This window comes from Spermophilus citellus (assembly GCF_964194105.1).
Source record: "Spermophilus citellus genome assembly, chromosome: 7".
NCBI classification, from domain to species: Eukaryota; Metazoa; Chordata; class Mammalia; order Rodentia; family Sciuridae; genus Spermophilus; species Spermophilus citellus.
Window position 1 is genome coordinate 79317349 of NC_138188.1, and position 288358 is coordinate 79605706.

At 34.7% G+C, this 288358-nt stretch overlaps 4 protein-coding genes and 1 pseudogene across 10 annotated transcripts; 2 read left to right on the forward strand and 3 right to left on the reverse strand.

Annotated features, from left to right (window-relative positions):
* Positions 1-17842: 17842 nt before the first annotated feature.
* On the reverse strand, positions 17843-114703 carry PROS1 (protein S). Of its 2 annotated transcripts, none has more exons than XM_081302246.1 (15): positions 114500-114590; positions 86139-86296; positions 83444-83468; positions 64597-64683; positions 61410-61532; positions 61181-61312; positions 58055-58180; positions 55327-55448; positions 53511-53626; positions 48741-48930; positions 30113-30280; positions 29406-29574; positions 25287-25435; positions 22699-22924; positions 17843-19078 (listed from the first exon to the last, which is right to left on the reverse strand). In XM_081302246.1, exons 1-15 carry the CDS (start codon positions 114573-114575, stop codon positions 18930-18932), a joined length of 2016 nt encoding a protein of 671 aa, XP_081158372.1. In that variant the 5' UTR covers positions 114576-114590; the 3' UTR covers positions 17843-18929. The 2 variants fall into 2 exon arrangements, with proteins under 2 accessions (XP_081158372.1, XP_081158373.1); XM_081302247.1 differs by having other exon boundaries at positions 17844-19078; positions 25287-25438; positions 114500-114703.
* Positions 75268-76883, reverse strand: LOC308653623 (heterogeneous nuclear ribonucleoprotein K-like; annotated as a pseudogene). The gene is made up of 3 exons: positions 76005-76883; positions 75557-75961; positions 75268-75365 (listed from the first exon to the last, which is right to left on the reverse strand). The product of its transcript is annotated as a heterogeneous nuclear ribonucleoprotein K-like (transcript).
* Positions 114704-120568: 5865 nt separating the features above from the next.
* On the forward strand, positions 120569-183711 carry ARL13B (ARF like GTPase 13B). Of its 3 annotated transcripts, XM_081302123.1 has the most exons (11): positions 120569-120946; positions 130115-130161; positions 132953-133023; positions 135694-135943; positions 163379-163484; positions 164304-164506; positions 167396-167504; positions 172038-172263; positions 176264-176380; positions 177304-177372; positions 181609-183711. In XM_081302123.1, exons 3-11 carry the CDS (start codon positions 132969-132971, stop codon positions 181683-181685), a joined length of 1212 nt encoding a protein of 403 aa, XP_081158249.1. In that variant the 5' UTR covers positions 120569-120946; positions 130115-130161; positions 132953-132968; the 3' UTR covers positions 181686-183711. The 3 variants fall into 3 exon arrangements, with proteins under 3 accessions (XP_081158249.1, XP_081158247.1, XP_081158248.1); XM_081302121.1 differs by lacking the exon at positions 130115-130161; XM_081302122.1 differs by lacking the exons at positions 130115-130161; positions 177304-177372.
* On the reverse strand, positions 150569-158472 carry STX19 (syntaxin 19; the record flags this gene model as incomplete). Of its 2 annotated transcripts, none has more annotated exons than XM_081300728.1 (2): positions 158421-158472; positions 150569-151466 (listed from the first exon to the last, which is right to left on the reverse strand). In XM_081300728.1, exon 2 carries the CDS (start codon positions 151451-151453, stop codon positions 150569-150571), a length of 885 nt encoding a protein of 294 aa, XP_081156854.1. In that variant the 5' UTR covers positions 151454-151466; positions 158421-158472. The 2 variants fall into 2 exon arrangements, with proteins under 2 accessions (XP_081156854.1, XP_081156855.1); XM_081300729.1 differs by having other exon boundaries at positions 150569-151463; positions 158421-158470.
* A 4231-nt stretch (positions 183712-187942) lies between the features above and the next one.
* NSUN3 (NOP2/Sun RNA methyltransferase 3) lies at positions 187943-240524 on the forward strand. 2 transcript variants are annotated; one of them, XM_081302607.1, is made up of 6 exons: positions 187943-188074; positions 188907-189016; positions 198744-199087; positions 209546-209700; positions 210426-210547; positions 239650-240524. In XM_081302607.1, the coding sequence occupies exons 1-6, from the start codon at positions 188063-188065 to the stop codon at positions 239927-239929; spliced, it is 1023 nt and encodes a 340-aa protein (XP_081158733.1). In that variant the 5' UTR covers positions 187943-188062; the 3' UTR covers positions 239930-240524. The 2 variants fall into 2 exon arrangements, with proteins under 2 accessions (XP_081158733.1, XP_081158734.1); XM_081302608.1 differs by lacking the exon at positions 239650-240524 and adding an exon at positions 213783-215098.
* Positions 240525-288358: the final 47834 nt, after the last annotated feature.

Genomic DNA, 288358 nt, shown 5'->3' on the forward strand with positions numbered 1-288358 from the left:
AAGTTGAGTGAGGGAGATAATCCAAAAGCATTGTGGGAATGGTTGGAAAGAGAAGGCTTGAATATTGAAAAACTACTAGCTTGAAAACTAATAGAAATTAACTTTGTCTTTTTGGACCTAATTTAAACAACACCTTGTCAAGCTTCTTTTTAGAATTCATTTTATCCTCCCCAGAATTTCCTGTAAATGTTTATTTCTCTCTCACAGCTCTTACCAAACTCAGGCTCATATTTGGATTACATATCTGTGTTGCCTACTGTTCCCTAGACTTTGATATAGTAACAGTTGGACTGGAACATTTTCTCCATTGTTTTCTAAGGTTAGTATCTAGCTCAGAGATCTAATTACATAAGTGAGAATCAGTGTCAGCATCTGCACAATTTAATTAAACAATATCACATTTCTATATCATTAAATGATAATATTATCAATGGATTTAATAACACAGTTATATGAAGTTGGATATAGAATTAGTCCCATCCAAAAATTGTTGGATTTGTTGGAATTGTTCACTTCAATAATACCATTTACTAAGTGCTGGGAAAACTTGTAAAAAATATAGAAACAGTGTAAAGTTTCAAATTTGGGGTCTGTTTAAGCCAGACATCCTGGCTTTGAATCTCAGTTATACAACTTGATAGTACACATACGAGGCAAGCTAAGACCATGGTTGTTCATCCACTGTGCCACTCTGTACATGCTGAGTTGGCTCAAGAAGGCACACATTGCTGAGGGCCATTGCCAAGTAGGAATGACGCATCAAAATTTCCTTGCCAGCGTACCCCATGTTAAATGGACTTCCCTTGGAATTTCGCTGTTGACATTGCATGTAAGGTGACCCTGCTCAAGGACCAGGGTAGATCCAGGATTAGGGTGTATCCTGCAGGTTTGAGTAAGTATCCCACTCCTTGGGTTTAGGGCGTTCCCGGTTTAAGACAAGTTTAAGGCGTTCCCAGTTTAAGACAATATGGGTTTCAGGGAAGTTTGATGTTGAAGATTATTGCTGCTGGGAATAGGGCATTCCTGCTGCTTGAATTCCTATTGAGTTCTGGTGAGATTCAAAAAGTATTAGGAAAAAAGCCACGTGGAGTAGGTGAATTGGGTGGCAGCAGAACTGGGATTTCCCCAGAACGTGTGTAGAGGCCGGTGTGAGTTCGGGAATAAAGAATTGCTGTTTGAATCTACAAGTTGTGTGGTGGCTCATGATTCTGTGCCCAGCCAAGACATTGGCATTTGGTGGTCCGTACGCGGATCGTCTAAAGCTTAGAGGTAAGTGAAATTGCTCGCCCCTGAGGGAAGGCGAGAGAATGGGTGACCATTTCAAAAAACAATGTGTTCTTGTTTTGATTTATTTCGTTTTTGTTTCAAGCTGCCTATCCCTAGAAATTTCTCAGGCAAACTGGGAAAAATGGTTGGCTCAAGGTTTGAAGTTTGTCAGCCCCAAGGAAGAGAAAATTGATACAGCGAATTTTTATTCCGTTTTTGTTTCATTCAGTTGCGGTTTTGTTTTGTGTTATCTTATTGGGTTGTGTTATCTTTATAGAAGATTAGAAATTAGTAAAAAAGAAACCAAAAAGGTGTTAAGTAAATTGTTAGAGATTCAGACCATGGAGAAAGACATTTTAGATCAAGCAAAAGAGAAGGTCTCTCGAGCTAGACAGAGAGAGGAAGAAAATTTAAAGGAAAAGGGGTTATTAGGAAAAAGGCCACAACAAGAGGCTGTTACTAACTCCGTTTTATTGCCAGAGGGCATAATTCAACCAACAGCCCCACCGATGGAAACAGCTGAGTGGTCCTCAAACCCCGTAGTTGATAAGTGGGATCCTGAGACAGGACCTCAAAGATTAGCATGCCCTGTACTTGAACAGGTAGGAGGGCAGCGAATTCACTGTGCTTTAGATTTTAAAACAGTGAAGCAGTTAAAGGAGTCTGTAACAACCTATGGTCCTCAAGCTCCCTTCACTGTAAGCATGGTCGAGTCCGTTACTAACTTGGACATGATGCCAGCAGATTGGGCTAGCATGTGTAAATCTGTGCTAAATGGAGGACAATATTTGTTATGGAAAGTTGCCAATGAGGAATTTTGCACGGAGACAGCTAGGCGAAATGCAGCAGCCGGTTACCCTCAAAGAAATCTAGATATGCTTTTAGGAAAAGGACCTTATGAGGGTCAACGGCAACAAAGTGAATATGATCCTGCTATATATGCACAAATTGCTGCAGATGCAGTTAGGGCATGGAAGACTTTACAAGGACATGGAGATTTACAAGGTCAGCTATCTAAGGTAATACAGAGAACTAATGAACCTTACACTGACTTTGTAGATAGGCTTATTCAAACAGCCGCCAAAATTTTTGGGGATACAGAACAAGCAATGCCATTAATAAAACAACTGGCTTATGACCAAGCAAATTGTTGCTGCAGAGAGGTTATTAGACCATGGAGACATGAAGATTTAAACACATATATTAAATTATGTAGAGATATTAATGAACAAGGGCAAGTATTGGCAGCTACAGTACAACAGGCTTTAGATGCCAGGCCAGAAACATGCTATAATTGTGAACAAACAGGACATTTTAAAAGGAGTTGCCCCATAAGAGGAGGGTTTAACAAAACTAGAAATCAAAGGAATAGAATACCGGGTATTTGCCCACGATGCCGTAGAGGGAGACATTGGGCTAATGAATGCCGTTCTCAAACCACCATAGAAGGTACTCCCTTATCAAAAAACGGACAAGGATCAGGTATTTACCCACAATATCATGGAGAAAGGCATCAGGCTTCATTGCCAAAAAACGGACTGGGGGGCCCAATGCTCCGGGGCCCACAAATATACGGGGCAGTGGAGGAACCCAGCAACACCATCAGGGTGGTTCCCAGGACACATTGTCCATTAAATCCCTCATCAGACAAACCCGAGGGAGCGCAGGGTTGGACATCTGCGCCTCTGCCAGAGCAGTACTAATTCCAGAGATGGGAGTTTAAATCATTCCTACAGGAGTAAAAGGACCTCTTCCCCAGGGAACAGTAGGCTTATTATTGGGACACAGTTCTTCTACACTAAAAGGACTTATGATAAGTCCTGGGGTAATTGATCCCGATTATGTAGGTGAAATAAAAATTATAGCTAGTTCTCCAGGAGGTATATCAGTCATTTCACCTGGAGATAGAAAAGCACAGTTGTTAATAATACCCAGCCTACATAATAAGTTCTCTAGTCATAATGTAGAAAGAGGTTCTAGGGGATTAGGCTCCACAGGTGTAGATTGGGCTATGTTGCCTTTAAATTTAGATTCTCGCCCAATGCTAAAACTAAATATTCAGGGTCATGAGTTTATTTATTTATTCATTTATTTATTTTTGTCAGTGGACCTTTATTTTATTTATTTAAATACAGTGCTGAGAATTGAACCCAGTATCTCATACGTGCTAGGCAAGCGCTCTACCACGAGCCACAGCCCAGCCCCTCGCTGTGGTTTTGATTTTCGTTTCTGTAACTAATGGCCGTTTGCACATCTTCTTTGGAGAAGTGTCTATTCAAATGCTTTACCTGTTTTTAAGTTGAGTTGTTTGTCTTTTTATTTTTTTTTATTGGTTGTTCACAACGTTACAAAGCTCTTGACATATCATGCTTCATACATTAGACTGAAGTGGGTTATGAACTCCCAATTTTACCCCAAATGCAGATTGCAGAGTCACATCGTTTACACATCCACAATTTTACATAATGCCCTATTGGTAATTGTTGTACTCTGCTCCTTTTCCTATCCCCCACTATCCCCCTCCCCTCCCCTCCCTTTTACTCTCTCTACCCCATCTACTGTAATCCATCTCCCTCCTTATTTATTTTCCCATTCCCCACCCAGCCTCTTATATGTAATTTTGTATAGCAATGAGGGTCTCCCTTCATTTCCATGCAATTTTCCTCATCTCTCCCTTTCCCTCCCATCTCATGTCACTGATTAATGTTACTCTTTTTTCCTACTCTTCCTCCCTGCTCTGTTAGGGTCATGAGTTTAATGGACTACTGGACACAGGTGCTGACCTTAGCATCATATCTCTTCAAGAATGGCCAAAACATTGGCCATTACAACAAGCCACTCAAACGCTTCGAGGCCTAGGAGTGGCAACAAATCCCCATAGAAGTTCTATGGTATTAGATTGGAAGGATCCTGAAGGATATGAAGGAAGTATACAGCCATATGTATTAGATCATCTTCCCATAAATTTATGGGGACAAGATGTCCTAGATCAACTAGGTTTGATGTTAACAAATAACATCAATTCTAATGCGCCCACTACTAGGGCTAGACAAGGTGTTAGGAAAGAAAAAAGATTAGGAAAACAAGAACAAGCTATAGCAGCACCAATTCAAATAGATCAAGGAACAGGCAGACATGGGTCGGATTTTCAGAAAGGGCCACTGAGACAATCAAAATTACTTGGAAATCAGAAAGACCAGTGTGGGTTCCTCAGTGGCCCCTGACTAAAGAAAAGATACAAGTAGCCCATGATCTGGTCAAACAACAATTAGCGGAAGGACATTTACATCCTTCCGTATCTCCCCACAATACTCCCATTTTTGTCATCAAAAAGAAATCGGGTAAATGGATATTATTACAAGATTTAAGAGCCATTAATAATGAGATGGTTATTATGGGACCTGCTCAATCAGGGAATCCTCAATTGTCTGCTTTACCAAAAACGTGGCATGTTTTAGCTATAGATATTAAAGATTGTTTTTTTTCGATCCCAATTCATCCCGAGGATAGTCCACGTTTTGCATTTATTATCCCTGCATTAAAACATGAAGGTCCTGATGAGAGATATGAATGGAAAGTACTCCCTCAAGGGATGGCTAACAGTCCAATTATGTGTCAAATCTATGTTAATAAAGCAATCCAGCCACTTAGAAATCAAAATCCTGAACTAAAAATATTTCACTATATGGATGATGTAGTATTAGCACATAAAGATAAAAACACATTGCTGGAATGTTATGCCACACTTAAGAACTTATTAAAAAATTATAATCTAGAGATAGGAATAGATAAAGTACAATTAAATATTCCAATTAATTATTTAGGAGTTCTATTATCCTCAACCATGGTCCGTCCACCAAAAATTCAAATACGAGTAGATCAACTCAAATCACTTAACGACTCTCAAAAGTTATTGGGAGACATAAATTGGATAAGACCTTATCTAGGCATACCAACAGGAGAGTTGGGACCGTTATTTGATATTCTAAAAGGTCCATCAGATCCAAATTCACCCCGAATGTTAACTCCTAAAGCTAGAAAGGCATTAAAAATTATTGAAACATATATGGAAAATATGCATCTAGATAGAATTGATATAAGTGTGCCTTTATTATTTATTGTACTAAAGGTCCATTTTTGTGGATACATTTATCTTATTCTCCTAACACTATTCTTACTAGGTATCCTGAGGCTGTAGGACAATTAATACTCAAAGGAATAAGAGCAGCAAAGGGAGTGTTTGGAATTTCTCCCAATAAAATTATTACTCCATATACTATGGATCAAATTGATGAGTTAGCTAATGAGATAAATACTTGGGCAATAATCATGTGTAAATCTAATGTTTCATTTGATAATCATTTGCCATCGAATTCTTTGTTGTCTTTTTGGTCTAAGCATCCTGTAGTTTTTCCTAAAATGACAAGGAAAACACCTATCATGAATGCTCCAAATATATTCACTGATGGGTCTAATAATGGTACAGCAGCTGTAGTTACCCCTGGTCAAACTTTTACATTTTTAGTACCCAAACAATCAGCTCAAAAGGTAGAGCTTAATGCAGTTTTACAAGCTTTTGTGATGTTCAAAGATTCTGTATTTAATTTATTTTCTGATAGTCAATATATAGTTAATGCTATTATGTCCCTTGAAGATGCTGGTAGGATTTCCCCTTCCTCTACTGTTTTTTCTTTGTTTTCCACTATACAAAGTCTAATATGGGACAGAAAATATCCATTCTTTATAGGACATATTAGGGCACATACAGGATTGCATGGAGCCCTTAGTTTGGGCAATGATTTAGCAGATAAAACTACACATGACGTACATATTTTCTCTACATTAGAAGAAGCTACAAATTTTCATAAAAGGTTTCATGTTAATGCTAATACTTTACAAAAGCGTTTTAAAATAACTAAGGAACAAGCAAGGCATATAATAAAACAATGCCAAAATTGTGTGACCTTTTTACCACAAGTTAATCTTGGAGTCAATCCTAGAGGACTGATACCTAACCATATTTGGCAGATGGACGTCACACACTTGCCAGAATTTGGAAAATTAAAATATTTACATGTTACAGTTGATACTTCTTCTGGATTTTTGATGGGCTCCCTTCATGCTGGAGAAAAAACTAAAGATGTTATAGCTCATTGCTTACAAAATTTTGCCACTTTGGTTTTCCTAAACAGTTAAAAACTGATAACGGTGCTCATCATTTGGTATTACTCATATAACAGGAATCCCATACAATCCACAGGGACAAGGCATAGTTGAAAGAGCTCATCAAACTATTAAAATGTACTTATTAAAGCAAAAAGAGGGAATTGGAAAGGGGTATATATCCCCCAAAGATAAACTTAAAATAACCCTTTTTACTCTAAAGTTTCTTAATTTGGATTCATCAGGACTTAGTGCTTCGGAAAGACATATGTATCTGAAAAATGTACATAAGCCTAAGGTACTTTGGAAAGATATTCTAACAGGACAATGGAAAGGTCCTGATCCAGTTATTGTCTGGAGTTGGGGTTCCGTTTGTGTTTTTCCACAGGGAGAACAGCAGCCGATTTGGATTCCAGAGAGATTAACTAAAGCAATTTCTACAAAAAAAGAAGATGATTTGACTCAAATCCATAACAGCTGATATCCAGAGCTCCAGCTTGGCTATTCTTACATCTGCGACAGTGATTAACTACGGTGCTTTTTTCAATATCTATTTTATTATTGCATTTTTCCCACATCATAAAGTTTTATTTTATTTTTTGAGCTCATACAAACCTAGGTTAATGTTTTTCTGATCAGTTTTATTTTTTGACTGTGTTTTATTTTTTGACTGTGGAGTTTTTAAACATTGCAATGGAGATTTCACCTAGGTAAAGCTACAAGGCCTTTATTGTCTTGTGTGTTGTATGTTATGTGTGCACTGTTTTGTGTTGTATGTCTGCATGTGTGTATGTCCATATTTCTTATATGAGGAGAGCTCATGAAAAAATGGATCTGATTTTTTTTTATTCATGTGATTTAAATGGTTTAATTTAATTTAGGTAAACAGGTGTTAAGGATTGTTTTTAAAGGAGGTTAACAGATCTGTTTGTTTAGTTTCACATTTCCTTTTTATTATTTTTAATAATTCTGTTCAGGATAATGTCTGTTTAGCATCATTGCCAGAATTCCCATGTCCATCCCAGTGCTGGTGAAGACTAAGATAAAACCAAACTACAGCTTCTATGATAGCTATCACAGTAAACTGTATAAACTGATGCACCAATGAATATAACTCAACAAGTAATGCTCAATCAAGGGCTTGATTTACTTTGGGAGGAAATGGACATATTGATAGACTCCTCCGATTTGAACTGCCTGCAGAACTTGCCTGGACTATATATCAGTTGTATGCATTGTGAACTATCGTCTGGTGCAGCGAATTGTGGTACTGCTGGCATATCTTTGCTGATGGTGTCACCAGTGATGCAATTTCCTTGCCAGCGCACCCCATGTTAATTGTGGTAATGCTGGCATATCTTTGCTGATGGTGTCACCAGTGACGCAATTTTTCCAAAGGAGCCATCAATTGGCTTGGTGTCGTGGCATTTCTGTATCTTCCTCCCTTCTACTAGTGATGGTCTAAAATTTGGGGGCCAACAGAGGTGAGGCAAAGAACCTCACCCCCCCACTGGCACCAAGGCTAAATTTGGGGGCCAACAGAGGTGAGACAAGAACCTCACCCCCCCAATGGTGCATAGGCCTATCCACAAGCATGGCTGAATGCTGGACCCGTAGTCAGTGACGGGTTGATCTGATTGCAGTTGTATCAACCTAAGACAGGAGGCTGACGCCTAAAGGTCAGTTTTCCAATGACGGGTAAGAACCACATGTTGAATTGGACAAACTACCAGGCACGGTCCTTAAGCCACATTGCTGTTGTTTAATTAATCAGAAGGGGGGAGATGCTGAGGGCCATTGCCAAGTAGGAATGACACATCGAAATTTCCTTGCCAGCGTACCCCATGTTAAATGGACTTCCCTTGGAATTTCGCTGTTGACATTGCTTGTAAGGTGACCTTGCTCAAGGACCAGGGTAGATCCAGGATTAGGGTGTATCCTGCAGGTTTGAGGAAGTATCCCGCTCCTTGGGTTTAGGGCGTTCCCAGTTTAAGACAAGTTTAAGGCGTTCCCAGTTTAAGACAATATGGGTTTTAGGGAAGTTCGATGTTGAGGATTATTGCAGCTGGGAATAGGGCGTTCCTGCTGCTTGAGTTCCTGTTGAGTTCTCGTGAGATTCAAAAAGTATTTGGAAAAAAGCCACGTGGAGTAGGTGAATTGGGTGGCAGCAGAACTGGGATTTCCCCAGAACGTGTGTAGAGGCCGGTGTGAGTTCGGGAATAAAGAATTGCTGTTTGAATCTACAAGGTGTGTGGTGGCTCATGATTCTGTGCCCAGCCAAGACTGCGGCAACACATAATTGGATGCTTTATCATCAGTTCCAGTCTTCAATATGACTTTTTTTTTATTGATTATTTAAAGCATTACATAGTTCATGATATATCATCTTTCATACATTTGACTCAATTTGTGTTTTGAACTCCCATTTTCACCCCAAATACAGATTGCAGAATCACATCTGTTACATATTCACATTTTTACATAATGCCATATTAGTGACTGTTGTATTCTGCTACCTTTCCTATCCCCTACTATCCCCCCTCCCCACCCCTCCCCTCCCATCTTCCCTCTCTACCTCCCCTGCTGTTGTTCAATTCTCTCCCTCTTTTTCCTTCCCCCTTGCCCCTCATAACCTCTTATAATTTTATGTATCATTGAAGGTCTCCTACCCTTTCCATGTGCTTTCCCTTCTCTCCCCATTTCTCTCCCCCCATTCGTCTTTGTTTACTGTAGTCTTTTCCTCATGCTCTTCCTTCCTGTTCTGTTCTTAGTTGTTCTCATTATATCAAAGCAGACATTTGGCATTTGTTTTTTAGGGCTTGGCTAGCTTCACTTAGCATAATCTGTTCTAATGCCATCCATTTCCCTGCAAATTCTATGATTTTGTCATTTCTTAGTGCTGCATAATACTCCATTGTGTATATATGCCACATTTTTTTATCCATTCATCTATTGAGGGGCATCTAGGTTGGTTCCACAGTCTAGCTATTGTGAATTGTGCCGCTATAATCATTGATGCAGCCGTATCCCTATAGTGCGCTCTTTTAAGGTCCTCAGGGAATAGTCCGAGAAGGGCGATAGCTGGGTCAAATGGTGGATCCATTCCCAGCTTTCCCAGGAATCTCCATACTGCCTTCCAAATTGGCCTCACCATTTTGCAGCCCCACCAGCAGTGTACAAGTGTGCCCTTTTCCCCACATCCCCGCCAACACTTATTGTTGTTTGACTTCATAATGGCTGCCAATCTTACTGGAGTGAGATGGTATCTTAGGGTGGTTTTGATTTGCATTTCTCTGATTGCTAGAGATGGTGAGCATTTTTTCATGTACTTGTTGATTGATTGTATGTCCTCCTCTGAGAAGTGTCTGTTCAGGTCCTTGGCCCATTTGTTCATTGGGTTATTTGTTATCTTATTGTTTAATTTTTGGAGTTCTTTGTACATTCTGGATATTAGGGCTCTATCGGAGGTGTGGGGGTAAAAATTTGTTCCCAGGATGTAGGCTCTCTATTTACCTCTTTTATTGTTTCTCTTGCTGAGAAAAAACTTTTTAGTTTAAGTAAGTCCCATTTGTTTATTCTTGTTGTTAACTCTTGGGCTATGGGTGTCCTATTAAGGAATTTGGAGCCCGACCCCACAATATGTAAATCGTATCCAACTTTTTCTTCTATCAGACGCAGTGTCTCTGATTTGATATCTAGCTCCCTGATCCATTTTGAGTTAATTTTTGTGGATAGCGAGAGAAAGGGATTCAATTTCATTTTGTTGCATATGGATTTCCAATTTTCCCAGCACCATTTGTTGAAGATGCTATCCTTCCTCCATTGCATGCTTTTAGCCCCTTTATCAAATATAAGATAGTTGTAACTTTGTGGATTAGTCTCTGTATCTTCTATTCTGTACCATTGGTCCACCTGCCTGTTTTGGTACCAGTACCATGCTGTTTTTGTTACTATTGCTTTGTAGTACAGTTTGACCTCCAGTATCGCTATACCTCCAGATTCACACTTCCTGCTTAGAATTGCTTTTGCTATTCTGGGTCTTTTGTTTTTCCATATGAATTTCATGATTGCTTTGTCTATTTCTTCAAGATATGCCATTGGAATTTTGATTGGCATCGCATTAAACCTGTAGAGAACTTTGGGTAATATCGCCATTTTGATGATGTTAGTTCTGCCTATCCATGAACAGGGTACATTTTTCCATCTTCTGAGATCTTCTTCTATGTCTCTCTTTAGGGTTCTGTAGTTTTCATTGTATAAATCTTTCACCTCTTTTGTTAGGTTGATTCCCAAGTATCTTATTTTCTTTGAGGATATTGTGAATGGAGTGGTTTTCCTTATTTCCATTTCAGAGGTTTTGTTGCTGATATACAGGAATGCCTTTGATTTATGCGTGTTGATTTTATAACCTGCCACTTTGCTGAATTCATTTATTAACTCTAGCAGCTTCTTTGTAGACTCTTTTGGGTCTGTTAAGTATATTATCATGTCATCCGCAAATAGTGATAGTTTAATTTCTTCTTTTCCTATTTTTATGCCTTTAATTTCTTTCGTCTGTCTAATTGCTCTGGCTAGTACTTCGACAACTAAATTGAATAGAAGTGGTGATAGAGGGCATCCCTGTCTTGTTCCAGATTTCAGAGGAAATGCCTTCAGTTTTTCTCCGTTCAGGATGATGCTAGCCTGAGATTTAGCATAAATAGCTTTTACAAAGTTGAGGTAAGTTCCTGTTATCCCTAGTTTTTCTAATGTTTTGAACATAAAGGGATGCTGTACTTTGTCAAATGCTTTTTCTGCATCCATCGAGATGATCATGTGGTTCTTGTCTTTAAGTCTATTGATGTGGTGAATAGCATTTATTGATTTCCGTATATTGAACCATCCTTGCATTTCAGGAATGAATCCTACTTGATCATGGTGCACAAGTTTTCTAATATGTTTTTGTATTCGATTTGCCAGAATTTTATTGAGAATTTTTGCATCCAAGTTCATTAGAGATATTGGTCTGTAGTTTTCTTTCTTTGAAGTGTCTTTGTCTGGTTTTGGGATCAAAGTGATGTTGGCCTCATAGAATGAATTTGGAAGAGCTCCTTCTTTTTCTATTTCTTGAAATAGCTTGAAAAGTATTGGTATTAATTCTTCTTTGAAGGTTTTGTAGAACTCCGCTGTATACCCATCCGGTCCAGGGCTTTTCTTGGTTGGTAGTCTTTTGATGGCTTCTTCTATTTCTTCTTTTGTTATTGGTCTGTTTAAATTGTGTGTGTCTTCCTGTCTCAATCTGGGCAAATCATATGCCTTAAGAAATTTATCGATATCTTCATTGTCTTCTATTTTATTGGAATATAGGGTTTCAAAATACTTTCTAATTATCTTCTGTATTTCTGTAGTGTCTGTTGTGATATTGCCTTTTTCATCCCGTATGTTAGTAATTTGAGTTCTCTCTCTTCTTCTTTTTGTTAGCATGGCTAAAGGCTTGTCTATCTTATTTATTTTTTCAAAGAACCAACTTTTAGTTTTATCAATTTTTTCAATGGTTTCTTTTGTTTCAATTTCGTTGATTTCTGCTCTAATATTAATTATTTCTTGTCTTCTACTACATTTGCTGTTGTTTTGCTCTTCCTTTTCTAGGTTTTTGAGGTGTTGCGTGAGTTCATTTATTTGTTGGTTTTTTCTTTTTTTGAGGTAACAACTCCAAGAAATGAATTTCCCTCTTAAAACTGCTTTCACTGTGTCCCATAGATTCCGGTATGTTGTGTCTATGTTATCATTTGATTCTAAGAATTTTTTCATCTCCTCCTTTATGTCTTCTATAACCCATTGATCATTCAGTAACTTATTGTTCATTTTCCATGTTATGTAGGATTTTTCCTTCCTTCTTTTATCATTGATTTCCAATTTCATTCCATTATGATCAGATATGGTGCATGGTATTATCTCCACACCTTTATATTTACTAAGAGTTGCCTTGTGGCATAATACATGGTCTATCTTTGAGTAGGATCCATGTGCTGCTGAGAAGAACGTATACCCACTTGATGATGGTTGATATATTCTATATATGTCGGTTAAGTCTAGGTTATTGATTGTGCTGTTGAGTTCTATAGTTTCTTTATTCAGCTTTTGTCTAGAGGATCTGTCTAATGGCGAGAGCGGTGTGTTGAAGTCACCCATAATTATTGTGTTGTGGTCTATTTGACTCTTGAACTTGAGGAGAGTTTGTTTTATGAACGTTGCAGCTCCATTGTTTGGTGCATACAAATTGATGATTGTTATGTCTTGTTGGTGGATGGTTCCTTTTAACAGTATATAGTGACCTTCTTTATCCTTCTTGATTAACTTAGGTTTGAAGTTGATTTTATTCGATATGAGTATGGCCACTCCTGCTTGCTTCCGAGGGCCATGTGAGTGGTATGATTTTTCCCAACCTTTTACTTTCAGCCTGTGTATGTCTTTTCCTATCATATGAGTCTCCTGAAGGCAGCATATTGTTGGATTTGTTTTCTTGATCCAGGTTACTAGCCTATGTCTCTTAATTGGTGAGTTTAGGCCATTAACATTTAAGGTTACAATTGAGATATGATTTGTACTTCCAGTCATGCTTCTTTATTTATTTATTTTAGTTTGGCTAGTTTTGCTTTTTGGTTATTCTTCTCTCCCTTTACTGAGATACCTCCTGCTGTTAGTTTTGGGCACTATTTTTCCATTCCTCTTCTTGTAGTGTTTTGTTCAAAATGCTTTGCAGAGCTGGTTTTCTTGCTGCAAATTCTTTTAGCTTTTGTTTATCGTGAAAGATTTTAATTTCATTGTCAAATTTGAAGCTCAATTTTGCTGGATATAGTATTCTTGGTTGGAATCCATTATTTTTCAGCGTTTGAAATACATTATTCCAGGATCTTCTCGCTTTCAAAGTTTGTTATGAGAAATCGGTCGTTAACCTAATTGGTTTACCCCTGAATGTAATCTGCCTCTTTTCTCTCGTGGCTTTTAATATTCTCTCCTTGTTCTGTACGTTGGCTATCTTCATAATTATATGTCTTGGAGTTGGTCTATTATGGTTTTGAATGTTTGGGGTCCTGTAGGCTTCCAGGATTTGGCAATCCATTCCATCTTTCATCTCTGGGAAGTTTTCTAGAATTATTTCATTTAATATGCTGTCCATTCCTTTGGTTTGAAACTCTGTACCTTCTTCTATCCCTATGACTCTCAGATTTGGTTTTTTTATGACATCCCATATCTCTTGAATAGATTGCTCATGGGATTTAAGCATCTTTTCTGTGTTGACTATATTCTTTTCAAGTTGATAAACCTTGTCTTCATTATCTGATGTTCTGACTTCTAGTTGATCAAGTCTATTTGTAATATTCTCGTTTGAGTTTTTAATTTGGTTTATAGTTTCCTGTAATTCTAGGATTATTGTTTGATTTTTTTTTAAGATCTCTATCTCCTGGTAGAGCTCATTCTTTGCCATTTGAATTTGTTTGTTTAATTCATTTTCAAAATATACTTTTATTTCTTGGACTTGCTGTCTCATGTCTTCTCTAATATTCCTTTCCATTCAAGTTAGGTATGCCTTGAGTTCTTTCGCTATCCCTGTTTCTGATGTTTCTATGTCCTCCTGTAGAATTGGGTTGTCTTGCATTGTTTGTAATCCTTTTTTCCCTTGTTTTCTCATGTTGTCCACGTTACTTTCCAGCTCTTTTTGATTGTCGTGTTTCTGCTCTCTTCTATAGATTTGTTTTGTTTCTGTATTACTCTGATGTCTCTCCTTTGTGTTGTTAAACTATGTCTGCTAACTTGGATTCCGCTGGGAAGGAATTCCGACGTCCGAGCTCCAGTGACGACACTACTCTGCTATGACGGGCCCCAGTCTCCTTGCCGGGGTGCCCTAATGGGGGGGTGTGACTGGACTGTCTCTGTTTGGTTTCAGCTCCCTGTTGCGGCAGGCGGGCAGTCTCCAGCCGCCCAGTATCACAGGCCGCGAGCAGGTGATCAGTTGCCAGCGGGTGGGCGTTCTCCTACTGCCCAGTTACGCGGGCAGTGGGTGAGCTGTCGCCGGCGGGCCTGCAGTTTACAGCTGCTCAGTCGCGAGGGCCTTGTCTCTAGTCTCCTGGTTTCTCCTGCTAGTCTTGGTTTCTCCTGCAAGACCAGATTTCCCCTGAGTGATGGTTCTTGGCAGTTCAAACTGTACTCTGGGCCTGCCGTTTGTTGGGTGTGGAGGGTGGCTATTGGGAACCCCAGCACTCTATTGTTTTGTTTCCCTTGTGGTGAATAGAACTGTACCGCTTCCTTCCCCGTCTGAAATCCCGTACTCAGCCCGGGGGTCAGTGCGGGCTAGGCTGGCGGGATTCCACTTCGTGGCAACCACTTATCTCCCTGCTTGCTAGTTAATCCCTTGTCTGCAGCGCCACGCCTCTGTAACCGCGGGGCAGGCCGCGCGAATCACACAGCCTGGATCTCCGGGGTCACACCGTTGTCTTTTGGGATCCCCGGCTCTCTATGGTTTTGATTTTTTCTGTTTGTTTACCCCTCCCCCGGCGCTGGCTAGACAGGTTTTGTTTTGGCTGCTGATGGGAGGGGGGGTTGAAGGTCAGGTGCCTCTAATTCTCCCTTAGTCTTTATTCAGGCTCACTGTGATACTCCCTTCCCCTGAAAGTCTAGGAGAGAATTTATGCGAAATCCCCCTATGTATGGGGGCTGAACTGAGTGACACACACCTGTCTTGTTGTTGCAATCTGTCGGAGAGTGGCAGTGGATACTTCAGCTCTCCAAGATGGTGGCCGCTGGTTGCCTTAGTGGAGTGTCCCTTGTGGGGGAAGGGACTGTACCGCTTCCTTCCCCGTCTGCAATCCCGAACTCAGCCCGGGGGTCAGTGCCTGCTTGGCAGTTGGGATACCACCATGTCCCCTCAATATGACTTTATTTAAATTAATTTTTTTTATATTTATTGTTTGGGAACTTCCAGATAATAATATAAGATTCTTCCTCTGATGGTTGGCCCACTCTTCCATATCTTCAAGTAAATGTGAGGAAGGATCTGATGTACCAAGTGGTTTTCCCAACTGAGGACAATGGAAACCTCAGCTATGGAATAACAGTTCAGATCCCATGGTTTGAAAATTTAGCAAATTTAAAATTTAGCAAATTTAAAATTTTATTATACTATTTGTTTTCCATGGAAGTAGGATTATCTTTGGAGAGGGCTTTTTGTGGCAAATAGGTTGGTAAGTTCACAGGATGCTATTGTTATCTACAAGATAAGCGAGATGCTACAGAATGGCAAGTCCAAAACAGTGAAGAAGAATTGAACTATGGCTCAGAAAATTCTGCTCAGCCTCATTCATCTGCTACTTGTTCCAAATCTCCCTATGTTCGGTTCCATTTATTTCTGAAAGTCTCAACTTCACATTTTGTTTCAAAATTACCCACTATGATTTGACTTAGTAATATCTAGTTCTGCATTGTTTATATTAATAGCATCAAAAAAACTTCATAGGATCCTGGCCCAGGTAACTGCCCTTTAGGTTTACATACTGAAAACATGAACACAAGACAGCCAGAGGCTAGCAGAACCTCCATTTATCACTGGATGATCCCTTAAGCACTGCCTCTTCTATAGGAGAAGATTCAATTTTCAAAAGTTTTCAGAAAGTTTGAAGCAGGTAACCTATGTTAAAGATCACCATCCTTGGGCTGGAGTTATGGTTCAGTGGTAGAATGCTTGCCTAGCATGTGTGAACAAAATAAAGATCCAAATAAAATAACACCAACTTTGTTAAAAAAAGAGATCATGGTCCTTTATTTCTTAATAAGGAACAACCTATTCTGATATAGGGGCAATGAACAAAAGTTTTATTGCTTCAATTTTGTAGGTCAAACTGACAAACGCTGCTTTGTAACTTCAAAGAACAAAAACTTATGAATTTCTGAGGGCTGACTTGGGTATTGTTATGTCCTATTCATTAGGGTTTAGCCCTTCAGAACTTCTACTATCTTTTCATAGAGTAGGTGCTTGCTAAATATTTGTTTCTGAGTGAATTAGCATCCCTAGAGAATAGATCTAGAAGATGGTCCTCTGTTCCAGTTTTATATTAACAGAATATGAGAAATCTAATACAAAATTATTTCAAACACTATAGTTTTCTTCTATATGAGTTCAGCTCCTAGTGACCACAGAGCAGGTCAAGAATTAAGGAAATTCTTTTTGTGGAAAAAAAGAAACAAAACAAAAACAAACTTTTTTACACACACAAAAAGTTCTCTCACTAGTAACACACGAGTTCCATAATCATAAAGGGAAAAGATGATTGGAAATACTTTGGAGAATTGAGCATGGAATTATAATTTCAGATGAGAACTGAAGTGAAAGACTATCTTCTCACCTGGTAACCATTGCTTTTACTGATCCACTATCCTGGCAAACAGTAAGTTCGAAGACTCTGTAATAGTATGTTTTCTGGGGTTGAGGTTGTAGCTCAGTGGTCAAATGCTTGCCTAGCATATGTGAGGCACTGGGTTCAATTCTCAGCACTGCTGCATGTAAATATATATATATATATATATATATATATATATATATATATATATATATTATACACACACACACACGTGGGTTTTCCACTACACAAAGCTGAAATTGCACCTTATATCCATCCCAGTTGACTGTCAAGAAATCACTTTTTTCTACCAAGTATTTAAAAGTGTAAATTTATATTTCTTGGCAATGATCATGATCAATGATCAAATAAGATTCTTAGTTGAAGTAGAGCCTCCCTATCTCTAGCCATATGTGAATGCATCTCAAAATAGATGAAATTTGTAAACATTTCTTTGGATCTCCTATGAACATCATGGTATGCAGGAAGTTTTCTGCTTCTGACGTGAAGCAGATATTGAAATTAATCCCTGTAGTTGTACTTGTATGAGCCTTATGAAATGAGAAGCAGAGAACTCTACCAGAGAGGAAATAGATTTTTTCCTTTCTTCTGCTCTTTTTTCTCTCTTTTTCCTCATATTTCCCTCAGTTTTTACCCTTCCTTGCTTTTTTATACTAACACAATTATCAATAGTCACTTGTCAATATATCCATCACACATAGTATACAGTGCTAATAGGGAGAAAAAATTCTCCCAGTAAGATGATCTTGTATAATTTCTGTGATATCAGACACCCATTGTTACTTTTGCTTTTCTTTCCTTTCTGAGCTCCACAACTAATCATCACTATTCATCAAATATTTGAACTTTACCTGTCATTCAACTAAAGATCTACTGTGCTTCATGAAAAGTTGGATGTATAATGTATAATTTTGTTTTGTTCAAAGAATTTTAGAATAAAGATATTCTTCATGCATATTTTTAAAAATGTACATCAATTTATTATTTTAGGTGATGTAAAATAGTGAAAAACAATTTATTTTCTAAAATGTCAATGAAACATCTGATATACATCCAACACGAATAATAGGTTCAGGAGTGAAAAAAAATTGTTTCTTGAAATGCATTCCCACCAAGTATGTGGCAATCTTACCTTTCCTTCTTTAATTACAAAGATACAATATTTACTATATTGCTCTGTGGTTATCCTTTTGTTAAAAATATGTCCTAGCTTTCATAGGTTTTTTTTTCCCTCAACAATCACACTTAAACACATTATTATGGTAATGAAGAGTTGACCTGAAGAGAAACTATAAATTTCTACATGTATTTATTCTCCTTTTCAAGAATAAATATTTCTGTCTTTTCTAATCTAGAGCTTGTATAACTTATTCAGCCAAATTTAAGGAATGTACCTACCCATCCCCGATTTGCACACCAATTCCAATGTAATCTAATGTGTCATCTTCAGAACCCAGTCCCCAAGAAGGAAGATTCATGTGCTGCTCTCATGAAAATTTGTCCCTCTTGATTTTCAAATCAGTAGATTCTGGTTCAAATGTGAATCCAGGTAAGAGAAAGATGAAGCCACAGCTTCCCCTGAGAAATTATTTTAGAATAAAGTTTGAAGACTTTCCATTTGATTCACACTCAATAGGCCACTATCCCTTCCCTCTTCTTCAAGAAAAAGAAACCACACCAAAAAAAAAAAAAATAGTAGCTGCCTATTGTGAGTGGTATTTAATCACATGTGTTTTGTTTGAGTTTACTGCTTTGCTTTCTGAGAAAAATGGATATTTAAACACTAGTTCAATGATGATAAAATTGACTTTTACTCTTACAAAACATGAAGCAATGTCACGTGTAGCAAAAAATTAAAATTTAAAATTTTTGTTTCATTATTTATTTTCTAGACAGCAACAGAAGAATTTTGTAATGTGATTTACATCATAACAGAATTATTCTTGAAAAAAGACCTTTTAAAAATTCCCAAAAGGTCAAAGTACCACAAAATAATCAAAAGACTGCACATCATAGATAAAACACGCCAGTTGTTATAGACTTAAGTATAATTATACTTGGAAAAGAGATACATTATCAACAAAGAAAAGATGCTTTAATAATTCTTCATGTTTTCCAAATTGATGGACATGAGTGAGCTCTAATATCATTATGTTTAGAAATGGCTTCATCCAGATCCAATTCTACACCATTGATTTTCACTTCCATGCAGCCATTATAAAAGGCATTCACTGGTGTGGCATTGAAAGGTACATCTGTAAAAACAGAATATTCAGCTATTAGTCCAAGACTTTCTATATCTTATTTGCTTACAGTTAGAATAACTATTCAGACTTTCCATTTTCAACTAAATTCTAATCCTAAAGGAGAAGTTAATAATTATTTTACATGATAATATATATTATTTCATATATATATATATATATATATATATATATATATATATATATTATTACATTTGACATGGAATTCAGCATATCATGAGTTCCTCCAATTTTATAAACACAATTAGTTCCATCCAAACATCCAATTTTTTTTACATACCATGATAATCCTTTTTTTAAATTATTGTGATAAAAATAGAATTCTAGCCAGGCACAGTGGTGCATGCTTTTAATCCCAATGTCTTAGGAGGTTGAGGCAGGAGGATCCTAAGTTCAAGGCCAGTCTCAGCAACTTAGTGAGACCCTGTCTCAAAATAAAATTTAAAAGAGAGCTGGGGATGTGGCTTAGTGGTTATGTATCCCTGGGTTCAATTGCAGGTAAAAAGTATGAAAAATAAAAAATAATGCAGATTTTTATATTTTCCAAAGAACTAGTTTCTTAAGCATACAAGAGCAGGTCATAATAGAAGATTCACTTTCATGTAATAATGATATTGTTTTAAGCAATTTTACTAATTTCTCAATGCATAGTTTAGGTTCAACTCAGGGTCTTTGTATACTTCACTATCTCCATCAAACTAAATACTTAATACTCAAGTAACACCCATGGATTCCCAAGAATTTTAAAAGCATTTCACTCTTTGTTTCCTCTTTTTTTGTCATGTCTTCTTCATGAATTTTAAATATCACTGTGGATATTCAGTATCTCTTATACTTCTTTCTCAATATCTTTCACCAAAAAATTCAAATTTTCTACCTATAATTTGCCATAGTGCATAAAATCCATGCTTTTCTATATATCCACAGGATATTTTAAGAATCCCTTTCAAATCTGGCTCAACATCATTGATTATTCTCTATTTAAAAAAAAACCAACTCTTACCCCTATAGTACATATAATTATTCTGTACCAATTACAAATAAAACATTATTTTAAAAAATCCTCAGAATTATCATTTTCCACTGAATTTAAATTAACATTCAATTTAATGTCTATTTTGCATATCAATAATTTAGCCATCTCATATTTTATACTCTTAATATCTTCATTTTCAGTTTTCCTCAATTTTTCTTCTTTCTTTCAATACTTAATCATTGAAGTTAGTCCTTAGTGTTATTGCAAAGACACTGAAATTGTAGTATTTTTACATCTTTTAAATTTCTTGTTTGTTCAATTTCTTAAAATTATATTCAGTTACTTTGTGAATAAGAATGCAGGTAGTTTTCTATATAGTATTCATTCATATTATCTGCAATTATGCTTCCTAACAATTAACCATGTTAATTAAACTACATCAAGCTAACTATGGTGGTTAATCTAGATTGTCAATCTGATTAGATTGAGAGATATGTAGAATCAAGAGATGTCTAGATGTGCTTCTGAGGATATTTCCAGTACGACTGGCATGTAGGACAGCAAACTGAAGTGGAGAACCCACTCTGAAATAGGCTGGGGACCAGGTGAAACAAAAGACAAAAGGAAGCCTCAGCAGATGCAAACTGGATTCTTTTTCAGTGGGTGCATCTGTTGCTGCTGTCATCACCCCAGGACATTGGACTACAGCTCCTTCACTCTTCCAACATGAACTCTCACCAGTGATTCTTCAGGGAGTCCCTAAATTGGGGCTACAATTTTGTCCTTACTGTTCTGAGAATTCAGCTCTTTGGAGTGTGCAGCTACTGGTTCCTCTGGTTCTTCAGAGTGCAGATGGCCATTGTGGGTCTATCCAACTTATGACTATGTAAGCCAATCTAATAAATCCCCTTTTATAATCACATATACACATATTCTTTTGGTTCTATTCTTCTAGAGAACCCTAATACAATCTTTCTTCCTTCCTGCCTTCCTTCCTTAGAAAACCCTAATACAATCTATCTTTCTTTCTTCCTCCCTCCCTCCCTTCCTTCCTTCCTTCACACCTACCTGTCTGCCTACCTACCTACCTATAAGTTTTGGAACTCATTTACTTCTGTTCCTTAAAACCTCAGATAAAATTTCATATATGCAAAATTAAGACCCTGAACATATAAAGCAGTACAAAGAAGGTTACTAGAAGTTTAGACATCAAACTCAGAATTTTCCCATGAGAATAATCTGCAAATAGTACTGAAAAATGCTTCTAAAGAAAGCACCTCTTTTTATCATTTAAAGTAAAACATTAGTGCTAATTTTGTTTTTTCTCATATTAAGTCAAAATAAACCCATTTTTCCGGTTTTGCTAAATGGAGTCACTACCATGCAACTGTTCATTTCAGAAACCTAAGTTATCCTTATACCTGTCTTTCAATCATTCAATCCAATTAATTTTATTTCTTGCTTAAATCTCTATTCACTGTATGCTATCCCCCACTGACATCACTGTAGCCCAGTAGCTTCCTCAGCTTCCCAATCTGTAAAATAGGGAAACTAGTTCCCACCTCATTGACTATTTTGAAAATTAAGTAACTCAATACATTTGAAGCTACTGAACAGTATTTAGAGTGTTTTTTTTTTTTTTTTTGCACCAGTAAATAGTAGTGTGGTTATTTCTGCAATAATTACTGCTTCTTCATCTGGACTACTCAATAGCCTCCAACTCATCTCAGTTGTAGCCACTTTTGCCTCCCATTTATTCATCTAAAGAGAAATTTTTGATATACCCCTTCCTTGTCTAAAACATTTTAATGATTCTAATGCATTATATATAAGACCCTGAATAAAGTATACACAAGCCTTCTACCTGTCTGCCCAGTTCATAGCCTCATCCTGCAATACCATCTCCCTTGCTCAATATGCAATACTTATACAGATCTGTGTATTTCTCAAGATATTAACACCTTCCCATTTTACCCACACATGGATCCTCATCCCTAACATCTGGATAAATTCATTTAATCCTTCAAATATTCCATTTACATTCAGTGAGTCTCTTATTCAGAGACATTGTTCCTTAATTTAATAACCAAATCAAGACCTCATTTTCAAACTCTAAAAGAATCCCAAAGTTTTTCTTCAGAGAAGGGATCACAATTTTAATTATATTGGTATGTTCTTAATCAGTTGTTTAATGTCTGTTTCTGCCACTAGATTGCAAAAGCCTTAATATATATTTGTTTTTACTTTATCCTCAGTACCTGGGATACATGTTCTTAATAAATAATGCATAAATGATGGACAAACTAAGTATGAGTGAATAAATGTTAGATAAATAATTAATAAATAGAAGAATAATTATTGAAATTACAACACTATTATGTGGATAAAATGAAATGATATATCCTTTCTAGCTATAATAGTCAAATGGAGTAAAAAATTTGTTGAAACTGAAACTGTTCACCATTAAAAAATAATCAAACAAAAATGTATCAATAAAACATTGGTACAAGCAGCCAGGAGAATATTAAATACTGGAATTTTGCTGTCCCTCCCAATACTTTTTTACTAAAATTAATGTAGCACCAGCTGAAATAAAAATAGAACTTTTAAAACTGACAAAAAAGTAATCAGATACCTGGAATACCACCCACGTAAGTAGCCACTGTTCCTTTCATTGCTTTGTCCAGGACGGCAAGTCGACTTTTAAAGTCTGGAGGGTAGATGATATATGTTTCAAGTGGAGTCCACACCTCCAAATTGTTTCTATTGACTTTGAAATCCAGGTGAGATTGTTGACTAGAACATAGATTTACAGCGTCTATTCGAGATACCACCACATTTTCAATAGATACTATAATATCCTGAAGAACAGAGAAGACACAATATAAGCAAGTACTAATAGTAATGCCACTTACGAGGCTTTTGAGTTTTGAAATTCAAAATCTGAATTTCAGTGGTTAAAAAATAATGTATTCTAAATTTAAGTGAAAAATTATTATTACAATAATCATGATTTACATATATATATATATATATATATATATATATATATATATATTAACTTTACAAAATTCAGGCTTAGCTAAGTTGTAAATATACACTAGCTTCTGAAAATTCCACAAACTAACAGAATTGTTTCCACCAATGAAAGGAATCTAAAGTAGTATTTTAAGCAATATCTTTGTTTGTGAGCCTTTCTAACTTAAAAACACACATATGAAAAAGAATGAGTTGAAGAGACTAGGAAAATTTTAAGTGCTTTTGTAAGTACATAACAGCAAAACAAAGGGTTGTTTGTGTCATACAAGAAATTATAGATCTGCATATAAAGTAAGTAAAAAGGCCCTAAGAAGTACATACCCACAGGTAACCTGCAGGAAGTTTCAGAGTACTGACTAGAAGATTCTCCAAACAAGAAATGTATGCATTTTGCTATAAACTTTTCTGTTGCTATAACCAAATCACTCAACTTGTCGAGAGTGATCTATGCAGGTAGCTTATAGTGGGACAAAAGAAATATAAAAAGTAGGAGAGAGAAAATAAAATTGAAGGAAGACAAATATTCTCAAGCTTTCCAAGTAGTAAAAGATAAGCCTGAAATGTTTCTTTAGGAAATAAAGATATCTATTTTAGGTAAAAAATTCTATACTTCACAAATACAGGTCCTTTGAAAAAAATCTGTAACAAAAGTCTGTGTTTCAAATGTTCATACCGTTAAATTCATTAAAAGAGACTCTCACTTGAGATAATGCTCCTTATGTGACAGGATAAAGAAAAAAAAGGGAATAAAGACAGGGATCATAGGTGAAAACTAATAGAGAGAAGAAAGGAATCCAGAGGGAAGGAAGAAGGGAGCATGGGGGAATGCTAGGGAACAAAAACTACCAAATTAGGCTATGTCCATTACTAATATATGACATAATTATATACATATGCATAATAATTATATGCATAATTATATATAATTATAGTGCACTCATTGAAATAATAATAATAATACTATAAGAGAGTTCATAGAATAGAAGAAGTGAGTCAAGGAGGCCAGGAAGAGGAGAGGAGAGGGAAAGGGAAGGTATTAGGAAATATGTTTGATCAAATTATGTTATGTAACTGTATGAATATGGTACAATGAATCCCACACATATGTATAATTATAATGCACCAATTAAAAATTTTTAAAAAGCAATAATGCTTCAAAATCATTAATGATATGTATAATACTCTTATGAAATATTGCAAATAAATCTTGAGAAGGAGGAACCATGGAGACCAATTCAGAAGAAAATAAATATAAAAGAAATGGCATGCATTAACATCCTCCATTGCATAAATGTAGTGCTGAAGAATTCTATTTTGTTTACAAAATACAAATAAAGAAGCAAATAAAAAACTAAAACCCTAATGTTCCTTGTAGGCTACACATTAAAAAAAAAATCCCAACAAGAACGCTTCAGTTTGCTTAATTTAACCACCAGAAATGCCCTCCAAATAATCTTTCCGGTTGCAACAGAACCACCTTTTTTTCCATTGCTGTAGCATTATTGAATTATGTGTCTTTTTCAAAAGCTACTAATAACATTAAAACCAATTTTATCATAAACGTAAGTTGCCTGCTGAAATTTGTTGGAATCAACAGTGTATGGCACACAGACAGAACTATTAGCCTCTAATAGAAGCTTGAATAGTATGGATCTTCTTATAACTTTCATGTTTCCTTGTATCCAAGACTTTCCTTTCCTTCTCCTGATTTCAGATAAGAATTGACAGCAAGTAGTCAAGTGATCCCATCTTAGTTTTCTCTCATCTTTCCTAATTTACTCACTCGAGAAAAGATTCAGAGTGCAAGAAAGCACAAATCATCATAATTATGCATTGAATATCTAAGAGTGGATTGTTATCAGACTCATTTCTATTTTATTAGTATAGGATAATTCCCATGTGCTTCAAGGATTCTGAATAAAGATGGATCTGTACATAGTCTGTGATGGCTCTAATCAGCCCATGAGTCTGCCTAATCTTAGCTATAGACATAACAGGTTTTTGAGTCTCCCCTTCTCTTACTTCTCATTTGAGATCTGAGAAATAAGCCAACAAAGAGTGATTGTACCAATCACTTTATATGTCATTTAATCTTCAAAATAGCCCTTCAACATAAATATCATTATATTCATTTAAAAACACACAGACAAAAACAAGGCTCATACTGGTTTAGAGTAAAGTTACCTGAGAATTTCCAGAGCTGGAGTCCACTAAGGACAAGGCAAAGGGCACTGTGTTACCAGAAACTAAGGCAAGCATTACACCAGTGCCTGTAGATGGTCGGATACTCAAGGTCACATTCACTTGCCAGTCTTCAGCATTGGTTATGTTATCTGCTTAAAACAATGAAACAGAAGCCAGATCAATGTACTTCTAAATGGCACTAGAGAAAATCTATTATAAAATTATTAATATTCAAGGATGGTTTGTGTAATACTACAGGTCTAATTTCCTTTCTCAATGAACTCTCTAAAATAGGTAAAATATTTTTTTTTTTAAACACAGATCAGAAACACACCAGTGGAGCCCCATTCTTCTATTTGTCCTAGAAGAAAATCCAGATTGTGGTGTTAAGATCTTTTATGAGTTTTCCCTATTGACTCCTTAACAGCTCTTCTTTCTCTCTTGCATATTCACCAATGTTCAAATTTCAGAGTGGCTATGTTTTAAAGTGCAGATTTAGAAGGATGTTCTGAAGATGCATTGGAATATTTCTGCCAGAAAACTTGGGTCTAGCTGCCGTAATCACCAATAGTCCTCCTTCTAGGACACTGGAAAGGACAAATATGACTCTACACACATGGGGGAGGTACATGGTTTGATAGAGAAATACTGTGAAATCAAAAGTTAATGAAATTAGAAGAGAAACTCTTGTTCTCTGATTCCTCTGTTATCATACTTCATCATTTTTTCTTAATTACCAGGTTAATTGTTCATCAGAGTGAAGGGCAAACTCCAGGAGGTACATGTCTCTATAATTACTTTGTTTTCCAGAGTAGAATATCAATAAATATTTGTTGAGTTAATATGTTTCCAAAGTACAGGAACAATTACATAAGGACAGTTCAGTCAACTACAGGCCACACATAGAATGATGGTCCCATAAAATTTTTTAAAAAAAAATTTTTTAGAGAATTTTAATATTTATTTATTTATTTTAGTTTTCGGCGGACACAACATCTTTGTATGTGGTGCTGAGGATCGAACCCGGGCCACATGCATGGCAGGTGAGCGCGCTACCGCTTGAGCCATATCCCCAGCCCGTTCCCATAAAATTATATCAGCTGGTGACATAGTAGCCAGTACAGTTCGTTTAAATACATTCTACAATGTTCACACGATGACAAAAGCACATAATAATGCACTTCACAGAAGATATCCCAGCCATTAAGCTCCAGAAATAGCAACCTTAACTAACATTGAGAACTGCAGTTGAATTGCTAAAAAAATTACTTAGTGCCCTTGAAAGGGGGTGAATATTAACAGAAAAATAATTTTCCTTTGTTAAGATGTTCTCCACATGCAATGCCATTGTATTTAATGAAATAATCTTATAATTATAATGTCACTGTATTTAATGAAATAATCTTATAATTTCCATCCAGAAGAGAATATATATATAATTATCATGAAATAAGTAAAATTCAGCAAGGGATAGTAACAAACTCAAAATAAAATTAAAATTGAAATACACAAAATTTATAATGTAAAATTAAATATTAATTATAAAGTAGGTACTTTCCAAGTTATCCATGAAATAACTAATTTTTTATAAAGGTAATTTTTTTCAGGTATGCCATAACTCTTATTTTCATTTGCTTATCAGGATCCCCCCATATTCATTCATCAACCCATTCAAAACATTTTTTGAAAATTTTGTACATGCAAAACAAAGCTAAAGTTAAAGTCATTGTATCAATTTACATTAGGAAAACAAATCATTGGTAAATATTTTTATGTTACAAATAAACACCCAGATTATATTTTTTAAACAGTGATATTAAGATAGATTTACCTAACTTAATTTATAGTGCAAAGGGATAGTAGCTATAATAATAAACTCTTAACAAAGAAAAAGACAATCAAAAAAATAAAATGTACAAATAGTAATAAACATGGAGAGATATTCATCATCGGTACAAATTAGAAAAACAATATTTAAAATAACAAAAAATAATCAGTTTTTGAACGGTTAGATTGGAAACAGATTCCAAGTAAAAACTTTCTCCTTATTTTGGTAAACATATTAATTAATATAAAGATTTTTGGAAGAGAATGTAATTAAACCTATGATAATTATATATTTGCATGACCTTTGATGATGATATCTAAGATGCTTTCCTACAGAATTAACCACATAAAGATTATAGGATGTATGCTCATGGATGTTCACAGAAGTTTTATTTGTAAAGGTAAATATGAGTCAGTCTGGGAAACCATCGTGCTCCATTTAGGCTATAGAAACTTGAAAGGGCACTATTCCCACTTCAATAATAACAAAAACCATATTATCTGTATGATCACAATTTTTCTTGAACTAACAAAAAGTTGAAGTTGCAGAGCAACCAACTAATCAAAATATAAAGAAAGATGCATCCAAGGAGAGATGAGAACAAATTCTTACCCAGAAAGACACTGGATACCACACAATTGGTAAGAATAATTTAAAAAGTTGCAAAATAATAAAAGTACATGCATGGAATGGTGTGAGAGAATGGAAGTCCTAAGAACTGCAGACAAAAGAAAAATTGATACCCCATCCTTAGACTCTTTTCCATGGACCTTACTGGATCCTCAAAAAAAAGGGGGGGCAGGGAAAGAAGCTAAAGAAAGCCTTCCCCTAGCACAACCTTGGGATCAATGTTAACTTCAGGAAAGGTACAAAATCACAATCTAGAGCTTTCTATGTTTCCTCTACACAGGAAGAGTTTTAAAGCACTGGGGAAAAGGAAAAAAAAATATTGTCATTAGAATACATATAAAGACCCATAGCACCTACAGATTAGGGAAAAACAAACCAAGGAAACCTACCATGGATATGGAACAGGGAAACATTTTAAGTACTAACTATTAGACACTTATCTTACTGGTAGGGGAAGCAATGAAAAGTACACACCACTGACACCCTAGGATATAAAGATAATTAAAACTGAATCTGTTTCAGAACAATAGACAATATTCCACTGACTTCCAAACCATTTCAACCATGTTAACAAATTTCAAGAAACAAGTACGAACATTCTGCTGGTGGTGAGCAAGACCATGAAGAGATATTTCTTGAAACATATAATAAAGCAAATATCTAAAATTGAGTCACTATTATGAAAAACTTAATAACTGGTCAGTCATGAAAATATTTTTAGCAACCTACCCCCTACCTTTTGCAGAAGCTCAATTGTATTAGCACATTTTCCGTTGCTATTAAAAAATACCTGAAGATAGTTTGTTGGGTACACAGTTTTAGAGGTTGAAAATCCAAATAGGATGACACCAGCTTTGGTGAGGGCTTCAATGCAAATGGCATCAAGGAAGCAGAGTGTGTAAGAAGGGGCAAGAGCTCATGAGAAGATATGAGCCCAGAGAAGTGGAGAGCCAGTTTTCCTCTTTTGTTAAAAAACCATTCCTTGAGAACTAACTCATTTGATTCTACTCATCACTAGATTCAATCTCTCCATAAAGGGCTTTCAAAAGAAGAGGTGTGCTCATTTCTAGATATATGTAGCATTTACCTCAGTCTCTACAGTGCTGTGTAAAATGCCCACCTTATCTATGCTAAAAAACTACATAATACACCAAGACGTGGGAAATGCAACAGTCAATCAACAGACACAATAGTAAACATGCCAGACTCATCTATGACATAGATGTTGGAACTATTAGGGAATTTTAAATAATTGTGGTGAATGTGTTGAAAGTGTGGGTGGACAAGCTAGACAATGTGTATGAACAGATTGACAATTTCAGTATTTTAAGGAATTATCAAATGGAAATGTTAGAAATGAAGATGAATCCCTTTGATTAACTAATTGAAGACTCAAAACAACAGAAAAATCTGAACTTTAAGATACATCTATCAAATCTACCCAAAATTAATCAGGCTATGTGCCAATAAACTGTAAATAATAACATAAGCATATTCAACTGCCTTTATATATATATTCCAGAAAATTAAGTATATAATAGTACAAATAAGTCTATGCCTGACACATAGTACTCAAGAAAGTTTACTGAATAAATTATGGCTGTCAATGAATAAATTTAGTTACCAATGAGAAAAGAGAAATAAAATGAAAAATCACTTACTATAGTCTATGTTAAATTGAGCAACTCCAGAACCAGGATAGTAGGAACCCTTCTCCACAGTGACAAAGCAATGTTTATTTTGTTTTTCTTGAATGATCTCCTTTACTCCTAAAGCTCCTTGATTCATCAAATTCCAGCCTCTTATACATCCATCTAGACGAGGGTTAATCTAACAAACCAAAATACAGGTCAGAAATACATTTAAAATTAAAGTCAGACATAAATATACTGACTCAAGGTATAGGTTTCGTTTAGATGAAAAACTTTTTCTTGATTTTTAAAGTATTTTAAATATTTTGAATTTAATCTCAATTTTTCTTTTTGAGACATTTTTCACATGAATAGTCTTTGGACCAAATATGTTTTTTTAAAAATTTTTTTAACAGCTGAGTATGGACTATTGTGATGTTAACAGAGAACTGACATTTGAGGATTTAAAAAAATCTACTTCTCCATGAGTAATTCTGGGGACTTAAAAGGGCAAAAACCCCCACAACAATCTAAAAACACACCAATCATTTTCTTATTTCCTTATTCCCTTAATTTCAAGAGTCACTAATATTATTTTTTTCATATTCAATTCAAGTTGACACACTTAGATTATTTAATAAAACAACTTCTGTTAACTTTTGGGGAAACAAATCTTCAAACCTATTATAGACAAAAGGAATTCATCCATGATAAATGACATAAGTTTGGATCATTACCGGTTTAATGAGTGCATTTTCTACTTTCCTAGGTAATCCTGCAAAGTATATTTTGGTTTCCCGAAATCCATTTGTAGGTTTAAAAAGGGACCCTGGCTTATTTATATTCATCACAGCTTCTTTAGCTATTTTAATACTGATGCTGTGTTCTAATTCTTCCACAGACACCTATAATTAAAAACAAAAAAATCATTAAACAAGCAAGCATTGCTACATGTCATTTGAAATAGTAGACTTAAAATCCTATTATTCCAATAAAAAATTTAAGTATTTATTTTAATGTAATTATTAATTTGTTTCAACCCATTTGGAAAGTCGAATCATGATTAATATGACAAAATGTGTTTTAAAGTGATAGTACTTGATTAAAAATTAAATGTATATCTTATTTTCAAGTTAAAAAAATCAATATTACTAAGTTTAAACATTCAGTTATAATATATATTGTTAAAACTAATATGTCATAAAATTAAATTTTTAAAATAAAAGCAAGCCACTGTATTTTAGGAAAATTTTGAATTTTCTCATTTTGCAATTTTAGGATAGTACATATTGAAACAATAATGCAAATAATTTCTTTTTTTCCACATCTTCATACATATATTTTGTTTAATGATAAGGGTCTCCTTCCACCATCCATGCTATAAACTAAGAGAATACACACACACACACACACACACACACACACACACACACACACACTAAGAGAATCATTTTTCCAGTAGTGTGTTCAAAACCCCCAACATACTTTTTCTCCAAAATTCAGAGGTGACTGAAGTTATAAGAAAGCATATACATAAAATTTAAATGAGATTTTATAATTTTGAAAGTACTTAGGTTTTAAGAAATGATTGGAAGTGACAGTAAACAATACAAAATTCTCTTAGGAAGATAATTTGAAGAAGCAATGATGCAATTGCCTCATGTAAAACTGTTTAACATTCAGGATGTAAACTGTTTACTTGCTAATCAATAACAGAAGGCAAGTAATAGACATATTAAACACCACTACAGGAAGAGAAATACTACCCTCAAAAGTAAAACTAATTTAGTAACATTACAGGGTTAAGTTCGTCAATATTCTGTCCTTAATATGTCCAAACAGCAGCATTTTCCTCTAATGACTATTCCCTTCTTCAAAGAAGTGCTTGACTCAGGTCCTCAGCCTTTAGGACCTGAGTTTCCTTTCCTTCTCCTACATTCTTGCAATTCCTTCTCAGTCCCCCTGGCTGGATCCCCTTCCTCTTAATTTCTAGTAAAAAGCCCTAGGCTTGAGTCCCTAGACCTTTCCCATATAATCATGCAAGTAATTTAAATAAGATTCTATGGGACCCAGTCTACAACATTTGGAAAATTTTGGGGATGGGGAGAACTTTTACTTGTCACAAAAAGTAGGAGACAAGCTGGCATTACAAGGTTCTATGCACTATGCAATATACAGAATAATTATGCAAACTAAGTAACAAAATACCCAGGATCTTGTAAATCTTCTGAACATCTCCATTAAATATTCATGTAGGGAATCCTAATGTTTATTATTATCTGAACTAAACACAACATATTTGTTGCAACATGTTAACATTCATTTTTTTAAAGAATGCAATAATCTTGTCAACCAACAATAGTGATGTTTGTTTTATTTATATCTTTATCAACTTTCTCACCATTTTAGAAAATTCATATTATTGATAACAAAACCATCTATGCACTTATGGTATTCAAGTTGGTAACATGATACCCCAGTATAAATCTTCATTTGTAGCTTTCACACTATTCTATGTATAGAAGCAAGCTTTGAAAACTATTAGCTGTATTTGAATAGTTACAAATTGATATACATATTATTTTATTATAAATTACCTTCCCTGAGACCAGACTGGAGGAGGAAGCCCAGCGCCAAGCCAGACCGGAGGAGGAAGCTCAGCCCTGCCCTTTGTGCTAGTCCAGAGGAAGCCCATCAACCCTTAAAACCTATCAAAGGGGGCGTGGCTACCAGTACGGTTCTGCGGCTGATCCAGGTGTCCGGTTTTCAACTCCCCCACCCTTAGCTGTGATAACTCAAAATATTTCCCACAAGCTTTTGGGGGGTGTAGCTATCAATGCAAAACAACAACTGTACAGACACCTGGTTTCCACCTCAGAGACTAGAGTAAGGAGGATACAGGTGGAAGCTGATATCCTTTCACACTGGCCACATCCACCACCCTGAACACAGAGGCTCAAGGTAGGAATAGACATCGCCACCTACTGGAAGAAAGGAAAACAGAGGTCTGAGAGACTTTTTTTTTTTCATTCTCTCTTTTCTTCTCTCTCACAACCTCAACATATGTGAAACCAAGAACTGCGCATGAACAACTGAATCACCAAAATAATATAATATAGAGGAATTGCATATGCCCCACCTTCCCATTTTCTCCTTATTTCTTTCTTACTGTCTTTTTCCTTCTCTCTTTTTTCTCTTTTCTTCTTTGTTATTTTTTTTTTATTTTCTTCATTCTTATTCCCTCTATCCCACTTTCAACCCCATAAATTTTACTAACTATACATAGGGTAACTATCTAAATACAGATAGGAGGTTGAGTCTATACATTCTTCCATAAATTACCAGTCTACTGGTTAGAGTTCTCCAAAGTTGCTAAGTTAGTGTAACCTCATACCCTCACTCCTTTCCCTCTAAGTATACCATCCTTCATCTGAAATTCAGTTTTCTATATGCCACCAGATATGGTATGCCTTTTATGAAACTAATGACTATATTTTTAAATAATAATTGAAACCAATATCTGTAGACTTAGATTCTAACTATAAATGTATTAATAATGAAAACTTGTGCTTAGATGATATACTGTTGATATTAGGAACTGTTAACATTGTCTTTCTCCGCAAAAGAGGGATTTTGGAGCTATACAAGAAAAATATAAATATATAAGGGGAAAACCATTAACACAACAGTTTCACAAAGCTAGAAAGAAACATGAGCAGTATGAAAAGACAAGGAAAGGATGGACCACAAACAATGCAGGTTAATTCAACATTAGAAGAGGTAATATCTGCAGCTGATGGAATGTCAGATAAAGATTTCAGGATATACATGCTTCAGATGATCTGGAGTCTCAAGGAAGACATTATATAGCAAATTCAGACAATGAAAGATCACTTCAACAATGAATTAAATAAACAAATCCAAGAAGCAAAAGATCAAATCTACAGGGAGATAGAGGATATAAAAAAAAAACAACCAGAAATCCTGGAAATGCAGGAAACAATAAACCAAATTTAAAACTCAAATGTGAGTATTACCAGTAGAGTAGAACACTTAGAAGATAGAACATCAGACAATGAAGACAAAGTTTTTCAACTTCAAAAGAACATAGACAGGTCAGCGAAAATGTTAAGAAATCATGAGCAGAACATCCAAGAATTATGGGATAACATAAAGAGACCAAACTTAAGAGTTATTGAGATACAAGAGGGTATAGAGGTCCAAACCAAAGGAATGAGTAATCTGTTCAATGAAATAATACTAGAAAACTTCCCAGACTTAAAGAATGAAAAAGAAATCCAAATACTAGAAGCCTACAGGACACCATATGTACAAAATCATAAGAGATCCACACCAAGACACATAATAATGAAGATGCCCAACATACAGAATAAGGAGAAAATCTTAAAAGCCACAAGAGAGAGGAAGCAGATTACATTTAGGGGTAAACCACTCAGGATAATGGCTGATCTTTCAACACAGACTCTGAAAACTAGAAGATCCTGGAACAACATATTTCAAATGCTGAAAGAAAAAGGGTTCCAACCAAGAATCATGTATCCAGAGAAATTAAGCTTCACGATTGAAGATGAAATAAAAATAATCCATGATAAACAAAAGTTAAAAGAATTTGCAGCTAGAAAACCAGCTCTTCAAAACATCCTTGGCAAAACATTACAGGAAGAGGAAATGAAAAATAACAATGAAAACCAACAGTGGGAGGTAGTACAGTAAAGTAAAAACTAATCAAAGAGGAAAAACAAGTCATGTTAAGTAACATAAATAACCAAATATAGCTGGAAGTACAAACCATATCTCAATAATAACCCTAAATGTTAATGGCTTAAATGCACCAATCAAAATACATAGGCTAGTAGACTGGATTAAAACAAAAAAATCCAACAATATGCTTCCTACAGGAGACTCATCTGATAGGAGAAGACATACACAGACTGAAGGTGAAAGGTTGGAAAAAATCATACCACTCATACAGACCTCGGAAGCAAGCAGGGGTGTCCATACTTGTATCAAATAAAAAAGACTTCAAGATAAAGTTAATAAAAAGGGATAAACAAGGACACTACATACTGCTCAAGGGAATCATACACCTACAAGACTTAACGATTATTAATATATATGCCCCAAACAATGGTGCAGCTACGTTCATCAAACAAACTCTTCTCAAGTTCAAGACTCACATAGACCAAAACACAATAATCATGGGAGATTTTAACACACCTCTCTCATCACTGGACAGATCTTCCAAACAAAAGTTGAATAAAGAAACCATACAGCTCAATAATACAATTAATAACTTAGAATTAATTGACATATACAGAATATACCACCCAACATCAAGTGGATACACTTTCTTCTCAGCAGCACATGGATCCTTCTCAAAAACAGACCATATATTATGTCACAGGGCAAATCTTAGTAATTACAAAGGAGTAGAGATACTACCATGCATTTTATTTGATCATAATGGAATGAAATTGGAAATCAATAATAAAATAAGAAAGAAAAAATCCTACATCACATGGAGAATAAACAGTATGCTACTGAATGAACAAAGGGTTACAGAAGACATCAAAGAGGAAATTTCATTTAATGAAAATGAAAACTCAGACACAACATATCAAAATCTCTGGGACACTATGAAAGCAGTACTAAGATGAAAATTCATTTCATGGAGTTCATTCCTTAAAAGAAGGAAAAGCCAACAAATAAATGACCTCACACTACACCTCGAAGCCTTAGAAAAAGAAGAATAAATCAACAGAAAATACAGTAGAAGGCAAGAAATAATTAAAATCAGAGCTGAAATCAATAAAATCAAAACAAAAGAAACAATTGAAAAAATTGACAAAACTAAAAGTTGGTTCTTTGAAAAAATAAATGATTGATAGACCACTAGCCAAGCTAACAAAGAGGAGAAAGAACCCAAATTACTAGCTTACGGGATGAAAAAGGCAACATCACAACTTCAGAAATACAGAAGATAATTAGAAAGTATTTTGAAACCCTATACTCTAATAAAATAGAGGCTAGTGAAGGCATTGATAAATTCCTTAAGGCATATGAGCTACCCAGATTGAGTCAGGATGATATAAACAACCTAAACAGACCAATATCAAGTGAGGAAATGGAAGAAGCCATCAAAAGACTACCAACCAAGAAAAGCCCAGGACCGGATGGATACACAGCAGAGTTTTATAAGAACTTTAAAGAAGAACTAACACCAATACTCTTCAATCTATTTCAGGAGATAGAAAAAGAGGGAGTACTTCCAAATTCATTCTATGAGGCCAACATCACCCTGATTCCAAAACCAGATAAAGACACTCAAAGAAAGAAAACTTCAGACCAATATCTAATGAATTTAGGTGCAAAAATCCTCAATAAAATTTTGGCAAATTGGATACAAAAATGTATCAAAAAGATCGTGCACCATGACCAAGTGGGATTCATCCCTGGGATGCAAGGCAGGTTCAATATACGGAAATCGATAAATGTAATTCACCACATCAATAGACTTAAAGATAAGAACCATATGATCATCTGGATAGATGCTGAAAAAGCATTTGACAAAATACAGCATCCCTTTATGTTCAAAACTCTAGAAAAATTAGGGATAACAGAAAATTACCTCAACATAGTAAACGCTATATACGCTAAGCCTCAGGCCAGCATCATTCTAAATGAAGAAAAATTGAAGGCATTCCCTTTAAAATCTGGAACAAGACAGGGATGCCCTCTCTCACCACTTCTATTCAACATAGTTCTTGAAATACTGGCCAGAAAAATTAGACGAAAGAAATTAAAGGCATAATTATAGGAAAAGAATAACTTAAATTAGCACTATTTGCTGATTACATGATCCTATACCTAGCAGACCCAAAAAGTTCAACCAAGAAACTTCTAGAACTAGTAAATGAATTCAGCAAAGTGGCAGGATATAAAATCAATACCAATAAATCAAAGGCATTCCTGTATATCAGTGACAAATTCTCTGAAATGAAAGACAACTATTCCATTCACAATATTCTCAAAAAAAAACCTGGGAATCAACAAAAGAGGTGAAAGAGCTATACAATGAAAACTACAGAACCCTGAAGAAAGAAATAGAAGAAGACCTTAGAAGATGGAAGGATTTACCTTGCTCATGGATTGGTAGAATTAATATTATTAAGATGGCCATATTACCAAAAGCACTTTACAGATTCAATGCAATTCCCATCAAAATCCCAATGCCATTCCTTGCAGAAAAAGAAAAAGCAATCATGAAATTCGTCTGGAAAAATAAGAGACCCAGAATAGCTAAAGTAATTCTAAGTAGGAAGAGTGAAATTGGTGGTATCGCAATTCCAGATTTTAAACTATACTATAGAGCAATAGTAACAAAAACAGCATGGTACTGGCACCAAAACAGGCTGGTAGACCAATGGTACAAAATAGAGGACACAGAGACAAATTCACAAAATTACAACTACCTTATATTAGACAAAGGTGCTAAAACCATGCAATGGAGAAAAGATAGCATCTTCAACAAATGGTATTGGGAGAACTGGAAATCCATATGCAGCAAAATGAAATTGAATCCCTTTCTCTCACCATGCACAAAAGTCAACTCAAAATGGATCAAGGAACTAGGAATCAGACCAGAGACTCTGCGTCTAATAGAAGATAAAGTTGGCCCTAATCTTCATCACGTGGGGGCAGGCCCCAAATTTCTTAATAAGACACCTATAGCACAAGAGTTAAAACCAAGAATCAACAAATGGGACGAATTCAAACTAAAAAGTTTTTTCTCAGCAAGAGAAATAATATGTGAGGTGAATAGGGATCCTACATCCTGGGAACAAATTTTTACCCCTCAAACATCAGATAGAGCTCTAATCTCTAGAGTATACAAAGAAATCAAAAAGTTAAACAACAAAAAAGCAAATAACCCAATCAACAAATGGGCCAAGGACTTGAAGAGAAACTTCTCAGAAGAGGATATACAATCAATCAACAAATATATGAAAAAATGCTCACCATCTCTAGCAATCAGAGAAATGCAAATTAAAACTACTCACTCCAATAAGAATGGCAGTCATTATGAAGTCAAACAACAGTAAGTGCTGGCGAGGATGTGGTGAAAAAGGTACACTCATACATTGCGGGTGGGACTGCAAATTGGTGCAGCCAATTTGGAAAGCAGTATGGAGATTCCTTGGAAAGCTGGGAATGGAACCACCATTTGACCCAGCTATTCCCCTTCTTGGACTATACCCAAAAGACCTAAAAAGAGTATACTACAGGGACACAGCCACATCAATGTTTATAGCAGCACAATTCACAATAGCTAGAATGTGGAACCAACCTAGATGCCCTTCAATAGATGAATGGATTACAAAATGTGGCATTTATACATAATGGAATATTACTCAGCACTAAAAAATAATACGATCATGGCATTTGCAGGCAAATGGATGGCATTAGAGCAGATTATGCTAAGTGAATTTAGCCAATCCCTAAAAAACAAATGCCGAATGTCTTCTCTGATATAAGGGGAGTGACTCAAAATGGGATAGGGAGGAAGAGCATGAGAAGAAGACTACCACTAAATAGGGAAGACAGGTGGGAGGGAAAAAGAGGGAGAAGGGGAGTTGCATGGAAGATGGAAGGAGAACCTCATTGTTATACAGAATACATATATGATGTTGTGATGAGAAAAAGAAAATAAAAAGTGTGTCACATTAGATTGGATAGAAAGAAAGGATGGGAGAGGAGGGGAGGAGTAGGGGGATAAGAAGGGCAGCAGAATAGAATAGACAATAGATTGATGTATGTACATTCCATGTATGTATTATATGTCAAAATACATTCTGCTGTCATGTATGACTAAAAAAAATAAAAATAAATCATATAGTTAAAATAAATAAATAAATTACTTCCCTTTATTTGCTTATATAATACAGTATTATGTTGGTTTCTATTAAGTATGTGTGAAGGTAGTTTATGTTATTGATGTGTTTATAGAACAATAAAGAAACATTACTCTATATATATTTTCAGATACTAAATGAGAGAAAGTTTAGAAGCACTGATCAACACAAAAAATTTCATGGCCTTAAAACCCCTGCTTTGGTTATATATTCAAAAATTTCCATTGAATGCTTACCCTTAAAAATATATCCTGAATCTGACCACTTCTCACCACCCCTACTGTCAGTACTCCAGTCAAAAGTGCAACCTCTCCCCTGGGTTATTTACGGTAATGGTCTCCTACCTTCATACCCTGTTTACTTTTATGTGCCACTGACTAGTTTCCACAGGGCCATCAGATTCTGATCAGAATTATGTTTTAAAGTGTAGATTTTATTATGTCACTGCTCAAAACTATTCAAAGCCTTTCCACTTAGGATAAACACCAAGTCTTCACCATGGGCACCAAAGTCCTAGGTAATTTTATTACAGAAGACATTTCTGACTTCATTTTCTAACTATTTCCCAGCCTCCCTAAACTACATGTGCACTAATCTTTGTGCTATTCCTCAAACACACCAAACACACTGACTCCCAGGAGACTCTGTACTTGCTGTTCACATGGCGCAGAATCATTTTATAATCCTCCACATATTTCTCATGACTTGTGTCCCCAAGACTCTACTCAGATCTAATCTCATCTGAGATGCTGCTCCTGATCCCATATGAATACGCACTGATTCCATATGCACACTTGATATCACTGTCTATTGCCTTGCTTTTCTTTTTTCTCATGGCATTAATAACTATCTGACATAATTATTTTTTTAATTGCACTTCACCACTAGAATGCAAGCTTTTTTTATGAGGGCAGGGTGGGTACTGGGGGTTTAAACCAGAGGTAATTAAGTACTGAGCCACATCCCCAGCCCTTTTGATTTATTATTTTGAGACAGGATCTCACTAAGTTGCTTAGAGCTTTGCTAAGTTGCTGAGACTGGCTTTGAACTAGTGATCCTCCTGTCTCAGCTTCCAAAATCACTGGGATTACAGATGTGCGCTATCACACGTATCAGAACGCAAGTTTTATGTGACCAGTAACTTCACTTTATTTGTCATAATATTCATATCCACCTAAAATAACTATCCCCAGATAAAATGCTCAACAAATATTTGGTTTGGTTATATATTCAAAAATTTTCATTGAATGCTTAGCCTTAAAAATATATCCTGAATCTGCCCACTTCGCACCACCCCTACTGTCAGTACTCCAGTCAAAAGTGCAACCTTGATACAATTATATATATTGCACTGATATTAAGATGATGCTAAAATATGAGAAATAATCATATATAGAACAGCAATATTCATTTCCCTGAGTTACAGCCATGCTAATTACTTCATAATCACACAGTCTATGCCACTTTTCTGAATTACAAAATAATTCTAGACTATACATTTTAATTTGAATTTCTTACTTTTAACTTTTTTAAATTTTGAAATAAGTTAAAATTATTGAAATAAGTGGAATAAACTAAATATTCCAGATTATAGATTAATATTTTTGTCCATAAAATTCTTAGCTTATTTATTTGAGATAATCCATGTGCTAAGTATTCTAAAAGAGCACAATTTATTAGTGAAAAATCAAAATTTTAAAACAGTAAAAATATAATGCAGTAATAACATTTTCACAATAAGTGATACAAAATGAGAAAAGCAGTCTTGCTTATATTATTGGCTGAAATTTCATAAATTCATTAATTAAGAATAGCCAGCACTGCATTTATTAGTGCCCTAAAAAAATTTTCTCTGACTACTTGGAAATTTATTTAAATTCTCATTAAAGCAGTTGATATTTTCAATTTATTCTCTGGATAAAAAGTTTATTTTTACCTTTTCTTGAGGTAAAAGTGATTTTATAATTAGTAATTTTGGGAAATTAGGTAGTAAAATGTGTTCTTTACCACATTCAGGGAATAACTGTATTCATCAAATATTGGAGGCGTAGATGTAGCAGGAAAGATATAGCAGCAAATTTATACTAACGAGAACATCAAGAAAAGCCAGAGAATTTTATGATTTCTCAGTTGCATCTGGTCCTGTGCAGTTAATGTTCTTTACAAGTTAGGAATCTCAAATCCACACTGCCCAAGGACAAATGGTTTCCAAAGGTGAGCCACGTCTGTGACCATCAAGATTTTGCTCCTAGCTCTACTGTAATACCTTGTTAGTTCATAAAATGACATCAGCTATTTCACTGTGAGATGTTGAGCTCAAGAGCAAGGATTAGCTCATGGTACAGTTTTGTAACGTTGAGCTCAGGAACTCAGCACTTTAAAAATGCTCAGTAGGAGAGCTCCGCTTGCTTCCTGTGTCTGCAGGAGGAGATGGAAACTGACTCTGAGGCTCTGGCTCCATAATTCCGACTTAGGCCTTCATTTAAAGCCAGATGCGGAAGGGAGTGCATCACCCCTGTGCGCTGCGTCACTGTGCGGGAGAAAGACAAGGTGAAACAGCTGAAGGCTGTCTTGTTGGGAAATTCCAGTGAAATTGAGGTGCTCCAGAATCTAGTAGAGGGATTTCCATCGCGCGAGGTTCGGCTGCGGGGGCTCAGACGCGGGCGATTTCTCCGCACGGAGGGTCGCATTGCCTGATCGGCGGATCGCCCCGCGGCTGGAGTCTGCGGCGCACGCTGGGAAGCGGCGAGGTGCCGGAGCGGGGGTGCAGCGATGCGGATTCTGGGGGCTCCTGCCAGCGGTGCAATGGCCGTGCTTAGTGCTGAGTTCTGGCTTTGAGACGGAGGAGAGAAGTGGTCCAGTTTGGTTCTCGACACCGGTCGGACCACGGAGGAGGACAGCGGCCGCCATCTTGGAGAGATGACGTAATCATCTCTGTTTTCTACTGATCTCAGCTCATTCAGCTACAGAACAGGTGATTTCAGGCTGGCATTTGCCTGCATCTCGCAGACAGATCGCTCAGGCTCAGGGCTAGAGAACCTGTGGAGAATACTCCTTGGGGCTCGCTCCTAGCAAAGTGTGCACCGAGCTCTGAGCGGCCGGGTTCTGGTTCCCGCAGCTGCTTTGGCCCAGGGCTGGGGAACCCGCGGAGACTGCATATTGAAGCCAGCTCCTAGTGGAGCGTGCATCGAGCTCGAAGCGGCTGGGTTCTGACGCCGGGAACAGTTTTGGCCCAGGGCTGGGGAACACTCGGGGACTGCATCTTTGAGCCTGCTCCCAGCAGAGCGTGCACCGAGCTCAGAGAGCTTGGAGCGGCCGGGCTCTGGCTACCGGAGCTGCTTTGGCCCGGGGCTGGGGAACCTGCGGAGATTGCTCCTTGGAGCCTGCTCCTTGAGGAGCGTGCATCGGGCTCAGAGAGGCCGGGTTCTGGCTCCCGGAGCGGCTTTGGCCCAGGGACGGGGACCCCACGGAAACTGCTTCTCGGTCCGGGTCCTGCTGGGTGCAGTGGGGGCCAGAGGGGCAGAGTGGAGCTGCTGCCTGCGCCCAGAACAGGCCAAGTAACCTGCCGGCGTGGTATCAGGACACCCCAACTGCAGCTGGGGCCGAAGAGAGTAGCCGCCTACGCCTGGAACAGGACCAGTGACCCGACGGCACGGTAGCCAAGTCACCCCATTTGGAGTAGGGGCTGTGTAGAACCGCCGTCTGAGCCTGCAAGGTAGGCAGACCTGCGACCCACTGGCAGGACAGGCCCGGTAGCCTGCCAGCATGGTGGACACGTAGCACCAAGGCAGTCACGTCACACTGGTTGGAGTGGGGGTGGAGCAGAGCCGCCGCCCGTGTCCGGAAAAGGCCCAGCGACCCGTTGGAGAGGCAGTCAGGTAGCCCCATTTGGAGTGGGGGCTGAGCAGAACTGCCACCCGAGCCCGCAAGGTAGGCAGACCTGCGACCGACCAGCAGAACAGGCCTAGAGGCCTGCCAGCGTGGTAGACACTTCACACCAATTGTAGTAGGGGCCTAGCAGAGCCGCCGCCCACATCCGGATCAGGACCAATGACCCGAGGGCGTGGTAGTTATGTCACCACAATTGGAGTGGGGGCAGAGTAGAGCCGCCACCCGCGCCCACAGGGTGGGCAGACCTGCGACCGACCAGCGTGGTAGACAGATCACCCTAATTAGAGGAGGAGCACAGCCACTACCCGCCCTGCAAGGGAGATTTTCCAACAATACAAGAGCAATATAAATAAATAGGGGGAAAATTTCAAAAACACAACAGTTTCACCAAGCAGAAAGAAAGTCGAGCAGTATGAAAAGACAAAGAAAGAAAGGACCACAAGCAATGCAGGTCAACTCAACTTTAGAAGAGGTAATAGCTGCAACAGATGGAATGTCAGATAAAGAGTTCAGGATATACATGCTTCAGATGATCTGGAATCTGAAGGAAGACATGAGACAGCAAAATCAGACAATGAAAGATCACTTTGACAAGGAACTACATAAACAAATCCAGGAAGCAAAAGATCAATTACACAGGGAGATAGAGGTAATAAAAAACAAACAAATAGAAATCCTAGAAATGCAGGAAGCAATAAAACAACTTAAAAACTCAATTGAGAATACTATCAGCAGAGTAGATCACTTAGAAGATAGAACATCAGACAATGAAGACAAAGTATTTCAACTTGAAAAGAACATAGACAGCTCAGCAAGACTGCTAAGAAACCATGAGCAGAACATCCAAGAAATATGGGATACCATTAAAAGACCAAACTTAAGAGTCATTGGGATACAGGAAGGCACAGAGCTCCAAACCAAAGGAATAAACAATCTATTCAATGAAATAGTAAGAGAAAACTTCCCAGACTTGAAGAATGAGACAGAATCCCAAATCCTAGAAGCCTACAGGACGCCGAATGTGCAAAATCATAAGAGATCCACACCTAGACACATTATAATGAAGATGCCCAACATACAGTATAAGGAGAGAATTTTAAAAGCTACAAGAGAAAGGAAGCAGATTACATTTAGGGGTAAACCAATCAGGATAACAGCTGATCTCTCAACACAGACTCTGAAAGCTAGAAGATCCTGGAATAACATATTTCAAACACTGAAAGAAAATGGGTTCCAACCAAGAATCGTGTATCCGGCGAAATTAAGCTTCAGGATGGAAGATGAAATTAAAACCTTCCATGATAAACAAAAGTTAAAAGAATTTGCAGCCAGAAAACCATCTCTTCAAAAAATCCTTGGCAAAATATTACAGGAAGAGGAAATGGAAAATAACAATGAAAACCAGCAGTGGGAGGTAGGACAGTAAAGGGGGGAAAGTAATCAAAGAGGAAAACAAATCAGGTTTAGTAACATTAATAAACAAATATAGCTGGAAGAACAAACCATATCTCAATAATAACCCTAAATGTTAATGGCTTAAACTCACCAATTAAGAGACACAGGCTAGTTGAATGGATCACAAAACAAGACCCAACAATATGCTGCCTACAGGAGACGCATTTGATAGGAAAAGATATACATAGACTGAAGGTGAAAGGTTGGGAAAAATCATATCACTCATATGGACTGCGGAAACAAGCAGGAGTGTCCATGCTCATATCTAATAAAATAGATTTCAAGCCAACGTTAATCAAAAGGGATAAAGAGGGACACTACATACAGCTCAAGGGAACCTACACCAACAAGACATAACAATCATAAATATATATGCCCCAAACAATGGTGCAGCTATGTTCATCAAGCAAACTCTTCTCAAGTTCAAGAGTCTAATAGACCACCATACAATAATCATGGGAGACTTCAACACACCTCTCTCACAACTGGACAGATCTTCCAAACAAAAGTTAAATAAGGAAACTATAGAACTCAATAACACAATTAACAACCTAGACTTAATTGACATATATAGAATATACCACCCAACATCAAGCAGTTACACTTTTTTCTCAGCAGCACATGGATCCTTCTCAAAAATAGATCATATATTATGTCACAGGGCAACTCTTAGACAATATAAAGGAATAGAGATAATACCATGCATCCTATCTGATCATAATGGAATGAAACTGAAAATCAACGATAACAGAAGGAAGGAAAAATCATGCATCACTTGGAGAATGAACAATAGGTTACTGAATGATCAATGGGTTTTAGAAGACATCAAGGAGGAAATTAAAAACTTCTTAGAGTTAAATGAAAACACAGACACAACATATCGGAATCTGTGGGACACATTGAAAGCAGTTCTAAGAGGAAAATTCATTGCTTGGAGTTCATTCCTTAAAAAAAGAAAAAACCAACAAATAAATGATCTCATACTTCATCTCAAAATCCTAGAAAAAGAAGAGCAAAACAACAGCAAAAGAAGTAGAAGGCAAGAAATAATTAAAATCAGAGCTGAAATTAATGAAATCGAAACAAAAGAAACAATTGAAAAAATTGACAAAACTAAAAGTTGGTTCTTTGAAAAAATAAATAAAATCGACAGACCCTTAGCCATGCTAACAAAGAGAAGAAGAGAGAGAACTCAAATTACTAGCATACGGGATGAAAAAGGCAATATCACAACAGACACTTCAGAAATACAGAAGATAATCAGAAATTATTTTGAATCCTTAAACTCCAATAAAATAGAAGATAGTGAAGGCATAGATAAACTTCTTAAGTCATATGATCTGCTCAGATTGAGTCAGGAGGATATAGACAACCTAAACAGACCAATAACAATAGAGGAAATAGAAGAAACCATCAAAAGACTACCAACTAAGAAAAGCCCAGGACCAGATGGGTATACAGCGGAGTTTTACAAAACCTTTAAAGAGGAACTAACACCAATACTTTTCAAGCTATTTCAGGAAATAGAAAAAGAGGGAGAACTTCCAAATACATTCTACGAGGCCAACATCACCCTGATGCCTAAACCAGACAAAGACACTTCAAAGAAAGAAAACTACAGACCAATATCTCTAATGAACCTAGATGCAAAAATCCTCAATAAAATTCTGGCAAATCGGATTCAAAAACATATCAAAAAAATTATACACCATGATCAAGTAGGATTCATCCCTGGGATGCAAGGCTGGTTCAATATACGGAAATCAATAAATGTTATTCACCACATCAATAGACTTAAAAATAAGAACCATATGATCATCTCGATAGATGCAGAAAAAGCATTCGACAAAGTACAGCATCCCTTTATGTTCAAAACTCTAGAAAAATTAGGGATAACAGGATCATACCTCAACATTGTAAAAGCAATCTACGATAAGCCACAGGCCAGCATCATTCTGAATGGCGAAAAATTGAAGGCATTCCCTCTAAAATCTGGAACAAGACAGGGATGCCCTGTCTCACCACTTCTGTTCAACATAGTCCTCGAAAAAACACTGGCCAGAGCAATTAGACAGACGAAAGAAATTAAAGGCATAAAAATAGGAAAAGAAGAACTTAAATTATCACTATTTTCAGATGACATGATTTTATACCTAGCAGACCCAAAAGGGTCTGCAAAGAAACCATTAGAGCTAATAAATGAATTCAGCAAAGTGGCAGGATATAAAATCAACACGCATAAATCAAATGCATTCCTGTATATCAGCGACAAATCCTCTGAAACGGAAATGAGAACAACTACTCCATTCACAATATCCCCCCCAAAAATAAAATACTTGGGAATCAACCTAACAAAAGAGGTGAAAGACTTATACAATGAAAACTACAGAACCCTAAAGAGAGATATAGAAGAAGACCTTAGAAGATGGAAAAATATACCCTGTTCATGGATAGGTAGAACTAACATCATCAAAATGGCGATATTACCAAAAGTTCTCTATAAGTTCAATGCAATGCCAATCAAAATCCCAACAGCATTTCTTGTAGAAAGAGATAAAGCAATCATGAAATTCATATGAAAAAATAAAAGACCCAGAATAGCAAAAACAATGCTAAGCAGGAAGTGTGAATCAGGTGGTATAGCGATACCAGACTTCAAACTATACTACAGAGCAATAGTAACAAAAACAGCATGGTACTGGTACCAAAACAGGCGGGTGGACCAATGGTACAGAATAGAGGACACAGTAACCAATCCACAAAACTACAACTATCTTATATTTGATAAAGGGGTTAAAAGCATGCAATGGAGGAAAGATAGCATCTTCAACAAATGGTGCTGGGAAAATTGGAAATCCATTTGCATCAAAATGAAACTGAATCCCTTTCTCTCGCCATGCACAAAAGTTAACTCAAAATGGATCAAGGAGCTTGATATCAAATCAGAGACACGGCATCTGATAGAAGAAAAAGTTGGCTATGATCTACATACTGTGGGGTCGGGCTCCAAATTCCTCAATAGGACACCCATACCGCAAGAGTTAACAACTAGAATCAATAATTGGGACTTACTCAAACTAAAAAGTTTTTTCTCATCAAAAGAAACAATAAGAGAGGTAAACAGGGAGCCTACATCCTGGGAACAAATCTTTACTCCACACACTTCAGATAGAGCCCTAATATCCAGAGTATACAAAGAACTCAAAAAATTAGACAATAAGAAAACAAATAACTCAATCAACAAATGGGCCAAGGACCTGAACAGACACTTCTAAGAGGAGGACATACAATCAATCAATAAGTACATGAAAAAATGCTCACCATCGCTAGCAGTCAGAGAAATGCAAATCAAAACCACCCTAAGATACCATCTCACTCCAGTAAGATTGGCAGCCATTATGAAGTCCAACGACAACAAGTGCTGGAGAGGATGCGGGGAAAAGGGTACACTTGTTCATTGTTGGTGGGACTGCAAATTGGTGCAGCCAATTTGGAAAGCAGTATGGAGATTTCTTGGAAAGCTGGGAATGGAACCACCATTTGACCCAGCTATTCCCCTTCTTGGTCTATTCCCTAAAGACCTAATAAGAGCATGCTACAGGGACACTGCTACATCGATGTTCATAGCAGCACAATTTATGATAGCAAGATTGTGGAACCAACCTAGATGCCCTTCAATAGATGAATGGATAAAAAAATGTGGCATTTATACACAATGGAGTATTACTCTGCATTAAAAAATGACAAAATCATAGAATTTGGAGGGAAATGGATGGCATTAGAGCAGATTATGCTAAGTGAAGCTAGCCAATCCTTAAAAAACAAATGCCAAATGACTTCTTTGATATAAGGGGAGTAACCAAGGACAGGGTAGGGAAGAAGAGCTTGAGAAGAAGATCAACATTAAACAGGGATGAGAAGTGGGAGGGAAAGGGAGAGAGAAGGGAAATTGCATGGAAATGGAAGGTGATCCTCAGGGTTATACAAAATTACATATAAGAGGAAATGAGGGGTAAGAGAAGAATAATACAAGTGGAAGAAATGATTTACAGTAGAGGGGGTAGAGAGAGAAGAGGGGAGGGGAGGGGGGGATAGTAGAGAATAGGATAGACAGCAGAATACATCAGACACTAGAATGGCAATATGTAAATCAATGGAGGTGTAACTGATGTGATACAGCAATCTGTATACGGGGAAAAAATGGGAGTTCATAACCCACTTGAATCAAAGTGTGAAATATGATATATTAAGAACTATGTAATGTTTTGAACGACCAACAATAAAAAAAATAAATAAAAATATAAAAATGCTCAGTAGAAGCGCTAGAGTGGGTAAATAAAGGCATAAAATAATGGAGCGGTGTGACCTCATCTAGCTTAACAGATCTCTCAGGAGCTCTCATAGGCACAGTCTCTTTTGGACACTGCACTCTAAGTGAAGTGGCTCGTCTCTCAACTGTACTCTCCTGAAAACAGTAATGGCATGCCACAGAAAAGTCTTCTCCCCACTATGAACAAACAGTAATATTTTCTCCTAGAAAATTCCCATTTAAATCCAGTTGATTAAAAAGATGATCTCAATTATTAAAATAAAGGCCATTCTGGATATTATATTAAAATGATATCTTTAGGTACTCTGCTTGTATCCACTATTGTATACTGTTTGAACAAATTGATTACATATCTATAAGTTTTTATTTAAGTTGAATTAATTTTTTGATTTTTATTACAGTGTTTTTCCTCTTATTTTAAAAATTATCTGTGGCAATTAAGGGTAGCTATTCTTGATTAGTAGTGTCTATGCATAAACTGTTATGCCTGTTAACATAACAGGAGAGACACCACTGTTCACCCAATGACAGCCACTAAAAAGACTAAAAATTAGGTAGTTCAAACAAGTAACTGAAACAATTTTAGTTAGAGGAAACCTTAAATATATTAAGTGAAAATATTATTTCTTAGGCTATTCCAAGGATGTATAGAGTGTAGAAAATAACTCATGTAACACATTTTTTTTTGCTATCACTATAAATACAAATTATGAGTTCATACAGACTGCATCAAAGTGGAAAGTCTGTAAAACCTACCATATTCCATATCCCATTATTAATAATATTGCCTCCAGTTGTGATTTTAGTTGTGTGCTCATTCTTAAATTGGATTTCAATCTTTCCATCACGAAGTGCAATCAGGAGCCAAGCTGAGTGATCGAGAGATTCTGCAAACAGTATCACACCTTCTGCATCATATGTCCGGAAATCAAATTCAGCTGAAAATCTAAACAATGGCCAAAGAGAGATTCTTAATGGTGAGAAATATGGAAGGTTCAAAGTATCATCATTTTTATTTTTCCTTGTGCTTGCAAATAGTAACATGCTGTAAGATTCAACTACTTATTTCATTCACTGGAATTAATTTTTTAATATTTATATTTTAGAAGTAGTTGGACACATTTATTTTGTTTATTTATTTTTATGTGGTGCTGAGGATCAAACCAAGGGCCTTGTACGTGCTAGATGAGCGCCCTACCGCTAAGCCACAATCCCAGCCCTGGAATTAATTTTTAAAGTCAGAATTAGACAGTTCATATGTTGTGCTTCATGTATATAAAACCTGGTTACTACATTTTCTTGCTTATTATTGGAGGTTTTGTCTCAGTGAACAGAAAGATGCTTTGGTAATTTTTTCTTTTTCTTTTTTGGTATATGTTTTGAAGGCCTCTTTCAAATGCTGGAATGAATATAAAAGTATAGAACTTAGGCATATTGAATTTATCCTGGAGCCTTTTATACACAATACATTCTGAGGTTAAAAGTTGTGTGTGTGTGTGTGTTTGTGTGTGTGTGTATGTATGTTTAAAAGTGCATGCGTGCCTGCTTACTATATCCCTAAGAGATTAGTGAAAGATGTTACAATTTGTGATTGGTGTAATATCAAAAGGCATGTTTTCCCTGTGATTTCATATATTTCAAGAAAGAATCACAGAGCTCTACAGGATAGCATCTGGATGACTGCAAATATAATTAAGGGTTCGTGTGTAATAAAGATGGAAAAAAACAAAAAACAAACAAACAAACAAAAACTTCAGACAGCAGCCATTGAAGAAAGGCAGTGGTGGTTCTTCCATACCCCATGGCCATAGGCCTCAATAAGGACAAGGTGACCAAGAATGTGAATAAGCTAATACATAGCCACGATCATGGATGCCTCACCAAACACAATAAGTGTGTGTGGGAAATGATCACAGAGGTGTGAGTTCATCAAGAAAAGGGTGGGGACTCACATTCTTGCCAAAAGGAAGCAAGAGGAGTTGAGCAATGCCCTGGCAGCAATGGGGAAAGCAGCTCCCAAGACAGTCTGGACCCTCCCCCACCCTGCCAGTAATTAATGAGACTTTTACAGAAAACAAAACAAAAACACTTTAAAATGTGTTAGCTTGATTTCAAAAGCTCTCAAAAAAGTAATGTATAAATCACTGCAGGAGCTGCAGTAGAACACATGGAAGGAAAGCTTAGCAAATAGTCTCACCATGTGATGAGGGTTCTGAGCTCTGGCAATGCCTATTGCTATTAAGACTTGGGATGTGGATATAGTACAGACATTAGAAGGAAAGAAAATCTTAAGAATGCTGGATTTAAAATAAAATGTGTTGATTCAGTGCCTTTGGAACACTTTAATGAGAATTAGCCTTAATAATTTCCAAGGAATCAGATAATCAAAATGATTTTAAAAAGACAAACATGGAGAAAGAAAAATAGCTGCATACCTATTAATTATCTAGGATAAAAGAAAAGTAATTTAAGTTAAAGAGTCCAGACTTTTGATAATTACTGGATGAACAAGGAATTCTACATCCTCATCCCAACATGTAATAGTAATGGTAATAGAGGTAGTATTTGTAATGGAGCACAGACCTTCCTCAAAGGTAACAATCAAACAGTGACAGAATAAACTTTTCCATCATTAGAATCCCAAGTAAATATTGTAAAGAGGTAAAATGTGGAGTAAAGTATGTTGGATGGATAACAATGAGTGGGAATTTACTGACATCAGTTCACATTTAAAAAGAACCATTTTACTTGAAACAAGGACTTCTATCCTTTTTCATAATGATCTGAGCATTTTACTGATGTGAAACATGGATTATCTTGTCAAAATCTAAATTTGTGTATGGTCAGGATCTTCCAGAAGTTGATCCTATTATGAAGATAATTTCCTTTTCTTTATAAAATTGTACTAGAATGGTATTTCAAAGAGTTGTGTTCAGAATATTTTGTTTCTGGAATACATCATCAGCATACTGATTCATTACATTGGGGAACAATTCATTCCGTTTCAAAAGTACTATTGAATGGAAAAAAAAGTAAATTTGTTAACATCGGGTAAGGCAAATATTTGTCTACATAAAAACAGATGTGAAAAAAAAAACAGATGTGAAGGAATTTGCTTTTAAAAAGCACTAGCAGTGGGGCTGAGGCTGTGGCTCAGAGATAGAGCACTTGCCTACCATGCATGAGGCACTGGGTTTGATCCTCAGCACCACATAAAAATAAAATAAAGATATTGCATCCACCTATAGCTAAAAAATAAATATTAAAAAAGCACTAGCAGTTCTTTGTGTTAGTTACACAGGTGGCACTTAATAAAAATTCATCAAGCTACACATTTAATATATTTGCACATTTCTAGATATATATTAGACATCAAAAAATATAAACTAAAAAATAATAAAGAAACAAATAGATACTGGAAAAATAATTAGTTGGCCAGTTCTGGTCCAATGTAAGGGATCATACAAAATTGTAAATTGCCAAAGAGAAATGAATATGTCCATAATTGTCTAAAGATATACTGTAATTAGGAATTTCTCTCTCATTCTCATTCTCATTCTCATAGCAAGGAAGGGTTGTATCTAATCCACCTTATTAAAAGACATTATTTTCATGTGGTAAGAATTTGCTCACATTCCGTAGGCTCTCTATTCACTTCACTGATTGTTACTTTTGTTGATAAGAAGCTTTTCAGTTTGAATCCATCCCATTTATTAATTCTTGGTTTTATTTCTTGTGCTTTAGGAGTCTTCTTAAGGAAGTAAGGGCCTTATCTGACATGATGAAGATTTGGGCCTACTTTTTCTTCTATTAGGCACAGATTCTCTGGTCTAATTCCTAGGTCTTTGATCCACTTGGCCTTGAGTTTTGTGTATGGTGAGAGATAGAGGCTAAATTTCATTTTGCTGCATATAGATTTCCAGTTTTCCTAGCACCATTTGTTGAAGAGGCTCTCTCTTCTCCAATGTATATTTTTGGTGCCTTGATAACCACACACACATCTGATAGAGCACTAATCTCCAGAATATACAAAGAACTCAAAAAACTTTATACCAAAAAAACCCACAAATATCCCAATGAAGAAATGGGCTAAGGAAATGAACAGACACTTCTCAGAAGAAAATATACAATCAATCAACAAATATATGAAAAAATGTTCAACATCTCTAGCAATTATAGAAATGCAAATCAAACTAAGATTTCATCTCACTCAGTCAGAATGGCAGTTATTAAGAATATAAGCAACAATAAGTGTTGGCAAGGATTTTGGAGAAAAGGCACACTGATATATTGCTGGTGGGACTGCAAATTGGTACAACTACTATGGAAAGCAGTATGGAGATTCTTTAGAAAACTTGGAATGGAACCACCCTTTGACTCCTCTATTCCTCGGTCTATACCCAAAGGACTTAAAAATGAGCATACTACAGTGACACAGCCACATCAATGTTTATAGCAGCTCAATTCACAATAGCTAAACTGTGGAACCAACCTAGATGACCTTGAATAGATGAATGATAAAGAAACTGTGGTATATGTACTCAATGAAATATTACTCAGCAATAAAAGAGAATAAAATCATGGCATTTGCAGGTAAATTAATGGAGTTGGAGAATATCATGCCAAATGAAGTAAGTCAATCCTCAAAAACCAAAGGCTGAATGTTTTCCCTGATAAGTGGATGCTGATCCACAATGGGGGTCGGGGGAAGCATGGGAAGAATGGAGGAACTTTGGACAGGGCAAAGGGGAGGGAGGGGATGGGAGAAGACAAGGGGTTAGGAAAGAGTGAAATGAGATGGATTTATGTACCCTAGGTACATGTATGATGACACAAATGGCGTGACTCTATTTTGTGTACAACCAGAGAAATGAAAAACTGCTCCATTTGTGTACTATGAATTGAAATCTATTCTGCTGTCATGTATAACAAATTAGAAAAAATAAATGTTTATTTAAAAAGAAGAATATACTACACCCCCCCCAAAAGAAAAGAAGATGTTATTTATTTTGAGACATACATGAAATGGAACATTAAAGGAACACAATTACATAAATGAATCAGAGAATAACTTTCAGTTTTCTTTAATAATAAGAATTCTGTGAAGTTGAATAATTAAAGGAAGAGATGAAAAAATTCATATAACTAATAAATTCTAAACATGCATTCAACAAAGTGCTGCATATATTGATGTTCTAAAAATACTTGAGTATGTTCCCTTTATCTAGTTTTCAGAACATGTACAGAGAAAAGTGAAAATTTCACAAGTACATTAAATAAATTCATTATAAAGTGAAGAATGATGGGATAAAGTAAAATAAGTACTGGAAAAGAGTTCAAAATAGTTTTAGTGTAAAAGTTATATGTATGAAGGAGCAAATTATTTTTAGGTTTCCCAAATCATCTGATTGATAATACACCTAATTTATCTCATTGACAATATAATTTTATACATTTCAGACCTTTCCATTCTTCTGTCCTTATCTGCTTAACTTCTAGAAATTATTGATGACATTGGTTCCTTACCTGGTGGTTTCTGGCAAGCGAAATTTTAAATATAAGACAACCCCTGCAAAATGCTCTGCCAAATAAAGCAATTCATAATTTTTGTCAAGGTTTAGGGGCAGGCAAACTGGAACTGCCTAGAAGAAAACAAACAAACAAACAAACAACAACAACAAAAATGCATAAATCTTCCTTGGAGTTTATGCAGGTTGTGTGTCTTTTCTCAGGTTCCTAATGTATCCTGTTATACACTTAAATTAAAAATACCTTTGGTAATAATAAAGCAGTATCTTTCACTTTCTTCAATATACCCTCCAAGAATCTATGTGATCTTGTTCAAATTTGAATTATTCAATGTTTGTAACTCTAACTTTCTCTCTTTGATATTTCCTTTGCAAATCTCAGGGTTAAACACAATCTTTTTCTTTAAGTACCAACATGTACCTCTTTAATTAACTGTTAGGTATGATGCCTTCATGAACTAAATCTGAAGATTATTTTTATTTAGAGTTGAACATAGGTGGAAAAATGAATGTACCAACAAACAGCATCTCATTCATTCACTCATCATTTTTTAAGCAAACGCATTCTGAGCAAGAACGTGCTATCTAGACAGTAAAGGGAAATATTGAAAAGCCTGCAAAGAATAAACATGAGGTATCATCTTAGTCCCCAAGGAAGTCACAAGAAAGTGATTTAGAGTTAAATGTCTTACCAAGTACTTGTTTTCAAAGAATGAAAACAAATGCTAAAATGGAAAATTTCTTAGGATAAGTTCTTGGACACATATAAGGATATTTTGAGGAAAACTGCAAACATAGCCCTCTGTTAAATACAGGCCAGAAATAACATTTCATTTCCTCTATTTCAAGACAGATGGTGATATGTAACTAAAGCAAATATTGAAATAATAAGCAACTAAGTTACAAAATAAAATATTCACACAGCATAACATTTTAATAAAGTAATACTGAAGTTACTACATTTGGCAACTAGCTTACCTTATTTTTCTTTACCAAGTAGGTAGCATGATATTGAATGTTATGCTTTTCTGGACATATAATCCTTGTCTTGGCAATATATAAAGAGGTATATGTATATACTCCTTATTTGGGAATTTAAAATAGTCTGCCATATATATGTATATATAAAACCTTTGCATGTTTAAAAAAATGGTGCTAAGATTGAAAGGATCACTAACATACAATCCTTACTTAGGAAAATAAAAAGAGTTTTGGATGTTGGCCTGTTTATTTCAATAAAGGAAAAACTAAAACCTACCTGAAAATTCAATTCCTGGGTCAATTATGCATTAAATCTGAATGACTAAAAGCAAGTTTGAGAGACACAGATTAACAAAATTAGGCTCTAAAATTTGACGTATGTAAATCCTACTAAATCCTATACTGACCTGAAAGTTTAAGAGCACTCTTACAAGTACTAAGACACCTTAAGCATGATCAAACTTGCCAGAGTAGAACTCAGAAAGGTAGACATTAGAAAATGTTTTCACTAAAATTTATGCAAGATATTTCTTCATATAAAAAGTACTAATCTTAGCTTTTCTTAGTTTTTTAAGTATGCATATAGTTTGAACTTTGTAAATGCACAGGCTACACTCTAAGTGCCCCTTTTTTAATGTAGCCACTAATTATTCCCAATTTTTATGACTTACATGATCACAATGAGCTAACAGATTGTGACTTACAGCCTGCTTAGATCTACAATTATTACTGAACATCTGTATTTTGCTGACTTACCTCAGTTATATGGAAATAAGTGCTTGGCTCTCTCATTTTAGTAAAGAGGTAAGAAGTTTAGCATTGTAAATGTTTACCTCACAACTCTTCTGATCCTGGGCAAGTTTGAATCCTTTCTTCCCATCACAATAGCAAGAGTAGCTGCCAGGGTAATTGACACAAAGTTGAGCACACATGTTCTCAGAGCATTCATCTATATCTAGGGTAAAAAAAGAACACAAACCTTACAATTTCCTAAATGACCAATCCAACAGGCAGATTTTAGTATGAGATAATCAATGACAACAGATCTTTAGAGAAAGAAATTCCTATGACATCAAGTCTTAAAACACTGGGTCTGGAAATTTAAATGAGTTATAAGTGTAAGGTTTACTTGTGCACTTGAAACAACAAATCTAGTAATTAGTAACTAATAATAGTGTAACAATTATACCAATTTCCTGATTTTGAATTTGAAGAAAAAAATTATTGAGGGTCTCAACTGTCTTATCTGATTATATGAATGATATTGAGATTAGCTCCCAATTCTTTGCTTTGAAGAAAAGAAAGGAGAAGAAAGGGAATGGAGGTGAAGATAGGGAAGCAAAGGAAAGACAGAAGAGGGAACAGTAAAAAAAGAAAAAATGCCTTTTAACTAACTGCACATTAAAGCAATGGGGATTAAATGACAGTATCAAGAACATTTGACTACTTATAATAATTAATGGGAGTAATACATTTAAGCACATACCTTTATTTCTTCTTATCTTTTTTTTTTAAATTAACATTGCTATGATATTATCTCACATATTGTGTGGTTTTTGGTCTGGTCCCTAACCTCAGTGACATTTTGGAAAAAATCATTGTTGAAATTTGTAATATTGTGCTTAAACTAAAGTTCACTTCAAGGCTGGCTACATAAAAATCCTTAATATTTTCATTGGGTACAAAATTCTCAAATTCAGTGTATCATTTAAGGTCTCAAAAAAGGCTTCACAGTGGATCCACAAAATTAGTGCTCCCTCTAATTGTGTATTATATGATTAACTTTACATATATGAATAGTTATTTACAAATCATTCCTTTTAAGAAAGTATCTCTCATTCATTGACTAATGCAATTATGTAGGTGTTGAAGTAGGCTAAAAATAAACCTTGAAATTCCTAGGGTGTACCACAGTAATTATCATCTGAAGTGAAGCATAATAATGGTGTATGTAAGGATGGGGGTGTTTTGGTGAGTGAGTACATGAGGAGGTAGGACACTGAAATTTTAAGAGAAGCATATTTGTTGAAAAAAGTCTATTCTAAAATTATTATTTATTTAGGTAACTAATAAGAGGGATATTTTTGTTCAATATTACAAAATTTATGTTTGGAGTGATAAAAACATTTTGGAAACAGTGGTGACGAGTGCACAACAGTGTGAATGTAACTAATGTCACTGAAATAAAAACTTAAAAAAGTGGTTACAAGGAGCTGGGTACCGTGGTGCATGCCTGTAAATCCCAGCAATTTAAGATACTGAGGCAGAAAGATAACAAGTTTGAGGCCAGCTTTAGCAATTTTAAGCAGGGCCTAAGCAATTTAGCCACACTCTATCTCAAAAAAATGTGTGTGGGGGGTGGAGGGATGGGGATGTAGCTCTGTGGTAAAGCACCCCTGGGTTCAATTCCAATCCCCCCATAAAAGTGGTTAAAAAGAAATATTATATATAATACTATATAAACATTATATATAATATTATATATAATATTTCTTTATATATATAATATTTATAAATATAATATTATATACACTATTTCTTTTTAACCACACACACACATATATATATATATATATATATATATATATATATAGAGAGAGAGAGAGAGAGAGAGAGAGAGAGAAAGAGAAAGAGAGAACTTGCTCCCTCCCCCCAATATATATATGTACATTGCACAATTGAAAAATTATTTTTTATTTGATCGGTTTTATCCATGATATTAAATTCATCTTAAAATTTTAAAAATTTTGAAGGAAGGTGTGAAATTATTTGTTTATCATGATAAAATTTAAAAAACCCTCTAATATATATATATTTATTTATTTTTTATTAGTTGTTCAAAACATTACAAAGTTCTTGACATATCATATTTAATACATTTGATTCAAGCAGGTTATGAACTCCCATTTTTACCCTATATACATAATGCAGAAGCTACCTAAGGCACACATGGCAAGACCTGTACAGACAAAGGAAGGAGAAGCAACTCGCAGGGGCTAGCTCAAATCCATGGACAATGACATTACTGATCAATATTTCTCAAGTTTCTAGAGCTAGGGTCTCATTTATTTATGATAATAGTTTCACTTAGAATTAATGATTTATATATGCCTGAAAGCTTGGAATAAAACCTAAGGTTTTTAACCAGTGTCACTGTTTCAGTCTCATGGAAAAAATCATCCAACTGTTTAAAGGCAGTTTAAACTTCTGTCTCTCTTTTGTATACATGCGTTTTTGCTTTCAGGCTGAAATTTTCTTTATCTTCAAATATTATTTAAGTGATGTTAAAATATGTTTATCTTGCTTTTATTGTACATGGAGGTCTCCAACTCATATGTAGTTTTAAGAGCCAAATAGAGTGCATCATATTAAAACTAAAGACCATGCATCTTAGATAATTTTATTCTGGGAAGAAAGCCAATGATCACCAAATTGACCAAGCTAAATTAAAAAGTAAATAATAGGAGTGCTACTGTCAAATAAAACCAGTGTTATTGAATATCAGCTCAAGATTCAAGCCCACCCTCTCCACCAGCAGCCTTGATACCACCACCATTCTACCTTCACAAGAAGCTGATTTAGGACTGTATCTGTAACCTTCAGGGCATTCACATTCAAAGTCTCCTGGGAGGTTCTTGCACACAGCTGTGCCACAAACATTTGGCTTCAAGGAACATTCATCCACATCTATAAATTAAAACAATAAATTAAAAATAAAAAACATTTTTCCAATAGCAGAATATGCCGAAAAACAACCCTCAATTTGTGTTTCCTGAATCTAATTTATACAATGAGATCACAGACTAACTTTGGAACAACAAAATATTAAATCAATCATCACATTTTAACTCACTAAATATGATTTGTTTATATAAATTCATAAGAAATTTGATTGATATTTGACATGTTTATTTATCATTACATAAAAATAAAGAGGGATTTAGTTGGACTGGGGATATGGCTCAAGCGGTAAAGTGCTCACCTGGCATGTGCCAGGCACTGGGTTTGATCCTCAGCACCACATAAAAATAAAATAATGATGTTGTGTCTACTGAAAACTGAAAAATAAATATTAAAAAAAACACACACTCTTTCTCTCTCTCTCTCTCTCTTAAAAAAAAGAGGGATTTAGTCATTTTCTTACCTTCCAGGTTAAGGTATAAAAATAAATAAATAAATAAGAGACTCAACTATTTCTTAATAGTTTTCACGGATACAACTAAATACAAGTTTCTGAGACATGGTCTTGAAAGTATCTTCATTTCTTAGTATCACAAATATAAAATATGAGACTGCTTATCTGTTTTAGCTTCTTGGGAAATAGACATCTAATCTGTTCACTATAATTGTTGCCTGAAGTATTCAACAATGAATCACATTTAAAATGGGATTGAGGGAGGTCTCAAAGTATTCATAAAGCTGCTGTTAATCTAATACAAATTTTAGTGTCAAATTAATATTCCAAAAATTTCAGATGCATTTATTATATTACATGGTAAAGTAGGAGATAAAATATGGACTGTAACTAATTACTAGATAAGTTTTTACTTAGGAGGAAAATGAAACAAGTGACAGAAAAAGTCTGATGGAGATGTAAGTATTAGTGAAATTTTCTCACCTGTACTTATTGGAGAAAGACAAATTCAAAATTGAAAATGTATTTTATATTCTAAAAATTGTCAGGATTTTTTTTCCAAAGAAGAATAATTAAAACTTCAGACTTTATTTAAAATAATTGCACAAAAATAATGGAATCAATACCTTGTGGTAAGGGAATTTTTCTATATTTGACTATATCAATGTCAATATTCTGAGTGTGACATTGTACTATAATATTAAAGATGTTACCAATGATAGAAATTGGCTAAAAGATACTTGTGATCTCTATTATTTCTTACAACTTAATGTGAAACTTTAACTACTTTTAAATAAAATTCTAAAGAAGAATTAAAGTTCATATCTTTAAAAAAAAAGCAAAAACATACAAGTAAAATTATTTTGTTTGAGTATTACTGAAAGGAAACACACAGATCAATTGAATTTAGGTTATAATGCTCAGCTTTTATGATTTTACACTGAGTTTTATTTTTTCACACTTAGGCAATTACTGGCAACTTGATCCCAAGCATTTCCACATCTTGGCAAATGTTCCACTGAAATAGTTTTATACATATTTTTCTAAAAGCTCAGTACTTTATTATGAATGTATCATGGGATAAGGACTATGTAAGTGAAAAATATAAAAACATATGTTCTGGTCAACAGGGACATTCTTATTTTTTAAAGGAGTTTTTATAAGTATGTGTGTGTTTGTGTGTGTGTGTGTGTGTGTGTGTTAATTCAGTGGATACAAATTAAATACATTTTAATTTTAAAAAGTCACGTTATTTAAAAGAACAGTCTAGTATTTATAGGTAAAAATAGGAGTGGGTCCTATTTATACAATGAGCATGGTTTCTAGAAATTATGATGGTTTTCTAATGAGACTATTATTCTAATTACCTGAATTTTTTCATCTAGGCAGATAAGATATATCTTCACAAATTGGATAATGGTCTAGAAGAAACTGTTAGTAAACACAGTTTACTTCAGAGTAATATAACTAGACTTTAAATAATATAGCAAACTGGATAATCTAAATACTATGATGTAGTGATGGACAAATCATTTCTTGAACATGAATCCCATGTAGGAATTTACCAAAATCGATATGAATAGGGGGTTGATCAAGAAAACTTCACATTTTAGTTTACTGAAATTCTTTATTCTAAGAAGGAAGAGTAGGAGGAAGAGGAGAAAAAGAAGAAGAAAGAGAAAGCATAATAAGAAGAGGGGAAAAATTGTATTAAATGTTTCTAGTTTCTACAGATAAAATCTGGTTCCAGGCTGGGAAATTTTGGTTTTACTTAATCACATACCTAGCACAAATTAGAGCAGTTTAATGGAAGTTACAGTATACAAGAGAAAAAAGTCAAAATTTGGGGAACAGGGAAACGTGAAGAAAAACAAAACAAATATAGTAGTGAAATGTCTTGTTATAAAGCTACACTGAGAGTGATCATGTAAGTCTGAAGGAAAAAAAAAAAACTTAGGAACAATAATGTCCTCTTAAGTAGGAAAAGAGAAAGAAAACCAGATCTTCATCATTTCCAAAACCACAAATGAGGTGCAAAATAAAGGGTTTATTCTGGAAATCTTTAGAGTTACATTGGTTTATATCTCAGAAATTTGGAAAAGGAATAATAAAATTCAATGAAAGAGGTTATTAAGGATGGTTGTGGAAGTCTTTTTTATAGTTTTTATCTTTTTGAAATAAAGGGAGTAATATTAGGTAATATTTGAAAACAAAGGATACAAAATGCTTTTTACAAAGTCTGAAGCATGCAAAGATCTGCCCGGAAACCTCACTTTATAATAAATTTTTTCTATTTTGATTTATAATAAAATTATTGAAATATGCATGCATACATGAGCATCCACACAATGAGAAAATGAAAATATTCTTGTTATCAGTATTGTAAACTAAAAGGTAATCCAATAGTATCACCAGGCTTCATGGTGGATAAAATTGTACACATACTATAAACACAATGAGAGCATTTTCCAAGAATTTCCTGAGGAAATTCCTCTAGTTGAATGTTGTTCTTACACAGTAAATAAATTTTTATTCTATTTTCTTATTCTTACCTTTACAGTCTTTTTTATTTGAAAGCAATATAAAACCACTTCTACAGGAACAGTGGTAACTTCCAGGTGTATTATCACAAATCTGGCTGCAACCTCCATTTACATTTGAGGCATCTTTGCATTCATTTATATCTACAAAGGAAAAATAAATTATATTTCAAATAATATGACCTGTAGAGAACTTTTCATGTGTCCAAATCAGATGAGCTAGATTGGAAATTATACATACCAAAATCACACTTTTCTCCTTGCCAGCCTGATTTGCAAATGCAAGTGAATTCAGCTTGGCCATCTTTGCAGCTCTCATATCCTTCTTCATTACAAGGCAGAGGATTGCACTGGTCTGGAATAGCTGAAGGAAATAGACACCTATTTAATTTTTATTTCATGCCATAGTGAAATTAATTTGCCTTTCAATAGAATTTTTATATGAAGCTTATAACTAATGAAAAAATATGACTCCTTCCTTCAAATAATGCTTTTTCAAAAAAAGTGAGTCCATTATACAAACATTTATAAGTATTTTATGAAAGAACACTACTATCATATTGCAAGTATGTATAATATTTTATAACTATAATGTAGATTTTTTAAAAAACATATTGCCTTTTTTGATTCTAAAAACAATTCCATGAGTAAAGCAGACCAAAGAAACCTCTCTCAGTAGCAATGGGAAATAAGAACTTGGGACTTCCTATTTGGGCCACAATAGAATAAAAGGACTCAATTTATCTTCATGCCTTCAATAAGTAATCTCATCAAAATATATAAAATAATGGTTTCAAAGCATTGCAGAAAACTGATTCCTAAGGGAAAGTAAATTTAAAAAATAGAACTATATTCCTGTCTGGAGATGTCTGCATGCAACAGTGCAGGAGTCAATTAGAGCACTTGTCTCCCCAGGTGGAGAAGACAAATACTAAAGTTTGGGAAGGTCAAAGTAGAACTGAGAGTGGGGATACATGGAGAGAGAGGGGCAGAGACTGACTCCAGAGATCTAGGGTCCTCAGCTGAATAACGACTTGCACAGGACAATTTCCAGAGCTCACATAGGGTTAGATGTGGTTCATTTTAGACTACCCAGACATTAAAAATCTCAAGACATATATATAAGGAATCAGGTAGAAACCTCACAAGGTTGATAATCCTCTTATTAGGGTTAAATTAGTGTTATGTTTAAGGCTTCTTCCAGGATGCCTTAATCAATCTTAAAATCAAGCCACAAAAGATTTGTTTTTAACTTACTCTAAGTTACTTAGCTGAGTGTCAGACCCAAATCAAAGACTATTTGGAACAAGACAACAGAACCCAGAACTAAACAAATGAACTTATTTCTTCTTTCTTGGCAATTATGGTACCTTGCTCCTTGTTGTCCAAAGCCTAAAACCTGTTGTTCCACATATTTGACCAGTTCTATTAATTTATGGAAGAAGAGTAAATCTGATCCTATTATTCCATATTAACCCTAACTGGAAGTCCCAAATCCCTTTTCCTATTGCTACTGGGAATAGTATAGTTTGTTCTGTATAATATACAATCAAAAATTACTAGTCATTCAAAGAAACAAGAAAATATACCCTACAATCGAAAGAAAAATTCACTGATGAAAAATATCTAGGAATGAGAGACATTATAAAAAGCAGAAAATAAGTCAATATAACTATTATAAATGCATGCTATATGTTCTAGTAGTAAACATAAGCATGATAAAGCTATATAATAGAGTCATATAGGACTTAGAGACATGTAAAGTACAATATATGAAATGAGAAATAAATGAGATAGGTTAAAAGTAAATTATACTTAGCAGAAGAAAAAAAGGATAAATTTCAAGACACAGATATTATCCAAAATGAAAACAAATAAAAACAACAACAATAAAAACCAAAAACCCAGAGTAGCAGTAACTTGTCAACCAACATCAAGTGATCTAACATATGTGCTGTTAAAGTTCTACGACAAAAAGAGAGAGGTATGCAAAAGGGGAAAAAAAGAGTAAATATTGATAAATAACTTTGGTAAATTAATTTTCCAAATTTGATGAAAAACTATGAACCCAGAGATCAAAGAAGCTCAACAAAGCCCAAGTCAAATAAGCTTAAAAATACGATTTCAATTTAAATTAAAACCAGTGACAAAAAGAATTCTTAAAAAGGTCAGACTGTTATGTTAAGTATAAATGGTCTGTGGTCTAACACTTCCCTAAAAGACAGACTGTCAGATTAGATTAAATAGCAAGAGCCCAAAGACATTCACTTAAAATAGATTTTTACTTTTATCACAATAATAAGTTAAAAGTTACTGAATGGAAAAATAAACCATGAAAAGATTAATCAAAACATAACCCGAGTGACTATGTTAACATAAGATAATGTTGATTTTAGAATAAGAAATATTAGCAGCGAAAATACATGTTAAAAATTGTAAGACAAAAAATGTATTAAAAATTATTATAGTGCTGTTTTATATTTTCTTCATAAAATATCATAGCAAATTTTCACTATCTTAAATGATGTGCCCATTTCTTTCTTTACTTATTTGGGGTCTCTCTGCCATCATTAGACAGTGCAATGGTCCCTTGTTTCCTACACATCTTAACACCTGTGTCTCAATTCTTTGTAGTTATTTGTACAAGTTCTTCCCGTCTTTCCAATACATTCCCCTTAGCCAGAGTAAATGTCTGTTTATAAATCCATAATTAACCAATCTAACTAAAACCTAATTAATTCCAGAATTTTTAAAAATTCTCACAAAAACAAGGTATTTTGAAAAATAGTAGTAAATTAGATATTAATTTAATGATAATAGTTTGTTATCAAACCATTATTTTCCAAGCCTTTAGTAAATAGAAAAAAAAGATGAAGTATGAACTAAATACATGTGATCAGGCAAACTGTTCAACCTATGTAATGACAACCACTTTACACTAGAGAAAATGAAAATAAATATCTAGATTAATGCCAATGCTGCAAGTAAAATATCCACTGAAAAACTTCCCAATTTACATCTTGCATTTTTTCTCTTGGACTCTCAGTTGGAAAATTGGCAAATGAGAAAAATATTTTCAATTAAAATTATCACTAGGCTTTAAGCAAATTTCAGAGGCTAATTTCATCCACATAACATTTTTCACATTTATAATATTGATGCCCCAAAGTTCAAAGAGTAAATATGACTACTTTGATCTATCAATCAACTATGACATTTGGTCCATACTACATGATTGTGCAACAACAGCTAAACTAAAGCTGCTAAGAATAAAATTCCTAGTCAATGACCTAGCCCTTACTAAACAAGAACTTATTTGAGGGCTCATTTGTTGATTTTTGAACATCAGTTTATATTAACATGATAATTACTTGCAGGGTTTATATTTTGCTTTGTTTTGTTTTGGGAATCCATGGTAGAGTGCTTACCATTGATACAGCTCCTTAGGTCAGGGTAAGCATTAGATGATTGACGTGCAGCAGTGAGCAATCCAGCTCGGAAGGAGCCAAGACAAGCTGTAGAAAAAAACAAATATAATCTTAGAGCAGCCACACTTAGTTGATTTGCAATCATGGTAGAAATTATTCTAAGAGGTAAGATGTTTATGCTTTTATGGGTCACAAGATTTAGTATTCAAAATATCAACCTTAAATGTTTTCATCTATTTTTTTCTGTCAAAGTTGAGTAGAACATATTGATTAAACCAAAAGACTGTTTATAAGATTTAAGTAGTATATTAGCTTTAAGTTTCTACATTGTAAACAAGAGGAAAGGCACAGTACATTGTTATGCTGCATGATTCATGTATAAAATATTTCCACTTTCCCTGAGAAACAGATATCTAAAATATACTTTGATGAACACTGAATATTAAAACATTATAGGATACTATATAAGTGAGTTGAATAAAAACCAACACAAATGCATAACCTCTAAATTGTCAATGGTCTAAGAATATATAAGAACATGTATAATATGGGGAAAATATTTGGATGCATTTTTAAATTCAAAGTTCTTCTGGTTGTTCTTCATTGAGGAGTATTAGAGGTGAAAAGTAATCAAGTTGCCACAAAAGAAAATGGGTCTGGCATATTCTTGATGTCTCCTCTCCACTTGAGGGGATGAACTACTACTGTTTAAGCTGAATCAGGGAGGTAGAATTCTATAACAAGGTTTTTTTAAAAAAAATTTTTGTACTTGTAGATGGACAGAATGCCTTTATTTTATCTGTTAATTTTTATGTGGTGCTGAGGATCGAACCCAGTGCCTCACGCATGCTAGGTAAGCGCTCTACCATGAGCTACAGCCCCAACCCTATAGCAAGGCTTTTACTACCAAAGTTTACTGATTGAGAAATTTGTTTTTGCTTCTTGTGGGAGATTATTCTGTGCTGATGCATTTTTTTTCACAGCTATTCATCAAAACATTGTATGACATAATGGATGTAATTTAGTTCAATTCCTCCATAACATCTGAAATTTCTCTTTTGTTAGTATTAAATGAATATCATCAACTACCCTACCAACAAGAAGATGCAAACTCATTCTTTCACTTGATAAACAATCCATTTCAAAATTTATGTTATTAACATCATGATTTAATTCAGTTTAAAAGTTGAAATCCAGGACACTGAGCATTTCTTTTATGCTGTATCTGCTTTCAGGAATATTTGAAAACAAATCTTACTGACATGTTCCCTTTAGGTACTTTGAGGATCAGGATCCACTGACCATGAAGTTTTTCTTAAAAGGTTCCTGTCAGTCAAGTCCTAAGACAGCACTGCTGATAAATATAGGTTTTCTAAGTCTTTGAGAAAGATGTTCAGAAGAGATAGAAAATCTGCAGAATGATTTAAAAGGACTATCAGCTCTCACAAACTCAGCTTCTTTGTTATCAACTTCCTTCATTATTACCAAGACTGCTGCTTCTGTGTGTTCTTCCTATTCAGTTCTTGCTACATTCCTATGCCAGCTGGGTGATTTCTAACTGCATCTTTCCATCATTATCCTATGATATTTTATACCTGAGATAACATTTTTCCAAAAGACTTTTTTGCTTCTATTACAATTGTTTTTGCCGTGTAGATAAGTTGGGTTTTGCTCAGATTGTTGAATTTCTGGTTTATATCTTCTACCAAAAACTAACCATATCCCCATACCTGTATAGGTTCTCCTTTTGACCTCATTTATATTCATAATCACTTCACTAGTCCTTCAGACTGTTTGAATCCTTCCTTCAGAAGGAGTTTTATTGGACCAATTGCAAAGTGAATAAAATCTTGGGAAACATCTGGAATGTCCGATTCTAGCTTCCTGTCTTACACAAGGTAGTATGAAATTAATTTCCTAGTTTCTGACTGGAAGATATTTCTGACACTTGGAACATCATGCTGTGGTTGAGATATCCAGCCTTCACTATGTCAAGTGATAACACTCTTATTGGACAGCCATTTGAATTTTTAATTTCATTATGACTGAAGATATGTTCATTACAAACCATTAAGGGAATCCAAAAGACATGGTAGTTAATTTGTATCTTGCTGCACTGTCCTGCTAGAATAACTTACAAATATTTGTGCCAAAATTTCCATTGTTGTTTAACTTTTGTTTTCAAAGGGGTCCAGGTGTAACTCTGTCAATAAAGCATTACCATTTCTGGGAATCATGGGTGTTATGATTAAGTCAACAGGAATTAGTGTTTCTGGTTGCTGAAGGTAACTTCTAATGTTACATAGAGACTAAAACAATATTTGTATAATTGCTTAATATCACAAAGCAGGCACACTTCATTCCTTTTGTTCTGACTACCACTCTGTGAAGTTAATATAGCAACCTGACATTTATTGCTAGTAAACTATGAAAAAATAGCTGAGAAAACAAAAATAAAACACTTAGGGACTTTAACTAGGGGTTATTTAGTGCCAAAAATATACTTCCTAATAACCACTGAAGGCATTTTATACATCAATGCATTGTTCAGATAGTCAACAACTTACTATAAAAGATGGTGCTTTGGTTATCTTTTGTTGAACAACAAATCATCTCCCAAATGAGGAGCTTAAATAATCAGTATTTTGCTCATGATTTGTGAATCAACTATTTGAAAAGGGTTTTAGAGGCTGTTTTTGGAAGCTCTGCAGCACATGGAGGCAGTCAGGGCAGTTGGAACTGGGTGAAAAGCCTTTCCAAGATGGTTATTTACTCTTGTGTCAGACAACTTGTGCTCCTCAGCACTTTCTCTCCATCTGCTATATCATGTGTCAGGGCCTCTCCTCATTGTTGACTTTCTTTTAGCATGCTGGTCTCAAAGTCCCACTTCTTTCATGATGGCTAGCTTTCAAGAAGGAGAATGCAGAAACTGCTAGGTCATTGTACTCACTTTTACTAAGGGGCATTGTACTCACTTGTACTATATTCTATTGATCAAAGCCATCCTAGGGTCCACCCAAGGATTAAAGGGTGGGGAGATGAAATATACTTCTTGATAAGGAGGTGGCCAAAGACATTTCAGATGAATGTGTTAGAATGGGACAGATTTTTGCATCATGTTTGAAAAATTCAATTCATCACATATAGATTTAATGGCTTATTTGAAGTCAGTATGCATTTAAGTTTCCTATTGCTGTTATGAAAAATCATCACGAACTTAATAGCTTTAAGCAATACAAAATTATTTTATTTCAGTTATGTGTATCAGAAATCTAAAATAACCCTCTCCTCAGTCTATACCTAAAGGAATTAAAAACAGCATACTACAGGACACAGACACATCAATGTTTATAGCAGCACAATTCACAATAGCTAAACCGTGGAACCAACCTAGATGCCTTTCAACAGATGAATGGATAAAAAAAATATGGCATATATACACAATGGAATATTACTTAGCATTAAAAGAGAATAAAATCATGGCATTTGCAGGTAACTGTAGGTAACTCCATCTGGAGTTTGGAAGACGATGCTAAGTGAAGTTAGCCAATTCCAAAAAAACAAATGCTGAATGTTTTCTTTGATATAAGGAGGCTGATTCATAGTGGGATAGGGAGGGGGAGCATGGGAGGAATAGATGAACTCTAGATAGGGCAGAGGGGTTGGAGGGTAAGGGATAGAGCATGGGGTAATTAATGATGGTTGAATGTGATGATCATTACTATTCAAAGTACATGTATGAAGACACGAATTGGTGTGAATATACTATGTATACAACCAAAGATATGAAAAATCGGGCTCTATATATGTATATATCGTTGTCATATATAAATAAAAAATTTACATAAAAAAGTCTAAAAGGAAAGTGTCAGAAGAGGTTCGTTCCTTCTGGAGACTTCAAGGAAATGAATTCCTTGCCTTTTTCAGCTTCAAGAGGCCATCAGCATTCCTTCCTCATTGTCCCATCCTTGTATCACTCCCAATTCTAGCTCCATCATCTCATATTCTACTATTGACTCTGATCTCCTACACTTTTTTATAATGATTTGCTGCATTATGGGATCCCCTTCAATAAACCTGGATAAAATACTCAGTTCAAAATCCTTAGTCACATCTGTAAAGTTCCTTTTGCATATAAGGTACCATCATGTGTTCTGAGGATTAGGACATGGATACCTTTGGAGAGTCATTATTCTATCTACTATGGGGGGTTATAATATTTTCCATTGAAATAATATCTTCCATCAGGTGGTCTGTCTGAAGCCCTAAGAAATCTAAGCAGTTTTAGGTCTTGTAGGTGCTTCCCTTTGGGTCATACATTCCTTCTTATGAATCACCCACTCCCAATCACCAAAGGAAGAAAAAAATAGCTTATTCTAGTGTGGAGATTTTATTAGGATAACTGTGTTTGAGAAAACATAATTTTGAATCTCTGGACAAATCTGACAGTGAACAATAGCCAAAATTTGAAAGCCCTGGAGTAAGAAGTCCAGATGAAATGCTTCATGTGATGATTAGGACCCAAGACCAGACTACACGGTAGCTATGGCCCATAAGGTATCTCATATATAGGCCTATATTAATGTGTGTGATAATGTTTTTATGAAAAAGTACATGTAGAATTAGTGCGAAAGTCATCTGCATGGCTACTCCAAACCAGTGCAATACAGAACCCTCACCTCCCCATTTCTCTTTCTTACTGTACAACAGGAATGGGGGAAAGTAAGGAGACTAGGAATGTATGAGTTGGAGAAGGATGTTCCAGTTTTTGTATCCTGAGGAAACTTCCATAAGAAATGGAATTATAAATAGAAATTAAAGCCATCAGGGAGGAAAGGTTAAGAAATAGGTATAAAAGAAGATTCAGTAGTCAAGAAAGAACATCCCAGAGACAGATCTTGGTTCTAGATCATCAGGATTATTACATATATTTTTTCCAAATTAATTTTGTTAAGGACTTAACTATTTGGTTCCCTTTTGCCACCTTCTGTAGTGACTACTGTCCTAGTTAACTTAATTTGCAATTCTAAAAAAAATTGGTTAGTCACTGCAACCTAATATAAAGTTGGATTATAATGGAGTCAAAGTCAGATGAATTTTTCTTTTCTCCAAGAATTTACTTTATACCCTCCCCACCTCGCCACTGGGTTTTTTGGGTTTTGTTTTTTGGTACCTTGGGTTGAACTCAGGGGTACTCAACCACTGAGCCACATCCCCAGCCCTACTTTGTATTTTATTTAGAGGCAGGGTCTCACTGAGTTGCTTAGTGCCTTGCTGTTGCTGAGGCTGGCTTTGAACTTGTGATCATCCTGTCTCAGCCTCCCTACCAACTGGGATTACAGGCATGCACCACCATGCTGCTGGTTTATAAGTCACAGAAGAAGAAATCACATAGAAATCTGAATGTTTGCTTATTTTGATGTCAGTAAAGTTATTCATACTTCTTTGATGGTAGGCTATTATTATTATTATTGTTTATAAACCCCATCAGTTGCTTTTTTAAAAATACATACATTCTCCCATTCACTCTTGGGCAAAAATCCAAATGAGTTTATGTGTATTTTTAAAATTTGTATGTGTTCTTATAAAATACATATTTACAATTTTCAGTCTATAAAGTTTTTTGTTTCTGTAAGTGGTTTTGTATTGCATATCATTTTCTCTAACATTTTTATTCAGTGATGAATGTTTATGATCCATTTATACTATTACATATTTGTTGCTTTCAACTACTAAGCATTATTCCCATAGTCCACAGTTCCAGTTTTCTAATCCTATCATATCTACCCATGCTAGATACTCCAGATTGCCTCCAACTTCCCACCTCTGCAAGTAATGCCGCAGTGGCATCCTCAGGGATGTCTTCTTGGTAGCTACATAAGAATTTCATGGAAATAGACACACAGGGTAGAATTGTGGTATCACTATATAGACATGTAATAAATGATTCTTTAGTGTATACTCCCACGCAGAGCATGAAGACTTCTATTTGCTGTTTAATGTTTGCCAGACTAATAAGTAATACATAATATCACATTTTTCTGAATTCTAATGAGATGAGGCATATATTCACATTTTTTAAAAAAAATTAGAGTTAATTTAATTACCTCCTTTAAACAGTCTTCATATTTTATAACCATTTCTCTATTGGTACTTTTTTGTTGTTCTTCTGGAGTTGCAAAAGTTTAAACACTTGTAAAAATCACCTTTCTGTTACCTCACCCCCATCTCCATTTGTTTTTTTTTAGTTTTTACAATGCTAGAGATTGAACACAAAACTGAACTTGTGTATGCCAGGCAAATGTGTTACCATAGGGCTGCCAGACTTCCCATCTATCTTGTAACCTTACATTTCATGGCTTTCTTGTAAGGTTTCTTAATTTTTTTATAACCAAATTTATTAGTCATTTTGCCTTAAGATTTGCACATATAAAGTTTTTCTTCCATAATGTTAATCCCAAAGATATTCACCCACATATTTTCATAAATTAAACATTTTTGTCTATATTCTACCTACAATCCACATTTGTACTTGGTGGTAATTATTTTTCTACTAATAGTTGGTTACTTTTCTCAATTCCATCTTCTAAGCAATTCATAGTAATTTGCAGTGTCATTTTTAGCAATTATTAGGTTACTATGTATACATGCATCTTTCTATGAACTCTGTTCAGCTCCATTTAGGTCTGGTATTCTGACAATACCAAAGAGTTTTAATTCTACAGTTTTTTTTACTATTAATATTAGATCAGATGATTTTCCCTTTTAGCCTTTTGGCATGTGTGGATTTTTTTTCAAATCTTAAACTGAGTTTATTAAATTGCTTTTACAAAATTAAAACATCAGTGCTCTAAATCTGGGGAGAATGGATCTCTTTGTATAGCATCACCCAATTCAAGATCATGAAATGTCTTTCCATTATTTCAGTTCATCTTCAATGGCCTCAATTTGAGTTTTAAAATTTTCTCCATAGAGGTTTTATGTACACTTAAGATACTTCTAGATATTTTATGGAATTTGCTGCTTTTATGAATGGTATTGTCTTTTTAATTTTCTGCTGAACTATTGCTGTGCAAAAAAAGAGCTACTGGGAATTTTTATAGGGTACACTTAGAACTATCTAAATCTTTTTGTTCTAGTATTTTGCCTTTGAATTCTATTTCTTTTCTAGGCATATCATATCAATTATAAATAATGACAGTTTATATTTTGGTTTATGATCTACATATCCCTTATTTTTTTCACTCTCATTGCATTGGTTGTAACCTCCATTGTTTCTTAATCTCAACCATAAAGAGACTCTACCCAATGTTTATCAATTAGGTATAATGTTTATTGTATGTTTTTGTCCTCTTTCTTTTGTGTGTGTATCATAATGATCATATATGTCACTTTGCCCAAAACATTTATCTGGTGTTTGGAAGATAAATTATATAGTTATTCTATATTTGACCTTTATCAAGCTCAAAAACTTCTTATAGTTTGACAGTTTTTCTAATCATAACTAAAGTCGTAATTAACCTGCTTTTTCAATATGAGCTAACGTAACAGTATACTATTTTGTAAAGAATTACACTGCTAGATTTCCTATTGTTAAACTATAACTTTGAATTTCTGAAATACACCCTACCTTTTCTTGTTATATTATTTTTATGATACTTTTGATTAGATTGGATACCATTTTATTTAGGATTAATTCAGAAATGAAAGGAATTATTTTTTTCTTGTATTGTCCATGTCTGGCTATAGAGTCAAGAATATACCAGACTCCTGGGTTAGATCTTAGTACAGAATCTTTTTCTATTTTAGGACAATTTTATAAGAAATAAAACAATAATTTCTTTAAACTTGAATGAAATCATCTGTAACACAATCTGGGTCTGGATTTTGGAGCAGATAAGAGGACATCAAAGTTTTAACTTGTTAGTTCTGGTTTGCATAATCAAATTATTTTTCATTGCTTCTTGTGAAATTGAAAAAATTTTACATATTTTTCTGGGAACACAGCAAGTTTAAATTTCCAAATGAATTTTGGTCATAGATATCTGAAATATTTTGCGATTATCTTCTTAATCTATATGGGTTTAGAACATTTCCTGTTTCCATTCTCTACTTGTTGTATTAGCATATCCTCTTTCTCTTTTTGGTTCTTCCTTAATTATTCTTGCCAGAGGTCAGTCTACTTTATGAATCTTTTGCTTTTCATTTATTTTTATCCCTGTTTGTATTTTTTGTTACTAAGGGCTTGCTCTATTCTACTTTTTTTTTTCTTTTTAACTTAAAAGCTTAGGTTATGTTTAAAATCCTTAAATCCATCCTTTTACTGCTGTCTTAGGAGTCAGCACCCCACCCACCCACATTACAGGTCAAGCCAATCTTCAGTCTACCAAGAGGTTTCTTATACTTGTTGTTTTAAAAGTTTATTGTGTTATTTTTAATGCCTGGAATCCTATTGTTTTTCTTGAGTTGCGCTGAAAGGGGGGAGTCAGCAGCCTGGATTAATTACATATTTGGCAAAACTAGACACTAGAAATGATTTTCTGATGTTCACATTCTGCTCAGAGTTCAGTACTCTTCCTAGGAAGTTTCTCCCCCATTAACTGGATCACCCACTCTATCAGCTGATATTTTCAAAGATCTATAGAGATGGTGGAGTTATTTTTTTCCTAAGGAAGAAAACAACACTAAAAGCTTATGTTTGAGGAATTGTAGGTACAGCTTTGTGGTACAGCACTTGCCTAGCGTGCACTTCGTCCCTGGGTTCAATCCCCAGCATTACAAATGTGCTTGTAAGTTTGCATGATGAAATCCAGGTTATTTCAATTACAAATCATATATTTTCAAAGCAAAACATGGAGTATGAGAATCAAATAAAGTACTTCATATGCCCTTGAAACATTAAGTGTAAACACAGTTCAAAGAGTATAAGCTATAGTGATCTAATTTCTTGAGTTATGGTAATTAGTAAAATTACTGCTGGGCTTAGCAGAGACAAAATTATAGTATTTTTTTTGTAACTAGGACTGTTATCCCATATAATATGCAATCAAATAATAGAAAATTTAGCTTCAGTAGGGGATTTCATTTTTCTTTTTTCAACAGTAGAATTTACCATTTATATCTCAATAAATATATTTTGAAATATATATAAGAAACAAAATTTGAATCAAAAACAAATCATAATCAAAAGTATATTTTTATTTCATATGATGGGTTAATTAAATAAAAAGTTCACATTTGATGAATGATTGACACAGTAAAACAAATGTGTGTGTATATATTTATTTATTTACTTACTTATTTGATATTCCAAAACCCTAAAATCAGAAAAAAATAGTTATAACATACATTTTTAAAAATACAGAACCTGAAAAGTTAAATGAGTTGCCAAACCTGACACAGCTAGAAATTTTTAGGTTTGGTTGTCTTTTGGTCAGGGGCGGGGGAATGTCCTGAGTTTTTTTGGTACCAAGAATAGAACCCAGAGGCTCTTAACTACTGAGACACATCCTTAGCCCTTTTTTATTTTTTTATTTTGAGGTAGGGTCTCACTAAGTTGCTTAGGGCTTCAATAAGTCACTGAGGCTTGCTTTGAACTTGTGATCTTCCTACCACAACCTCCAGAGATGCTGAGATTACAGGTATGTGTCACAGCATCTTGCCTCCTTTGTGTGTGTGTGTGTGTGTGTGTGTGTTTTGTTTGTTGGGTTTTTGTTGTTGGTGGTGGTGGGAGTGGTTGTAATAGCAGTTGTGTATGTGTTTGTATGTGTGTGTGTGTGTGTGTGTGTGTGTGTGTGTGTGTGGTGAGGTTTGTTTTTATTTTTTATTTTTTTAACTTTTGTTTTTTATCATGCTACCAAATAAAAGGAAAAGAGAAGAGAAAGTTGGGTGGAGCTAGAAAAGAGGAAGTTGAGAGGGATACATGGGAAAAAGAAAAATATTTATCTAAGGAACTTCCCCAAAACACATTGATGCTGTATTAAAATGCAGTTTGTCTTTATTCAAGTATACTATGTGATCAGAAGAACGTATCTTCTAAAGTGTTGCTTCTGCAGAAAGTTTTATTATATAGCCCTAAGAAGCAACAATTAATACCATATTTTTAAATACAAGCTTGTAATTTTCTAAATGTGTACATCTTTATGGGGTGCATTATGGTAATTCAATGCCTGTATAAAATGTGGATTAATCAAATCCTGGCAATAAGCATTGTTTTAGGTTCACTAAATTTATTTTTAAAATCATAAAATGTTTCTTGCAAAAGACATTACATTCTTTCTGCACAATTCTCTGAACAGATGCCAGGGACATGTGGACTATTGTTATTTTCCTCCCTGTCCCAACTCCCAAAATATTTACAGTGACCACAAACAAAGTAAGGTACTCACAATAATTACATGGAAGGATTTTTTAAAACCATCAACAATGACAAAAAATAAAATCCATGCTATTTCAGAATTTCAATGTTAATTTTTGCATGCCTCCCCAACCTTACTTGTAATGAACTAAAACATTATATCTGGTGAACAGCAAAGATTTCTCTACACATCACATGCAGAACACCTGTGAAGCAGAAGACTGTTGGCTTTTTAAACAGCAGATTAAATAAATAAATAAATAAATAAATAAATAAATAAAAAGATGCAAGACTCCTTCAGTTCTTCTCTAGTCTTAGAAAATCTTTCCATAATACTGTTTCACACTTTCCTGCAGCAAATACTGTGCATTCTGTATTTGGTCCTGTGTTCCTGTGATGGTAATGATCAGATCTTTGTTTTTTTTTGTTTTTGTTTTTTGTTTTATTTTTTAAAGAGAGAGAGAGAGAGAGAGAGAGAGAGAGAGAGAGAGAGAGAGAGAATTTTATTTATTTTTTAGTTTTTTCGGTGGACACAACATCTTTGTTTGTATGTGGTGCTAAGGATCGAACCCGGGCCGCACGCATGCCAGGTGAGCACGCTACCGCTTGAGCCACATCTCCAGCCCATGATCAGATCTTTGGATCTTTCTAAAGGCTCATCAATTTTGACTCATGACAGATTTGCTTAATCTGCTGACCACATTTACCAATAATAGATCCAGCCAAATCTTTGGGAATAGTTACTAGTGTTGTAATAATAGGTCCACCAAGATTGCCATATAAGCCATATCTCCTGCATAGGAATAATCATATCCAGAGCCACCCTGTGGTTCATAAATCATTTGCCATTCTGATGGGCTCCCTGTATTTATCACAGAGTTCCATTGAAACCAACCATGCCATCATAGCCCTCTCCAGCTCTTCTGTCACAGGCCATTAAATCTCCTCCTCTAGTTGGTGGTGGTAGATGAAGAGGAAGATTCCGAGCTCTGCTACCACGCCAGCCACCTCAACCAGGTCATGTAAAAATAGTCATGTAACAATAGTCCACATGTCCCAGGAGGAGAGGGAGAAGGTCTTCAAGGAAGGCTCATATTATCATAATCTCTTCTAGAGGGAGGCATCGGACACCCACCCCTTCCAGGTGACATTCTGTTGAAACCACCTCTTACCTACATGGGAAATCCCACCTGATGTCCACAGTCATCAAACCTCACTGTAAAACCACCATAATCATATGATTCATCATAAAAATTGGGATCATAAGGCTGTGCACATCCTTTGATGGGAGAATCAGATATAAGATCAAGGATGATCTTTTGTGCTCTCTGCCACTCTATCAGGCTTTTCTCCAATAAGAACAACTCTATCAGTGGAATGAGGGCAGCATTCCTGGAAAAACTTGGTTGTTGTCTGTTTTCTTGAAGTTCTTTGATTTTAGCACATTTGACCCCAATAATTCTTCCTGCCAGACTCTGATGAATCAATAGTCTCAACTTTCAGTGAGAGTTGCTTCCTTTATAATGTTGGGAATTTAAGCATTCCACAGCATCAGACTTGAGCAGGAGCTGCCTGGTCACAGTGGGTGATGGTAACTGCAGGTTCTCTTCCAAGTAGAGATGATTTTCTTCAGAATTTTTCCCATAGTTTCAATATTAGCACTGATACTCAATATGCACTGGGGCCCAGCTGTCTCGGACTGAAATACTGGCATAGTAGTCCGACTGGAGAGCCTTAATATTTTTGCCTCCTTTCCCGATCACAGCCCCAGCATTCTTGCTCTGAAGCAGAATTGGTAATTCAACCATCTGATCAGTGTGTCTAGATCTTTTAAATGCTTGCTTCTCTTCTATATCTTCTGCAGGAGACTTACCAAATTCACCACTGGTTTTGGTGTTGGGGAAGGTTTCCTTGGCTGTTTAGTTTCCATATTCTTGTAATAAATGGCTGCAAACAAGTGAAATGCAGGCAAATCATTGAGTCAGTGCAACAGAGAAACAGAGGATAATGGGGACTGCAGTGCTGTCACCTGGAGCTCCCTCTTTTTTTCTCGTTCACGCAGTAACTGGCAATAAACATTTTTGTCTCTTCAGCCATTAATTATTTCTGTGTGTTGGAAACTTCATACTCTTTTGGTCATTTTGAAGTAAATCATAAGTTATTTCACCCAATAGTTAAACAATTGTGCTAAAGAAGAATAAGACTGATTCCTCCACTTGGTATATTTGGTGCCCTTTATGGAATTTCTTTAAGTCCCGCCTCATACCTACCCTTCTTCACCTCTAGTGACCACTACTCCATTCAGTTCATCTATAAGATGGAATTATTGGTTTCCACAATGTTTATCTTTCTGCATCTGGCTTGTTTCACTTAACATAATGATCTCTAGTTCCATCCGTGTTGATGCAAATAACATGATTCCATTCTTTTTATGGCTGAAAAGTATTCCAATGTGTAAATACACCAGTTTTCTTTATTTACTCATTCACTGAAAGACACCCTGGCTGATTCCATATTCGGACTAGCGTGATGGTGCTGAAATATACATGGGAGCGCCAGTTTCTTTTTGATATAAAGATTTCCTCTCCTTTAGGTAAATACCCAGTTGCAGAATTGCTGATCATGATAGTTCATGATAACTGATCAGGTTAGTTTTTGAGATATCTCCATATTTTTCCATATTATAGTTGTACTAATTTATATTCCCACCAACAGTGTATAACAGTTCCCTTTTCTCCACATCTTTGCCAGCAGTTGTTATTTCTTGTGTTTTTGATGATAGCCATTCTAACTGAAGTGAGATATCTGTGGTTTGATTTCCCTTTCTCTGATGATTAGTGAAATTAAGCATTTTTTATGTATTTGTTAGCCATATGATTTTTGATAAGTATTGTATCTGTTTAATTCTTTAGCCCATTTTTAAATTGGATTACTTGGATTTTGTTTGGTTTGGGCTTTTTTGTTTGGTTGGTTTTTCTTTTTCTTCATTTTTCTTTTGTGTGTGTGTGTGTGTGTGTGTGAGAGAGAGAGAGAGAGAGAGAGAGAGAGAGAGAGAGAGAGAGAGAGAGAAAGAGTCTGTGTTTAGCCTTTTGAGTTTCTTATGTATTTGAGATATAATCCTTTGTCAGATATAGAATTTGCAAATATTTTCTCTCATTTCATATATTATCTTAATCCTGTTTGTTTATTTTGCCATTCAGAGTTTCTTATTTTGATGTATTTCCACTTGTCTCTTTTTACTTTTTTTTTCTTTTTGCCTGTGCTATTAGATCCTATCTACAACAAAGTTTAGAAATGTTTCCCCTACATTTTTTTCTGGCAATGATGTCATAGATTCAGGTTTAAGATTTAGGGGTTTCACATATTTTGAGGGTTTTTTTTTTGTGTGTGTGTGTGTATGTGTGTGTGTGTGTGTGTCTGTTGTGTGTGTGTGTGTGTGTGTGTGTGTGTATGATGAGAGGAAGGGATCTAGTTTCATTTCTCTGCATACACATATCCAACTTTGCCAATGAAACTTTTTGAAGTGACTGTCTTTTCTACATTATATGTTCTTGGTATTTTTGTCAAAAATCAGTTTTCTGTATTAATATCTGGGTTTTCTGTTCTCTTCTATGCCACTACCATGCTGCTTTAGTACTTACAGCTTTGAGGTATGTTTTGAAGTCAGGTATTGTTATGCTTCCAGATTTTTTTTTTAATATTTATTTTTTAGTTCTCGGCGGACACAACATCTTTGTTGGTATGTGGTGCTGAGGATCGAACCCGGGCCGCACGCATGCAAGGCGAGCGCGCTACCGCTTGAGCCACATCCCCAGCCCCAGATTTTTTTTTTTTTAAGTCAGGATCTTTTTAGCTATTTTGGATCTTTTGTAGCCTCATATAAATTTTAGAATTTTTTTTTCCTATTTCTCTGAGGAAAGTTGTCATTTTTTTATGGAATTACATTGGTTCTATAGATCACTTTGGGTGGTATGATCATCTTAACAATGTTAATTCTTCTAATACAAGATCATGGATACATTCTCTTTTCATGTCTGTACTTCATAATTTCTTTCATCAGCGCTATAATTTTCATTGTAGAGATTTTCACTTCCTTGGTAAAATTTATTCCTAAATTCTTATAGCCATTATGATTTGGATTGTTTTCTTAATTTCTTTTTCAGAATGTTCATTATTTGAGTATAGAAATGCTACTGTTTTTTTGGATGTTGATTTTGTATACTGCTACTTTACTGAATTTGTTTATAAGTTCTATCAGTCTTTAGGGAGTATTTATATTTTTCTATGTCATATCCAAAAGTGGATAATTTCACTTCACTGTTTCAATCTGGATGGATTTTATTTCTTTTTCTCTGAAGAGACTTTTTTTTTGTTTGTTTCTTCAGCCATTAATCATTTCTAAGTATTGGAAACTTCATACTCTTCTAGTCATTTTGAAATAAATCATATGTTGTTTCACTCAATAGTTAAACAATTGTGCTAAAGAAGAATAAGACTAATTCCTCCACTTGGTGTTTTTGGTGCCCTTTATGGAATTTAAGTCTAATTGCCTAATTGCTCTTGCCAAGATTGCCAGTAGTGTACTAAATAAGAATATGAAAGTGTACATTCTTGACCTGTTTCTGATTTTAGAGGAAACACTTTGATTTTTTTCCCACTTAGTATGATATTGTCCTTTGTTATTTGGGGGTATGTTCCTTCTATAGCTAATATGTTGAACGTTTTTATTATATAGGTTGTTGGATCTCATTAAATGCCTTTTCTGGATTTATTGAAATGATCACGTTTTTTGTCCTTAATTCTGTTGATATGCTGTTTCACATAAATTGAGTCATGTATACTGAGCCACCTTCCATCCCTGGGATGAATCCCACTTGATCATGGTACATGGCCTTTTTGATATTCTTTTGAACTTGGTTTGCAATTTCAACATTTTATTGAGAATTTTTTCATCTTTTTTCATAAGAGCTATGGATCTGTAGTTATCTTTTCTTGTTGTATCCTTTTCTGGTTTTAGCATAAGGGTAATGCTGGCCTTACAAAATGAGTTTGGCAGAGTTCCTTCCATTTCAATATTTTTGGAATAGTTTAAGTAGAGTTTGGAGTAATTCTACCCTAAATGTTTTGTAGAATTCAGTTATAAAGCCATCAGTTTCTGGGCATTTATTTTTAATGAAAGATTTTTTAATTACTGCTTTAATTTCACTACACATTAGATTTTCCATTTCTTTTTAGATTTTTTATTTTTTATTCAATTTTAGTTAAGTTGTACATATTTATGAATTTATTTTTTTCTAGTTTTTTTTTTCAGCTTTGTTTTGTTTTTTGTTTGTTTTTTTTTTTTTTTTGGCACTCCTGGAGGTCTCTGCATATGCTAGGCAAGAGCTTTACCAATGAGTTACATCCTCAAACCTAGTTTTCCAGTATTTTGGCATATCATTGTTTGTAGTAGTTTTTAGGATCTTTTGTATTTCTGTGATATCAATAGTTTTTTTTCATCTCTGATTTTATTTATTTGGGTCCTCTCTTTTTATTTTGGGTAGTCTAGGTTTAGGTTTGTTGATTTTTTTTTTTATATTTTCAAAACAACTCTGTTTTGCTGATCATTTGTATTATTTTTTTAGTCTTGATTTTGTTTATTTCTGCTCTGATCTTTATTATTTCTTTCCTTCTAATAACTTTGGGTTTAAGTCTTTGTGGTGTATTGTTAGATTGTCTATTTGAGACCTTTCTAGCTTTTTGATGTATGTGCTTGAGATTTTTCCATTAATTTATTCCATTAACCATTGGTCATTAGGAATAAACTGTTCAATTTCCATGTATTCACATATTTTACATTATTTTTATTGTTGTTGATTTGTAGTTTTAATCTATTGTGGTTTGAGAAGATCCACGATATGATTTCTTTTTTTTAATTATTAAGACATAATTTGTGACCTAACAAGTTAGCTTTCCTAGAGAATATCCAATGTGCTGATGAGAAGAATGTGTATTCTGTTACTATTGGATTAAATGTTTTACAAACATCTATTAGGGGCATTTTCTCTATATTATGATCAATTCAGATGCTTCTTTGTTGAAGTCTGTAAATTTTTATAATCAAATATTGTCTCTTTTTATGATAAAATATTTAAATTCCTATCTAAAATTGAGAAGTTCAAACAGTCTTGATAGTCTTTCTTTTCAATAGCACATATCCTTGTTTTTTGTTTAGAAAGTGAGGAATTTAATATAATTTTCAAGGGAGGAGATCTTTTTCATGGATGTACACCTATATTCCATTACCCTTTTAAGATACAGTAGCAAGGGGCTGAGTTTGTGGCTCAGTGATAAAGCACTTGCCTAGCATGTATGAGGCATTGGGTTTGATTCTCAGCCCCACACATGAATAAATAAATAAATAAAGGTCCATCAACAACTAATAAAATATTTTTAAAAAAAGATACAGTAGCAAAAGGTTTTAGAAAATCTTGTATTTTCATATATATTGACACAAATAACATCACCTCAATTAATTTTTACCATGGCACTTTTCCAAATTTGATGGGAATTGTTGAAGTTTGATATTAGAGAAGGAAAGAGAAGGGAAAAGAAGCAAGTCAAAGAAAATTGGAATAGAAAAGTCAGGGGGAAAATGAAGAGTACTAGCATAACAAACATTCTACTAAGTGCTTTGAAAACATTCTCTTTTCATTTTCCTGAAAACCTAGTAAGTAAATTGTTTCTAGCCAGCTGACAAATGAGAAAAACTATATCTCATAGAAGCTAGTTTAAGATCTTTAAGTGTTCAAAGTAAAGATACCACTGCATTGATGTTTTAGTGTTGGTAACAGGGTGAACTAAGATATAGTATGTTATTGTTGAGTCTTTTTTTTTTTTTTTTAGAGGAGAGGGAGACAGAGAGAGAGAGAGAGAGAGAGAGAGAGAGAGAGAGAGAGAGAGAATTTATTTATTTATTTATTTTAGTTCTTGGAGGACACAACATCTTTGTTTGTATGTGGTGCTGAGGATCGAACCCGGGCCGCACGCATGCCAGGCGAGCGCGCTACCGCTTGAGCCACATCCCCAGCCCTATTGTTGAGTCTTTTGAGCTCAAAATATGCCACAAACATAAAGTGCACCAACTTGTGCACTTTAAAAAATGGAGGAGTAAATATTTCCAGAGCTATGGGAGAATTCCTGGCTCTACTAAAAGGACTTCTATCCAGGACTCTTAGATTGTTAATTGTCCTGAAGGACAAATGTAAGTTCTTAACATACTTTCAGCATCAGGCTCCCTAGGAAAAGAGGAAAGGTATAAATGTTCCTCTACCTTGGAATTTCTGCCTGGGTACTCAGAACAAGACAATACAAAACCAAATAAACATAAAGCCCCAAACAACAATTAAATTATTCAATTTCAAGAGAACTATGATTTTAATAGACATTATTATTTGAAACTTTATATTAAAAATTCTTAACTGGATAGTTATTAATGTGTATCAGAGCCCATTTATATTTTTTTCCAATAATTTACTTTTCATTTCCTATTGGCTGTGATGAGAATAGGGAAAGCACATACATGAAGAAGATTCTAAGCCTAAAGGGGGAAAGAAAGAATACCTCTGTTCTGGAACCATGAAATCAGCAAGAGATGCAAAAATTATATTCCATTATGATTGGAAATGCTGACAACTATCCAAGTACTATTTATGTAAAATACTTCTATATTTGCTTTAATAAAATTTGAATGTTGTTTTGGCATTTAGTTAAAATCATCTAATCTATATGAATATGGAAATATTATCTCATTCCTTGAGAGCCCAGAGTCATAGCCCAAAATAGAACCTAGAAAGGATACTGAAGGAAGGACTGAAATGGTGATACAAAGAGAGAAGATATTAATAATCTTTACAAATGTCTAAATGGTAATTATTTATTCCATAAAGTCAGAACAATTTAGAGATCTTTCCTTTCATTGAAAGATAACCCATGAAACTCACACCTATAGAGAATTTCTCGGCATCTATAGAGAATGTCTGGGGCCAGACATAGTGGGGCATGCCTGTAATCCTAGAGGTTCAGGAGGCTGGGGCAGGAGGATCACTGAGTTCAAAGCCAGGCTCTGCAATTTAGCTAGGTGCTAAGCAACTCAGTGAGACCAAATACAAGGGCTTGGGATGTGGCTCAGTATTTGAGTGTCCCTGATTCAATCTTCAGTACAAAAAAATAAAATAAAAGATAATGTCTGGGTACCTAAATACAAATCAGCCCAAAAACTCTTATGAGAAAGATACAAGGCTGAAAAAGATGAAGTCAGAATGCCCTATGGTAATTCAAGAATCATTCCAAATTTGTTTCCATGTCTTTAAATAAAAGGACAGCAAAGATTTTATTTTGAAAGACAATGAAATTATATACCGTGCTATATAGAGGTGGAGAATTAAACATGAATATATTTATGTTCCCTTCTATGCCTAAGATTATAAGAGCAAGATTCTTTGAACTTACCTAAGTACTTTGGATAGAAATAATCCTAGAATAAAAGAAAAAAATATGTATATTAGCAAGCATAAATTTCATTATAGAATTACAACTTAAATGTTATAATATTTTCATGTTAAAGATAGAAATAATTTAGATTTAATTTTCACATTATAAATTTATTTTTGCAATAAAATATACAAACAGTAGATAATTTAAGCCAACAATATGACTAAAAATAAAGGACCATTGATCAATTAAATCATGTTTCAAAAGTTTCCAGTCTAAAAGCAGGTTCTGTTTAAGATGACAAATATAATCACATATGTCCCCTTTTTGTAAATCTTTTAATTTTCCATAATGATTAAGTGCCTATTTGATACATTTTATATCATGATGATTACTCAAACCAGATTCAATGTTGAATATGAGTGAAATATTTGGAGTGAACTAAAGTAATTACCATATAGCATTTGTTGTGCATGTAATATCTTACATATAAATTGGCTACGTACCAAAACATAGTCTGTAAATCAGTAATTTGGACTAAGGAATGCACATTATAAAAGGGGGGAAAATGTTAAAAATTTCTGATGGTAAATTTCCCATGCTGGTTCAAAAAAGCATTTTCAGGTCATAATATATCAAACAGACAACATTAACAGCATAAAAATACTTATGCAAAACCAGAATTCCTGCACAAAGACATATTCAGTGTTCCAGGTTAATAAGTACTAAACATATCTTTATGCAGTATAAAGTTCTCACTGCTTCCTCCTCTCAAATATAAACCATATAACACATGTCTACTGGTTTATAAGGAAGGGATTTCATACTGAGTAATTCAAACAACAGTATTGTTTTCTCCAGAAAAGCTTGGAAGTAGCAAGAAATGGATTCAATGAGTGATGAAATGATGGTGAAAGGAATATGCTAGGGATGGTGAGGAGGCATCAGGGTAAATGTGAACTAAGAGCATTAAGGATGGCACAGGTCAGGAAATGATAAATAGTAACACATGCTTCCCCCCACCCTTTCATTTCTCCCATTTCTGCCTTACTCCTCTGCCATCACTTTCTCTTCTGTCAATGAAAACAGTTTTAGAATTAGTGAAGATGAAGAAGCACCTAAATGAGTGTTCCTTTTGCACCATCTTTCCTCTTCCCCCGTGATCTTCTACCTCACTTTTGCTACTTAGAGGCTAAACTCTAAGAACATGTCTACAATGTTATAAGTACAAAGTCAAGTATGTATTAATAATGTATTTTGGGCATGTTTTAAAGTATTCCAGAAAAACAAAATAAAAACTAGAGTAGGTGTGATAGAGAACAGGAAAATAAAAGTGCAGATTATGGATAGCTGTTGAAGGGGAGGTGAGTATAATAATGGAGTTCATTTTATTTTTCTTTCTACTTTGCTATATATTTAAAAATTTTAAAATAAAAAAGGATGTGTTTGTTTAAATATACTATATTATTTTATTACAAAAATTTATAATAATTTAGAGTGTGCACACTTTCCTTTTTTGTTATGGAAATATAAACTATGTAATGTAAATGTAAAATTCTACACAATAATGTATTCTTCTACATTGCGTGGGATAAAATATTTTTTTTCTTGTCAGTTCTTTACCCATAAAAGCAACACAACAGAGAGAGAAATATTTTTATTCAATCCCAAAGAGATTAAAAATTAATCTTTGGGAAGTATTCTCTGTGAACCTATTAGAATAGGTGAAGGCAAAAAAAGATTCAAGAGGAACCCAAGAGAACACAAGTTCCTACAGTCTTAGACAGATTCTCTAACTACAGACAAAATTCCTGCTCATTCTTACTCCTCTATTTTCAGGGCACTGAGAGCCACTGCAGAGGTTCCAGAGGTACTTTGCTCATGCTTTCTTTCTCTTTTGCTCTAGGCTGTATCCTTCGTCTCAGGAGAAACATCACATCGAGGTTGACCTGAAGGTTATCAGATTGGAACTCTCACTCTCACTCTGCTTCTTAAAAGCACTATTTACACATGGGTTACCCACAGGACATGCTAAAGAACTTCTTCTCCTAAAAGAATTAGGGACTAACAATAAGGCCTGGGGGTCCTATATGATATTTAAGGGTCTTTATGGTTTTATTTTTGTGGACTGACATGTAAGGTTTGATATGCTGAAGAATATAACTGATAAGGAGTGGGTTCAGGAAACTTCCCAAGGGCTTGTAGAATAAAGTAAAGTATACTCAGCATATAAAACACTGTGAAAATGCTCTGCATTAAATGGCCTTGTTTCTAGAGCCTGGTTAATATTAAATGGAGAGATTCAATGAAGTGGAGTAATAATAACATACGCACAATGTATATGTACTTGAGACATCCTCTCCTCTACCCTATATACTACCAAGTTCTGGTTAGGAGACAATATTTACAAACTAGGAGGTCAATACTATTTGCTGATAATGAGGTATAAGTGTATTAGTCAGAAGATATTGTTATGGCAGTAATGTCTTCCTAACAAGCCCACCTTCCTTTAAATGTACTTTCTCCTGAAATGGAAGTGGTTATGTGTGGGATCTCTTTTCTTTTTCTTTTTGGGACCGGGATTGAATTCAGGGGTACTGGACCACGGAGCCACATCCCCTGCCCTATTTTATATTTTATTTAGAGACAGGGTCTCCCTGAATTGCTTAGCACAACTCTGTGACAAAGTGTGATAGTGGCTATGAATTCTTACCGTTTCCGGATTGTTTTCAAAGACTTCCCTTGCTTCTTCTTTGTTGCATAGTTCTTCAATGCATTCTCTTTCAAGATTGCCCTTTTTGGTTTCTTCTAGTAAAGAGTTTGCGCGGCGTCTCCGAACCAGGACTTGTGAAGCATGCTCTTTTGACAAAACTGAAGAAAAAAACAAGTTTAGATGAATAAATTTTTCATCTCCCCTCTAAGATATATTATTTTATTAAGGAATTAGAGTTAACATAATTTTCTGCCCATGAATTGTATGATATTTAAATTGCTATAGTGAAGTTAAGAAAAGATGCAGATAAAAAACACTTTGGCTAATATCTCAGAAAGCAAGGTAGGTGTGAAGCTATAGCACTTTTACAATGATCTAAACAAATTATTCAATTCATGCATGAGGCTAAACACAACTGATAATATTCAATATTTACCTTATGATAGCTTCATTTGAAAAACATCACGCAAGAATGATTATGTCAAAAATTATAGCCATATTGTCTTTAAAGCACGAGAAATAAACTTTCTCAGTTTTAATAGAAAACTTCTGGGACCTCTTGGATATAGAGCAATGCAGGAGTATAGGCTAAGCAGCTATTTGAAAGGTACCTGATAGTCTTAAACATTTGATTATTTATACATACAGGGAAATAAAAAGTCCATGGCAAAGAAAGACCTTATGCAAAATTCAATAAATAGATGACAAAGAGAATTGATAACTTTGACTACATAAAAATGTTTAAATAGTTGAACAACAACCAATGTAATACAACAAAGCTCAATGCTAAGCAACAGATTAAAGAAAATTGTGTGTATTATGTGAAAAAGAAAATAACATTTAGAATTTATAAATAACTTTCACAAATTAAAACATTAGTTAACTCATACTGGAAAGTATTCAAGGTTATATACAAGGTTAAATACAAAATCACTCAAATAATGTAAATAAAATATAAAGAAAATAATATAAAGATTGTTGGCAAAATAAAAGTTTGAAACAACCTAAATGTCTGTCAAGAGGGGAATAGAAAATAAGCCAAAATATACCTGTACTATGGAATAATATGCAGCATAAAAGTAAGTACTCTTCTTCTAAAGATCTGAAAGATACATCTTAAAATACAAGTTGAAGGATACTATACCCAGAATATATGCCCATATACATCAGCCAAAGTTACACATTTATAAATAGTATACACAGAAGAGAGGTTGACACTCAAACTGGGTAATAGCAATTATATTTAAAGAAAATGGTAAAAAATGTAAAGTTTTCCCTATATTATATTAGTATGTTGACTAGGATGTTGTTTTTTAATGAAAAATTAAAAAGTACCAATCAAACTTACAAAAAAAAATTATCCAGATTTTAATTGTAAATGGACTTTTTACTAAGATAAAGAAGTGATATAGACAGAATTTATTCTCCTTGGTTTTATTGCCTGTTAATAAACAATAAATTCTCAAAAAGTGACAAAGAGAAAAAAAGTTCTAATCAATGATTATCATACTTACTAGCTCAATAACCTAAACTATTTCAAGAGGGAAGTAAGTAATATTACTCTATTTCTCTTACTTACCAAAATGGAAGTTTTAAATGTAATGGCCCTGTATAGTATTTATTTCTATCTCTCTTTATCACTACTTATTAAATAAAGATTAAATTGACTCCGGAGGCTGAGACAAGAGGACTGCAAGTTGGAAACCAATCTCAGCAACTTAGTGAGACCCTAAGTAACTTAGTAAGACCCTGTCTCAACACAAAAAATAAAAGGATTAGGAATGTGGTGCAGTGGTTCAGAACCCCTAGGTTTAATCTCTGCTACCGAAAAAAGAAAAAAAATTAAATCAAGGCTTCATATGTAATAAAGATAGATGGGAATATGCTGTCAAGTAAATTACTGACTGATAAATTTCAACCCTGTCAACAATAAAAGTGTCTTACATGTGCAATTTTCTCATTTATTTGGAAGAGGTGTAAGCATGTTACTTTGTAATAAATATGTCAAAAATGTGAAGCTACTGAACTTCAGAGCAAACATGATTCTTTCTGGGGAAAACAATAACATTTTCATTGAACAGTAACATTTTCACTGAAAAATGAAAACACTGATTCAATAACAAAGAAAAATCAAGGTCAAATACATTTAGGAGAAAAACCCTACAAACATTATTTAGCATTTCTTCCATTAAGAATTTTAAGTTTGGGGCCAGAGTTGTGGCTCTGTGGTAGAGCGCTTGCCTAGTATGCATGAGGCACTAGGTTCAATCTCTGGCAAAACATAAAAAAATAAAACAAATAAAATAAAGGTTAAAAAAAAGAAAAGAAAATTTAGAAAAAAAAGAATATTAAGTTTGGTAATTAAGAACTTGATATTAATATTTTAAAATCTCTTTTCCTATAGGGGTCCCCACTAAAGGACATAGACCAAGCATATTAACTCACTGTATACATATTTGTGAAAGAGACAGGCAATCACTCAGAACTATGGAGAAGGTTTAAAGGAATGCCCACCTAAGTGTCATAAAAAGGAGCGCAATAATCTCCACCATTTTAAATATGATAAAAGTCAGGTGTGTAAGTGCGTTTTTCAGTACTGTGATCAAACTATCTGAAAAGAACAACTTAGAATAGGAAAAATTTATTTTGGCTCACAGTTTCAAAAGATTTAGTTCAGGGTCAACTGTCTCCAAGGCAAAAACGTCATGGTGGAAGAAAGCTTCTCAGAACATGGGAGCCAGGAAACACAGATTGGGGAGTGCTGGGGAAGGGGCTGGGGAGAAAGCAAACCCTTCCAGAGCATGCCTCCAATGATTTGCTTCTTCCAAATAGGTACCTCCCTGTAGTCTATCCAGCTTGTCAATGGGTTTGATGGTTTAATACACTATGAGCTCAGAGCTCTCATGACCCAGTCATTGCCTAAAAGTCACACCTCTGAACTCTGCTGAATTGGAGACTATTCTTTCAACAAATGAGCTTTTGTGGGACATTTCAGAGGCAAACCATTAGCAAAGAATATACAACATATTTGTCCTAAATTATGAATTCAACAAGTGACAAAAGCAGAACTAGATCACAAGCATTCCAGTGCTCAGACCTAGAACCCATCCATTACAATTTCTGGTTCTCAGAAAACAGCAGAAAAAGTTTTATTGTCTCCCCTGATAAGTGCAATATCAAAAATGAAAATCATTACACCTCTGCTCATGTTTTATTTCATCTAGGTTAATCCCAGAAGTGTTTAAATTGGCATGATAGATAATAATTTTCAAATTACATATTATTTGATTTGATTTTCATATAAATAATGAATTGAATGCTGATCTATCATCCCAATTTTCCTATTGAAAAAGTTGAAGCTGAGAAAAGTTATATGACCCAAAGTTACAGAAATAACAAATCTTGCTGATGGAATTCACATAATGCTTCTCAACTAAAAATAGGGTTATGTGCTGATAAATCTATCATAAGTTAAAAATATGGTTAGGCTAAAAATGCATTTAATATACTTAATCTATCCAACATCACAGTGAGCAACATGGTACAATGTAGAGTATTCACTGTTTACCCTCATGATCATTTGGCTACTTGGAGATGTGGTTCACTGCCACTGCGCAGCTTCTGGAGCCTCAGACCCATACTGAATATCACTAACCCAGGAAGAGATCAAAATTCAAAGTATGGTTTCCACTGAAAGTTTATTATTTCCACATCATCACAAAGTCAAAAAATCATAAGTCAGAATCTGTCTATATACCTATCCTCTTACTTCAATGTTCTTCTTTTGTGCATGGTTGGCCCTAGGTATCCATGAGGTTCCACGTCTATGGTTTCCACATCTGTGTATTCAACCAGAAGCTCATTGAAAATATTTTTTTCGTAAAAAGTTGTTATTGATATGTTCTATGTATTTAGGCTTATGATGGTAACTTCTGTGCCGAACATATAAGACTTATATTCTTTCCCTAAACAATACAGCAAAAAATTATTTATATTGTATTACATTGTATTAGGTATTACAACTAATATAGAGATGATTTACAGTATAAAGGCTGAAGTGCAAAGGTTAAATGCAAATATTTTAGCATTTTATATCAGGGAATTGAACATCTATGAATTTTGGTATACCAAGGGTCCTGGAAACAATCCCTGTCTCCAGATACCAAGGAACAGCTATATTCAGACACTCACAAGATACTTCTTAAAAGAAATTATATGGTTGTGTAGTGAATCAGACATTTGTTCTTCTTTATAAAATAAATCCATAAACCCATCCATTTAACAGTGTGGTGTTTTTGTTTGTTTGTTTGTTTTTGGTTTTTGTTTGTATTTTTAGAGTAGAAGACAGAAACTTTATTACCAATTGGGGGTCCAGATCCACTAGCTGGTGGGCTGAGAGGCAGGCTGCAAGTCTACACCTTTTGATCCCCCTCCAGGAGTTTGATTACACCTTTTATAGTCCAAAACCATATTAATCATAAGTCACTGTTGCTTTGATTCAAAACCATAAACAAACATCATGAAATCTAAAATCATAAGTAGAAGAGGGAATGGGTCAAAACATCCCTAGTTGAGTAAAAGTTAAAGAATGGTTACTAACATCTAGGCAATAAATTTCTGACAGGGTACATTGTCCAAAGAAAAATGGGAACCAAATAGAGAACAATTTTACATTGTGTAAGAATTGCCATTTTATGTTGCCAAACATGCTATGCCAAGCAACTATTGATGGGTACAGAGGCAGGGCTTTCACATGGAAGAAGCAGGTTTTTTTTTTTAATCTAAACCTGATTTTATTTATTTATTTTGTGTTTATATTTAACAGCAGAATGCATTACAATTGTTATTACACATGTACAGCACAAATTTTCAAATCTCTGTTTACAAAGTATATTCACACCAATAAGTGTCTTCATACATGAACTTTGGATAATAATGTCCATCACATTCCACCATCATTTCTAACCCCATTTCTCCTCCCTTACCCTTCTACCTCTCTGTCTTATCTGAAGTCCATCTATTCTTCCCATACTCCCCCTCCCTACTCCACTATGAATCATCCTCCTTATATCAGAGAAAACATTTGACATTCATTTTGAGGGGGATGGCTAACTTCACTTAGCATTATCTTCTCTAACTCCATCCATTTACCTATAAATACCATGATTTTATTCTTTTTTATTGCTGAGTAATATTCCATTGTGTATATATGCCACATTTTTTTTTTTTTAGCCATTCATCTACTGAAGGGCATCTAAAATGGTTCCACAGTTTAGCTATTGTGAATTGTGGTGTTATAAACATTGATGTGGCTGTGTCCCTGTGGTATGCTGTTTTTAAGTCCTTTGAGTATAGACCAAGGAGAGGGATAGCTGGGCCAAGTGGTGGTTCCATTCCCAATTTCCCAAGAAATCTCCACACTGCTTTCCATATTGGCTACACCAATTTACAGTCCTATCAGCAGTTTATGAGTGTACCTTTTCCCCCACATCCTTGCCAACACTTATTGTTGTTTGTCTTCATAATAGCTGCCATTCTGACTACAGTGAGATAAAATCTTAGTTTTGATTTGCATTTCTCTAATTGCTAGAGATGATGAACATTTTTTCATATATTTGTTGATTGAGTGTATATCCTCTTCTGAGAAGTGTCTGTTCAGGTCCTTGGCCCATTTATTGATTGGGTTATTTGTTTTTTGGTGCTTAGCTTCTTGAGTTCTTTATATACCCTAGAGATTAGTGCTCTATCTGATGTGTGAGGGGTAAATAACAGTGTGCTTTCAAAGAAGTCTACTGCTCTTTGCCAGAAAAATTAAAACATGACATCATGATGACAAACTAAGAACTATAGGAATGTAGGATGAAATAAGTATATGGTTAGAAATGCTTTACCATCAGATTCAAAGTTCTGCCCCAAAATATCCACCATAGTGGCCTGTTTGCATGTCTAAAAAGTTTCATTCTTTATCATCATAATAATCATGACACATAACTATATGAAAGTTGTTTTTACATCATCTCCTTTTAATTCTAATCACAACTATTCTAAGTAGACTATAATTTTCTATTTTATATACAAATAGGCTAAAACTCAAGGTAGATGAGTTGATTTACCACACTCATGCAGCTGAGAACAGAAGCAAGCCAGCCTCCAAAACCTGTTTGTCCTCTTTTTGCATTACCACACTTGTTTTATTTTTTATTTGGAATAAGAACTATCTGAAGAAAGTCCTTGTTACAACTCAACTGTGTTACTTGCAAAGTGTTACATTCAGATTCAAAATGCTAGATGATAATGTTGTTAATAGTCTTGAGTTATGAGTCTTTCTAGAAAGGAAATATGAGTCAGTTGGATTGATTTTTTTTCTTTAAAATTTTTTTTAAAAAAACATCTGATTAGAACATGAAAGTTTTAATCAGATACTAATTAAAACATGTACCTTTGTCTCAAAAAGGAGGGCAAAAAACCTAATTACTTATAGTTTTTTTTTTTCATGCTACATTCAAAAATCATTCTGTAGTTATCTCTTGATGACAGCTAATTCATTTCTTCAAAATACTGATTACAGCAGATGGAATAAATATGTCAACAATATAACCATTGTTCAAACATTAACTAGAATCCTTTTTTGAAATTATTTTCACAGCCTTCAGTTCCCTTCACATGGGGGTTAATCTGTGTTTTCCAAGTATAAATTGGATTGTAGCGCCTCCAAAAAGTTGATTTATTGTTATTGTTTTCATTAGAGCTCAATAGTGTTTAGTGGGCTTACTACTGTCTCACTGGCAAATTACTCACTGGTCAATTTTAGTTCCATCTCAGTCAAGGGGAAGTCCTTTCCTCAGGTTACCCCCTTCCCCACTTAGTTGTCCAAACTTGCTACCTCTGTTCAGGGAGGGCAAGATCACAGATCTGTCCCAAATAAATCAGTCAGATAGGGATGATGTGGCAGATAGAGGAGGCTCCAAGCTTTAGGATAGCTAAATTCTTCCATTCTGCACCTCTGTCTGGCAAAGATGGTTCTCCAATTCCTCTCTCCAAAAGTCTATTGCTTTTTTTAGTTCTGTCTTCTCTGTCTCTCCTGAGGCCTTTGTTATTTGGCATCCCAAGAATGAAAAACTGCCCCTGAAAGAATGTGTCCAAGAAGAGAATTTCGACTAGTTTGGGTTGGCAGAGTGTTTTTTCTTTGATTATACTTCACTGTTGGATGAAAATAGCTTTCACTGTACAAACAGAACCACCACATAATACATTGAGAGGTAATTGTATCTCACATCTCAACTATTGAAATGGAATGTTTTCCCTAAACTTAAAAGTCTAAGAAAATTAAGATTACTTTAGTTTAGAAAAAATCTTTAGTTAATAATGACAGATGTTTTTGTCAGTTCTTCTGTGACTATGACCTTAATCCTGTCTGCCTAACACATTACTACCTCTTGCTCTCATAAATCTTTTGAAAGAACTGAGCATAAATGAGCTAGTGAGAAATACTTTAAAAGAGTCAAAGATCATAAGACATAGGTCTAGGTAAGATTTAAATGTAGGAGAAGAAAAGGAGGAAACAATTTGTGAATTATAAATTGCATATATAAAGGTGAGCTTTAAAATATTTGGATTAGTGGGAGGAAGGCCTGCATTTATTTACAAGTAGAAAAGCCATTGGCAGTCATTAAAAAATGTGACCACTGACCCCCAATTCTAGAACAGAAGTAAAATGAATATCTCCCTACAACAGAATTTAATTATACCTTTAATTTATAGTACTAATTCTTAAAAGACACACACACACACAGAGAGAGAGAGAGAGAGAGAGAGAGAGAGAGAGAGAATACATCTCTATGCCATTGTCTACACCAGAATAAAATGCAGTCCATAATAGTTATCGGATCCACCCCCCAAAAAAAGAGAGAAATGCTTCTACATGAAAGAGAATAGGCTGCTCATTATCCAGAAAAAAAATATATTGACCATTTCATTTGTTTGATTTGTTCATTCTCAGTGAATAATAAGTAAAGATGCTTCCTGTGAAGGGACTCAGTTCAGAATTTGGCAAAGTATGAGAAATAAATTTTCTATAATTCTCTCTATTCTCTTGACTACTAATATTTTGCAAACTGGTTATATTTTATGAGGCCACAACAAATTTCTTACATGACTGAACAAGATATTTATGTAGTTAGTGTTCCCCCCCCCTTTTTTTTTTTGTCTCCTAACCTACTGGGACACCAAAACACCATCTGATTTTGACGTAATGTACCAAAAGATTACTGCACAAGAACTATTTTGTTTTTGTTCTATTTGACCTATTTCAGGGGATGGCATCAATATTATGAGTTCACTGGCCTGTGTCTATATTTATATCTGGAAAAGCAACAGGCAAACTACCCCAGGACATTTTTAAAGGCCAATAATGAGTTGGCCTCATTCTGTAATATCCAACTTCATGCAATCTCCCCCAGATCTCTGAAATAATCAATTCTGAAGCATGCTTAGAGGCTTAAAAGGACTCTAGGTCCTGGGCTGAGGGCTTAGTTCAGTGGTAGAATGTGTGTTTAGCATATTCAAGATCCTGAGATCTCTTCCTGGAATTAAGGAGATATATTTTTTACTTTTTAAAAATGTTTGTGTAGAGGTGAGATTGTTTAGAATAGTGGATTATTGTTCAGTAGGTGTTCATAATTCAATACAGTTTTTATAAGTCTCTCAAAATTCCTTGTTTAATATCCAAAAAGTAATAAGACACAATCTAAGTAACAATGAAATAAATTTATAATTTATTAGCAAAAGGAGATAAAATGGGAATCAGAGAAAAGAAAGAATATAAAACTGGCAATAAGAAAAGAAGCATTTACTGGAAATTGAGATCCACCTTAAAAAGAAGCAGCCAAAAATGAAAAACATATCTTTTTCTCTTCACAGTAAACAAAATATTTTAATAGTCACTTGTGTTCTACTTGATAGGGCATTATAGATCAAATTTTTTGTGTCTCTCTCCCCCCTACAAATTCATGTGTTGTAACTCGACACCCAGTGTGGCTATAATTGGAAATAAGTATTTTAAAATAGTAATTAAGATTTAAAAGTGGGCTCAGAAAGAAAAGTAAGTTAGAGAGAAAGTGTTCATCTGCTCAGAGTTTACATAAATAATCATCAGCAGAATGTTGGTAGAAATATGGATTTTAAAGACCTATCTGGCAAGGTATCAGGCAGAAGTGAGAAACAATTATTAGAAATTGGAGTATTGTTGACAAGAACTTGGCTGAATTAAGTTCTAGTATTTTGTAGAAGGTAGAATTGTGAGTGATGAAATTAGATATTTAGTGGAGGAAATTTCTAAGCAAAGTATTGAAGGTGTGGATGGAGTCCTCACTGATTAGAGAAAAGTACAAGAGGAAAGAGATGAATTTAAGAAGGAATCCCTAAGCAAGAAGGAATTGGAACTTAAAGATTTATAAAATTATCTGCTGATCTATATTGTGAAAAATGAGAAAAACTGTTTTGAAGAGAAACTAAGAGTGTGGCTGAACAACAATTTGATAAGGAGATGAGTAATCAGCCATCTCAGCAGAAGTCAAGAATTACAGATGAGACTGTACTAGCAAAAAATGCTGCCAGCTGGGACTAAAGGAAATAGACAAAATGGAAGGGAATGAAGGATGGCCTTGAACATGCTTATTTTTCAATAAAAGGGTTGAATGTCCTTGAAGACCATTCAGAGATAGTCAGGGCTGTCACTCCCTCCACAGGCCCAAAACAAGTCTAGGTTCTCCTTGGTTTCAAAGGGTAAATTAAAGCCTGTCTGTGGTTTCAACACTCTCTTGCTGGCCCTGAGGATAGAGCTACCAGAAACCTTGAGGACACCGACCCAAATACTTGGGGGCAGTATCCCAATTCAGCAAGGCAGTCAGTCCAGATGGTAGGACCACCACCCTAATGGCTCCTGAAGGTAGGACCAATAGTCCAGCGGCCTGGAAGGAAGAGCACAGAATTAAGAGGACAATCCTCAAAACTCAAGATATAATGAAATTAATTTTGTTAAGATTTTGGACTTGCTTGGGACCTGGGACCACTTTTTTTTCCTTCAAATTTCTGCCTTTTAGAATTGGAGTTGTCCATTATATGCTTGTTCCATTTTTGCCATTTAGAAGCACATAATTCCCTAATATCACAGATTGACAACTGGAAAGGAAATATGCATCTGAATTAACTACGCCTTGAGTCAAACCATATTTAATTTAGATGATATTTAGATGACAAATTAGACTTTGGAAATCATGCTAGAATGAGTAAAATCATTTGAGCCTATTTAAGATGGAATGTTGTATTTTGCTTGCAAGAATGGATGAGTAGGGTGGGCCAGGAGCAGAATGTTACAGACTGAGTGTCTATGAGCTGAAAGTCATATAGTGAAGCCATGACCACCACTGGGGTTGTATTTGAAAATAAGACCTTTAAGGAAGTTGTTAAGGCTAAAGAGAGTCAGATAGGTGGGGTCTTGACCCCCTAGCTTTAGCTCTTAAAAGGGATAGCAGAGAGTTCTCCATGGCTCACTCACTCTCTGTTGAGTGCACACACTAAAGAAAGGCAAAAACTACACAACAAAAAGGCAACAATCTGGAAGACAGGAACAGAACCTACAGCAGAAACAAAACTGGCCAGAACTTTGATCTTGGATTTTCCAGTCCCCAAAACCATTAAGAAACAAATGTCTATGGTTTAAGACACAGAGTCTGCAGTATTTTATTTATTTTTTTAATAGCAATCTGAACAGACTATACACAAGACAAGGAAATTACTGACTATTTATAGCTGCTCTTTAAAAACATAGCAAGTGGTGTTTGTGGTTCATGATGGCACAGAATACTTATGTGTTCTTCCTCCAGGATCATACTAAAACTATAGTAAGAGAAAATTTTAAAAAAGGAATAATCTACCACAGTTGAGAACATAGGAAGGTCACTGTTCAATAAATAATTTCAGTAAATTCTCCAGAGTGAAAGCTAATAAAAACTGTTGTGGAATAAATAACGGAGAAGTAGACTTGAGCCAATATACACACTCAATATTACACTGATCTTGGAAAGCATCAGAAACTAAAACAACAATAGCAAGAGAATGAGAGAAAAGCAAGCAGAAGCATCTCATTTCAAATTCCATCAGTGACACAGACAGCACTGGTTTCCCAGTGTACATGAACAAGTACAGACAGAGTGGGTCAAATGTACATTAGTTATATAAGTAAACCAAGAAGTAAATATATATAAAGCTACCTGCTCTCTCATTTAGATGAAAGATTGGCAAGAAATAAGATCAAAATATACTATAGCAGAAGTCCATACCTCCCACCTAATAAATAACTAAATAAATAACCAAAATCACCAGATATATGAAAGAAAAAAATTAAAACCTTCCAACAGCATGAACTAGAAAGACCAGAACATTGACTTGAGAACATATATTTCAGAGAAGTGAACTTAAAAGAACTTTAAAATTAACCTAATGAATAGCCTCATAATTACTTAAGAAGATAGTGCATTTATGACAGAAGAGAAAACTTAGGCATATTACAATATAATTGTCAATATGGAAATGTTGAAAGAAAAACTGAAAAAATCTCCTGACACCTAGAGTAAAATTTCAAAGAGAAAACAAAGGCAAAGTCATACTGGATCAATCCTGAAGGAGTTCTAGAAAGTGAATATGGAGGAAGGAAATTATTAGAGCTCATGAGAAATATTATGCTTCAGATAAAGTGGGCCTACTAAGTGTCAAACCAAATGAGTACATAGAAAGCAAATCTATACATGAAATGATTTTAAAACATATTGTACCAGAAATGTCCTAGAATCAACTGATATTAAGAATAAGCATCAAAGTCAAATGTAGAGGCACACTTCTGTAATCTCAGCTACTTCAGAGGATAAGGCAGGAAAATTGAGATCTCAGACCAGTGTACTCAACATAGGGAGACACTTCCACTCAAAAAACAACAATAAATAAAACAAAACAACAAGCATCAGATCAATTTTATAACTCCATTCAGAGTAACAAAGTAGTTGGTATCTTACTCTTTTCTTCTATTTCCATATGAAGCAATGATTTTCATTTTCAAAATAATAATAGCCAAATGTAACTAGATATTTGCATAGTTAATAATAGATAAAAGACAAATAAGAATTGACCCTAAATGAAATAGAGATTATTGAAGATAACTTTTGAAATATGTAATATCCTACATAAATCTGAGAGAATCTGGCATCCATGAAACAAATTTAGACTGCACTGAAAATAGAAACACTGGAAAGCTAAAATATGATTCTAAACTAAAATGTTATTTTGAAACAAAGAAGGCAATAGATGGATTGAAACAGAAAGGACCATACTAAATATCAATTTAGTGACATGGAAGATAAGCCAACAAAATCTTCCATGTAGAAAATGATAAGTAAGAGGAATATTTAAAAGAAATGATGAGGCACAGTAAAAAGGACACAAAAACACTATAATAGAAATTCCAAATATAGAATAATAGAGGAAAAATAATTTTAAATAATGAATAGGGATGGGGATATAGCTCAGTGGTACAGCAGTTACCTTGCATACTTGAGTCCAAGGATTCAATTCCAAGCAACACAATAATAAATAAACAAACAAACATTCATAATAATTTAAAAATTCCTAATCAGTAGTAAGATATAAGGCTCGAAAACATAAGAAAAATGAGGCAGAAAAGAGCTATAGATAGACACTTCTTAATAACATTTTAAAACTCCAAAAAAACAGAAAAAATATTCTACACTCTTACAGAGGAGGAAACAATATTTTACATACTGTTAAATGAGATGAAGTTTAAGAAAAGAGGATGAGTAAAATTATTTACCTGTCATATTGGGAAGTCAACTGATGTCTAAAGTTACTAAATAAAAAGAAAAGAAAAAATTTGGAAAGAGGACCCCATTTGAAATCAATAATACTGTGATGCTGATTAAAGCCCAGCTTCAAATTTAACTTCAGTTATATTTAAATTTCTAAGAGTAAAATAATTATAGTAACAAAAACTTGATAAAGATAGTATAGAAAAGGAAATATAGAAGCTTATCTGGTATAGGAGTACAAAGAGAAAATCTTAAATGAAATGTATAATACTTTAATATGAAAATATTTCAAAAAATATAACATGACCAAGTACCTGTTATTTTAGAAATATAAAATAATGATTACACCATCAAGTTAGTTGTCTAAAGCTATTAGGAAAAACAAATTCTGATTTAAGAAAAATTAATTAAAAAATAAAGCATTAGGAATCAAGAAAGAGTAGGAAATATTCCTTAACTTGACAAAGAGCATACAGCAGATGCCAACAGTGAAAACAACATTAGCTAATAAAACACTAATAGACACATTAAACTCAGGATCAAGACAAAGAGGCATAAAGAAATCACTGCTCCTCACTAATCTAAATTCCCAGGTAATCAATAACTGAAGAAAAAATGCTGTAAAAATATTGTATAGGGATACACACTACAACACGGATGATACTTGAAAATTTTGGCAAAGTAAAAGAAGCCAGACACAATGACAATTATTATATGATTCCACTTATATGAGGTACCTAGAATAGTTAAAACCAGAGTACAACAGTGGTTTCCAACATTTGTGGAAGTGAACTTTTTGAGAGTTAAAGTGTAATGCAAAGTTACTATACAATGGGGTCAGTTTGGGAAGATGAAAATTTATTCAGATGGATGATGGTGAACAACAATGTGAATTACTTAATGGCACTGAACTTTACATTTAAAATAGTTAAAATAATAAATTCTGTTCTGTATATTTTAACACAAAATAATTATAGGCAAAGACAAAGTGCTTATGTGGAGATGAAAGTTAATTTACTAATAAAATATAAGAGAATCTTCTAGAAATTCATTAGTGCAAACAAGAAAGTATGGGAAAAGACATAAAAGAGAAATTTTTAAAAAACAGTTTTGCTATATACCAGAAAAAAGAAAAAACTTCTTAAAGTTGTGTTTTGTGACTTGAAACACCTCTGTTTCCTTTGGGGTCAATTGTTTTATATCATTCATGCAAATATCTGGTAATCTTTGTGACTCATAGCTTTCATATACCAGTCATAAAATATAAAGTGGGGGAGCATCACTGCAGAGATATTATCAAGAAATGCTTAGAAACCAGTAGTAACTCCATATCACTTATAATCACAAAAATGGGAAGTTATACTCCATGTATGTATGATATGTCAAAATATATTCTACTGTCATATATAACTAAAAAAACAAATAAAAAATTTAAACAAAAAGAAAAAAAACAGTAAGTCATACTCAAGATCAAATGGTAAAAAAAATTACTGAAAGACATAAAAAAAATTATAATATGTCTCACTCATATCATGATCCTGGACAGGAAAGCCCAATACTTTAAAAATGTAATTTCTCCCAAATTAGCTTATAATTTAAATTTTTTATTTTTTTAAAAAATAAATGACAGCAGAATGCATTACAATTCTTATTACACATACACAGCACAATTTTTCATATCTCTGGTTGTATATAAAGTATGTGCACAACAATTCATGTCCTCATACATGTACTTTGGATAATGATGTCCATCACATTCCACCATCCTTGCTAACCCCCTGCTCCCACTCTTCCCCTCCCACCCCTCTGCCCTGTCTAGAGTTCATCTATTCCTCTCATGCTTCCCTTCCCTAACCCACTATGAATCATCCTCCTTATATCAGAGAAAACATTTGGCATTTGTTTTTTTTTTTTGGAATTGGCTAACTTCACTTAGCATTATCTTCTCCAGCATCATCCATTTACCTGCAAATGCCATGATTTTATTCTTTTTTATTGCTGAGTAATATTCCATTGTGTATATATGCCACATTTTTTTTAGCCATTCGTCTACTGAAGGGCATCTAGGTTGGTTCCACAGTTTAGCTATTGTGAATTGTGCTGCTATAAACATTGATGTGGCTGTGTCCCTGTAATATGCTGTTTTTAAGTCCTTTGAGTATAGACCAAGGGGAGGGATAGCTGGGCCAAATGATGGTTTCATTTCCAGTTTTCCAAGAAATCTCCATACTGCTGTCCATATTGGCTGCACCAATTTGCAGTCCCACCAGCAATGTATGAGTGTACCTTTTCCCCCACATTCTCGCCAACACTTATTGTTGTTTGTATGCATAATAGCTGTCATTCTGACTGGAAAGAGATGAAATCTTAAGAGTAATTTTGATTTGCATTTCTCTAATTGCTAGAGATGATGGACATTTTTTCATATATTTGTTGATTGATTGTATACTCTCTTCTGAGAAGTGTCTGTTCAGGTCCTTGGCCCATTTATTGATTGGGTTATTTGTTTTTTTGCTGCTTAGCTTCTTGAGTTCTTTATATATCCTAGAGATTAGTGCTCTATCTGATGTGTGAGGGGTAAAAATTTGCTCCCAAGATGTAGGCTCTCTATTTACCTCACAGATTGTTTCTTTTGCTGAGAAGAATCTTTTAATTTTGAGTCCATTCCATTTATTGATTCCTGGTTTTAATTCTTACGCTATAGGAGTCTTATTAAGGAAGTTGGGGCCTTATCTCACATGATAAAGAGTAGGGCCTACTTTTTCTTCTATTAGACTCAGAGTCTCCAGTTTAATTCCTAGGTCTTTGATCCACTTTGAGTTTTGTGCATGGAGAGAGATAGGGGTTTAATTTCATTTTGTTGCATATGGTTTTCCAGTTTTCCCAGCACCATTTGTTAAAGAGGCTATCTTTTCTCCAATGCATGTTTTTGGCACCTTTGTCTAATATAAGATAATTGTAATTTTGTGGGTTAATATCTGTGTCCTCTATTCTGTACCATTGGTCTACCAGTCTGTTTTGGTGCCAATACCATGCTGTTTTTGTTACTATTGCTCTGTAGTATAGTTTAAGGTCTGGTATAGTGATGCTACCTAGTGATGCTTCACTCTTCCTGCTAAGAATTGTTTTAGCTATTCTGGGTCTCTTATTTTTCCAGATGAGTTTCATGATTGCTTTTCTATTTCTGTGAGGAATGTCATTGGGATTTTGATTGGAATTGCATTAAATCTGTATAGTGCTTTTGGTTGTATAGTCATTTTGATAATATTAATTCTGCCTATCCAAAAGCAAGGTAGATCTTTCCATCTTCTAAGGTCTTCTTCGATTTCTTTCTTTAGCGTTCTGTACTTTTCATTGTATAGATCTTTCACTTCTTTTGTTGATTCCCAAGTTTTTTTTTATTTTTATTTTTTGAGGCTATTATAAATGGGGTAGTTTTCCTCATTTCCCTCTCAGATGATTTGTCACGGATATACAGAAATGCCTTTGATTTATGGGTATTGGTTTTATATCCTGCTACTTTGCTGAATTCATTTACTAGTTGTAGAAGTTTTCTGGTGGAGCTTTTTGGGTCTTCTAGATATAGAATCATATTGTCAGCAAATAGTGCTAATAGCCTATAATTTTTATATAATTGCACTAAAACTCCTAATTACTATTGTGGAATTTTATAAATTATTTATAAAGTCCATTTGGAAGAATAAACAAAAATAATATACAGAAGAAAGAAAATAAGTAGAAATCATATTTAAACATAAAAACTGCATTTTAGTTCTCTAATTTTTCTCTTTATGACAGTGTATTTTTTATGGATACCAGATCTGCTCAGATTTATTTATGATATTCTTGTAAATTTCTTAAAGTTTTCTTTTGTGACTTCAAACACCTCTGCTTCCTTTGGGGTCAATTGTTTTTGTATCTTTCATGCAAATATCTGGTAATCTTTGGTTGTGACTCACAGCTTTCATATATTAAAAAGAATGCCAGAGACATGAAAACATTGCAAGTACAGCACAGTAACAGAATGATTTTCAAAAGGCTCCAGTATTCTCAGTGACCAGTGTCTCTAAATTGAACCCACTAAACTGACTGATGTCCTTAAATTCTAGTGAGTGCTAAGACCAAGAATTATGACAACCAATATTAAAGTTGAGCAGACAACTATACTATGCAGTACCATGCATACTGCAGCATGAACATATTTGGATCTTGCAGTCACACCTGAAACATGGCCAATTAGCTATACAGGTTCACTCCCTATTATTTTTTGTGAACTGGCAATCAGTGCAACCTATTTATATAAAATTGAATATTTTGTACTTCACTTACCACATTTGGCAAAGTTTTACTCTTATGTATTATGGAAATAGAAGAGCCAATGCTTTGCATCATACTAAAGTCCAAATTAGAAACAAAGAATAGGAAAGCAGTTTCGGCTCATAAATAGTAAAAATATTTGTTTGTCCATCCCAAAACACAATTTATACCTGTAAAAATCAAGAGGCAAGTAGAAAAAAAGATGCAAAATTTATAAAAAATGTTTAATATTTTAACACATAGATGACTTAAAAATCCACACACACACAAAGAAATCCCTACTAGAAAAACAGACCAAAATCATTTATAGACATTTCTTACAACAAAATGTAATACTAATAAGCACATGAAACATAATGAAATACAAACATTATTAGAATTCCTTCAAGCCTCCCCAGACAGTGGATAGACATAAAGTTACATTAACATCTGTAGCTGAATTTCAGTCTTCTGACTCTCCCTTACTTTGTGATTCAGAAACTCTAGTCTTGCCAAGGTTTTCTTAAGCATTTTTGAGAAGTCTCATGTCCAGCTAAGACATCTACTCATCCCAGTCCCCTAAAAGGTCATCCCTTCTTTTATTACTACTGCATTGATAAAAAAGGCTTTCTTTGAAGTTAATGTCCAATGTTGACAAGGATGACAGGAGCTAGGCCTCCTCAAAATCTACTCTTAAAAGCAGATTTCCAGAGGGATAATTCTAATATATACCTAAGACTTTCAAAAATAACACTATTTAGATATTCAGTTGACATTTCTGTTTCTAGGAAATTAATTAATGAAAATACATATATATAAAGGAATATATATGGATATGTTCATCACCATGATATAAGAAAAACACTGGAATTAATATATTTAACTAAGTATAATATATTTAACTAATATTTAATTAATATATTTAACTAATTAAATATATTATGATGAACACACATAATGGAAAATTATGAAAATTATTTAAATCCTGACAGCTTTTAGTCTATTGATACAATAATCATCATTATTGAAAATGTAATATATCAGGTTTACACAAATAATGTGTAAAGCAGAATTCCATTCCTGTACTAATATATTTTATTCTGTAATGTATATATGCAGACCAAGAAGCTTAGCAGAATATAAAGCAAAATTGTATATTGGTCTCTGATTATTGATAATACAAAATGATTTTTTAAATGCATAATTGTATTTTCAAATTAGATTGCATAATTTGAGGAAATTAGTAGGATAGAGCTAGTAGTTTAAACTGATGAAAGATGTTCAATGAGCCCAGAATAGCTAAATGAAATTCTGGGTTAATAATAATATTCTACATAAATATATATGTGTGTGTGTGTATGTGCATGTACGCGCGCGCGTGCGTGTGTGTGTGTGTGTGTGTGTGTGTGTGTGTATCCCTCCTCTGACCCCTATAGTACTAGAGATTGAACCTAAGAGTGTTCTACCACTTAGCTACATTCCCAGGCCATTTTAGTTTCAATTTTGAGATGGTTTTGCTAAGTTGCAGAGGCTCCTCTCATACTTGCAATTCTCCCTCCTCTGCTTCCCAAGTATCTGGAATTATAGGTGTGTGCCCTGGTGCCTGGCTATATGTATATTTCAAAACAGATATAAAGGTAATTTCATTTATTCTCACCGTAAAAAATGATAAGTATTTGAGGATATATTAATTACCCTGATTTGATCAATTCACTATATATGTATCAAAATACCATACTACTCTGTAAATATATATATATATATATATATATATATATATATATAACTATTTATAAATTAAAAATAAAATAAACTCCAGAAAACTCTAATATTTAAGGGAAAGTAAAGATCATTAAAACAAAAGCAGGTCAGGTATGTTGGCACACGGCTTGGGAGGCTGAGGGCAGGAGAATCTCCAGTTCAAAGCCAGTGTCAGCAACTTAACAAGGCCCTAAGCAACTTAGCAAGACCCTGTCTCAACTTAGCAAGATCCTGTCTCAAAATTATGTGTGTGTGTGGTGTATGTATGTGTGTATGTATATATATATATATATATATATATATATATATATATATATATGGATGTGGCTCAGGGTTAAGCACTCGTGGGTTTAATCCCTGGTGCAAAAATAAATAAATAAATAAATAAAAGAAAAAAGCAGAAAGAAAATGAAAATATTTGTAGATATAAAAGGAAGTGAATTTAAAAAAAAAATAGAACTTTAACATTCTCAATTATCAATCCAGTTGGAGAGTGAGAGGAGGGGTAATAGAGACCTCCAGAATAATTTATTTCTTCCTAAGTTCAAATGAGAATAAGCTGAGAAAGAATAATAACTTCAGAGAAAGGCAGGGTAAAGGAAACATTTTCCGATAGCTAGGGAGGTATATCCCAGAATATCTGTGAAGCTCATTGAGAAAATATCAAATGTGCCATTTTGAAAATAGAAAATATCACATAATGCAGAAAGTCACAATTCATTGTGTTCATGAAAATTTAAAGTCATTGTTCTTGAATGTATCTTTTTAAAGTCCATTTCAAAAAACATATAAGATGACTAAGAAGAAATACACTGATGAACTAGAACTAGTGATAGCTAGTTCCTATTGCTTTACTCATCTGTAGAAAGGCTTAGCATCTATTCTATAATTTTATTACATTACTTCCCTTTAAGCCTGGAGAATCCAATCTCTATATTTAGAACAGTGTAATAAACATACCAAGGCGGGGATATTCCTCCACAATAGAGTTAATATGCTTAACCTATTATATTTAGAAAAATCAAAAGTAAAGAAGGGATAATAGCCTCTAAACCCACCTTCAAAATAGACCCATTACTAACATGCTGTTTCTTTCTAATCTTTCTTCAGAATATTGGTGTTGTTTATTCTTGAATTATTCAAGGATTCTTGCTCAACCCCCCAAAATTATTATAATTTTTTCTCATATGTATTTCCCAGACTCATGTAGCATAAAACCTAATAAAACAAATATTTAGGTAAAAGGATATGCAGCATTGAATAGAACAAGTCAAGGTATATTAGGCTTTTTTCCCCCTCATCATCAAGATTTGTTTTTCTTTTAGCATTAACAAATTCTACCCAAGCAAATCTTACTAATGCAAAGATAATTTGAATTTTCCTAATGTCAAGACAAGTGTAATCCTGCCCTTTCTGATTCATTGAATGATGACAGGAAACCAAATCCCACACCTGATAAACATTTTAATGTCTCCCAATACCTCTGCATTCATTTCCAGCTCAGATTCTTCATGGTTGGTTTTGTGTGTTTGCTTTTGCTAAACTTTTCATCTCATTTGCATCTTTTGGAACTCTCCTCTTATAGATCTTAGTCAACTTAGTTGTGGAAATTGATCCCTTTTAAAGAACTGACTAGAGGCAGAGGGAGGGGAGGTGGTGAGAAGATCTGCAGTTATTTACATTCAAGCAAGGTTTTCAACTTAAAGTGGAACTTCAAAATGCCAGTTCCTAAAAGCCTTTCTCTGCTTCCCTTCTAGTCATAGGATGCCATGTTGCTCAGCTTCTTTTCTCCTTTCTCTAACATCACCCTTTCTCTCCCCTTGATTGCCCTCTACTATGGTTTAAATAGGGTAATTAATGTCCCCCAAAGGTCCATATGTTAAAGGCTTAGTCCCCCAGTAGTACTACTGAGAAATGTTATGGATATTTAGGAGATGGGGGTGTTATGAGATTTCCTCTGGGCACTGGGCACATACCTGCAATGAAACTGTGGGTCCGTGGTCCATTCATGTTCTTCTGCTTCCAGGATAATAAAGTAAGCAGTCTGCTATGTGCTGCTGCTACAATGTGCTAACCTTACTAGAGATTCAAAACAATAGGGTCACTTGAACTTGGACTGGAAGCTCCAAATCTATGAACCCCAATAAACCTTTTATCTATATAAATTAATTGCCACAGATATTTCATCATAGTAATGGAAAGTTAACCAACACCTTCTACTGCCAACCCTCTAACGTTCTGTTCATTTCTTAATACAGACCATTTCTCTATCTTCCCTGCTATCTCCTTATAAATTGGAATGTCTGCAAATTTAAATGTGCATAGAAATTATCTGACAATTTTATTAAATCCTGTATTCTGTGTCAGTACATCTGGGATAGGTCCAGAGATACTTCATTTCTAAGATGCTCTAAGGTAAAGCAGTCCATGAGCCACACTTTAACAACAGAGTTATGACCGTTTTTCAGGACTTCACTTTCCAAATCTAAAGGTGTTTTTCCATATATTTACTTATAAGTTAATAATTGTTGTTATCATAGAAATACTTTCAATATCAGCTATTACCATTTATTTTTCATTCTGCTATATTAAAGTCCAACTCAGTGTAATAAAATGGAGTCTGCAGCTGGTGTGTTGGTAAGCATAGTTAATTATGCTATCACAAATCTTATTCAGATCATTAAATATATCAACAAAAGTTAAATATGCAATGAATATTTATATTCCCTTAGAGAAAGAAACAATTTTAACTTTAGAGGAGACAGAGGCAAATGCTAACAAACCATTCCAAGTGTTTCCTTGGGGTAGAATGATTTGAGCAAAAAACACAAGTGAGTTTTGCTATTTCCAAACAAGGCAGTTAAGTACACCTCCTCCATTGTTCTCTTTATTGCAGGGGCACTGCATGCCATGTGCACCATATTGTATAACTAAGATGGAAAACATGTTGGACTTACACGATTAATAAATATATTCTAATTGTTATGGTTTAAATATAAGGTGTCCCCCAAAAGCTTATCTGTGAGACAATGCAAGAAAGTTTAGAGGTGAAATGATTAGGTTATAGGAGTCTAAACCTAATGAGTGCATTAATCCCCTGATAGAAATTAACTGGGTGACAACTGCAGGCAGGTAGGGTGTGGCTAAAGGAGGTGGCTAATTAGGGGTATATATTTTGTCCCTGGTGATCACAGCTCTCCCTCTCTTTTTTCTTGTTGCCTTCATGTGCCATTCCCTTTCCACCATGATGTTCTGCCTCACCTCTGGCCCAGAGCAATAAAGCTGGCCTTCTCTGGACTGAGACCTCTGAAAGCCCCCAGAAAGCTTTTATTCCTTTAAAATTGTTCCTGTCAGGTCTTTTGGTCACAGCAGCAAAAAAGCTGACTGAAACACTAATATTGCTAAATCACTGAGATATGAAAATTTGGAGATTAAGTTGGAGTTTGGGGAATTCAAATATTATTATTCCATAGTCTATTTTATCCTAACTAGTACAAGATTATGAAAAAATAAACTAATGCCTGTAACAGAGATTATTCAATAATGTATTAATCTGCTTTTTAGTTAATTCTAAAAATCAAAGGACTCCAATAAAAGCAATAAAAGAGTACTTCACATTTATCCTTTGTATAAAATTAAAGCAAAAGAGTATGAAAAATAAAACCATGCCAAATTATATTTTAAATACTAGAGAATAATAATTGAGAAAATGACAATTTTCTAAATCATTCTTTAATATAAATGGGGGAATGATTCTAGAAAGCTCCAATCATGATTTTTAAAATAATGAACAAAATCTTATGAAGTACTCTAAAGTTTGAGTGGACTTTGGACAGACCACCTGAGAAAGTTAGGATGTGATGAAAAAAAAAAAAAAAAAAAAAAGAAAAGTCATCTAAACAGAAGAACCAGAATGAAAAAAAAAATAGGAAGAATAACTCTTTTTGAGAAGAAGGGCAGATTATATAGAAAGAGGTAAGAATAGAAGCCTCTAGATCATGAGCCTTGTATACCAAGTTCAAATTTGAAAAATACAGGTAAGAGACAAGATGCAGCAGCAAACACTTTCCTGCTGAGCTTATCTAAGCAAATTGCCATGTTATAGAGAGGTTCACAAAATGGAAATGGTAGAAAAGTCAGAGAGCTAAGGACCTCAGTCCTGTAGCTGAAAGAAACTGAACTCTAGGTTGGAAGAGAACTCCAAGCTTCAGAAGAGATTTCGGCAAGGGATGACCCTTTGATTTTAGTCTTGTGACCCTAAGTAGTCTCTCTGAATTTGTGCCTGGACTTTCTGTCCTTCAAAACTATGAGATACACTCTGTTACTTTAAGTTGCAAAATTTGTGCTAATCTGTCACACAATAATAGAAAAACTTTTAAAAAGGCAAAACCATGATTTTGAATCAGGACTAATGTATTAATATCATTACTCTCATTCCATGTGCAAACTAAGGCTGCCAGCTTCAGTTCTAACAATTGGCTTGATTGGCTAATGCCATCCTAGACCAAACTTTGGCACACAATAAATAACACTGAAAAGCCAGAGATTCCTTTGTGTAATGGAACAGAAAGAATTCACAAAGATGAGGAGACAAAAATTCCGGCTTGAATCTTTCATGTGGTTTCTATCTATTCACTCTCCACCCGTCCATCTGATCTCTGAATATATAAGGAAAATAGTTTCATAATTATGATGAAAAATTGATTATCGGGGAATCAGTTATTGGGAGCTCAGTCATTGTCCTTTGGGACACAACATTATCTTCCAAAATGTGGTAAAAAAAAAAGCAGTATATTTTCTGTGCCAGCAATCAATAATACATAGTGTTTATTTGTGTGTGTGTGGGAGAAGGTTACTACTGTGGACCACCCAGGGGTGGTCTACCACTGAGCTACATCTAACCCTCTTTATTTTGAGACATGGTCTTGCTAAGTTGCCTAGGTTGGCCTAGAACTTACAAATCCCCTATCTCAGCTTTCTGATTAGCTGGGATTACAGTTGTGTTCAACTACGCCCAGCTTGTGTTGTTTTTTGAACCAAAATGCACAGGTCAGGAATGAACAAAAACAGGAATGAAGTGCTTATCATAATTTAACATTTAGTGATTATTATAGTTGAACTATATCCTCTAAAAAGACACAGAAGTCTTAATTCACTCAATACTAGCGAATTTGTGACCTTATTTGGAAATAGTGTCTTGGTAGGTAATAAATTCAACTTAAAATCATTAAAGTAGACCCTAATCTGATGTAAGCAGTGTCCTTACCAAACAAGGAAATTTGGACATAGAGAAAGATATGTACAGAGGAAAGACAATTTTAAAACACAGGGAGTATGCATCTAATGCAACCAGACACTGGGAGAAAGGCATGGAAAAAAATGCTCTCTCATACATTGCAGAAAGAATCAATACTGCTGATGCCTTGAACTCAGACTTCAAGTCTCCAGAATCATGAGAGCACAAATTTCTGTTATTTACGCCATCCAGTATGTGGTGCTTTGTTATGGCATGCTAGGAAAGTAATGCAGTCACCTCATCTCAGTTTTTTGCATTCTTTTCTCATCATCTGGGTTCTCCAGAACCAAGAAGGAATGCATTCTCTATGGGACTTAATATACTTCCACTGAGGTTAGAAGCTGAGACTGTTATATAGCCATTTGAAGTTCCTTACAACTCTTGGGGGGAAAAAAGTAAAGTATTATGCTGAAATGTCAATAATAATATGACAATAATCAATACAAAAGAGAATTATTGCCACATATAAACAAGGGTTAGGAAGAGTAGAACTCCTCCAGAATAACTCTTATTCACAATAGAAATGGTGAAAGAGGCAATGGGTATATCATCCCCAGGGAGGAACAACAAGGACTCAGGTTCTTCTTGAATAAGGGTGTGGTTAATCTCATTGACAAGAAACAAAAATGAGGAGTTTTCTGAGGACAAGAGAGATAGGAGGGTTAGGAATGTAGCTCAGTGGTAAAGTGTTCACTAGCATGCATAAGGCCCTGAGTTTAATCCTCCAGAACTGCTCAGGGAGGGGTGGGAGTTAGAAAATGAACAGTGATGGAATTACCACCAAGATCTAGCTTATAACCAAAAGAGAGACAATTAAGTACTAAAGCCACTACCTGTGTTCCCTTTCTTGTCTTTTATTTTGGAAGGAGCACATATAAGATGCACTGGTACACTAAAACATCATTTCATCCATGAAGTACAGAACAAAACCAGTGGAAATATGGCCATCACCTATTGATAATAAATTAGGAAATGGTACCCTCAGGTCCTCCTTGCTGAATGTGGCGATTAGAACCTATTGAAGAGGGGTTCTTTCTGATATATAATAGTTACTTGAATTATGTTAGAGAAATATTTTCAAATGGTATTTGTGTAAAGAAGTGTGTATATTATGAGTCAATAATTAGAATGTGTAGACTTTTCTTGTATCTGTTTTCTTCCAAGAATGCATTCCTTTGTAGCAATTGTCCTTCTGGTACTTCATGTAATTCTAGTAAGCTGTTAATCACAAGACTTCAGAGCCAAAAGCAAAGATAAGTCAAAATGATCAGGCTCCTAGGGGTCATGAACAGAGACACAGAGGACTAGAAGGCAGGTAGAATGGAGTCATATGATGGCAGTTCCTAAAGTACAATATGTGAGTTCATACTATATAGATCACCTAAATGCAAGTCTCTGGCTTTCCTAGGTCTGGTTGTCCATTATGCCACTCGATAGATTTTATTTTATTTATTTTTTGGTACCAGGGATTGAACTCTGGGGCACTTAACCATTGAGCCACATCCACAGCCCCTTTTAAAAATATTTTATTTAGAGACAAGATCTCCCTGTGTTGCTTTGGGCCTTGCTAAGTTGCTGAGGCTGGCTTTGAACAAATGACCCTCCTGCCTTAGCCTCCCAAGCCACTATGATTATAGGCATGTGCCACTGCACCTGGCATTCAACAGACTTCTAATAAATCCACTTAACTCTTTCTTTATTCCTTCCTTCTTTCCTTCTTTCTGATGGCAAGAATAGTGTTGTTGCTCATAGGTAATAAATGTTGATCTATGTATTATTAGTTTTCTTATAATATTTTGAAGATTTAAATCATTTAAATAGATCATTTAAGCTACAAAAAGAATATTAAAGTTGGCGGACAGTGTGTATTATAGAAAACATTACTAGGTTTCCTAGTATAGGATGGTAAGAGAATATGGCTTAGAGTTTATTGTTCTTATTGCTATATCAGAAGCTGTTCTCAAATTTTACTGCACAAACCCTAACTATAACATAACCTTGATAAAATCTCTCCAGCAGTGCAATGTTTTGGACTTCGAAATAAAGAGAATTTAAGAAAAGATAAGGAATAACTAAAGGGACAATTATAAAAGAAAAAGAGTACAAAAGGAGAAGGAAAATATGTCCAGTGTAGACTGCAACCACCCAAAAGTGGAAGTCTAGATAAGGCCAAATTAGCCTAGCCAAAATAGATATCCTCTTCCTCCTATTTCCCTGTATCACAAGTCCTTAGAGAGAAAAAAATAAAATATGTAGACAGTATGTATTTTAAATACATAGATTCTCCTCTCACATAAAAATGTCATCTAATTATATATATACATATATATACACACACATACTTATAATATCTGAAAAATCAATTAACATCTCTGAGTAATTTATTATTAAAATGAGCTTGAACTACGTGATTTATATCAATTCTCTCAAAAATATAACTGTAATTTGTTAACTTTTCCTTAAATAGCAACTACATTACTAAGGGTGATACTTGAATTATAAATAAAATATTTAGAGTTCAAATCATATCTCAAAATTTAAATCTTTGGGTGGTAAAGGACAGGGGACGCAGCCCAGTGATAGAGCACTTGCTTAGCATGGGTAAAGCCCAGAGTTAAATTCCCAGCACCACAAACAAACAAAAAAGAGAAACAAAAATCCCTGTATCTGTTTCCTTATCAGTAAACCAGACATGGTTTTAATTCAATTGAGCAACCACAATTTTAAATGACCATTATAGGGCCAATTATTCCTTATGTGATATACTTGTAGAATTAATTTACCTAGTTTTTCAGTGTCTATGTACAAGTGTTATTGTCCATACATGGATATGCAATATACACACATATATAATTTTTACCTCCGCCTAGATTCAGTCAAAATTTAACAATCTCTACAAAAATAAAGGACCTAGCAAATTCCTGTGATGATAAGCAGAAGTGTGGCAGGCCACTTTTGCCTTTCTCTTCTCTAAAACACTGGTCTTCAGCAAATATTTGGTTGTCCTAATGAACCATATAGATGAGGTTGTGCACACAGTCACATACAGCCATAACTAATTATAGGAGTTTGATTGTTGAAGTTTTGCAGTTGTAGCTCTTTAATATAATGTCAACAAGTAATGTTTTAGCCTTTAAATTAGAATTTTAAAAATACATCATTCATCCTTATGATTAATAAAAACAAGTGTAATTTTAGTAATATTCTAATAAATGGCCATCTTTGAAAAGTTTACTTTGGAGCTGTAGGTACCCTAAATGTTATTTTTAAGTCAGAGTTACTTCTCTTGTGCCAATTCCTGAGAATAAAACAGCACAAGAAAGCACTTTAAATCGTGAATGTACTTAAACTTTAGAAAATAAATTAGCTGAGAAATAAAATGTACCAAAAGCCTTGATACTCTTTATTCATTTTTCAGAGCATACTCAATACACTGCCTTCAACCTGGGTATGGGAACATAAGGAACTGTATATACAAAGATAAAGTGCAAAAATTCACGCCACCATCTCAGATCCGTGGCACACACTGTCAGAAATCCTGAGTACAAAATGATCTGAGAAATGTAATATTTAACAGTCTCTTTTATTTCAAGATTAGAAAAAGACATCTTCCTATTGCTATGCAAAACCTCCGTTATCCTGAAACAGTTCATTTGTCAATGCAGGACAAGCTCAAAGTCCAGAAGTTGCAAAAGGATAGTTTCACTAGGGGTGGGGAGTGCAGGGTGGGGACAGGCTTTAGTACAGGGGGAGGACAGTGCGTTGACTTTTCTTCCTACTCGTACTGCAATGTGCTCATCCTTGTCCTTTAGGATCCTAGGCTGTTGGGGCTGGAGGGAGGGGGTGAGTACTCGTTCTAAATCCTTCATTGATACTTAGCGTCACCCAGGTTCTTGCATCAGTCCTGTAAGCAACACATGATTCTCACGGCAGAGCAAATATTGATCCTCCCCACCATTACACAGTTTGCTAGTCCACAGCGGCTTCCATACAGTGGGTGGTTTTTCAGGACTTAAGGGAAACTTTCTAGGAGGCTGCAATCCCAGAGAAAAAAAAGTCCTACCAACCAGGGCACATAGTTCAATTGCCAATGCTGGGGAAGGCAGAAAACAAGACACTATTGATTTACTCACAGTTTGCCTCTGAGACTGGAAGCACTAGGGCGAGGCACGCCAGGAGCGCCCGGCAGCGCCCACCCAAGACCCTCATTTCGAAGCCGGCAGAGGCGCGGGAGAGTACAGTAGCGCGTTGCTGAGGTGCCTGAGCGCGGGGCGCTGGGCGGAGCTGCTAGCCCGGGCACTGCTCTTTGAGCACTGCAGCGCGGCGGCGCCTGAGAGCCTGCGAGAGCCGGCGGAACAGCGGGGGCGGGGGGGGGGGGAGGAGACCGCCCGCTCCCAGCCCCCAGCCCAAGAGGGGAGTGATAACAAGGACATTTCCAGGAAGTTTTTCGGAGCTGGGGGGGGAAGGGCTCCGGGAGAGTGTTGGAGGCCTAGCAAATACTGCCAGACGTCATGTCATTCCTCACCAGTTCCCAAGGTCCAGCTTTTCCATTTCTCCAGAATGCGAAGTTTACAAAGGGGAAGAGGTAGAAGAAGGGAACTCAATAAAAATCTTTAAGGGAGGCTGAGTGGCTAGGAGAACTTTGAGGACTTAGAAGAGAGGATCCCCAGGCTCAGGAAGAGAAATCGCAAGAGAATGGATTGCCCAGAGGATGTTATCCAAACCTAGATGTCAGGGAGAACATTAGGAAGACTGCAGAGAATAGAAATAATGGAAGAAATCTGATAGCTTTGATCATACACATTTTTGTTTGGGTCTTGTATTTGTGGTGTAAGAAAAAATATTTTCTTTTTCTTTTTCTTTTTTTTTTTTTTTGAAGAAAAAAAAACACAGTGTATCAAATTCCATCACCTTCCAACTGTTTGTTTTGTTCTTTGCATATTTACCTTTAGTTTTTTTCCTTAGACATCTGCATGTGAAACAGGTTTAGGGCTGCATCTGGAGCTAAACTTCCTGATCTCAAATCTCATATTCTACCACTTACTAATTGTAGCTTTCAGTAAATTGCTTCATCTTTTTAAGTTTCACTCAGTCTTATCATCTGTAAAATAGGGATACTTATAGATTTTCATACAGCTGATAATTTCAGTAGACAACATACAAAGTAATAAGTGTGTATCCAATAGTATTTAATGCATACTTATTATTCATTTTCTGCCCAAATGAAATATCACCTGTTTTCTTATGTGTATGAGTGAAATTTGATAGGGTTCCATATTTTAAAGGTATCTTCAAGCTCTAGCTTTTTACAGTTCTGTGATGCAGCTGGGTGGAATTTGATTAATACTAGAGTCATTTTTCTCATAAGAGCATGGGCTGAGGAATTTTCATTCACTCTGTAAGGGAGGAAAATTCTTCCTACTATATTCCTTGTATGTTCTGGGCCTTGTCTTAAAATTAAATTGACATAAGATAGACTAATAGGAGAAAACAATAAATAATTACATATGCATTCAGGGAGTTTCACTAAAATATGAGACCAAAGGCGGTGGCCGAATGATTGACACATATAACATCCTAAGCTATGGAATGGTATAGAAGTTGGAGGGACAAGAGGCAAATTAAAGGAAGATAGGCAGAGGAAATGTATTGTCAAGAAGGGTTGCTTTGTTGTGCAGGTAAGAGTTTTTCAGGCAATAAAAATTGTCTTCAGAAGTAGCTCTCTTCCTGGCACAAGTAAATACCTTTACTAATGGAAATTTAATTGACAAATGTAAGTTTGCTATAGTTTAGAACTACCATGGCCTCCAAAGACTTGATTATAAGCCTGTGGTGATGTAACCATTAAAAGGTAGGGCTTAGTGGAAGATCACTGGGGACACGCCCTTGAAGGGAATATTGGGAATCCCATATTCTCTGTCTCTATTTGCTTCCAGGTGCCATGAGGTAAGCAGCTTTCTTTTGCCAACTGCTCTTCTGCCAAAATGTATTGCAACCAGGCCAAGCAAACATGAATTGAAACCTCTAAAATCCAGAGGCAAAATAAACTTTTCCTCTCTTTAAGATTATTTTCTCTGGTATTTTGTAATAGCAATAAAAAGCTAACACAATTTCCTTTACTAATGAAGAAATTAATTATTTTTAGGCAGTTGAGGGGAAAGTAAAGAGGTTTCTTGACTTCTATTGGTTCTTGATTGCCTTTGACTCAAAATAATACATATGCCAAAATGGCATATTTTGGGATGGCATGTTATGAACCTCTTCAACTCATTGCAAAAAAGCATTATTGAAAGACAGGTATGGTAGTACATTGCTATAATTCCAGCTACTTGGGAGGCTGAGGCTGGTGGATTGTAAGTTTCAAGCCATCCTGAGCAACTTAGACCCAGGCTCAAAGAAAAAAATTAAAATGACTCAGGATATAGTTCAGTGGTAGGACACTTGACTAGCATGCATCAGGCCTTGGGTTAGATCCCTAGTACTACAGGAAAAGGAAAAAAAAAAAAAGGCAAATAGATAAAAAGAATTACTGAGTATATCTATGACTCTTTTAAATTGTCTTCTTTCTTGGTTCCTTTGACTTCACCCCGTCTATCAGTCTATTTGTTACTTTATTCTCAGTCCCAAATGATTTAAATATAAATACACTTCAAAACTCTGTAGAATTGTTTGGGTTATATTAAACAAAATAATTGATAAGTATTATATTTAATTAATAAATATTTAAATACCTGTAAGCTATGAGACGTCAAATAAAATCCCCATTTGGGAATCTCCTCACCTTGTGAGGACAATTTGAGAAGAGAATATAAACTATGAGATCTCAAATTTCTCAAGGAGGGAAAAATCTCCAAAGCTATGAATCAACAACATTCAAAACAATCGTCTCAAATACAAACATAAAAATATGAAAAGTGTGAAGAAGGGAATGTTAAAGAAACATAAGTTGACCAAAAGAAAAAAAAGGAAAAAAAATCTTCCTCTTTCAAAGATTATGATTGAATGTGATTATCTTTTTAGTCCTGCAAATGTCCAGCACAGTGCCAGCAATAGTTATCAGTGCTAACAGAAAAACAAAACAAAACTGTGTCCTACATTGTAGTATCAAAATTTTTTTTTTAAAGAGAGAGTGAGAGAGGAGAGAGAGAGAGAGAGAATTTTTAATATTTATTTTTTAGTTCTCGGCGGACACAACATCTTTGTCTGTATGTGGTGCTGAGGATCGAACCCGGGCCGCACGCATGACAGGCGAGCGCGCTACCGCTTGAGCCACATCTCCAGCCCTGTAGTATCAAAATTTGAAAAATAATCTGAAATTCTTAAAAATAAAATTTAATAATACATCTTTGGATAAAATATTCAGGATTTTAATTTACCTCAGAAGTTCACTCTGTGATGATGATATCTAACTTTAGCTAAATATTGATTAGCACATGATGAATCTTATTCAACTGAAATGTATTTTGAATATACTTCTAAATATACAACATACAAAGTGTTCAAAATTTAATTCTTAATCTAATACCATTCCTAACTCTAACCCCATCCCCTCATTTAATTTTATATTTTCCCAATTCCATTTTTCTGCTAATAATTTACCTAATATACTTAATTATGCTTGATATCTGCCTTATCATCCCTCCCATCAGTAGAATTCAAGATTGATGAGGTGAGAATTCTCTTATGTTTTGTTCACAACTATACTCTTAGTGCCTAAAACAGTGAGTGATTCATAAATATTTAACTCAATTTAATAGTTTGAGCCTGGGAACATTTATGGCAAAAAGAATGATAGTGGGTGGCAAGACTATTTTCATCATTCAGAATAAAATAGATAACATTGTGTAAAACAGTCATAAAATTACAGTGGTTAAGATAACAAGTGTTATTTCTTGGCCATGGGAAGTCTATTCTAGATCTACACAAATTTTAGGTAGTTGTCTTCCAGTGTTGGCTTAGCATTCCATGCTGCCTTGATTTTATGGTACCTCTAATCAACATACTCTCTCATGACTGCCATTGCAAAGGATGAGAGAACATGGAGAATTGCTCTTAAATGCTTTCACTAAAAAGTGATGTACCACTCAAACTTCATCGATCAAAACAAAATACATGGCATGCTGGATTCCATATGGGAATAACTATTTCATGCCTCTAAGTAAAAGATAACTAGAAATGATGAGCAGCTCTTGTGGCTGCAAAAACTTAAGTTAATATATTGAAAAACAAAGAGTTGGCTTTGTTAGCTTTGTGACTGACTGCATGTTAGTAAAAGAAATATATCACATAGGGCTGGGGATGTGGCTCAAGAGGTAGCACGCTCGCCTGGCATGCGTGCGGCCGGGTTCGATTCTCAGCACCACATACAAACAAAGATGTTGTGTCCGCTGATAACTAAAAAATAAATATAAAAAATTCTCTCTCTTAAAAAGAAAAGGAGAAATATATCACTACCAGATCTGGGAAAGTTATGAATTAGAGTTAGTGTGAGTACATGTTCTGGGAAAAAAGTTTTGAGCTTAGTTCCTGAAATGCTCAAGAAACAGTCACACAGTAACAGCCTATGGGCACAGAAGTAATAATCGAATTCTCCAAGACAACATGTTTTTTAGAGAATATATATAGGAAGCCAGAGGAAGAATGGCTAGGGAGATAAGAAGAGAACAAGAATAGTGTAAATTTGTGAAAGTTCAAGGAGAAAATTTTAGAAAAGTGTTAACTCCACTAAACATATTAAAAGATTCAAAAGAAAACTGATTTGATAATCAGGAAGACAAAAGTTATATCTAAAATGTATGTTTTGATGGGACTTAAGCCCAATCATAGTTAATGGATAAGAATTAACATCAACAATAGAGCTATTTGAAGTTTTGAACCACTAGTTTTAGGAAGTGTGTCAACAGAAACAGTACATATCTGGCTCATAGTAAGTGGCTAATTTTTGGCCTTATTTTGCCGTGTCCTCTCATCCCTGACCCTGGGGGATATGACATGCCATAAATGTTTATGAGACAGAAACACCAATTTCAAAATCTGCTATCAGAAATAGCACTTAATATATATATATATATATATATATATATATATATATATATATATTTCATTACATATCAGTAATACTGCAAGGTAGATATTTTCATTTCAATTTATAGATGGAGCACAGAAGTTCACAGTAAGCTCATGAGATGAGTTAGTAAAAATCAGAGAATAATTTAAAACGTAAATATTAGTTCCAAACTACTATTTTTCCTTGAATACATAGGGATTCCCAGGGCTTTCTTTTCTTTTATTAGAATTTGATGGTATATATTTGTGGAAACTGAATGAACAAACATGTCTCTACTTATCTAAAATGCATGCATTTTTCAAAATGTACTTATCATTTTCTCTCAAAGAATATAACAGAAATCCCTATATTGCATAACTATGAAAATGAAACATTACAAAATAGTCAGTAGATCACACTGCCAAAACTGCTGAAATTAAATAGCCAGCAATCATGTATCTGAAAATCCAGGAAAAAACATACATCAAAGTGCTGACACTGGTTATCTTTGGGTGGTGAATGATAAATATTATTTTCTTTCTTGTTCCTTTCAGTGTTTTTCACATATTAACTAATGAACATAAAATTCTTTTGTAATCATAACAGCAAATAAAAAATGATTACATTTCACATTTTAAATAACAAATACACATAAACATAGAGATTAAAACATCACAGCCATTTGAACTATTAAGACAATTTAATAAATGAGTTTCTGGCTTATCCTTAATTTATAATAATTGCCTCAGTGATTTGTTCCTGTAGTTATGCAGTCTGAGTTGACCAGGACCCTAGAGGATCCCCATGGCTACTGCACTAACAAAACAAATCCACGCACAAGACCCAAGATCTCTGGATCTCAGGGATTCTCGAGACAGAACAGAAGCAGCCACACTGGGCAAGTAATACATTTTGGATATAAGGATAGGCCTAGCCTGAATTCTATCCCCTCACTCGGTATATGTCCGGACGCTCCGGTTGCCTAGTTACGAGAGCCATCTTCCCCGAGCTCCACCTTCTCCTTCTAGACCACGCCCACCTCCCCTTCCCACCGCTCTGGGAAGGGCGGAGGGTCCGGCCCCTTCAGCCACTCAGAGTCCCCCATTGCAGATCCTTTATCGCTGATTGGAGAGACGAAATGTGGGCGGTGCTTGAGGAGGGTCTTCCGCGCCTGGGAGGAACGTCAGCACGTAGACGCGGGGTTTTCTCTGGTCAGGTCCAGCTAACCCGGCTCCGGTGTGCCTATGGTACCGTTGTTCCTTGGGGAGGAGGGTTGTCGTTACCCGCTCGCGGGCCGACGCAGTTAGCGGGACTTGGTGCTCTCACCGGTTGCCTCCCACCCAGCTTGTCCTCGGGGCCTATCCGTCTCCGGAGTCTCCCCGTAGAGGCGAGGGCCCCTGGGATCGGTCCGCGAAAGCTAGGGGCCCATCCTCGCTAGGAGTTCGGATGGGAGGTGGCTGGAGGAGCTACCTGGGATGTTCTGTCTGATGGCCAATTGCTGCAGTTGGTTCAAGCGGTGGCGGGAGCCTGTCAGGTAAACTGGAGTCAATTGTCCTGGCGCTGCCCTAGGGGATGGGAATAGCTGAGCCCCAAGGGCCCGGGTGGTCGCCGCCTCTTCTCTGAGCGCCAGGCCATGGGGTTTGCTTTATTTGTCCGTTTGACTTGTCCTAGGAGAACAGATTGAAGGATGTGGCCTTTTTTGCTTTCTGCCTTTAAGTTCTGGTCAATACTGTTAATGGACATTATATTTTAAATAGGCTTGAATTTCTTAAAAAGATGTTGGTGGGAGGAGAGCATGAGTGCGCAGGAGATATTGTAACAGACTATCCGTTGTGTGTTTTTCTTCAGAAATTTTTGTAATTTTTTTTAATTTAACAAAGATGAATGAAATATAATTTTAGTAATGTGCACACATCCCATTTAACATCTCTATCCTTCCTCAACTTTCATTTGTGCTCTACCCCCGCCCCCCACCCCCAGTTTTGTTTGAGGACTTGGCTTGAAATCTGGCTCTACTACTTAATAATTAGATGACTCAGCCACTTTTGACCCCACCTTCCTCATACATTAAATAAGGGTAATAATATCTGTGCCTCAAAAGTGTTCAATGGAAATAAGTGATGGATAGTATTTTATTTAATTTAGCCCCAGTTTTCATCTGGACTCCATTAAAACCTTTCAATTGAAAGTTACCACTAAACATTTCATTTTGTAATGCTAGCTGTGTTAGTATTCGATGCCTGTTATTTTGTTGTTCATTCAACAAATATTTATTAAGAAACAATATATGCCAGGCTCTGTGTTAGGAAGAAATCATTGAAAATGATCCTTTTAAAACTTGAGAGGCCCAGATTATAAAAAGATCTTCAGTTTCTTACTCTGTATAAATAATATTGACTTTCCATAGTTCTACTTTGGAATTAGGCCAAAGATAAAATATAGCAAAAAGATTTTTTAAATTAACATTTCAAATATCATATTTCCCACAAGGAAGAAATATTCTTTAAGGAATGAATTGGAGGGCTGGGGATATGGCTCAAGCAGTAATGCCCTTGCCTGGCATGCGCGGGGCGCTGGGTTAGATCCTCAGCACCACATAAAAATAAAATAAAGATGTGTGTCCACCTAAAAAACTGAAAAATAAATATTAAAAAATTCTCTCTCTTAAAAAAAAAAGAATGAATTGGAAAAGCTGTATTTACACATTATAAGGAAAATACGTATCTATGAAAAAGAAATTTGCTTTAAATGAAACTTTTGGAGAGCTTTTAACTGGATTTGAATGTTTTAAATGTAAATGATATGATTGATTCTTAAGACTTAAAGAAGTATCTTTGGATGTATAGCTTTCAATTTATTCATATTTTGGTCGGATTTCAGAGTATCAAGACTTGAAAATTATTTATAATAGATGCCCCTGTATGTTTTTGTCTTTTTAAAAATGTATTTGATTTTTATGAGAGCATTTAGTATATATCCTTTTTAATTAAAAACACTCAAACTTATAATTTGAAGAAGTCATTACTTCTTATAGCAGCTCTAGTGTATTCTTTAGAATTTGTTTAAAGAAAAGACAAGAGCTCAGAAAAAGAATTTATTGATTTACAAGTGTAAAGGTAATTGAATTTTATTAGTAAAATAGAATTAAAGCTCAACCCTACAACACAGAGGGTATTTTCTCTTTATTAAGCAGCAGGTTGATCTGTGCTATACAATAGGATAGCAACTAGCCATATATGACCATTGAGCATTTGAAATGTAGCTAGTCCTTATTGAAATGCTGTTAAGTGTAGATTACATAGTGAATTTTGAAGGTTTATTATGCAAAAATAATATAAATTTTTAAAAAGATGATTACATGTTGAAATTAATTTTACCTTTTTGTTTTTCTTTACTTTTATTTTTTTAAATGTGTTTTTTTTTTTTTGAAAATTTAAACTTATGTGTAGCATGCATTTTATTTCTACTGAACCTGGCATTAAATCATAGCTTACTATTAACTAAGGCTATTGGTAAACATCTCTCCATGATGGATAATATTAAATATAAAAGGATTTTAAACAAGTTGGATTACTCCTATCAAAAGTACTCTTGTCCAATACCTGGTTCATTAGTAGTGACTGAATAAATATTTGCTATTATATTTAATTTGAGTACCCTTTGCCAATATTCATCATCATAAATAATATTAGCAAATAGTTCTATTTATTTTACTAGGGTAAATGAGAGGCAAGCAAAGTGATTTTAAAAATGTTTTATGATATTTTTACTTTCCCAAGAAAATTGCCTTTGAGTATTATGTTTTTATGGAATTTTTAAGTTTTAGACTATTGTACTGAGATTCCTCTTTACATTTTCTGAAGATGTGTTTTAAAATGTGATAATTAACAGAAGATAATGATTATTAAAAGCATAATGTGTTCTGAAATTGCTAACTTATCCAGTATATTCTGTACCCTTTGCGTTTAACCAGCTACCTTCACTTAGATGCTTTTCCATTAGTATATCAATCAAAGATTGGGTCAGGGATTTGATTTGTTTAATACCAAAAAGGTAGGAGCCAAGAAATTCAGTGTTAAGTTTCCAGTCTAGCTCAGGAGTCAAGACCAGGGTACCAGGTGATTTAGGAACTCAGCCTGTGTTCAAACCATAACTGCTATTACTACAAGCCAGAACGTGAACCTAGACTTTGAAGCTATGTAATTTAATCTGGAAAAGACTGCAAAAGGTAGACCCACAGGCAAGTGGTTTGCCCTAAAGGAGGCAGTGCAGTATAGTGTTGTTTTTTGAGACCATAATACGGTACTCAAAACTAAAAACTAAACTTTGGTATAATACTATCAACTAAACTGCACACTTTATTCTGATTTCACCAGTTTTTAATTAACATTCTTTTTGTTTCTCTCCAGGATGCATTCTAGGATCGGACACTGCATTTTTCATGTGTTGTTAGTCTTCCTCAGTCTGTGACAGTCCCCCAGTCTTTTCTTGTATTTCATATCCTGGAGCTTCAAATAGTACTGATCAATTTCTTTTTGAAGAATCATCAATTTTGTGTGTGTGTGTGTGTGTGTGTGTGTGTGTGTGTGTGTGATTTGACTAAGATGTTGTGTTATTGGGAAGAATTCCATAGAGGTAATGTGTTCTTCATAGTACATCATATCAAAGGTGCGTGATGGCAGGTTCTTATTACTGGTGATGTTGACCTTGACCACTTGATTGATTAATGTGTTATCTACCATGTTTCTCAATATCATGTATGAGTCAAATAGATTGGGGTCTGAATCCTACTATTTGTAGCACCTTTCCTCTGTCAAGTGTTGATAATTTCTGTGTTGCAGCATTTTGAGAGAGAGTGTTTTCATTCAGGTATTTGTCCTATAAAGTATTGGAGTCACTCAGTAAACCATACCTCTGATCCTGGGAGATAGTATGGATTAGTGATTTACTTTCCGCAATTCGTATTTTATATTTATCTGTAGTACACCTTTCTTTCTTTCTTTCTTTTCTATTTTAGTAAAAGAAGGAGTCATTATTCTTCCTGAGGATAATTCTTATGCCTATACTCTATTCCATTTCCTTCCTTAATTTGTTCAGCAGTCATTAACTCCTGGTGCATAAAAATCAATATATAATTGAAGCCAAAAATCACAGAAAGAGCTTATGTGATATAACAATAAACTTAAACTTTTATTTGAAAATGTTATTATTCAGTTTTACTATCAAAAGTACAAATTCACTCTCCGTCAAGCTTTAGGGGGAGAATTTATTTTCAGCTTCAGGTAGCTGCCTACCTACCTTAGCTCAAGGCCCCTTTCCTCCTCCTTCAAAGCCAACAGCATGAAGACTGTCCTCTTTGATTTTCTGCCTTTTTCTTATAAGGACCTTTGTGATTACTTTGTGCCAATTTGGGTAATCCAAGATACACTCCTTATCTTAAAATCCTTAATCACTTCTATAAAATTCCCTTTGCCATACAAGGTTACATATATACAAGTTCTGATTAGGTTGTGGACATCTTTGAAAGGCCATTATTTCATCCACTATACTTAACAACACAGATTTTCTCCTTCCCTTTACCCTGGGATTCTCAGTTGGCAGTGGATTACTGGCACTGTATCAACTTCCTCCTCTCTCATGCATTCCTTAATTCCCTACATCAGAAGACTTCTGCCCTGACCTTTTAGTTATTGTCCTTGCTGTGCTAGATGTTGCCTGGTTATTAAATCCAGTGCATTCTTTTCAGTCCTTTCTTTTGTGACCTTTTGGTATCATTTGATGCTTGAAATGCTCTGATTTCTTTTTTTTTTTTTTAATTTTTTTTTTCTTTTTCTTACTGCCTTCTTCCTTTCACTTTTCTTTTTGTCAGCTAGGCTTTCTTCATCTGTCTTTTAATTCTGTGTTTAATTCTCTTCTTCCACATATCCTTCCTGTGTGTAAATCTGTGTTAGCATTTTAACTACCACCTCAATATGGTTTCAGTACTAAGACTGATATACTAAGATTTATGTATCGAATTTCTACAGAATCCTCAGTTTCAACACACCCAAAATTATGTCCCATCTCATTTCCATTCTACACATTCACATTGCTTTTCTTGGGTTTCATATTAATGAATTTGTTTTGCCTCCCTGTTACCCAAATCAGAAGTCAGGAGTAATTATGAAAATCATTTGTATTTTATTCTCCTACATTGCCAGGTTTATTGGTTCTACCTGTTTAATACAGAAGTTTTCCCTTATCTGTAAGGTGTAGATTCTAAGACCCACAGTAGTTGCCTGAAATTGTGGATGATACCAGATACTATCTATATACTATATTTTTTGCTTTACGTATATACCAATGATAAGGTTTAATATATAGATACAAGACATTAGCAACTATAACTAATAATTATGGACCAGTTATAACAGTACTATAATAAAATGGCCAGCATCCATATCCTTGCATTTGACTACAAGCACTGTGATGCAACTGAGGCTACTAAATGACTAATGGGTGGGTAACATATATAGTATGGATACTCTGGGAAAAAAGTGATAATTCACAGCCAAGTAGGACAGTATCATGGCACAAAATTTCATAATACTTCTCAAAACAATATAATTTAAAACTTCTAAACTGATTCTAGAATTTTATATTTTTGCATCACAATAGGCTGCATGCTATAGTTTCACTGGGTGTCCCCCAATGTCCATGGGTTAAAAGCTTGCTTCCTTGATGCTATTGGTAGGTGGTGAAACTTTTAGAAAGTAGGGCCCATACTGGTAGGAGATCACTGAGGGTATGGTCTCAAACTGGGTGTGGTAGCCTAGCCCCTTCCTCTTTCTCTCTTCCTGGCTTATGGTGTAAGTACTTTTGCTACACCATGTGCTTCCACTGTGATGTGTTGCCTCACCATAGACCCACAACTGGAGCCAATTGATCATTGATTGCAATCTCCAAAATTATGAACCAAAATGAACCTCTTCTCTTTATAATTTAATTATATATTATTTTATAGTGATGGAAAGCTAATACACCCCAGGCAACTGAAACTACAGAAAGAGGGGATTACTATATCTCTTAAACTTCTTTGACTATTTCCACATTCCCTGTACATTGCTCTATTTTAGTTCAGATTTCTGTTCTTTCTCTCCCATATTTCTTTTACAGACTTTCTACTCTTCCATTCCAATTTATTGTCTACACTGCTGTCTTTTATTTTTTTCAATATGCAAATGATTCTAAATCTTCAATATTTCCTAGTTGCTTTTGGGATGTTATCTGAATTTCTTACAGGTTGTGATTTGACCTGAGCCTGGCTATATGGACTCTTCACAGGCCATTCTTTCATGACATCTGGTCATGTCAGATTTGGGGTACCTAAATTGTTTAATTCCACTTGGAATGTCCTTATTTTGACTGTGCTGGGGTCACAGGTGTGTGCCACCATACTGACGCCCAGTAAATAGTTAATGGGCATCAATGAATGATGATGAATGATTAAATTAAAATTTCAATGTGCCTAAAGTTTGTCTAACAATAGTTATTGCCAAACTGCTCTTCAGAAATGATTTATTTTCAACCAATTTCTACATTGATTTCCTTTACAGTTTTTCCACTAGGGAAGGTACATTTTTTGCTGAGTTTTTAAAGAGTTTAAGTGTTTATAGTAGTGACTTTTCTTTGTTGTACTTGTTGCAGGGATTTCCTTCCACTGTTAGATTGTTGAATTCTTTGGTTGTCTGTGAAACAAAGCTGCTTAATTTTTTTTTTATTCAGATATGCCATTCTTTTAACATCATGTTTAGGGAGTTCACCAGCATTCCAAGATTATATTCACCTATGCTTTTTTCAAAAATACTTTTATACTTTGTTTTTAAACATTTACTGTGATTTTGTATAGGAAGCAGCCTTAATTCTGAGTACAGAATCTTTCCAGCCATAATGTTCTAATCTATCTAAGAACATATTTTTTAGGCATGGTCCACTTAAGAGAAGTAGAAAATTAAGACCAATTTAAGTGAATACATTTTAGCAACAAAAGTTCTAGCATTAAAAAGTGTTTTTTAATTAATTAAAGAAAAGAAAAATATAAGCTTTTAATATCACATTTCAGTTTTATTTTTAAAGAAATGGGTAACAAATCCTTGAGGCTTTCTGCACCGCATTCATCCCCACTATCCTTCCCAGTGATAATCACTATCTGGAACTAATTTTTTTTTCCCTTCTGTGTTTTTCAGCCTCACAATTCAGCCTTTCAAACTTTACTTCAAATTTGGTGGTAAATGATTACTCACTGTGATCAAGTCTAAAAGAAGAGACTTAGCGATCACACTTAGCAATATGTATCATTGCTTTCTATACATAGATGTGGAGTCTTATAAAGAATACTGTGATGTAGTACATCATCTCTGCTACATTTTTTCCCTCCATAGGGGATGTAGCTGTCCAATATCACTTTTTGGGCCTAAATAAATATAACTAAATCTAGACCATTTATAGACTTTGCTGAGTTCTTATTATCCTAATTAAGCTGTACATACAGATTAGCTAGGATTACCTAATGCTATATGCTGAACTGGAATGACTCACATTTCTTTTTATCTCTTTAATGCTTGTTTATGAATAGTGAGAATTGTACAATTGAAGGATAGAAAAGGAGCTAGAGACACTCCTATTTGACTTTAATATTTTACATATAATATAACTTTTTTGTGGTACTGGAGATTAAACCTAGGGCTTCATGCATGTTAAGCCCAAGCTCTGTCATTGAGCTATGCCCTCCAGCCCCCTACCCCTTTTATATTAAAGATGAAAAACTGACACTAAGAATTTGACTTGATCAAAGCTTAAAAGTTAAGATATGATCCCAAATTTGGTGCTCTCACCACTTATTAGTGCTCAGTAAATTTAGTTAATAGTTTTGATGTAATTTTATGCAGAGATCTGCAATTTGAATTAAAATGTCAGAAAGTAGTATACCTTCACAATAAAATAATACCATGAATCTTTTTTGGTGATTTTTTTCCAATCCATGTTTGTGTGTTTTTCTCACTTTCTCATTGTGTCATGAAACAGTATTTCTAAGTCCGTTTTTAGATATGTTTATGTTACTTTTAGAATTTATATATATGCTCATGCTTAAGTTTAGAACTTGCACCATATAGTTTTAAGTATTTTAGGTAGTAGAGTTTTCATGTGTCAGGCTTTGCTTTTTAGTGCTTTCAGTAAAGTATTCCTTGACTTAAATAATATTTTTGAAGTTAGAAATACCTTTTCTCAGATGAAGTATTATCTTTTTTACTTGACTTATGAGGAAGTTTAACCTTCAAAATATTACAAATATTGTAATATTTCCATTCAAACAAGATTCAGAATATAAATGGTTTCTACATTTAGTAATCTCCAATATTATGCTGCTTATATTTCTGATATCTCAATATATATATATATGTTATGTTGAAAGGAACCCTGAGATAAGATATCCTTGTGAACTTAATTTTGGAGTCTGTTAGCCACTATGTAGACTTGAACAACATCAAATATTAGCCCCTCAAGTATAGAAGTCTTTGCTTGGTAAGGCAAATAGCTAAAATATTATAAAACAGAACTTTTGATCTCTTATTTCCTTCCTAAGAATTATTTCAGTTTAAAAAATTTTTCTGTTTGTTATTATCTTTTTTTTTTTTTTAAGAGCGAGAGTTAGAGAGAGAGAGAGAATTTTTCAATATTTATTTTCGGCGGACACAACATCTATGTTTGTATGTGGTGCTGAGAATCAAACCCAGGCCGCATGCATGCCAGGCGAGCGCGCTACCGCTTGAGCCACATCCCCAGCCCCTTTGTTTGTTATTATCCTGAATCCATGTGCTTGTAAGCTATTTCAGAAAACTGTAGCCAATGTGATAAAGATACATGATTTTAATTACATTATCACATTGAACTGTTATTTTGATGTGAAGTTATAAAAATCTAATTAATTACAGTGCTTTCTCAATTTAAAATTATATACTTTAATTTTATATAATATTTACTCAACAAGTGGGGGATCAGAAAATATATTTATGTTGTATTTTTTAATAAAGGAAAATTCTGGTGGAAGAGACTGTGAAAAGTTGTGTGTGATGGTAGTGAAGGGCTGAGGAATGTTAGTCATTATAGGCCTGCTGGGGAGCAGCAGGAGGAGACTGCTGAGCTGAATTCTGTAATTTTAAGCAGAAAAAAATTCCATTGTCAGATTTGTATAAACACGTTGTTAGGTTTTATTAATAACATGCAATTCATGACTTTAGTTAAAGGTAATCTTTTTGTTAGATGCAGAAACTAAATTATGATTGTAGTAGGCCTAAATGTGGGGGCATTCCAGGATGCCTTGCTGAATGAGGCAGATTACCTGGCTACCTGATTTAGTGTGTGTGTGTGTGTGTGTGTGTGTGTGTGTGTGTGTATATATAAATATATATATATATATATAAATATATATATATATAAATATATATATATAAATGTGAGTAAATTTTAGGATAAACAAAATGGCTCAAGTTACTTTTGGAATAATAGTAATTATTTTTACAAAAGTTTGTATTTAAACTTTCCATGGAAACTGTTATGGACTACTTCTTATTTATACTGAAACCTTGAGTAACTTAAACATGATAGAATAAAATAGTTTTGAAATATCAAATGCAATGAAAATTCAAAGTTTTGCTTATTGCAGGGTTGAGAAAAACTGAGAGCACTTAATTCTGAACTACTTCATTTAAGGTATTTACTGAAAAGATTATTTTATTTTATTTTATAAAATTTTATTTTATAAAATTTAATTTTATTTTATAAAATTTCACAGTGTTTGAAATTATTTATATCTTAACCCTGTTGGAAACTTTCCCCAGTGATGCCATTTGGTCTCCTCATTATTTCTTTCTTTCTTTTTTTCCTGATTATACTCTTCATGTTTTTTGTGGGGAGGATGGGGATTGAACTCAAAATTGAATTCAGGGGCACTTGACCACTGAGCCACATCCCCAGCCCTGTTTGTATTTTATTTAGAGACATGGTCTCACTGAGTTGCTTAGTGCCTCACCATTGCTGAGGCTGGCTTTGAACTTGAGATTTTCCTGCCTCAGCCTTCTGAGCCGCTGGGATTACAGATGTGCGTCACTCACTGTGCCCAGCATGCTCTTCATGTTTACTTAAAAGATTCTTGAAGTTTCATTCTTCCTTTTCCCCTGGCTCTTCTCCCTCCTATGTGTGATATCCCTGAGCTATATTCCTAGTTGCAAAATGCTACAATATTCATCTTTTCTGGATAGCCGTTCACTATATTGTGTTTAGGAAATGTTTTTGTACTTTTATCTCATTCTTGATATTTATTAATAGTTCAATTAATAATTTAGTTCTTCAAACAAAATAATAAAATTACGTTATAAATATTTCCTACCTTCCTTAGAAAGCAAATTCATAGTTGGAAAAGTTGATAATGCAGGTGAAATTTCCACATGGATACAGGTATATGTACCTTACATACTACCTCATCTCCATAAGTTCAGTATCTGCTAAATTCTCTTTGGCATTCCCACTGGCCTCACCATCAGCTTGTTGGGAATGGACTCTGAATGCTGCTTATTGAGATTTACCTTATTCTTACACTGATTCAAGAGTAGGCATTCTGTTATTCCCTGTTGTGAGTATGTGATGTTGAAATATTTAGATAAGATTAAGGTTTCTGGATAACAAAGGAAGTGAACATGCAGAATAAATTCATTTCTTCATAGTAAAAGTCAAAGTCCTTACTGTAGCCTATAAAAGTTATCTGAGGTGTGTCTGATCTCTTTTTCTTCTAGTCTACCTTTACCTCACTTGGTTTCACTACAGTGGCCTCCTTGTGGATACTTGGATGTTATCACATGTCCTGACCTTTATATTACACCATCTGTTCTCTCTTTCCCCTCAGGTACATGTGTAACTAAGTCCCTACTTCAAGTTCTTGCTCATATTTCACCTTCTGTGTGAGACCTGTCTTGATCTCCCTATATAGCTGCCCCCACTTCCTACCCCACTGGTGGTCCCCGTTATCTTGCTCTCTACTCTGTTCTTTATTCCAATGAACATAAGTTTCTAACATACTCTATCACATATTCTTGATGTATTTACTTTATCATTCTTTTTTTCTCTTGCCTCTAAAATGTAAGCTTAATAAAGAAGAAGTTTTGTGTGTGTTTGTGTTTTGTTTTGGTAGTAGTTGCTTTAATTAGCAGATTTCCCTTAGTACTTAACAAAATTTGTATTTGGTGAATAGGAGTTGTCAGTGATTATCTAATAGATAACAAATTTGGTTTTTGTAAGACTTGAGTTTTTCTACCTTAGTAAGTGATCAATTCCTGGTCAGCCTCATATCTTTTTACTTTGTCCTTCTCTTTTTATGTGATCATTTGAATACATCTAGAATTTGAGGAGAAAAAAAAAGTCCACATCCAAGAAAACAATGCCTAGAAAAATTAGAAAACACTCTTTACTGCCATCTGAGTTCTGTTTTTACTCTCCTTGGGATAATTGCCGGTGAGAACAGAGTATACTTGTATTTATCCTGTAAAAATGTAGCATTTCCCTATGGTCCTAACATGGCAACTGTGTTAACCTTTGTCTTTGTCTCTGTATCCCCAGAGCAATTTTAATTCCCATATCCAGGGTGATAATGGACTGTCTCACCTTTTACATTGTAGAAATATTCAGTCTGGAACAAACATAAGTTTTAATTGATGGACGGAATCACCAAGTTAATAAGACCAGTGTAATCAGTTTGTTCCTTTGTAACCTTTCTCAGGCTTAAGAAGGTCCTAAAAGTTAGGTGAATTCCGTTCATTCAGATTCTGTAACTGATGAATTGTGTAACCTTTGACAAATTATTTAACGTACCTGTCTTCAGTTTTAAAGTTGAGGTAGATTGAATTTGTTGTTGCATTGTTGTTTGCTGGTTTGTTTTTAACTCTGGAGTTTATATCATCAGAAATGTTTTAAACTTTATGTTCTGGGAAGACTTTCAAAATATTTTAGCAATTAAGTTAATAACCATATTATTGTACTGCATTTAAGACTTAAATTTGTAAGGTACTACATATCTAGAAACAAAGTTGAGCCTACAACCTAGCAAGAATTCTTTTCTTATGTACTTTCATAAGATAAGCAGATTTGTAATAATCCCTGGAATTCATTTAACTAGAAAATTAAGTCTTTAACTGTGATAGGCAATTTAGGGTTAGTCTGTGTATCCTTAACTTCCTTTATGTTTTCTTTCCCTTTTTTCTTATTTAGCTCTTAGGTTATCTATTGCACAATTTTATTTGCTTAGAGAACAAAAGGATGATACTTTGTACTTTATTTGACTTTTGAATTTAAATTTAAATATCATCTCTCCTACCATTCAACAAATTGTCTTGTATTTTGTAGATGCTTCTTAAATGCTGCTTGAGTAAATGAAGCTGCATTTATTTCTTCGCTTTGTTTTCCTAATACTAAGTTAACAAAGAAAGTGATTTTAAACTTTTCTTCTTTTAAGAAAGGTGACTCTTGTGATGGTGGGACTTGATAATGCTGGCAAAACAGCAACAGCAAAAGGAATCCAAGGAGGTAAGCTGAAAATTATTCCAAAATCTAATAAATTATCCTGAATTTACATATTTATGCTAAATTGCTTTATCACATAATAATTGGGTTTATATAGTATGCACTCAGTTACTTTATATTCTTAATATACTTGAGACTTTCATGACTGGGTTCTAGCTTGTTAGTACCAGCCTAATATTAGGGTTCAGATTTCAATAGATGCAGAGAAACAGAGGCTTCTGGAGGTCTCTTTTTAGCTAGGAGGTTGGTGTCTGTGTTCTAAAACGTAAGGAGGGTAAATGCAAAAAACAATGACATACCCTTGTCTTTAACAATATCCATTTTCTACATGTATGTTCTTGGTCAGAATTTGGTCATATAGCTAGGTGACATAGAAGTAAAAATGTAGTTAGCATACCTCTGCATTTCTTGATGCTATTTTTCAATGTAAAATGTATCAGTTGTTTGGGAATATTGCTCTCATTTTATCTGTGATTACATTGCTCCCTCTGCCTAGAATGTTGTTCTCCCTCTGTTAGAATTATGTAGCTTTATGACTTCACTCACATTTCACTTCTCTGAAGCCTTTCTAGACTATAATTCATCCCTCCTTTCTTGAATTCCCTCACACTATCCTAAGTCTTTTTCATAGAACATAAAAATTCTGTTATCTTCAGTAATATTCTGTCTCTGTTTTGGCATTCAGTGTTCTGTGAGGATATCAACCATATTTTTATTGATCTTTGTACTATGATTCCTAGAAAATTTCTGTTATTGAATAGACATTCAATACACATTAGTTTCCTATCTCTGCTCCACAGTAGTGGATTTGTTTTCATTTGTGATTTCCTCTGACTTGACTTAATTCATTCTCAAAGACAACTGCCTAGGGCTGGGGATATAGCTCAGATGGTAGAGTGTTTGTTCGCCTCATATGAACAAAGCCCTTGGTTCAATCCCCAGCACCATCCAAAAAAAAAAAAAAAAAAAAAAAAGACAACTGCTTATTTGCTTATTTTGTCTGTGAAAACCAGTTCTGGCCAATACTAGCTCCATATTTTTAATGATGTACTGTGATACTGTTTCTTGAATGTCAGGCTGCTTATATTAGGTCTAATCTTGCTTTTTCTAGAAAATGAATATATAGCAAAAATGTGACTTTAAATATCTCTATTAACTTTCTCAGGCACTGTGTGAACTGTGCAGAGGTACTTGTTAAAAGAAAGTCATGCAGTGGAGATGTGTTTCTCAGTTATACCTAAGCCCAGAAAGTGCCTTTTATATTTATCTTCTTATGTTTTGCTCAATGTGGGAATCTTACTCTCTAAACTAAGGTTGGTCAGTATTATTTTCTGCAGTGGTGGGAATGGTCTGTATTTACTCTGTCCAGTAGGGTGGACCTGAAAAATCCATGTAGTTTTTGAGCACTTGAAATATAGCTTGTACAACTGAGAAGACAATTTTTAAATTTTATTTTATTTTAATTAATTTTAAGAGCCTCATGTAGTTTTTGCTACTGTTTTAATCATACAGTGCTACACAAAGTTCTAGAGTAGTAGTTATAGTAGATTTAGTGATGTAGAGGGAATGGAAGAGACAAACATGAAACTTGAACCTGTTTCTTTAAAGAGCAGGTTCTACTAATCTTTTAAGGGTTATATCTTTTCCATTCCTTTTGTTTTTATGTTGATACCTTTCTGAAAAGTATCTGTCATTCACTTTCATTGTAGAGATTTTTGCAAAATGAATTTTAATAAAGCATTTCTTCAGTCACCTTTAATAGTTTTCCAAATACCTTCATTGATTCTCTGTTCTCTGACTTTGGACCCCTCTTCAGTCTGGCTTCAGTCTGCATTTACAGTCTTAAGGATTAGCTTCAGTTTGTGGCTATTTTCTTGATTCTCATTTCCCTTGCTTACATTATGCTTCTGCCTACCTAATTTTTAGGTCTAATTCCCCTCTCACCTGTGAATTTTTTTTTTTTTTAATGACCTTCAGGGATCTCTTGTTAATCCTTTTCTGTCATTACCACTCATTGACTGATATAATCATGTGCACCCTAGACTTTTTTTTTGCTGTCATATACAGAAGCGCTTCCCCTAAAAACAGAAAACCTTCAATTATACATTATTTGGAGCATCTAGTACATATACCTGTAGAAATAATGTAGTCTCTTTATTTTGTTTGCAAGCTGTTATCAAAAATTTTACTTAGTTGTAGCTCTAACTTATCTAGTTTAAAAGAGGTTTTTTTTTTTTTTTTTGTAGTTTCTCCTATATTTTGATTCTTCTAAACCATTTTATTCTTTAAATGCTTATCATTTTCTTTTTAACTCCACAGAATTTATCCCTAGGGTTGACTATGGCGTTGAAGGTTGACACTTATTGTTTTTAAGTTGGAGACGAAATAGCATTAACGACAAGAATTTATTCATTCATTTAACATATACTTGCTGGGATTATAGCAGCTTAAAAAATACAGAAATTTCTATCTGCATGGAATAAAAAATATAGTTGGATATTTTTGTATTATATATATTTGTATTAGCCTCTTACCAAACCAGTATGTTTAGATGTAGTGTCTGTTGCATAAACAAGTGGTAAATATTCCATTTAGTATTTAAATGACATTAAAATACTAGAGTTAATGTTATTTAAAGTCTAAAGATTGTTCCTTTTGTGTCATTTTAAACAGAACATCCTGAAGATGTAGCTCCTACTGTTGGATTTTCTAAAATTGACCTTAGACAAGGAAAGTTTGAAGTCACCATCTTTGACTTGGGAGGTGGCAAAAGAATTCGGGGAATTTGGAAGAATTACTATGCTGAATCCTATGGGGTAATATTCGTTGTGGATTCCAGTGATGAAGAGAGAATGGAAGAGACAAAAGAGACAATGTCAGAAGTGTTAAGACATCCTAGGATATCTGGAAAGCCTGTATTGGTGTAAGTAACAGTGTCATTGTAAATTAGGGGCGGTAGCCTTAACCAATAGAGAAGTTATCTGTTACAAAGTATTATATTAACTAAAATAGTTGTGCCCTAGTACAATAAAATGTATGTAATTAACTGAGAATTACTGATTATTGAGGCCTTCTTATAAAATAGGGATAAAGAATTAAGATTGTGTTATGGAACAATTCTTATAATTAGATCTCCTGGGTATTCAAATATAAACTCATGTTTTAGTTGACAATTTTCTTTCTATCAAATTTACAGTTTGAAATTTTCTGTTAACAAGATTCTAGAATAATTAAAATTTTTTTCTCTTTTAATAACATATTTTGCCATTGTCCTTGTGGTTTTTTTTTGAGAAGATTCTTGTTTGCAAATTATTTAAATGGTTTATTTTTCTAATGCCACATTGATTTTGTAATATTTATTTCTTATTTTTCCATCTTACACATATGATCTGTGTCATTATCATCTTAGTCATACAGTTATATCATTTTGTCCCACTGCCTGAACATTTTTTTTTTAAGAGAGAGTGAGAGAGGGGAGAGAGAGAGAGAGAGAGAATTTTTAATATTTATTTTTAGTTCTCGGCGGACACTACATCTTTGTTGGTATGTGGTGCTGAGGATCGAACCCGGGCCGCACGCATGCGAGGCGAGCGCGCTACCGCTCGAGCCACATCCCCATCCCGCCTGAACATTTTTTAAGAACAAAGTGACAAACATCTTTTGTAGTCATAGCATTTATGTGTCGTAAACACCAGATGGTGCTATAGCTTTGGTAGGTAGTAAAGTGAAAGTTCCTTAGTTTAAATTTCTCTTTAATTTGAAGCTAACTAAATATTGTCCTTGACTTCTTATTTCTTTTCCCTCATTCTTGTGATCCATTATTAAGGATTAAAAAAAAATCAACTTATCATGTGGATAAATGAAAAAGTCTTAGTTCTCATTGTTCCTCAGGAGAATGAAGATTTTTTTTAAGTAAGGCAGTTTGGAAACTTTGATTACAAACATTAAAAATCTAATTGTATCATTTATTGTTAAGTTATACTTTAAAATTTTTATGGATTTAACTAATTAGGGAAGGTATGTGGTTTATATAACAATACTGAATCTGAAGTAAAACTCTATTAAAGATATATATGAAAAGTTAGGTTGAATTGGTCTCTACAGTGTTTAAGCAGAGAATCAGTGATTTCTAAAGTCAATGATATTAATGACTATTAAAAAAAAGATAGTAATGACTGTTGATCATTCATAAAATAGTTTTATGTTTATACTTTATAGTCATTTATTTTTCTTTTGTTCTTTTGTACATTTATTCATGCACATACATATTAATTCATCAAGTTATTTATTGAGTATCTATTCTGTGCCAGGCACTGTTCTGGTGAGGGGAATTTGTTTGGGAACAAAAACAGTGAAACTACATGTCTGACCTCTGATGCTTATGTTTTAGTGGGTATAGTAATAAATAAAATTAACAAATTCTGTCATATTAAGTGATACATTATATTGAAACAATGAAGTAGGTGAAGGAAAATCAGGATGCCTATAGTGGTGGTGACAACAAGGGCATTTTGCCCTTATAATTAAGATAATCATAGGAATATTACACTTAAGGTGATGGAGACAGTCTTACAGATTTCTGTGGAAAAGCACCAGGGCAGGAGCTTGCCATTATTAAGTGACTGGAGTGATTTCTGAGTAATTAGATAACTATAAGTAAAATATCTGCTTTCAGTTCTGTCTTCTCTTTCAGCCAGGGAATTTCCTGAGTAGAAGAAAAAAGTACACAACTCAGATGATTACTTCATCGTTATAATTTTATAGTCAGTGAGAACTTAAAAAGATATGAGGATTAATTATGGATCAGTAGTATGTTTATGAAATATAATATGTCTTATTATTTTACCAACTTTTTTCAGAGGAGTTTTTTTCCCCAAAATGTATTTTAATTTTAATTGATATATAGAAATTGTACATGTTTGTGGGGTACAGTGGGATATTTCAATATTTGTATATAATGTGTACTTTGATTCAGATCAGTGTAATTGACATTGTTATTCCAAGATTTGTGTTTGTGGTGTGAACATTCAGTCCTATTAGCTGGAGGAGGTAAGTCACTGAAGATGCCTTTGGAGTATAAGTTTTATATCTGGCAAGTGGAGTCTCTCTACCTCTCTGCTTCCTGATATGATGTATTCAGCCACTTTCCTTTGCCACACTCTTCTGCCATGATGTTTTCTCATTTTGATCTCTAAAGAATGGAGCTGGCTGTCTATGGATTGAAACCTTTGAAACAGTCCACAGATAAATTTTTTCTTCTCTAAAATTGTTTTTGTCAGGTTCTTTGGTCACAATAGTGAAAAAACTGACTAAAGTAACAGGTTTATTTCTGAATTCAGTATTCTATTCCTTTTGTCTATGTGTTTGTTTTTGTGCCAGTATCATGCTGTTCTAGTTACTAAATCTTTGAACTAATGTTTTGAAGTCAAGTGTGGTAATGCCCTCCAGCTTTGTTATTTTTGCTCAGGATTGCTTTGGCTCTTTGGGGTCTTTTGTGTTTCCATAAAAATTTTAGGGAGTTTTTCCCCAATATCTGTGAAAGAATATCAATGGTATTTTAATAGGAATTTCATGAAATCCATAAATTACTTTGCATAGTATGGACATTTTAACAATATGAATTCTTATAATTCATAAGCATGGGATGTCTTTCAGTTTTTTTGTGTCCTGCTGAGTTTATTTCATGACTATTTTGACATTTTCATTGTAAGGATCAATCACTGTCTTGATTGTATCTATTCCTAAATAGTTCATTTATTTATTTTTTAAGCTAATGTGAATGGATTCCTTTCTTCTTTCTCAACAGTTTTCTTTATGATGTATATAGTAAAGCTACAGATTTTTTTATGTTCATTTTGTGTCTTGAACCTTACTGATTTTTTTTTTAAGTCCATTGCTCTTTTTTTTTTTTTTTTTTTTTGGTACTAGGGATTGAACTCAGGGGCACTCAACCACTGAGCCACATCCCCAGCCCTGTTTTGTATTTTATTTAGATACAGGGTCTCACTGAGTTGCTTAGAGCCTCGCCATTACTGAGGCTGGCTTTGAACTCGCCATCCTTGTGTCTCGGCTTCGTGAGCCACTGGGATTACAGGCATGCGCCACTGCACCCAACCTTTACTGGATTTGTTTATCAATTCTAGCAGTTTTTTGGTAAAGAGTCTTAAGGTTTTAAATCATGTAATTTTCTAACAGGGATAATTTAACTTCTTCCTTTTTAAATTTGAGTGTCGTTAATTTCTTTCTTTTGCCAAATTGCTTTGGCCAAAACCTTCAATACCATCTTGTATAAGGTTGATGAAAGTGGACATCCTTGTCTTTGTTTCTGGTCTTAGAGGAAATGATTCTGGCTTTTCCCATTCACTCTGATGTTATCTGTAGGCATTTTTGTTTGTTTGTTTGTTTGTTTGTTTGTTGCTGTTCTAATTAGTTATCCTAGACAGCAGAATATGCACTTCAACTCATTGTATACAAATGGAGTACAATTTTTCATTTCTTTGGTTGTACACAATGCAGTCACACCATTCATACAATCATACACTTACATAGGGTAATAATGTCCATTTCATTCCACCATCTTCCAACCCCATTCCCCTTTCCCTGTCCTCTCTCCCCTTTGCTCAATCCAATGTTTCTCCATTCTTTCCTTGCCCCTCCTCCCTATTATGGATCAGTATCCTCTTATCAAAGAAAGCATTTGGCCTGATTGACTTCCTTCGCTTATCATGATACTCTCCGGTTCCATCCATTTGCCTGCAAGTACCATAATTATATTCTTCTTTAAGGCTGAGTAATATTTCATTTTGTTTATATACCAGAGTTTCTTTTTCCATTCATCTATTGAAGGGCATCTAGGTTGGTTCCATAGTTTAGCTATTGTGAATTGAGCTGCTATAAACATTGATGTGGCTGCATCACTGTAGTATGTTGATTTTAAGTCCTTTGAGTATAGACTGAGGAGTGGGATAGCTGGGTCAAATGGTGGTTTCATTCCAAGTTTTCTAAGGAATCTCCGTACTTCTTTCCGTAGTGGTTACACCAATTTGCAATCCCACGAGTAGTAAATGAGTGTACATTTCCCCCCCCCCCCCCCCGCATCCTCACCAACACTTATAGTTGCTTGTATTCTTGATAATTACCATTCTGACTGGAGTGAGATGAAATCTTAGTTTTTATTTGCATTTCTTTAATTGCCAGAGATGTTGAACAGTTTTTCATATATTTGTTGATTGATTTTATATCTTATTTTGGCTGCTCAGTTCCTTAGCACATTTATTGATTGGGTTATTTGTGGTTTTTTGGTGTTAAGTTTTTTGAGTTCTTTGTATATCCTAGAGATTAGTGCTCTTATCTGATGGGTGTGTGATAAAGATTTTCTCCTATTCTGTAGTCTCTTTCTTCACATTACTGATTGTTTCCTTTGCTGAGAAAAAGCTTTTTAGTTTGAATCCATCCCATTTATTGATTCTTGATTTAATTTCTTGCACTTTAGGAGTCTTGTTAAGGAAGTCAGGTCTTAGCCAACATGATGAATATTTGGGCCTACTTTTTTTTCTATTAAGTGCAAGGTCTTTGGTCTAATTCCTAGGCCCTTGATCCACTTTGAGTTGAGTCTTGTGCAGGGTGAGAGATAGAAATTTAATTTCATTTTTGCTACATGTAGATTTCCAGTTTTTCCAGTACCATTTGTTGAAAGACAAATTTTTTCTCTAATGTATGTTTTTGGCACTTTTGTCTAGTGTTAGATAACTGTATTTATGTGGGTTTGTTTCTGTCATCTATTCTGTACCGTTGGTCTACAGGTCTATTTTAGTGCCAATACTATGCCGTTTTTATTACTGTAGCTCTGTAGTATAGGTTCAGTTCTGGCATTGTGATGCCTTCTGCTTTATTCTTCTTGCTAAGGATTGCTTTAGCTATTCTGGGTTTCTTATTTTTCCAAATGAATTTCATGATTGCCTTTTCTATTTCTATGAGGAACATCATTGGGCTTTTAATTGGAATTGCTTTAAATTTGTATAATGCTTTTGGTAGTCTGGCCATTTTGACAATAATAATTTTGCCTATCTAAGAACAAGGGGGATTTTTTCATCTAAAATTTCTTTCTTTAGTATTCTGTAGTTTTCATTGTCGAGGTCTTTTCACCTTTTTTTTTTTTTAGGCTATTGTGAATGGTGTAGTTTTTCAAATTTCTCTTTCATGGGATTCATCACTGATATACAGAAATGCATTTGATTTATGGGTATTGATTTTATATCCTGCTACTTTGCTGAATTCATTTATTACATCTAGAAGTTTTCTGGTTGAATTTTTTTGATTCTCTAAGTATAGAATCATGTCGTCTGCAAAGAATAATAGTTTGAGTTTTCTTTTCCTATGCGTATCCCTTTAATTTCTTTTTTCTAGTTGCTCTGGCTAAAGTTTCAAGGACTATGTTGTTGAATAAAGTGGTGAGAGAGGGCATCCCTGACTTGTCCCAATTTTAGAGGAAATGCTTTCCATTTTTCTCCATTTGGAATGATGTTTGCTTTGGGCTTAACATAGATAGCTTTTACAATGTTAAAGTATGTTCCTATTATCCCTAGTTTTCTAGTGTTTTGAACATGAAGAGGTGCTATATTTTGTCAAATGCCCTTTCTGCATCTATTGAGATGATCATATGGTTCTTATCTTTAAGTCTGTTTATATGATGAATTATGTTAGTTGATTTCTATATGTTGAACTAACCTTGCATCCCTTGAATGAGCCCCACTCAATCATGGTACAGTATCTTTTTAATATGTTTTTGTGTGTGATTCGCCAGAATTTTATTGAATTTTTGCCTCTTGATGTGTCTTTGTCAGGTTTTGTTATCAGAGTGATACTAGCCTCATAGAATGAGTTTGGAGGGTTCCCTCCTTTTGTTTTCATGGAGTAATTTGAGGAATATTGGTATTAATTCTTCTTTGAAGGTCTTGTAGAACTCAGCTGAGAATTCATCTGGTCCTGGGTTTTTCTTAGTTGGTAAGTTTTTGAAGGCATCTTTTATTTCATTGTGTGAAACTGACCTGTTTAAATTATGTATGTCTTCCTGATTCAGTTTGGGTAGATCATGTCTCTAGACATGTCTGTGTCTTCAAGATTTTCTATTTTATTGGAATATAAATTTTCAAAATAGTTTCAAATTATTTTTTGTATTTCAATAGTGACCATTGTGACATTTCCTTTTTCATCACAAATTTTAGTAATTTGAGTTTTCTCTCTCCTTCTCCTCGTTAACATGGTGAAGGGTTTGTCAATTTTATTTAATTTTTCAAAGAACTAATTTTTCAGTTTAAGATTTTTTTCAAATTTTTTTTTGTTTCAATTTCATTGATGTCTGCTCTGATTTTAATTATTTCCTGTCTTCTACTGTTTTTGGTGTTGATTTGTTCTTTTTCTAGGGCTTTGAGATGTATGAATGAGCTCAATGCAATGAACTTTCCTCTTAGTATTGCCTTCACAGTGTCCCAGAGATTTTGATATGTTTTATTGGTATTCTCATTTACCTCTAAGAATTTTTTTATCTCCTCCCTTATGTCTTCTGCTGTCCATTGTTCATTCAATAGTTTATTATTTCATTTCATTTTTTATTTTTTATTTTATCATTGATTTCTAATTTCATCCTAACAGATTATGATCTCATAGAATGCAGGGTAATATCTCTATTTTTTTTAAAATTTACTTAGAGTTGCTTTGTGGCATAATATATGGTCTATTTTAGAGAAGGATCCATGTGTTGCTGAAAAAGTGTATTTGCTCATTGATGGATGAAATATTCTATTTATGTCTGTTAAGTCTAAGTTATTGATTTTATTATTGATTTCTGTAGTTTCTTTGTTTAGTTTTTGTTTGGAAGATCTATCCAATGGTGAGAAAATGTGTTAAAGTCACCCAGTATTGTGTTGTAGTGTATTTGATTCTTGAAATTGAGAAGAGTTTGTTTGATGAATGTGGATGAGCCATTGTTTGGGGCATATATATTTATGATTGTTATGTCTTATTGATATATGATTCCTTTAAGCAGTATGAAACATCCTTCTTTATCCCTTTTGATTAACTTTGGCTTGGAGTCCACTTTATCTGATATGAGGATGGAAACCCCTGATTGTTTATGCAGTCCATGTGAATGGTATGTTTTTTTCCTAACCTTTTACCTTCTGTCTGTGGATGTCTTTTCCTATGAGATGAGTCTCTTGAAGGCAGCATTTTGTTGGGTCTTTTTTTAAATCCAGTCTTCCAGTTTGTCTTTTGATTGATGAGTTTAGGACATTAGCAATTGGTTATTATTGAGGTATGATTTGTATTCATGGTCATTTTGGTTTAATTTTGATTTTCAACTTGACTTGGTTTCTCCTTTGATTGGCTTTTTTATTAGTATAGTATAATAAGGTGATCACACTCCAACAGAGTAGATTTCTCGTCAGAAGTTGTGAGCTGCCTGGTACAATAAAAGTCTGAAATGATCAGAAATAAAGATAAAGCCAGAAATTAGAAAGAGGAGCATCTGATGGGTTTTCCAGTCCTGATAGGAGCTGGAAGTGAACAACTGAAAAATGGCTCCGATTCTTTCTTAAAGAGGGTAGTACAAGCAAGGCAAGGATAAGGTTTCAGTAGGAGAAGTCTTGGTTTGGTGCTTGCTTCTCAGTGTGGCAGGGGTCTTGCAGTTAACAGGTTGGTTGGCATTTTGGCAAGCCAAACCCATCTCCATGTGGCCTCAGTGGGCCATTTCCATCTCTGGAACTGTGCCTGAACTTGAGTGGTGAGCTAGAACAAGGTTCCAATTTGAAGTAGGCATTCTCAAACCAGGGGGTTCCACCTGGGAGTTCCTACAACTGGGGTTCCCTGACTAATGGCTTCCACATCACTCAGTTTACCCATAGCTCTCCACAGTGTAGTACCTACCTTTGCTGATTTTCATTGTTGTTTTTCGTTTCCTCCTCATGGAATATTTTTCTGAGGATGTTCTGTAGTGTAGGTTTTCTAGTTGTAAATTCTTTAAACTTTTGTTTATCATGGAAGGTTTTTATTTCATCATCAAATCTGAAGCTTAATATTGCTGGACATAAAATTCTTAGTTGGTATCCATTTTCTTTCATAGCTTGGTATATATTGTTCTAGGACCTCCCAGCTTTGAGGGTCAGGGTTGAGATCTCCTGAGATCCAAATTGATTTCTTCCTATATATAATCTGATACTTTTCTCTTGTGGTCTTTAAAATTCTGTCCTTATTCTGTATGCTAGGCATTTTCTTTATAATGTGCCTTAGTGTGGATCTGTTGCCATTTAGTACATTTGGTGTCCTGTAAGCCTCTTAATTTGATTTTCCATTTCATTCTTCAGGTTTTAGAACTTTTCTGATATTATTTTATTCACAAGATTGTTCATTCCTTTGGTTTGTATCTCTGTGCCTTCCTCTATCCTTATAATTCTTAAATTTGGTCTTTTCATGTTATTCCATAATTCTTAGAAGTTCTGTTCATGTTTTCTTATCTTCACTGTATGGTAAACTTTATTTTCAAGATTATATATTTTGTCTTCATTGCCTGAGTTTCTGTCTTCCAAGTGATCTAGTCTGTTGGCGATGTTTTCTATTAAATTTTTAATTTGGTTTATTGTTTCCTTCATTTCAAAGATTGCTGTCTGTTTTTGTCCTCCCCCCCCCCCGAATCTCTCTTTATTGAAGTAATCTTATGCTGCCTGTGTTTGCTCTCTTATATCATCCTTTACTTTGCAGATCATTTTAATTATGTATATTCTGAACTCCTTCTCTGACATTTCCTTTACTGTGTTATCAATGGATTCTATTGTTATAGCATCTTGGTTTATTTGGGTTACTTTCTTCCCTTGTTTTTTCATGTTGTTCTTGTGACTTCCCTCTAAGTAGAGCAGATCCAAGGTATTACAGTTTCTACCTATAGACTTACAGTATCCCTGCAGGTTTCCAATACCTTGACTTTAAGGGGCAGATCAATATTAACAGACCCCAGTGCAAACAATATGCAGCCTTTAACCAAATAGTTCCTTTAAGACGTTTACAGGTTTGCCACAATAAACAGAAATTATGTGTTTGATTATTATCTACAATATAAACAGTAGGTTTGAGAAAGGGTCTACATTTTTTAATGATGGACAAAGAGAGAACCAGGGATAGGGTTGGATGTTGAGGATGTTACTGAGGATGAGATATTATTGAAGTAGGAGGTGAGAATGTAGAGGTATTAAATCATAGGAAGCATGAAAGAGGAATCAAAGGAAATTTGCTGTTAGCAGGAAAAAAGAAAGACACTCCAGGGAGACAGATATGTGGAAGGAAAATATAGAGAAAGAGATGAAAATAAAATAAGATAGAATAAGATAAAATAAAATAAGAAAAAATGTAGAAATTTAAAAAAATACAACAAAACTGTAATATACTATTCAGACATCCCAGTCCTCAGTAGCCTGATGCATGAAAAGTACTTAGTTTCACAAATGTTAGGGATGTGAGGGTAGGACAAGAAAGAAAAAATATCTCAAAGGAAAATTGAATGATTGTTTCTGTTTGAGTTCCCTGCTTCCCTTCTCATATGATAGGTGGTGTTGTCTGCATTTTGCTGTTATCTCCACCTTCAGGATGGTGTATATTACTAGGGTGTGAGGGTTAGTCTTGAAAATGGAAATCCTAGAGGCAAGGTGTAGCAGTGTGATGTGGGAGCCTGGTCTTGCCTGAGGACTCTACAATTCCTGGTCTCTAATTTAGTCTTTAAATTGTCTCTCTCTTGCCCCTGACCTTTTGACTACCCAATCAGGAACCTCTCTCTCCAGAGGTCCTGAGGGCTGTGTCCCTGTTGTGGAAAGCTGTTCTGTATCTGGAAGAGCAGGACCAGGCATTGAGAGCTGCAGGCCAGCCACATAGCTGCAAGTGCTGAGATGGGTTGGTTGCTAGTGGGTGATGTTGGAAGACTGGGGATTGGGGAGCCAAAAGTCCCTGTTGATTGCCAAACTGGCAGGACTAGTGATCATTGGATGATGGTATATGGAGGGATTTGGGGACCGAACTGGTGTCATGTCTCAGCAAGTGCTGCCTGAGTTGGCCCAGGGAATCTGGTTGGCACTGAGCCTTCATACCTTCTTCTAACCTACTGACTCCATGCAAAGCTCTCTCCTGCCTCTGCAGGAAGATGGTAGCTATCAGGACACCTAGCAGGGAGACTTCAAGTGTAACCAAGCCTATAGGGACCTTGATGATGGTCTATGAGGCCCTGGTTGTTGTCCCTGGATGGAAGAAACCATGGTCCTAGTTGGTGGTGATAGTGGAGGTGGCTAACCTGTAGGTACCTTGATGTTGGGCTTCCAGGCTCCTGCTAGTGTCCAAAGATGGAAGTTGCCCCAACTAAAGATGGCAATGGTGGCAGCCGAGGCAACCCAAGGTGGTGGTGGTGTACCAAGATGGAGGCGACTGCTTTTAGAGATGGGGCAGCGATGGTGGGCTTGTGCCACGGCATTGGGCAGCCTGTTTGGAGATGTAGCATTGCGGCTGGTGGTGCTGTAGCAGGCTGCTGCCTTCAGGCCCTTCCAGTGACCCAAGATGGAGGCTATCAGGTTGAGGGGCCTAATGCAGCCGTTGCAGTGTCCCAGGTTGGAGGTGGCAAGAGGAGCCATGCGTTGGTAGATGGGGAGCTGAGCATCAAGGATCCACACAGGTGCAGCATCCGGTACAGCCAGAGCAGAGGTCTATAAGTTTTTAATATATAGCCTTTATTGTGTTGAGATATATTCCTACCATGCCTAATATTTTTTTGTTTTGTTTTTTTGTACCAGGTATTGAACCGAGGAGCATTTAACCACCAAGCCACATTCCCAGCCCTGTTTTAATTTTTAATTTTGAAACAGGGTCTCACTAAGTTGCTTAGGGCTTCACTAAGTTGCTGAGGCTGGCCTTGAACTTATGATCCTCCTGCCTCGGCCTCCCAACGACTGGATTACAGGCATGCACCACCACACCTGGCCCATGCTTAATTTTTTGAGAGGTTTATGAAGTTTATTGAATCTTATTGAATGCTTTTTGTGCATCTATTGAGATCATCATGACTTTTGTCCTTCATTAGTGAATGTGATGTGTTAAGTTTATTGATTTGCATGTATCCAACCATCTTTGTATCTCTCGAATAAATTCCACTAAATTGTGGTGTAGAATTTTTTGTGTGATTTTGGATTTGTATTACTAGTATTTTATTGAGAATTTCTACATCTGGCTTTATCAGGGATATTGGTCTATACTTTTCTTTTTCTCTTTTTTTTTTCTCTTATTTATGTTGTGAATTTTTCCTCATCTGGTATCAGGTTAATTTCCTCCCTTTCAATACTTTAGAATGGTTTGAGAAGAAATGATGTTAGTACCTTTAAAAATGTCATAAAATTAAGCAGTGAAGCCATTTGATCCTTATTTTTTTCTTTATGGGAAGACGTTAATTACAGATTTCACTGTTTTATTTGTTAATGCCTGTTCAGATTTCCATGTCTTCATGGTTCAATTTTGGTAAGTTATATGTGTCTGGAAATTTATTCACTTCTTTAAAGTTTTCCAGTTTGTTAGTGGATGGTGGTTCATAATAGTCCCTAATGATCTTCTGTTTGTCTGTGGTATCAGTTGTAATCGCTTCTTTTTCATCTCTGATTTTACTTATTTGGGTTACTTTTTCTTAGTCTAGAAGTTTGTTACTTTTGTTTTTCTTTTCAAAAGCCAATTTTTTGTCTTTTTTTTTTTTTTTTGGTTTGTATTTCGTTTATCTTTGCTCTGATATTTTTTGTTTCTTTCCTTCTACTGACTGTGGGTTTGGGTTGTTCTTGCTTTTCTAATTCTTTAAATTGCATCATTACATTGTTTTTACTATCTTCACTGTGTGATCAACTTTAATTTCCACATCGATTGCTTTGTCTTCATTTTCTGACGTTCTTTCTTCCAAGTGTTCTAGTCTGTTGGTTATGCTTTACTGAGTTTTTTAAAAATATTTTTATTAGTTATTGATGGACCTTTATTTATTTATTTGTTTGTTTGTATGTGGTGCTGAGATTGTATCCTTCATTTCAAGGATTTCTGTTTTTTTTTTTTTTTTTCCAGAGTCTCTCTTTCTTGAAGTAATCTTTTGCTATCTGTATTTTCTCTCTTATCTCTTTGTTGGAGTGATCAATTTTTGCCTATATTTGCTCATTTAGGTCTTAGGTCATTCTTTAATTCACAAATCATTTTAATTATGAACCTTCTGAACTCCTCTGACATTTCATCAACTTCACTGTCCATGGATTCTTTATTACAGTATCTTGGTTTGTTTGGGGCACCTTCTTCCCTTGTTTTTTCATGTTGTCTGTGTGTGGCCTTAGAATAGCACTGGAAGTAGGCGGAGGACATTACAGGTTTTTAGCTTTTTCCAGTCTTTGATCAGGTTAAGGAGCAAAATCAGCCTGTCACCATGCACGCTATAGTTCCTTTTAAGACTCTCTAAAGGAGCTCAAAAGCACTTTCTGTGAAAGAAGGACATTTACAGTGTCTTTCTTGCAGTGTGGATCTGAGATATTACAGTTTCTTCCCTGTATTCTTGTAGTACCCGTGCAGATTGTCTGTCCCTCACCTTGATGTTGGGCTTCAAGAGAGAGCTGTTTTTAAAGTGTTATATGAATTTAAGCTACACAAAACTTATGATCACAGAAAATGGCATAGTTTAGTGATTATGAATATAAGTCCTATGATCATAATAATTTTTATTAATTATTTTGATCTTCTCATACTTACAGAACCAATAGATTCCTAACATTGTGCCTTCAACCCCTTCAAGGAATTTTATCCCTTTCAGCTAGTTACATTAAGAAAAAATTACTACTTGTAGTGCCAATTAAGTATAAAAATAAAATATACAAAATGTTTGACAACTAATTAAGTATCATTGTTTCTGTTGCTTAGGTTAGGATAATAGTAATAGTTTTAAAATACAGAAGGAAAAACTGTATATGACACATTGCTTTGTGATGAAAATTGCTGTATTTAACTCTTGCTTTAAACACACTGTGTTCAAATATACAGTGCTATCAGAAAAAAAAAACATTTGTGAATCTAATACTGTTGAATATTAAATAGTACTAAATATTCTCAATTTTCATGATAAACAGTTTAGAAATAATTATTGTGTGTGTGTGTGTGTGTGTGTGTGTGTGTGTGTGTGTATCAGTTATCAATGGACCTTTATTTATTTATTTTTATGTGGTGCTGAGAATCAAACCCAGTGCCTCACAGTTGCTAGGCAAGCGCTCATCTCTGAGCCACAACCCTAGCCCAGGAACAATTAGAAACAAATATCATGAAAGCTCTGAATGCAAGTTTAACAGGAGCAGAAGATATATTAGCTTTAACTATTACCTGTGGAGTTTGTTACCTGTTTTAAATTATTCCTTTTATAATATTTCTTAAACATTTGAGCTGAGATATGAAACATCTTTCTACAATGATGCTTGACATTTGACATAGTAGAAAGTGCTTCAATTTCTTTATAATTTTTAAATGATTTATGATATTTATGATAAATGTATAAATTCTGCCTTTTCAAGTACCTTAAGCTACCATAACACATTTTTCCTCCATTATACACATCTGGAACAGCTGCCATATTAAATAAATATTTTTAAATGATTTATGATATTTATGATAAATGTATAAATTCTGCCTTTTCAAGTACCTTAAGCTACCATAACACATTTTTCCTCCATTATACACATCTGGAACAGCTGCCATATTAAATAAATCCATTATCTTTACATTCTATGCTGGTACCCAAGCAGCTAAAACATCAATAGGTTAAAAACATGACTGCACTGGGTGATATCACATTAAAGTTGTGACCATACATTTAGTTGAGCCCTAAATGCTGCCTGGTTATTCTACTACCTTTTATAAAATGATTGTTATCCTCCCATCCCAAATGACTATTTTATTCCTTATCGCTTTCTTTCTGTTACTCCTTAAACCTACTGAGCTTTCATTTGACAATTTTGCCTTATAGTTCTTTAAGGAAATGGAAAATGTCACACAAGAATTCTCTCATTTTTTTTCTACCACCAAATTTGATGTGAAATCTACTTGATTTTGCTTTATTGTAGCATCCTCTGATGTCATGTTTTATGTAATTCTCAATTACCAAATAGTCTCAAATAGCCAAATATATTGCTTACATGCTCATCACTTAATTGAACATTCGTCTTGTTAAAGCATTAGAAGTTAGGAAAAATGTGTAGTAGAATTTAGTACCTGATCAGAAACTTCAATTTATGCATCTAATTTTTATTGTTAACCTGTGAGTTGAAGGTATTCATACTGTTTTCAGATTAATAAAATTTAAAGACTTATGTCACTGACTTCAGGATTCTCTGTAATAGTAGTGGGTGTTAAAGGGGAAAATTATGACTTAACGGTGATAAAGTGTGGATCCATGAAACAATAAAAACAGACACTGAAATACATCCTTCAGCTTAAATATGGAAAAATTTTAAAAATAGTTTCTTTATTTTGAGCCACGGCATGGACAGCACCAACAGCACAGTATCCTGCATGGATTTCTTTTTTTGTATTTTACTGCTAGTCCAAATTTCTCTTTAGTATTGTTAACATAATCTTTTGTACTATTTACTATCATTTCAATATTATTGATGCTCTCTCCTTGTTCCTCTACTAAAAGAGATATCTGAATGAAAAGATCCCGTAAATCCTTTACTTGGTTTTCCAAATTAACAAGTTCCTTATGTCTTTGTTCAATCTCTGAGAGTTGTGCTTTAGTGATATTGATTTCTGTGAGTAAGCTTTCATTAAAAACTTCCCATTTTCCTTGGTGAAGCATATCATTTACTTCTTCTTCAGGTACCTCTTTACCAGCAACTTCAAGTTGACGAAAAATAAATGCCTTGCACTTCTCTTGCTTTGCAGCTATTGTGTCATTGTATATAAACATAGTTTGTTGAAAATGTCGGAACATTGCAGCATACTGAGATTTAAGTATCCTTGTGATGACTGACGATGGACCATTTTCAACCTCTGACTTTTTAACTTCTATAACTAAATCACCCAAACCTCTGTTAATGTGTTCTGCTTGGGCTTTTATCTCCTTTGTAATGCTAGACTCTCTCTTAAGGAGGCTAAACCTTCTCATTGAAGCCATCAGACTTTTCTGTTGCTGTCCAAATCTTTGCACATCATCTGCCAAATTGTTAATATTCTCCTGTAGTTTTTGGATCTCATGTAGGTGTCTCTCAGCTACAGGCTCTCTCTCATAAATAACAGCTTGCTGCACAAACACCCCTTTTTCCTCTGTTTCCGAACTTAACACATGACTGTCTCTGTAAAGTTCAATTTCCTTTGTTCTTTGCTTTAGTTCTTGAAGTCGGTCTTTCATCTTCCCTTTCCTGCTAAGAAGCAAGAATGATTATGTTAAAAAGAAATTTGACTTGACATAGCTGTCTATCTCCCAGCAAAAATTCTCCTAGTTTTCTAAAAATTAATTTAAAAATAAGAAAAATTAATAAGAATTTTCACATAAATATCACTGAAATTGGAAAAATAACATGAAATAATTTATGAATTATTTTGCCTAATGGGTGGCTTCTGTGAATCTCATTTAGTTGAGTTTAGTATCTGAGAAAGCAGTGATGGAGACACAATTATCCCAAAATTAGTACTTCAGTGTCAAGATTCTAATATGTAATATCATTTTTCTTAATAAAGGGTGCTTTTGCTCTACTTTCAAGTTTTAGGATTAACCTTTAGCTTTAAAAGTGCCCATACTACTTATGATATTTTTAACAGTTAAGCTGGTCTATATAATGTTAAAAATATACTCATTTTGGTAAAATAGGCATAATTAAGTTAAAACCAGTGTTAAAAACAGGACAGTTTCTACATTAGAGTTTTAGGTAGGTAGATTATGGTGAATTTAAGTTTTCTGAGGCCTTTACATTAACACATGTTATAGCTTTGTTTTCTTATCCATTGCATATTTATGAAATTATTTTCTTGGTTTGATTATGGTGATTTTTCTTTGTTTTGTTTTGTTTTGTTTTTGGGGTACTGGGGATGGAACCCAGGGGAACTTAGCCATATCCTCAGCCTTTTTTTATATTTTTTATTTTGAAACAGGGTCTCACTAAATTGCTTAGGGCCTTGCTAAGTTGCTGAGGCTAGCTTTGAATTTGCTATCCTCCTGCCTCAGCCTCCTGAGCCACTGGGATTACAGGTATGCACCACCACATCCAGCCTGATTTCTTATTAACATTCCTTTACAAAAGATTATCTATAATATCTTATAATAAAATATCTATCATTTTCTTTTAATTGGTACTTTTTAAAGCATGAAAATATACTTATATATAATTTTGAGTATGACATTTATCACATCCTGTACTGACAATTATCCATTGAAATCAAATTGATGCACATGTATAACATGATATAACTACATATAAAGCGACTTAAGAAACCAGTCTTCATTTATAAAAAAAATCTTTATTTTCACAGAGCATCTTCATTTTAGAATGGCATTTAATGTCTTTCATTATATTTTGGGTTAATCAAATAATGTTTACATTATTATAAACACCCAAATAATATTTAAAAAATATAAAGAATCATGGTTACAGTGCCTTTCTCAACTGTTTTTTTTTTTAAATTGTTTTTAGGCCTGAATCACTGGGAAAAAAAATAGAAAATGGGTATTTTTGTTTTAAGAAAATTTGCTATTGAACTATTTAGACATATTTAGAAAGGGCCCGGAACATAAATGGATAGTTTGATGATTTTTCACAAAGTCAATACATCCATGTAAACATCACACAGATCAATAAATACATAACTTTTGTATTTTCCTTGAATTATTAAGTTTTTCAGTTGCTTCCTGTTTTACATATGTATCACTAATTCATTCTAAGCTGAACTGACCTGAAAAATCCACTTGGTATCTTAAATATAGCAGATATTCTTTTTATTTTATTATTTTGTTTTTTGAAGATTGTTTTCTGGAATATTCTAACGTAAACTGGCTGTGTTGGAATTTTCCTTTCTTCTCCAATAATTACTGGTTTCTTATCTTTATTCTTGGTTAACTCCTTTATTTGGGGATATCCATAGCTTCTTTTCAAAACATAAATGTTATTATAACTTACATTTCTGAAAATTAAAAAAAAATCTATCTTTACACCCGAGCAAAACATTTCCTGTGAATTTAACTCTCACAAAGAATATTCTCCTCAAGTTTTGAAGCCAGTATCATCCAAAACCAAACAGACACATCAAGAAAGAAAACTTCAGATTAATAACCTTGATTAACATAAGTGCAGAAATTCTTAATAAACTATTCTCAAACCACATATAAAAGCATATTGAAAAAGATAGTGCACCAAGATCAAGTAAGTTTCATCCCATGGATGCAAGGTTCGTTCAGCACATGGAAATCAATAAGTGAAGTTCATCACATAAAAGAGTATAAGGATAAGCATCATATGATTATCTCAATAGATTATCAAACTAAAAAGCATTTTACAAAGTACAGTGCCCATTTATGTTTAAAACACCAGAGAAACTGGGGAGAGAAGGGATATACCTCAACATTGTAAAGGGAATATCTGATAAACCCAAGGCCAATATCATACCAAATGAAGAAAAACTGAAAGTATTTTCTGTAAAAACTGAAACAAGACAAGGATGCCCAATCTCACCACTTCTATTCAACATAGTCCTTGAAACTTTAACTAGAGCAATCAGTCAAGAGAAGGAAATTAAACTGATAAAATAGGAAAAGAAAAAGGCAAGTTATCTCTATTTGCTGATGACATACTTTTATATTTTAAGAAGATCACAAAGATTTCACCAGAAGACTTCTAGAGTTGATAAATTTAGCAAAGTAGCAGAATATAAGATGAACATACGTAAATAATTTTCCTATACTCTAATAATTAATCTATTGAAAAGAAAACTAAAAGCGTTTACAGTAACCTCAAAAAGTACTTGTGAATTAATCTAATGAAGGAGGTGAAGGACTTCTGCAATGGAAACTACAGAACACTGAAAAAAGACATTGAAGGATACCTTAGAAGATGGAGATACCTCCCTTTTTCTTGGATAGGCAGAATTAATATTGTCAAAATGGCTGTACTACCAAAAGTGTTTCACAGACTCAATGCAGTCCCCTTCAAAATACTAATGACATTCTTCACAGAACTAGAAAAAACAGTTATAAATTTATTTGGAAAAATAAGGATCCAAAAGAGCCAAAACAATCATGAGCAAAAAGAGTGATGCTAGAGGGAGACATCATAGTACCTGACTCAAATTATACTGCAGAGCTCTAATAACAAATACCACATGGTATTGGCACCAAAACAGACTTGAAGACCAATGGAATAGAATAGAAGACACAGAGACAAACCCACATAAATACAATTACCTGATGTTAGACAAAGTTGCCAAAAACATACATTGTAGAAGAGATAGCCCTGTTAATAAATGGAGCTTGGAAAACTGGATATCCATATGTAGAAGAATGAAACTTGACACTTATCTTTCACCCTGCACAAAGGTCAACTCGGAGTGAATCACTGACCAGAAACTCTGCAATTGCTAGAAAATGTAGGCCCAACATTCCAACATATTGGCACAGGAAACAACTTCATTAATAAGACTCCTAAAATGCAAGAAATAAAACCAAATATAAATATCAAACTAAAAAGCATCTGCACAGTAAAAGAAACAATTAAAAACATGAAGAGAACCTACAGAATAGAAGATCTTTGCCACCCGCATTTCAGACAGGGCATTAATATCCAGAATTTATAAAGAACTCAAAAACTTAGCACCGAAAAACAAAATAAAACAAACAAACCCCCCCACATAAAACCCAGTTAAAAATGAGCAAAAGAACTAAAAAGACACTTCTCAAAAGAAATATAAATGGCCCACAAATAAATATATGAAAAATTTTTCAACATCTCTGTCAATTAGGAAAATGCACATCAAAACTTATATTGAGGGCTGGGATTGTGGCTCAGTGGTAGAGCTCTCGCCTCGTGCAGGCGGGACCTGGGTTCGATCCTCAGCACCACATAAAAATAAAGGCATTGTGTTGTGTCCATCTACACCTAAATAAATAAATAAATAAATATTTCTTTAAAAAATCTTTTTTATTGAGATTTCATCTTACTCTATCAGGATGACAATTATTAAGAAGAAAAATAATAATAATTGGTGATGAGGATATGGAGTAAAACGTACATTCATACATTGTTGGTGAGACTGAAAATTAATGCATCGATTGTGGAGAGCAGTATGTTGATTCCTCAAAAACTAGGAATGGAACCAACCATATGACCCAATTATCCCACTTCTTAGTAGAAACCCAAAAGATCTAAAATCACTTTGATGTTTATTTCAACACAATTCACAATAGCTAAGCTATTGTGGAACCAACCTAGGTACATCTCAACAGATGAATGAATAAAAAAAATGTGGTATGTATACACAATGGAGTATTACTCAGCCATAAAATAGAATAGAATTATAGTATTTGTAGGTAAATGGATGGAACTGGAGACTATCATGCTAAGTGAAATACTGAAATATGCCCAGACCCAGGAAGTCAAAGGTGGAATGTTTTCTCTGATTTTCAGAAGGTAGTTCGAAATAAGAGGGAGTGGGGAAAAAGGGAAAGAGGGGGGCGCACTAGTTTCTTTTTCAAAATAGAAGATGAGTGGAATAGAGGAAGGGGATGCAGGGGGAGAGAAGAGGAATGGTATAAGGGAAGAATAGTAGAATGAATATTACTTAACTTTACATATATGAATATGTCACAGTGAATCTCGCCAAAAAAAAGAAAAGAAAACTACAAGAGGAGAAAGATCAGTAAAGGGAAGGGAACAAGGGGAGGGAAGAGGGAAGGGAATGGGGAAGTAAGTGGGGATTGAATTAGAGCAAATTATATTCCATGCCTTTATAATTATGAATGAACAACTAAATGTTATGTACAACTATAGAATGAACAACTAAATGTTATATACAACTATAAAGAACCAATAATAAAAAGAAAATTTTGCTATGTTCTATTCTACCTTTCTCTTTTGCCCTTAAGAATCTGCCACCTGATTCCTTTACAGTTATCTGCTAAATATTTAATGGGTATTTTTAATTTAGAAACTCATATATTTAGAATTTTTTGTTTATGTTGCTTTGTAGTTTTTATAGTGTAGTTGGTTTTAATTACTACCCTTTAATTTAGTCATTAGTGTGTTTCCTATTTATTTTTGGTACCTGAAAGTTTCCTTTCTTACTTTAATATTTAATGATGTAGTTTTTAAATTTCTTTCTTTCTTTTCCTTAGGGTTATATCAATGCTTTCTGTATGTTTAGAACACAAGGGAATTATTTCAATGTCTGTGTGTCTCCACTAAGTCATAGTTGATTATTTTTGTAGGTTAACACTTCAGAAAATTTTTCCAGTTTTGTTCATTTGTACAGAAATTGACTTCATGTAGGTACTTAGGTGCACTTACATGCTGTATATAAATTGTATTTTCTAATAATTGTATACTTTTAACTATGTATGCATAACTATTTTCAATTTGATCCTTATGCCTTTATAAATCAGAATATTAGGCAAAGTGAGATATCCAGACATGTTAGAATTTGAAAGTTGGAGGAGATGGAGTTCATATAGTTTCAAAATATGAAGCTCATTATTGTGAAATTATTTAATTGCTGAAGCTAATTTTGTGCAATCTTTTCTGTACTTTAAATTTCTTAATGGTAGAAGTATTGTATCCAAATATGAAATATCTTTCAGAATGTTTAGCTTAGTACATAGATATACATTTTGGAATTTTACTAGTGGTAATGGACTTTGATTTTAAACATGTTTGAAAATAGAGCAATGATTAGTACATATGGTAACCAACTTTGACAATTTGTTGTGGGAAATAGAAAAGTAAACTTGTGTGATTCAAGTAAAACTTTTTCATCCTATTACAGATAGTACAAATTCTTAAAGACAGAAACACAAATACAAATGACCTAGTGCTTTAAAAAAATATGCCCTGGGATAGATACTTAATATATTTAAAGTAAGCCATTTTTTCCTAGGGTTACTATGGTGGTTAAATAAAATACTTTTTAAGAAATACATCCAGTGCCTAATCCAAGGTAAATAGAGTATCCTTTTTCTTTTTTATGTGAAAAAACTTGCAACATTTCTCTAGTTCAAGATTAAAGCAATAGGTCTTATAGGAATATTAACCTCTTTGGCTACTTAAATAAGAGCTAGATGACAGTTTCTAAAAATAAACTGAAACTTTTCTAAAATAAAAACAAATTGCATATATTCTCTAAGCTTGAATCATCTGACTTTTTTTGCAATGCAGTCTTTCAGTGCTTTCTACTTTTCCTTAGTATAGATAAATTGTAAACTTGTTTAACAATATTAAGACCCTTTTGTTTATTAAAACTCTTAATTTTTAAACTTTCACTTATTGATTTAATTAACTTATATGCATATAAAAATGGTTTTTATATTAAACTTAAAACTCCACAGCCTTGAAGATAACTTGCTTTAGATATTACATGGCCAATTCTTAAATCTTCCCTTAAAGTACTTACAAAAGTCATTATTATTTTTACTTGGGATATTTACTTAGAAATAGGATATTTTAAAAATTCTAATGTCAACAATTGTGATAACATAGAAAGTATCTTACCTCTTGATATATCTTGCATTCAAATAATGGTGACTTTAACAACTTTTGTGATTTAAATATTTGCAGTATCCTAGCTAAAACATTAAAATTTGACTAATTTTATATTTCACTGTGATCTTTATACAATAATTTAATATTCTCATTACCTCAAATTAATTTCAGAATGTTCTAGGAAACAACAATGAAAAAATTAATTAAAACTATAGAAAAATAATCTCAAACTTTAAAGGTTATACATATGTGTCCAATTTGTGCGCAGTTTTCTTTTGAATGTTAATGTGAAAATATTCGCTAAAGCACATCATGATTAGTTTATAGTCTATAAAAGAATTTTAGATTTGTTTTTATAGAATCTGGCTTTCCAATGTTTTCAAAATGAGATGTCATTTGTTAAAGAATTTTAAAAAACTCTTTCCTCTAAAGTTGATTAACAAAGAGCTCTACACTCAAATCACATTCAATTTTTCAGTAGTATACATGAACAGATCAGCTATCTGTAGCCCTGTCCGAGTCTGAGCAAAACAGCAGTTTTAACTATGTGCTGAGCTAATTTTAAATGTCAAAGTATAACAAGATTTTAGTCACTGGATTTCTAACATCAAAAAAGTACAAAAAACGTAGTTTATTTACCTTTCTGTCTTGTTCCTTTTGTTGCTTTTCCACCTTCCTTGTTGTGAGTTCTGCCTTTGGAAGGAAATCTGAGTATCACATGATGTAATGTTTGATCAAATTACTGAAATCTCTGTCTTATAGGTCACAGCCTAATTTCTATATGTTTCTCATATAGTTAATTGAAAGCCAAATAATGAAATCAAATAAGTTGGAGATAAAGTTGTACTTTTGCTGTTAATATGAAATGAGAAGAACAAATTGCTTACTTCACACCTGGAGAATCTGGTTCTGCCAGTTAGACGCCTATTCTTTAGATTAAAGAAAGATTTTCATTGGAGCTAGCTTGTAACAGGAAGTCCTTGTTTTACTGCCTACATAGAGTATTTTGCACAGTCTCTGAAAATCAAGTCCTACATTATCTATACAATATATTACTCAAAAAAAAGCAGTGAGTTTACTTTTTTTCTTTAGATATAAAAGCCTATTAAAAAATAAGGAATTAAGTAGGAATAAATAAGAGTGTAAAGAAGCTTGGTATAAAGCCTTTTTGTTCCATTTACTTTAAAATTATTGAATTATATCCTATTTTAGGAAATCCCATAAGGGCACATAGCTCATAGAATCATAGAATTTCAGGAGAACAGCCACAAAAAAAGCTCATGTCTTTAAACCTCTCACGCTACTTTTCATTTTACTATATTGCTATTTTTACTTTACAAGATGTTTCTTTCAACATGGAAGAGCTAAAGCTGTATAGTAATATTAAGCCATTTATTTGTTATACAAATATAACAACTCAAAACTAATACCAGGAGGAAGTAGTTATAGGAAAAATTAGAAATGAAAATTTTTCTGATACTACCAAATTCCCAAACCTTTTCTGGTTTTCCCCCCTACATTAGTTGTTTGAGGGCAAGAGGAAGAACATTCGTATAACAAATATCAAAATAACATTTATCTTTATTCTTTGACTTAGAAGTCCTTCCTCTTGGAATCTGTTTCTCATTAAGAAATGACTCTGAAACCACCTAATTTTTACAGTACTCTGTAAAAATGAAATGGTGAAACACAAATATCCTTCAGTGCAGGATGAACTGAATAAATGACAGAATATTTATGTAGTGGTGCATTTTGCAACTACACAAAATAAAAATGTTTTATTCTTTCTCAGAGCAGATTTAGAATTTAATATTGAGTTAAAACAAAAAGCACAGTGCAAAAGAAGTGTATGCAGTATACTAGCTTTAAGAAAGGGAAGGTGAATATAATATTATACACACAGACAAAAATCAGTCAATGACAATGAATATCCATCATGCCCAAATTATGCTCTTTAAAATACCATCTCTCCCATATACTTATTTATATTTTCAGAATGAAAGTATGTGAGGATGAACTAAAAACTAATGAAAATAGTTACATATAAGAGAAAGGAAGGAATAGAGAAAGAGAAGGTATAGATATGGATGATATTTCTTTCTGATTGAAACTTGTTTATGTAACTTTGAATTTTGAACCATATAAATGCATTAACAATTAATTTTAAAAAACAAATTATCTTTATAAAGTAAAACTACTCTGAAACAAATGAACCTACCTATATAACTAAGTGATGGCATAGCCACACAGAAAAGGGTTATTTCAATTATTTAAAACTCAATATTTGTGGCATCTGTAGTGGGATATATCTTAGAGACAGAAATAACCACAAAGATATCTTAACCTTCATTTAGTAATCTTTATTTTTAGTAATAATATTAAAGTTATTAAGTTTATTTATTTTATATGATTCTAAGGATTACACCCAATGCCTCACATGTGCTACGCAAGCGCCCTACCACTAAGCTACTGCCCCTGAAATTATTAAGTTTAAACTCATATAGGATGAAGCAAATAGTTAATGTCAATGTCATTAGAACTTGTAGTTGTCAGCATATATTAAAAAGAGATACAAACAAGATCTAAGAAGTTAAGTGAAAACTTGATAATATTTGATTTGAAGTTAAACAGAATCAGTATGAACTGATTGTACCACCAGGTACAATTCATTTTTATTAAAATTAGGAAATAAAGGCAAAAGATCAGATGTTGGTCTTAATTTTTTTCTATAAATTGAATTTAAGTGAGTCACAAGTAGTTTTTGAAAGCTAATTTTTTATAGAAAATTCTGGTATTAATTATAGGAAGAATATAGAACTAAATAAGTCACCTTTTATAAACTAGTATAAAATAATAGAATCAAGCAAAGATCATCAGTAAAATTTGAAATGAAAGGCCAATGTGGAACTTTATTTTAAATGGATCAGACTATAAATCTACTGATCAATTTTAATATCATAAAAATATGGTAGCATATAAAAAATAATACTGTATGGCTCCTGTGCTTGCCAAAAGAGTTCAACATGAAAAGTGTTTAGCCTCTACATCTAACTACCAAATATGGGGAGTATAGAGTATATATGTTAAATGGTCTCATGAGGAAGTATTACTTAAATCCAAAACATGGGAAAGCCTAAAAAGAAATGATTTGTTTTATTTTGTAAGGAAATAACATAGTAGGAAAGGAGGAGCTATGCAGTATACTAGCTTTAAGAAAGGGAGGGTTAATATAATATTTAAAAAACACTTGAGACTGATAAGTTATGTGTATGGATTGTATCTGATTTTGAACTTAACATTTACAAAATGATACTGGGGAATGTTGAATGCATTGAGGTAATATTAAAGGTTTACTATCAATTTGTTAGGTATAACAAAAATATTATGGTAATATATTATAATTTTAAAATGAACAGGGAAAAGTGGAAGGTATATAGATGAATAAGGTTGGTTCAGTATTGATAATTTTTTAAAATTGATCATAGAGTTTCATTAGATATATTGTTCAGTGTATTTATTAAAAACTACATTTTGCCCTCCCCCCAAAAAAACCCTGTCATATGCATTACATTGTCTTTTAGTTTTGGAACGAGATTGGTTCCAGGACTGCCCTATAATACCAGAACTAAAGATGCTCAAGTCCCTTGTAGAAAATAGCGTATTATTTGCATATAATTTGTGTTAGCCTCCGATATACTTAAACGGTCTTTAGATTGCTTATAATACTTAGTGCAGCATAAATGCAGTGTAAATAGTTGTAACACTATTGTTTAGGAAATAATGACAAGAAAAATATATGTAGATAAATAGCAGTATCTCAGTGTGATTCCCATTTTTCTTAAGAACTTATTTCTTCCCCAGTTGTCCCTAATTGAATGTGTTTGTTGTGTATATTTATGCCCAGTGCTGGTCCAAGTAACTAGAAGTATAAGTCTCCAGTAAATTGCACATTTATGTGGACATATTTACACATCAGAAATATAGATGAACTCAAATATTATTATTATTATTTTAAATTTGTTGGTTTTTGATATACATGACAAACTCATTAATGAGCACAAGTGCCTTTGTTAGATAATTAAGATAGAGTGCATTTTGACATGTTTTACATATATGGAGTATAACCCACTCCAATTAAAATCCCATTCTTGCGGTTGTACATACTATGGAATTATACTGGTTATGTATTAATTTATGAGCAAAGGAAAGTTATGTCCAATTCATTCTGCTGTCTTTCCTGTTCCCATCCCCTCACCCTTCTCTTCATTTTTTTTAAAAAGAGAGAGTGAGAGAGGGGGGAGAGAGAGAGAGAGAGAGAGAGAGAGAGAGAGAGAGAGAGAGAGAGAGAGAGAGAATTTTTAATATTTATTTTTTAGTTCTCGGCGGACACAACATCTTTGTTGGTATGTGGTGCTGAGGATCGAACCCGGGTCCCACGCATGCCAGGCGAGCGTGCTACCGCTTGAGCCACATCCCCAGCCCCCCTTCTCTTCATTTGCCTTTGTCTAATCCATTGAACTTCTATTCTTCCTCTCCCAACCCTCCCTTGTTGTGGGTTAGCATCCACATATCAGAACATTTGACCTTTGGCATTTTGGGACTGGCTTATTTCACTTAGCATAATATTTTCCAGCTTCATCCATTTATTAGCAATGCCATGATTTTATTATTCTTTATGGCTGAGTAATATTCCATAGTGTATATATACCTTTTTCTTTATACATTCATCTGTTGAAGAGCACCTAGGTTGGTTCCAGAGCTTGGCTATTTTGAATTGAGCTGCTATTAACATTGATGTGGCTCTTTCACTGTAGAATGCTGATTTTAAGTTCTTTGGGTATATACCAAGGAGTGGCATAACTGGGTCAAATTGTGGTTCCATTCTAAGTTTTCTAAGGAATTTCCATACTGCTTTCCAGATTGGTTGCATCAGTTTGAAGTCCTACCAGCGATGTATGAGTGAACCTTTTTCTTCACATCCTCATTAACATTTATTATTACTTGTATTCTTAATAATTGCCATTCTAACTGGAGTGAGATGGAATCTCAGTGTAGTTTTACTTTTCATTTCTCTAATTGCTAGAGATGTTGAACATTTTTTTCTTGTATTTTTGGCCTTTTGTATTTCTTCTTCTGTGAAGCATCTGTTCAGAACTCATATATTATAAGCACAGCTTGAGTATGTGTCATTTAAAACATGGTTGTTTGTATTTTTAAATTGTAGGAACATGAGATAAGAGTACTTACATCATGATATAATTCATTTTAAGAGGATGAGGACATAGTTTTGACTGAGGGATATGGAAAGTAGCCCACTTCTTTCTCCTTTTGTAACTTTCTTGTTGGCCTGTTAACTTATTGCTTTTGATATGTGAACACTTTTCTTTATCTGATTTTCCTCTCTTAGGCCAGTCCTTACAGACTTCTTTTCATCAATAATAAGCGAAAATGTTGAAATTAATACTACCATACTTTCTAAAATCAGGTTATTCATTATTCAGTAGATTAAAACTTTGGAATTGAAGGAAATGGTCAAAATATTTTAAGTCACCATCTGATTATATATGCTATAAAATCATTTCATTTGTCATTCTTAGGTTGGCAAATAAACAAGACAAGGAAGGGGCTTTAGGAGAAGCTGATGTGATTGAATGTCTCTCTCTGGAAAAACTGGTCAATGAGCACAAGTGCCTTTGTCAGATAGTAAGTTTATTCCCCCCCTTCGGTTTAAATTTTGTTCAGTGTAACTTAGTTTTGTATAGGTGATAGATAATTAGAGTGTAACTTTAATAAGAGTTCCCCTGTCCCAAGGAAATCATGCTCTCACTGTTTTAATGATATTAGCTTGTATTATAAAATTTGTAGTCTATTTACTTGTTACTGACTTCTATAAATTATCCTTCATAATTTCAAAGATTTTTTACTTTTGCCTTTTGTTTTAAGATATTGTTAGCTGGGCATGGCGGCACATTCCTATAATATCAGGGGCTCGGGAGACTGAGGCAAGGGAATTGCAAGTTCAAAGCCAGCCTAGCAAGACCCTAAGGAACTTAGCAATACCCTGTCCCAAAATAAAAAGATAAAAAGGGCTGTGGATGTGGCTCAGTGGTTAAGCACCCCTCAGCTCAATCTCTGGTACCACTACCACCCCACCAAAAAAAAAAAAAAAGGACAGGACCTGTAGAATTTACCAATATATTGTGCTACAAATATTGAGAAAGGGGAAGGAAAAAGTATAAATATAAAGCTTATTTAAATATAAGAGATTAATAATAAATTTTGAAAAATGACATCAGGAGTTTTGTAGCCTACAAATATCATCTATAATATCTTTCAACTTCTGTGTAATATGAAAGTTACTGACCATTGCAAAAGTGGTTATTTTAAGTTAGCAGGTGTTTCATATCAGTAATTTAAATGGCTTAATTTTGATATGCCAGTAATTATACATCATGGTTTATGAATAGATTTATGTGGAGAATTTTTAATTTTAATCTTTGAATAAAATAATTTCTGTTTTAGGAACCTTGTTCAGCAGTCTTGGGATATGGAAAGAAAATTGACAAGTCCATTAAAAAAGGCCTTTATTGGCTACTACATAACATTGCAAGAGACTTTGATACCTTAAATGAACGCATCCAAAAAGACACAACAGAACAACGAGCTCTTGAGGAACAAGAGAAACGAGAAAGGGCTGAGCGAGTGCGAAAATTACGAGAAGAAAGGTAAATAATTTAACACTGTGGTATATTTGAAGATATAATACCATGGCACTTTTTAAAATAATTTGTGAGTTTGTCTATTCTAGTTTCATCTGTTTTGTGTGAAAGAAAATATTAAGTTAATTGCCTATTTCTATGGATCTTTGCACAAGTTTGGATGATAGATTTTTAATTTTCCTGTTGGTTTTATACTAGTTGTAAATGTACTTTTTATGTAGTCATTATTTCTCAGACTTTAAAATTTATGTCTTATTTTTTATTGGTACTTTTAAATCTGTGCTTTTCAACAGGTAGAGAAATTTTGCCTCTCAGAGAACTTGTGGCAGGGTCTTGAGACATTTTTAGTTGCCAGAGCTGGGGAGTAGGGGGAAGTGCTGCTGAAATGTAATGGATAGAGGCCAGGGGTGCTGCTAAATGTCCTGTAATGCACAACAAAGAATTGTCAGGCTCACTATGTCATCATGTATCGAGATTAAGAAAACTTTAGACTCAGCAAAGATGGAAAGAGACAGCTTGGGGGGCTGAGGCAGGATGATTGCAAATTCAAAGCCCGCCTCAATAAAAGTGTGGCGCTAAGCAATCTCAGTGAGATACTATCTCTAGGTAAAATGCAAAAAAGGGTTGGGATTTGGCTCAGTGGTTGAGTGTTCCTGGTTTCAATCCCCAGTACAAAAAATAAAATAAAATTTAAAAAAAGATGGTGAACTAATAGAGGATTGTTCAGCCCAAGCAGAAGCTGATCTTCAGCAGTAATATTGTCAGAAAAATAAGTTATCTCAGGTTTTTAAAATATATTTAAAAATTATTTTTAAATATGCCATTTGAAGGAAAACATTTAAACTAAATCCACCAAATTCTATTAAGAAAAGATTGTATAAATTCTACTTCAGAATCGTAATTTTAATGCTATAAGAAAGTGCTAATATTTGAATAGAAGTTGTATTGTTACATGGTAGAGAAGGGGAGAAAAGAAGAAAATGAAAAATATTTTTAAGTGAACTATAAGATTCAAACTTGCCTTCCATCAACTTAAGTAATATTGGCTTTCCACATGGTTTAACATAGTTGCAGCGCAGTAGACAAGAAGCCACTACCTTTGTGAGGTGCTTCCTTACACTGTAAAAGATATCATCTGATGATGTCTGTCTTTTAATGTAAAGATAGCACTTAAAGGAACAAAATATCTGTAGAAATAACTCTGTCCCCAAGTGTTCAGTAGTATGAGTTTATCTGTTAATCTCTTGACATCAAAGAATGAATGGGATGAGAGATCTTGGCAACTGCCCGTATGAAGTTGTACTCACTGTGAGAATCTTTGTATTTTCTTATCCTAGTGTATATTTTCATAATATAAAGCTATTACAGCAATTATGTATATATTTATAAAAATAAAATATTCAGTCACATTTTTCTAAAATATCTGTTGCCTTTCCTCCACTGAGTGGAGCTCACTGGTGGAGAATGTGCATAGCATATGGGATGCCCTGTGTTCAAACCCCAGTAGCAAAAAAGAAAAGGAAATGAAGATGAAAACAACAATAAAAAGTTGAATTAATATAATAAATCTAATGTAAAACGTTTTTCTAAAATTTTTACCTTTTCTGTAATGATATTTTATGTATGTTATGACAGGCATTTTTGATAGTCATTCCCCTTTCCTGCTTTCTCCATGCCTGTTGTGATCTTAGACCTCAACTGTTAAGCTGAGACTTCATAGTTAAAAGTAAACTGGCCTTTAGAGAGGAATGTTTCTGAAAAATATGCTGCTTTTGGTATGAAAATAGTATATTAATACTATATATCTGAAATTGTTACTAGTAATCAGTAACATTAATAATGACTGTCCTATAAGTGTGTTCATTTACAGAATATTTTTACATATATTAGTTTATCTGATCCTCATTACATCCTTATGAGGTATTTTTGTCTACATTGCTGGGAAAACTGAGCCAGTCCAAGGTCACATAAGAAGCAAATTACAAATCTCCAAATCTTTTTTTCCTAGATTCAGATTGAAAGATGTGTATTTCCATAATAGAACACAGTTGATGAATTTCGTAGTAATGAACATTCAAATTGCTATACTATACTGATAGTCTGGTTGAAGATCCACAATATTAACTTTTCTGCCTTTGGCTGCTTCTTTTAGTAACTTATTACTCTTCAAGTACTGGGCAACATGAATGATAAATTTCAGAGATAGTAATATTTCATTGGTACCTAATATGGAATTATTTAATCTGATTATTGAAGGACAACTTATTTTTATAGCCTCATACTATTATGCAGAGCAATAGTTGTTTTCTAGTTCAAATATGATGTACAACTTAACAAAATTTATCATTTAATATTACTTTTTTGTCATGTACTTCTATAGAATCAATCTGCAGTGTGCTACTTTTTTTTCTGTCTTGTAAGAAACATGTTTCTACATAAATAAAAACATAGATTGTGTTGGTGTTTTCCCAGTACTTTTAACAAGAAAAGACATAGCCCTTAAGAAGAAGGTTATCAAAGACTTAACCTATTGATCAATAAAAAAGACACTAATTATTTTAGAGGATAATTATTGAATCAACAAATAAACTCCCTTTGCACATGGAAAAATAATTAAATTGTACTTAAGCATCGAGAAATCAGACATACAATGTCATTTTTGTCAGAATTTCTTTTAAAATTCAAATGATAATTTTTTACATGAGGATAGAGGCCTATTACCTCCATGAGGAATTTTTAAATGTTCTTAGTAATTAAAAGACAAAACTCGATGTTTAAATTACTAAATTTAAATAATCTTAAACCTTAAATCTTAAATCTCGAATAGGTTTCTTAAACATGGCTCAGCACTTTTTCAAAATGAATTTTATTTTTCTTTTCCTCTTCAAATAATAGAGAACAAAGAGAACGAGAGCAATCTGATGGAACCAGTTGTCTGGCTGAGTTGGACCCAGAACCAGTTACTGTTAACCCTTTCCAGCCAATAGCATCTGTAATTATTGAGGTATGAGTGATGACAAATGTTAATTTTTATATCTTAAATTATAAGTTGGAAGTTGGGACAGGAGGCAAGGAGGTAGAAGAATTTCTCTAGAGAGAGATTTTTGTAACAAAACTAAAGGCGAGATACAATGAAAAGGTTTACTAATTTTTCTTTCTCTTCAAATTTACTTTTGGAGATATATAGCTCAGTGGCAAAATGCTTGCCTAGCATTTATCCAAAATATTTTGAAAATTTTAATAATTACTTTTCTTTTTACTAGTTGCTCATGACAATACAATGATCTTAACATATTATACATTTGAATCAAATGGGGTATAATTTCTCATTTTTCTAAATGTACAGGTTGCAGAATCACCTTGGTTATACATACAGCAATACTAGTATCTATTTAATTCTGCTGCCTTTCCTATCCCCCCTACCCCTCCCCTCCCCTCCCATCACCTCTCTCTACCCAATCTAATGTGACACATTTCTTTTTTTCCCCCCCTCACATCATCATACATGTATTTTGTATAACGATGAGAGTCTCCTTCCATCTTCCGTGCAATTCCCCTTCTCCCTCCCATTCTCTCCCACCTTACTTTTTTGAAGCTAGGTGTGGTGGTGCATGTCTGTAAATCCCAGAAGCTCAGAAGTCCAAGACAGGAGGATTCCAACTTTGATACTATCCTCAACAACTTAGCAAGACTCTGAACAACTTAGCAAAACCCTGTCTCAAAATAATAAATAAAAAGGACTGAAGATGTGGCTTGGTGGTTGAGCACATCTGGATTCAATCCCCACTACCTCCTCCCTCCCAAATAATTACTTTTGATGTAGCACAGAAAGGGAAATATTTGATTGTAAAATTACATGAGAATGAAAATAATGTTTGAATACGGCCATTATTAAAGTTACTATTTTTATTTATTTATTGGTACCAGGAATTGAACTCAAGGATACTCGACCACTGAGCCACATCCCCAGTCCTATTTCCTGTTTTTGTTTAGAGACGGGGGTCTCACTGAGTTGCTTAGCACCTCACTGTCGCAGAGGCTGGCTTTGAACTCCAGATCTCTTGTCTCAGCCTCTACAGCCACTGAGATTACAGGTGTGCACCACTATGCCCAGCTTAAAGTTACTATTGTTGATAAATTTATTTTTGTCATTTATTTCATACAGAAGCAATGTATTTATTCTTATTTATAGTATCTTATTCCCAGTTTTCATCTATGATAATACTTGGATGCTCATAATGTGTTAGACTACATAGACAACTTTGTTCTCCCAGGAAAATAAGAATACTCAAAACTGCAACACATTCTCCTATATCTGTATACCATTTATTTTAATTATCGCAAGTTTTTCAAACATTAACTTGTAGATTTTATATTAAGAAGTTAAGGTGTTTTGTGTGTGTGTGTGTGTGTGTGTGTGTGTGTGTCTGTGTCTTTGTTTTCATCTTCTGCTGAGGTCCAGAGTTTACATTGGCTCCACTTTAATCACTCTCATCAGCCACCTCCTCCTAATCCTATGGCATTCACTCAGAACTTAATGTGGAAGCAGGATTGCTGATTCTGCCAATGTGTTTGCCATTCCTCTTCCTCTGTCACAGCCTCTTCCACACAGGTGTTCATCTGGAGAGGTGGATGATTGTTTCCTCCTTGGGGCTGCTGCTTAGGATCGAGGCAGCTCCACAGGTAAGATGATTGGATAGTTTTTTTTTTATTTTTTTTTTTTTAAGAGAGAGTGAGAGAGAGAGAGGGAGAGAGAGAGAATTTTAATATTTATTTTTTAGTTCTCGGCGGACACAACATCTTTGTTTGTATGTGGTGCTGAGGATCGAACCCGGGCCGCACGCATGCCAAGCGAGCGTGCTACTGCTTGAGCCACATCCCCAGCCCCTGATTGGATAGTTTTGATATTGCCTTAGTTTGTAAAATAATAGGTATCATGACATATTTGATTCTAACTCATTTTGTCCTATCCTCCTATGTAGAATTAAAAACTTGGGGGAATTAATGGATTAAGTTGCTTAGATATCTGAAAGTTAGTTAAATCTTTTATTAACCCTATTGCATTTACCCTAAACATGTTATTCTTAGTATATATATATTAAGAACATGAAGAATTATTTTGTCTCCCTTCTCTCAGATATTGTGTTTGTCAAGTTTTGTTTTATGTCCTTTTAAAAATATTGGTAAAGAACCAGGTGTGGTGGTGCATGCCTATAATTCCAGAAGCTCAGAAGGCTGAGGCAGGAGGATCATAAGTTTGAGACCAGTCTCAGCAACGTGGCAAGCAAGGCCCTGAGCAACTTAGCAAGGCTGTCTCTCAAAATTAAAAGTAAAAAGGGTTGGGGATGTGCTTGAATGGTTAAACACCCCTGGATTCAATTCTTAGTGACTATATATATGCATATATCTATGCATATATATGTAGAGAAGAAGGATATTAAGATTTGCATTTCACTTTGAAACATTAATTTACACTGTAGTAAAGTTCACCATATAAAATAACGACCAATTATTTTATACTACCATGTACTTATCTCAACCTTATAGTTTTCAAATTATCTTTACTGTGAAAACACCAGTGTTGTATGACACTGGTGTATTGCATAAAATACCACATATATATAGCAAGTCTGTAAATTAATTAGTGTATGGGGAAAGTATAGTTATTCTGCTTTTAAGTTATAATTTTAAGATGTTCAGTGAATTAATGAAAACAAAGGTACTTATAATCTCCTTTTTATTATGTACATTTCTTTATTTTTTCTTTAGTAGGTTTGCATTGTACAGAAGCACTAGTATAATTTTACCACAGTTTTGATTTTACTACAGATCAGTGGAACAAATAGTAAGAACCCAATTGTGTATAAGCTAAATATAAGATAAATGATAACACTTCAAATCTGAGAGAATATGGGAAAAACTGAACAATCATTTGGAAAAAAATTGAAATTACTAAACCATATTAAATTCCAGAAATATAAAAAACTTAAATGTGTATTTTAATATTTATAAATGCTTGGAGGATGAAAAACTTTCAAAGCAAGACAATCAAGCTACAAATAAATTTTACATAAAGTATAAAATGGATAGGTCTTATATTCAATTTTGTAAGAGTTGATATAGAAAGTTAAAAGGCATAAATGAAAACAAACAACCCTAATGAAAATATGTCAAAGAGGACATATAGTCCTGTGTAACTATGTGATTAGTCCTAGTAACAGATAAGACAAGGGGGAAAAAAAGGAATTCTTATAAAATACTATGAAATTAATAGAAAGTCAGTATTGGATTACCCTAAAGGAAAAAAAAAATGGTAATAAGAGCATTTAATAGTTCATCTTGCCTAGTAATGAAAATTTTTAAAGTAAATCAAACCAAACTCAATTAAATCAAAATAAAACAACCCTAAAATATCTATTGATTAGTTTTTCAGAGATACAAAAGGTTGATGATGATATGCAGCATTTAAAATGATTTAGAGAAATACTCTCCTATTCTTTTGCCTTGTTTATAAATTGATTCAGTTTTTCAGAAGAGAAGTTTGTGATTGTATGTCAAATTTTAAAATGTTAAAGATCTTCTGATTCAGCAGTCCCTCTTATCTAGCAGCTCTGTTAGTAATTTAACTTAAAAAGTGAATAGGACAGTTTACTTATGATAATGACACTTAGAAATACTTTCTTTATCCACTGAAATGGAATTGGAAAAATAAATTTATCGTATCATATAACTCATATGGTTAATGGTTATACATCATAATGGTTATATCACATAAGTTATTTAACTTATACAATGATTTCTATGATATAACCATTTTAAATATTAATGTAATTGATGAAAATAATAGCAGCTAACACATAGCATTTATAATATGAGGCACTATTCTAAGCACTTCATTGACATCGAAAGATATGTATACTGTTTTTTAAATTAATTTTTATTGGTGCATTATAACTACACATAACAATGTATTCATTATGACATATTTGTATATGCTCACAATTTGGTTAATTTCATTCCCCAATATCTTCCCTTTCCCTTTCATCCTCCCTTCCTCCTCCTTCTAATCCCCTTTCTCTTCTCTATTAGTTTCTTTTCTATAGAAATATTCTTAAATAAAAGAATTTTTTGCTATTGGTTAAACAACAAATAAATATGTATATATAGAGAGATAATCACACATTTATATGTTTGTGGAGGGTGTATATGTCTGTATGTGTGGGAATAGTCAGAGGAAAATGCCTCTTAATGATTATACACTAAATAGTGCTATCTGCAGATTGTGAAATCACTGATACAAGTTAAATAACTTATGTGATGTAAACATTTATTTTCTTTCATTATACCTTTTTTATTTAGCATTTATTTAGTATTTAGCAGTTAGCATGTTTTAATGATATACTTAACAAATAATTATAATGAAAGTATCAAAAAACTGTTGAAATTATAAAATACTCTTAATCAATTTGATCTTTAAAATTGTTTCAAGATAGAATAGAACCATTATAATAAAGGTTATATATTTCATTTTTGTTAGAATGAAAAAAAACTTGAAAAAGAGAAAAAGAAGCAAACGATGGAGAAAGAGAGTGATGGTTGTCCCCTGAAACATAAAATGGAGCATGAGCAAGTACAAACAGAAAACCAGACTGGTGACAGTAGCCAAAAACACAGTGAACTTGAAATAGTAGAAAATTATAAGGAGGCATTAACACAGCAGTTGGAGAATGAAGATGAGGCAGATCATCGATCATCAGAATCAGGTATATCTAGTTATGTAACGTAATTTTCATACATTTAAATATAGCTTATTTAGGGCTGGAGTTGTGGCTCAAGTGGTAGTGTGCTCACCTGGCATGTGTGCAGTCCGGGTTTGATCCTCAGCACCACATACAAACGAAGATGTTGTGTCTGCCGATAACTAAAAAATAAAATATTAAAAATTCTCACTCTCTCTATAAATAAATAAATAAATAAAGCTTATTTATACTTTACTTCCTGTATCATTTATTTTCACAAAAAAATGTAGTTTACTTTTTGTCTCCAAATGCAGTAGTATGATACTTTCCAGGTTTTTAGTTAATCATTAACCACTTTTTTCTTCTCCTAACATGTTGTTTTCATGCTGACTTTAAAATGTAATTTTAAAGTTTAAAGCGTAAAATGAATTCAGCAGAAAATTCAGTTTTCAATTTTACTTTCATAAGTTTGTGATACAGTATAGTTGCCAGGAATCCATAGAATTTATTTAACTTTTTTGAAGCTTTTTTGTTGTTTCTTAAGCCTTGTAATGATTCAATCAACATAACTTCCTTTATAGTCTGGCTATTTCTATAGGGTACAAACATAATTGGTAGAACGTTTTTAAAAACTCTTGTCAGGGGCTATGGGTACAGGTCAGCGGTAGAGCTCATACTTAGTATGAGTAAGGCCCTGAGCTCAATCCCTAGTATAAAAGAAAAAAAGATTTGTCACTATTTTAATGTTATTCAAAATCTTTAACTTATAATTACTTTGCTTTTTCTAATTGGTGATGTTATTGAACAGAAAGTTCATGTCTCTCATTGTCATAGAGAAAGAGCCTGTATTTGGAATCAAGCAACCTGAGAGGGAACCCTGACTTTCCCATCTATTAGTATATGTTAGGTTATGTAATATTCTCCAGACTTAATTTCTTCTTTTCTAATATGGGGATGAGTATCATTTTTATTGACAAAGCTTTTATAGTTACTTATAAAATACCTATAATGTTCTTTTACAATGTCTGCCAATGGGGAGATACCCAATAGTTACTACTGTTCCCTTGCTATTCCTAGTTACAGGTCTGGTTTTATTATATGTAAGAATTTTTGTTTTCACTTTTTTCTTTTTGTTTTTTTATTTATATATGACAGAGGAATGCATTCCAAATCTTATACATCTAGAGAATAATTTTTCATATCTCTGGTTGAATAAAAGTATTCACACCAATTCATGTCTTCATACAAGTACTTTGGATAATAATGATCCTCACATTCCACCATCATTTCTAACCCCATGCCCCCTCCCTTTCCTTCAGTCCCTCTGCCTTATCTAGAGTTTGTCTATTCCTCCCATGCTCCCTCTCCCTTTCCACTATGAATCAGCCTCCTTATATCAAATAAAACATTCAGCATTTGGTTTTTTGGGATTGTCTAACTTCATTTAGGATTATCTTCTCTAACTCCATCCATTTACCTCCAAATGCCATGATTTTATTCTCTTTCATTGCTGAGTAATATTCCATTGTGTATATATGCCACATTTTTTAATCCATTTATCTATTATTGAAGGGCATCTAGGTTGGTTCCACAGTTTAGCTATTGTGAATTGTGTTGCTATAAACATTGATGTGGCTGTATTATGCTGATTTTAAGTTCTTTGGGTATAGACTGAGGAGAAGGATAGCTGGGTCAAATGGTGGTTCCATTCCCAATTTTCCAAGAAATTTCCATACTGCTTTCCATATTGTCTGTACCAATTTGCAGTCCCACCAGCAGTGTATGAGTGTACCTTTTTCCCCACATTCTTGCTAATACTTATTGTTGTTTGTTTTCATAATAGCTGCCATTCTGACAAGAGTGAGATGAAATCTTAGTTTTGATTTGCATTTCTCTAATTGCTAGTGATGATGAATATTTTTTCATCTATTTAGTTTTCAAAGAACTACAAAGTTCTGCTGAATTGAAATGTTTACCAATTCCTGTGGTTGCTGAATATCTACATGTTATTACATCATTGGGGCCTTCTAACAGTCAAGGTTCAACCTGAGACAAACCAGCAAGAAACTTACAAACTCCTATCTCTCACCATGCACAAAACTCAACTCAAAATGGATCAAGGACTTAGGAATAAAACCAGAGACCCTGAGTCTAATAGAAGAAAAAGTAGACTCTAATCTCCATCATGTGGGATTAGGCCCCCCCAACTTCCTTAATAAGACTCTTTTAGCGCAAGAATTAAAATCAAGAATCAATAAATGAGATGTACTCAAACTAAAAAGTTTCTTCTCAGCAAAAGAAATTATCTGTGAGGTGAATAGAGAGCCTACATCTTGGGAGCAAATCTTTACCCCTCACACATCAGATAGAGCACTAATCTCTAGGGTATATAAAGAACTCAAAAAGCTAAGCACCAAAAAAACACAAATAACCCAATCAATAAATGGGCAAGGATCTGAACAGACACTTCTTTGAAGATGATATATGTAGGAATTTTTTAAAGTATATAGGGTTTATCAAAATAAATTCTCAGTTCTTGAAGTAACATGCATGTTTTCTTGATTAAAAATGTTAGATTTAAGTTGTACTTTTTGTCATCACTTGGGAGATAAGTCATCTTCATACCCATATAATTCTATCAGCACAGTATTAAATGAAGGTAGACTTATTGCAGTGGTCTCAGTTTTTTAAAAGGATGCTAATACTGATAACACTGAGAAAAGTGAATTAGCAAATGACTTTATAGTTTAGGAAGATCTGAGATAATAAATCATAACCATAATAATAACTCACATTTTATGCTTTCAAAGTATGACTTCAGATTATTTGAGTTAACACAGCCCTATGTTATTTATCATAATAATGCTGGGGTATGAAACTCCCACTATGTAAGTAGGAAACTAGGGACTTGGAGAGGTTGAAAAACTTCATATGTCATATTGGTGGCTGGGCTGAGACCCCAGTCCAAATCATATTTTCACATTCTATCCTCTTCCATCACCTGAACTCTACTGCCCATCCTAAAGTACCGTATGTTTTTAGAGCTCTCGTTCCATTTTCCCATCTGTTAAGCCTATAACTTTAATAGTAAAAAGATTACTTTATTTCTATCTGGAGTAAAATGTCACAAAGGACACTAACATTAATAAAAAGTTTCCTTTTAAATATGATGTTCTTCTTTCTGTTTTGTAACTTTATAGATTTTGACCATTTCTCATGTTCAGATAATTTCCATTTTATAAAATGTGTGTAATTTCGCAGTTAGGAATTGTTATTTAAAATATTTCAGTAACTTTGATGGTCAGAATTTTTAATTACTATGCCACTCTGGTTTTACATTGTTAAAATTTAAACGTCAATATATCATATCCTTAAGGTGTTTTTATATGTTTATCAGTCTGTAATTTATTTGTTTGTTTATTGTAGAAAGAACAGAAATTTAATTCGGCCTGGTCTACTGATTTTGTTACATATATTTATTCTTTAGATGTTAAAGAGTAATGTATTTAGATTGGGTTCAGATTTTTTTCCTCATATTTCAAAGCATTATTTTTGGACTATTTATACCTATAGTCATTCTACTTATTCCTCTGAGAAAAGTCAACATCTTTCCTCTTTCCACAAGCCATTCTGAGTTTTATGGAATTCCTACAACTAGACAATTATATGTGTTTAATATGACATTTGGAAGAAATATAAATTGCTTTTGGAAATGAGAAGGTATTTTTATATTCTAAAAACCTCTCAGTATTTAAAGTAGACTTTTGGATATTTTGTCATATTTGTTCTATAAGCTATTACTTTAAATATTTATTTTTACTAAATGCAAGTTCATATTTTGTTATTGATAACAATTTCTGAAGTTGAATATGAGGTTTCTATTGTAATATCAATATTCTCCTTTTATTCATTGTTTTCTATTATAGACGTTTACTTTTTCCCAAAGGGTTTAATGTTTTTTCAATGATAGAAGTTCACTTTTTCCCAATAGTATAAATAAAATTCTATGTTTATATTCTTATAGATAACAGTAAAAAGAAAACTAAGAAACTGAGAATGAAAAGGAGTCACCGGGTAGAACCAGTTAATACCGATGACTCTGCTCCTAAGAGTCCAACACCACCTCCTCCACCCCCTCCTGGTGAGTAAATTGATACTGATACTGAATTTAGAAATATTGCTTTAAACAATGGAGGAGAGGGGGAAGGAAGAAAGAAAGAAAAATAAATTATATAGTTTTTCATTATTTTGTAAATTTGTGAGAAAGGACTCTACTCTCACGGTACAAAAATCTGTCAATTAATTATTAGTTTTCATAAAAGAAAAAGGTAAAAACTATCAAGAAAATCTTAATAATTCCTGGAGTGTGTTCAAGCTGTATTAAAAATATCAATTACCCAGATTGTAAGAGGAATTTAAGTGTAATGAATAGATGGCTAACGAAATCTTTAAAAAAATTGGACCTTTCTTCCTGAAAGTTACCTAGATGTATGAGTTTTCCTACTTTGAATCCAACATATACACAGGATTAATTTATATTATATTCATGTAAAGAAGCACTGGGACATAACTGCACGATAATTGTTAGCAACTTTTTAGCACTAAATACATAGTTCCTCATCTACTATATGTGCTCAATAAATACCTGATGACTAACTAAATGTTTGCAGTGTCCTTGCAGCCATGTCACAAGGCTTGTTATGGTAATATTTTTCTTTAAGAATTTGTTTAAAATTCATTTTTAGTATTCAATTTGAAAAGAAAACATTTATTTTAGCCTCTGCTAGGTATTCAAATGGTAGTCTAAAGCTTATCGAAGTTGGTTAAGAGGTTTGTTTTTAATGAAAGGTGAATAAAAACTTAAAGCAGATGTTAGCAGACGTTAATCACATTTTTAAATAGAAGCCATTTAAAATGGGTTTATAGATATTCAGTATTGTGTCATTTAGTACATTTGAATTGACATTGAATGGTATTTATACTTCCTGTGGAAGGAGAGATCCTCTTATCAGACCCCCCAAAATTTGTTTAACAGTGTTTTTAAATGTGTTTCTTTTTCTTTAGTTGGCTGGGGAACCCCCAAAGTCACTAGACTTCCAAAACTTGAGCCTCTTGGTGAAACACGTCATAATGGTAATGCAAAAGGATCATTTTTCAGATATCATCTGTTAATATTGCATTCACTTTTCTTTACTTCATAACTTCAACAAGCTTAATATTTTATTTTTGGAAACTTTTCAAACAAACTGCCATACTTTTTCATTATACTTTTCCCTTTTTTTTTTTAATTTACTCTGCATCTATGTAATTTGATTTTTGTTTACCTTGGAATACAGAGGTAAAAGGAATCATACTTCTGTTTATTCATGATATACCAATAGTTATGGAAAGGAAAAATTTTTAAAACAACTTTAATGTGACACAGTACAATTAAACTCATGGTGTTTAAAAAAAAAAAAGCCGTACTGTTCTATAAATATACAGTAGGCTCTTTGATAATTCCATATAATTTTTTTTATTTGTTTTCTGAATAAGACACCTAGCTGCTGAATATTAAAATTTTGCAGAGAGATCAACACAGTCTATAAAATCAGAAATCAAGTCAGTAAACCAAATAAAGTTCAGCTAACTGAAAAGAAAGTTATCAAAGGCTTTGTTGGAAAAAATAATTTTCTTTAATGAGATTAACATTAACTAATAGTCTTTATAGCATTAGAATTCCTGGAAGCAAAAACTAGAGAAAGGACCAGTTGTAATAGTAGAGAACCTAGGGAGAGGAAGTTGCAGATCATCAGCTAGATTTTTTTCAATAAGATATTTCTAGAATGCAAAACAATATTTATACATAATTGTAGCTCACTAAATTTGTTCAATCAGAATATCCAGTTCCCTTTCTGATAACTCTGTTTGATGATTCTTGATGACTCTCTGACCCACTATAAAACTGTATTTCATAAGGAGAGTACAGACCAGAAGAAATTGTAAGTTCAGTTGTCAGAAAAGCATTACCATAAAATTTGATATTATATCAAAATATATTAAATATTTTATTCAAAATATATGAATATAATGTGCTATTTGCTTTCTCCTTCAGAATACTATATAGGTCAATAATTAAATATTTCATAATAATGAAAATTGGAAGATTTAGTTTTACATTTTTAAAAACAAATTGTTTTAGATTATTTGAAAAGTATTGTTTCAGTGGAATCACATATGTCTCTTTGTTTTACTAATTTTAATATCATGTTTTTAGTGATTAAAACAGGTTAATTACTGCTATTTTATTATATAATTCTTTATGTACATTAGAATATGTGATCAGTTTAAATATTAATATTAGAAAAACTGTAATATCAATGTTTATACACACACACACACACACACACACACAATTCTCGTTAGATATTTGTTCCCATACTGAATTCATTATTCAACAAAAACCTGTTTTGTATTTGACACCAGCCAACATGTTTGTAATACCAATGAATAAGAAACACATACTGCCTTTATAGAGATCTCTGTGTAAGAGAGAAGATACTTCAGCATTCTTAGTATATGACAATATGTTCTGTGTTTCAGCATTATTATGCACAGACTGCATCAGAAGTTAGGGAAAGTGGCATTAGAACTGGGTCTTCAGAGCGATAAGATTAAGAAGCAGAAGAAAGAGACTGTTAAGAGATGGAGAGCCAGGATTGTGGCTCAGTAGTAGAACACTTGCCTAGCATGAGTGAGGCTCTGGGTTCAATCCCAAGTACCACATAAAAATAAACAAATAAAATAAAGGTGTTGTGTCCATCTACAATTTTAAAAAAAATAGAGATGGAGGAAAGAACATGGTTTATTTGGAAAATAGCTTGTGACTGGAGCTTAGGTTTATGCATAGAATAGGTAAAAAAGAGAAAATGTTAGAGAGAACATTCAAAATGGAATTCTGGCTTAGGACTAGATGATGAAGATCTTATATGTTAAGATACCTGGACTTGCTTTAATTTTTAAGAGATAATATTCATTTTTAGCATGGGAATAGTAATTTTAGATTTGATACTTGTTTTTCTAACAATTTTTGTCACAGTGTATGGAATACAGAAACAATTTCTATTAATATGTATCAAGTACAAACTTGATTATCACTACTTGAATCTCAGGAGGTTGTTACAGTGATCAAAGTAATAAATAAGGAATGGAAATTGAAATGAAGAATAAAAGGTGTATTTGTAAAGAATACTTTAATAATTATAAGAAGTAATATTTGATGAATGGAGGTATGGGTTGAGGGCAAGAGAATAGAGTATAATTTGACTCAAGGGGATATAAGCTTGGTGATATGGCTGAGATTAAAAATATATCAAGAGAAAGGAAATCTTTTTTTAGAGAGACATACAGAGACAGACAAATACAGACGTAGGCTTATCTGTCTGGAAATGTCTAAAGGCCAGTATAAAGTAAGATTATGGAGTTTAGGAGAAAAGTGATTCAGATGGGGGAGTCGGGGAGAATATGTAGGTAGGTCCCCCCCCCCCCAGCTGTCTTTATACAATAGGAATATTTTGCACATAACAGATGCTCTGTAATTGTTTCTGAATGAATGCAATTGAGGGAATGATGGTTTGCTATTTGTGAGAAAAAGAATGTCTAATAAGAGACTAAAAATTGATAGTGATTTTCAGGGTAAGCATTACAATTAAGAAAAACTGGAGAAAGAGATTGAAAATGGGCTGAGAAGGGTCCCTCCTGTCCCTCACTTAAATCAGAACTACTTGGAAAGAATTATAGTGAGTTAGTTAAGTTTAAGGCCACTATATTCTAATAGTTTTAGTTAGTTTTCAGTTTGTCAAATGTTTGCTTCCCAGTGGAGAAGATATTTTATATCTTCACGTGTTAAGTTTAGATACATTTCTGTGCCTTTATATCTAGAAGTATTTTGACAAAAGGTTGATGACAAGTAGACAAAAGGTGCATAATGAACTAGAGCAGATAGTTAAATAATTAATAATTGATCCCAGCAGCTTAGGAGGGTGAGGCATGAATTTAAAGCCAGCCTCATCAAAAGCAAAGGTGCTAAGCAACTCAATGAGACACTGTCTCTAAATAAAATACAAAATAGGGCTGATTATGTGGCTCAGTGATTGAATGCCCCCAAGTTCAATTATTAAAAAATTAATAATTGAGCATCTATGATACTGTTTTAATTATAGAAAAAATGACAAATCTATGTATACCATGTACGTACCATTGTACTTAAGAAAATTTAATTCCCCCCAAGTAAACTTTTAAGATGGGCAACAGTATCCCAGTTTTTAGCATGAGGAATACTACGTAGATAATAACTGGCAGAACCAGGATTTGAACTTAGGAATGACCAGCCTTGAAACTCATACCTTTAACTCATAACCTAAGTTATACTGTTATATAAGATTTGCTAAAGCATGCTTTCAGTTTAATATTTTGCTTTGAAATTATGTTTTTTTTTAATTTTTTGGTAATGGAGATTGAACCCAGGAGCACTTAAACACTGAGCCACATCCCTAACCCCCAACCCCTGCCTTTTTTTTTTTTTTTTTTTTTTTGATACATGGTCTCACTAAGTTTTTTAGGGCCTCACTAATAAGTTGCTGAGACTGACCTCGAACTTACAATCCTCCTGTCTCAGCCTCCTGAGATGCTGAGATTGTAAGTGTATGGTAACACCCCAGCTGAATTTATACTTGATTTAAAAAATTCTGTGTGTGTGTATATGTAGTGATCTTAATCACCTATGCTTCTAGAAAAAAAATAAGTTAATAAGCCAGAAAGAACTTAACTGAGAGTTATATATGCCATTAAATTTATAAGCCAATTATTATAATTAAGGAATTGAAATTTATGAAGGGCACATTTTTTGTGAAAAATATGCACCAAATCACTGAATTGTATTGAAGTATTATTATAAAAGAGTTCAATTTGATTCTCCTAAATTACATAGAAATAACAGTCTCTGGATAAGAACATGTGTACAGATACTAATTTACCAGGCTCTTACTAGCAGGTTCTGTAGATTTTGAATTTTTTATGTTTGTTCTGTTCTAATGTGACTGTGTAATTGGAAACAAAAATAATAATAAATGTAACCATTTAGTGCAGGTTGTTACTAAGTCTATTAGAAGTTACCCTGGTTGTTATGTTTTGAATTTATTCTGTTTTTTATACATTCTGGGTTTGGTTTTGTTTTGCTTTTTTTTTCCCCCCCTTCCTTCCCAACTATCACCTCACTTGACAAGTCAGTGTGTCTTGTTTTTTAAAATGAATTCATTCAAAAATGATGAACTGTGTCAAAAACTGATGATTATAACTGTTTTGTGTCCATGGTTACCCTTTTTTATGTAGATTTCTATGGGAAGCCGCTGCCTCCGTTAACTGTACGACAGAGACCTAACGGTGATGCTCATGATGTGATCTCATAACCATGTCATATGGATTGGTACTCTTACTATCAGCAAAGTGAAATGGACCTCTTCTCAGAAGAAAAAAAAAATCCTTTGAGCATTGATGACTGGGGCAATAAAATCATAATGATTTTAGTGAGGAGATTAATAGCCCAAGGACCTGATCTGATAATTAACTTCTCGATATTCTTCATGCAAAATGACCAGTGGATGGGATGAACAACATTTGGAGCATGTTAACAAGATTTAGTGTTGACTCCTTGGGTTTTATATCCTCACTCATGGGCAAATTCCTGAAGGAAAACTTCTTCAGAAATAGAGCCAATGGACTCTACATACTTTATTATTTGTTTAATAGTCCGTATTTCTATATATTAAACATTTTTGTAAGATACATGGGCATGGAAGGGAAACTCCTGGGAATTTATAAACTAAATTTTTAACTTTTTGTATTTTTCTAAAATTTTTGTTTAATTACTATTATCTTGATTGTGCACTTTTCTACAGATTTTTTAAATTTGTTTGTGGAAGATAAAAGTTAAATTACTTGACAGACATGAACTATACAAACAATATATTTATATGACTTAAATTTTTGTAATAGCATTTTTCTAGCCTATAAATCCTAATTTGACTTTATTTAAAAATAATACTTACCTTTTTAAAAAGCAGATATCAGATCTTTATTCTACCAAATTATGTGATTTGAAAGCATTATTCAACAAAAGTGTTCTATTTTATTGTTTTTGTGTTTTTGATAATAATCTCAATAAATGAGACATAAAATACCTTTATTAACCTATTTTTTAAGTAATAAAAATGTTATATGAGATATTATTAAAAGTCCCAAGAAAACCCTGTTTTAAAGGTCAAGACACTTTCAGAGATCAAGGTGTGATCCCTGTTAGGACTGTTCTGTCAGAAGCCACATGAATCTTTTAGGGTATTACAGTTCTTTCATCCCTTGAAATTAGAGATAAAAAACTGAATGAAGTTATTGTAGTTACAGACACTTATATTTTACAACAAATAACTTGGGTGCTAAAGCAATACAAATTAAAATGTTGGCTCAAATACTGTTGTAAAGAAATGATTCCAAAATATTTCTCAATTTAAAATTTACTTCTCTTGCACTCATAAGATTCTGTCTGTCATTTAGACAAACTGTTAGATATGTATTTTCAGTAAAGGAGTCCTAATTTTCACTTAACTGAAAGCATGCCTTTATATTAAGGCGAAAATAACACAAATAATAATTTCAATACAATCTAGATAAGACTATTGGGTTTGGTACCTGTACTGACAACAGACATATGCTGGTATCTAATAACAACATAAATAAGTATGCCTAAGTCAGTTTAATACAACTATTTACTTTAAGAATTTTGCTTTGAAGCATCACATTTTATTCATATTTTTAACTTCACTGAACTTTTATTATGGTCACTTATTAATCAGGATGCATCAGCATGGCACAGATTCTTGGAGTTGGTACATGGATCTACCTAGCACCTGAATAAGAAAAAAGCATTCTACTTCAGATATAAAATTCATAACAATCTGAATTTGATAGGTGAATAAAATATGAGGAAAAGCATCACAGTAAGACAGCATGTAAATTTTGAAATGAATTTTATAGGAAAAAATTGCTTACATTTTTGTTCCTTTTGTAACATTTTATTCATTTTTAAAGCTAAACTCAAACTTTTGCTATATTTTTAATATTCATTTATTTGAGAGTAAAGATAGATTTTTAAAATTTTTATCCTACCAATGTTTACTGGTAGAACACAGTAATTGCTGACTCCATTTTGTAAAACTAAAAATGATTTTAAGATTAAAGTAGCATAAAATGGAATTAATATTTCATATAGCTCCTTCAAAAGATAGTTTTCTTAAAGCATTCTAAAATACTTTAAAAGATGTTTTGTAAATCCAGGTGGATTCTAATAATTAAATGCCTGTTTTGTTATATGCTGCATTTTTATTCTTAAATCACCATTAATTATGACATTTTCACCCAATAAAATTAATTTATATTATATTCTGTTTTCTCTTGATTTTGGTGAATATAAGTGATTTTTTGGATAATAAAATAAGTAAATGTTTTTCCAAATATGATTATTGAAAGAGTTTAAATCAGTAGATTAAAATAATGGACTTTTTGTTATTTTACATGAAAACATTTTTCTCTGCAAGTTTTTATATATTTGAGATCTAATGTTATTTTTAAAAGCAGCTAAATAAAGTATCAAAGCACCTTATGATTCTAGATTATTCAGTGTCTTTGGTTCAAGCTACTAGCCCACAGATGTAATTTTACTTATTTAAAATAATTCCATGTGCTTTTCTTGGAAATTCCATATGTATATGGAATATTTTATATTACATATAATTGATGCCAAGTGTCAAGCTATGGATAGAAACTGCACTAGAGAAAAATGTTGCTAAAACAAAGTAGTGAAGTAATTTTTTAGAGTTATTAGTAGAATGTTTTCCTTAAACTTTTTAATGATTTTGGTAATTTTATTTTTATAATGGAAGCAAATTTACAATTTTGTATAAATTATTTAACTGCCATGTTTTCTTCTAGTTGAAAATCAAATGCTCTTTTAAACAACAAATGAAATTCTAGAATTTACTTAATATGTTAAATTCCTTGCACATAGCCTGGAAAAGGTCACCTGTTTAAAACACCTTTATATTTGCAGCTGCTTTTACTAAATGTTCCCTTACTATGACAACATTTTGATTTGGTACTATTTGATATGCCACACTACTCATGGTATACTCATTCCAATTAAATCCATGATTCCAGGTGACAAAATCTTTTCAAAAGTAAAACTGCTTTTATAAATAAAGATGTACATTATATATTTTATCACCCTTGTCTTAACATTGATTATTTAAGTTTTTGGGAAATACTGTCCAGCTGATCCAAAGAACAAATTCAAATACCTCAAAACCTAGATTAGAATATGGCATAGGTTATTAAAACAGCAATTATTCTTTAATTTTTTAGAAACCAAATAATAAAATCTCATTTAAAACATAGGAAGTAGAAAAAATGAATCTCCTTTAAATAAACTGATCTGATTTTATTTAAAGAAAAAATTGGAAAAATAATCATTTGCTTCCTTATGGCTTAGATTGTAAATTCCTTTTGTTCACTGATGAGGAAACAGAATTTAAGAAGTGAATCAGTGGTCTCAAAACTTATATAATAGCATCCTATACATTTTTAATGTGCCTTTATGTTTGCTAGGTACATAAGTACCACACACAGGGTAACTTCTTAAACAAAATAAATTTATTTTCTTACTGTTCTGGAGTAGGGAGATCAAGGTCCATGTTGTGGACAAGTTTCCTTTTTCCTAAGGCCTCTTGCCTGCCTTATAGGTAACAGCCAACTTGCTGTGTCCTCACATGGCCTTTTCTCAGTACTCTTGCCCCTAGTGTCTCTCAGTTTGTCCAGTTTTTCTCTTTTTATAACACCAGTAAGATTGGATTAGGATTCAGCCTTCCAACCTCATTTTAACTTAATCATCTGTTACATTCCAAAACATCAGTGATTAGAGCTTCAACATAAATTTTGAGGATACATATTCCAACCTTTATCAGTTACATACATTTCTGATGCACTATTTAAAAATGCATTTTATTTATATATACCCCTCAAAAAGGAAATTAGAAATATTAGATAAAACTTAATAAAAAGAGAAGTCATTATATTTACACCCCAGTTGCAGTGGATTGGATTGGCTGCTAGAGTTTATACACACCACTTTGAAGTCCTAAACTAATAAGAATCTTCAGTAGACATTGAAGATTCCTATAATTATGCTCTTTAGCATTGGTCACAGGCATCTCTGTGTTTTTCTGCCTTACATTTTAAGTAACTAAGGGTTTTCTTAATGTCAGATTGTTTTACTATAGTGCCTGTCCTCACTTCTATATTAATAGGAAGGATTGAGACATGTTTTATGTAAACATGAAAATTCATAAAGCAGCCAGTGTAGGAGATAGTCCAAAAAGTGTACTTATTCAGAAATTGACTTAATGATAAAAAATGCTTAGATAAAAGTTATTTTCCTGCCTAGAGTTATGTCCTTATAAATAATATGGATTAGTTATCTAACAGTATCATTAATAAAAAAATGTAATTTCTGGTATTTTTTTCAGCTCAATTTCCTCGTGTTTTTTTTTTAAGAGTTTTAATATTTATTTTTTAGTTTTCGGCGGACACAACTTTTTTGTTTGTATGTGGTGCTGAGGATGGAACCCCAGCCGCACGCATGCCAGGCGAGCGCGCCACCGCTTGAGCCACATCCCCAACCCTTCCTTGTGTTTTTAGTGACTTAAAACAAGTCTTTTTCTAGTAGTTTCTGTTAGTCAATGTGGAATTTTGTTTATTATTCAGTAGCTATTTGGGGGGAAGGTAAATGAATTAACATTTTCATGATACACAAATATTGGGTCTTGGAAAGGGACTTTAATATTAAAGATCAAACTATAAATAGAGGGTGGATGAAACAGAATTGGCTTCCTTCTCTGGGAATGGAATCAATTCTTTGTAATGGAATCAATCACAAACAATGGCTACTGCATAAAAATTTAAAGTTATTCCATATTTAAATTATTGGGGGGGGGTGTACTGGGAGTTGAATTCAGGGGCACTCAACCACTGAGCCACATCCCCAGTCATTTTTTGTAGAGACAGGGTCTCACTTAGTTGTTTAGCACCTGGCTTTCTGCTGAGGCTCTCTTTGAACTCTTGGTTCTCCTATCTCAATCTTCTGAACAACAGGGATTACAGGCAGGCACCACTGCGCCCAGCTAAAGTTAAATACTTTTAAGAAAAATTGGAAAAGTACTTACTTAGAAGTTGAAGATTTCTACAACTTGCTCATTTCTCTAGCATTGTTCACAGGTGACATGGTTAACATCACTAATATAAATGTAATATTAAGACAGATAAATGAGCATGAGCAGGTCATTTTAAAAAATAGCTAATAAGATTTGAAAACATATCCAAACTAAATACACACTTATAAATTGGATTATCAGAAGTGCAGAAAAAAATTAAGAGAAAAAAAATGTTCATTTTAACTCAGAAAATAGAACCATGCTGTCACAAAATGATAGAATGTCCTCTTTTCAGGTATATCAGTGTTTCCCTAATAGATATACAGCATATTCAATTCTTATTATCTTAAATCTTTTATATTTCTACATTTCAAATATAATACTCATGTATTAATTCATTAGTTGTAACATTCTGTAAAGAATATAGAAAAATAATGTGGAATCTCTGCAAGTAGACTGAAAGGTAAATGTGACTCCCCCAAACATCCAATAAAGGGTATTAACTTCTGAAAACCATGTTTTAACAAACCTAAATTCTAATAGATATATTTTTAGATTGCTGGGAAACTTGTTTAAATATATTATTTAATATATGTAATATAATTTAAATATATTAAGCTTCAAATTGCATTAGTTGTACTAACGGACTTACTGCTTATACTCAAAATAATAATTCTTATTAAATATCAGAGACCACACTATTTTCTCCCTGATAAATTGCTGATTATTGCTACAAGAGAATAATGAAAGAGTACACCAAAGGAGTAAATAAACTGCTATTTCTATCAGAGTGGGTGTAATAACACCTTACTTGTAAACTCCATTCTTGTAAAAATGAGTGACGAGTCTTGTATGGAGGATCACTTTGGTCCTCAGGCATTTGATATCAGAACAAGATAACCACAATGATCATGATAGTGGCACTAATACAGAACAGCACCGAACAAGTGGGCATTTATGTCGACTAGTCTCTGTGCTAAGCGCCTTACATGCGTATTTCAATTTAATCTTTTTACATGTCCTTTTCTAAAATGGAGAGATTATTCGCATAGGTCATCCTGGGAAAAAAACTATTTCACGAGTTAACGGAGTCATCAAATTTAATTCAGTCGTTAGCTTCGCCCCTAAGGATAAAAGTGTTTACAAAACATAACCCAATAGTGACAGAGATTCAGCCTTTACCGAGCCCACCCACAAAGACGGTTTAGCAGGATAAAGTACTTCCTAAACACCAGTCGCCCAAGGTCTCTCCCACCGCCGGGTCACGCCCCTGGCGTCAGCGCAGAACTCTTCCCCGCCCCAGCCAACCAAGCGCTGAGCAATTTCAGGTGTGCCTCTCGCGGGAGCTAACCTTGTTGGCGAGATTTTGAAAGTGCAGGCGATATGTGTAATATCGCGAGAATTTAAACGGGAACCGTGAGGACATTAAGGGTTTTGGCTAACCGGAAATCGGGCTGTTTTTTCATTTGGCTGGAAGCTTTTTCATGTGGAGTGTTGCTGACTCTTTTCTGTAAACTCCCTGCAGGATAATGCTGACTCGGGTGAGGCCCTTGAGCCCTGCTGGGCGCCTCTGGCTGAACCAGACTGTACACTACCAAGGAGGCGAGGGAGGGGGCCGGGATGTGGGAACTTCACCTTTGGCGGTCCCTTTGCGATATTCGGGTTTTTTGGTTTCTTGTCTAGAATCCTGGTAATATTCAGTGCGTTACTTTTGCACTTAAACATTCCCTGTTCGCTCCCAAGGTCCTCGGAGAGGACGTCCCTTCCGAGTAATCTGCAGACTTCTAATACTTGCTCACGTCAAGTTCCCAGCATAGTGTAAGCTCCTATAGTGCTGAAACTGTCTTCTATGTCACTGCTGTATCCGGACGCCTAGACAGTGTTACATTTTACCTGGCCCTCTACGAATAAACGAAACAATTGCAGAGTTTCCAGAAAAAACAAAAGGGACATTTTTGTTCTTATTTTGGATTAATTCTAAGTGTACGGGAAAATTGCAATGAGTACAGTTTTTATGTACCTTTCACGAAGTTCCCCTTGATGCTAACATCTGTGATGGCTTTTAAAAACTAATTTTTTCCTTTAGACATAATTTGTTTAGCACAATTAGATTCTGCTTTAACATTTGCTTCATGATTGGATTACAATTTCTTGGGGAAACACTCCTTTAGCATAAATAGGTAAATTTATCAGTAACACGGTTTACAACTCATATGTTGTTATAAGTCATATATTGCTCCCCCTACAAGAACTAATAATTATCTAAAGATAAAGTGTTCTTATTTTTTGACAGTAAAAAAGATTATGTTAATATCGAGGTTTAATAAATTTGTAGTATCTTTAATATGTGTCAGCACCTTTTTCTTGTCGTAGTTGAAAGGAAAATCAGAGGGGAAGCTTGCAAAACAGATTTGCAAAGTTGTGTTGGATCATTTTGAAAAACAGTATTCCAAAGAACTTGAAGATTCCTGGAATACAGTGAGGTTAGTATAATTCATCTCTCGATACTTTATGACTGAGCAGTGGAAGTAAAGTATGCAGTATACCTTTTTGGGTGAGGGATGGAGTGAGAATGAGAGATAAAGAAATTTAAACCTGGTTGCACTCTCCTACTGGGACATAGAAAGGAAGAACCAAGAGGAAATAGATAATGAAAAGCAGTGAAAAAAAATTTTGTAGCAGTAGTAAGTAAAAATTAATATGCCCATATCTTGAACAATTGAATTGATCCAGGAAATAGGACTACCTACAAAATTAATTATACTGTAACATAAGAACGTTAAAACTTTGAAGTCAACACTGCTTTATCTCAGTAGTTTTATTTCTTCCCTGTATGTCTGTGGTTAGCTCTGTTTTGAACATACATACACATGTGCATATATAAATACAAATTCTTTAAATGTATTATAAAAGCAAACATTTAATGCATAAAAGGAAATGAGAAAAATTGGTTTATATCTTTGCTGTTGACCAGGATGTTGTTCTATGGGTTGATTCTGAGTGCCTCATACTGTATATTTAATGCCCCAGGAATACAAAGAGTAAGATAGTCATTATGTTCCATTTGCATATAGTCTAGTGTTCTTAGGGGGAATGAGATGAGAGGCATGGTTATAGCTATGTACACTGCTAATTTGGTAAGTATCATAATAGAAATAGACAGGAGTACCGTGTTTTACCTTTCAAAGCCTGAGAGTGCCAGTGAAAGCCTGAGAAAATGCCAAGTCTTGGTATCTTGGAGGAATTACTTTGGATTAAGGAACCAGACATTTTCAGCTGAGGGGAAAAGGGCAAAAATAATAATAATAATTATTATTATTATTATTATTATTATTCAAGGCTGTGGATAATATCTGGAACTTGATTCAGGCAGTGGTTTTTCATGTTGTCTTATTTCACCTTTTCTTGAATTAATAAGTATATCTTCTTTACAAAGGACAACTTTAAGCATTTTTTTAAAACAAAGATTAAATCATGGCTAATGAGATAATAATCTAGCATTCTAATATAAGTTTTAAACAAATTAAGCTATTTAGGAATCAGTATAATATGAAAATGTAGTATATATTTGTTTTTATTTCAAAACTGGATTTCAAAATGTGTATTTCCGAGAATAAAGAATAACCAGTGAGGATTATGATCAATTCATTGGGCTTCTGGTATACAAAGGTAATCACATCTAATATGCAGACGTCTTGCATGCTTATTATATGCCAGACAATACTGACGTAAGTGATCCTTAAACCTATGAGATTTTTTTTTTCATTCTTCATCTGATGGTACTGCAGAGTTTAAATAACATGTCCCAATTCACTCAGTTTAAGTAGCAGAATTGGGATTTGTGCTGAGGTTGTCGGACTCAAGACTTCCCTCTGCTAACCTTTAGTCTGCATTTCATACCTGGGATGTAATAGGCATACTTGGATGATTTAAAAAAAAAAAGATTTTTAGAAGTCTTCTGTTGGCCGACTTTTAGTAATCTGGCTACTCGTTCCTTATAATGAGTTATTTTTCTCTTTAGTGTGTTCAGACAGACTTATAAATTATTATTTGACCTTAAACAACATGAGCAGTGAACCATAAACAGATTTAATTAGCTGTGCCTTCTGCTTCATCTACTTTTTTGTTCAGTTTTCATGGTAAGTTAAGTTTTGCATAAACATGGGCTAAATTTGCAGTAGACAAAATAAAGGTTTTCTCAGAAAGTAGTTTGAACATGGAAGATAGCACAGGGAATAAGAAGAGAATCATATATTTTTATTTTATAATTGTTTATTTGCAAGAAATAATATTGTTCTTGTAGTCTATTTACATCCAGGGGGAAGTGGAATGCCTTTTTTCCTATCTAGAAAATAATTTACACAGTATCTTTAGTTTCCTATAATAGTGGTAAAGATTTAGTATTTAATTTTACTGGTTTGTAATGACCTTTCCTGCCAAGTCCCTCTGAGAAGTTCTTTAAAGCTGAAGTTTACCCTGGTTCAGTTTTTGCTCTCTATGTTGCCTGCATATTCTCTTTCAAGGAAGTCTATTCGGGACATGAGTGTAGATTTTAATCAATGTGCTATAATCTCAAACTATGCAATTCTTTCCAAGATTTAGCCTCATACTTCTAAGTGTTTTCTAGCAACTAAGTTGTCATATTCAGCAAACTCAAAAGCATGTTTTTCTCTTCTAAACCTGTGTTATCTTTGTTACTTGCATATTCTATCTCAGTTGAAGACATTACTTTCAGTCCAGGTACCTCCTTTTTCCCCTACACCTTCAGTACCTTTGTAGTAAATAGTGAACCTTACTCAAAAGCAAGTCTGGCATTTCCACAGTTCTGGGGAGATAATCTCTAAGTTCTCGAAACGTATCTGTTAAGAACATCTTTGTTTAGCTAGAATCTTGGGCCATACTTAATAGTCTTAACAATGTAATTTATAGGAGTACAGACCATAGCTGTAAGCTCAGCCTCCAGAGGAGCTGGAGACTGAAAGCAGTGTGAGCAGTCAGCTATGCTTTAATTAAAACTGGACACCAGGGCTGGGGATGTGGTTTAGTGGTAGAGTGCTTACCTGGCATGCGTAAGACCCTGGGTTCTATCCCCAGCACCATTCACACACACACACACACACACACACACACACACACACAAACACAAATTTAATAGGCAGTAGAAAACACAAAACAACATCAGAAATTGATATAAGGGCTTAGATGAGCATCTCTGTTTGGAAGTATTTCTGTGCATATTGTTACACATTGTTGCCAGGAAAAAAGTTAGCCTTGTCCATGTTTCCAGTGCAGAGGATAACTAGAAGTTTCATGCTTTGAACTTTTGTGGACTCTGTACCTTCAATCTTTTCCTATAACTGATTTTAATCTATATGCTTTTTTGGTAAAAGATGGTAACTATGAGTTTAAAAGCTTCCAGTGAGTTCTATATGTTCTTCTAATGAATAAACAAACTTAAGAATGGTCTTGGGACTTTTTAGTAAAATGACAGTTCAACCTATTCGAATATCCATCATAAGTTCTAACACATTGTAGATGTTCAGTATCTACTAGTGTAAGAAAAAAAAATAATATTCTGTGAATAAGAATAAACCATAGTAAAATAAGGACTTTGGAAAAAATAAGCCTTGACTATAGATCTGCTGTGACAATAGATCTTGAAATGGGGTATAAAGCATGTTTCTAGAACAAAAAAAAAAAAAAAAAAAAAGAATGGTCTTGGGGATCCCTGAAATTACAGTTTGTGTTAGAAATGAGAGTGGTCTTGGTGACTCCGTAACTATGTACTACCAAACACCATTACCCTTTCTCTGTCAAAATCTAAAATAGTTACCAAAGGTTGCTGTTTCCTCCTGAGAAATTTCTTAATTTGGACATCCTTTTCAATTCTACAGCTTCTATTTAATCAGGCCTTCATCATTTTTTACCTGGCATATTATAGCTGAGTCTCCCACTTTCTTATTTTAGCAACCACTTTTATGGTACTTTAGAAATAATTTCACTCTTAAGGTAGTTCTTTCCATTTTACACTCTTAAGGTAGTTCTTTCCATTTATAGATAGGCAAGATGAGGCATACAGAAGTTAAATAACTTGCTGAAGAATACACGATTCACTTTTAGAAGAGCTTATTCACTCTGCCATGCTGCTTCTCAGTATTGCCATATTATATTTTATCACTCCCAAGGTACACACCTTTGCTTCCTCTCTCGCTGTAATGTTTCATTTGAACCAAAAAATTTTTCACATCCAAGGAGCATAAGGAGGCTCCTTCATGATTTTGGTACTGGATATACTGTTCCTTCTAGTAGGAATGCCCTTCCTTTTCCTTCTGGTTAAGAATATGTATTCACATCCTATTTCAGCATCTTGTAGCACTTGACCTCAGGTTAAGTTATTAAACATCTCTATATTTCACTGTTTTCTTTTGGAAAACATGAAAAAACAGTATCTATTTCATATAGTCACTTGAGACAGGAAATTTATGCACACACATGAACAAAATTCTCAGAATATTGAATGACATTAGTTTTATTATTGGAAATAATAATAAGCTCTCAATATATATTAGCATTATTTTATTTTATTAACAACTTCATTAATCTTTCCTCTTTGTGTTTTCATTGCATTTAACTTGATATAACTTTTTTTACTGTCAATACTTTATTGTTAAAAGTTTTCTAATTTGTATATTTTTCCATGACAAGGAAAAAACAATATCTTGGACAAGCAATCACTTATTCACAATTTAGTAAGGATTTATTTATTCCCCAAGCACTGCTGTGCACTTATGATACATAAATGCACTGTATATATATTCTGCCCCCAAATAGACTTATGAGGGAAGGATTAATTGGAAATCTTTATGAACTTTGAAAGTTTTATGTGCATTTTATTGAAAATTTAAAAAGCCCAAACATTTCACTCTGGTATCAATGACTCATAGTTCACATATAAAAGGAAGGGGAAATTATATACCTAATTAATATCACCAGAATTTGTGAAGAGGATATAGAGGTGGATAGTTAGATAAGAGAGAAAACAACTATTATTCAGATTTCTATTTTGTTCTAGCTTCGTTTTACAAATACTTTCTTTTTTTTTTATATTTATTTTTTTTATTTTTTTATTTTTTTATTTTCCGGTGGACACAGCATCTTTGTTTTATGTGGTGCTGAGGATCGAACCCGGGCCGCACGCATGCCAGGCGAGCACGTTACCGCTTGAGCCACATCCCCAGCCCCACAAATACTTTCAACCTTAATTTTTTTTCAAATCCTTACAGTAATTTTTAGCCCCTTTTAAATTCAGAAGTTAAAACAATTCATTGCTGGATGTTTCACACTTAGGACAGATCCAGGCCTGTGACTTAATAATCCCATGTTTTTTCTTCTACCATTTTTGCTGCGATGAAGGGTCTGGGGTCTCATCCTTGAAAGTGTATGCATTTCAGTTATATGGGGGACTCGTTATAGTCAGTATTTTTAGACTTTTGTCATCTTCACTGGAAATACAAATCCTCACCCATAATTTCCTTTCCGAGGTACTATGGATAACAAAACTGCCATAAATTGCCCTTGTATGAGAAATAAGGAAGAAACCTCATAAAACAAAAATAACATCATCAATTCATTATTAGAATTTATTTTTTTAAATATTTTTTTAGCTATACATGGACACAATATCTTTATTTTGTTTTTAATGTGATGCTAGGATCAAACCTAGTGCCTCACATGTGCAAGGCAAGCACTCTGCCACTGAGTCACCACCCCAGCCTCATTATTAGAATTTCTGTAGAATAAAAATTAAATATACTTTGATGCATTTCCATAAATTAATTTATTTTCTGACCACACATTTAAAATGATCTTATGAGCACCCTCTAGTGGATAATAATAGCACTGAAATTAGGAGTTTCTATTTTTTAACAATGGAAATTTAAATTTTTTTTCTATAATCTATAGGGTTATGCCAATTGTTCTTAGCCATTTCTAGATAAAATTCTTGTTCTCATTTTAAATTAGAAAGTTTGAGTGGATAATAAAAGAAAAGTATAATGTCACAGAAAAGTTAAATGAAAAATAATACTATCAAATACTAAGCATTGTCCAAATGTACAATTTTCAAGATTTTAACCTAACAGATTTAATTATTTAAATTTTTGACTTTTGTTAAAATAAAAATTATGCTTCATGTGTAGATAGAGCACATACTTCACATTCATGAGGCCCTAGGTAAAATTCCCAACACCAATAATAACAAAAGCAATTAGTTGAGTGGTCCATGTGTAAAATTCTAATTCTGTAAATTGACTCAGGGGGTTAGGTACTGGACATTTAGTCAGGGAGAGAGAGAAAATAAAGTTGTGGTCCCCATATAAACCAGCTGGGGAAGTAGTTAATCAGGCAGTGTGACTTGAGCTAAAAGGCCTTAGTATAATTTCATTGACTTTCTCAAAGATCAGTAACTCTTGTGCCATAGTTTTACTTATAATATTTGTCTTTTAGTTATCTTTACTTAACATTTTCTTTTGTTCCTTAGAAATTTAAACATATGCTAATTTTATATCATCATCAATAAACAGATGTGCCTAGCATATCGTTGATGCACACTGTGTATTTAGAAAATTAATGTTTGTTAGCAAGAAGAAAATGCTGACTTACCACATTGGAGGTAAAACTAGCAGTGAAGCGTGATCCAGACTTTTGCAAGGGTCTGCAGGAATGAGCAAGTTATAGCAGTCAGCTTCCAAATTGCCAGTTTCCATGTGTGTCCTTTCAGAAAATTGCTCACCTCCCCTCTGTACTTAAGCAGGTATTCTCCTTTGTCAGCTTGCCTTTCTACAATTCTCCTTTCCTCATTTTCACAAAGAAAAACACACTTTCACCGTTCTGACTTTTATATTGCATTTCTCCAGGACACCAAACCTCCATGATGGGACTGGGGATGTTGCTCAATGGTAGTATGTTTGCCTACCATGTGCAAGACCTTGGGTTCCATCTCCAGCACCACAAAAAATAAAGAACAAAAGACAACTTCATGTCATGTGTTTAGAAAGTTAGTGGCAAATTTTTCGACAAATCAGGTAGTTTCAAAGTTTTGCTTTCAACAAAAGTAAAGGAGTCCCATTTCAGTTGCCAGCTAATGATTCATATAAAATATTTTTGATGATGGATCACTAAGTGATTTGGGGGTATAACTCAGGAAGAATTCAAAGTGGGAGACATTGCTATAGCAAAATATTTAATTCTCATGTACTTATATAAGTGAAGGTTTTTCTCAACTCTTATAAGAATACAAAATAAGAATAAAACTGATATTGAACTCTGACTTATCCTAGCAAGAAGTAATATTCATCTATAGGTATATGAAAACAAAAGCTCATTTCATTGTAGTTCCTATTAATTTTTACTTCTTATGTTTAATAAGTATCAAAATTATAAGTTATTTTTGCCGATTTTATACTAATAATATTTTTGACAGCTGAATCCCAAAGTTATTTGAATACCACAGAGAAATTTAATATGTATGTGTCTGTGTGTTCCAAAAAAGTATGATAGGGTGATTTAAAACAAAAGTTTTCATGCATAAAAATATATTAGGATAAAGTTACATGGAGAAGTGGAATGTAAATAAAAGGGAAAAATAAGAATATAAAACTTGTGCCTGTTAAAGAAGAGTTAGTGTATGAATTTTAAATGAACACAACCTGTGTAACTTACTCAGTTTTCCCAAATTTGGGCTATGAAGGGATTAGAAATAAGAAATACAAGAAATAAAAGATTCAATTATAAGTAGATAGCGGGACTCAGTGGGCGAGTCAGTCATGGTAGGTTCTGACCTCTAACAATGATTGAGAGCCTCTGTGGAGCAGATGAATTGGATGTTAGGTGAAAAGACTTCCTTGGAGATAAAGTTCCCTGAGGAGAGAACAGGTAGATGAGGGAGGAAGGATCATAGGTGGAGGGAACAGTATATACTGAGTTTGGTAAAAGCTAAAGAATCTTGTTCCAAAAAGCTAAAATAGTTCTGTTGGTGTAAGTCATCAGGGATCAGAATTTTGTTTTAGTCAAGGCTTAGTTTTGTCATGAATGAGGATAATTTTTGAAAATTTTACTTCACTGCCGTAGTACAGTTTTAAAATCTGACCAACTTCTCCTAGTGATTTCGCATCATTCACAACATAAAATTTAAAAATGCTATCCCATGCTACTTGGTCCATATAATTTTCTGCCATATTAGGCTTCTGATTCCCCAAATGCACTATTCTCTGTCATACCTATGTTGTTATATTGCCCTGCAACTTTCTTTCTCATTTCTTCCAATTAACGTACTAGATAATATACAAAAGTCAATAGTGTTTCTAAACCAACAGTCCTCTTAATATGTTCAAAAGGGAATATTCAGAATTAATAACTTTTACTTTTATCTGAAATAAAATGTGAATAAGTGAAGAAATTTTGTTCAGGGTTGGAAAGATTAAATACTAAATGCAACTTACCCAAGGTGGTGTTGCTAGCAAGCAGAAATATGATATAAAATCAAGCTGGCTTGAATAAAAGCCTAACATGTTAATTCTCTCCAAATCTAATGCATTTAATGTAATCCTAGTCAAAGTTACTATTAACTGAACAATTGATTTTAAAATTATATTGAAAGAATATATATCCATGAGTTGATTTGAACGTTTTGAAGAAAAAAGAATAATAAATAGAGATTTGCCTTATCTGATATTAATCAGTTAAGAGTATCCTGCCTTTTGTTAGCTAAGAGGTAGGCACATGACTTAAGCCAAGTCATTCCAATCTGTATACATTAAATTGGTTCTGACTATTTCTCTGTTACAAGTGACTCAGACTGGGTATATTTTCATCCAGCATGAAGGGTAAGATTAAGGATGGACTTTAATAAGATTTACAACAGTTATATTCACAGATATCCTTTTGGATTCTATTTTAAAGCAGTAGTTACCCAAGTGTGATTCTGAGGATCAAGGGCATCAGTTTTACCCAAACACTTGTTAGAAATGCAAATCTGTTAGAAATGGAGATTTCAGGTCTTGTCTCAGACCTACTGAATCCAGGTTGGGCTCAGTGGTCTTTTTTTTTTTTTTTTTTTTTAATCAAACTCTTGGTGCACAGTGAACTTTGCAAATCCCTTTCTTAAGTAGGAGATGGTCATCTTCCAAAACAGCTGAAACAGATATGCCAGGATTCAGTTGTATATCATCCATGACAAAGACGAGGCACTGAAAATGGAAAGCAGTTCCATATAACAGGCCTAAATTGAAATTCACCTGGCATGCTTGAGTCGCAGGTGTTAGATTTCAATCCAACCATTCCTCACATAGTCAACTCCAGGGTGAGTAGCAGCTGGAATTTATTTAATTGACCATGTTTAATGAGGCTCCCAAATAACTCAGAAAGGTCATCTAGTAAATTAATTATTTATCGTTATATCATCTATCAGTTGATGTGAGATTGTGATTGTCAAGAGATCTACTTGTTGGGCCAAATACAAATTCAAGAAAGTAAAGATACTGGGGGAAAAGCTTGCACCATCAGTCTGTGAGTGAATTTTAAATCATCTTTGGATCTGAATCTTATGAGCCACTCATCACCTCATTAACTCCATTCCTGTAGAGTTCACTGTAATTAGGTTTTCACACCTTTTATCCTAATCATATAAAACTTTAATACTAATTTCTTTAAACATATTTTTTGATGGTACCTTTCCCTTCAATATTAACAATCTCTTGTTTTAAATTTTGTCTCTAAGTGAAACACTTTCTTGTGCACATAGTGATAGTCAGAAATCTATTTTGACTAAATGCAAAATAGATTTTTTATTATCATTGCCTGTAAAGGCAGGCCATATTTTTTTGGCAAGATATTTTGTAGGGAAAGTTAAAACTATACTTCCCTTGTGTAGAACTTAAGGGGGGCACAAAAAACTCAGTATTGTATTTTAATGATCAAAATTAATTAAAAAAAGCTACAGTAAAAATAAAAACTTTAAATAAAGATAGGTTCATAACATGAGCTGATGGAATCATATCAGGTCTTTATGAGGCAAAAGGAAAAGTCAGAAAGACTGATCCTATCTCTGAAAATCAGAGATAAGTATAAACTTAGAACAATGGTCACCCCATTGATAATATAAAATGGTATTAATGTGTTTCATATTAACAATCTTTTGTTTTCTGTTTCTAGGGATGTATTGATATCTCCATCATTGTGGCAATATGCTGTCCTCCTCAACCGATTCAATTATCCTTTTGAACTGGAAATGGATTTATATTTGAAGGGCTATCACCAACTCTTTCAAGGATCTTTACCCTACTGTCCTAAATCACTAAAGTGTTACCTCAGCAGAACTACAGACCGTTTGCCTTCAGAAAGACACCAGTTTGGTAACCTGAAAAAATACTATCTCCTGAATGCTGCTTCTCTTCTCCCAGTACTAGCTCTGGAATTACGGGATGGGGAGAAGGCTCTAGATCTATGTGCTGCTCCTGGAGGCAAATCATTAGCACTGCTACAATGTGCTTGGCCAGGTAGTGTGCTTTTATTTCCTTGATTAACAATTGTTTCATATCTGTATGTTAAAAAATTCTTTGAAAGTATATGGGAAGAAATGTAAGATTGAGTTTGCAAATGTAAGAAACTTGAAAACCACTGTAGACAAGACTGGAAACATTAGCTGAATGATGCAGTGTAAATAACACTCTTTCCAGCTTCCTAACCCTAACAGATAATTGGAAACAAAATTTTAACATTTTTTGAACACAAATCTACCAGGTATGAATATGAGTGCTATTAGCCAGTGACACAGGCTTTTTAAAATTTTGTTGTTTACTTTTTCTTTTTTTTTTTTTGTGCTAAGTAGGTGCTCTACTACTGTACTTGAAAATCTTGTATTAAAATCACTTCATACATTTCTGCAACAAAACATGTACATTTAAAATTATTTTACTGTACCTGTCCAACAGAAATATAATATTTTTTTTAGTCAGTTTTTTTACTGCTATGACCAAAAGATCTGACAAGAACACTTTTAGAGAGGGAAAAGTTTATTTGGTGCACACAGTTTCAGAGGTCTCAGTTCATGGACTTCCAACTTTATTGCTCTGTGACCAAGATGAGGCAGAATATCAAGGTAAAAGGATGCAAAGGAGAAAAACAGTTTAGGGCATAATAATCCAGAAGCAGAGAGAGCTCCACTCACCAAGAACAAAATATATACCCTGAAGGCATACCCCCAGTGGTCTACATCCTCTAGCCATACCCTACATGTATATAGTCACCACCCAGTTAAATCCTCCCAAGTGGATTAATGCACTGATTAAAGGTTCTCATAACCTACACATTTCACATCTGAATTTTCTTGTATTTATACAAGAGTTTTGGGGGAATACCACATATCCAAACCATAACAATTATGGAATACATTATTAATTAAAAATATTTGAATAGTCATCAGGAAAATATAGAAACAGGTGAAATTAATTGTTATTCAAAGTTGTATATCAACATATGATCAAAATAAAAATTTTTACTGAGGTATTTTACATTCTTATTTTTTACAAGTCTTTGAAATTGGTTATTTTACAGAGAGCACATTTCTGTTTGAACTAACTACATTTCAAGTGCTCATAGCCACATGTGGCAAGTATGGGCCAAAGCAATAAGTTCTTTTGAAATGACTTCATCACTACTATTATTGCTAGTGCAAAAGTGATACACAGTTTTATAAATACTGATCAGCAAGTCCACATTTATTATCTTCTTCTTCCTTTTTCTTTTTTTTCCTTTTGTGATGCTGGGGATTGAACCCAGAGCCTCACACATGCTAGGCAAACTCTCTACCACTGAGCCAGATCTCCATCAGTTAATGTTTTCTTAATGAAATAGATGATACTTTAAAAAAATGAATTCAGATTCCCTGGATAAATATTACTTATTGCTGGATAAGATAGAGTTCAGCATCAGTTCTGTTTGAGTTTTATTTGAAGATTTTATTTTTATACATGTAAATATTGTAGTTCACACAGAAATGGTGGGAATGTATTATAGTGTTTTCATTGGTACTTTAAATTCCTGAATTATGGTCCCAAATCACATACAGGTCTCTCATTAAGCATTATTTTGATGATATATTGAATGAGCACTGTTTAAATCCATTTTTCATTTTGTAAAAGGTGAAGTATTGAAGCCAGTTTGATTGTATATACACACATATATATAACATATATGTATATTATATATAAGTATATTTTATATATGTGTGTGTGTGTATATTGTGTGTGTATATATATATACTTATATATACATATATATATGTATATATATGTATTCATTTATATTTTCTGGAGGTATCTAAACCCTGGTACAATTTGCTTTATGATTCTGGATGATTGGGAACCTTACTTTTTCATTTGTAAAATTGGTGAATTGCCATGTGAAAGGAGAGTCCCCACTGGAGGATTTTTTTTCTCCTTTAGGAAGTTGATCTGAAAACTGATTCTTTTGAAATTATTCTAGTCTCCTTATTCCTTAGAAAACTGGCATGTATACCCCAGGGCATGCATATTCCAATTTGAAGACTGCCAGTGTATTTCTTCCTTTGAGATCACTCCCTGTTAAAATATATTTTAATAAGGATCCAGCTGTACTTGGCATTGGTTCAAATCTATCTTGTCACAGCAGAAGTGATATCTCTGGAAGTGGGTCCAAGGGTTTCTCAGAGATATGGAGGAACTTGACTCAGGGCCAGAAGGATCCTTGTCTTATGTGTTGGAGAAGAACTGCAGCACATGCCAGTCAATATAGACAGATATTTATTTAGGAAAGCAAAGAATACACATTTAAGAGAGAAGTCAGGCCATCTTTGAAAGTGAGAAGTATACTTTGGGGTTCCCAACTCTCCACTTAAAAGAAAATTGGTGAGGTGTGGTTATGGGGAAATCTGTAAGGATAGTATCTTTTTAGTTATCTTAAGGTGGTTTGTAGTAATTTGGTCATTCTCAGAATTGTTAGACTGACATGACCTTCATTATCTGATCAGTGGATAATACTGTAAAGCCTCCTAAATTTCAGGTTCCTCAAAATGCATATCTCTCTCTCTCTCTCTCTCTCTCTCTCTCTCTGCCTTAACTATTTATTGGTCATTAGTTAACAACACACAAGGTAGATTTAAGACTTCCCAGAAATGTGGCGGTGACAGACCTGGAAAAGCATATGAAAATTTAAGATTATATTTTGATAGACCCAATATGATCTTTTCTTAAAATTGGGAGTCATCTCGCCACAAAGCCATGAAAAGATAATTTTGGCTTTACTATAAATTACTGCAAATTCTGAACCTGCTTGGAATGCCTTCCCGTGCCTTGAACTCACCCATGCCTGGCTCTCTGACCAGATAGCAGCCCTCTCTGAAACTTTAGTGACGCCTCATAAATACTGGCCTTCCCTGGTCAGATAACGACCTTCTCTGAGGCTCTAATGGTCCTTATAAATTCTGATGTTGGGGCCAGCAAAAAAATGTAAACTACCATTAGTGTGATGCTTGTCGGAGTTCTGTTATCTGTAACCCCCTTTTGTATAACTTTCTGGGCTGGAAGGCTGGACTGCAGGAAAGCTGGGGTGCTGTCTTGTTCCCGCCGTTTTGGGAGGGAGAGGCAGGCCGGCCGGTTGAAATAATAAGTTTGCTTTAATTTGATTTTAATTGGAGTCAGTGGTCTTTTCTTGTGTTCTGGTCTAACAATTTACTTATACTTTCTTTATGTTTGCTTTCTACCTTTTTTTTTAAATTCTTTTATCTCATATTAACTGTATATTTAACAGAAAATACTGAGTGTTTTAGAGTTCTGGTTAAAGTTCTGTTACTGAAACTTGCTATATTTTAGTGTAAGAAATCACAATAGACAAGATTGTTTTATACATTACCTTATTTTTATGATTTGGAACAAAATTTTATGGAATTGTTACTGGTGGTATTCTGGGGAATCCAGGAGATTACATTTTGATTTTTGAGTACTATGTTCTTATGAGAAGATTTTTAAGCAAGACACGAAATGTATTACAACAGCAAATTTTATTAGGAAAGAAAGGAAAAAACCCTCAAGGGAAAGGGTGAGTCATCTCAAAGAGGAGAGCAAGATTGCTCTCCCTTTATTCCCTAGTCTACTTGGGGGTCTTAGGGAAGTTTCTAGAGTGTTCCACCCAGGTGCCACCTCTTAGCTTTTGATTGACAGATTGCATCAGATTATTGAGTCCTTTGCTGGGTTTCAGTTCTCGAAACTAAAAGGCTCAGGGGTCACTCCAGATAAACTGGACTAACTGGGCTGCACGAAATAACCACACAAGAGACACAAATACCTTTTTCTTTGAGGTCACTGTGACAGCTCCTCTGACCTTAAGGGTCCACAGAAAGAGAGCGAGCAAGAGCACTCGCTGACCCATTTTATCGAGGAGAAGTTATTTAAATGAGGCAAGGGGTCAGGTTTCAGGGGGCTGAGTATCTTCATGATGTTCACTGTCAGCAGATTGATTGACACCTGAGTAGGTCACACCCAAGGGCACAATAAGAGAATGGGACACACACAAGGCACTTCCATGGAAGATTCTATCCTAAACAGGGCAAAGGGTTATATTACAAAGGAACAGGTGAGTGTAGCTTCACCCATGGGCTGTAGCAAGACACCCATGCACGAGACACCAACCCTTGCACCCAAGAAGGGTGAGAAAAGTTCTGCCACATTTCTGCAACTGAGCGCCTCAGCACCCAGCCAGGGAGTGTAACTCAGTCATGTGTAAGGTTGGCCTCCCACAGTCCTTACTGCACATGATTTTACCCACAGGTACCCAAGAGAAACCCAGGGGGATGGGGAATTTTACTATTATAATGAAATTAAAATAGCATGTTAAAGATCTAAAGGCAGCTCTTAATCACTTTGACCAAGTGTTATTGGAACTTGTTTGTACAGAGTTTATGGTTGTTGGGCTTTGTTTTTAAGTATCTTATCTTCCTAAGTCTTGGAATCTTTGTTCTATGTAAAGATCACAATAGTTCACTTTCAAGGTAAATTGTGTTTTTCTTATGGAAAGAATCTTTGGATGATCATTCCTCTACCCAGAGAGAAAAGCAATGAGGATACGGGTTGTTTGCAAGTAAGGTAACATATCCTACTGACTTAATCCAGAGCAGGGCCAGAATGACCTTGAGTGAATTGCTTTATAAAGTATAGGCTTAGTCTATGGAATTGTCCCCTTAATTTCAAGTTTCTACTACTCATGTCCTTCTGCTACCTATAAGAATCACATATTATATGGAGTATTTGTTTTTACTTCCATTCTGTGTTCTTTGGCAATATTTTTATATTGACTGTTATAAGGTTATCCTTATGAATTCTGAATACAGAATTTTTAGTATTATAAAAGAGGGAAGAGAAACTTGAAATTTGGGAACCATTTTGAAGAGAATTTTAATTTTGAATTTTCCTCATTAGTAGGATATAAATATTTTACATATTTGTGGTAGTGAAGTTGATTTGATTAGGAACCCAAAGGCAAACTGGTATATTCTAGGAGATTGAAGTGGGGAAGAATCTTCCTGTTTTTATACCAAGTGAACTGTAGGAAGTGTTCCAAGTAAAGAAGCTTTTCATGTAAGTTCACTAATGATAGTGGTTCACTAAAAAGTACAGATGTCGGGGCTGGGGATGTGGCTCAAGCGGTAGCGCGCTCACCTAGTGTGCGTGCGGCCCGGGTTCGATCCTCAGCACCACATACAAACAAAGATGTTGTGTCCGCCGAGAATTAAGAAAAAAAAAATAAATATTAAAAATTCTCTCTCTGTCTCTCTCTCTTTAAAAAAAAAAAAAAAAAAAAAAAGTACAGATGTCTTCATGCTCATGCTTAAAGCCCAAATTAGGTTAACCATAGTACTGGAATTTGGAATGCAGAAGCAATGCTAATCAAAGCTTTCATATGCAAAACTTTAAATGTTGGCTGTACTAGGTGTGCAGTTTACACACCAAAGTTTTTTTAGATTAGTACTGGTCATTATTCTTGAAAAAGAGGCTTACAACTTTGAACAATTAAAAAGCTTATATTTTAGGCCAGTTGAAAAAATGAGTCCACTTTTCTGTTGGTCCAGCTGCTCCAACCTGTTAGCACAGTGATGAACTGACCATTGTTTTGTTTTGTGATCCCAGCCTCTGTAGTGCCCTGCTTTTTTAATAGAAAAGAGGTAACCAGCTATGATTCTAAACAGGAAAGCATTAACATATGAACTGTCCTTGGTGGAATAGGATGGTCAGCTTTCTTGCTGAGGGCTGTGTCCCTCCTGGAGTGAAATTCTCCTCACTGTCAGTGATATCTGACCTCTGGTTAGCCTTTCCTAATAGAGAAAATTAGAAGGACTCCTTTCTTTGTTGAATTTCTTTTGCTGTCCTTCTGCTCCTTCATATCTCTAGTTTTTGTTTTTTTTTGCACATTCTACTGGTACCACTTTGTACTTCTTCCTCTGCTAACTCCTTTTCTTCAAGTTTTACCTCAGGAATCAACTTCCCCAAAAAGCCATCTTTGTGTTCCCTGCATTAGGTGTATCCTCTTTGAAGTAGTAATAAAAAGAATGACCATTTTAGTCATTGTGCCATGAACGATGTTATTCACATTTCATAAATCTATGCTTTTCAAATATGCTTTGATAAGCAAACAACTTATATCTCTGTATTAAACATCTTCTAAAGTCTTAGGGCTTAGAACAACAATGTGACTGTGCCCTATATACTATCTCACAATTCTACAATGCTGTGAGTTGGTGATTATGAGCCCTAAATTATAGATGAAACAGAGACAAAAGTTAACTGTTAATTGTCTAAGGTAATTGGCAAAGCCCAGGTCTGAATCCAAGGTTTCACCATTGTGGTATTGACTATTTCAGGGTTTCCCAGTGACATTCCACTGCTGACTGTAGTTAAGTGTAGGAAGGGGTTCTTATTTATCTTTATGTCTCCAGCAACTAACTCTATACCTAGTTCATAATAAGTACTTGGTAAATCAGAACCTTAAAGTGGTTGTACTCTCAAAAGTATTCTAATCTAATATCAATAAGTTAATAAATGTAATGTTGCCATATGTTCTTTTATGAATTTATACTATTGTTTCCATGTACAGAGAAACTTATCACTAGCCTTTTTAGCACTTTTAGTATTCCAGTTTTTACACTGAGAGGAAAATGGGAATCAGTCATAATTACCAGAGCATAATTGACAGAACTAGAAATAAGGCAGGATTTTTTTTCTCTTAAGTTAGATATACAAAAATAAATGAATGAAGCTATCCATTTCACTTCCTTTATGTGATCCAAAGGCTGCCATGTACAGAAACTAAAGCCTCAGTAATGTTTTCAGGAATTTTTTACTTTCTTTCCTGGTTAAATGAAATTATGACATAAATTGAAATTGTCTCAATGTAATTAATATATATTAATATATATACATGTGGAAACATGCCACTTGACACTTTATGTTTTTAGAAGTTCAACCAACCTAAGACCATTTAAAATAAAATATACATTTAAGCAAAATAATAATGTAGCATTAAGCTATATTTCAGCTGGGAACTATTTTAAAATGCTGAATTGAGAATCTTAACTAAAGCTAAAGTTATTACTTATGCTGTTCTGGTTTTTTACTTGTGATTAAAATATTTTTTACTAAAATTCCATGTTTCAAAAATTAGGTCAGTTATATATCGTGTGCATGTACTGTGTGTAAAGCATTGGATGGTAGATGGAAAGGTAAGGGATGTAGCAATGATTAGGGCTTCTGTTTCCCTTGGTATGACAGACTAGCAACCCTAATCAGCCCTCCCTCAGAAAGCAACTTTATAAGTATAAAATACATCAACTATGTATTTTGAAATAACCTGTCTCCTAGCCTACTGATTATTTTTCTTCTGTTCTATTCTGCTAGTGATACCTTCCATCACAGGATTTCTGTTCAATTTCTTTAAAATTCAATTTGTTAAGATTCTTTGTTACAGCACTGAATGATTTTATTGTTTTATTGAAGTTCATTGAATTCTAAGAGTTCACAGATACTGATTAATATATGGTCAGTTTCTGGTGCCTTATTTTATCAGATAAATGAGACCATGATTCTCTGAAAGTTCTTGACATTTGTTAGCATATAATGTAGTCTCTATGTTAGAGGATTAGGTGTTTATTCTAGTTTTCATAATCTGGCTTTCTTTGGGCCTGCCCCCCTAAAAATTAAAAGCAGTCTGCTTATTTTCTCTGTGGACCTTTCTGCAGTTTCATCACTAGATGGCATTCTAAGTCCAGGTTTGCTGCAAGTTGTTGCTGTTTCAAGGCTAGAGGGGTCCCCAAGCCTACTTTTGCCCCACATCCACAGTAGGTATTTGGCTAAATGAACTGGAAGAGTGACTAAATAGGAAAGTCTGCAAGCCTCCATCTGGGACTGGGGTAGACCCAGATGCTTCATCTAGTCACAAGCCTGAGATCAGATACTGCAGGATTCTTCTGGGTTCTAGCATCATCACAGAAGGACTGGCTCTAGGATCTTATGCAACAACTTGAATGCCTGCCTCTCTCTTCTTGCCCAAAGTGGACAGTTGCTCTTTGTGTTATACTGTCGGGGAAGAATGGAGTGGGGAGTCCCATGATATCAACACTGAAACACTGAGTCATACTCTGAGCCCACCAAGACCAATATAGCACAGGTACCTACACTAGTATAGTCTGTCTGCCAAGACTTTACCCCCAGCCATAGGTAATGCTGACTGAAATAGAAGTCTCATACACTATTATTATGCTCGAATTTGGGACCCCCAAAAGACCACCAGAGACCAAGATCAATGTAAACAGCAAAGAGGTGTTTATGGCTAGCTAGCTCTGTCCTCCGCGCGCACACAGCAACTGGTGATGCTGAGAGACCCCGAGCCCAAGGTTTGCAGCAGTTTTATACGCTCTTTGGAGAAGGCAGGGACCCCCACATACATCATAGCATCTCTTAGCAAATCATCACACACCGCGGGAAAATCAAATAACAACTCTAAAACATGATTAGCACATTTACTAGCGGGAACAGGTTGGGTAGGGGTGATTGGTTACTACAAGAGGGGGATTCATTTGAACTGATTGGTTTAAGCCAAGAGGGGTGTTCGTGCTGAACTACCTGGTTTCCCAACACCATAAACTACTGGGAGGGTCATCTGGCATCCCAGGTATTTCCCTGTCTCATGCTGATTGGTGGCTACTAGGGGGTTGCTATGGGTCTCCACCTATCCTGACTGAGTCAGGGACACCTGGTGCAGGAGATCTCTCCTGTTATTTGTAGATAAACAACTTAGCAGGATGGGAATGTGCCTAGGAGTGCTCTATGGATCTTTTCAAGGACAAAGGTCATGTCCCTTCCTTGGACAGGCTTTGCTCTGAGGTAAAGGCTGGTTTTTCACTATGGTACCAGAACAGGTACAGATACTCCATTCTAAGGCACTGCTTGAGAACAGGGACCATTAGACTCCACCCAGTGTTAGGCATCATCAGCCTGGCACTAAATTCCAAGGCAGTTCTATGCTCACTTTCCTGTTTTACTCACCAATGGAATGAGTGTTGCTCCTTGCTATGCTGACCAAGTTTGGGGGAAGGGTGGTAAAGATAATTTCCTTACTTGCCCAGGCTGTGCTAAGCTGTTCACACCTGAGTCTCGCAACTGTAAAGACCAGTACTGACTCAAGGATGTATACCAGACCTATACAGAATTTGGCAGTGATGCATGCTGAAATACAAGTCTGTCCTACCAGAGTATAGGTCTTCACTTGATGTCAGGCAGGTGTAGAAGCTTCATCTACAAGTTGTAGACTGAGAACATGGACTTCAGGCTCCATCATGGCAGTCTTGGCTCTGAGCTCCAGTGCAAGTCTAAGCTCACTTTCCTGCCCAGTTCCCCGGTTGGCAGAGTATTGCTTCTCACTCTGCTGCTCCATGTTGGCAGAAAAATAGTGGAGGCAATCAGCTACCTGGCTAAGGTATATCTAGAGGCTTAGTCTGTAAGTACTGCCTGTGGACAGGAACTATGGGACTCTATGAGGCACTGGATTTCAGAATAGTGGTCCTGGTTTCAAGTCTAAGGTCTCGCTTAATTCCTTCTCACTCCCCTAAGTGGGCACTGTCTCTTTCTATGCCATACTGCTTGGTGTTGTGGGAGTGGTGACATGGGTTATTCTTTCCTGACTTCTTATTTGCATCTTTTATTCTTATTTTTATACTAAAACCAGACATTGTATTCTCTCACCTGCCTTCCTTAGTTCTTGTGAGGTAGTTTGATCGGTGGATAGCTGTGGTGTCTCAGGGAGGAGAGGATCAATGAGCATCTTAGCCACCATCTTGTTCTCAATGTCTATTGTACTTAATCATAACAGCCACTCTATAAGATACTTAGATAATCCCCATTCTCAGACAAAGAAACCGAAACTCTTAAAGAGCTAAGTAACTTCCCTAAAATTTCCAAACTCAAAATAATTTGTCTTCCTCGTTATAGAGTCTATAACATTTTTCCCACATACTATGTTATTTTCCTGCATTTAAAATAATAGCTTGTACCATGGATGAATACATATCTATCCAATATTAAAATATGTTGTTTATTCTTGACAGCTAGTGCTTTGCTGTAAGAACGGTGTCTGAGGTATTGTTGTATAGCTCATCTTTAGGAATTCATAATTCTCTAGATTTTCACCCTACCCCAAAATTAGACTTGATTGAATAAATATTAGAACTTCTGAAAGGGTTTATAAGTATGACTATTATAGTGTACGTGTATGTATTTCTGTTTTTAAAGTACAAGATAATTATAATTTTTACCTCTGAGCCCAGTTTCTATATAATTATGATAAAGTTATTGTTCTGAAATTTATTTACTGAAAAGTAAGAATTTAACAATTACATTGCCTTCATGTGAAACTTTTTAATCTTTTATATTTAGGGTATCTTCATTGTAATGAATATGATAGACTGAGATTGAGATGGCTGAGGCAGACATTAGAATCTTTCATCCCACAACCTTTGATAAATGTAATTAAAATGTCTGAATCAGATGGCAGAGAAATAGGAGATGCTCAGCCTGAAACATTTGACAAGGTACTTTTATTACATTATGACAAACTGATAGACTCCCAATACCAAAATTTAGTTGCTTTGTTATTGTGGTTTTCCTTCTGTTCCCAGATATAGCCCAGTACATTTTCTCAGCACTCTGGGAAATTTTGATAAAGTGAACATGGGTGCACTTTTAATTTGATGGTCAACAAAGTTCACAGAAAACAGTAACATTGGGTTCGGGGATTATAGAATGTTTTATATTTCCAGGTACCTGAAGAATACGCAGGAAAAGATCAGATATTATTTGGGTTAATCCATAGACATGTCTACTGGACAGCTTTAATATAAGAGTAACATATCAGAGTATGAGAATTGAAGAAAAAAAGGTTATTTCAGTAAACTGAAATTGAAATGTTCTTAAATATAAGTGCAGAGAATTCAGAAATACAGCAGTGTCTGTTTAAAATGAGTAACTATTTTAAGTTTTTGCTGTGGTCATCAAGAATATTAAATGTCATTAATAGACATTAGTAGACCTGAAGACTCCCATCTTGCATTTCCCCAAACAAAACAAACAAAACCCAAATACTGAAACCACATAGGAAAAATTTTTGAAACATATTAATGAGAAAAGGTTATAAAGAACTTATCACATATATTTTTTATTCCAAAGATTTTTTTTTTACTTACTGTTTGTTATGTAGCTTTTCTAAATACTTCTTGCCTGACAGCATATTTGCATTGTTTGCCTTTCTCTGTTGTAGGTGTTGGTTGATGCTCCATGTTCAAATGATCGAAGTTGGTTATTCTCTTCTGATCCTCAAAAGGCAACCTGTAGGATACATCAAAGGAGGAAATTGCCTGTTCTACAGATGGAACTCTTAAGGTGAGCACTGTTAATACAAAAGTATATTTGAGTTTCTAGCATAATGTAAATGGGTATGACAAAGCATGTAAAGCTGTCAAATGAAATGCTTTCTATGCCTTTGAATTCCCAACCTCTTCCTTTTTTGCTCTCATGCTATGACTTCTAACTCCTGGTGAAATGCAGTTATCATATACATTGTCCATTAAAGGGTGCAGATGATTTTCTGTGGTTCAAAGTTGTTTACTGGGACTGTCCCAAGCCTAAGGTTCATCATCCTTTTATCAGAATCTGATCAGTCCTCTTACAGGAGTAACTTTGGACCAGGATGCAAATTTTGGTAATCTTCTAGGTGAGTCAGCTAGTGCAGAGAATTCAGAAATACAGCAGTGTCTGTTTAAAATGAGTAACTATTTTAAGTTTTCGCTGTGGTCATCAAGAATATTAAATGTCTAATATTTAATATTATATTCCTAAAGAATATTATCTTCTTTAGGAAGATATAACTAGTTTTCACACATCTGCCTTCTAAGATGTTTTCCAGAAGTAACTGGCCACCAAGAGGTAGGGAGGCATGGGGTTATTAATGATGGTGGAATGTGATGATCCTTATTGTCCAAAGTAAAGGTATGAAGGCACGAATTGGTGTGAATATACTGTGTATACAACCAGAGATATGAAAAATTGTGCTCTATATGTGTAATAAGAATTATAATGCATTCTGTTGTCATATATAAATAAAAAATTTTTAAAAAGAAGTATTTGGTTTCCTGCATTGATCAGAGGCATTAGGGACATCCTTAATGCCATCCATCTAGTTCCAAAAGAGACTTTTTTTTTTTTTGGTATCAGGGATTGAACCCAAGGGCACTTAACCACTGAGCCACATTCCCAAACCTTTTTTATATTTTTTATTTAGATACTGAGAGTTTAACTTGCTTAAGGCCTTGCCAAGTTGCTGAGGCTGGCTTTGAACTTGTAATTCTCCTGCCTCAGCCTTCTGAGCCACTGGGATTCCAAGAGATTTTTACTTATACACTTTTCCCAATTAATGCCAATTTTTTAATGCTTGTATTAGTCCATTGTTCTATTGCCATAATGAAATACCCACAGATGGTAATTTTATAAAGAAAAGCTTTTATAGCTCTCAGTTCAAGAGCATGATGCCATAATCTGTTCAGCTCTGGTTGAGTGCCTTTTGGCTGTATTATATCATGTAGCAAATTGTCTCATGGTGGCAGTATATACAAAAGGGATAGATCACAGAGTAAGATTAGAAGTCAGAGGGATTTAGGGGCCAGGAATTTTTATTTTATTTATTTTTTAATAAAACTCACTCTTTCAGGAACTAACCAGGATTCTGAAATAACTATATTAATCCCTTCTGAGGATGGGATGTAAAAACTTTTCACTGTGTCCCATTTCAGAAAGGTTCCACCACCTCCCTGCCACTACACTAGCTTTCAGCATATAGACCTTTGGAGAACACAACAATATCCAAACTATGATAATGCTTGAAAAAAAATTCTAGAATATTTAAAATAAAACTGTGCCCTATCACTCATTACCACTTACATGTAGAATTTCAGTGAGTCACAGTATGAAATTCTGATAGTGTGCTTAATTTCCAACAATGAATATATACCCTTATCTAAACATCATGACCGACACTAATGCATACTTTTGTTCTTGCTCATATTATGCACTGGCTCAGAATTATAGTTCATTGTAGTACTTACCAGAAAGAAGGTTTTTCTGAATATTTTTAATCTGGCAGTTAGATCATTGTAAAGAAATCAAAAGGAGACAGAAGCAAGGTAAAGGCAGAATGGCTCCTCATCCAAGCTGCCAACTTTATTTATACTAATAGGTTACATTCGGTCACTGTACATTATTGTTTATTATATTGTCAAGTAGGTTACAACAGGTTATAATGTAAGATTTTTTGTTTATGGTTAGATATGTGTTCTGGCTAAGCATGCATTGGTTATCCTAAGAATGCCTGGGAAAAACTGCAGAATATTCCAGCTATTGGTAACAGGGCACCTTTTACTCCCTGGAAATATATAGGAAACACTATCCTATATATTCCCACGATCAGAACCCTTGCAGACCATTTGTTCTAATGCTTCCAATGTCTGTCATTTATATACTATGACTCTTAAGACATTTTGAAAACTCTTTATTCTCTTTCCTTTTTACTGACTGGGTTATTAGCTTTAAAATATTGTTTAGATCTTTCTCATATAATTTCCTAGTTCAATTTCTTAATTAAATATTTCTGCTACTCAGGCCTTGCCCTTGATGTCCCTTAAACTTTATAACAGATAACAAATTTTGTGGTGCCACATTAATACCATGACTGTGTTAGTAAGAGTTTTGTGGCTGTGACCCAAATACCTGACAGGAAAACTTGAAGAAAAGTTTGTTTTGGGTTCAGAGTTTCAAAATTGAATTTGTGGTCAGCTCACTCCATTGCTGTGAACCTGAGGTGAGACAGAACATCATGATGGAAGAGCCTGATTGATGATAGTTGTTCAGCTCACGAGAGCCAGGATACAGAGATAAATCAGGCTGCCAGGAACAAAATATAATCCCCAAGAACACACCCCCAGTGACTTAGTTCATCTAGCCATGCCCCACCTATCTATAGTTACCACCTAGCAGTGCATTGAAATTATCAATTCATCAAATGGATTAACTCACTTCTGGGGTTACAGTTCTCTGAACCTTGTTGTATTGGGGACCATACTTCCAAAACATGAGTTTTTCAGGGAGTATTTCTAGACACAAACCATAACATTTTACCTCTGGTCTGTAAAAGCTCTTTTCCATCTCACAGTGCAAAATGCTTTCAGTTGATGTCTAAGAGTTCTTATAACAATTCCAGCATTGTTCAAAGCCTAAATCCAAAGGCCCCTCCAGTACCAAAGGCAAATAACTTTTAATTGTCTCTGCAAAAATCAAAGGCAAATTACATATGCCCAATATATAATGACACAGAATGAACATTTTCATTTTAAAAGGGAGGAATGTTGGCATAGAAAGAAGGAATGGGACCAAACCAACACCAGACAGCCAGAAAAAACATTAGATACTGTAGCTCTGCATTTGGGATCTGGGGCATCACTTGTACTAGTGTGATATGGGCCCCAAAGGAATTGGACAGCTCTACCCCTTTGACCTTACTGATTGCAGCCCATGTGGCCTCTTTCTTTGTCTGGTTCTGCTCACTTCCTGTCGTTTTTCTCAGCAGATGTTCCACATTCCTGGCATCTCTTAATCCTGGGGTCTCCTTGCAGCTTTGGCATTACTTTCCCTGCTTCAGACATCGCCCTCTCAGGTGCTGCCTACAGGGATTCGGCCCTGACACACTTTGCCTGACATCATAGGTTTTCTGTTGGAATCTCAGTGGAAACTTTGTGACTCCCTAACTTCAGCATCTTGCATTCCTATAAAACCAGTATCACATGATAGATGTCAAAGTCTATCACTAGCTGGCACAGTAGCCAGGCCCATTTGGACCATTGCTGCTGCAGCATCCATGCACTTGAATGGCCAAGCACTGTGAAAGGAATCCTGAGGAAACTTCCTAGGTATTCTGTGTAAAAACTTCCTAGGTATTCCTGTGTAAATAGGGTACCCCTGGGGTCTTGTTAAACAGTTTACATTTTAACACCCTTGAACCTGCAATGGGTGTGATCTTGTCGATTCCTGAGATGCCATCAAGACATCTTTTCTATTGTCCATACAAAGTAGTTAGCTTCTGTTCAGTAGTGGCAATCTTCAGCAATCACATGTACTTTTCAGGCAAACTGCAAGTTTAAAAAATCTTTCCTCTATGCCTTTTGCTCCTGATTATCACACTAAAGCTGGCTAAAAGCTGCAAGCAATACTCATGCCATTGCCAGAACGCTGTTCTACCTTGAAATTTTCCTCTACCAGATTAATTAGCCCATTTCCTTTAAATTTAGCCTTACAGAAAAATCTCAGGATGTGGGCAAAATGTAGACAAGTTCTTTGCCAGGATGCTGCACAATGGCCTCTAGTGTAATTCACAATAGAATCATAATTCCTGTCTGAAACCTCCTGAGCACAGTCTTTACTGTTCATATACCATTTGGCATTCTGATCCTCTGAGCTCCTACCAGAATCGCCATTTGAGCTCTGTTCATAATATTCTAAGTCTTCTCTATTCTGCATCTCCAAACCCTTCGAAAGTCCTTAAACCACTACCAAAGGCATGAGCCACATGGTCAGGTTAGTCACAGAAATAGGATCCCATTTCTTGGTACTAATTTCTGTGTTAGTCAGCTTTTCATTGCTGTGACCAAAATACTGACAAGAAGGACTTAGAGGAGAAAAAGTTTATTTGAGATCATGGTTTTAGAGGCTTAATTCATGGTTGGCCAACTCCATTGCTCTGGGCTTGAAGTGAGGCCAAATATGGCAGAATAGGAAATCTGCTCAGCTTATGGCAGCCAGGAAGCAAAAAGAAAAAAGAAGGGGCCAGGGATAGATAAAGATCCCAAGGGCATACCCCCAGTGACCTACTTTATCCAGCCATACTCCACCTGCCTAAAGTTACCACCTGGTAGTCTATTCAAATTATTAATCCATTAAATGGGTTAATCCACTGATAATGTTACCACTGTCATTATTGTCTGAAATCCTGCCTCTGAACCTTATTGTAGTGGGGACCATGATTCCAAAACATGAGGGATATTTCTAATTATCCAATCTATAACACTGATCATTAATTTTTTTTAATAAAACATGAGTAAGCAACCAGATTTCCTGAGAATATTTTTATCTTTTTTCTATCATGAAAAACTACCCATTGGTTTCTTTTTTTTTTTTTCTGTTTATTACCAGGCTATTTTTGTGTTTATATTCATATATGGTTTTTCTTCCCATATATAATCAATTCAATATATTTTATTTTTGTTTCCCTCATTTCTCCCTATCTATTCTTTGTAAACATATTAAAGACCTATTAATTTTAAATGGATACTTTTCTATCAATTTTATTTAATCTTTTTTTTTTTTTCCGGGGGTGGGTACTGGGGATTGAACTCAGGGGCACTCAACCACTGAGCCACATCCCCAGGTCTATTTTATATTTTATTTAGAAACAGGGTCTCACTGAGTTGCTTAGCACCTGGCTTCTGCTGAGGCTGGCTTTGAACTGGTGATCCTCCTGTCTCAGCCTCCCAAGCCTCTGGGATTACAGGCGTGCCCCACCGGGCTTGGCCTTATTTGATCTATTTAAAAATATATTTGATGATTTTTAAAATGTGCTTTTAATTATACAAATATACATAGAATCATTCAATTGTTTAGAGAAAAAAATTGAGTAATATAGATCAAGTAAAAGGCCTCCTTGATCACATACCCAACTGAATACTAACTTTTTTATATAACTATTGTATATAAGTTTGGATTATACTCTTGTAAATTTTTTCTCTATATTATAGCTAAACATATAGAGAAGTACATTTAAAAATAACTGCTTGTCATTATGTTATAGTGTTCTATTATGTGCACTTTTATACTTAATATTTCTTCATCTTTTTCTTTCTTTTTTTTTTTTTTTTTTTTTTTTTTTTTGATGGTGCTGGGGATTGAACCCCAGGGCCTTGTGAATGCTAGGCAAGCACTCTACCAACTGAGCTATATCATCTTTTCTATATAGATCTACTTTGTTCTTTTAGCTTCTTTGAAATATTCAAGATGACTAATCTGTCATATTCTATTCCTTCCTTCCTTCTTTTTTACTTTTATATACTGCCTGTTAATTTTTCTCTCTGGAAAGGCAAACCAGCATTTTTCATGATTAAATATCAAGAAGTACAATTGAGGATTAAATTTTAACAGTTACAGTGAATTATTTTTTTAAAATACTGTACATGTTTACACTGTTACATTTGACTTTGTTGAGTGGTCTCTTAAAATGTTCTCTCTGTGTCATGCTTATATGTTGTCTTGGTTTTCTGCCTACTTGTTCAGTTATGTCTTATCTATATTTTTCTTAATCTTTGCTTAATCAGCTCATATCACAAATTTTGGATTTCTTGTTGATCCTCTTTTCCATCTGATAACTCCATTTGACATAACATGTTATATCTCAATTATGTGCCTTAGTGGATATCTTTTTCCTTAGCCTTAGACCTGTATATTCAATTACCTACCTAAGATCTTCAGAAACAGAAAACAAGATAAAACTAATAGTTTCTAATGTTCTCCTAGTGCCCCCTGCCAGAAATCCACAGAATGAAAAATTAAAACTGGAACCCTACCAATATGCTTCTTTTTTTTTTCTCTTAGTAAATACCATAGCACCTGGCATTTTCCTAAGTCAGAAAGCCATCTCCAACTCCTCTATCCCTCCTGTATCCTGTTAATCACTAATAATTCACTAAGTTGTATGTGTTACATATTTCTCAATTCTATCCAGTTCTCTCTAAACTTTGTAGTGTAACTAAGCTACCAGCATATGTCACATAAATTATTTCATCTGGCTCCTAATATGTAGTTGTTTCCATATTACAAGCAAGATTCCCAACTCTTTAGTTTAATATTCTGGAACTCTTTTGGACTCACTCAGATGTCACTCACTCTTACTTCAGTAACCTCATTGTCTCAGGATTCTTCTTGAATTGTTTTCCAGTTGATCAGTCCCTTAAATTTTCCATAGTATCTCAGTTCTGAGGCTAGTATATTTCCTGTTTCTTTTGCTTTTAAGTCCTAATTCTTCATTCCCTTTCTTCTGGATAACTGCTGCTTCTTTAAGAATCAGTTCTAACATTTACTTATTGAAGCCTTAGCTAACTGTAGGTCTGAGATCGATTATCTTATATATTTATTTTCATTTAAAAAGAGAGAGAAGAGGGTATGTATGTTGTGCCCTCAGTTTCTTTGCTAGACATTTGTCTTGTTTTCCTAATTGGCAAGATTATAAGCCTCATGGAAACAGGGATTGCTTTATTGTTTTTATTCCCACTATATAATTTGGTGCCTAGAAAATACAAGGAACTAAGTGAATATTAAAAAAAAGTAAATTACAAGAGCTGAATATTTAGATTTATAGCTATAATTTAAAAGTTACAGCAAAGTTAATCTGACAAAAATAGTGACATAATCATTATTGTGCTACAAGGCCATTCAGCATAAATGTAAAATAATTTATTTTGATTACTATTGTTTTTTCATACCAAAACATGGTTTTGGTTTTAGTTTAGTCCTTTCCCCCATTTAATGAATTTCCCTAACATTCTCTAGTATTTCAGTCATTATCACAAAGATCGTGCACATACTTAAACCTCTTATAACCTTAACAACTAAAACTGTTCCTTAGTAGCTACTTCACTGTCCAGTCTTCTTATTTTGCAAAAGGAATGGCTTTAGTACCACATCACCTTAGTAGCAAATTGACAGCACAAATTTGATATCTGGATATTCCATTTCACATAATCCTGTATGATTGGGTAAGGCATCACACTAGCCATTATCCATTCTTTATCATGAGCAGCAGCTCTGTATTCATTACCTCTGCTGCCTGGTCTGTGTGGGAGGTTTTAGGGTGACTCAAAGCAGATGAAAGTCAGTCTTTTGGCTTTGTGGTTATGATGATTTGGGGCCAAACTATAGTCAAAGAAATGGTTTGATTTCCTTACATCTTCAAAACTTGGAGTTAAAAACATAAAGGAAAAAATGATAGTACCATGCACAATCTTTTATTTCCTTTTATTTCATTTCAAAAAATGAAAAAAAATTTTTCATTACAGATAGCTCTATATTATTTACAAAGGACTTTTCCTTGCCTGTCTTCCAAATCTTCCTAACCTATTTATTCTTTTAACAAAAAGCAATCTTTTATCCCACAATAAAAGATAAAAGGATTTAAATGCAAATATACAAGATGGCATCTTGATATGTATAGGTTTTAATCAAACTATAAGTGATTGTTAGATAGATCCTTACTTGCATTTGCAAAGAAAAATTAGAAAGCAAGCAAGCAAATATTGCCTGGCTTCATGCCATGTACAGGAAGTAGTAGTACCCAAAAGAGAAGAGAAGGGTAGTTAAAAAGTAAATAAATAAAAATTTTTAATGAACTACTTCATGGAAATTTTTAATTGGAGTATTTTATTGGCTTGTATCTTCATTTATCTGTTGATGGATATGCTCAAAGGTATTATGTGGGTGGCTGTATATTCATTGCCTTTTGATAATTTTTTTAAAGTTTCTATTACTGGGTAGTCTTTACAGTGGTTAGAATTTTAGCTTTTGAAAAGATAATATTCTACAATCTGATATTTTACAGTCAAATACTAATGTTGTACATATTTTTAATGAATGTGATACATAAATGTAAATTGATGTTTTATTTATTTAGTAGTTTTTTATGTTAAATTTTTAAATAGGTATCAACATATATATATTTTTTTATTTTTTAAATTTATGTATAGAATTATACATGATAATAAAATATTAATTTAACCCCCCCTTTTTTTTAGCATGGAAGGCATACTGGTGACAAGAGAAAGATGATCATAAAAGCATAAAACTTCATTGTACACTTAATAGGATCTCTTTGATTTACCCATACAGAAGTGGAAAAACTAGAATATTCTATTGCATATATAAAATGTGAAGATATGTTACATCAAATTCTTTCACACAATAACCCCAAAACAATTTTCAGGAGATAAGAATGAGGGACAAGGATAAAAGGAATAGTTGAATACAAGACAGTTTTATTCATAGAATCCCCTGTAACAGTATACCTTTATTATCATTTAATTTCTGAGCCAGACATTTCATGTATCTACTATACATACTATGTAATGAAATTATTTTGCTTCATTTGTACTTACATATATTAAGGAAAATAGAGTGGTAAAATATACTGAAAATTATATACATGTAGTCTTTTTAGAAAATGGCTGTGATATTTGTGCAAAAGAAGTTTACATGATTTTTAGGTGAGAAAACGCTGAGGATTATGATTTATAATAAAAATGTGGGTATCTTATTGCAGTAATGTATCATGTCATCCATTTCCTAGAAGGAAATCAATCATATATAAAGTACTGACCCCTTCTGATTTTCTTTTCTCACTACTTGACAAGTGAAATCCAATTTGTGAACTCATTGAAAAAGGAAGCTTAGTTTATTGGATAAGGTTCGGAAAATTTGTATAAATCATCCAGATAACAATCCTTAAAAAGTGGTGCTCTGATGAGAAGATGACTAACATTAAACAGGGATGAGAGGTGGGAGGGAAAGGGAGAGAGAAGGGAAATTACTTGGAAATGGAAGGAGACCCTCAGGGTTATACAAAATTACATACAAGAGGAAGTGAGGGGAAAGGGAAAAATAATACAAGGGGGAGAAATGAATTACAGTAGAGGGGGTAGAGAGAGAAGAGGGGAGGGGAGGGGAGGGGAGGGGGGATAGTAGAGGATAGGAAAGGCAGCAGAATACAACAGACATGAGTATGTCAATATGTAAATCAGTGGAAGTGTAACTGATGTGATTCTGCAATCTGTATACGGGGTAAAAATGGGAGTTCATAACCCACTTGAATCAAAGTGTGAAATATGATATATCAAGAACTATGTAATGTTTTGAACAACCAATAAAAAAAAAGAATTAAAAAAAAATGGTGCTCTGACAGTAAGAATTGTGCTCTAAAAGAAACATTAAAAAATCATAACATCTATTGTCTGATGTTTTCGAACTTGGACGAGGGATACCTAGACTGGAATGTAGGCCTTTATTATTTATCAACACAGCGATCACAAAAGTAATGTATTTATATTAAAATATAATCTTTGGATATATGATTCTATCAAAATGGAAGACTTTCACCACTGTTTCAACTACATATATATGTTATTTTTAAAGTTCAAATAATTCACTTAACTTTGCATACTGTCATATGCTTAGTCATATATTCGAAATCCAAAGTTACTATTACTACTACTAATCTTAATATTAATTTTCTTCTTTCTCTTGCTTCTTCTTTAAATTTGGAGACATAACAGAGATTCTGAGATTATAAAACTATAATTGACTTTGGTAAAGTACATGTTTCACTTTTCTCTTTTTCCTTTTTCTTAGGGGGGCAGGTGCCATGCATGAAATCCAGGGTCTCTCATGTATGTTAAGGACATATTCCAGCTTTATGTTACCCATCCCCTACAAACTTCTTTTTAATAAGAATCAACTGATTAAAATATTCTACATTAAATGAGATTGTAAATGTTTCAGGAGATATTTAAATCTATAATTTTAGCTATTGTATTTTCATTCATAAAATGTCTCAACTATGTAGACAATATGAAATACAATCTTGAACACAAGATTTTATCAATATTAATTTATCCAACATTTATTAAATATCTACTCTGTGTGGGATACTATTAAGTACTGCAGATACTAAAAGTATAGTAAATTATCTGTGATATCAGTGTCCTCAGGACAATTATCATAAAATGTGGTAAAGACTTATTAGAGATAATAGGATACAGAGAAGGCAAGCGAATTTGCTCAGGTTCAGAATAGGGTGCAAGGGTAAGAATATTTAAACTGAAGGAATTTTTCTAATAATTTCAGGTTTAGGTGCTGGAGCTGGAGCTCAGTGGCAGACCACTGGCTTAGCATTTGTGGCGCTAGGTTCAATCCTTAGCACCACATAAAAATGAAACAAATAAAGGAAATGCTGTCCATCTACAACTCCAAAAAAATTTTTTAAATAATAATAATTTGAGGTTTAACTGGGTTACCTGCCTCTTTCTTGCTCTGGGAGTGTCCCCTAGAAATCAAAAAGAAATGGATCACAAGCCAGCCTCTCTAACTCCTTTCCCAAAGAGTTATAAAGCTCTTTTCTGAACCATTTAGAAAGTTAATGTATTAATCTTTTTATTATCACATTTTAAGCAGCATTTTTTTAAAAAAAATTGTTCTTTTTAAATATATATGACAGTAGAGTGTATTTTGACATATATCCATAGCATATAATTTTCCATTCTTGTGTTTGTACATAATGTAGAGTTACATTGATCATATATTCATTTATGAACAAAAGAAAGTTATGTCCAATTTATTCTACTATCTTTTCTATTCCCATCCCTCACTCCCTTCCCTTCATTCCCCTTTGTCTAATCCAGTGAATTTCTATTCTTCCATCCTCACTCCCTTACTATGTGTTAGCATCTGCATATCAGAGATATATTTGGCCTTTGGTTTTGGGAGATTGGCTTATTTCACTTCATAATAGTCTTCAGTTCCATTTATTTACTGGCAAATGCCATAATTTCATTCTTATTTTAATTTTCATTAGGAGAAATTTTGAAACTATTAATTATGTTAATCATATGCTGAGAAAAAGGAATGTTAGATGCATTTGACAACATGAATAAGCAAATAAATTGTTTTAGTCAACTTTTACATCTCTATGACTAAAATACCTGATTAGAACAATTTTGAAGAGGAAAAGTTTATATGTACTTGAGAAGAATGAATTTTACATTTATTAGTTAAGTATTCTGTATAAGTCCATTAGGTGATAATTGTTAATTCTATTATTTAAATCTATGGTATTACATTTTCTAACTGATTCTCTACTCAATTATTGAAAGAGGTATATTAAAATTTCCAAAGAATGACTTGAATTTGTTCATTTTTCTTTAGAGTTGCCAAGTTTTGCTTTGAATATTTTAAATTTATATTATCAGAATCATATACATTTTGTCTTGTCATTGATTTTCATATTACCCCCAAAACCTAGGGACTACCTGCCCTATTTTGAATACTAAAAAAATGGGATTCTACTCTCTGTATTTCCTCTTGAGCCAGACAGTACTCCTTCTATTTTGTTTGTTTGTTTGTTTGTTTTGTAGTACAAGGATTGAACCCAGGGACTTGTGCATGCCAAGCAAGAGTTCTACCAATGAGTAACATCCCTAGCCTTCTATATATTTTAATTATGCTTTGAATTACTACTCATTTTGAATAGCTTTTTCCATAATTCAAAACAACTCATACACTCAGTGGGTAGCTACTCGAGTATTTTTAATAATGCAGTGACATCATTACATTTATTTTAGAAAGATTGCTTTATTCCACACAGAGAATGGGTACAAGGGAGCAAATATAGAAAGAAACTATAGAAAGTTATGAAAATTTCCTAGGGGAGTGATGGTTATCAAAAAGATAAAGTTAGAACACAAAGGTCTTCCAAATAGGATGATATTTAAGCACTTCATTAACTCATCACATAATTTACTCAATTTGTTAAATATTGTTGATGTTAAAGAGTTTTAATTATTTTCCATTAATAACTTGAAAAGCCTTTAATGGATATTAAATCAAATAAAATTGAGCAAATAAGTATAATAATAACTATAATAATAACATTTGAAATCTGGGAGCACATACATTCTTCTACTTTAAAATATACGAACTTTTTAAAAGATTTCTAACTAGTGACCATTAAGTGTGGCAAAGGACAACCTGACTATTTTTGACTTTAGAAGAAATGCTTCTTTGTCATTTAAGCAGTCTTAATTGTCACTTGATGCTCTATGTTCTTCTACTTCTCTTGAATCTTCTTTCTCCTAGGATCAACCAATTTTATGCCCAACAGATTTGATTCAAAGCTGAAAACCAAGATCAGTCCAGCCAATGCATCAGAAATCTCTGTAATTCTTTCATTAGAAAAGTTTACCTGACACTCACCCTTTTTCTGCTACTCGCCACAAGTATCTGAACTCAAATGGAGTCACTGAAATGCCTTTACTAAACTTTACAGGCATTTATTCATCTTATAATCTGGCTGCTACAGGAGTCAAATGACTTCTTTCTTTATGAGGAGATAGATGTTTTTCTCTGAATTATTATTTGGTCAGTCATGGGGCTCTATAAAGTTATAGGGATTTTATAGCATTGTTTCATCTTGAATCATCTTAAAGGAACAAATAAGGATAACCAGAAGATCTGTTTAATTCACCTCACCAAATCCAAATGGAAGTATGATTTCTTTATCTGTTTAGACATACAGAAAGAATGTCAACTGAGGATAGTTTCCTTTTTATTTCTAAAAAAGAAAAAGTTTAAAAACCCCTTTTAAAATCATTTAAACCATTGATAAATAGTTCTGTATGTATAAGCACATTTGTCATGGGTCAAAATCTGGTCAATTATGGTAGATTTCTTGAAGACTTTTTTTCCCCTTTTCTTTTTGTGTGTAAAGAAACTATACTTGAGAATATATCAAAGACCCTATCTTGAAGTTAGGCAGACTTGATATGATCTGTTATCAGTGTTTTCTAATATAAGCAACATGAAACTGGAATCCTTAAGTTCAGTTTTATCAGAGAACTTTTATCCTTACCCCCTTCAAATGACCATTTAATGTAATTTATTCAGAAGATGTACTAAACTTGAGATCCTCTGGTGAATACTTATAATAAATAGATTATAAATGACAAGTTTTAATTTATCTCAGAAATATGTGTTCTACTGGTACTGTGTAAAATATACCCCTTCTTCAATGAAAAAACTTCTCTGCCAACAGAGGAAAGATAATTATCAGTGTGGTTTTTGTTTGTTAGGCTAACAAAAGAATAGCTGCTGGGTATGATATCTCTGAAAATAGCAAGCTGGGTCATGTTTATCTTAAATTCACAATTTCTTTGATAATAAATAGTCTGATGTCTAGAAATCTGATTACTTACTGTGAGCACAAGTGAAGGGTACCCTCAAGGCTTGTAAAATAATACTTTTAAAACTGATGATAGCACTGGCTAGCTATCAAACTAGAAATATCTGTTTTAGATGCTTGGAGTACCTGAAACTTAATTTTAAATCTGCATTTATTTGATATGTTGTACATGAGATGCAACTTTTCACCTTAATGTTTCTTTGGTCATAGTACATAATAGTGATAGGGATTTTTTATTTGCTTTCTTGCCCAGATTACTATTTTCCAGCAAAAATAGTAAACTGATACAGAGTTAAAATGATGAGAAACAGGCAGGCAAACAGGCAAAAAATGAAAGAAGTGGGAACTACTGAAAAGGAACAAGAACAGAAAAATTGAAAAGGACTACTAGAAGCTAATAGTATAACATAAAAAAAGATATGGGATGGAAAGGAAAAGTAAATGAAAGAAAAATCCCCTAAATGTGTATAGGAAGATAAGAAATGAAATGTAGAGGAATTAGATATTTAGAGTATGGGTATGTTTTTAAAAAAAAAAAGTTAGAAACAAAGATTTATAGAATTCATAAAAGTTAGTTAAAGTATGATTTTACAATATGTTAAATATAGTGTAGTTATTTATATTTTATAAAATAATTTTTTAAAGACTAGCTTTATTTATTTTTTTTCCTTTTAAAGCAGATTGTCTGCCTCGTCCCCCTCCCCACATTAACTTCTTCTTTTAGGTTTCCCTTATATTAATAAAAATGCAGTGTCAGGGATAATCAGAATTTTAAAATATCTTAATGCCATTTGGAGTACATATCTCAACCTTAAAATAGTAGCCATGATTTTCTGGAGAATCAAGTTTACTTATAAAAGTTTTCAAACTATATTACTTAATCAGAAATGAGACCAAAATTGCTTAAGTAATAGCCCTCATTAACTAAGATATTACTTTCTGCAGGAATTTACTACCTATGACAAATGTTGGCAAAGAGAAAATCCTATCTGTTTTTATAAAATATTGGTTAGCAAAACTTTATTTTTTCTAACAAAACTTCAGCTTGTCATGTAGCCCAGACTTGTTGAGTTTAATCCCCAGCACTGCAAAAACAAATGAATGAACAGCAATGGCCAAATAAAGCCTTTGGCTTCTATCATTTTCATCTGTTCTAAAACATAAAAGTTGAAGGTTGCTTGAGCTGTTTCTTACTTGGAAATTTTGTATGTTAGTTGCAATTAAATATATTCCTTTATTTTCACTGAAAATTCTCTTCCTGACCTGCTACTTAGTTAAGGTAGCACTCATTAGTTCATTCATTCAATAAATGTAAGAAAGAACATACTTCCCAGTTCTTTTATGTCCAAAAAAAAAATCCAAAATGAATATAACAAGGAGCTGAAATTTTATTACTTGGGAAAAACAGAGTAGGGAGAAATTCCAAAAAGAATCAGTCAAGGTTTCAGAAACTACGTGAGCTTTAAAGTGGGTCTTGTAGAATGAATTGAAGTTCACCTGATCAGAAAGATTTTGTAAAAAATAATATATGTTAAGCTTTGGAACTTGCTCAGAAAGAATAGGCAAAGAATGAATTTTAACTCCTGGACTTGGTGGTTTATTACACAGTAGGATTTATCTGGCTTCATATGAACAAAGGTATTCCTAACTGTATATCAGAGTTTGGTCAGAAAATAATCCCACAAGTTATATAAGGGATTTATTATTGGAATTAGATCTAATTCAATTATGGGAGCTGGTTATGTAGACTCTCTAAGTCTTATATAATTGTGTCCTTTCTTTTGGTGCTGGGCTTGACCTGAGCAAGGCCGGTCATCAGCACATAAGGTGTAAGAAAACCCACAAGGACAAGAAGGAAACCCATGTTTCTATCACCAGAACCTGCCTGCATAGATCTCTTACCATACCTAAGCATCTAACATCTAACACTGTTGCGTTCCTCCAAGAAGCTAGATGAACAAAAACTTGCTGCAGAATTTGAAGCTGAATGAAGAGCCCATGATTCCTACAGGCATGTGGGCACAGCTGCTGCTCTCCATCTACAAGTTGAAGTAGTAGATCTGTAATGTGTGTATATACTAAACTGTACATTGTAAGGAGTTTTATCAATGACACAGGCAACTCTGTCAAGATAGAAAACATTTCCATCAGCACAAAAGATTCCCAATTCTCCTTCCCAGTCCATTCATTCCCCATATGAAAGGCAACCATTATTCTGATCTTTTTACCATAGATTAGTTTTGCCTTTTCTTGAAAGTCATAAAAATGTAAACAAGCAACATGTATCCTTTTTCTGTAGTTTTTATCTCAGCATAGTGTTATTTTAAGTTTATTCATGTTACATTTATTATAAGTTTGCTCTTTTTTATTGGATGAAGTGTGAAAGCAACATCTTCACTTTGGGAATGACTCTCATTGTCTAGACAAGAGCATTTACTCAGAAGTGCTTCAGCAAGGTAAGCCTTGAAGATGTGCTTTATCTCTGGAAGAACTGCTTCTTCAAAGATGCCTTTTTGCCACTATATCACTTTAGCACAGTTATTCTTTAACCTTATGAAATCCAAATAACCAAATTATCAGTTGGTTTAGATTATAATCCACAGGAAGAGGATTTTCCTAAGTTTTCATTAACATACACTACTATTTTTAAATTTTCTTCTAGACATCTAGAGTTACATAAACTTTGTTTAGTGTGTGGTCTGTCTTCCAAGTTATCATAAATGGTGCCGTATTAAATATTTTGTTATGGCATAGTAAAGGTTATTGGTTATTTTAGGGTCCTCCAGAGAAACTTAACAGCATGTGTGTGGTGTGTGTATGTGCGTATGTATGTGTACACATACATGTGCGCACGTGCGCAGTGAGAGAAAGAATGAGATTTGAGGAATTGGTTCAGTTGATTATAGAAGCTGGTGAATTCAAATATTTCAGGGCAGGCCAGCAGACTGGAGACCTAGGGGAGATCCCATGTTACAGTTGAAGTGTATAGTCTATAACTGGAGAATTTTTTCTTCTTTGAATGAGGTCAGTATTTTGTTCTGTTCACTGGTTGAATGAGGCCAACCCATATTATGGAATGCAATCTGCTTTACTTAATCTATGAATTCAAGTGTTAATTTCATCCTAAATCACCCTTACAGACACACCCAAAATGATGTTTGATAAAAAATCTGGGCACCATGGACCAGCAAAGTTGAACATAAAATTAGTTACCACTGGCTTTCTAACCTGTAGTTTTTGTGACCTTGCTTATTTCTTGCTTACTAAGGAACTTCTACATTTTATATTCTACTAAAGTAACTCGGCATATGGTACCAACTTTGATATTAGTTATTTTTCTTCTAATATAACAGAGAAAAAGAGATTTAAAATAATAGAGACTTAAACAAATAAAAGCAAGCATATGTAGTCTTCCCAGGGTTGTCCTCATAATCAGTAGATTTCCACACTCTACAAGCATCAGGGTCACATAGTTCACCTCACAGCCCAGTGTAGCTATTTCAGTTTTTGCTGTTTAATTCACATTACAACTAGTAGGAATGTGGGGAAAAGCATCACTCACATAATTTCCACATCTCATGGATCAGACTAAGATATATGAATATTTTATCACAAAGCAATTTAAGAAACTGGCCTTAGGTATATAACCAATTAAAAATTCCATCATTACCTAAGGAAGTTAGAAAAGATATTGAAGAATAATCAGCAGTGTCTGCCACAAATTGGAATAAACAAGAGAACATCTATTAGCAAGAAACCAATTTGAAAGATTTTAAAATAATCAAGAAGTAGATCACAGAGTCTTAACTGAGTGAATGGGAGGGGAATAGTGATGCAGTCAGTTTTGAAAGACATTTTCAGTGGAGAAAAAAATAGAATTTGGGCCAGGTGCAGTGTCGCACATCTGTAATCCCTGGGGCTCCGGAGGCGAACATAGGCTGAGACTGGAGGATTGCAAATTCAGAGCCAGCCTTGGCAGTTTAGAGAGGCACTAAGCAACTCACTGAGACCCTGTCTCTAATAAAATACAAAATAGGACTAGGGATGTGGCTCAGTGGTCAAGTGCCGCAGAGTTCAATAACTCACCCACCCCTCCCCCCCCAAAAAATAAGAATTTGGTGATTGGTTCTGAAGTGGGAAGGAGAAAATGATGTATGTATAGACTGTAAAGCTACATTGCCTGAATTTGAATCCTGATTTGGATACCTCTTAAGTGATTCTATACAATTTACTTAATTCTCTTGCCTTAATTTTCTTGTCTACAAAGTGAAAAGAGTAATTTATATCTCAGAAATTAATTGAAGAATTGAATGAGATGACACATAAAACACCTGTCAAGGTAAACTAAGAATAAAAGTTGTAGGGAGGACTGATATTTAAAAGAGGAAGAAGAGGGTTGTTTATAACAAGGCTGAATGGGAACTTCAGAGAAGCAGATGAATGAAGTAAGAGTAGAGTCAGAAAGCTAATGTAGGAGAAAGTTTCATGAGGTTGAGGACGAATGGCAGAAACAAACAATATGGTAAGATGGAGACTAATAATAAGTCTTTTATTATAGACTGGGTCTGCACTTATCAGTAAGCTTCTGAGGAAGATTCATATTTCCATCAACATTTTATAGTTATGGAAACAAAATATGGTTAAATGAATTACCAAATCATGGAATTTGGAATAATTATTAACAACAATTACCAAATTACTCCCATCTACTTGGAATTTTAATAAAGCAAATCATGGAATTGGAATAATTATTAACAACAATTACCAAATTACTCCCATCTACTTGGAATTTTAATAAAGGGGTACTTTTGAGTTTCTAACTATTGAATTGATTACTTAAAATTCTTCAAAACTATCATTTAGATGTCAGTCTGTGATAAACAGGCACAAATTATGCCTTAGCATAGGACATTTGCTTTAATTTACCTCATTATAATGCTTTGTGGCAGCACTTTATTGGTGGGAATTTTATGCTTTATAAAAAGACAGGTAACCAGGAGTTCAGGTCATTGCTTCAGACCTATTAATTTTCTTTACGTTAAAAGAGCCAGCAAGTATGTAGTGATTCTTTACCTTCAATGAGTATTTGGGGCAATTTGGATGATAAAATATATGCATGCAGCTTCCTAGGTCTTATTGTCCCAGATTTCATACTTATTTTAGCAGTTATAACGTTTGCTTCAGGGCAAATAGCAGTGGTAAAGCTTGTAGTCCTTTTTCTGGTATTAGATTAGGGTGGCAAGGCAGTCTTCGTGCTATATAAATTAGCTGTGTAACTTGCAGCAAGTCAAGAGTTTGTGACCCTTAGTCTGATAAATTGGGTCACACTATTTACCTTGTACATTTAACCTCATAAGGTTTTTTTTTTTTTTTTTTTTTTTTTTTAAAGATAGAGTGAGAGGAGAGAGAGAGAGAGAGAGAGAGAATTTTTCAATATTTATTTTTTAGTTTTCGGCGGACACACCATCTTTGTATGTGGTGCTGAGGATCGAACCCGGGCCGCACACATGCCAGGCGAGCACGCTACCGCTTGAGCCACATCCCCAGCCCCTCATAAGGTTTTAATAAGAATATATGTGAAGTACTCCTTAAGAACAAATAAAAATAAGGTAGTGGTATTAATTAGGCTGGTCACATTTCCTTCACTCAGTTAACATAGGAATCAGCGTCTTTTCATTCCTGGGCCAAATCCCCATCCCCTTTCATTCAGAAACATTCTATTGTATTCTAAACAGAGTAAGATCTCCACATGGGGGGGACAGGGTTGTGGCTCAGTGGTAGAGTGCTTGCCTAGCATGCATGAAGCACTGGGTTCAATCCCTGGCACCACATTAAAAAAAAAAAAAAAAAAAAAAAAAAAAAAAACAAAGTATAAAATAAATTCTGAGACTGTAATTTAAAAAAGAAAAAAGGCAAAGATCTCCTCATGGAAGAGTATGTACAGTGTATCCACTGTCCTCTGGAGGGAAGAATTTCACCTTTTTGGTTTTGGACTTGGCTTAACCACCATTTGAACACCAAGATAAAAATAGTACTGGTAGTTTTCATACATTTTTTATATTACTAATATTAACACTTTAACACTTTTTTTTCAGTGTAAGTTTCAAGTTACCTTCTAAAATAGCCTTTTATAGGATCTCTGAAATACTAATTGAATATTAGATGGTTAAAATGAACCAACTGCAGGATTGAACTTCTATGCTCATTTTAAATTTTTATTAATACAATCTTACTTTTTAAAAAAAATGTTTTTTAAAAAAATGTTCAAGTGACTAAGATGGGGGGAAAAGCTTGCTAATGATATTAAAGGAATCCGTAAGTCTTTCTCATTTGATTTCTTCCCTGTTTCCATATATATATATCCAGCAGTATGGTATTGTGCCCTTGATATTGTAATGACAATAGAAGGATATGAATAAAGATGAGGAGTAAATATATTAATAATAGTATTATTTAACTATAATTTTAAGTTTTCACAAGGACAGACATCTATGATTCCTTTACTTGTGCACCAGAAATTGTAGGCAAGACAGGGACTGTAGCTTCAAATATGTTACAAGGTTGATGTAAAAAGCAGTTGTTTATCTCCAGATGGATGATAAGTCATGAGGAATTAATCAATGGGGGGTCCACTTTCTGCTTTGATCAAAAGATGGCACTGTTGCTATGCTAATAGTTCTTTGCCCTACAGTTGAGGTTTAGTACTTTTTCAATGCAGAAAACAGTTAAATTTAGTGACCTAATTAACACTGACCCTCCCAACATAATGCCAAATTTTCTAATCAAGCACCAGAAGAATAGATCAGAAAAGGGGGAATTAATAGTTTTTAAATGTGTTGGGTAGCTTTAATAGCTATTTATAAAAACAACATTTTTAAAGACTGAAGAGATTTTCCATAGGTAAAATAGGACATCTGTATCGCCTTTTAAATTATGGTTCAATTTTGAATTATGCTCCCTTTGGAATTTTGACAGCTGTCAGGGTTCCAAGACATTTTAGTTCATCTGTTTGTTTTGCTTCAGCTTTTCAAGGTCATTGAACTAACACTGTCATTAAAATAATACTCTCTTCCTTCTAAGGTATTAAATTCAAGCAGTTGTTTTTCTTTATTCCCCTATTCACTGTAGATCAGTTGTTCTATGGACTAGTTTGGAAATGTAAAGATGGTCTTTCTTCTTGTGCTGAGAAAGAAGCACATTCTCACCTTGTTCCTAAGCCAGTATTTTAAATGGTTCTTAGAAATTGATTCTCTGGCTTTAAGTAGATCTTTCAAAGATGGAACATTTCATTTAAAAGCAAAGCATTTAATTTGGGGAAAGATAAGATTAAATACCTTGAAAACTGGCTTTACTGTTGAAACACAAAATGGGTTTGTTTTGTCAGTGGTGGGAATTTATTCCAGGGCCTCATAAATGCTAGGGAAGCAAGTGCTCTACCTCTGAACTAATAACGCCAGCCCTTTCTGGTATTTTAAAAAGTTAACATTTATATAGTTTGCTTGTAAAAAGTAATTAAATAAAGCATTCATTGAACAATTACATGGCTAATTTTACTTGCAGATGTAGTACAGAAGTGACTTTATGCAACTCTAGTAAAACTCATTTGAATCTAAACCAGAAGTCTAAAATAGTGTTCAAAACCTTTGAGGCCAGATTTTTTCAGTTATATAGCCCCCTTACTTCATTAGGGTCTAGAGCAACACCCTACAATCAAACCTATTAATACTTTTCCAGCAAAACCTGTGAATAGTTATATGACAAGGCAAATGAATCTACCATAAACTTTAAAACAAACAAAAAACTGTGGATTTGAATGCTTTTTGGATTTCATAGAGACATATAAGAGGTACTAGATCTGAGGTAGACCTGAAGCATCATTCAAAGTATACTTTGTGAACTTCCCAAAAATCTATTAAGGATTCTCTATTTCTAAATGAGGAAAATTTACATTATATTTGGGGGAGGAGGGCAACTAGAGATTGAACTCAGGGGCACTTGATCACTGAGCCACATACACAGCCCTATTTTGTGTTTTATTTAGAGACAGGTTCTCACTAAGTTGTTTAGCACCTCACTTTTGCTGAGGCTGGCTTTAAACTCACAATTCTCTTGTCTCAGCCTCCTGAGCCATTGGGATTACAGGTATGCACCACTGTGCCTAGCCTTAACATTATATTCTATTTAATGGTTTCCTTTGTAGGAATATGCTTTGGTTTTGTTGTTGTTATTGTTATTGTTGTTGTTGTTAGCTGCTTTGTTAACTAGATGGTCCAAACACAAAATGCATTTCAGCTTAATTCCAAAATATAATGAAAGACAACCAAAGATTTGGTGAAAGGTATATAACCCATCAAGCAGCTGGGTATCTGGATGATATTCTGTGACTAGAATGCTATCATTCTTTCTCTGTTAGTTGTACTTGGTGTTAAAAGCATTTCTCACTATAATGTATACTATATTCTTAATCAAAATCAGCTTTGTTTACTACAGCAGTGTTATGAGATAGAATCTTATATTTTAAGTAGGGGTTGGACCTGATCAGCACTTGTGTGGGAGGCTTCTGCGGAGAACATATATATTTTATATATATAAATAGTTTACATATTTATAAACTATCAAGCAAAGCTTGGGGAAGCACTTTTAAAGAAAACAGAATTGCCACACCATATTATCACCCACAACCTGCATGGGGATAGAATAGGTAACCCTTGGAGGTACGGATCAGCTGGAATTAAAAAGCAATATCAGGAAATAAAGCAAAAGACACAGAAAATATTTTTTGAAGCTGGGGAATGATGGATGGAAGAGACCTAATGGGTCTGATCCTAACAAAGGGAAAAAGCTCCCTAATGTTTTATTTATAGTGAAACGCCAAAGGAATTTATTGTGACGAGGGGTTCTTGAAGGTAAACAAGAAGCCAGAAGCTGTGGGAAAGTTGGCCTGGTTGTGGACTGATCAGTTTTGCAGTAATTCTTCCTCCTCCAGGCAGTTGGCGCCACAAGGCTAGTTGGGCCACTGGTGTCTCTCTACCTCCACAAAGTTATGTTTGAGCCTAGGACTGTCTGAGCCAGTAAATTCCGGGGTTTCATAGAATTGTCTTTGAGCAGGACCTCTGCCAAAGCAAGGAAGCAGTCTTGAGATCTGTGAGATTACAAGGGCCTACCTCTGCTTTAGACATGGCTCAGACACACCCACAGTTCATTTGCAGATTTCAACACAATTTAACATCTGTATTACTTCCCTTTACTATGTGTATAGGGAACTTCCTTTAGTATTGCTTCTGCAAGCTTTGCTCTATCATTGCATATATAAGATCTTCAGATATATCCCAGGATAATGTTTACCAGTTCTTATTAGGGATTTCAAAATGAAGACTAGTAATTGGAATTTAGAGTATTAGGTTAGCAATCTACCTCTTCTGATCAAACAGTACTTTTGCTTCTGCTACAGTTAGTCATGAGATCCTTTCCTAACTTCTGCTTTTAAGTATGATTAGGAAGTTCCTGTTATCAAGATTAGAAAATTCCAATAATTCAGGTGCTGTTTACTTGTGCATAATGTCAGTCTTAATACAACTTGTTTTTTTTTTTTTTGGTAATCTCATGGAATATGATTAGTGGGTATGGCACAGGTAAATGATATCATGATTTCAGGATCTTGTTAAACCATGAAACTTTGAGTCATTGAGAAAAAGTAAAGGGGATGCTGGTCATTTGGAGAAGGTTAGTAGAGGGTACTAATATACCAAAATGGGTGTTGCTTAGTTAGTTGTTTCCTCTTATTGAAAAAGAAAACAATAACTGCATAGCATATAAATTTATACAAGATAGAGAACCCCTTTGCCTTCCACCAGACGAGACCCCAAACTAGCATATCTTTTTTTTCTTCTCCTGCTTTGTCTTTTTATGTGGTAATATCACTGCTTTGCCAGAATTTATTATTCAAATCTTTTTTTTATTTCTAAATGCCTTTCCCCTCTCCAGAATTTTAAGTTTCTTAGTTGGTTTGTTAAGATCTACTAATTAGTGTCTTTATTTTGCATTGACTGAATCGTTTTTCTCCTTAAACAACTAGACATCCCTCTAACTGCCCTACATTAGTCCTTTGTTGATAATTTGGATGATGCTTATTATAATGCTTATTCATTTCTTGTTTATGATTTTGCTGCATGTGTAAATTGGTAAATTGTGGTGAAAGCCAATGATTTGTTCTCCTGGCAGGATCCTGCATATTTAGGTAGTTGTATTTTAGGAGTGTGTTTTCATTTAGTATATTATAAAACACATCTTTTAATTTTTATTGGAAACAAAGACCAGATCTTTAAATCATTGAACTGATAATTATTAAATATTCTAGCCTTAAATTAAGTTTCTGTTGTCATTTTTGTATTAAAAGTGAGGAAACTACTGTGTGTGTTGATAAATTCTAATTCTAAAGATAGTTTTATACTTTCTGCAAAACTGGTAGTGGACCTCAATATGGATTTGTTCAATTCATGAGAAAAATGCAGACGATAATTCTTGGTAGAAGAAGCTTAGCTATGAACCCTGGAATTGAGTTTTTCCAGTTGTCTGCTGTTCTTGATCTTTAAATACAAACGTATAGTACTTCTGAAATCCATAACTTATTAGATGCAAAAAGATAAAACAGTATTTAAACAACAACCAGCTATAATAAATAGCAACAATCATTTGATAGGAATTACTATCATTTTACCTTAGGATTTTGAGATCAGCCCAATTTGTTTAAAAAAAAAAAAAAGAAGGGAAAAAAAAAGAAAGCCTTTGTATTTCTACACATAATTTTGTTGCTTAGAAATTAATGTGAGCAGTTAAGTTATACCAACCTAATTTTAGAAAGATAAATTATGAATGTTGGAATGAAAACAAAGCAGAAGAATCAGCCAACACTGGCAACATTATAGAAATTAATTTAAATTTGCATCAAGCCAGGAACATATTGTTTGTAAATGATGAAGCTTTTATGTACTTCTATGCAACTTTAATGAGAAGAAAAAAAATCATACTTACTTGATTAAGCACTGGCTTTGCTAACCATGGAACTAAGACCAAAATAAATCCTTTTAATGGTAGTTTAAAGATACCTGCCTTCAAATAAAATATAGATCTCTTGTATAGCAGAGTAAAATTTTTAAAAAAATCTTAGGCCCGTTGCTGTTAGTCAGTAGAAAATATTCAAAATGAGTATATTTGTAACTAACACAATTTTAGCAAAGTCCACATATGCCTTACTGTAATACAAACAAAAAAGTAGCCATCACCAGGTGTATTTTTGTTTCCTATTGCTGATGTAACAAATACCACACATTTAGTGGCTTCAAAATGCAAATTTATTGCCTTTACCCTTCTAGAGTTCAGAATTTTAAAATGGGTATTTGTGGACTAAAATCCAGGTGCTTTCAGAGCTTAATTTCTCCTGGAAGTTCTAGGGAAGAATCCCTTTGGGGAAGGGGGGTGGTTGTTTTGTTTGTTTGCTTTTAGAAATAGCTCATATACCTTCACTCTTTCTCTTTGGCCAGAAATCTTTTAGCTCCATCCTTAACTTACATCATCACATCTCTTTTGAACCCTTCTCTCTCTCATTTATAAGAACCTTTGTGATTACATTGGGTCCACTCAGATAATCCAGAATAATCTCCCCAACATAGGATTCCTCATTTAGTCATATCTGCAAATGCCTTCTTTCATGTAACATGACATTTTTATAGGTTCTGGGATTGAGGTTTGACATATTTACAAATTCAGATGATTATGATGTGGACATTATTCTTACTACAGGGTGTTATCTTATTGAGAGTTCACATCCTTAACATATAAATAAGAGCCTTTTTTGTTTCCATGAACTATATTTAGAGGATAGTAAGAAATAAGAAGATACATATTAAAATTTATTTTTAGAGACCAACAACAAACACTGAAAGGTAAGCTTTCCATGGCAGTACCTCCCACATATTTTAATCAATAAATGAATACATGGAAATTCTGGATACCATAAAATTTTGATTATATGAAACCTTAGGGAATATCTTCTTCAGAGAGGTTATCCCTAACAGTCAAAATTACAACAAATAAAATAACTGACCTCTCTGGGAAAAGGCTGATATTTATCCTACTGTCAGATCTCCCCTTTCATTTTTATTATTATAGAAATAAATCCCATGGGTAAAAATATAAAGATATAAATGAACATCTGGCTAAAGAGAATTTTTCCCTGCCACTCCCTCTTTTCCTATAGTCTTACTACTCAAAAACAACTAATTATTTCTGATCTTAATTTTATTCTCTAGATCATGCTAAATCTGTAAATAACATGTTTATCCTTTATCAACTGTAGATGTTGACTGCAGACCTCTTGCTAGGAATTATTTTACATATACCACCCTGTATTGTGTGTTCTCATGCTATAATCCATTTCTCCCTCAGTCAGCTCTATATACTTAGAACTACATTTCTAGTTCTGTCGTAGTGGAAAGTTTATCTTTAGTACACTTGAACTTTTATTCTCTGTTTTAAAACAATAGAGGCAATGTCTTTTGGCTTCTGTTTTTGTAAAGTAAGAATATTTACATGCCCCCCCCCCTCCATATTTCTCTACCTTGCACTTTCCAGTACCTTACGGTGTTACTTTTATTTTCATGTTGTCAACATTACTAGTATTCTTTCTGTGACTTTATAATCTGTATTGAATTATGAGTATCATTCTATAGAGTGACTCTAAATATGGTATATGTTGTCTAATTCTACAAACTGTTCACTATAGGATGGAGTAATGTCTTCAAACTGTTTCCTTCTCTATTCATTTAATATTATAATTGGAGTACCACTGAAAGAATTTTTCTAGAACCAAATTAGATGAGAAAATCAGTCAATCTCTTTCTACAGATTTGTGTACCAAATCTTCGATTCTTTGTATTCTCAGTCATTTCATCTGTTTTCTTATGCTCCTCTCCTTTCTTTCTAGAAAACTCTGTTCCTTCCGGTCTGGAGTAGTTGCCGTCCAGCCCTCTCACACAGCTCTCTTTTAGATATTTCATTTCCTTCCTTTCTATCCTATGTTGGGTTCTTTTTTTTCTGGATCACATTCCTCCTCTTTCTTGATTTACCTCCTCATTTTGCTGTAGGTAAAAATCTGAGTTAGCAGATGTCCCTGTATTCTTCATATTTATTTGATGAGTTGGCTGCAAATGGAATTCACTTTAAATTGCTTTTTCTCTGGATTTGAAACGTACTCTTCCACTGATACCAGTCTTATTCCTGGACCCATAAATGATCCATTTTAATGGGCATCCATTTTTCTTCCAGAAGCATTTAATATCCTCTTTTTATTCTTGAAGTTTTGAAATGTAAGAATGATATATCATAAATGTGATTGCTTTTTATTCATTACATAGTTAAAGTTTTTGCAGTATTCCACAGGACCCTCTACGCCCTCTCTTCACTCTGATCTTATCTCACACCACTTCCTAGCTCATCTTGCCCCAGCCACAGATGGCTTCCTCTTTTCAGGTTCTTTTTATTCCTTATTTCTCTGGTGTACAGTGGTCTTCCCTTTTGATATCTGCTTGATCCACTCCCTTACCTCCCAGGTCTTTGTTCAAATGTCACATTCTTAAGGGACATCCTATCTGACCGTCCTCTTTAAAATTGCAATTCCCCTCACTATCCAGGCACCCCTAATCCTTTTATCCTGCTTTAATTGTTTACATAATGCCTATTGCTCAATTGCATACTAAATAAAATATAAGATACATATATTTTTGTGTTTGTATATGTATGTGTGTATAAACTTTGTATAAAGTTTGCTTTTATTGCCTTAATGAAGTACTACATTGAGTGACTTAAACAATCACAGTTCTGTAGGCTAGAAGTTTAGATAAAGATGTTAGCAGAATTAGTTTGAGTTCTTTCTCCATATCTTCTAGATAGCTTCTTTTCCCTATGTTTCTACATTTTTCCTCTTGTAACTCTGTATCCAAATTTCCTTTTCTTGTAAGAACACCAGACATATTTGAGTAGAGCCCATCTTAATAACTTGACTTTAACTTAATTAACTCTGTACAGAACCTGTCTCCAAATACAGTCAAATTCTCAGGTAGAGGGTGTTAGGAATTCAGCCACCTGACATTGTTATATTGTCTCCCTGACATAATCACCAGAATATAACCTTCATGAAGGTAAGGCTATTTTTGTTGTTGTTGAAGTTGTTCTATTTTATTCATTCATCCATACATATTTGACATCCTAGAGCAGTAACAGCATATAATTGATGCTCAATAAATAATAATGTCCCAGCCTCTTGATAAGTTCTTTGAATCTGAAGAGTTATTTCCTCCTTTTTTTTATCTTTGAGAAATTCTCTTATAATTTCATGAACTTTACACCCCTACCCCATATTTCTTATATTGTCTTTTTGGTTCAGTCAGTTTGAATTTGTGACCTACTTGATTGATCCTCTCTATTTTCAGTCTGTTTTTGTTCTAATGGAGCATTTCAACCTTGACTTCCCAATACTTCCACAGAATATTCTCTATTTTAGCAAACATGCATTTAATTTCCAAGGTCTGTCGTCTTGGTCTTTTCTCGTGGCATTCTGTTTTTATTTAATAGGTGCTATACATTTATTGATCTTTCTATATATATTAGGTCTTATTTCTCTTTTGTCCCCTGAATTTTCTGCTTCTTCCTAGGTAACATTTTGTGGTTGTTCTTGTGCTTGCATTCTTTCTTTTACTCATTGGTAAGCATTTCTCATCCTTAATTATCTGGAAACCCTTGGTTATACATTTTTATTTTGTAACAAAACACTGAAAGTATTAGAGGCTTATTTTAATGATGGGACCTTTTTCCTGCTGATAGGCTTTATGGTGAGTTGGCTATTACTCTAGAGTCTCCTTCAAAGTAGAATAAATACATAGTTCTTTGGTTTGGGAGTCAGTACCCCCCAGTGGGTGCCTTAGGTTTTTCCAAATAGTTTATTTCATTTTATGAGATTAAAAACTCTCCAACTTTTTGCTTGATTGCCCGTCTTTGAATATATGGAGTTTGGAATCAATGATTTTTTTATGTACACTTTCAATTAATATCTATTTTTACTTTTACTTCCATCTACTCAAAGATAAATCAATTTTTCCATGCTTTACCCCTTTCTTCCTACCCCTAAAAGAACAAAACCACCAACTAGTCAATATACTCCTTTGTCCTTTCCATTTTGATTGATCTGATTGCCATTTCAAAGAAGCAGATATATTACTAGAAAACATCTCCAGTTATTACATTCTGAGTCAGAGTATGGTTAGTTCCAAGTATATAATCTTCCCCTAGTTTCCTTTCAATATACCTAACTTGTCTTCTCATTTTTCTTTGCATGTAGGTCTGCAATTAAAGCCTTACGTCCTGGAGGGGTACTTGTGTACTCGACATGCACACTTTCCAAGGCAGAAAATCAAGATGTGATCAATGAAACTTTAAATTCCTACAGTAACGTCATGCCTGTAGACATTAGGGAAATAGCAAGGACTTGCTCCCAAGACTTCACATTTGCTCCCACTGGCCAGGAATGTGGACTTTTGGTGATCCCAGATAAAGGCAAAGCTTGGGGCCCAATGTATGTAGCCAAATTAAAAAAATCATGGAGTACAGGAAAACGGTGACATGAATTTTGTAAACAATTTTGATGTAGAATTATGTTTATGTTTCCATGCTCTCCACATGCAAATATTTAAATGATGATATAACAATTTTCCTTTGGTCTGTTTGGAATCCTATTTATTTAATATTTTAGCATTTAGAATCTAGCCTTGAGAATTTTTCAGGTGTATTTTCTTTTCCTAGAAATATATCTGTAGGAACAATTTAAGGTGATGAAGATGGTGTTTATTTTCTGTAATAAATCTGCTGTCTTCTACTTGGCATTTTATAATTAAATTAGAATACATGGTTTTATGCATAAAATGTTTAGAACTACATTCTACCCATGATTTTGGTGCTTTGCACCTTTAAAAATGCATATTTGCCAGCACTCTTACTATTTCCTCCTTATGAAATGTACAGATTCTTTTTTTCTAAGAACTGATTGGTATTCTGAGACTAACTTCTTAAGCAGTACAATTTCGAGTTCTGAAAAAATAGGTTTCTTATTTGCAAAGTTGTTTTCTGTTAAGAACTATCTTCTGTTTACTACAAAGGTCAGTGACTCAATTGACACCAGCTTTAGCCCTCCCTTCCTTTTTTTTTTTTTTTTTTTTTTGTATTCACAAATACAAATTGAAAGGGTAAATTATGTTGAAAGGCCTTTAGGACAGCAGATTCACATGCACACGTTTGACTTTCGACATTCAGCTTCTAGAATAATGGAGTCTATCCAGCAGGCTATAAAGCAAGTACTTGAAACAAAACCAGGATGATTAATAACTGCAATAACTGAACTATATTTGGAGAGTTTTGTTACATAATTGCAGTCATAATGAGCACTACAGAATCTGATTATCTTACAGTTCCAATCTGGAGGGGCTTTTTATTTCACTCTGTTATAAAATGTTGTAGGAGAAAATGATGTCACATATTAATGCACCAGAGGGAGATGCCTAATGAGAGTGGATTGTACTATTACCAAAACCCAATACCATTTACTAAGTGGCTCTCTCTGTTTACATATATCCTGGGAATATTGTGTATGTTTCTTTTTGTGTACTTAAGGTTTTAACTTCAATTTTTGCATCATGTGTTTTCTCCAAAAATTACTTCAATGAGTCCAAACATATTTTACCAATTATTAAGAAAAATTATGAAGCATACTTCTTTTTTTTTTAAGAGAGAGAGAGAGAATTTTTTTAATATTTATTTTTTAGTTTTCAACGGACACAACATCTTTGTATGGGGTGCCGAGGATTGAACCCGGGCTGCACACATGCCAGGCAAGCGTGCTACTGCTTGAGCCACATCCCCAGCCAAATGAAGCATACTTCTAAAGATATCTGTTTGGAAATTAGGTTTTTTTTTAAAAAAAAAAAAAGAAAAAACTTTGTGGTTGTAGAAATATGAAATTCTGCTGAAGCGGAATACTCTTGTATTGTTCATTGTATTCTGTATATTAAACTAGAGACTATCTGCTTACTACCTACTTTTTATTTTGTAAGCATATGTAGGCAGATTTAAAGAACTGGGAATTCCTATGAGGACTTTTTCTGTATCTTCATTTTATTAACACCTTTTAAAAAATCTAACCAATGTGTTTATAAAATAAAACTAGGTCTCTGAGACCCAATTAAGTACATTGAATCAGTACCAAAGACTAATGATAATGGAAAAGTTTTTGTGCTTCTTTTGTTTTGTATTATTTTGTTTGTGCCTTTTTTTTTTTTTCTATTTTAAATCCTGTCTTAAGATCCTATAGATTTCGGCGCTGGGGTTGTAGCTCAGCAGTAGAGCACTCGCCTAGCATATATTAGGCCTTGGGTTCGATCCTCAGCACCCAGAAAAATAAATAAATTAAATAAAGATATTGTGTCCAACTACACCTAAAAAATTTAAAATACAAAAAAAAAAAAAAGATGCTATGGGTTTAAAAAGTGCATTTCTTTTGTATAGTTTAATTACAAAGTAAATTTTCACAGTACACTTTGTTGAATATCGTTATTTTCCTAGTATAATGCCATGAAAGTTAATTTGAATATTTGATGTGACATTGGATTAGACTCTCCCATGATTACTTTTAAATGCATCTGTATATTTATACACTACATAAATATATATTGCTTTATTTATAATAATTATAATGAAGCAGCATTTATTGAGCATTGGTTGATTAAATTCTTTATATATATTGTCTTTTTTGGTCTTTAAAACTCCAATAGTGAGTATTTTGTCCCCACTTTTGTAAATGAGAAAACTAAAGCTCAGTGCTGTTTGTATTTTGCCAAAGTTATGCTGGTAAGAAAAGAGTAGAGCCAAGGCTGGGTGTGGTGGAAGTTTGGGAGGCTGAGGCAATAGGAACACGAGTTCAAAACCAGACTCATGAATTCAGCGAGACCCTGTCTCTAAATAAAATATAAAAAAATGGCTGAGGATGTGTCTCAATGGTTAAGTGTCCCTGGGTTCAATATCTGTACAAAAAAATAAAAAGAATAGAGCCATATTAAAACACTTTCTGTTGCCCAGCCCCTCCTCCCAGCGCTGTGCTATCTCCCAGAATATGGAATATAGCAAATTTCAGTGTTATCACTTGGCTTTACAAGGATTCCCCATTGTTCAGTTTTCTATTTTTATGCAATTACACATTCCCATGACATTATAGGACTTATCGATACTTGCAGGAAAAACCTACCATTGAAATATCTCAGGGTATGTTCTTAAGAAGAGTATCTTGTGATTGTAATACCCAGAAATTTCCCATGGGGATATTTTATGCCTTCCTTTTCTTTGCAGATACCAAATTGAAGAATGGAAATTTGGAGCAACCTTTCAATGTCAGTTGAAAAGCCAGGAGTAACTGATGTACCTTCTGTGGCTTTAAGTTACTTTCAAAATAGTTTTAAAAGTTTAGGTTATTTACCAACATGTTAAGTTCTTTCTTCCCTTAGTGCACTAAACAGCCACTAGTTTCAAAATAGATATGAATAAATATAATGCATTCAAATGTTTTGTACTAAATTTTTGAAGGATCAGATGTTATCTGTGGATTGGAATCCAGATGGCCTATAGTTCTTTATCCTATTATCTGTATCCATGTAGGTTTATATTTAAGGTTACATATTACTTCCTTAGTATTGTGAAAAATATCTTTCATACAGTGTAAGTAGATAGAAAATAATAGCTACCAGAATACTTCCTCCATAACTGAATAATCACAAATCTGATGGATCCTTATATAAAATCTGCATAGAATGACATAACACATCTGGAATAAAAAGAAAATTAGAACCAATAGCAACAATTTTGTTTGATGCCAAGAAGTCCTTTGATGCAATTGAATGGTACTACTTGCATTATGTGTTTAGGTAATTTGACTTTGGGGACAAATAGAGCAAATAGCACAATTTATTTTCAATCCATTTATATGGTTCAGATCAATAGTTTACAGATTAATCTCCCTTTGTCTGCCTTATTGCTACACTGCGTGGGGGAAGTAAGCATGAAGCCCATTACTGTTGGAGCTATAATCTCACCCAGATCCCATGGGCATCTGAGGAATATTCAGATGAAAGTTCACAAGTTAACTAATGTATGATGATAATTTACTACTTGTGCTGAAAGCTCTAGTAGCATCTGTCCTGAAAACATTAAAAGTAATGTCAGAATTTGGAATGGCTTTAGGCTGCAAAGTCAGTAGGAGAAAATCAGAAAATACTATATTAACAAAAGAGTTTCTATCAATATTACTTATTATGTGACATAATAAATTTTAAACTCAAAGAGAATTGATTTGGGATTCTCATTGGGGAATTTTAAGCAAGAGAGTAAACAAAACATTTAAAAGTTGACCTGTAATTCAGTGCCAAGGCTTTTAAAAAATAAGTTTTACTAAATTTGAGGAGGAAAAAAGCTTGATAGATAATAAAACTGTTTTAAAATTTAATTTTCTAACTCATATTAACTCCATACCTCTCTTTTTACAAATGAAGATAATAATTTTTCTAGTCATGTGAGGCCATATAGTCTGGGTGAAACCCTGCAAAAGCATGTGCCACCTTAGGGAAAGAACTGTTTGCTTCATTGGAAATTATTTAATGGTATATATCATGACTCAATTAAGCTTGCTATGGCTTATCAAAAGGAATTTTCCACTGCATATTGTTATGGAAGAGCTTATTGCATATAAATAACTGCTACCTAACAGAATCAACAGAGACTTAAATTGTTCTATTGAGAAAGACCTCAGTGTACAACTTTGCCCTAGATTTTAAAAACAAGTGGGAATAAAATTGCAGATAATAATAAGAATGGAGAAAGTTCAGAGGTCTTAGCAATGGTAAAAGAGAAACAGAAGAAATTAATTTATATGAGCTTAAGATCATATAAATCATCAAGAGAGTCTTATTCATCCAAACAAGGCATTAACAATCTTTCCAAAATGGTACACCTTTTCCTGTCTGGTATTACAATAATCACTGGGGGAAGGGCAAAGAGGAATGAAAGGACTGATTTGGGCTGATCCAGGAGTTGATGTTCCTAGGCAAGATTTTCTGTGGGCTTGTAACTTCTAATTCTCAAGAAGAGGAAAGTGAGGCTGGATGTGGTGGAGACAACTAGCTCTGATGCCCCTGAAAATGGCTCTGTTTGCTATCTTCAGCCATGAGTAACTAGTATAACTAGCTATATCACATTTTATGTGACAGACATTCCTTTTGGATTGATCATACAAAAGTTAAGTCCAAGATATAACAAATGTGTTTAATAATAGATGCACAAATCTAACTACCCATGTTCTTTAATAAAAGATTGCTTTGTCAACAAGACAATGGCACATAACTGCAGGTCATCCATTCTGCTCTGAAGGCTGAGGTTGGGAGGATCACTTGAGCCCAGGAGGTTGTGACCAGCCTGGGCAACACAGTAAGACCTGATCTCAAGATAGATGATAGATAGATAGACTCATACACATACAAACACATACACATATTTATATGTCATCTTTTTTCTTAGTCATATTTTGCTTAGTCATCTTTTTCATAAATCCTAGGAACAGCTAATATGTGTTATGTCCTCCATATGAAGCCTGTGATGTGTTATTTTGAGCCACCTGGTTAACCTGGCTTGTACAGTTAACTCAGTAGGTTCCTTTTCCATCCCGTGGTATTGAGTTGGCAAAATCAATTTTATGTAATTTTAATAAAGGTGATTATTGAAATAGGAGAAGTTCAAGTGAGATCTAGGAGTTTGTTATTTGGTCCATCAAGTTGACCAAATTTTCAGGAGCAAGTGACACTAAGGACAGTAAGGCATGGAGAGTTGAAATGCACTACTATAACAGTGGTCCTCTTTACCTTTCGAATATAGCTCTGAGGCTTAGTTTTAAAAAGGGACGTGATTTCCTTTTCCTCTTCTCCCTTTCCCCCTCTCTAACCTGGGGGTGGGGAACAAGGTTTCCTGGAGTTATCTATGCTCCACAGGAAGGAGATGTCTGCCAGGGGATCTAGGAAGTGAATATCTCCCAAATTAACAAGTGAATCCTAACACACCATCTGGGCACCCTGGGACCCTTTGTCAGGGCACACCTGGAATGTTGTCTTTGAATAGCTCCTTTAAAACCCCCCTATTTCTCCTGATGGGCAGAATCACAGCCTCTGGGACAGGAGTCCCTGTGTTTCTCCTTTGCTAGCAGAGCAATAATTTTTTTTTCCTTTTTTAAAAACCATGTCCTCATTATTAAGTTGGTATTAATTGGCATTGGGGACAAGAATCAAGCTTTTGGTTACAGTGAGCACATTACAACTCCCAGTGAAGTTTAGGTGCTAGACTATCTGTTCATATTCCTGCATTCACTGCTGTCTACCTCATCTTCTCCACAGAAGTTCTGCTCCCCTGCGCGCTGAATTTAACATCTCTGTGGAAATCCAAGCCAACATTCTACCTTCCTGGTTCTTTGATTGTTATCTCCTTCAGTAGCTTTTTTCTCTGTTAAATCACACTTCTGGGCATTCCTGAGAACATGCCATATCTTGAACCATACTCTGCATGGACCTTTGTGTAAGATCACATGGACTATTAAATTTTCTTTTCCACTCATCTTCGTACCTGTTGCTTCACATCTCACAATCTGTGCTTTCTATTATTGCTGCCCAGGTGCTCTTCCTACAACAAAATCCTATTTTATCTTTAGCCTGCTGCTGTAGCTTTGATCTGTCCCCCAAAGGCCTATGTGCTAAAGAACTGGTCAACAACCAGTGTTGTTACTGGAAGGTGGTAGAGTATTTAAAAGGCAGGGCATAGTGAGGGGTTTTAGGTCATGGGGTAGGGGGCATCCCATTGGAGCATTGAGACTCCTGTCTTTTCCTCTCTTACTTCCCCACCATAGGTAAATGGTTTTGATATGCACTGTGCATTCCCACCTTGATATCCTGCCTGCCCGCTACCAGAGTCCGGTCATGGACTAAAACCCTCAAAACTGGACCAAAATAAATCTTTTTATAAGTTGATTATCTCAGATATTTTTTTATAATAAAAGAAAGGTGAGTAACAAACCTGCTTTAAAATTCTTCAGTGACTCTCCATTATATTTCCAGGATGAAACCCAAGCCCCCTTAGCATTTCCACTGAGGCCTCTTATTTTTGAAATGTAGATCTCTCTCTCTCTCTCTCTCTCTCTCTCTCTCTCTCTCTCTCTCTCTCTCTCACACACACACACACCACACACATTGCCCATGTGTAAGTTACAATTTTTTTTTAACTTTATCAATATTTGAATAATCCACTGAGGAAACCTAATTATCACAATGGTTAATGAAAGGACACTTGCAAAGTCCTCATAAAGTCCAAGGTCCATACCACACATTGGAATCTAACCCAAGAGATTTATTGTCAGTAGTATGAAACAAAACAACATGGCTGTTCCTCTGAGGAGAGAAGCAGCATGTCAGTGCTCACAGAGCAGCTTTATAGCCTGCAAAAGGAATTTTACAAGCATGCTTAGAGGTGTGTCATGGGCTTGGGTGGGGTTAACCTTTTAGCAGGAACATTCAGAATCGAAGCCTGGGAGTCCCTAGATAAAATGATTCCCAACCTAAAATGGTAGATCTGATGCCAATATTCCTCCCTTTTTGTTTTTATAGATACCAAGGGTGGGGACAATTGTCTTTCTTCTGTAGCTTCTTCCACTAGTTAGGGGTGAAGAATCTCATTCCTGTAAAAATGGTCAGGGAGGATTTTGGGTGGGGGCAGAATCTCTCTGGAGTTGGAGAATTTGGCCATGAGTCATAGGACTCAGGGGCTGGTAGTCTTGAAGAAGTGATTGATTGACCAACTGGTGAATTTGTGTATCTGATCTTGCAGGAAACTTAACAGGTATGGTCCTATTAGGGGATACATAAAGAGGACTAATAGGGGTTCTGTGCGGTGGAGAAACCAAGGTCATACTTGACTGAACATTCCCCATGGGGACTGTTGGCCTGGTTGCTGTTTCTTCTTTTCCACCTGCTCATGTAGTTGTTTGATCTTGTCCTTCCTACCCCTGATTGGTTGACATAAAAACAATACTCCTCCTGTAGGTATAGGCAGAGGCCTCCTTTCTCTACTGTTAAAAGGTCCAGTCCATAGTGGCTTTATAGGACCACAGCAGCTAAGGAGTCCAGTTAATTCTGGAGGATTAGTATAGGCTGGACTACCTATTGTATATCCCCTATCAGCTGACTGGAGAGCTGATGAAAATCGGTAATGGATATGGTTATTCTTGCCATTCCTGTGGCTAGGCCTGCCTTATCCTCCAGGGCAGCTAGTAGAGGAACAAATTGAATAGCCCATTTATATCAAGGGCTCATATGAGTAGGGACTTCCTAATCTCCTGAGATGAGGTCTATAGATGGAAATAAGAGAACTAAACCACATATGCCCTTTCATACAATATATAGTTGTCCCACACAGGAAGGAGGCCTTGGGGATCATGAGCAGTGAGTTTTGAGACACTGTGTATGGGATGATCCATCTACATTGACCCTCCTCCAAGTCTCCGACTGATGTATTCCCTGATTAATTAAAACATACTGGAGCAAATAGGAAGAGGGGTACTCCTGAAAGCTTAGGTGAAATGTCAGCAGAGTCTGGGGAGGTCTCATTGAGTACCACTTAGCTGTTTAGGCCTAGAAGACCTGCTATTAAATCGGAGAAGCCAATAATCTCTCCCCATAACAAGGTTGGAGAGGATAAGGCCTTTATTTGGAAATATAAATCTTTAATGTAGCCAGAGTCATCAGAAATGTAAATATAACATTTAATTTTTAATGTCACAGATGTCCATCCTCTTAAAATGTAGTTAAGCTATTTAATGTCATCTGATTTTGTAAAATATCTATTTTTGTTACTTAGGGCTGGATAATCATACTAGCAGACATCAAGCCTACCTGAGTAAGTTGGGAATATCTGTAGACCTTAAACTAACTAAAATCTTCTCTTGATAGCTGATAGTTACAAGACATTCCTGCCTAAGATTCTCTTTTTTTGTAGCCTCCAGTCTTACTTATTTGGGGGGGATAACACAGGTGTATATTTTAAGTTACATTTAACTATTATTTTCTTTTTCTTTTCTTTTTTTAATGCTCAGGAATGGAGGAATGGCTGTGTTTTGTTTTTTGCTTGGTGTTTAAGGTCAAGCTGGTAAAAATTGACTTTGTTTCTACTGTTAAGAGTCAGATAAGTTTCCATGGGAGTCATTCTCAGGGAACTTTAGAGCAGCTTCTTAGCTTTGCTAGTGCCATTTGTGCTAGGATGGGTCCAGGTTTTGCTGACCATGTGGCTTCCCTAGGAAGCATCAGGGATGTCTCCCTTCTCCAATGACCCTCCTCTTCATATCAAGTGTACTGATTGGCTTTTATTTCTTCAGTGGATTCATTAATCTCTCTAATAGGGAGGTTATGTGGCCCAAAGTTGCAAAGTTCTTTAGAAGTTTCCTTGTTCCCTGGATTCAGACTCACTTGGAGGCCAAGAGCCAAATATTTATTTTCTTGGCCTTTTAAATTTAAGTTTAATATTTGAGTATTGATCTTAAACATCTAGCCAGTCAGTTTCATCAACCTCAAATTAATAGTACTAGGCTTTGACTTTAATGTCTATAACCTTACAGTCATTTAATCTTTTTTATTAATTGGGTTCTGTATTATCCTATCAGTCCTGTAGGTGATGGCTTTATTATCTTTTTTTTAAATTATTTTATTGTTGGTTGTTCAAAACATTACATAGTTCTTAATATACCATATTTCACAGATTGATTCAAGTGGGTTATGAACTCCCATTTTTACCCCGTATACAGATTGCTGTGTCACATCAGTTACATTTCCATTGATTTACAAATTGCCTTTCTAGTGACTGATGTATTCTGCTGTCTATCCCATTCTCCACTGTCCCCCCTCCCCTCCCCTCCCCTCCCCTTCTCTCTCTCCATCCCCTCTACTATAAATCGTTTCTTCCACTTATATAATTTTTCTCCTACTCCTCCTTTCCTCTTATATGTAATTGTGTATAACACTGAGGCTCACCTTCCAATTCCATGCAATTTCCCTTAACTCTCACTTTCCCTCCCGCCTATCATCCCTGTTTAATGTTAATCTTCTTCTCCAGCTCTTCGTCTCTACCCTGTCCTTGGTTACTCCCCTTATATCAAAGAAGACATTTGACATTTGTTTTTTAAGGATTGGCTAGCTTCACTTAGCATAATCTGCTCTAATGCCATCCATTTCCCTCCAAATTCTATGATTTTGTCATTTCTTATTGCAGAGTAATACTCCATTGTGTATGAATGCCACATTTTTTAATCCATTCATCTATTGAAGGGCTTCTAGGTTGGTTCCACAATCTTGCTATCGTGAATTGTGCTGCTATGAACATCGATATAGCAGTGTCCCTGTAGCATGCTCTTGTTAGGTCTTTAGGGAACAGACCGAGAAGGGGAATAGCTGGGTCAAATGGTGGTTCCATTCCCAGCTTTCCAAGAAATCTCCATACTGCTTTCCAAATTGGCTGTACCATTTTGCAGTCCCACCAACAATGAACAAGTGTTGGCTTTATTATCTTAAATTAACCCAGGTTGTATGTTCTTGAAGCAATACCTCTGCAAAACATTAACAGAAAACAGTTATACAGTTTATCTTTATTTTATTTTTATGTGGTGCCGAGGATTGAACCCAGTACCTCATGCATGCTGGGCGAGCACTCTACCACTGAGCCACAACCCCAGCCCAGTTATACAGTTTATAAGGAAAATACAAAATGAAATTAACAATAGCAAAAACATGTTTAGTTTGTGTTGTAAGGGTCTGGCGAAACGTCGGAGAAGGAGAGACCACACGAGACTAGCTCCATGCAATGGCAAGGGGGATTTATTAGGGATCCATTCCAGCGCGCTGGGGCTCCGTGCTCACTCAAGAAGGGAGAGCAGCCCAGAGCCCAGAGCAGAGGTCAAGCAGAGCTTAAGTACACTTTTTGGAGAGGGTGGGGGGCTTTGCATACATCAGAACAAATCATCATGAGGCGCGGGAAAATTGAACAACAACTCTGACACATGATTAGTCCATTCATTGGCGGGAACAGGCTGGGCAGGGGTGATTGGTCACTTCTAAACTGGGTACACATTCAAACTGATTGGTTCGGGCCCTGTGACAAAGCTGCACAGGGCCCTAGGCTGAATGGCCAGTAGGGCGTTGTCTTAACTATCTCAGGAATCTGGGTGTAACAGAGGAACTTAATAATACCTAATCTTTTACATTTTAATTCAAGCTTTCCAGCTTAGAAACTTTACCCTTTCAGTTCTCCTGCTCATTTCCCCTTATCTCTCTCCTTCCTGTGTACATGACTAGGCCCAGGAGATGCTTGATGGGATGGCCAAAAGATGAGAAGCAGATGGGGGATGGGGCAGATGGAGCAGTCCAGTACACATTAATTAACAACTTTTAAAACTCCCTGTAAGGAGGGACAATTTCTGAGACAAGTTACCTTAGCAACAGGTTGGAGCAGGGGCAGGTTATCTTGATAAGAGTGGAGGAAGGGCTCTGAGGCATTTCTGTCTCTCAGGGGGCAGTTTCCAACTTCCTGGACTCACTCAAATTATCCTCCTTGATGCGACCTGATTCGATTTACTTATCTAAACTGACTGTCTGTTTAATTCTAGCTTCAATCTTATGTGGCAACTATATATTTTAAGCTGAAATACTTTGTTTTCCATAGTGAATTGAAAGAATAGTCAGACCACTTTCAAAACTTTGTGCTTGGGACTGAGAGATGTAAATTAAATAGACAATCTACTATATCACGGACATGCTTAGGCATGAATACAGTGTGGAAAGATTTGAAAATGAAATAGGTTCAATAATAAGGTTGGAATGCCAATGGATAAATCCATAATTGTCTTCTGGAGGATACTTCAAACCTATAAGGAATATCCAAGGGCAGAAAAGCAGATGAGAATGTCTTAAAATAGAAAAAGAAATTGTACTTCATCACATCAAGGACAGTCAAAAATAGATTTTTAAAGTAGCACTAGTAGAAGCTATAGAACATTCTTATTCTTCACAAATGAATCAATTACCCTAGAAGGTTTTTTTTTTTTAACATGAAAATTAATGTGATCTTGAAAAACCAGCCTCTACCTCAGAGCAAAGCCTGTTCAAGGAAGGGGGCATGACCCTTGTCCTTGGAAAGACCCACAGAGCACTCCTAGGCACATACCCACCCTGCTGAGTTGTTTATCTACAAATAAAGGAGAGATCTGCTGCACCAGGTGTCCCTGACTCAGTCAGGCTAGGTGGAGACCCATAGCAACCCCCTAGCAGCCACCAATCTGCATGAGACAGGAAAAATACCTGGGATGCCAGATGACCCTCCCAGTAGTTTATGGTGGTTGATAACAGGTTGGGAAACCACATAGTTCAGCATGTACTCCCCTCGTGGGTTAGACCAATAAGTTCAAACGAATCCCCCTCTTGTACTAACCAGTCACCCCTACCCAACTTGTTCCCGCCAGTGAATGTGTTAATCATGTTTTAGAGTTGTTATTTGATTTTCCTACGGTGTGTGATGATTTACTAAGAGATGCTATGATGTATGTGAAGTCCCTGCCTTTCCCCAAAGAGTGTATAAAACTTCTGCAAGCCCTGGGCTCGGGGCCTCTCAGCGGTGACCAGTTGCTGTGTGTGCAGAGGATGGAGCTAGCTCAAAATAAACACCTCTTTGCTGCTTGCATCAATCTTGGTCTCTGGTGGTCTTTTGGGGATCCCCAATTCGAGCATAACAATCTGGAACAATACTTCTGCTTTTAATTTTGATAGGTGACAGTAATTAGGTCTCAAATTTTCTAAAATTTGGTAGCCTAATCTTTAAAGTAAAATAAATGACTTTAAAGTGAATGTATTTTGAGCCGTGACTATATTTCAGACATTTTTATAGATGTTTGCATGCTTGATATTTTATTTAATCTAGCCTGTTCTCTTGTAAAAGTTTTCTGACCTATAACTGAGGTTGAGGCCAAGGGCCAAAATTGTGTACAAAAGTGAAAGCAGAAAAATAGGAAGAGAAAGGTTAGAGCCAAAATAGGTCTGAGTTGACAAAAGAGTCTGTCTGTTCAAGGTCTGAATGTAAGGGTCTGGCAAAAAGTCGGAGGAAGAGACCACCAAGAGACTGACTCATGCAATTGCAGAAGGGGATTTATTGAGGATCCAATTCAGCGCGCTGAGGCTCCAGGCTCACTCAAGAAGAGAGAGCAGCCCAGAGCCCAGAGCAGAGGCTAAGCAGTGCTTAAGTACACTTTTTGGGGAGGGCGGGGGTGATTGGTCACTCCTAAGCGGGGTACACATTCAAACTGATTGGTTCGGGCCCTATATGCCTATGTGACAAGCTGCACAGGGCCCTAGGCTAAATGGCCAGTAGGGCGTTGTCTTAACTGCCTCAGGAATTTCAGGTTCTGGGTGTGGCAGAGGAACTTAACAATACCTGGTCCTTCACTTTTTAACTCAGGCCTTGCAGCTTAGAAACTTTACCCTTTCATGAATAGACAAAGAGAAGAGAAGCAGGGGGAAGAATGTACTGAAAGAGGACAATGAGTACTTTAGTTTACTTTTTGGCAAGTACACTCATTGTGCTAAGCATATTTCTGTTAGCCAATGTGCCAGAAAGCCTGGTTGCTTCTGTTTCTCTGTAGCAGTGAACACTCTTTATTTCCAACCACGATGTCTTTCACGTATTTCAAACTTTGATAATGTAAGTACCACTGTTTAAAAAAAAACATTCTCTAGGAACCCATATTTTATTAAAATATTTATTTTTAAAATGAACAAACAACTGTATAATATACTGCATGCACACAGTTCTATACAACTCTAAAATCCACAAAATTCTGTGAAACTTTCAAGAATTAAAAATAAAATAGAAACAAATAGCATTAACTTAACATCTCAGGTAATGCTGTTGTATTGAAACCATATTACTATGTAAATCTGAGCATGTTCATAACTATTAAGCTATAGTACCTTGAATACCTGGAGTCCTCTAACAACATTTAGTTTCCAACTTCCCATAAATGCAGAATTTATATATTAAGCATAGCTTTGGTGTTTTTATGTTAATTCATAATTCTTAAAATAGTATGGCTTAGTTTTAACTTGATGGTAACAGAAGTACCTTAGGCACTGAAATCTCTAGTGGCCATTTAGGTGATACACAGTATATATACATTTTATTACAAAAATTTTAGAATAGCTTCAAATAAACTACAAAAGTACTCAAATTCTCATTGGGAGCTTAGCTGAGAATTATCTGAAAACTCAAATCCTTGTACCTCAGTCTAAATGTAACTGAAATCTCAGTCCCTGTCTCTGATGCCAATCAATGCTAATTTAATAATGAGGGCATGATATTGAGAAAAAGGAAGAAGAAGGTTTATTACTTTGCTAGCAAAGGAGAAACACAGGGGACTGCTGTCCCAAAGGTACTCTCTACATCAGGAGGGATAGAGCAGTTTTAAAGGAACTCTTCAAGGGTTACATTACAGGTGTGCTCTGGTAGGGGGTCCCAGGGCTCCCTGATGGCTTGTTAGGATTCACTTGTTAATTTGAAAGATATTCACTTCCCAGATCCTCCGCTGGCAACTCCTTCCTGTAGTGGGTATGTTCAAGGGCAATTAACTAGGGGAAGAAAAGATAATACTGTCTTCATAATCTTGTTAGGGAGGAGGAAAGGGGAGAAGAGAGAAAACATTTTTTAATGATACATAGAGCAATGAAGGATATATTCAGAAGGTGAAGGGAACACTGTTACATGAGAAGCACTATACTAGTCTTTATTAATGCTCTTAAATAGGAAAACAGAATTTTCTCTAAAAATTATCCCAAAAAGTGCCAGAGGAATGAGAAGCACAGGGAGTCATGTTTGAACAAAGGTACAACAGCTCTTTCCTACAAATATATATATATATATATATATATATATATATATATATATATATATAAATAAATCTTTTTTTTCCCTAGGCCAGGGATATTTTTCTTTTCTTGCTATGGAAAGAGTAGTCATGTGATTTATCCTCCAACAGGACATTTTTGAGAGTGGAAGGACAAGCTATTAATTACAACAAAGAGACAACTATGTAGCCAAACCATCCGGGTTTCATGGTCCCTCACCCAAAATGTGGTGCATGGAGCAGAGAGTATGTGTGTGTGGTTGTTTGTTTGTTTGGGGGGGGGGGGAGGGACACATGGATTTGAATAGATTAAACAACTGAGTGTTCCATGAGAAATGCTTTTATTCCTCCTGCACATTTTCCTGCTGTCTCCCTCTGCAGAAATGAGACACTTCTCTTCCCAAATAAATGCCTCTTTAATTATGGAAGGACTTCCTTTCCACTTACCTGCCTGAAATCTAAAGTGTGAGGGTCTCCTTGTAATCAACAGTCAAAATGCACTTCAAGTATTCAATAATGACTACAACCTGATGATATTTGGGTTGGAGTTTTTGACAAGATCCAAGATGAGATAACTGATAGCCAAGATGGATGGATAGTCAATGCAAAAGCAGTGGCTTTTGAACTTAAAAAAAAAAAATGTGAGCTGGGCGTGTGGAGCATGCCTGTAATCCCAGTGACTTGGGAGGTTGAGACAGAAGGATCACAAGTTTGAGGCTAACTTCAGCAATTTAGTGAGGTTCTAAGCAACTTAGCAAGACCCTACCTCAAGATAAAAAATAAAAAGGGCTGGGAATGGGGCTGGGGTTGTGGCTCAGTGGTAGAGCACTTACCTAGCACATGAGAGGCCCTGAGTTCAATCCTCAGTATAACATTAAGGTAAATAAATAAACAAAGGTATTGTGTTCATGTGCAACTAAAAAAAAAAAAAGGGCTGGGAATGTAGCTCAGTGGTAAAGTGCCTCTGGGTTCAATCCCCAGTATCCCTCCTCAAAAAAAAAAAAAAAAAAAAAACCAAAAACAAAAACTGTGACTCACATTCATAACATACATGTCAACCCATATATGTACAAAAAGTTTTATTATGTAATATTTATCCCTAAACTTAAGATGCACACCCACATATATATGTACATATGTGTATATAATTTTATCCACTCAATTGATCTTATGACTCACTAGTAGTTTATAATATATAATTTAAAAACCACCAGCCATTCCCTTCTAGGTCTGATTAGGAAAAATGTATGTGAATGTATTATATTCATTCATTTCCAATGTCTTTGCAAAACTTCAGTTTGTCATTTTGTTCTTGGTTTAAGAGTTAGTTTCAGCATATTTTCAATAATCTTAGTGAGGTATTGTATATTATGTCATTCAAAGTGCCTGATTTTTAAGAAGTGGAATTATTAATTTCAGATTTCTTTCTTTTCTTTCTTTTTTTTTTTTTAGAAAGAGAGAGAGAGAGAGAGAGAGAGAGAGAGAGAGAGAGAGATAATTTTTTAATATTTATTTTTTAGTTTTCGGCGGACACAACGTCTTTGTTTGTATGTGGTGCTGAGGATCTAACACAGGCCACACACATGCCAGGCGAGCGCTCTACCGCTTGAGCCACATCCTCAGCTCTCATTTTGGATTTCAATGAATATTTTCAGATGACATAACCTATTTAAACTGCATCATTTCTCAATTTGCCTTGTGTGATGAAAAATACCTAAATTCTATGATCAATTGCAGCAGTTGTCTCAATTTATCTTCTTCCACTTTCCCCATTCTCTACATGGCTTTTGTTCCTTCTTTATCCTCCCTCTTTAATGAAATCTCATGTTTTGAAGTTGTCCTGGTTAAGCATGTATGTTCCAGAGTCATACTGCCTAAATTTGAATTCTATGCCACTTTCCATTTGTGTATTTTGGGCAAGTTACTAAACCTCTGTTGTGGTTTGAGTGTTACATGCCCCCCAAAAGGTCATGTGTGAGACAATGCAAGAAGGTTTAGAGAGAAAAAGATTGGGTTATGAGAGCCTTAATTCAAAAAGTGAATTAATCCCCTAAAGGTGATTTATTGAGTGGTAACTAAAGGCAGGAAGGGTGTGGCTAAAGAAAGTGGGCACTGGAGGCATGCCTTTGGGTTATATATTTTGTATCTGGCAAGTGGAGTCTCTCTCTGCTATCTGATCATCATGTGATCTGCTTCCTTCTGTTATACTCTTCCACCTCGAGCCCCTAGGAAGGGAGCCAGCTATCCATGGATTGAGACCTCTGAAACCATGAGCCCTCAAATAAACTTTTCCCCTTTACAATTGTTCTGGTCAAGTCTTTTAGTCACAGCAGAAAAAAAAACTGACTAAAACAACCTCTTTGTTATCTTAGTTTCCTCATAAGGTAAATTAAAATAACAATAATAAAAACTTTGACCATAATATCTATATTCAAGTTTTTTAGTTAGAGCTAAATGAGGTAATACTCATACATACTATCACTTCATTTAACTTATAATAAGCAATAAATGGAACTGTTAGTATTATCATAAATTTCAAAATTGATATTATAATTTCTTGAGGGTATCTTCATTTTCCAATCTTTTGGAACTAGGAAACTCCCATTTTTATAAGGTCCCATCTATAGTGGTCATATAAATGTGTGTTCGTATCTTATTCTAGAAACATCCCTTTGTCAGACAAATTAATGTTTTCTCTTGTAATGCCAAGGCTTAGCTTAATCCTTTCTGATATCTGTGTATGAGTTAGTTTTCCCATTAAAGTGCACAAACCTTGAGGGGCAGAGGCTGTTTCATCAATCTTTGAATTATCCTAGCTCTGCACTCATTACTTTCCTATAGTAGATGTTTCACAAATGTTTAATAAAATAATTAAACAGGTCCTTTTGAATGTCAATGAAGTAAGAATGTTCTCAGCAGAAGTGAGTAAAAATGTACAGAGTTTGATGAAAGCACAGAGTTTAACCTTTAGAACATTAGCTAAAGCTCTAAGCCAGAGTGGAATGTCCAATTTCTCTATCAGTGGTGGTTAAAAAAATGGATTGTGTTAGTCAATCTGGGTATAAAAATTCGATCTCTTTCATTCTTAGTTATGCAAACTTGGACAAATTATATACTTCCATGTCTCTCAACTAAGGATTATTTTTAAAATATGGATTCAAAGCATTTAATACAGTGCCTGATATAGAGAAAGTGGATGTAGTGGGTTTCCTATTGGTATGTCACAAATAACAAAATTCATCATCTAAAAATAAAAAAAGTTTATCTTAGTTTTCCATGTCTCCAGAGGTAAATACATTTTAGTTTGGTCCTGTGCTCAGAATCTGTGAAGTCTAAAATCAGGGTGTAATCACAGTGAAATGTCAGTATACCTTTATCTAGAGGCTTAACTAAGGAAAGTTCTATTTCCAAGCTTTCTACTTTTGCTGGCAGGATTAGTTTTCTTGCAGCTACTTCACCGAGACCCAAGTTTTATACAAGCTACTGGTTAGAATCACTCCTAGCAACTAGAAGCCACTCCCAGGTCCTTGTCATATGGCTTTTTTCACTACAAATCTTTCTTCAGGAAAGATCATCAATCACTGTAAGTGATCAACTGATTACATCAGGTCTTCCTAGGCTAATCTTGCTTTTTATTTAACTGAAAGTCAACCAATGAATAACTCAATCATCAGAGTGATAGTCTATCATATTCATATCTGATCCCCTCACATGGAAGGGATTATTCAAGGGTATGAGTTGACAGGAGGTAAGAATCTTTCAGGCCACTTCAGAATGCTGTCAGACCCAAGAAATAATTTTAGATCAACTCTGAACAATCATTTAAGTTTTGAAAAATGGCTAAAGAGAAAGAATATCATTTTACTCCACCATTCCACATTCAGTGTGTGTGTGTGTGTGTGTGTGTGTGTGTGTGTGTGTAGTGAGTATCTGGTGAGAGAGTGCTGATGTCCCCTCACTGCATGCCTTTGTTACTGTGAGCATCTCATCATGCTATGATTCTATTATTTACATCTACATATTATTTATATACAGCATGACCCTTAACTATTTTATCAGGTATTAAATTTTTTAAAATTCACAATCTTTTTTTCTAAGATTTGAAGAGAAACTGGCAGTATCGAGAAACTTATTGAGATCTGGTAAATCTCCAACATAACATTTCCTCAGAGATCTTTAAAGGTAATTTTGGTTAAATGCTGTTTGTACTTTATACTTTGCTTCTAAAATACAACTTCATAAAGAATTAGTTCAACTCTGTTGCTATTGTCATCATCATCATCATCATCATCATCACATCATTTAGGACACTTGGAGATAACTCAAGATGTGAAAAATTGTTGGATATATATAGAATCAGGAAGACATTAGCTCTCTTTCTGATCCTTCCTGAAACAAGGGGTTGAAACAGAAAATACGTTATCACTTTTAGTTGTATGAGTTATGTCCAATATTATGAGGAGTCCAAAGAAATATGAAATATCTTTAAAATATAAAATTTGTCTTCAATGAATTTTAATCCAGTTGCGAAGATAAGACAAATTATGAAGAGCTAAGGAGCACCAGAAGGCAGCATATAATTATAATCCAAGTGAATAGTGAACATTAAATTAAGGAGACATAAAGATCAGCTGGAGAGGTGAAGGATGGTGAAGGATGGTAGTAGGGCATATCTAAACATGCTGAGACAGGCAAGTTATTGCCAGATGGAAAGAAGGGAAGAGGCCACTCCAGGATGGTGGAGTGGCATGAACAGTAACATGGAAACACACACTAATCCCTCCTGAGGGTGATGGCCCTCATGACCTAATTTCTTTCCATTAGGACTCATCTCTTAATGGTTTTATAATCTTTTAATATTGCCAAATTAAGAAATAAATTTAAAAGTATAGATTTTTTTTGGAACCTCAAATATAAAGCCAGGGAGTTTGAACTTGATCCAATGAGTAATAAAAATCCATTGAAACTTTTTCACAATAGGAATTCCATACAATAAATACATGTGAACATGAATGAATGCATATTCAATATGCTATTTTAAGAAGAATAAGAATTTGGGGAAGCTTGAATTGAAGAAAGAACAATGATGATCTGGGTGGGATATATATTATTAAGGGTCTGAGAGAAGATGTATGAAGTCACAGTATATTGGTCTATTTTCTATTGCTATAGCAAAATGCCTAAAGTGGGCTACTTTACAAATAAGTTTATTTAGTTTACAGTTTTTTGAATGTCCTAAATCAAACTGCCACATCTGTTTGGTCCCTAGAAAGGATTCCCTTACCTGAGTCACTACACAGTAGAGAAACAGTAAGTGAACGGGCCAAGTGCAAAAGGGAAGGGATCTCATGGCAAGGCAGGAAGCCAGAAGAACTCAGGGATCAGGCTTAGTCTTTTTATAACAGCTCGCTCTCAGTTGACCTGACTCTGTAAAACCAGCATTAATCCCTCTGAAGGCAATGTACTCATGACCTAATTCCTGTTGTCTAGGCCCCACCTATTAGTTCCACAACTCTTAAAACTGACACATTGGGAACCCAGTTTCTAGCATATGATCTGTGTGGGCAAACTACATCTAAATTGTAGGATCTGAGTTGGCTCCTGGTGTAGCATTGGAACTTCACATAGAGTGATAGGTAGAAAAGATTTATGAGTATTTGAAAACTCATTAAATACAGCAGAAAGGAAGAAAAAGCAAATAAAAATGACTAAATTTCCAGTATGGATAATATAAAAAATGATTCAAGCACTTTATTATTTTCTTATACATAAAATGAAGAAAATAAAAGTATTTCCTCTTAGTGAGTGAGCACATGCTCTATGATTGTTGTTCTATGGATAAAATGTTTAACATAGACCTGAGTGATTATATTTATTTACAATAAATAGTTCTGTTCTTTTTTTAAAAAGTTTTTTTTAGTACTGGGGATTGAACTCAAGGGCACTCGACCACTGAGTCACATCTCCAGCCCTCTTTAAAATTTTATTTAGAGACAGGTTCTCTCTGAGTTGCTTAGTGCCTTGTTTTTTACTGAGACTGTTTTGAATTCATGATTCTCCTGCCTCATTCTCCTGAGCCACTCGGATTACAGGTGTGCACCACTACACCTGGCAGATAGTTCTTATTTTAATATTATTATTGTCTTCCTTAATATTCTTTAATTCACAATTCCTTATACAAACAGATCTATTTTTTTTAATATAACACATTCATTGATGGGATCTGAAGTATTTTGGTAGCAAAACTTTACCTGAGCAGGAAATTTATTTGTATTTATACCTACTATGTAAAAACTATGACTTGCTCCCAAATAGATATTTGGTTCAACTACTGACCTAGCTTTACCTGTGTCTCTGGCTCAACTCGTTAGCCTATTTGTAAATACAAAGTAAATTTCATGTTGTTAAAGGAGCAAATGGATTAAATTTGGTAGTGTGTAGCTTCAGAGATGATAATTGTGAATGGTGAGTTGCTCTCAGAGAGCTGAAAACAGAAGCTTTAAGGATTTAATGGTGGAATGGCAGTAGCCTATTTGGATTTTATTACTTCTTGTTTATACACATTCCTGGTTGATTCAGAAACACTCTAACACACTAAAATATGTCTGAAACTTAGTATATGTTAAATAAATCTTACTGAATGCATGAATGGGCTAATAAATGAGTGAGTGGATGAATGAATGAAAGCAATTTTCAGTAAACCTTATTCAAGAGTAATGGTAATAAAAGACATTTGCTCAATCTTTTGACCTTGCTGGTACCCACTTTGAGGACTTGCTTCCGATAGAAATAGCCCTCAACTTATCTGAAACTGTGGCAGTAACCCTCAGTTTAAGGACAAATTTGGATTGCTTCTCACAATTATTAGCAGATTTTGCTTATTTGGGTGTCAGTATCCTTTAATAAAGATTTGGGACTTCAAAAGAGATCATGTGGATAGTATTGAAATGAATTGAACCTGGCCCTCTAGCATCCTGCTTATACATATTTTTTTGCTTCTCAGTCAGGGTATTGTTGGGCTTTTGTTTTGTTTGAAATGTGTACCAGAATATCCAGACTTATTTAGAAGGTCTTTGTAAAAGGAACATATTAATTCTTAGCATTTTTCCAAATTTATGCACAAATATTCCTTATTTCAAGAAGTGTACAAAATACTTTTATGTATTATACCCTGTACTTTAAGAATATTTCTTTCTTGAGTGTAATGTGCCCTCAAGTCACAGTATCTAAAGTCATAAATTTCTAGCACTGCCAGATTAAAATATCTCAAAGACCTAATGACTCCTAAATGTCTCACCATAAGTCCAATATTGCTAAGCAAATCTTCATACCTTGCTCAGGGAGCTGTGCATCATGCTGGCAGACTGCCCCACTGGAGTTACCTTGAAACAACAGTGTAACTCTCTTTTTTTCCATAAAGTTCTTAATTTTCTCCCCTCCCCCTCCCACAACAAGGTAAATTTGTATTTCTGGAGCCAAAATCACAAAATACTTATTTTGTTAGATGTCTTGCTAAATTAGCTTAACCGGTTACATAAGTGGAAATATACCTCCCTGGCTTCTCTGCCAGCCTACCCTGAGCACATTCTGGCTTAATTCTTATCTTTAACAAACCAAGAAGCTGGTCTTTTTGCATCTCTATGTGAAAAGTATTTACATATTCAAAAATCCACTTGGCAAACCAGAGCTAAGAGTATAGGGAATAAACATTGTCTCTGTTCTTTTTTCACCTCAAAATTGAGAAGTGAATTCTTGAATACAATAAGAACTAAAAATTGGCTCAAGGGAGATGGTAACAATGATGTGACATCTGTCAAAAGATTATATTGAACAGCAAGGCCTCCCTGCATCTTTGTGCATCTTCAGGCTCTCAGAGGCTTGACAGGTGTTTCCTTCTGTCCTGTGTCCTTCCCCTGGACTGACTTCCCTGGGCCTGATAGGGAGCATTCTGCAGTTCACATTGCCTGATTTAAAATGCATGGTGGGTAGAAATTAGAATTAAAATGAGTTCTTTTTTAAGTAAAAATGTCAGCATTCTCTTTCAAAGACGAGAACCTGAGTAATGACACTCTAGAGAAAAGATTGGTGTCAAATTATGAGGTTGTGCTTAGTGGGTTTATGATTTATGTATAGGAATACATAATTTTCTGACAAAGAGCAAGATGAGGTTGATATTGTATTATTTGCCAAGCTAATGTTGGCTTCTTTTACTTTTAAGCTATTTTAAGCCATTGGTATATATTTTATATGCCATGTACACTTATTAATATCAGGTAGCAAGGATATGGATGTTCATGTTCAAAACTAAGGTGGGCACTCATTCACTGGACCATTACAAGAAGTCTCCAAATGATTCCACAGGATGAGAGTTTCCTCTTTGTGTTGTAATGGATATTATAAGTCATTTATTTTGTTTCTAGGAACATGATTTCTTTAGCTTGTTGTCTCTGTTTCTCCCTATATTTTGTCTATTAAAATTGCAAAGAGAGGTCTATACCTATTTGCAAATGGAAAATTGTTGTAAGTTAGGCCACTAGTCTAGAAAATCTTTGTAAATGTATATTTACTTTCTACCTCTCTCCCTGGAATATTATATTAGCAGTAGAGCTATCTGAACATGGAAAATAAGGACTGTAAGTTATCTAGTCTGTCTTTATTAGGTAAATAATCATGAGTATTATCACATATGAAATTTTCTAACAGGGAATTAAAAGTTTTATTTTCCTTGATAATCAACAGAGATTATGAAGTAAGAACCATTTGATCTAAACTCGTCACAACAACCATGGACTTCAGGTTACCTTGAGGCAGGTGGTCCTTACCTTCCCACCTATTCAGAGGAGAGTCTTGAAGTTCCATGTCTGCAGAGCTATCACCATGTTCTATTACTTGTCATTTCCTTTATCTGTCCAGATATATCAGGAGAGAATGAGAGTTCTGAGTCATATTTAGCATGGGCCTCATGAAGCTCAAGAAATCTAGTTTGAAGATGTTAAGAGATGAGCACAGATGTGACTTGCCATAATGAACTTAAAAATTTTAAGTTTGTATTTCCATCTTGGAATCCCACATGTAAAATAACATATGAGGGCTGGGGATGTGGCTCAAGCGGTAGTGCACTCGCCTGGCGTGCGTGCAGCCCGGGTTCAATCCTCAGCACTACGTACAAACAAAGATGTTGTGTCCGCCAAAAACTAAAAAAATAAATATTAAAAAATTCTCTCTCTCTCTCCCTCTAAAAAAAAAAAATAATAAAAAATAAAATAAAATAACGTATGATACCTTTGAACATTCTGATTATTTACAAGGACTACTATTCTCTCTGTCATATGTCCAAAAATGTCTTAGAAGAAAAGGTATGCCTGACAAAAGGAACACTGTCTTTGAAGTGAGCTTAGTGCTTAGTAAGTCATTTGGCTTCTGAATACTGGTTTCCTCCTCTGCAAAAGGGAGATGGTAGTACTGTCTTGAAGGGCCACTTACTGTATGATCTAGAAGTTGCAGGCCTTCAGGCAGGTTGACTTTCCCCTCTCCACCACCCTTTCCACTGCCTGGGCATCCTTCCCAGTGATACTGCTGCCCTGGATAACTCTTGTGCCCCATATGCTGTGTGTTTCTCATACTAACAGCCACTCTCACAGATGTTCTCAGGTTCAGTACCCAATCTTTCTTATTGCCTCTCTCTCCTGTATAATGAAAACTTCACTAGGATAGGGATCTTTGTTTTGTTTGCTGATGCAGAAAGTAGAACAGTTCCTAGCACTTAGTGAAAATATTCATTGAAAGAGTTTAAAACATACTATGTTTTGGAACATGGAAATTGGTAGATTATATTGCTTTTCCAGAGAACAGTTTGCTCAAGGACTTTCTAAGTATTCTTTAGAATTATAAAAATTTAACATTAAGTATTCCACTTCTTTCTTCTGTACCCTGAGGCAAAGGGAATTTCCTAAACTTCCTCTGAGTTCTAGATAAGCTCTTGATCTCCTGTACTAGCATGATCTTCATCACTGTTATCCTTATCACAATAGCTTCTCTCCCAGGCTGAATGAGGAGGAGCCATGAAACAAATAGAATGGTGTGGAGATGGTTATGTAAATTTTTAAGTTTTGAGGCAACTTATTACACAGCAGCAGTACAATCCTCTCTACACCCTTCAAGTATCTTTCATGCACAAACAAGTATCTGATTTCATTCTCATACCAGACCGCTGAGGTGCTGGTTATATCCTTGTATTCAGATGACAAAATACAAACTCAGAGAGGGTAGTTTCCCCATCTAGGGAGTGGAAGAGCTATTTTGAACAGGGACTTTATTTTTTAACAACTATGCTGTTACAAGTAGACTGTAATCCTAATACTACTTCTGGCAGGGTCTGAACATAGTACCTGGGAAACTTGGCAACTGCTAACCACTTTCAATAATTTTTTTTTTTTAAGGTTTGACATGAGAACATCTAGGTACTTTGAATTCTAAGATATATCAAAAGTTTTCCATAGTTCCTTAAGATAAATGCATAGGTCCTCTAAAATAATTATTCTCAGTTCTTGGTAAATTTTTAATTAACTAACTAGTAAGCTTGCCAGTTCCTGATGGAACACAAGAGTAGAAAGTTTAGATGGTAAAAAATCATCAGGAATTATGATGTTTCGAGAAGAGCAACATACAGAGAAATTATATTAAAATTGTGAAAAATAAACTTTGTTGTTTTATAAATGCTTCACCAAGTCTGATCTTCAAAGAAAGGTGACCATCTTCACAAGTAGGTAACAATAACTTCCCCTCCTTTCCTAGGTTTCCTACTCTAGTATTTCATCACAAAAGTGTAATCATCACTGTAGCATATCTGGTAGTGGATGGCAGAAAAGAAGAAATACACAAGAACATAAGAAATGCCTGACCTGAATGTTATCCATATCCATGCCCCTGTTTTATTAGAATGCCCTTTGGTCAGTCCAAAGTAGGATTAAATGTAATTAAAGTAATTCTCCCAGCAGTGTTCTAGCAAAGTAATGTAGATATATATTCTGATTGCTTTAAATGCTTACATGAGATTTAGACACAAAACTTCTCTGTGAAACAGGTGCAAGATTAAAATCTAACTGATGAGTGCTTAAAAATGACAGTCTAATTTCCCCAAATTTATAAACCACCTTATATTGCTGTTTTTGTGCTCAATATTCTCATTGTCCTTTGTGTTTTAAATTCTTTTGCTGACTTATTTCCTGTGTCAGTTTCCCACAGTCAGCATCCTTTAAAATTGGCTTAGATTTTTGCTACAGAAAATGCTGAAAAATCCCTTGCTGATTGTGTATAGTATGTATCCTACATAAAATATACCACATCTCATTTTCTTTTTGAACAATGCTTCTTTTAAACATGAAATTACAGTGGAGTTGGATAAACTATCTGTAGATGAACACATGGTTGTTTGAGGTGAATAACTTGACTCTTTCCTATGGGCACTAACACTATATAAGACCTTAAACCTAACTCCAAAAAATGGAGGAGGACACAAGTATAGAGAAGAGGAGGTTGGGTGTCAGCACGAATAGCCAAATGGGAGATGAATTCAGCAGGAAACTTAATGAACCAACAAGGTGTTGTGGCAGCCAATAAAACTAATGGGCATTAACAGAGGAATGTTATATAGAATGAAGAAAGTGATAGCCATATACAACTCCATCATTTTCTAGGGCATTGTATTATATTCTGAATAGAAAATTGTTAAAGGAATAGAAGCAAATGAAATTATATTCAGATAAGAAAATTTACAGTAGTGGAGTATTTCAAATCTATGTCTAGGAGCATATTTGGATATTCATGAAGTCTTAGAGTCAAGTTTCATATTTTCAATGAAAACATGAACTTAGTATCTATGCAAAGACAAAGGCTGAATTAAAAGAAGAACCAGAGATATAATAAGCTGCTTCAGGAGGTGTGCCCTTGTGATTATTAGAGGTATAAATTATAAAAATTATTAGAAATTATAGAAAACTACTTACGAGAGAATGTACATATGTGGATCCTCTTTTATATTTTCCCCATATGTTTTTGGATACTCTTTTAATACACATTCACAAGTACGTTTTGCCCAATCTCCAGGACTTGGATCAGTTAGATTAGCAAATCCTCATTCCTTAGAAATGAAATTGGTTCATTGTGGGCACTGAGCAGCAGAAGTGTGAAGGAAAGTTGGTTACTATAATTCCTCCCCTCCCAAATGCAATTGGTAAATCTATTGTCTCTACAAAAGAACTAAAAAAATCAATCAATGATATAAATTTTAAAGATGTTCAAAAATTTTGACCTAACAATTTCACCTTGAAAAGCATGAAAAGCAAACAAATATTGAATCTGAATCTAACTTACAAAAATTTCATCAAGAAACTATTTATAATATTCAAAAAAGTGCAGGTAAATGGATGGAGTTGGAAAATATCATGCTAAGCAAAATAAGCCAATCCCCAAGGGTGAAAGGCCAAATGTTTTCTCTGACGTGCAGATGCTGATCCATAATTGGGGGTGGTGGTAGGGACAGGGAAGAATGGAGGAATTTTGGATTGTGCAGAAGGGAGTGAGGTGAGGGGAGGGAGTGTGGGGGTGGGAAAATGGTGGCATGAGATGGACATTATTACCCCATGTACATGTATTATTGCATGAATGGGTGTGACTCTGCATTGTGTACAACCAGAGAAATGAGAAGTTGTGCTCCATTTGTGTACAATGAGTTGAAATCCATTCTGCTGTCATATATAACTAATAGAGCAAATAAAAAAAACTCAAAAAAAGAATCTGTTCTAATTTAGCAAATATTTATTGAACACCTTTTCTGAAATAGGTTTGCTTTCAGGAGTTTGGGCAATTTGCCTGTTCTCAAGGAATTTATAGTACAACATGGAAGAGAAAAAGTAAATATAAATATTATAAATAAATAATTACATAATATAGTTTGTTGGAAGTTGATAAGTGCTAGGGAGGAAAATTGAAAACTAGGGCAAAGTAATAGGGATTGGGGCTAGTGTTTGCAGAGTCACCAGGTTCATTGAGAAGGCAGCATGACCAAGGTCTGGGAGAGGATGTTAGCCATGCAAATATCTGAAATGAAATAGCAATATGTAAACTGATAGGAATGACTTAGTAGGAAGTGAACAGTTGCTGAAATAGGTTTTCTTTTGTTAACCCATCATCCTGGATGTGGAACATCTATAATAACTTAAACGTAGTATAAATATATATTAAAATTATATCATATATATAATAAAATTAAATAATAAGAATAAAATTACAACATAATGATTATAGCATAATATTAATTAATTCATATAGGCTATAAATTATGATTGCAAACCTATTTTAATGCACCTGCTTCAATTTTTTAAAATATTTGCAGAATTGAAAACTTGGGACTTAATGTGTAAACATGGCAAAATGCTATATAATATCCACTGAAACAAGCAAAGGATAAAGTATATATACATATAAAAGTATGTATATATATATAAAATTTATATGTATATATATATATACACGTAAATATACACATGTATATATACACATATATACATGTATACACATCAGTAATACAGGTGTAACTGTTGTAACTATGAATATACATATATACTTACTCATTCCATAAAAACATATTAAACAACTATTGTTTACTTTATAAACATTTACTGGAGTATTTTAATACTCCAGTAATACTCCTGGAGCATTTAATATCCCAGGAACTATTCTAAACATTTCTGAATGTTAATGTCATTTAATTGTTACAACTGTATTAAAATTTTTTTGATCTTATGAGTGGAAGAGATGTAATTTATGACCTTATGAGGGGGAGAGATGCTTATCCAAGGTCACATGCGAATAGGAGCAGATCATGAAATCTTTCTGAGTTTGTGGACTTAATCTCCACAAGTTCTACCTCCTCTTTCCTGAGCACTTTTCAGATACTTGGAAGAAAATAAAACACACAAATTTATGTCTCAGGAAAAAAAAATCTGGAAAGAAATTTGCCAAATGTCAATGTTGATTTTTCTTTGAGTAGAATTATAGATAATATTCATTGTTTTACATATATTTGTACATTTTGGAAATTTTCTATAATAAAAATGTATTAAATTTAACTAGAAAAATGCATTTTAAAAATAGTAAAGTATGAATTGCCAAGATCATTGTAATGTCATGTGTAGCTAATAAAAAAAAAAATAGTATAGTGCCTTTTACAGTACTTATTATAATAAGAGCAAAAATAGTTAAAACTTGAAAAGTGAGCTAGAACAGGACTTGGTTTCCCTGATTTAGTTCAGTCGTGTTTTTTGTTTTCCCTTATTGATGTTTCTGGGAATGTGGTATATTCTGCATAATATGGTAGAAAGAAATCTCTTCTGGAGGCCAAGCTCTGGTCATCTTCCTGCACTAACAAACACTGCATCTTCCATCCAGTTGCTCAACCAATCCAGACCTGAGTTTACACTTTTCTAAAATTAGGAAACTGAACTACTTGACAATTGATCCTTTTATCTCTGATTTTCCATGATCCTATCAAAATTCTTTTGGCAAATGATTCTGAGGTAGAATAAGAGGCATCAGAACAAGCAAGCTAATAACATCAGAATATCATCCTTGAAATATACACATACTTAATGGAGAATCAAAGTCTGATGTCTATGGCTCCACATGCCACCTGCACCCTCCATGTAACTTTATCAGTGCACACAGGAGTCCTTGAAATTTGTTGAAGTGTTGAAGACTGCAAAGTTGGACTGCCAAGGCTGACAGCCCTGTGCCTTTCCTTGCTTTCTGCTTCCTGGCTGGACCCAAACTCTTTCTTTCTATAAAAGATTGGTTCCTTTGAGTGATGTTGCACATATAAATCCAGATTACAATTTTAACAGTCTAACAGCATTCTTATTATTTTTATGGGTTTTGAAAGAAGGGAGCAATTTACCATAAGCCCCCCCAAATTGATGTCATATATTACTCTTTTTGGGCTAAACGAAACAACTTTACCTCAAAATTCCAGGCTAAGAAGACATGAATTTTACCTGTGAAGCCACTAGGGCACCCAGACACTACTACAAAGATGTTACTAGCTACTTTGCTGTCCAAGAAAAGAAGCAACACATGCATGCACAAATCAGCTCCATAATTCACAGATGGGCGTTATTAACAACGTGCACCATCTGGCAGCTTCCTTTTTTTGACTAATTTGTCTTGTTAACTAGGCTCAGTTATGGTCTATGCTGCTGAGGAAGTATGTGTGCTGTCAAAGTGTATACATACCAAATTTTAACATTGCACAACTTTAAAATCATTAAAGTTTTGTTTCTCAAAATTTCAGTTATCCAGCCCTTGATATTGCAAACACTGGAAAGGTACAAAAGCTCCAAGTTCTAACAGTCCAACAAGATTCCAAATTCCTCATATAAATTCTGTAGATGCTTCAAAGTGGTCTTTATGTCTCTGATTATTTCATGAAGCTTCTATTCTGAAGATGGATATCATTAATCATTCCTTTTTCCCTGCTCAATATCCTCTTCATCTTAACTAAGAAAGCACAAATTATAACATTTTGTGGTAGACAATTGTTGTGGAATTGATTAAATACAGTTTCAATAACTTTCTCATTACAGCTAGATATTGTACTCTTTATGAGAGACTATCTTGTCTATTGACAGATTGTCAGATCTTTTTAAGTGATAATGGATAGAAAACTAATGCAAACCAGCCTAAAGAAAACATTGGACTTTATTGATCCAAACCACTTGGTAGAAAAGGAAAGGAAAAGGAACCAAGCATGACCAGCTCCAGTGCAAAAATGGTATTTTCAGATCTCTTTCTCTCCATCAGTCAGCTCTCACTCTCTTTGCATGTTTGCCTCAACCCTTCCTATTGCTTTTGAACTTTCTTCTGCTGACAAAGAAGGTAGCTGATGACCAACCCATCCTATAGGATACCAGCCTAGCATCTCTAAAGATAGGAGAGGCAGACTCCTCCATTATAGTTGCAATCCAAAGAAAGGACCCTTGGGCTTTGTTTGGTTTCTTATCCACATGTGAGCCAATCACAGATTCCAGAATGATATGGTGTGCTCCCTTGATTAATCCTTGGCCACTTTTCTCAGAGGATGGAGAACTGGCCTGCATTTGTCAACAAAAAAAGTAAAAAAGAATGCTTGCAGATTAGGCCTAAACACAGTTGCTACCATGGTTTGATACACCAAGAGTAAAAGTATTTACAAAATTATATTTAACTTTTTATTATAGTAGCTAACTATCTTGGGTTTTCTAGAGCAATCCTGATTTCAAATATTCTATCCCACCAAGGGATAGAATACCCATGTATCCAAAGGTTTGCATAAGAAATTAAATCATTCCACTCTGAGGCAAGCAGTGATTGACTTTCACAAAAAAATAATTTGATGGTTTTTCATGATTCTAGCTATTTACTTCTGTATTAGTTAAAATGAACTAGTGTATAAATTCAAAAGGAACATGATCAATGATAGGTTAAAAAAAAGTAGCTAAGTACTATCATAAAGCAAAAATAGTTTGAGGTTTTTGGTAAGACTTCAAACCTTGCCAACACTATCCCTTGCCATATATAAATTTATATAACTTTGATAACTGACATTTAGGCTACTATTTTTCTGGGACTTTTCACAAGCTCATTAATTATGCTTTGAAATTTTAGTTTAAAATTATTACTTTTTAATGAGGGAGCTCATTATTTTCCATTGCAAGCACTTCATTGCCAAGAGCTACCATTTCGTAGGAGGCAGGCAGATTTTAATTTAAACGGCAGCACAAGGATCCATTATGCTTTCTGTTCATATTGGCCCCAATCTGTTGTCCTTTCCCCTCTTTGCCAAAATAAACATTTCCCCCTACCAGCCATACACTCTCAACCCTTGGAACTTGAAGCAGCTATCAGGAGTCTACAAATTAATCTGTTCTGCCTTCACTAACAGATGCCACACTGGCTCTGGGCACATAGGCTGAACTCAGGGGATTTGAAACATTAAGAGAAACTGCAAAAAAACCCTGCAAGTATTCAAAAAGAACTTGTTTTATTTAATTCACAGACCTTGGCATATTTTTTTTTAAAGAGAGAGTGAGAGAGGGGGGGGGGAGAGAGAGAGAGAGAGAGAGAGAGAGAGAGAATTTTTAATATTTGTTTATTTTTTTTAGTTCTCGGCGGACACAACATCTTTGTTGGTATGTGGTGCTGAGGATCGAACCCAGGCCGCACGCATGCCAGGCGAGCGCGCTACCGCTTGAGCCACATCCCCAGCCCCCTTGGCATATTTTTAAAAAGTGGAAGCACAAACCCCTTCCTTATTCCCCTTTTCAAGTGATTTTTCCTCTATTGAAATGCAATGCTTTTTTTTTTTTTTTTTTTTTTTGCTTGGCATTAAACCCAGGAACATCCTACCATCGAGCTACACCTCAACCCCTTTTTATCTTAATTTTGAGGCAGTGTCTTACTAGGTTGCCCCAGGTTGGCCCTGAACCTGTGGTCCTCCTGCCTCAGACTCCCAAGTAGTCGAGATTAAAAGTGTGCACACACACACACACACACACACACACACACACACCTGGCTGCAATGTTCTTTTTAATAAACCCCAAACAAACACAAACAGAAGTGACCAAAAAATTTGCAAGAGGAAATAAAAGTGAATTATCATAAAATGTCACCCAAAGCTTCTTGTCCTGAGGGACTTTTCTTAAGGTCATTTCCCACTGCACTGATACAAATATGCATTGTGAAAGGGGAGGGAGACCCAGCAGGCAGACAATGCTGTGGATGGCTGTGTGCCTTTCAGTGGGAGTTACTCAAGAGGCACTGCTGCTGTGGCTTGTCTAAGGGACAACGTGTTTCCAAAATGAATTTAAAATACCAGAATATTTTTGCCTTCTTAATGCCATAAAAGGGAAAAGTATACCACAGGCTTTTAGGAGTGAGCAGAGGCTTGGGGAGTGCAGTGTTCTGATTTAAAATCCTTTTAAAGATTGCCCATTTTTTTCTTACTCTTTCTCATTTCCTGACGTTAGAACAGAAAACACTCCATGGTGTGCAAGTGACACATCATTTTATGCATCCAAGTGCTTTATTCGCTTAACCATTTTTTCCAGCAATTTAAATAAATCACAGGGATGGAATTAGATTTTCCTGAAGAGCTAGAGAAAGGCAATGAGAGGCTGAGTCACAGTTAATTTCTACTGAGTTGATAGGAATTTCACTCCCTCCATTTAGGTGATACTCATGTAGTTTGGAAAGTAATGTCTGGCATCTTATCAGCCTACTATAGAGGCTGCTTAAGCGCCTGACTAATGAGACTCCAAAATCTTTTTAATGAATGATGGGGGGAGGAGTATAAAGTGCCCTCATGTTTATTCATTTGCTCGTTGTAATGCTGGCTGATAGACTGACTAAAAGATTGAGCACTTAAATAATTAACTCATTTAAAGTGTGAATTATATGCATGATTTGCCTGACATGCAACTTGTGAAGTGGAACACACAGTAAAACCTCTCCAAGCAGTAGTAGAAGTAGGAGGAGAGAAAGTTATTTTAGGTCTGGTTAATCTGGGAAGGAACATTTAGTACAATGATCAGACTTTACAGGGTATGGAGAAGCAGAGGGCCAGATATTCATGGATGCTTCTGGGAAAGTGTCGTCACTAAGAAAAGGTAATACTCAAGGAGGAAGTCGTTCTGCAGCAAAGCCATTTCCTTTACTCTCCTGCTTCAGGCCTTTCTGGTGATATTACCTCCCAAAGATTGTGTGTTCTGAATGCACTTGGCTGAAATGCAAAATTTCTTCCTAACCCTAGCCCAGCATCTCAGTTTTATAATCTCTCCTGAAGATTCCAGAGAAGATGCCTCCAGCATCCTGAGTCTAACACAGATATTGTGTGCACATAACTAGTGGTTTAATTTGAAAATGTATCTCTTCTGTCATGAGAAAAGAATATGATTATATAATAAGGTTCCTTGTTAGAAGTATTTTGAAAGTAGAAGAATCTATTGCAGAAAGAAAGCAAAGCTTTACATAGATGAGTGGTGTTTGCAGCTAGTGATTAAATTTCAAGAATCAGTTGAGATACTATGAACAAAATTGGATTCCTAACACATCTTAGAATTTTTTAAAAATGCATTTATTGAGGTAAATACATATCCTCAATGAGGGTCAGGTCAAGGATTCTAAGGTGTAAAATTTAAGAAAGTGTTGACTCTTAGGGTCATGCAAGTGCAGGGTCAGCTCTTGAGAGGGACAGTTTCCTTAAATTTTGTGTCCTGTGAACTCAGCCCTGGTCCGCAGCACTGTGTTAGGCGATGTATTTACTAATATTTGTTAGGACTGTAGCAAAACTGTTAGTTGCAACCATAAAAACCATTTCTCTACTTTTTGTCTTGCTTGTACAAGGTTTGTTTAGGTGACTCCACAGAGTGTGTTCACAAATGAGCTTCTGCCTGGTCCTGGGGAATGAGTCTCAATTGTTCTCAAATAAGAGAAGTCTAAATCAATGATGGTGCTCCCAACCCCACCACCAGCACCCCTAACGTTTGGTTCCCATGGGCATGTGATGCAAACATTAAGAGGAGAAGCTGCAGCCATTCTGGTAGGGTGCTCCTGGAAAAGTATTCTCATCAAGCAAAGGAAATACACAGGGGGGAAGTTCTGTTTGCAAATGATTCCTCATCCTGCTGCGATCATGAGAGAGATTGCTGGCATTCTGGTAATGGCATATTAGTACCAGGGTCTTTAATTACATCGCTGACCTGCTGAATTAACCAGATATGAGCCCTCCCTTTGGACTTTTTTATGTATACAAGATAGAAATTTCAGCCACTTTTTGTGAAATTTCTGTTAATTGAAACTGAAAGCAATTGATGATGCAACCCAATTCTCTGAATTTGCACAAAGAGAGTTTTGCCCATGGGGGAGCCTGCCACTTGCTTAACACTTTAATTAAACAGCATCACAAATATCTTCTTTCATTTCAAGCATTGTCAAAGAAACAATAAACAACTTACAAGACCTGAGATTTTATGAATCTACCTAATTTAATTTCTGGGGATGGTGGCATGGCCACAGGCTTGATATTAATGAAAGCAGAAAGAAGCCTTAAACTTTTGTATGGAGAAGGCATCTTAGGACACACCAGGTGAGAAACACAGGTATTAACAAGTAGAGGACCTGTTTTATGGTAGAAGAACAACACAGAAAACTGAGACAGGAGAGTTTCACTTGTATTTAATCAACTGAAATATGTATCAGGATGATGTAGAAAAGCTTACCAATCACCTACTTGATGACTATTAAACTATTTCTTTTCTTTCTTTCTTTCTTTCTTTCTTTTTTTTTTTTTTTTGGTGCTGGGGATTGAATCCAGGGCCTCTGCATACAAGGCAAGTACTCTACCAACTGAGCTGTATCCCTAGCATTAATTATAGAAATGCATCAAGAAAAGACCTGCCCTGCTCACAGATTTTGTATGAAAAGAAAACAGTGATATCATAACTGTCCATGTTTTATAACCTGAGTTTCCCTCCATGGTTCTACCCTATATCTGCACTTTGAGTATGAACTCACAGTGGATTACTAAGGAAAGTTAGAGAGTTAGCAGGAAATTGTCTCTAGAAAACACAAAAGCAGAACAACAGTGACATGAACCATGAGGAAGACACTACCTGGGTACAACTAAGAGTAGGCAATAAGGAAATAATATTTATTGGTTCTCTACCACCTGCCAGACACTTAAACCTGATTTCTCATTTTCTTTTCACAACAATTCTGAAAAGTATTTTTTTTTAACTTCTATTTCACAGATAGATAGAGAAACTAAAGCCTGGGCTAGGGATATAGCTCAATGGTAGAGCACTAGAGCACTTGCCTAGAATGTGTGAGGCTCTGGGTTCAATCTCCAGCATTACAAAACTAAGTGAATAAGTACATAAATCTGTATTTTAAAAAAAAGAAATTAAGGTCCAAGCTTATGTGACTTGTGCATCTCAGCAACAGTATTGAGGCTCAAACTGAGCTCGACTCTGTCACATTGCCACAAATAAAATGATCAGAAAGTGGGCTGTAAAGAAAAAGACAGGAGGAGAAAAATGCAATCTGTTACCAAATAGAACCTATATCTAGAATTCTTCGTGTTGTGACTGAAATGCAAGACCCAACAAAATGACTGATCTGGACTAGAGGAAGTGGGAGAGGGATATGTCTGGCTTGAAGCAAGGGGGAGGAAAGATGCGTTTCTGGGAAATTCCGATTGCATATAAATATGGTCTTGAGTAACTCAATTCCATTGCAAGTGGTTCTGCTATGAGATAAGAAGACAGAAAACTGGAACAGGCCACCAACATGCTGGATTTGAGGGTATGGAAGTAAGGTTAGCACTCAAGTGAATTAATTCCTGAGGATGTTCCACATAGTCAAGAAAAAGAGAAGTACCTGGTGGGGAGTGGCAGCGGTCCAGTGAAGCACCATGTTTTTATCTGTAACATCATCCTTTTGGCCTCTCTTGGTCCCTATCTAAAGCCCAGCTTTCTGTCCAAGAGGGAAGATGCTTCCAGTTTGGGAATATCTTCCAAATGTAAGGAGGATATGCTTCTTCCTGCATTCTCTTGGGCAGGCAAGAAGAGATGTCACATGCTACTGGAAGAAGAAGAAGATGGCAATCAGGAACAACTCAGAACATCTGTTTCATACAATCTCTGTCAGACCAATAAGCTTAGATGTTTCACAGGCATCTGACATTCAACTTATCCCAAACTGATCTCATTTTCTTTTCCCTTCCCCATTTTTTATTTCCTTCCTAAACATAGGTAATAACATGAACACATGTATGCCATGACATCATCCTGGACTCTTACCTCCCCTCCTCTAGCATCACTCTTCCTCCAAGCTAATCTCTTTGTATTTTCTCTCATTTATTAAGTCCTTTCATGCACACAGTCACCATCTCCAATCAAATTCTCACTATAGAGCATCTATACATTTCTAGTTGTTCTGGTTGGTTCCTTCCTTTTAGTTTAATCCCTTTTAAATTCACCTCTGCCCCATGCTTCCTGGAATAAACTTTACTACATTTTGACTTTGATTAGCAACTTGTGGCATAAAGAATTAAGCCCAAGCTCTTTAGCTATTCAACATAATATATAGGTCTTTTCAATAACTGCCTTCAAGTATTTCTCAATCTTTACCATTTCCTACTTTCTGCTTTGAACTACTTCTAACAATGTCTAACAGCTTGTAGTTCTCAGAACACACCATAAGGTTGGTTAATGTCTGAGGTCTTTGTTCCTGCTGGGGTAATTTTCCTCTCTCTCACCACCTTGCTAACTCTTCAGTCATTCTTTCCAGAACATGAGTCATCTTCAAGAACCAGAAATGTCACTAAGCACCACCCACCATCTTTTACTTCTGTGCTCTAAACAAAACCCTATTATATTTCTAATTTAGCATTTTAAAATTTGTTTATGCATTTGCTTCTTTCAGAAGTCTGAAGAATTCTACGTGACAGGGCTTGGGACTTCTTTAGTTTTTGTATTCTCAAAGACCTAAAATAACTGGCACATAGTAAGGTGATATATGTGTTAATTAAATCAAGTGAAAATACTCTAATACTAAACTAATACTAATACTAATCTCTAACACTAAACACATTTTTTTTGCCTGCATCAAACCCACAGTACATACATTTCATGAATATACTTTGAGCAGAAGGAATACACCTAGTCTAGTAACCTGCATAATACTTTCTATGTGTTTCAATTAATCCTCAACTTCATGTTGTTTTGAAAGAAGCAGATAGATGAATTCTTTTTACAAATTTCTTTTTTTAAATAGTAAAAACAACATTTGGGGATCTGATTTCTAAATCATTACAAGAGAATATGCAGCAGTTATTTCTTTTCTAAATTACCATCTGCAAATTGAACTCAACCATGGGCCTTCAGGGATTATCATTTTGAGGTTGCTTTTGTTTCTTTTTCTTGTTCACCTCAAAATGCCAGTCAGAGCCTTACCACATTGTAGAATAAGTATGGTGTGGATGGGCTAGACCTTTAATAATCTGTGAAAATATTTTTTTCTATCATTTTCAAAGAACTAATTTACATCATTTAGGCTGTTGATAAGGAACAAGGGCCTTAGGGACTGAGTTTTAGAGCTTACTCAGTGATGACTTGCAGCTATCATGCTCTCCTTGATATTAAGGATACTTGAAAACTGACATTTCCTCTTTGAAAAGTATATTTTTTGCAAAATATGCTAGTGGAGGAAATAAATTTTTTATGATTTATGCTGCAGGCATAGGTATAGGTGTTTTTTTCATTCAATTTATAAGGGCTGTCATTTCGCTGATCTATGTGTTTACTTTTGATTGGTCTCTTAATAGGTGTAAATGTAAAACAAATAATGATAGTGTACTCAGAGTAGTGAGTGTCCTGCAAAAGTGTGGATCTCCGGAGCATCAGCTGCTGACAAATCCATGTTTCTAATTTTCTTATCTCAGCGAGTGGAAAAGTACTGCAGATGCAAGACCTCATTTCTAGTCCTAGCTCTGCACCTAATTATCTCTGTGCCCTTAGAAAAACCAGCTAGAATCTCTGGACCTCACTTTTCTCATCTGTAAAAATACAAGGATTGAATTTATAGCATCAAAATTCTCTGTCTCTAACTGGCCAGACTGGCAAGATGAGCTGGGTTCAAAGGACTGGCTGTTAAGAAAACAGCGAAGAAACCACGCAGAACAGGAACATGAGTTTCTAAGAATGAGGGCAGGGGGCTGGGGATGTGGCTCAAGCGGTAGCGCGTTCGACTGGCATGCGTGCGGCCCGGGTTCGATCCTCAGCACCACATACCAACAAAGATGTTGTGTCCGCCGAGAACTAAAAAATAAATATTAAAAATTCTCTCTCTCTCTCTCTCTCCTCTCTCACTCTCTCTTAAAAAAAAAAAAAAAAAAAAAAAAAAAAAAAAAAGAATGAGGGCAGGACGCTCAATGACCCCAGTGGTGAGGTCAACTCCATGCTGGGCAGCGCTGGAAAGAGCAAGAGAGTGAGCACACCCCAAACCCCCTATTTATTGGGGAAAAGATATTCGATAGAATATTCCATCCAAATAAGGAAAGGGGTAGGATTTCAAAGGGTGGAGTCTTGCGTGGTGATGTCTTGTGGTCAGCAGACTGATTTTTTTGGCAAGTCACACCCATCTCAGGTGCTATGTGGGATCACAGGTAGAGCAAGAGGAAAGGCACATTTGGTTCCCACAGCCCAATCCGGGTGCAATGCCAGACAAGTCCCCTCATAAGCTCAAATGCTCATAGCTCACACACACAGCCTGTGACAATTCTCTAATTACAGTATTTTACATTTAGTTGCAAACTATTGAAAGTTTTTAATGAATGGATGATTGATTCTTGATCACTTTTCTCATTTTTTTGTTTTTTCAATTGTTTAAAAATATATATTTTATTGGTTCATCCTAGGAAACCATGTAATAGTATATGGAATTAAATTGTTACTTTGAAAAATTACACAACATTATCTAGTATAGATGCCATGGTACCAAGCATGATCCTATAAATTATCTCTTTTAATTATCACATGAACACAAGGAATTAGAGATTATCTATCCCATTTAGAATGCAGAACTTATGCCACAGAGAGAGGAAGTAACTTTCTTAATGTGACTAGCAAATTATAGAATCAGGATGGTAAGCTCCACATACAAAATTTTAGTAGACATGTTACTTCCACTTAAAGCATTTTAAGAAATTGACAATTCCTTAACGTATTTTTAAGTACAATATGTAAGGAACTGCAGAATAAAAAGGACTTGTCTAAGGCTACTAGCTGTATTATTAAGGACAGTGCTAAAAAAGGCTATTATTAAATGTCTTTAAGGTGTTTTTCTGTTTTCTACTAGTTGTTTTTAAAAAATTTATCAGTATTATAGCTGGCTGAAAGTACATTTGCCATCTGTTTTTCAGATCTCCATCTCCTGGTTGTCCTTTGGCTATGGAGTTGCCTGTGCAGGTCTCATCCTTAGTGATGCATGCTGTGCTTTCTCTGTGCTACCAATCCGCCATCAGTCCAGCTTTTCTTCTAGCTGTTACCCAGCATCAGTAACAGATTTTGAGCTTAAACTCTGCAGACTTGGACTACAACCAATTCACGCTGCCTGACTTTAATTGCTTCTTAATCCTTTCATTAATCTCTTGTTGATCCTCTAACAGTCTGCACATGAGCTATTGCAAACTTTCCCTCACTTCCAATTTCTTGTCTCAGCCTTTTCCTCTCATCTTGACATGGACAACTTCCCTTCTTTTTCACGAAGTTAGTAACTATGGCTTTTTACCTACTCTCCTTCTAACATGTTCTTTTTAAACCAAAACAAAAGTAGAAAGCATCTTTCCTAAGATCAATGCTTTAACATGAGCCGGAAGTGCCATGTCTTAATCACCCCTCTTTCCCAGCATCACTAGTCTCTTTTCTCTCTATTGGATGTTCACTTCCACAATGTTGGAAATATACATTATTTCATGTTGCATTCTGTATTACTCAGCTACCATTATACATCTCTTCTTTATTTTTCAAAAGTTGTTACATTTACCTATATTCAATATCACTAGTTTGTACCATCCATTTCTTTCTCAGTTCCTCACCACACTGATTTTTGTGGTTCATACTGCATTGAAAGCACTCTCATGAAAGGTTTCAGTGACTATTTTCCATTTTCTAATAAAATTTAATGACATTCATAGTTTTCATTCTTTTGACGTTTCTTAAGCACTTGCCTTGGTTGTTAGTTTCCTTCCTTCCTTGTGAAATTTATTCCCTCCTTCTCAAGACTTCTTCAAGACTCCTTCCTTGATTTTCTTTCCAACTTCTCTATGTTCTTTTACTGTCCAATATTTCATTTCATAATGAGTTGACTCAAAAATTTGACTACAAACTTGTGCTTCTTTTAAGTTTTAATTGTAAGTTATTCAGATATCCTATTGCTTTTAGTGCCCTAAATTCACTCTATTTAAACCAATTTTGATTTCCCTCACAATTTCTCTCTTTTCTCTATGTCTTGCATAATAGAAATGGTAACATAAGTGCCCTATTTTCCCCAGTTCCTCTTTATCTGAATCCAATCAACTATCACTTATTTGATTATATTAGTTTTCTATGCTGTGTAACAAATTGCCAAAAACTTAGCAACTTAATTTGTTTGTTTGTTGTTTAGCTTTAAAATGAATCATGGTTTACTTCTTCAAGAATGATGGGAGAGTGAATCTTCTTGGAGATTAACCCATCTTTCTGTCTATCTATCTACTATCATTCAATATTTTTATCTATATTTTATCTATATTAATCCAAAGAGTGACATACAGTCTCCCTTACTCTATTCTGTTGGCTAGAGGCAACTCATAGGTCCTGCCTATACTCAAGGGACATAAAGGTCTTATCACCACGAGACGGTTTTGGGATTTTGTCTACCATGTTGCTCTTTCTTTATGACTCAGACAAGGGGGAAAGTGCCTTTTCCCCATTCTATAGATATGATTTTGGAGCTAAACAAAATAAACAAAAAAAATACACAAAAAGGGATTTAGTTTATTGTTAGGATCTTAAGGGAGAATAAAATTGGGTTTGGAAAAACAAATAAGAAGAGTGAGAAGGAAGTGAAAATGGCTAAAAAGGAGCTGCCATGAATATTTTCCTTGAATGGTTTGATTCAGTGCTTGGCCTCTTGTGGTCATTGGTTGAGATTTTTTGTTGTTGTTTTTTACATATCAAAATTTCACAGACCCAATCTTTTGTAAGAGAAAAAACAACAACAACAAACAAACAAAAAACTCTCAAAGATTATTAGAAAAAAAATTAGATAAAAAAAGACATGCAAAATGTGAGCTGGATTTCTTTATACTATGTGAAACATACACAAAATTTTGCCATAAAATGTTAAAAGCTTTAAAATTTTTCTACTATCTTGGCTTATCTTGTTGAGGATGGGTGATGGTTTGGGGACCAGCATTGTCTATAGCTCACACTGTGAGCAGAACTGATCTAATCCACTCCCATAGCATAAATTCTCTGAGTATATGATGATAATTCTTTTTAAAATTCAAGTTCAGATCTCCTTTCTAAGCTTTTTTGTTGTTATTGTTGTTTATTCATTCACAAAAGCATTACTGAGCATTTACTGTTGGTCAGGATGTGTTGGATTAGATGAAATGCTAGATAAATCAATGGCTTCTCTTTACACACCTTAGCTTTAGGATTAAAATAATATCAAACCAAGGTGTCAATGAGTGAACATACGACCTTCCTCTAGCCCACTATCTCCTCTGGGTGTTCTAATTTCATGCTTGGCACCTCCACCCACCAGTTGCCACAGTCAGAATATTCCTCACATATTTTCTTTCTACTGTATCAAGTTTCGTTATTTATTTATTTTTACATACATCTCCATTGCCACTTTATTAGTTCAGGCAACCACTTCTCACTGTGACCACTCTAGCAGCTTGCCAAATGTTCCTTTTGCATTACTTATTCTTGTCTCTCTCCATTCAACTACTACAGTACATTTAGGAGGATCTTCCTAAATTCTAAACCTCATTGTGTCACCGCCTTGTTTAAATGCCATCAATGGTTCTTCATAACCTAACAATGAACCTGAAAATCAATCAAGATATCCAATATAATTTCCAGACAAATTCCTACTTATTTCTCCTTTTCTTGCTTCAATAGCCCTCTGAAGCTTTTCTGTAGCTATGCTGAATAATTTTCAGATCCTAGGACTTGCTATACTCCTTCCATCTAGGGTTTTTGTGTTTATTTCTTCCCCTTATCTGCATACTTCTTTTGGTTTCAGTTCCACATAAGCTCTTTCCAAAAAAAAAACCCTTTTCTCCCTTTGATATTCACCTCATCATAGCACTGTCACTTTGGATTGTAATAAGAGATGACTGCATTTAACCAAATATCTATGTTTCCATAGTTAAACTTGATGGTAGAAACTCTATTTCATTGTCATCAGTGTTTTGAAGTGGAAGGATGAAGAAGTTCTAGAGAATGGATTCATCCATATATTTTGGGGGCAAACTCAGCCCATTTAATAGGGCTAAGTCCAACTGTCCTACTTCTGCTTTTGCTGTCACCAGCCCAGTTTAAGATCCCCTCATAACATATCTGTACTATAACTGCATCCTTCAAATTCCTCCCACCCGGGGGCTCTACTCATTTTCTTAGGATGCATTTAAATACCTTTTCTGAAGCTTTAACTCTACATTTAGAAATAATCAAATAAGTACTTGCTAAAATGCATCTGTTTTTTCAGTAAGTCTTTATTTATTTATTTGAGCTCATATTCTGTGTCAAGCACTCTTCCTGATGGTTGGGCCATAACAGTGAACAAAATAGAAAAAACAATCCAGACCAGCCAAGCCCGCACTGACCCCCGGGCTGAGTTCGGGATTGCAGACAGGGAAGGAAACAGTACAGTCCCATCCCCCACAAGGGACACTCCACTAAGGCAACCAGCGGCCACCATCTTGGAGAGCTGAAGTATCCACCGCCACTCTCCGACAGATTGCAACAACAAAACAGGTGTGTGTCACCCAGCTCAGCCCCCATACATAGGGGGATTTCGCATAAAATCTCTCCTAGACTTTCAGGGGGAGGGAGTATCAAAGTGAGCCTGCATAAAGACTAAAGGAGAGCTAGAGGCACCTGACCTTCAACCCCCCCTCCCATCAGCAGCCAAAACAAAACCTGTCTAGCCAGCGCTGGGGGAGGGGCAAGCAGAAAAAATCAAAACCATAGAGTGCCGGGGATCCCAAAAGCCAACGGTGTGACCCCGGAGATCCAGGCTGTCTGATTTGCGTGGCCTGCCCTGCGGCTACAGAAGGCGTGGAGCCGCAGTGAAGGGATTAACTAGTAAGCAGGGAGATAAGTGGTTCCGACAAAGTGGAATCCCTCCAGCCAAGCCCGCACTGACCCCCGGGCTGAGTACGGGATTTCAGACGGGGAAGGAAGCGGTACAGTTCTATCCCCCACGAGGGGAACAAAACAATAGAGTGCCGGGGTTCCCAATAACCACCCTCCACACCCAACAAACGGCAGGCCCAGAGTACAGTTTGAACTGCCGAGAACCATCACTCAGGGGAAATCTGGTCTAGCAGGAGAAACCAAGACTAGCAGGAGAAACCAGGAGACTAGAGGCAAGGCCCTCTCGACTGGGCAGCTGTAAACTGCAGGCCTGCCGGCGACAGTTCACCCACTGCCCGCGTAACTGGGCGGTAGGAGAACGCCCACCCGCTGGCGACTGATCACCTGCCCGCGGCCTGTGATACTGGGCGGCTGGAGACTGCCCGCCTGCCGCGACTGGGAGCTGAAACCAAACAAAGACAGTCCAGTCACACCCCCCCCCCCATTAGGGCACCCCGGCAAGGAGACTGGGGCCCGTCATAGCAGAGTATTGTCATCACTGGAGCTCGGACGTCGGAATTCCTTCCCAGCGGAATCCACGTTAGCAGGCATAGTTCAACAACACAAAGGAGAGACATCAGAGTAATACAGAAACAAAACAAATCTATAGAAGAGAGCAGAAACACGACAATCAAAAAGAGCTGGAAAGTAACGTGGACAACATGAGAAAACAAGGGAAAAAAGGATTACAAACAATGCAAGACAACTCAATTCTACAGGAGGACATAGAAACATCAGAAAAAGGGATAGGGAAAGAACTCAAGGCATACCTAACTCGAATGGAAAGGAATATTAGAGAAGACATGAGACAGCAAGTCCAAGAAATAAAAGTATATTTTGAAAATGAATTAAACAAACAAATTCAAATGGCAAAGGACGAGCTCTACCAGGAGATAGAGATCTTAAAAAAAATCAAACAATAATCCTAGAATTGCAGGAAACTATAAACCAAATTAAAAACTCAAATGAGAATATTACAAATAGACTTGATCAAGTAGAAGTCAGAACATCAGATAATGAAGACAAGGTTTATCAACTTGAAAAGAATATAGTCAACACAGAAAAGATGCTTAAATCCCATGAGCAATCTATTCAAGAGATATGGGATGTCATAAAAAAACCAAATCTGAGAGTCATAGGGATAGAAGAAGGCACAGAGATTCAAACCAAAGGAATGGACAGCATATTAAATGAAATAATTCTAGAAAACTTCCCAGAGATGAAAGATGGAATGGATTGCCAAATCTTGGAAGCCTACAGGACCCCAAACATTCAAAACCGTAATAGACCAACTCCAAGACATATAATTATGAAGATAGCCAACGTACAGAACAAGGAGAGAATATTAAAAGCTACGAGAGAAAAGAGGCAGATTACATTCAGGGGTAAACCAATTAGGTTAATGACCGATTTCTTATCACAAACTTTGAAAGCAAGAAGATCCTGGAATAATGTATTTCCAACACTGAAAAATAATGGATTCCAACCAAGAATACTGTATCCAGCAAAATTGAGCTTCAAATTTGACAATGAAATTAAAATCGTTCATGATAAACAAAAGCTAAAAGAATTTGCAGCAAGAAAACCAGCTCTGCAAAGCATTTTGAACAAAACATTACAAGAAGAGGAATTGAAAAATAGTGCCCAAAACTAACAGCAGGAGGTATCTCAGTAAAGGGGGAGGAAAATAACCAAAAAGCAAAACTAGCCAAACTAAAATAAATAAATAAAGAAGCATGACTGGAAGTACAAATCATATCTCAATTGTAACCTTAAATGTTAATGGCCTAAACTCACCAATCAAGAGACATAGGCTAGTAACCTGGATCAAAAAAACAAATCCAACAATATGCTGCCTTCAGGAGACTCATAAGATAGGAAAAGACATACACAGGCTGAAGGTAAAAGGTTGGGAAAAATCATACCACTCACATGGCCCTCGGAAGCAAGCAGGAGTGGCCATACTCATATCGAATAAAATCAACTTCAAACCTAAGTTAATCAAGAATGATAAAGAAGGTCACTATATACTGTTAAAAGGAACCATCCACCAACAAGACATAACAATCATCAATTTGTATGCACCATACAATGGAGCTGCAACGTTCATAAAACAAACTCTCCTCAAGTTCAAGAGTGAAATAGACCACAACACAATAATTATGGGTGACTTCAACACACCGCTCTCGCCATTAGACAGATCCTCTAGACAAAAACTGAATAAAGAAACTATAGAACTCAACAGCACAATCAATAACCTAGACTTAACCGACATATATAGAATATATCAACCATCATCAAGTGGATACACGTTCTTCTCAGCAGCACATGGATCCTACTCAAAGATAGACCATATATTATGCCATAAGGCAAATCTTAGTAAATATAAAGGCGTGGAGATAATACCATGCACCATATCTGATCATAATGGAATTAAATTGGAAATCAATGATAAAAGAAGGAAGGAAAAATCCTACATCACATGGAAAATGAACAATATGTTATTGAATGATCAATGGGTTATAGAAGACATAAAGGAGGAGATGAAAAAATTCTTAGAGTCAAATGATAATACAGACACAACATACCGGAATCTATGGGACACAATGAAAGCAGTTTTAAGAGGGAAATTCATTTCTTGGAGTTCTTACCTCAAAAAAAGAAAAAACCAACAAATAAATGAACTCACACAACACCTCAAAAACCTAGAAAAGGAAGAGCAAAACAACAGCAAATGTAGTAGAAGACAAGAAATAATTAAAATTAGAGCAGAAATCAACGAAATTGAAACAAAAGAAACCATTGAAAAAATTGATAAAACTAAAAGTTGGTTCTTTGAAAAAATAAATAAGATAGACAAGCCCTTAGCCATACTAACGAAAAGAAGAAGAGAGAGAACTCAAATTACTAACATACGGGATGAAAAAGACAATATCACAACAGACACTACAGAAATACAGAAGATAATTAGAAAGTATTTTGAAAACCTATATTCCAATAAAATAGAAGATAATGAAGATATCGATAAATTTCTTAAGGCATATGATTTGCCCAGATTGAGACAGGAAGACACACACAATTTAAACAGACCAATAACAAAAGAAGAAATAGAAGAAGCCATCAAAACACTACCAACCAAGAAAAGCCCTGGACCGGATGGGTATACAGCGGAGTTCTACAAAACCTTCAAAGAAGAATTAATACCAATACTTTTCAAGCTATTTCAAGAAATAGAAAAAGAAGGAGCTCTTCCAAATTCATTCTATGAGGCCAACATCACTTTGATCCCAAAACCAGACAAAGATACTTCAAAGAAAGAAAACTACAGACCAATATCTCTAATGAACTTGGATGCAAAAATTCTCAATAAAATTCTGGTGAATCGAATACAAAAACATATCAGAAAACTTGTGCACCATGATCAAGTAGGATTCATTCCTGGGATGCAAGGATGGTTCAATATACGGAAATCAATGCTATTCACCACATCAATAGACTTAAAGACAAGAACCACAGGATCATCTTGATGGATGCAGAAAAAGCATTTGACAAAGTACAGCATCCCTTTATGTTCAAAACACTAGAAAAACTAGGGATAACAGGAACTTACCTCAACATTGTAAAAGCTATATATGCTAAACCTCAGGCTAGCATCATACTAAACGGAGAAAAACTGAAGGCATTTCCTCTAAAATCTGGAACAAGACAGGGATGCCCTCTATCACCACTTCTATTCAATTTAGTTCTTGAAGTACTAGCCAGAGCAATTAGACAGACAAAAGAAATTAAAGGCATAAAAATAGGAAAAGAAGAAATTAAACTATCGCTATTTGTGGATGACATGATAATATACTTAACAGACCCAAAAGAGTCTACAAAGAAGCTGCTAGAGTTAATAAATGAATTCAGCAAAGTAGCAGGTTATAAAATCAACACGCATAAATCAAAGGCATTCCTGTATATCAGCAACAAAACCTCTGAAATGGAAATAAGGAAAACCACTCCATTCACAATATCCTCAAAGAAAATAAGATACTTGGGAATCAACCTAACAAAAGAGGTAAAAGATTTATACAATGAAAACTACAGAACCCTAAAGAGAGACATAGAAGAAGATCTCAGAAGATGGAAAAATGTACCCTGTTCATGGATAGGCAGAACTAACATCATCAAAATGGCGATATTACCCAAAGTTCTCTACAGGTTTAATGCGATGCCAATCAAAATCCCAACGGCATTTCTTGTAGAAATAGACAAAGCAATCATGAAATTCATATGGAAAAACAAAAGACCCAGAATAGCAAAAGCAATTCTAAGCAGGAAGTGTGAATCTGGAGGTATAGCAATACCAGAGGTCAAACTGTACTACAAAGCAATAGTAACAAAAACAGCATGGTACTGGTACCAAAACAGGCAGGTGGACCAATGGTACAGAATAGAAGACACAGAGACTAATCCACAAAGTTACAACTATCTTATATTTGATAAAGGGGCTAAAAGCATGCAATGGAGGAAGGATAGCATCTTCAACAAATGGTGCTGGGAAAATTGGAAATCCATATGCAACAAAATGAAATTGAATCCCTTTCTCTCGCCATCCACAAAAATTAACTCAAAATGGATCAGGGAGCTAGATATCAAATCAGAGACACTGCGTCTGATAGAAGAAAAAGTTGGCTACGATCTACATATTGTGGGGTCGGGCTCCAAATTCCTTAATAGGACACCCATAGCCCAAGAGTTAACAACAAGAATAAACAAATGGGACTTACTTAAACTAAAAAGTTTTTTCTCAGCAAGAGAAACAATAAAAGAGGTAAATAGAGAGCCTACATCCTGGGAACAAATTTTTACCCCCCACACCTCCGATGGAGCCCTAATATCCAGAATGTACAAAGAACTCAAAATATTAAACAATAAGTTAACAAATAACCCAATTAACAAATGGGCCAAGGACCAGAAGAGACACTTCTCAGAGGAGGAC

What these genes read in the sequence shown, in the direction of transcription:
- NSUN3 (XM_081302607.1), top strand. An exon ending in AGCCTGAAACATTTGACAAG is followed by an intron (nt 209,701 to 210,425) that starts GTACTTTTATTA and finishes TCTCTGTTGTAG; the next exon opens with GTGTTGGTTGATGCTCCATG. An exon ending in CTACAGATGGAACTCTTAAG is followed by an intron (nt 210,548 to 239,649) that starts GTGAGCACTGTT and finishes CTTTGCATGTAG; the next exon opens with GTCTGCAATTAAAGCCTTAC.
- ARL13B (XM_081302121.1), top strand. Translation starts at nt 120,888, where the DNA reads ATGTTCTGTCTGATGGCCAATTGCTGCAGTTGGTTCAAGCGGTGGCGG. An exon ending in AGCAAAAGGAATCCAAGGAG is followed by an intron (nt 133,024 to 135,693) that starts GTAAGCTGAAAA and finishes CATTTTAAACAG; the next exon opens with AACATCCTGAAGATGTAGCT. An exon ending in ACAAGTGCCTTTGTCAGATA is followed by an intron (nt 163,485 to 164,303) that starts GTAAGTTTATTC and finishes TTTCTGTTTTAG; the next exon opens with GAACCTTGTTCAGCAGTCTT.
- PROS1 (XM_081302247.1), bottom strand. Translation starts at nt 114,575, where the DNA reads ATGAGGGTCTTGGGTGGGCGCTGCCGGGCGCTCCTGGCGTGCCTCGCC. An exon ending in CCTAAGGAGCTGTATCAATG is followed by an intron (nt 61,533 to 64,596) that starts GTAAGCACTCTA and finishes TATTTCCTTCAG; the next exon opens with CTATTCCAGACCAGTGCAAT. An exon ending in AGGAGAAAAGTGTGATTTTG is followed by an intron (nt 61,313 to 61,409) that starts GTATGTATAATT and finishes TTTCCTTTGTAG; the next exon opens with ATATAAATGAATGCAAAGAT.